General features: G+C 46.1%; 2 long non-coding RNA genes across 2 annotated transcripts; both read right to left on the bottom strand.

Annotated features, from left to right (window-relative positions):
• Positions 1-17,952: 17,952 nt before the first annotated feature.
• On the bottom strand, positions 17,953-23,272 carry LOC138526970 (uncharacterized). The gene is made up of 2 exons (XR_011283792.1): positions 23,174-23,272; positions 17,953-18,372 (listed from the first exon to the last, which is right to left on the bottom strand). It is a non-coding gene; the product is annotated as an uncharacterized lncRNA (long non-coding RNA).
• A 41,156-nt stretch (positions 23,273-64,428) lies between these two features.
• On the bottom strand, positions 64,429-287,679 carry LOC138526971 (uncharacterized). The gene is made up of 4 exons (XR_011283793.1): positions 287,626-287,679; positions 233,763-233,851; positions 78,755-78,836; positions 64,429-64,585 (listed from the first exon to the last, which is right to left on the bottom strand). It is a non-coding gene; the product is annotated as an uncharacterized lncRNA (long non-coding RNA).
• Positions 287,680-288,358: the final 679 nt, after the last annotated feature.

The following is a 288,358-nucleotide window of genomic DNA, read 5'->3' as shown; positions in this document are numbered from 1 at the left end:
CAGGGGTAGTAACGTTTTGACATAATCATTATCTAATTCATCTCTAAGCTCAAAAAGTCTATACACATGTTCTCTCACTTCTTCATCCCTCTCCCTACAGCGTGCTAATGCATTCAAATCTAACAATCGCTGCGGTGGTAATTTCCCAATTAGCTGTTTCCATTTTTCCACCAAATATTCACCCATGCATTCCAACACTATCTGTCTTTCGTTGCATCTACGGATGTCATATATCAAAGCCAATGTTGCCGTCCCATCATTCCCGTCTATATACATCTCTGCCTGTTGCTGTAATTCCACCTTCCTTTCTTTGCTGATTGCGCTGCGGGTTACCATCGTGCACCCCCGTTGGTCAGTCCTGCCTCTTGCCCCCGCGGTTTCAACTTCAACCCGGGGGGAACGGACAGTACCGAGTCTGTGTCTAAGGTGGGAGGTGCGGATGGGACAATGGGAACAGGGAGTGTCTGTTGTGGGCCTGGTTGGCTAATAGGAAGTGTTACGTGCGCGGTCTGTGGCTGTGGGAGGGCTTGACCTACCGGAGGGGGAGCTTGAGCTACGGGCGGGGTCTGGGCAATAGCTACTGATGTGTCTGGTCTTACTTCTGATCTTGGGCGTTGTTTTGTATGGGTCAATATATTTTCTATCAATTCATCTGCTATGTGTAATTCTCGTTGTGGGTATATCATTTCTATATTCAACTGGTCACGCCTGCCTGCCCTTCTTAGAGTCTGAGTGCACTCCTCCTCCTCGTTTTCTCCCGCTACCTCACCTTTTGATTTATACCTGCGCGCATGCTTTGCTCTGCTTTTAAATCGGAGAATTGCTTCCTTTCTCCAGTCTTTAATAGTCTCAAATGCTGCAGGACGCGCTTTCTTTCTTATCAAAACCCTTTCCAGGTTGTCTATCCTCGCTATCTCAAAACTACCATTAATCGGCCACTGATGGTCTTGTTGCTTTCTGGTTTGCCTATGCCAAGTCTCACAGAATATTATCGCACCCACTCCATACTTCACATACATCTCATACGCCGGCGTTCCCCCAGGTGGTACAATTTGGCCATCTTCCAAAGATTGTCTACCACAGCGGAAAAACCCTGCTAGGGTGGACAATACCCCAGGTATGTTTCAACCTTCCCCCTGGTTAATCAACCTTACTTAGGGCGTTTGATTTTGCAAAGTCAACTCTCAACCAATATCAGGATGCTTTGAATCGGGGATTGACTCACCTGATAAATCAAGTCGTCTGTATACTGACGCACCAAAGGACGTTGTATCTGCGTTTCTTGGCTTCCGCCTCGTTTCGGGACCCTCGCCTCCTTGTTCTCTAGCCAGGCACGTCGATCAAGGATCAGATGTGTGCAGATCTGAAAAGGAGTCTCTCATCACTTTTACAGGGCGCCCCGAACACCTCTTGATCCCAGCTCGATCGTCCCGTCCTCCCGTTCTCTGCCTTTCTCAATTGCAACGTTACGCGATGGAGCAAGTGGGGGAGGGTCCCTATTCGGGCGCCATCTTGAAAGGGGCCCCTAGAGGACCCTGATGTCTATGGAAACAAGGCGAGTCACCACACACGATAGAGACGCCAGACACGAGGTTGTATTCCCAAAGCTAGGGTTTTATTGCAAAGCAAAAGTCTCAGTTGGCCAACTCGGTCTCACGTCCTGCGACGTGTATCTCTAGACCTCGAGGGACGCAAGAGAGTGAATTAGGTACATCAGTTACATATGTATAAAATGCATAACAAACAATCAGCTATGACATGTTTAACACCCCCCCCCTTTATTGGGTTTCTTTGAACTTGGTGTGATGATGGACATCTCCGACCACTATGACACCTTCAAACATCTATTCTAGTAACAATTTGCAATTTGTGAGTGCAAAGGCATCTTTCGGTTATTGAATAGAACACAGCGCTTCTGTTCTTGGAAGCGAACTACATACAGGGGGGGAGTTGCATTCCGCACCTTTCTATCTATCAGGTGCTATTCGCGTCCTGGGAGCCGACATGCTCTAGTGGGCTCAGCAAAAGTGGGGCCGTAAGAAAAGCATAATTCAAGCCTTTAGCGGTATTATTCTAACATATTCTACCATATAACGAGACTGGCTGGCAGCTGTGATTAAATGCCCTGCAGCTCTGCTTCAAGGCTACATTCGGGAGGGAGCCGGGCATTCTTCCTGGCGCTGCCTACGTCAGTGTTTCAGCGAACTCTTGTTATCCTCACGGCCCTGCGGCCTTGTCCTTTTCACATACAGACAACAATGTTTCACAGTCGAGCACTGTAAGCGAAAAATATCATGCTAAGCAATAGGAACAGAAAGCAATGAGCAATGGTTAGAAAACAAAATGGCGATTCTTGTTACATCAAAATGGCCGTTCATTGGTAAACTCGAAAACCTATATTTTGTCGTATCGTGCATGAGACGGTTGGCCCATGGCCCCGAAAATGCGTTTGCCGTCTCAAAGTAGAGGTATCCGTATTTCTAGACTGACAATAGGCGGATGTTCTTTGAGACGTCAGTGTGCCTTTTGGCTTCTCTAGTATGGCGTACAGGGAGTGCTCAACAGACAGTGTCATGGAGCACCCCATCACAATGGATGACGCCTTCTTGATGGCGAACGCAGCAGCAGCTAGATTTTGTTCGCATGGGAAGTGGCCCTTCATGACTGGGTCCAGATTCCCGCTGTAATACGCTAGGGCTTATACCCCAGCGAGGTTCGCTGCGTGAGCACTACGGTCATGAAATTACCATCGGTATGTGAGAACAGGTAGAATTCCTCTGCATAATTAGGAATACCGAGAACTGGGGCCTTACAAATTGCCCCCTTGAGTTCTGTAAACCCCTTTTCCATTGCCTCAGTCCACTCGATATGTTCCCTTGTCGCCTGAGCCTTTAATAGGGCCTGAAGCAAGGGCTTAGTGTATGAGCTGTAGTCGAAGACCCATGTTCTGACGTAATTGCACAGGCCTAAGAAGCTTTGCATTTGTTTTATCATGCGTGGCTTGGCCGTGTTCATGATAGCTTTAGCCTTCTCTGGGGTTACTTTCTTCCCCTCATGTGAAATCAGTTGCCCTATGTAAAATACTTCTGGCTGACAGTACTGCATCATCTCCTTATCAACTTTGTATCCCTTCTCAGACAGTATGGTTAGTAGCTGGACAGAGTCTTGCCTGCACTGCTCTTCAGTGGGGCTGCAGATCAGAATGTCATCTACATACTCAACACAACTTTGTCCACCGGAAAATTGATTAGGTCCATTTGCAGGACTCTGTTGAAAATAGACGGGGGCTCGCAGAACCCCTGTGGCAACCTTGTGCTTTTCAGGCACATTTGTCTGAAAGTGAATGACGTCAGGTCTTGTGAGTCACGATGCAATGGGATCATGAAAAACGCATTCTTCAGATCGATCACCGTGAAATATTTTGCCTCAGTGGGTATGTTGCATACGATTGTTGAGTGGTTCGGGACTAGAGGGAACTCGGCTGCAACAATATCGTTTAAGGCTCTTAAATCTTGGATTAAATGCCAAGACCCTCCTTTTGATTTCTTGACAGGGTAAATCACTGTGTTACACAGCGATTCTGACGTCACAAGGATGCCCTGCTCCATCAGAGCGGAGATTGTCTTTGCGATCCCTTCATCTGCCTCTCTGGACATGGGATACTGTCACGCTCGCAGGAAAATTGCTCCTGGCTTCAGTTTAATTTTCACTTCCCCTGCCCCCTTCAGGAGTCCTACATCGTAGGGTCCTGTTGTCCATACTGCGGCAGGCACTTGAGCCATGTCATCATCAAAGTATTCCGGACATACTAGTGCCAACATCATTCTCTGTGGCACCTCTCGTTTGATCATTTTGAGCCAAAATATGAGACTCACTTCCACCCTTGTCTCTTCTAGGTCAGGGTGTTCTTCGAACAGATCGTCATCGGTGATGTCAGTCACTCGGTACCCTTCCTCAATGGCGACAATCGCACCCCATTGTCTGCCTTCATCATAACATCCTTCGACAAATACCACTTTCCCTCGTACTGCAGAAAATTGCACCCTTAAAGGAAATACTTGTCCCTCCTCTTCGTGCATGGGTATTCTTGGTCTGAAAAGAAACTCATCCGGGGTTCTCATAGGTCTGTCAGTGAGGCCTGGCAATCCCACCGTAAGCACCCGAACGCCATATGCGAAAACCTCTGGTTCTAGCGGTATAGCCCTCATTGCTGCACATCCAGAGTATGCACTGATCATTTCGCACACGTTTGAATAATGCATTCCTGGAGTAGAGCACACTATACCATTCTCGGTAAACGAGATGGTCATGTTTAGTTTAGTCATCAGGTCCCGACCCAGAATATTTACTGGAGTCTGACGTGAATATAATAGGGGTACATTCATTTTGCGCTCTCCCACTGAGACTGGGAGTGCGTCTGTAAAGGGAACTCTACTATGAGCTCTAGTGAAACTCTGAGTATCTATAGCCTCGCCGGACAAGGAAAACGTGCCTTCTCAAATGCACAAGCGCGTTGCACCCGTATCAATTAAGAAGGAATATTCTTTCCCCCCATGGTGACATTCACCCTTGGTTCCCTGTTACGGTCTGGTGTCACTGATAGGATAGAACACATCAGAGTCCCCCGTGAGCTGTCCTATTTTATATATAAGTTCGGTCCACTGTATACTTGTTGATTTCCCCCAGTCCCATGGTTAACTCCCCCTCCGGAACCAGTGTCCTGTGACATTTGCGGTAGTGCCTGCTGGGGTTGTCCCTGCGGCAAGTTCCCCATGTTCGGTGGTTGAACCACTTGCTGTGCACCTTGCTGCACGCCTGATGCCTGCGGCTGCACTGTGTAATTTTGTGCACCGCCCTGTTGCGGGATGGCAGGTTGATTCATCATGCCTGCTCCCATCCCTTGGCCATTTTGCCATATGCCTTGGCTTCTGCACATACACGTTACGTGTCCCGTCATTCCACACAGCCAACAGACTGGCGGTGGTCGGGCCAACTGTCCATCCGGCGTAGCTGGACTGCCCATCTGTGCATTCTGGAAGCCCCCTTGAATATTCTGAAAACCTCCTTGTTTACCTCGAAACCCTCCCTGATTACTCTGCCATCCTCTTCCTCCAAAACCCCTTCCTCTCGGGTAAGACCCTGCGTTACCTTGATTATTCTGCGATGGGTTGGTCGCTTGTTGTGCGCTTGGCTCAGCTGGGCTGGTGAGCATGGCTCCCTCGAGAGCATATTTCGAGAGTTTCTTTTGGACTAGCTTTGCCTCCTCTCCCTTACGCGTTGCCTCTTTTTTCCGATTCTTTTCTTGGAACAATCTACAGTCGGTTGCAATTGTCAACTGTATTTCGGCCCATGGTTTGGCTTCTACTCCTACCATTTTTTTAGCTGCTTCTGCAATGGTTCAGGCAACCCTTGGCATAATATGTGGTAGAATACAGGGATAGATTTCGTCCAAGACTCATGCGTTTCGAGCACCCACGCGTCCTGAAAATTCTGGATATAAATCAACGGATCCTCGGAATCTTTCATTTTCCGAGTCATTATAGCTCCCATATCGGACGTGTCTGGGTATAGCATTCAAAGTTCTTTCCACACTGCTGCTCTGCAGTTATTAAATGGCGCTCCGTCATGGGCGGTATCAGTTAAGGTTACCCTAGGGTAGCCTGCCCGTTTCCATACATCATCTGCTCTTTCACCAAGTATAGAAATTAGGAGGCCCTTAACGTCCCATATAGCTAAGGTGACACCCCCCCTCATTTTCTCTAACTCGTGTATCCACTTTCCGGCTCCCGATGTCCGCATTGGAAGCTTATTTTTAAGATTCTCTCGGTCCATGTGTGGCCATGGAATATATTGTGGTCTTGCTCCCCCTTTTCTAGCAACGGGAATTGGAATGCACAGTCCTCCTTCTCTTTCCCATAGCTCTCTGGTCTATTGCCGGGGTGGCATTCCCGCCTTGCCGTCTACCTGCAATGCCCTTAGTCTGTCTGCATAGGCAGGTGCTGACGCCTCCCGTGGATCGTGGGGTGTTCCTTCATGACGGCCGGACTGCGCGGCAGACTTCGGTGCCCTACTTGTGGACCTGCTAGCGTCTGACCATCGTACCCCTCTGTCTCCTGGGGGCCGTTTTTCACACTGTCTCCCTTCTTCATATGCCACATCCTCTGTTTCCCCACCAGAGTCAGATTCTGAGTACTCCCAGTTTACACAACTCCTAGCGTCTTCTTCGTTTTGCCCAATCTCTAGCCTGTCTAGGGACAGTCCCCTGCTCCCACTACTTTGGGTGACATCCTGAGTGTCATATAGCTGAGTGCTCTCTAAGCGCTCCTCTTCCCTTCCCCCTTGGTAAACTAGTTCCAGTCCCATCTCATCATAGATTTTATCAATCGTTTCCCCGATGCTTCTGGTGTCGACGTCATCTTCAATATTAGTCCTGCATGTACCCGGTACCGCATCGCTTGCAGGAAAACATTCTTCTATGTCTTCCCATTCTACTGTGGGACTGGGTTTAATCACTTCCCGCTCCAAATATTCAAGATCCCGTGCCCTCTGTCTGTGCTTACATTCTATTTCCTTGTCTGTTTCCTTTCGCTTTTTTGCTTCCCCCCTAGCCTTATCTACTTCCATCATTCTTTCATTTCTACGTTCTTTTGCCCTTCTACTTTCCTCCTCTTCCCACTTTTTTACTTTTCTTTTGTGCACTCTCCTCTCTTCCTCTAACTTTAGCATGTTCTGCCTGTGCTTTTCCTAGGCTGCGTATTGTGTGTGACTGAGCGGTATTCCTTGCTCTTCACGACGTAGTTGTTCTCGTCTTAGCCTATCTTTCTTTCTTGTCCTTTCATCCCTTAGTTCCTTCTTCTTTTCCTTCTCCCTTCGTTGTGCTTCATCAGTCCTTTCTCTCGACCGTACCTCATCGCTTCCCTTTCCATCTAATTTCAATAGTATCTGCCCTCCGCTTCGTTCCCTCTCTCTCTTTTTCAAGAGATGCACTAGTCTGTGCCTGATCCTTTTTTCCACCATCACGTCTTTCCTTGTCCCTCGGGACTGTGGAGGCAAGATTACTCTCCTGCTCCCTCTCCTTGATCTCGTCACTACTGCACGTAGGTGACTCATATGCGGCGTTGCTATACCCCGTAGCTGCCTTGAGTTCTCTTAGCGGGTAAAGCCCTTCTGTTTTGCTCCCTTCGTTGACTGGCTCAGGCGGGGCTGGTGGCGTGGTAGGCGTCTCACCCCCCTCTGTACATACATTTAGTATCCAGTCTGTGTGTGGTTCTTCCACCTTTGTTTCTTCAAACATTTTCCATAGCTCAAGGACAGCAAGACGTTTCTCTAGCTTCTTGCCTGTATATGTGGCGTGTAGGAAGGTGGTCATGTGCTGTAAAACAGCCTTAGAAAGCGACCCATTCTGGGGCCAAGGCATAAACATCTTATTGGCGGTACCCTTAACCCACTCCTGGCTATATTTCTTCTGTTTTATTGCATGCTTGGGCAGTTGCTTGCATAAATGCGCAAGTGGGGTAACTTCCTCCATTCTTAATTTCGTCACCAACAATATTTACACAGTTCTTTAATCTTTCCACTAGTATGTGCGAGCACCACATACGCAAGCTCCTATTCAATTTTTTTTCTGCTAAATTTTGTACCAACAATTTACTCAAAACTCATCAATTCAAAGGCGATTCCCTCTTAGTTACGAAATCGCGTAAAGCCAAAATGCATTTCAATCAATCATCAATACAATAATTTCACATTTGACATACACAGGACATATATAACAGACGCTTGACAGACTAGACAGACGCCAGCTGATCACACATACCTGCCTTCTAATCAATACCCCACCATGCGATGTGAACAAACCCCTTTTGTGACGTCTTTAATCGTCACCGTAGCCTAAATTGGCCCCCCACTGTGGGCTCTGGGTTCACGTTCCTTCTGACCACTCTTTAAAGCGCAGAAACAAGGCGAATCCTAATGTTTTTGCTCAGGTGCCCCCCTGGTATTCCTTACGTTTTTGCTCAGGTGCCCCCCTGGTATTCCTTATGTTTTTTTTTCTCAGGTGCCCCCCTGGTATCCACTCTTTATTTCTTATGCTCGAGTCATTAATCCCCTATATAAATACAGTCTTCTCTACTTCTACCTACTTTATTTTCTCTCCGCCACCCTCCGTTACCTTACCCTTATTTACTCTAATGCCTACGAGACATTTGCCAAAGTAACAAGTTCGTTGTTTCACTCACCGATCACATCTTTTCCTCTCTTGGACTTCGGGATCACCACCCCTTCCTCTTCCTGCTTTTAAGGTTTTCGTCCAATCCTCTGCCCGTGGGAATGAGAAGGGTTATGCTTGGAAAGGCGGGTTCCTTCAGACCCACTACAGATTTTTGAAACTTTTACTCTATCATTGTCCACGGGGAGCTTCTCAGTCTACTCAGCCGGAATGGCGAAAGGACTTGTGATCTTACCGAGGACCCAGAGTTACTTTGTGCTGTCGGTCTGAAGGTGTCTTATAGCTATCAATTGATAATCAATACTCGATGGCCGAAACCATCCTCATGCTACCTAGTGTTCAGAGAGGGGAGGAAGTTACTGACGGGCCCATAGGACAGTACTCACCCTCCTGAGCTTGTAAGACAAGATAGCTGCACCATGTGAGGACAGGGGGGACAGGATTCACATACTCCAGCACAACTCAATAATGAGGACTCAGTAAGTTGGCAAAGGGAAGTCGTTTAATGGCAAGTACATCAAACAGGGAAAATAAATGGAAATCAGCACCGTTGCGATCACCTCTCTCGCCCCGACTTCCCTGAACTTCAGTTGAACAGCCACTTTTATGCATAAAACTCGTCATCATTGACGTCCAACTTTACAAAAATCATCATGCAATATAATTGGTTAGGAAAAGTAACTTAAGTATAGGTGCTATATCTGTATACGGCAACAGAGCATGTGCATTGGATAACTCTTATTCGGTGGGCGTTTATGTTCAACCCTCTACATTACTCGTGATAGACGTCACTACAAGTACGACGTCTCATTGGTTCTACTGGCTATAGGACCCTAGATTACTTGGTCTATTGTGATGGGCGGGTTACACCCCTAGACATAAATCCCCATTTTAATTAGCAGCATTCAGAATGGAAACCCAGGTGCCTGGTTTCCCAAGTTTCACCCTGCCTCCCTTCCATCAATCAGTATCTTAGGGCTATGTGTCAATTAGTTGGCTGGGTATGGCCTCGGGACTGTAGTCTCTTATCAGGAGAAGTTATGGCATCCTCATGTTCTGGATGACATCAGGCGATGGTACTTCTTCGCGCCTGGCTGGTCACTTGTCTGTTCACCATGAATCTGCTTCAGTTTCCAGCTTTTATTGTATTTAATTCTGCTTCGGCTCTGCCACCTGCCTGGGCCTCTCTTATCTTGACCTTCACGGGCGAGCTGGTATGCTCCGGAGCCTCATTCTTGCGAGTTGATGCTCTCCTCCCCTTCTCTGGTTGACCTCGATTTCCTAGGCATGAGCCGCTCTTTGTTTCGATTCCGCTCCTTCTCTTGCCTTTAGCTGGGTTTCGAAAACTTGGCCTGTCAGGTCTCTGGCCGCCTAGGTACATTTCTGCTTTTACAAAATGGAGTCGCACTTGTATAATGTGCTTCTTGAGGTAGATATATAGTCGGTGCATGCCGCTTCTATTATTCTACTAAGTATTGCAAGCAGTACCTGTTTCTGAGCATCTTGCGTTTCAAGCCTGGACGGTTGCTTCCATCTTGTCTTGCAGCACCGTTTCCTTACGTTTTAACATTGTCTCTTCTCTGTGTCCAGTACATTTATTTTCGTAGCTACTCGCACTGGCATGCTTGTCTTCGATAGCCACTTTTGTTCATTTGCGAGTCTGTTCAGGCACTTATGTCATTTCTACTGGCCTTCCATTAATGCTTTTGGGGTCTGTTCGTGGACCGCATGAAGGTACTCCTTATTTCGTATCAGCGGCTGGTATGGCTGTCTGATAGGGTACCACGCTGCCCAAGGTTGTCTTGTTATGAGCACTTCAACAGCCACGGATCTCCTAATGTATACTGGGCAGAGTCCCAGTGCATCTCTCTGTTGGTTCATTTGCTCTTCATACGTCACGGCCCTTGGCGGCTACCTTCCTGGCAGATCGAACTGACGGGCGGGGGTGCAGGTCATATCTGGAACCTCCTCTACACCCCTTCCCTCACTCCATTATTCGACCATTTTAACATAGCTCACTGGGTTAATGTATCTGCTGCACGGACCTGGAGGTCATTTCAAGGGACCTGGGACAAAGGCGAAAGGGTGATACACGCTGTACACATCCAGCTATTTATTGACACAGTCTGTGGTTTCTCTTTGCATGGGTTCTGGTCCCCACATGCACCCTGCTAGCAGCACCAGCCTTTATTTATTTATTCATTCAGTAAGTAGTTACTTATACAAAGTCACAGCCAAGCCCTAAAACACAGAAGATACTAAAATCCACTTGGTGCACAACCAAGTGGGACCAGGTGGAGGCCGGTCTCTGGAACTTTGTAAGAGACTCTCTACTGTATTTTGTGCTTCACCGGAAGGCTATATCTGTATCTAGAGGACCAAGAGTCTATGGTGTCCGTTCCTCCACAACCTTTCACCTTAAAACTTTGTCACATACCCAGGGCTTGTCACAATCATTGGTGTGAGGCTGAAACACCAACAGGGAAGTGGTTATGGTTCCGAATGCAGCAAGCACATTATACTGACCCCTAGCCTAGAGGGATTCGAATGTTTCGTTAAGATGCTATGAACTGCAAATCATCACCCCCGGAATTTCAAAGTGACAAATCCTTGTCCTTCTTTTTGCATTTGTACAGTCGGTTTGGTGAAGGCATACCCGAAAACAGGGGTCGACAACCAGCAGCTCTCCTGATGGTCCTGACTATGACTCCCATGATCCCTCAGCATTGACTAGGCTGGCTTAGGTTGATGGGGGTTGTAGTCCAAAACATTTGTAGAGCCTAAGGTTGCAGAACCCTACGCTACAAAGGCACACGCTCAAAAGTGGGTCCATGGCAGGCGTCCAAGGTTGCGCGGGTCCTCTTTAGTCCAACATTGTGAAAATAGCGACACCGATCCAAGGTTTAGTGATCGCCTTTGTAAATGTGAAGTGGAATGCAAATAGTAGTATTTTGAACACTATTAGAAGATTGTGAGTTATTGTCATGTTTCATCATTTCAAAATCCTAACAACAAAAGGTATTAAAAATAAGAAACGTGATAAATTCAGTGTTTCCAGTGCTCATTTCGGGCACTTCTTGCAAGCCCGGCAGTTCCCTATGCTGTCAATCATGCGTCACGGGCCAATCACATTGTGGACTGGCAGCATGTAGAGTGTAAAAGTTGAATATTAAATGGTATTACAGTTCCTGAAATTGCTGTCAACATCTATTTTGGGTCAGCAGTTATCACAGGAGCAAAAACGGAGCTGAAATTTGTTCTATGTGTGGCTGCATGCGTTTAAATTAATGCATTGTTTTCATTCGAGTAAATGCAGATAGTTACTTGTTGCTAATTATCATTTTATATGAAAGAAAACAATATGGAGAAATACAGAAAAAATAGCCAAAAAATAAATATGGATAAATACAGACAGAAATTATGGAAAATAAATACCATACAACCGGGAGCCTAACTTTTGATCTTTGCAAGCTTTGGAAAACCTTCAAATAACCGAAGCGCAAAGAGAGTGCGCGGCCGAAGTGCATAGTGGTGCGCTCCTGTGCATAAAAGGCGGTTCGGTTGACAAGAACATAGAGGCAATTCTGTCAACATAGGTTACAAGGGCAACACAGACCACCAGACAAGTAACTTTAAGCAATCCTGAAAGATCAATTTTTTATGAATTTATTTTCAAACTATAGATTTGAAAAAAGAGGTCGAGAACGGGGCCCAATGAATGTGATAGGTTTGCGTCCTGTTTCTCCGCTGCACGGAGACACCGTTTGCTTGTTATGTCACCCTGTGGTTTCCTTAAACCTCGCTAAGCCTTGAAATCCAATTTAAGGGCTGGACTTTGTGTGAAATGAAATGTACAGCACCACGAAAGTCCTAGCAACGACTAGCAGTTCCAGCCTGGCTAATGCTTTTTTATAAATACCCAGCTTTTCAATGTGTATTTAACATGTATCTCTTTAAAGTGCGCGCTTGCTCCAGCACGCACTGCTCATTATCATAACTTCTTATGGAAACAGTTCAACATGATATAGGGAGGCAGATTGGCTAATATTAAAATTTGGTTATTTCTTAACTGGCCCGTGATTCTGAAAGCAGTGCTTAATTTGTAGGGGTGTTTGCCGGGGCTCAGCCCGGGCACTTATTTTTGAGCGCCGGCACTTACTGTCTCAGACACATTTTAATTACGAAGTGGTGATAATCAGTGCATTATTCCACCCCAATGAGCAGATGTGAGCTGTAGTGTAACCCCAAATATGTCGATGCAGTGGGAAGCAGCTATGGGTGGTGGCAGCAGTGGTGGGGAACTGCCCACCCGCAGCGTCACAGGAGTGCTAGTAGATATTTGGGCCCTGGAACTTATTATTATTATTATTATTATTTTTTTTACAAATTAAGTACTGGTTTAAAGTCTGGTGGAGATGGGGACAAGTCACCTACATGTATGGTAAGCTTGACTTGCCCGCTCTTGCTGTCCTTCCAGCGGCACCACTAAGTCAAGCGGATTAAAGGGACATTGGATGTTTTGCCAACAAGCTTGTGCCATGCCAGGCCACTCTGCTTAAAAGGAGGTGCCGCTTTTCTTGCAGAGATGCATTCTGGGGCCAGAATAGCAGTAGAAAGCCAGACAGACCCCGGCACCAACTATGTAGGCCAGATTGCTGTTGGTACTTAATTAATGGATTGTCTTAATGCTGCCGGGGACAGAGTGGGTTTCTACTTCATTTGGAGCGTTAGAAGTGTTTAAACACCAATAGATGCACAAGACTGCAACACAATTGGGGAGTCTTCCCATCATGACAGGCAAGGCTTACATCCACCAGTCTACCAGGGCAGCTTCCTTATATCGCAGCAAAGGTCCAGGGCTTTAAGAGGGCTGGTGCTATGCAGTGACCCGGGGCCTGTGCGTGGGTGACTCGCTGATGAGTATGCTGTAAAAGCAGGGCAGACAGCACCTGACTCCCAAAGGCTTAATGAGTCCAAACGTTTACATATGACTCGTAGTTTTGCAGTCACTTCAGCGCCATCTGTAAGCTAAAACATTTGCATTAGAGTACAGATAGGGAGAGGTTGCATATGAGAAGGGACGCAAAGCCTGTAGGTGTTGTTTGGTTATTCGCACGCCCATTTACTGTTCATGGCCATGCTAATCCATATGGCCATTCACACCCAGTTCCTGCCCCTCCCCGCTCAAAACACCTCCTCATGGGAACTCTTTCAGTTCGCTTTAATCAAGCCTTACCATCGCACTTTGCACTCAAAGTGCGTGCCAGTGTTTTCTCAAAGCAGTCTTCTGAGTGTTAAGGCTTTGACTGGAGTTGCAAACGTGCTACTGGTGTAATGAAAATGTCTTTACCAAGTCTGCCTACAGCCACTCTATTTATAAGCACTATGCATGTCCTACAACGAAGTCCTGTTAAAAACCAGGATTGGCAAAGCCTACATGTTTTGCTTGTGCATAACTATTAGGCATTTGTCAGACATTGCTGTTAGATGCCCAGCAACTTGCATCATTTTGCAGTGCTACCATCAATAGCGAGTAGATGCCACTACACAGTGCCTGGCAAGTACCTTTCCCATGTCTACACAAAAGAACCAAATGTTGGCATTGCAAAGCTTGTTTTACTACTTATTGTGGTGTTATAAATGAAATAAGCATCAGGTCCAGTGTGCATTATGTGCCCAGAAGGGCTGCAGCCTTGAATCACTATCAGGGATATGTCATACCTAAAAATGTGTGTTCATTCTTATGTTCCCAAAATGCTCTTTGATCTTATGCAAAATAGCAAGTAGCTTACATTGGTGCTTTCTCACAAGTACTTTCTGGGGTGATTTCAGGGCCAGCTGATGATGCATGGGGGTTTGGGTGACCACTCTGAATAACCCCTTACTTTAGGCCATGGCCTCTATAATGAGGCCACACCGCCATTACAGAGCCCCCCCTTTCTTATCACACGTACAGGACTCGAAATGTTGCATGTTTCGTTTGAACTTTTCCAGCGAGACCAATAATATCCAGTTAGGTTTCCACACACCTAAAGTGTACCCAAGCAGTTTGCTCCGGGTGAGCCAGGGTGATATTTTCACATTTATTTATTTATTGGTTCTTTATAAGGCCTCGTCTGGGGAGGATAGCTCAGCGGCAACGTGCTCGTCTTGGAAGCAAGACGACAGAGAACAACACACGTTCGATCCCCGGGCCCGTGCTCAGAAAACTCTGGGTATTAAGTGAGTTATAGATAACCTATCGTATAAGACGCTTATACAGCTGGAATGATGTTTCGAAGTGCCTATATTTGTCCCATAGTGAACTGTGCTCTTTTTCTGGCTGGATAAACATTAGTCAGCTCAAGCAATATAAATGCTCTCCTGCTGTCTATAACCTTTTAGATTTGGAGAAATGTTAATGTCACATTGTTCTGGACTGGCTTGAAATAAACAGTTTCTTGACGGTTCTCCTAGGACGGGGTCTGCACCCTTTGAATCTCCAGCTGTTCTGGACTACAACTACCATCGGCTCCAGCCAGCACACACAATGGCGAGGGGTCATGGGAGTCATAGTCCGAAACATCTGGAGAGCCTGTCTTCTGGTAATGTAACTAAGCAGCATGGGATGTCTCTCTGGGGTTGAGCAGGACCGCGACAGGCACCGTCAATATCATATAAACAATTATGGTCCGTTTATATAAAACCACTCGTCCGGCTTGATCAAAAAAAGTCCGCATTTTACTAAGACCACCGCACACTCGAAACAATCCTGGAAATCGTGAAAACATCTGTTGACATTTGACCTTTGAACGTTTTGCAACACTTTACAATGTGCCAGAAAGTTAAGAACGTTTCAGTTTGACCACACTACAATCTCTTCTAAACGGCGAGAAAAGCAACTTTCCACCAGTGTCTCTCACCAAAATACAAATGTGATCATAATTCATTGGCTAGCCTTTAAGTTTGGTATGCTTCCATCAGAGAAAACAGCTGGATATGTTTCACCATTTATATGGAAAAGACAGAGTCGGTGAAAGTCTCGCGAGAATAGCTCAGGGGCAACGCGCTCGCTTTCGGCGGGCGCAACACTGTCCGCGGTCCGCGCTTAGAAACCTCGGGATATGAACCGCGTTATATAACCAATTACAATCGCAACATGTTAATGCTCCGTTTTAACTTCCTACACCTGTAGAAGAGAGGGTGGCATGCCCACATCGACGTTTTTGCTTTGTTATGCATTTGCATTGGTGCATTTCCATAACTTATTTTGTGCAGCTGTTCTCTGAAAAAGAGCAACACTGTTCCAAATACGAAATTCCATCGTTATAAAGAAAAAAGGTGCAATCCCCAGAACTATCCACCTCCTTTGTTTCATTTATACCCTTTCCCCTTTTTTACAGCTGGGTTGGTTGCTTCCTGAAAAATGAGCAAAACAGACGTAAGTGCATTGATCCAACAGCACCGACAGACAGAATGGTTTCAAAAACAAAGTTATAATTTCATGTAACCCAAGCATAGGACAATATTGGTCAATGGAGGAATTTGGGGCACAGGAATTAATACAGCCAAAGAAAGTCAAGGAGAAAGTTCTGGAGAAAAGAAATGGCATGGATGGAAAGAGGAGCCCTTTTATTAGAACATACCTGCTGCTCAGTGGGATAGTGCATCCTTTGCAAAGGCCAGTATATAAACTAACGGCCACTCCTTCGAATCCCATCATATCCACAGCCTTTTCAGGTTGATAAAAATGAGTGCCATTAAGTTAACCTCATGGTCGCAGGTTCAAATCCCGGCAGATCTACTCAGTCCTTCATCCTTCTGAGGCTGAGAAAATGAGTACCATTAAGCTGGGTAATGATACACATCTTTTATCTGTCAATAGTACCAAGATGCCCTTCTGGGGGTTGAGTTTTTGCTCTACAAATACCCTGGTTGTGTTCTCCTCAGGTTTGCTGGAGCTGTGAAAAGTTAGGGATATATACAAGTCAGACGGAATGGGTTAACGGGCTCCGCTAATGGTGGCGGGCCCGTCAACACCATTCCGCCTGATTGGGAGGTCCCCTTGTGGGACCCGGTAAGGACGCCTCGTAAAACCAGGCGTCGTTACCAGGCCCCGCGAGGGGAAGAGGGAGCTAGCAACGGCCCGTTGCTAGCTCCCTCTCCCATTCCCATTTGAGCCCTATCGGGGCTCCGGGAAGGTCCGGGCCCGGGTTCCCCGAGGGAGGAATTACCGGGCCCTCCGAACTCAGAATGGCCCGGTAATTCCTCATTCTGGGAACCCGGTAAAGGAGCCCGGTTTGGCGGCAGCCATGGAGCTAATAGCCCCATGGCTACCGCCAAACTCGTAATGAGGCCCATAGAGTCTGTTTGGCCTTGAAATGCTCAGAACTGTTTTCTACTTGCTGTTGGAGGTAAACATTCACGCCAACTCTCATTCTCCTGAAGGCATTGGCCAAGACAGGACGAGTTTCATTTGGGTAGTGCTGCTATTAAGGACCTTGGGAAAGAAGAGGAGTGACCCCTTTACCCTTCACAAGTAGTAACCAGGAGGGGGGGGGGCACTTGCGGGCAGGCATCTACTTGCCTATCCAGGCCAGAGGGCTCGGCTTTCTGGCAGCGATCAGAGGTTGGCAGACTCACAGGCAGAGGGCATAGAAATAACACAGAGAAGTGTTGCTCAGTTCTATGAAAGGTCGAATGTCCTAAGTGGCCACTATGACTTTAATTTAGCCGTTCCAGGAAGAACGGGAACGAGTCCAAAAAGAAGAAAATGTACCAGGACTAGGGCACAGTTGTCCAAATATCCTTCTCGGTGCAGGGCGTGTGTACAGCAGATATTGGGAGAGAGAGGGGTGGAGGCTAGGCCAGGGTGCACACCTGTTGTTAGATCAATGTTAAAATGTCAGTAGTTTTTCTTTTCTATTTACATTTAGGACTACAAATCCCAGAAGTCACACAGGAAAACAAAATACGGCTGGGTGACTGTCTCATGCATGGAACCGGTCAACTTGATAGCTCCGCACACAACTATCAGGGCTCTTTTCTCACAAGTGATTTGCGCAGGCCGCTTTGATTGGCTCAGCCCCACCGCGCGCACAACCCCCGGGCTCCCTGGAGTGATGATTTGGTCCTCCCCACCCCCCACCGGCCCCAGCACTCCTTCAGAACCCAGCTCAGGAAGGCAGCGGTGCAGGGCGGCGAGGCGGCTTTGCATCAGCTCGACTTTTGACGGAATGCGGGCGGCTAAACAGGCACCAAGTAACCCCGCTAATCTTCTCAGGAGGGCTTCTCCGCCAGTAAGGTGCGCCTAAAAATAGCCGGTGAACTTATAAGAGGTTTACCGCCATCACAGGCCGCGGCTTACCACGTGGCGTGACTTCGGCGGGCTGCGGAGGGCCTGGTATTGTGCTCACATCAGAGAATGCACGCGTTGAAATACCGGGGGGGGGGGGGTGCTCTGAAACCCTGGAAGGACAGAGGGGGCCTCTCCGTGCTCATCAGCTCACCCACCTGGTCTAGTCATTTCACTCTCCGATAACGACTAATCAATCAAGGAATAGCTTGATCTGAGGTCATCCTCCACGAAAGCAACATCGCAAAACATATTTATAAAATAAACAAGACGTACGCCATTGAATGACGCATCTTGCGTCAGTATCACATGTCATTTATTAAACACAATGACTAATCCCCCACACTAACGTGAGATGGGGGTTTAGATTCTATTAAAGACAAGGAGGCGATTATTATGCATTACAATCTTTACTCTGAAACCACAGCAGCAAAGAAAAAACTTTTACAAACAAAAAAGTTTCAACAACAGAACTAGATAAAGTTCAATGTCAATGCATGGGGAACTCCCCAAACCATCATGGAGGATAGGTCATACCCTGCAGGGGACCAATGAGCAGGGACCCTCCTTTATATATGTCCATTACTCTAACGCCAACCCCTCTTTCTGCAGCTGACTTGCACCAGACGCCCAATGGAACGGTTGAACTGCGTAGCGCAGAGAAAAAGGATCCAGCGAAACCGGAGATCTCAACCTTTCCGCAGCCTGAAGCAATGAAGAAGTTCTTCTGGATAGGACTTCTCACCCGAAATCACGCACTCCAGAACTTGTAACTGCGATCCACACTCCTGAGCAGAACCTCAACTCGTACCTGTAAGAACAACAAGCAAGAAGGGTGGGTGGTTGGGAAGAACAACAAACCAAAGAATGTTCTCACTTCAACCACCTGTGTACATGCGTATCACAATTGTCATATCATATCATATCATATCCAGGGTGGGTGGGAGGGATAATAATCGCCTCCTTGTCTTTAATAGAATCTAAACCCCCATCTCACGTTAGTGTGGGGGATTAGTCATTCTATGACAAGACAGGAGGCTCATATTATGCAAGTTCAAAGCCCTTGCATCTCATTAGTAAGTACAAAATGATCCAATATAATAGATAATATAATAAAATTAAAGGAAAGGTAACATTTTTTAAATGCTTTCATTAAATCAATCTGTTGACCAATCAGAGAATTGCCCAAGACTAGGTTGCCCGAAAAGCTGTCTTATAAGGCAAAGTCAAATCCACTGCAAGAAAAACAGGAATGTGCCAAATCCAGCGTTCCTTACAGGCCACCAAAACCCTCTGGTTAAAAGAGGGGAAAACATTGAACAAAGTTTTCCTATACTAATAGGTTAGGACAAAACCATCTGAAATAAACACCTATGTTGTTCAATCAAATATTCAAAACACTTAAATTCGTACCATTTTTGGGGACCTAGAAAGCAAACCAATGAAAACAAACACCTAGCTCTCCTGGAGATAAAGAAAAGTACCCCATAGGGGTGAAAGTCTTATAGGTTCCATCCCATGCATTAAAGGAAGATATCGCGTTAGAAACAGGGCATGTCACAGAACTACACTGGGGAACCAAGAGGGAAAGACAAATCTTCAAAAGGGTAAAATGGGAGTAAAAAATCATTTTTATAAATTTTGTAATAGGACAATCCATCCTGAGCGGAGCTGAAAAGCAATAGAATTAATCTACAATTGTCTTCAGACATACGTGTATACTAAGGAGGGAAGTCTTCTGGAGGCAGAAGCAGAATGGAAGAGAGGGCCCCACCTGAGAAGCTAAACCTGTCAAACCGCCAACACGGAGACCCTCAGACCTCCCGAACTCTTGAAGAAGGACTCTGCTACCATGACAAAAGGCAGATATTATAAACCTGATCCTTAAGAGGCCAAACTTGGCAAGAAGAAAAAATGTATCCGACATCCAATCACTACCATTATAGTGATATCTAAACTCCTTTGTAGGTATGCCCGGTGCTTGAACCTTGATCCCTCCTCCCTGGTGATAAATCCCCTAGCGGATCAAAAGTAACCGAAGGAGGACACCAAATTTCCAAAATCTTAGCAAGACTCTAAACTGCAAAGAACTGATCACTAAATGGTTAAACTGAAGGTGTACACCAGAAGAGGTCCAACCTATATTTCAGCCAATTTGCAGATCTTTGAAGCTCACAGCACCCTGAGCTGGCACCTTACTGCAAACAAACTCTTGTGAAAACCCCAAAGGTCCACCTGCCATGCAGGTGACTATGATAATCAAGTCATCAACCAAATATATATCCCAGCACTCTGGTAATCGTAGCGGCAGACACCGTCTGAAAGTTAATGTATAGACTCTGGAACGCATCGTGATAGAGGGTCATAACGTGGATGGGGGATAGTATCACTCCCAGACCCCTCTATCCCACCAAGGGATATTGAGCCTTCCCAAAAGAGGAGAAACCTCCCCCACTTATCCAAAGGAAAAACCTTGCAATCCAGAAAGAAAACTACCCTGAGGACCACATTAAAGCCCCGCTTTACACCGTTAAGAGAAATAAATACCCACTAGCGCCTCTAACCAATCCCCTGACTGGACAGACTCCAGTTAACTTATTGAAATACCAGAGATTAGCACAAAGGAAAGTAACAGACGGGAGGGAAATGCTCAGTGCGAGTCTGCACTGGTCACCCGCCAGAACTCCTGTAAAAAGGAAAAAACTGAAACCATTGGATACTCCCAGAGGTGTAATATTATGATGCAATCTCCCCCAAGGATGGCAGGAAAACTGAAACCATTGGATACTCCCAGAGGCGTAATATTATGATGCAATCTCCCCCAAGGATGGCAGGAAGGGGAATGAGGGGGAAAGAACTCTGGATAATTATCAATGCCCTGTAAATGCAAGGTTGAGAAGAAATCTGGGACCACTGTCCCCTCAAACCCTGAGGTCTGAGTCACTGTATTCATATGAGGCTGACTGGCCACTAAGGGAATCAGGGGAAGGAAAAACTAAGCACATTGTCCATAGCAAAACAGTACTTATACAGTACTACGAACCCTCAGGTATATGAGTGGTGCTTAACACTACTACGAGCGTTGTGTGGTGTGAGGTGTTCACTTATCGATCTCAGCTGGATAAAAGACTGATGTAGACCTTTCCAAAATTAGGAACCTGTATCAGAACGGTCAGCACGGATATGAAAACAGCACTCTAAAGAGGTTAAGCAACGCTCATGAGGGTACAGAAGCCTGCGTGTACTCCTCGAGCAGAGGAGAAGTTGCAACACACTGTTAGACGGTTAGCTGAACCATAGGCCAAGCTTTGGGAGGAAAAACATGAGGCAGGCGCCAGCAAGTTATTATTTGGCAACTCGTCTAACTGATACCATCAAGTGTTTCCAAACACTCCATCCAAGTAAAACATGGTTGCTCAACTTGTCATGTAAAAAACTGAACGGTGACCCTCGAGCTGACCCTGTCTCCACCAGAAACCAAAAGAATAAGGAATGTCCAATGGGACAAAAGTAGGGGAGAACAAACGTCCCCACTAAAGAGAGCCTTAAGCCCTACAGACCTCAATAGAGGCATAACGCATCATCTTTATTCTTCCTCATGTTGAGAGAAAATACTGTAGCTTAATCAGCACTGGTATTGGGTGGAGCAATTGAGGTCGGGAATCAAAACCTAAGGAAAGGACTGAGTTGTCCTGAAACTAACTAAGGTAAAGGGTGACAGAATTTTTAACTAAAAGGTGAATGATAACACCAGATAGATGGTTAGAGAGGAAGGTACAACCCCATATGGGTCTGTTTACAACCACTTCCACACTCTTTTCTTTAAAGCACTTAATAAATAAAGAATATATAATATATGAAATATATATAAAATATCCAAAGAAGAGGGGTTACGCCCTCACAGGGGACCGAATCCCCGGCCCTTATATAAGCTGATACTCACTGAGCTTTCTGGGCCACTGACAATTCTGAAAAAACGCAAATGTGTTCCAGTCAACACTTAAACATATTGTTTATCAAAGCGTACACTGAGCAAGTGCACCTCAACTGCTCACCCCAGCAGGGTGAGGCAACCAATAGTACACGAGGGAGCACCTCGCAGTAGGAACAAGGCGAAGCCTGAAACCGAGCAGGTTACTGCACGCCTACAAGACCAAACAATGGCGTCAGCCATATGCAGCACCTAAACAAAGCTGCCGACCTTAAGGAAGGAATACACTGAGCAAGTGCACCTCCAACTGCTCGCCCGAGCAGGGCGTGATAATCAGCAGTACACGAGGGGGTAACCTCGCATTAGAACTCAGGCAGAGCCTGAAACCGAGCAGGTTATGGTGCATGCCAGTTAAGGTAATTACCCAAGTTGCCCACTTTAAGGGAGGAAACACTGAGCAAGTGTACCTCAACTGCTCACCCTAGCAGGGTGTGGACACAGCCGTATACAAGGGGACCCCTCGCAGAAACCCCAGGCAACCTTGCCACCGAGCAGGTGACTGCACCTTTCCAGGGAAGATAACCCAAACAAAAGAAAACTGTCAAGTTGAAGGTAGGATACACTGAGCAAGTGCACCTCCAACTGCTCGCCCGAGCAGGGTGTGATAATCAGCAGTACACGAGGGGGTAACCTCGCAATAGAATCAGGCTGAACCTGAAACCGAACTTATGGCACCTACAGTGAAGGCAAAGCACATAACTTAAGAAATAAGTAAATGAATAAATAAACAAAGAAAATAAAATAAAACTGCAGACTGGCAGTGCATCGGGCTCTTGCGCTGGATGGTCAGACTTTGACCTAACAAACCCACAGTCTATCAGTAAACATTCTTTCTTTCCAGCACTAAAGGTAAGGAAATGTGTTGTGTCACCAGGGATACGAAATTACAAACATTTAACAAAACCACATTTTTACTATTAAAATGTTTGTGCTATAATCTTTCTGAAGAAGTCATGAACCAACCAAATGCCCATTAGGAAATCCCTGCTCAACTGAGCAAAAAAGGTGACAATCAAATACCTCCATTGTAAAATACAATTATTTAAAATATAACAATTAAAATGTCTAATCTTAAAATATACAAATAAACATGCGCTGGTCGGCCGCGAACCCGGGTCTTCCTGCATGGGAGACCTGCAGCTCTATATTTGAGCTAACTTGGCTCAGTACTGAAACAGAGGCTTTTGTTACAAACATAAGCCACAGGGGCAGGCCGAACCCAAAGCCTGCAGCACCTGGAATCCCCAGGTGACCATAAATCTGTCAAGGGGCACGAATTCAAACAGGCGAAATGAAGAGGGAACAGTGTAAACAACACTGCTCTCGCGCACGCCGGGAGCGAGTTGATTAATGCACTAGAAACACCTGAGTTTACAAGCGCGAGAAATTTTTAAAGAAGAAATAAATTAGAGAGCTCCCTCGAACTCACAACCTCATGGACTGTAGTCCGAAATTCAACCATTGCACCACTGCTTCAGCTGAAACAGGAAGTATGAGCATAATACCTATTTTCTTTTTGAAAGACACCAAAATGAAACCAACGGCCGCACGCGGCTATCCAGATACATTGTATCAAATACACAAATTCCTTTATAATAAAAGGTAATTAACACATATTTACCATATAAATAATATATGTCATATTCAAACTAATAAAGCCTACTACTGACAAACAATGTAAGACACAACTGAAAGGGGTGACTTAGCTCTGTGGTGTCAGCAGCAAAGAAAGAGGGGTTGGCGTTAGAGTAATGGACATATATAAAGGAGGGTCCCTGCTCATTGGTCCCCTGCAGGGTATGACCTATCCTCCATGATGGTTTGGGGAGTTCCCCATGCATTGACATTGAACTTTATCTAGTTCTGTTGTTGAAACTTTTTTGTTTGTAAAAGTTTTTTCTTTGCTGCTGTGGTTTCAGAGTAAAGATTGTAATGCATAATATGAGCCTCCTGTCTTGTCATAGAATGCACTCTCAGTCTTAAAGTGGCCAGTGTCAACATTAACTTGTGCACAATTCACAACTGCAACGCTTAGCAAAACCGCAGGAGTGACTCATGCAAAACCGCAGGAGTGACTCATTATTATTTTATTTTTTTATTTTTTATTGATATAGCAGATAAAAGAGAAATCAACTTTTCAATATTATCTTTACATCATAATATGTTGCCATAGTACAAAAGGAATAACATTGTTTACATAATACACACGTCAGAATGAAATGGACAAAAAGCAAAAGAAAGATAAAAGAAGAAATTAGAGAAACCCATCATAATTAAAACTAAATCAAACTGATCAAAGCCAGTTTCGTCAACAAACATGTTTGCTGAGTACTTTGTCCCCTGTCTATTCTCTTTGTCCAAGGAATTAGCCATTAGGTCTAGTTTCAAGGAATTCAAGTAATTCACAATTGAATAGCCAGCACTTTGACTTTCTGCATGAAATAGTCTTGTCCATAAGTCATTGGATGTTAAAATTTCAAAGTCTAGAAAATGTTTTTTAAAATAACTTATTTGTACATGTAGTAATTGAGCACATTCTCTAACTAAATGCTTCAACGTTTTGCTTTGTAAATGACAAAAACGACATTTATCATCTGTTAGCCGAATTTTCGTTGAAGCATAATTTCATTAGTATAGTCTAGATTGAATCTGAGATGCAAAAAATTAAACCTGTACGTCATGCTGGGCGATTTTGCTAGGTACAGGGGCAGAACCCCACATTTTTTCATACTCAGTGGGTTTGCTTGAAAGTCTTTTGTACAGCATACATTGCTCCCTAGTTCTGATCCAGTCCATTTGCCACAGCCTCGTTTTTGCTTTTTCTGGGTCCGTGAGCAAGAGGTCAAGTGATATATCGGCCTCTCGCATGATGGTCTGAATTTCAAATCTCCAATTGAGCCACACATATGTGACTCCATTCCCTTGCATAAACAGATATCATAGACAACAGATTGACGGATTCTCTTGTAACCATACATTTGCGTTATAAAGCACATCATTTCCAGGTATATATTGCATACAATGATAAAAGGTCTAATTCATATCTCACGACTGGCATAGGTTGTGAGTTGAGCAACCTAAGAACTGTCTTCCAATATTTACTTTCGAGTTTCTGCCAAAATTGATTGGATCTATACTTTTTGGATTCCGCGCCATATAATAAAATTGGTGTGACTTTTTGCTTATAGTACATCAATACAGGTACAACTGAAAATGTACTGTATCTCCCGTTTATTATTCTAGCCTGAGCTGTTTCTGAGGCTAGTTTGTCTCCAAGTTTTTCTTGGTCTGGCAGGTCATTGTGATGGTTGCTTATACGTATGCCAAAATAGGTGTACTCTGTAGCTATTGGAAGCACTTGGTTCTGCATGCGCCAACTGCAAGATTTTTGCCCTCTTCTTGTGGGACCAAATTGTATTATGTCTATTTTTGTAGTATTAATTGTCCGACAGTTTGTAACTGCATATTTGTCTAGTGCATTCAATAATGTTTGCAGCCATCGCAGAGTTTTTGACATTAGTAATAAATCGTCCTCGTAGAGTAGCCATTTAATTGTTAAATTGCCTAGCTTTAGTGAGTCAGATGTTAGATCTGAGAAACGTTGGCCCATATCAGCAATAAAGAAATTAAAAAGAGCTGAGGCAAAAGTACAGCTCTGTTTGAGCCCTCGATCTGTCCCTATATGTGCAGTGAGTAGCGCAGTTGTGGTCAATCGAATCTGTATGGTCGTGTGCGTGTGGCGTTGGTGTATGAATTTTAATATGTGCATTGGACATTCAGCATCTAGCAGTTTCTTGAACAGTAGTTGTCTTGGTACGGACTCAAAAGCCATACGAACGTCTATGAATGTCATGTATAGAGATTGCTTCCTGTGTTGTTCATTCGCTTTAATCGCATTGATGGTAAGTTGACACTAGTTCCCACTCCAGCAATGAATCCCGTTTGAAAGGAATCTCTTACTTTTTCTTTCATCCTGCCATAAATTAAAATCTCTCAATAATAGGCCTGCAATAATCTTCCCTGAGGAATCTTATAAGGCAATAGGTCTGTAAGGTGCCGGGTTACACCCGTGACCTTTCTTAAAGAGAGGAATTATAAGTGATTTCCTCCAGGAGGAGGGAATGCATCCTGTTTGCAGTACTTTTTGAAGATTAAATACAGAATATCCGCCCAGGCTTCAGGATGTCGTTGCAGAACAGCATTGGATAGATCGTCTGGACCTGGAGCTTTCGCTAGGCTCCAGTTAGCTATCGATCGCAGGAGGTCATCTCTGTCAAAACAGACAGGGTGAGACTACCTTCTCGAAATCTAAACTAAACAAGGCGAAAGGTGATCGATATGTGTCGGTATAGTAATCTATCCACTGTTGCTCTGACACTGCATTAGTCTGAATCTGAATAGACAGTTGGGTTTTGTGAGTGGATTCATTTAGCAATGACCATATGCCAGCAGAGGATTTAGTGGCAATTAGTCTCAGCATTCTTTCACCGTCTCTTTGTGTCTGCAAGAATTTTCTCGCTCGTAGCCAGTTCCTATTGACACATTTGAGATGTCTATTTGTGTTGTGTCTAGGTCCTGGGTGACATTTCTCTTAGTCTTCTGATGTCTTGTCTAAGTAAGGCTTTTCTTTGTTTTAATTCTGGGTCAAATGCATGTGTATGCTTAAAGATGACCTTCCTGTCCGTTGTTTTAGCCTTTGTGAAGGTTTGCATTGCTGTTATGTAAGTGCCTTCATTACAGAGGCCATTTTGTATACCCCTCTCCAGTTTCGAGTGTAAAGTTGTCAGAGTCGCCTCAGACCATCTCATTTTAGATCTTCTGTTATAACGATTTTTCCTTGATTCTTGATTGTGTATTCATCACTGGAAGAGCATGCCCAAGACTAGGTTAGACAGAGTTGTTTGTGGTCCCTATGATCATTATGCTGTACTTCCAGTGAATTGGATACAGTCATGAATGCATGGTCGCTATTGATATAATCAATTGTGGCTTTCTGCATGCCCCTCTGCACGTGCATTTTGAAGGAATGTCACCTGGAAGAGTGCCATTAAGCATTATCATATTCCTCTCCTCCATTACATTCCATCTTTGTTTGATGCTTTGTTCCTGTCCACCTTCTTTTGATAGAAGGTGGAGATTCAGATCTCCGACGATAATCGTATGAGATATCTTCCTTTCCATTGCCACCGTCTGGAGTGCAATTTCAATTTGTGCAAAGAAATTATCTCTAGGTACATCTATGCGACCCCCAGTAGATATTGAGAAGTGCAATCTCTGGCGTGTGCCTAGTGATCTTAACTAATTGGACATATGGGTTTAGTGAAAGCCACACTTCTATTTTGAAGGCCTTTGATCTCTTTGTAGCGACTATAAGACCTGCCATTAGCCTGCCTCTCGTGGGAACTTTAGCTGGTGTCATTATCACATCAAAATGATCCCACGCAGGTGCTGTGGTAAGCCAAGCCTTTTGAATTGCCACTATGTCATTATTCTGCAGTCCATTTGTGTCTGAATTTTTCAAGCGCCGATGGTCTCTGTTGTTGCAGGAAATTAGCCGGAAGTTTTCTACTTCTCAGCATTGTTATGCTTGAAGATGACCATAATTATGTAGGGAGTTGGAGTTCATTGCTTGATGGTTGTTACCATTCATTTCTGATTTCTCATGACCGATAGTATTTGATTGATTGGTGGTAGAGTTGACTTGAATGTGATCCTCAGATCTTTGAATGTCCTGCAGTAATAAGAATCCCAATGTATAGAGTGAAGATGTATGTCACTTAAAACCCTCAAGAGAAAAAGCAATAATTTGGGACTTGTGTAAAAATCAGACATACCTTTTTATACTAAGAAACAATGTAAAGGATATGCCTTATAGGCTTTAAAAGCTGCTACACCAAGAGAATATCTGATTAAAACGGGAAATAGAGATATTGTAAGATTTATTATGCAACTTCATTTTAATATTCTTCCATCTAAAGAATATCCTGGGGCTTGGATACAGATACCTTGGGGAGAAAGATGGTGTAGGCATTGCAACATGGATATAGAAATTATTATACATATGCCCACTCAGTGTACGAAATTGCAGGAATGGTATTTTAAAGGATATGGACATTTGGTGTGTGAGTTTTAGATGATTAGATCAGACCAGTTTTGGTCAACTATCTATGAGGGTGAAACCATGGTATATATTGGGGAAGCCTTTTATGTATGGAAGAGAGCACTTTTAAATTGTTGACATTGAACTTTTGATGTTTTTATATGTACATTTGTGTAAATGTAAATATGATCTGCAAAGGATTAATTAATATGAATAATGGAGATAATGTTTCTTTTCTAACTCTTTCACATTTCTATGTGAACATTGTTTTATATTTGTATATGTTTTAGTGTATAAGGTTTTAATTAACCAATATTGCACTTGAAACTAATAAAAAAAAAATAGAGTGAGGATCTTTCTTTCCACAGGGTGTTTAATACAACCCCTGATTTAATTGATAGAGGGGCAATAGTTAGGTTGTTCTCATGAATAAACTCGACCACGTCAATGTCTGCTGAGGTAACATCTTCGAGGCTAGGTATGTCCATGAATATATTCAATATGCTTGATCTATTCAGATCGTATTATGGGTAAGGTCGATCCCTACATCATATTACCAAGTGGTGATATTTGTATTGTGAAGCTTTAGTGGCTTGTGTCAATTGTGGGTTCTTTTTTGGTAGATTTATTCGAAGTAATTCATCCAGGCTCTGCGACTGCTTCTTGCCTGGCCATTGTGTCATTCCACTCTTTGGAACCAGTGCTTGGTTCACTGGGCCAAATAGAACTGGATTGTATGATGCGTCTGACGGTCATATAACATTGCCGGACACAAACACTGTCTACAGAGTATTAATATCCCTTACAATGAGTAACCTGCCGTCTGATATGCAAACCGGCCAAAACAAGTGAGTCCGCAGGGCAGCCCTCCTCTTGTTGATGAGAATTAAATGGGAATAGCTATTATCTGCACTCATTTCCAACCTGAGGTAGGGCCAGTGATCAACATACGGTAAGTCCCCCAAACTGGTGGCAAGTTTCAGTCGGTTTCTTTTCTTCCAAGCAACGAGCAAAATGTTTGTATTTCCAATATTAACCATCCGATCATTCTCCTTTGCGTAAACTGCTAGTTTCTCCAGCATAGTTTTACAGCCGGAGAGAGTCTGATCAAAGATTACAAGGTCGTCTGCATATAACATGCCAGTGACCTTGGCCTTCCTATCCTGGGTGGACAGTTTGAACGAGCCAGCATTCACTCAAGAAGATCTGAAATGTACAAGTTAAACAGCCGGGGAGCCAGCAGACAACCTTGCTTAGCTCCCCCACTGAGAAACACTGATGCAGTCACCCCCCCCTCCATCATTGTCAAGCCAGACAGAAGCACTCGTGGCGTTTCCTCAATAGTGTCCACAACCAGCCCAGACTACCCAGCAATGTCACATTTCCCCAAAAATTACAACTATTTTCAAGGTCAAAAGTCAACCTGAAGTCAACAAACAATACATATAACACCAGGGCATCCCTCTAAGAGGCATCAACGATCAAGGGGTCAAGCATGCAAGTGGTCGAGGAACCGGGACAGAAACCCCTCTGTAAATCATGCAGGATGTTTTCAGATTTTACCCAGTCCTGTAACTCCTTCAATACCAGATCCGAGAACAATTTACCAGTCACATCCAAGGTGGATAGGAGTCTGTAATTTTCCTGTCGCCCTTTTTGTAGACTGGAACAAGCACAGACTGCCTCTGCATGGACGAAATGGTATGCTTGCAGTATACTCCATCAAATAGCGCTTTCAAATAAGTGGCACATGTAACTGGGTCCCCTTTAAGGACCACGTTAGCAAGCCCATTGGCCCAGGGGCCCTAGAGAATTTGAGGGCATTAATGGCGACAAGTAAAGTGTCAACCAACATGTCAATTGGCCATTGCTTGCTGTGCATAGTATACCCTGCAGTTACCAAAGATGGTACGATCCTCAACTTACCCCTTGTATGTTCCAGCCATGCTGCCTCACTGATGGGGTTTAAAATACACTACTCTTTGGCCACAGTTAATAGCTGCCATATGGTCCTTGGATTTCTACTACTCAAGGTACATATCAACCGCTGCCATTGGATATTGTATATTACGTGCAGAGTTTGTCCATTCCTGTAGCCTCTTACGATAATTATTTTTCATAACTCTTGTTTGTTGGACGAGTTCGGGGCCAGGCCAAACGCTCTTTGTCAGATCAAGCAGCTCTCCGCACATAACGCGTTTAGCATTGCGAATCTGAACGCCCAACGGATTGCAGTGTCCCTTGCCTTTGACCATGGTGCGACCCAGCCTAATGGATGCCACATCCAAGATGGAGACACTTATCCAGTTCTCCATCTCTTCCGCCCTTAAGTCTGAGTATGACTGCCAACTGGCCCTTCCCAAATTGTTTACCCATCGTGAGGCCCTATCAATACTCGCACTGGTCCATCGGATACGATCCTGAGTGACTTGCCACAACATCTTTAATCGAGGAAACCTCAAAGGGATTAACCAGGAATTGTAGTGTTAAACTCAGGGGGGGAATGGTCACTATGGGGAGAAATATCAAAAGATTGCACACGTTCTAAAATATCAATACTGCCGAAAAGGTAGTCCAAAGTAGCCCAGCTGCAACCACTTCTCCAGGTTTCTTTCCCCGGAACATCTCCTCTAGCTCTTCCATTTAGGAGGACCAACTCCCACTCCCGGAGGAAGTCTACCCATTTACACCCCCTTGTGTTCCCTTTCTGCTGAAACAACTGGGACTTGGGGTAGATGTTATCAAACGGGGAGCACAGTTCATTATTTAAACAGTGTGCATTTAAATCTCCCTCTACCAAAATTGACTCATTACCAACTTGACCCACCAGCCCTCACAAATATCATTGATAAATGAAAACATTTCTTCCATAGAATCACCATCAGGGGGTTATACACATTTATCAAAAGTAAACATTTTGCTTTCATCTTGGGAGTTCAACTGAATTTCGACTGCCATAAAATTATCTTCAAAGGTATTTGTGCTTATTGTACGTGATCCCATGGATTGCCTCATCCCTATGATGAGACCCCCAAATGGTCGACCCAGGTCTCCCCTTTTTGCCATCACTTGATGCAACACAAAACCCTTGATAAACACATTGTCAGTTAACCACGTCTCTTGGCATCTAATGATCTCATGCTCCATTAATAGCGATAAGGAGCCCTCCTCTGAGAACAGATGCCGATGACGTCTGGTATTGCAACACAGCAACTTTAGGCCTCATTTGGTGGCGAAACATTGCTGTGGTAAAAAACTCTTCAGCCATCTCCACCCCTGTGTGTTGCCTATAGGTGCCAGTAGTTACTGGGGATCTACACCCTTAATAATCAAACACCTTATCCATTATTTCATACATTTCTCAAAACAAGTGGGTGGAGTTTCTTCAAGAGTCATGGTGTCTAGGTCATACACCAGCGATGCAAAAGTCAATCTGTGAAAGCGTATCAAGGAAGCAGTATCAGCAAGGCAGCAATATAGTCTAGTTTGTTGCCTTCCTTTCACTGTTGATTTATCGATGAAGTCAAAATCAGTGGAATTGAGTATCCTCAGAGACTGTATCTTGGCCAATAGTATCAAGTCTGCTGGACGATTTAAATGTTTATAGTCCTGAGTGGATTTGGGCAAATACAAATTCAATATTAGGGGATCCAATGCAGGAGACTCCTGGATGGGAGCTGACTGACAGCCAAATGTCTCCTTTCCAATTGTGTCCAGAGTGTGAACAACGGCACCTTGTGCCTGCTCAACCGAACCAAGCAGTGAATTAATGGCTATGGTCAAAGGTAATGAGCTACCAGCCATTAGTAAGACTACAATTGCCCCGGGTGCTCCTGGCACCTCCTTCACAAATCAACTCATCCGGGCGTACTGTGAGACACCTGAAGGTGTCTAATCCACTACCCCCCCGAGGACCTGTCATCCAGGTGGCCAGGACACAGCCATCACAATTGGATCCAGTTCCTGGGGGTGGACCAGTGCGGGAGGATAATCTGGATAAGGGGTCTTCAGGGAGTGGAAGTGGGATACTGAAGGGTGAGATGCAGTATCCCCTTCCCTGTAACACCTTTTCCCCATCCTACCAGGTAGGATACCTAGAAGCTCAACCCCCCCACACCCTCCGTTCCTGACACAAATACTTTCCCACGGACAGTTCATCGTGAGCGACAAGAGACTAGAACCCGAGCTGTAAATCTAACATGTCCCAACACAAGGGTCAGGCAGAGTCAGGAAATTACTGATAATTACACACACCTGACTTCCATCACACTTACCCACATGGATAAAAGGAGGAGCATGGAAGCATACTTGGAACAAGGCAAAACTCACGAAGAAGCAGTAGTTCCGAGATGGCCGTTTAATAAAAGGAGAAAAACGGCAAGACCAGAAAGGGTGCAAGGGTGGATTGATCTTGGCCTTTTCAGGGGAAGGAAACCACTACTTTCATGAGCCCTCAAGAATAAGAAACATAAGACCAGGAATTAAAGCTGAAGAAAGGTGCATTGTGTGTCGAAGGTACCTGGGGCTCTTCTGCATCGATAGCCAAGGTGGGGAGGAGCGATTGCTGCTGTGGTACTGTCCTTGGCTCTGACAACAAAGCTGCACCAGTAAAGCCAGCATAGCCGGTGAGTTGGGGAGACTGATCTGTGTTAGAAGCGAGGTTGCAAGCAGCAAGGTTGTATGAAGAAATCTGCAAAGAACCAAGTGTAAGGCATATGTGATGAGTGACGCAAATGTAATTGAATATACAAGGAGTGACTGAACTTTTGAAACCCAAGATACCACATATAGAGTGTGCCGGCACCATGTGGGTGCTCATTTGAAGGACTCTGTTAGGCATCCAACTGAGAGTGTAAAATTGTGAATTGTGATATCGAAGTGGTCCTGCAACGGGTCAAGACAAACACTGTGCACATTCAAAAGTCTACAAAAGATATACGAACTGTAATTAGTCTGAGCCCGGCTGAGGAAAACTAATTCTGAAAAGGGGATCTGAGCCTGATGGCAGGGGATCCATGTGAACCATGAGTCACCCGAGAAAAGATATATGAATATATGAACTGTAATTGGTCCGAGCCTGGCTGAGGGAGATTAATTGTGAAAAAAGGGGATCTGCGCCAAACTGAGGGAGATAAAGGATTAACCGTGAGTCACCCGAGACAAGCTTGTGGTACAAAAAGGGATCTGAGCCGGCTGAGGGGGATCCAGGGTGAGAGTGAATCACCCTATGTGAATAATTGGAAAATAACTTTTCGATTGTTTGATACATCAGGCCCTCTGAAGCAAGAGACTTTTGATAACTTGAGAGACTTGGGTATAGAAGGACTTGATTCTTGTAAAGGAACTGTGTCCTCGTGCAGAAGAAGCCCAAGAGTGTGCTATGCTCGAGTGACCCGCCTTATCCCTTGCTGTAAACGTGGGTAAGTGAGGCCATCGGCCTGCACATCCTGACTTATCTTTTTGTGAACACGTCTTTCTTTTTCATGAATATTACTCCAGACTAATTGTAACTTAAAGGTAAGGATTAGCAATCATTTATTTAGTATAGGCCCTTTATTTTGATGAGACTCCACTAGGACTGTATTATTATTATTATTTTGATGGTCGTAGCTCGCTCCCATCTTAGATTTAGGTTTAGATAGGTGTTTATCACCCTCTTGATAAAGTTCAATAAACACCCTTGAACTGTGATCACTTGTGTCTGTCTCACTTTGATACATGCCTTCCTTACAGTACCAACACTTTTCCTTTGTCTAGCCTTCAAGTGTTATTGGCTGCCTTTGGCTGCTGTGGGGCACTTTTTTCATGTGTGGGATATTGCACATTCAGAGATTTACAGACTTACTTTATACTTAAAGTTGGCCCCGTTCCCTGCCTACCGGAAACAGCGATAAAAGACTGGGTCGCATGCATCCGCACGCGCGCATCCCCGCGTGCACCTCGAGTGCTTTTGGCTGTCTTTAGCTGTTGTGGAGCACTTTTTTTGCATGTGGAATATGGCATTTCGAGAGGTATATTTGGAGCCCACCACGATAAAACTGACTCATCAGACTATTACTAGGGCACACTTAGTTATTGTGCTTATTTGTGCTTCTCTCATAGATTTATAGATTTACTTTACACTTAAAGTTGGCCCAGCCCCCTGCCTACCAGAAACAGCCATAAAAGACTGGGTTGTGCGTATTTGTGCACGCGCATCCCGGAGTGCATCTCGAGTGCTGTTGGCTGTTTGCTGGTTTGGGGGCGGTAGGGCGCTTAGGGGCTTTTTTACTTTTTTACTTGTCCTAGTAAGTGTGAGTCTTCATTTGAACCTTTTCATATTGTAGGACTGGAGGAAAATATCTGTTGTGAACTCTGCCAAAAAGTAAAATCTTTAGTGGAGAATTATTGTTATCGCTACGTTACTACTTTATTGACTAAAGCAAAGAGTGTTATATTGTAACTTTGCAACATAAATATTATCACAATGAGGAAAAAAGAGAGGGTGGCTGCTTCAAAAAGAGAAATTGTAATGGCCCCCTCATATTCACTAATAGAAGAGATAGTATGTCTAGTGCCTTGGTCCTACTGTTACCTCCCTCAACTGTGGCGGAAGGAAATAAGGGGGGCGTCAGATAGTGCTGCTTTGACCAATTCCACAGGAGAGGTGATGGTCATGAGTTTCAGACAGGGCAGGGCAGAGGCACATTCGCAGCCCATTGTAGTTGAGTTGGGATTTTTGCCCCAAGAGATTCAAAATCAAATCTTGGGTAAGGACGCAGCAGACTGTTTATTGGTGAATACGGAGATTCTGAATGGCTCCTTTCTGAGCACTCCACCTATCTTTTCAACTGGGCAAGTTTCCCTTTGAGCTCTGTCTGAACATTTATAGGAGGAAGCGGCAGGGGATCATAGTTTAACATCAGAAACATGTTAGTTCTCCTTTGATATGGGAGGATGATTCTCCTTCAGTTTTCTCAGTTACTCATATTTTACGTGAGAACTTATGTTCGGAGATGAAAATACAAATAACCGGCACTAGGTAAGGAACGTTTGGTATTTCTATAGATCCCCCACAAAGCGCTCGGGTGGGGTCAAGGACTTTGGATGTGACCTGCACTTGGACAGGGACCAGGGCCGATGGAATAGGGCCGGGTAGCGGGGCGGCCTGCGCAGCCAAACTGCACACCTGGATTGCTAAGTGGAATAGGGTCTCATTACGAGTATAGCGGTAAGGCAACAACGGCACTGGTATCGCTAGGGGCACCATTGCTGCCGTACCACCATTCTAGGGGTTCGGCTCGCAGGTGCCCTTGCAGCCACCAGGTCTGACCTGGTGGCCCTACTGGCACCTGCAAGCAGAACTTGATGGTAGCAACGGTACCGTTATTGACGGTACCGTTGCTACCACCCTCCCCATTCCCATTGAGCCCTATGGGGGCTCAAATGGGAATGGGGATGTACCAGGCCTGGCACCCGTGCAAGGGGAATTACCGGATCTGCTGAGGTCGGAATGACCCGTTGGTTCCCCTTTCATGGATGCCGGACCCGGATGCGAGTTTGGAGGTAGCCTTGCCGGTAAAACCTCCAACCTCGTAATGAGGGCCACAGTCCTGTCTAGTGGCTGTTGGCTCCACTCACAGGTCATGTAGAGCTTTAGTGATATCTTCCATACTGTCACTGGGTCATACTACTCATGAGCCTGAAAACACGTGGGCTTATGCTTCTGACAGAGTCCACAGCTCCAAGGCACAGGAGTGGGACAAACCAACCAACCCCACTGCGGTTTTGGGACCTACAAGATTGAGCTTACACAGGGCTCTGCAACCCCAGCAAGGAAAGAGGGTTAGAGTATCGATGGTTGGATGGGAACAGGGATTTCAGAAAAAACGGGAAAAGGATAAGGAAAAAAATAAAAGGATAGGTAGGGGGAGCTTGGGGAAACCTGCCTAGTACTCATTTCCACATACACTCTTGCATAAACATGTTTCTATTATCCCCCAATGAGCATAACACAGCACTATGATAACATAGACAATAAGATGCATTACAGTGGAACACTTAGCTTGGGTTTATGCTGTCCGGAGTGTCCCTTGTTGCTCCTGCAAGTTCTGTGAATTGGGCTGCCTTGCAGTAGCAGGTCAATGCTGCAAAAAAGCACCACAATTAGTGTCCACGTAAACTACCGTCGCACATGGCCTTACATTGGCGTGCATTCTAGCCTAGGGTTTGTTAGTAGACGGTATTAGTGGCCGCACGTGACTATTCCACAGGCTGATCATGCATAGCTTTTGCGGGGCCGCACGTGGCTAAACAACATGCAGCACTGTTTGGTGTAGCCGCACATGGCTAATGGAATGCAGCACCAGGTCTCTCTCCAAGAGCGCTGTTTTAGGACAGGCTCCAAAAGCATCCGCGGTTCTTATACCGTTCCAGGATTGATTATGGTGAGTATCCCAAAGTAAGTATGCGTCGTATTGGCGCAATAGTTATTGTGGTAGAGCGCTGAATCTAGGGTGTTTGCATAGAGCATTCAGCGTGACTTAGCTCAATGTGGGGGACTGAGAACTGGTAGAGCTGGCCCCCCCTGCATGACCTGCTGCTCCCCACGATGTGGAGAAAGCGCTGCAAAAGTTATATTTGGTCTGCGAGGGGCCGGCATATCTATCTGGTTTGACATGACCCCTCCCATGCGGCTCCAAGGCCGGAGCTGCTTGATGTACGTCTTGTCGGGTCAGCGTCTCGAGCACAAGCACCGTGCCTTTTGTTGCACGCATGCGCGTTGGTGTGACACCTCCAACATGGCTTTCAGGCTGTAGTTCCTGCCCAGGTGCTGCTGGGAAATGCAGTTTTATAGGCGTTTGCTCTGCAGGGAAGGCAGAGAAGCCTGTGAAGCGGTTTGATTGGCTTGTTTGCCTTGCACTTGGTTTGCCTCCACCCCTGCTGTTGCAAGGCACCATCTGCCCCTGACCTTGTGGCCCCCTCTCTTGGCCCCAAGCCCTGACAGCATCCTTTTTGTTAAAGAACATTACTGGGAATAATACACAAACACCAGGAGAAGGGAATCATTCTCCTGGAGAACGTACTTTCTGTCGACTTATTCTTTAGTTGTAGTGTGAGGAATAGAAGTAGGTTTTGACACAGGTCGGTGGAGTTTTATTTTGATGGACATTCTGGCAGGGCCTTTCAGTATTATTTTGAGGCAGGAAACCCCTCTTAGAAGTTAGGGATAGCAAGGATTTATTTTCCTGTTCAAAAAAAGTATTGCCAACCAAAAGGCCACCCATGTGCCAGCATCCTTCTTCAACACCCTTACAGCACATAATATGGTAACATCTGAGATTAGGTGAGGCGAGGTCTAGAAATCAAGAAAGCAAAGATCTACTAGAGGCAAGTTTTGATTTTTCACCGAAAAGCCAGCAAATTCCCTGTTAGCCAAATTTCTTCTGGAAGAGAATTCCAAAGACAAGCTGCACATACCCTAAAGGAACACCCCAATATCTGTGAATATCAAAGTCGTGGCACAACTACAATTATTTTTTTGTACCAAGATAATTTAGTTCTATTGGGTGAATACATTCTGATCCTCTGAATTAAAAAGGGGCATCACATATATTGCTTTATGCATTCGGGTCAGGGATTTACACTTGACCTTGGATACAATGGACAGCCAATGAAGTTTTGTTAAGATAGGAAATATATGTTGACTATGTGCTGCCTTGCTAATGATTCTTGCAGTAGCATTAATAAGAACCTGAAGGCGATTGGTCATATATTTCAGGGATCCTACAAATAATGAGATACAAAAGTCAACTCTTGAACTTATAATTGGACGGTGCGACAAGGTCAGTAGTCTGACCGTGTCAAAAAGGTTCCATGTTTAATATTCTCGCAAAAATATTGCCATAAAAGAATGGCGCCTTTTTTTGCTGCTCTATTAACCCACGGAACCAGCGGGGCATGCCCCTGCAACCCCTATATTTTTTTAAAGGGAGCGGGGGACACCCCCAAAGTCCCCGCTCCCATTTACCCCTTAAATTATCCCCTCAAATAATGTCACTTACGGCCTTTCTTGGCGACCATATATATGGCAACATTATTTGTGGGGATAATATTACCTGATACCGTCTAAAGGGGATGGGAACTCCTCTCAGCCAGGGGTTCAGAGGTCTACAGGGGGGAGTCTAGAGCCAATCCTACCCCAGAGGGGGGTGCATTGGCATTTGGGAGGGCTCCATTACTGTCTAAACCCCAAGTACCAGTCTATATAGGCCTCATTACGGATTTGCCGGGATCCTGGCAGTAAATCCACCAGGATATCGGCAAATGATAATACTATTATCAGTCCAGTGGTATTACTGCCAGATTATGAGTGCTGGTGATGGTGGTAAATCCCCATTTCATGGCCAAATTGTAATGAGAAAGCGCTGTCCTGGTACACATAACAAATTGCAGTAACTTGGAAAATTATTTAGCAACAAATATCGCTTCTGGGAGCTGTTTATTCATGTATCTTCTAGGGCCCATTCCATGCCAACACTTGTTTCGACCACTTAGGTCCTTTTCAAGGCCGGGCCTAATGTCATAAATTGGTATTACAATCAAGTCATGTTTGGTGGGTCAGGATTAGACCGACAATTTCACGTTGTTACAAAGTATATAAGACAGATTGTCACAGGGCCTCATTACACGGAGGCTGTGAGCCATGGTGCTATTAGCGCCATGGCTCATGCCGGTAAAATACCGGCACCGCTTTGGCGGAAAGGGGATTTACCGCCCCATTCCAAGGTTGGAGGGGCGGTAAATCCCCTTTCCGCCATTGCCCTTCCCCATTCCCATTTCTGCCCCATAGGGCTCTATGGAAATGGGGAAGGCGCTAATTACGCCACCGCAATTTTGCGGTGCCGTAATTAGCTCCGAGGTCCCTTAGCGGGTTGGTTTTTAACGCCTGCAAAAAGCAGGCGTTAAAGCACCAACCCGCTAAGGGACCTCGTAGTAAGGCGGTAAGGGTTAACGATCACCGTTGCCATTAACGGTGACCGTTAACCCTTACCGCCGTCCGTGTAATGAGGCCTACAGTGTTGAGTTAGCATAATAACGAAAAAAATAGAAGGCAATGTTCATTCAATGCATACATATGCAACAAAAGAAAACCGATTCGATCATTCCAATTGAAAATTGCAAACAGGAAAAAAGAAGAAACATGTGAAATCAAAAGAGACAAAGCCAGAAAAAGAAAATAGAAAAAAACAGAAGAAACGCACAAGTAAAAATATATCCAAAAGCAAATTCGACTCTTTCTGTCACCATTGTGTGAATTTCTTAAGTACTGTGTTTAAAATCAGATGGGTTGCAATTATGAAGGTGCATGAAAAAGTCAGTGCGTCAAAGGTAACTGAAGAATAACCCAGGGACCCAAAGAGGGAGAGCCAGAAGTTTTGGGAGCACAGATTGGAATAGTGTTGACAGCGAACATCCTGTCCCCATTGTCCAAATACATGAATCGACCTCCATGCCAGCGTATCACAAACAAATCATGTGATTTATATTGTATGTCCCCCAGTATGATGCGCAAGAAATCACCTGATTGTTGCGTTCCAATGAAGCTACCTGCGAATGTGAGATCATATTAGTTCAGCTGTTAGCTAATACCCTGGTTGTTGTATCCATGCTATGATATGCATAAATCCTTGCCGCATATGGGCAGCTGAAAAGTTTCCCTGTCTGATGTGTTACTGTGTCTTCTATTCTTTAGACAACTCGCTTTTTTTTAAAAGTAGCTTTCAATCGTCCTCGAACATATTGTAGTTCCTTAAAAATCATAAAAAATCGTGAATTGGACTCTGATAAGTCACGTCCCCATTTAATGTAATAAAGCACACTGTGCCATAATTGCTTATAAAAAATGCAATAAGAAATAATGCTTCTTACTGAAAATGTTGTTGCTTTATGGGGCTTCCTTCATTGGTCGTGCTGATATTGCTCTCTAGTGTGTTTATCTGCCACACTTGTCATCGCTCTCGGATGTGATACGAACTTGAAACAGCTTGCATTAGTTTCTAAACAAAAATACATAAAAGGAAGAAGCCATGACGCACGTGTCAAAAGGTGCTTGTTAGATTATTATTAACATCTCTGCTTATAGCACTCGATGTTTTTCTAAGACTCAATACAATAAAATAATTGACCTGTTCCCGCTTTTCATGCAATCTATATAAATAAAAATGTAAATGTTCGTTTGTTCAAAATCCTAAATCTCCGAAAGTTCTTCACTGATTGCTTTGGAATTTTGACACAACGTTGCATTCGAATAGGCGCATGTTTTTATATAGCTACTATACATAGATGTCACACCTGTGACAGGTAAAAACATGCTTTTTCTGTAAAACAGCGCCATCTGTTGGACGTAAAAGCAACACACGATATTCTAAATATTTTACTGAAAAACAGCACCATCTGTTGGACGTAAAAGAAGCTTCAGATCTGCTTTGTTCTCAACAGAATGAATGCGACAGGTTGAGAGTGGCTGAAAGACGTCAATGAGAAACAGCAGATCAGCATCAAACACGACTCCATGTTCAGCAATCACGCGATTATAATCGCCTTGAATTCTGGTACAACCCAGCTGATGATTATAGTTTGAGCCGGCATGTTCTCATCGGCACCATGACTGAAGTGTGTCCTTATTGCAAGGCTCTGAAATTTAATGGAGAAATTAAAGGAATGTGTTGCGCCGCCAGGAAATTAAACTGCCTAAACTTGGAGAGCCTCCAGAGCCATTAAAAACGTTGCTTTCCGGATATACCGCAGAATCAAAGCATTTCCTATCTACCATTAGGAAATACAACTCATGCTTCCAAATGACGTCGTTCGGCGCAGAAATCGTTACAGCTCAATTCATGCCAACTTGCGTTTGCAATCAACATCAACAAAGCTCAAGGCCAATCATTAGAATTGTGCGGTTTAGACCTAGACACAGATTGCTTCTCACATGGACAATAATATGTTGCGTGTTCTACAGTCGGCATACCTGCACAGACAATGGAACAACAAAAATTAGTGTATATCCACATGCATTGTGAAATTAAACATATTACCCACACGCATTGTGAAATTAAACCTATTACAAATGTCAGCTTTCTCTTTTCTTTCTTTTCCATTTAACCAGACTGAGCCACAGCAACGCGTGGCCGGGGACAGCTAGTAAAATATAAGGTTCCAATGCCTTGCGTCATGTCCTATTGTGCGTTCAGACAAAGTCGTCTGGCTTTTCTTGCTTGAAGTTCACCAGCTTCCGCATTGAGGTGTACATATGATGCGGCAGTTACGTCTCTTGATGATTGGTTGTACATTGTGTATGATGGCGACGTTACCGTATGTTCCATAATAGCCGTGATTCCTGATCAATTGTGCATTCTATATAGTGGCAATGTTGCTGTGTGTTCCTTTAATAACCGTGATTATTACGGTTATGGTTTGTGTCCTGATAGCCGTGATTACCCGATCAGTTATTCATTCTGTATAATTGCAACATTGCTGTGTGTTCCTCCATAACCGTGATTATTACAGTTACACAGTATCTAGTATACCGAATGCAAATTACGGAAGGTCTGTAACCTTATCAATAACCATCCAGGTTTGAAAATCTGTTGTTATATTTGTCTTGTCTCCAGGGATATAGCCATGCTGTGGATGCATGATTTAACAGCACAAAATAGAAATATTGTCTCCTGAGACTACTGAAATATATTCCATAATGGCTGTGTCCCCCTAATGAGTGTGGTTCATCCAATTTACCGACCATCAGTGTGAAGCATTGAGCCACTGCTGTCAATTGGTATAAAATGTTTTGCCAATGTGGCATGCCATATGCTTAATTGCAATAGCCAAAATTGAGTATTAAGATTGGTGTCCAGAAATACAAATATATTGGTGTATAGTATATGTTGCTTTTTGATTGTCCACCTGGAAATGTGGATTGAATATATCTGTATCTTGGGATGATAAATGTGTTATTTAGTTGTGAAACAGTAAGGCCCTGATATTACAAAATGGTGCAACTACAATTTGTGCTCCCATTCCCTCTAATTGGCTCTGCCTCAGGCTCATTATATGAGTGTTCTCATGTGTTCAAGTAGTGGGTGACATTTTGTTCTCACAGGGTCTCTTGCTCATATTTACATATTCTCATGTTTGGAAAATCATAGAAATGCATTTAGTTCTTGTTCAGAATTGAGACCATCTACTGTACATCTAAGTTTGCAAATCATTTTGGCTTCCAGTTGGTGTAAACACAGTTGGCGGTCCCCACCTCTGGCATGTGCACGTGCCTGCTGTAGTCCCACAAATCGGATATCTTTCACATTATCTAATTGAAGATTCTTCTGCCAATGTTTTGCTAACGGTAATAAAGGGTCTTGACTGTTTAGATGCGCCAAGTGCTCGTATGCATATTCGGAGCTCACAGATAGTACTACCCACGTAAATTATGTTGCACACACATTGAATAGCATAGACTATTAATTTGGATTGGCAATTGATGACATCTGATATATGTACTGTTACCCCCGATTGGCAAGTGGATTTCATTGTTGAAGATAGGGCATATTTACAAAAGTTACACGTGCCACACTTAAAGAATCCAGTTGGTCCACTCTTAACCAAATCTTTATATACAGGTCTCTGTATATTGGGTTCAAGGAAAGAGGGACGCAATATATTCCTGAGTGTTTTATTCTTGGTGAAAATTAGATTTGGTTTATTTGTGATATAAGCAAGTAGCTCTGAGTCTAATTTAAATAGGTGCCAGTGTTTCCTAAGTATTCTGTATAACAAATCACTGTCTTGTGTATATTTAGTAATAAAGGAAATGTTATTACTATCCCTGATAACTTTGGAACCGTTTTGTAACAGGTCATCCTTCGAAACCATATTAGTTTTGGACAATGCCTTGTATAAGCATTGATTTGTGTACCCCCGTTCCTTGAACCTGTCCTTTATCAGTATACATTCCTGCTTGTATGTATCCTGCGTACCGCAGTTTCTTTTTGCTCGGAAAAATCCCCCCCCTGGGATGTCGGATATTACTGACCGCTTACGACAACTTACATAGCATGCAAAGTTAAATTTACTGATGTCGGCTTCCTATGAGTCTGAGTTTGCAAAGTGTTAGTGCAGATATCAATCTTCAGATCTAAGAACTCTAACGTAGTGCTACTAATGGAACCTGAAAATTCGATGCTAAATTTGTTTTTGTTCAACTCTTGTGTAAATGCCTTGAATCGATCACATGACCCATTCCAGATGATAAGGACGTCATCTATATAACGTTCCCAGATAACAATTTCTGATTTATATTCATGTTCCACATAGATATGATGATATTCAAAGTAACCCATTAACAGGTTTACCAAGGATGGTGAGTATTTCGCACCCATTGCAACTCCTTGTGTTTGTAAGAAATATTGCTGATTAAATAGAAAATAATTGTGTTTAAGTGTAAACTCCAGAAAGTCTTTAATCATGTCTATATGTTTGTTATAAGATGCAGAATGATTGTGAAATGGAAAATCTATGGTTTTAAATGCAAATTTATCTTGAATAGATGTGTATAAAGATTTGACATCCACGCTTGCTAATTTGTACCCAGATTGCCATTTAATGGAATGCAAAAGTACAAGTGTCTGTGTGGTGTCCTTTAAGTATGCAGGAAGCAATACCACTAAGTCCTTTACTGCTGTATCTATATACTGAGGAAGTCCATCTGTGGCCCACCCTAGGCTGCTCATGATAGGTCGTACTTCGGGTAGGTTTGGATATTGCTTGTGTATTTGGGCAGAAAATACATGGTCGGTATGACTGTCTTTGCTCTGACGAAAAAAGGTCTTTTCATCATCAGACAGTTTACCCTGCGAGTACCAATTCTCTATTAATGTCTTAAGTACTGTGACTGTTTATGCAGTGGGGTTAGTTTTAACCTATTGATAACAACCTGGTGTGCTTAAGTGTTTGTTGGCCATTTTGTATGTAATCTGTTGTGTTAAGTATGACAATGTTCCCCCACTTGTCAGCCTCCTTGATTACTATTGTCTTATCATTAGCCAGCTGAGATAATGCTCTGTGTTCTGCATGTGTAAGGTTGGATTTGGTACCTGAGAAGCCACGTTGTGTGTGATCTATGCTTTGGTGAATTTCTTTAGTGACATCTTGATAAAAAGTTTCAATAATACTTTCATTAGCTGTAGCAGGAGTGAATTTGGACTGATTCTTGTGTTCTAAAATGTCCATATTGCATTGATGTATCCCCGATTCTTCATACAAACTAGCTGTCATTGGTGTAATGTCTGAGACTAGTGAGAGTGCCAACTTCGTGTTCTCTATGTCCAATATGGTATATGAACTGGGCATGTCCTGTTTCTGGAGGATGGAAAATTGATACCGGATTGCGGGAGAATTTTTTAAGCTTAAGTGTTCTCACAAACTTGTATAGATCTATCTGGAATTCAATGAGATCAGACTGGACACTCGGGGCAAAGGAAAGACCTTTTATTGAGAAGTGATCGTTCTGATTGAGAAAGAACCCTGCTTAACAAATTGCACACTAAGTTTTGAGGATTGGTTTTACTGGAAGGTTCCTGGTTCTTGACCTGGTTAATCTTGCATTTGCGTTCCTTCTATGGTGCGTTAAGGCAGATGTTGCACTACCTCCCCCCCTGTGCCTGTGCTGGGATAGGTTTCCTCTTCAGATTCAACTTCTGAGGATACTGGAGTGTTAGTCAGTGTTTTTACTTCTGCTGTTATGTTATCAAAATTGTATTTAGTTTGAAAAGTGTAGACTCTATCATTATTATAATCCCTTTCATCCCTGAAGTATTTCCGAAACTTGCGCATTTTCACCTCATATTGGTATTCCTTGAGAATCGTATACATTGTGGCATAGTTTTTCTCTTTAGAGCTGAAGAGATTACTCATCTCTGAGATTTCTTTTATGAGATAATTACAATAAGTAATTTGAGCATTTTCTCTGAGCTCAATGTTAAATTCTGTTCCCATTCCTGTGCTAAATTCTGGTCCTCGTTATTGATGAAGTCTGGGAAAATCAAGATCCTAAGGCCCCTAGGGGCCATGTTATGATCAAGATAATTCACAAGTGATGCTTTCTTCCAGTACTTGTTGATTTCTCATTTAGAGAGACGTTCTAATCTAAGAAATTTGTTGGCTAGGGTTTCAATTTTGATGTTTCTATTTGGGAATGCATTGCTGGTGCTACATTTTGGGGGAAATGTGCAGCTCTGTCTTCTCCTCTATGCAACAAGTACTCTTCCATAATGAACTATATGGTCCTATATTTGGCTTCCAATTGAGCAGGCTCCAACGCAGAGTTACAACAAAAAAAGACAGCTGTGTATGGGTAACTGGGTGTCGGAGCGCTCAGAGCAGACAAACAATTACTCTTCAGTTGGCTGTTGTAAACAGGACTGCTGCTATCTCATCAGATTATAGGTCACCCCTGACCTATATAATCAATGAATCAAGAAAGTCCTGGGGTCTGTAGAGAAAGCACTGTCCTGGTACACATAATACATTTGCAGTAACTTGGAAAATTATTTTGCAACAAATATCACTCCTGGCAGCTGTTTATTCATGCATCTTCTAGGGCCCATTCCATGCCAACATGTGTTTCGACCACTTAGGTCCTTTTCAAGGCCGGCCCTAATGTCACAAATTGGTATTACAATCAAGTCATGTTTGGTGGGTCAGGATTAGACAGTATGGTATGGATATGATGGGCATCACGTGAGTGGCTGTGGTACTGTACAGTGGAGCTGGCCCAGGTGTATGGGCATCTGTGGATGGCCAAGTACATAAGAGTAGCACTGTGAGGACTTCATTCGAAGATTACGATGAAAGCAGGACCATTGGTACTTACGCTTTGTTGGACGGTTGTTAGCTAATGTTGCCAGTGCGCCACACCTGAGATTTGACTGATAAAGGAGCAGCACTTGGCCGCTGGCCAGGTAATAGATTAGTGAGTGTATGTCAGGACTATCCCACCCTGGAGTAAGATGTAGCTAGGTGGTCGGTAAGGAAAGGGGCATTAGGTGAAAGAAGTGAAAGAAGTAAAAGGTGCAAGGTCAGAGGGGTGCAGAGCTGCCCTATGTGGAAGGACAGCTGGGGGGATCACATGACCACCAGGTGTGGCGTTGGCTTCCTGGCGGATGAGCAATTATGAGAGGGGTCTTCAACCTGTGACTGCAGATTTACGAGTACGATGATCCGTGACCAATGACTTTGCTCTCTATGGATAGTGGGAGTTGTAGTCCAAATCATCTGGAGCTCCAAAGGTTGGGGACCCCTGGGGTAAGTGTACATTGCAAGGGGGAAGATATGAAGGAGACTGGGGCACAGGGGGCCGAGGTTCTGAGTTGTCAGCTTGTGCAGGGAAAGGGAATGGGGAGGTCATGGTGGGATGAACCTAGCAAGAGTGTGGGGTTTGCCCGGTGGGCAGCACAGATGGCCAAGGTACCACGGTGAACATCTCGAGCCCGATATGGATGCAATGGGATGGTAGGGCACATAATGCTGGCACGATATCAGGGCCCGATTGAGAGCAAACCCAGAAATACTGGTGAGCATGGCAGTAAGATTCTGAAAGTCTGAGAGCGAGTGGTGGGTAGGACGGTGAGGGTTCAGTACAGGATGATGCACAAGTCTTCATTACGAGTTTAGTGGTTTAGCCTCCGGAAATACCACCATACTCAGAAACTGTTACTGCAAGCTGTACCGTTTTGGTAACAGAAAGTGTCTGCATGATTCAGTCATTCAAACCCTTTAGTTATTCCCCATTTCCGAATCTCTTGTGATAGTCCCATCGGGTAATACCATACCCGTTACTGCTTTTGCATGGTGATTTTGACCTCTGCTAAAAATCAGGCGGATTTCAAGAGTTTTGCTATCAAAACTTATAATTTGTCAGAGCCGTGAACAGGCATTATTTCAAAAATACCACCCGTTTTGCCCCGCTGCATACCGACAGGATGGTAGTCGGTATGGTTAATATTCACAACAGTTTAAAGTGACTTGCCTTCAGAAGGGAGCAATGAGTATTAAAATGCCCCTAGGGGCCTTCAGAGAAGGACCAGTGGGACAGAACCGCAATGTCAATGTTTCTGTTGGTGTTCTTGGCGCTTGACAGGGTCGATTAGGCTTCAGGGTGCTTTGCAGGCTTCTGGGACAGTGTTCAAGATGGGAGTCAGCAGCAGGTCCCAGGCAGTTTGACAGTACGGCGAGCGAAGCTGGATGAACGGCTGCAGGCTGGCCTACATGGAGGCTTGGGGTCTGTCTCAGTGCTGGTCACCGGTTTTGAAGCACTGGTCGTGACGTCTTGGATGTCTTTCAGCAACTGCTGCTCGACAGCAGTCAGTGTTGCAGTTGGCTGCAGCTCGAGGAACTCGACTGGCACGAAAATGTACTTTAAGGTGGATGTCGGTAGATGCTCGTCGAGGCACTTCTCCCAGTTTCTTCAATGGGGTGGTGTTGTCCTTTAAGGCAGACACAAAACATGGAGGAGTGTGTTGCAGGCAGCTGCCTTGTCCTTGGTGGAAGGTTCATAGACCTTCTGGTACTCTCTACCCAGGTTGCTTGCTGCAGAGCCTAGCAGGGCATGCTGTGTGCTGGCTGGGTACCAGTTCTCGAGCGGCTAGAGGGTCCTGTGAGTTCTGGATCTCTCTCTGTTCACTGGGAGATGTTTAGGGGATGGAGCTTGCTTCCCTCTTTGGAAATCCCGGCCTTCCTTCACTGTAGGAAGATGTAAGGCAGACTCTACCTTCAGCCAGAGTCCAAGGATACGTTCTTCTTTCTGCTTCTGGTGAAGCCTTTAGATCATCTCCCAAAATAGGGGCACAGCCCTCTTTTAAAGCCAAGTGGGCCACAGTGGTTGGTTTAGGCTAAGCCTACCTTAATGAACCAATCTTGGGTCCATACTAACAATCACCTGTATTCATGAGATCATAACCAGAGTGTTTTGCAACAGGAAAGCAAGAGGGGTGAAAACCTCTGATACTAAGTCTCACCCATCTTCCTATCTGTTGTTGATCAAAACGTCTCTCTGGTTTATGGATTTCTCTGTGGTTCCTGATTAAAGTGGCAAGTCTCTCTTGAAGCTGTGGCGAGACCAGACTCTCTAGCTCCTGCAAACCACATACTCATACCGTAGGAATGTGGTCGCACTTCTGGTGTGGCCTACTGTAAAAACACAGTCCCAGGCATTTTATTTTTTTAAAACTATATGTTTATTGGCAGTTTGTTAAAAACAGCAGTTGAACAACATTTAGTCAAGCAGATATAACATTTTACAGAATGCCATGACAGGCCAATACATCTGAACAATAATGGAAGGTACAACAAACAAGGGAGGGAATGGAAAGAGGGGAAATGAAGGAAACCAACCCCCCCCCCAAAAAAAATATTGTCTCAGTGGTATGTGTCCATAATATTCTCAGTCAGTAATGCATCTTACTACAGTTAAAAAATAAACCTCTTTGAGTTTAAGCTCTGTGCAGCAAGGAGGATCCCACGTTCTGTTTTGCTACTGTCAGCACCTCAAAAAAGGGGGGCTAATACAAGACTTGTCATTGCCCAAGGTAGTGCATGGCAGTTTGTCGTCAGAAGGATAAAGGGCAGTGTTAACCAAACCCTTCCATGCTTCAAAAAGAAGACACACCAGTCCTCCATGTTCATTTGTAGTGTGTCCCCATGCTGATGTTTCTACTGCGCCTCAGAGTTGCATCTCTTTCAGCCACACTTCAACCTGTGGACCTCTGTTCAATTTCCACGTCATAGCTATACATCTCTTACCCAGTATGCAGGCTAAGTCCATAAACCTGGAGACATGTTTGTGTTTACTGGTCCTGGTGTACATTCCCAATATACATTCCTGAGGGGTCCACTTGTATCTGGGGATTCCCGCGTTTTCACAGGTATGCTTGATTTTAGTCCAAAACCTTTGTACAGTATCACATGTGCATCATATGGGCATCTTGGTGACCACACCTAGGGCAGGTAGATTTCGCATCTTTATAGAATTTAGCAACTCTGGATTGGGTCAGGTACGTTTGGTGAAGAACATTAACCTGAAGAGGTCGGAACCTGGCATTGCATGAGACATTTTTCCTGTGACTGAGTGCCCAATGCCACTGTTTATCTATAAACTCTACCCCCATGTCCGCTTCCCATCTTGACCTCCGCTGAGCATGGTCAGTGGTCGTGCTTTCAATTAGGGCCTTGTATAATCGAGGCACCGATCTCCAACCACTTTCCAGGTCATACATGATTGTGAGGAGCACATTCGGTTGGGGCTCAGTTGGCCAATCCAGCCAAGTGCATCTGGCAAATTTAGTTATCTGTATATATCTCAGAAATTGTTCCTTCGGGAGACCCTCTTTCTGAGTGAGGTCTGGAAATTCTCTGTGCCACTGTCATGCATGTCCTCTCCATGTTACAATGCCCACCTCTTTCCAGCATCGTGCAATTTTCAACTCTTCAGGGTTCAATTGTGTCTCAACTAATATGGGTCTGTGCGGAGAATAGGGATACGGAACTTTCAGGATTTTCATCGTTCGTGTCCAGACTTGTCTGCCCACAGACAATAATAACGGTTGAGTAGCATTTTTACTAGGTGAGTGCCAAAGTGCTTCTTTCAGTCGTAAGGGGCGGATTAGGACTTCTAATAAGTCATGTTCTATGTTAGGTTTATCGTCTAACCATTTGGTGATAAAGCTAAGCTGAGCTGCCAGGTAGTAATATTCTAATTTCGACAGATGGATTCCAACTTGTTCAAAGGGGAGTGTCAGTGTCGTTGCAGACAGTCTATGCCTCATAGGCACCCATAAGAAGGTTCTGAGGATGGTCTCCAGTTCTTGGAAAAAGGGGGCTTTTATGTAGTAAGTGATGTTCGTAAATCCATATAATAGACGTAGTAATATGATCAGTTTCGTAATGGCCACTCTGCCCATAAGCGAGAGGGGCGGGCGGGACCAAAACACCATTGATTTTTTTTTAACTCCTTCCTCTCCTAGTGTGTTTAGGACTTGCGTCTGCTCTGGGGCGTGTGCAACCCTTATGCCTAAGTACCTGAAGAAATCGTGTTCCCACTTCAATCCCCAGTCTAGTGTCGGAGTTAACGTAGTGTTGTTCAACCCTGCTAGGGAAAAGAGGTATGTCTGGGACTTATTGAATGTGATTCCAGACAGCTTTGCAAAGTTACCTAATATTTCGAGTATCGGGGGCAAATTGTGCTGTGAGTGTGATAGGTAAAGTAGTACGTCATCTGCGTACAGTGAGAGTAAGTGGGTAGAGTTACCGACACATATCCCAGCTTCAAGGTACTTCTGTCTGAGATATACAGCAATGGGCTCTAGTGCCTGTATATAGATCATAGGGGAAAGAGGACATCCTTTGCATGTCCCTCGCTGAATGTCCCACAATTTGGAAATATAACACCCTGTTCTGACTCTCACGGTGGGGGAAGTGTAAAGTATTTTGACCCATCTCCTAAAATATGCCCCAAAACCAAAGCTCTTCAGTGATGTCTCTATTCACCCACAATAAACTGAATGGAAAGCGTTGACCGCATATAGTGATGTCACTTCTTAATGCTCTGGGCTCTCGTTTGTCTGTTCAATTATATGCTGTAGCCTGCGTAAGTGCAAAAACATGGGGTGTTCTGGGAGTTTCTCTACTACTGGCCTATATCCCAGGTTAGAGTCTCAACCAGAGTTTTAGCTCACCATCCTTTCACAGAAGAGACATTTCCACTACATATCAGTCTTTGTCCTGCCCAAGGGCAGTCCAGCACTGAAATGCCTGGCAATTCTCTTCTGAACAAGAGTACCAACAGCAACCCCAGACATGTGTTTCGACCTGGTTCGGCCTCGTCAGTGAGGTGGAGCTGTGCCTCTCTAAGAACAGTGAGCAAGGGTTCCACGTCTGGATCACCCTAGTAACTGAGGGTGAAAACCCAAAGCTACTTAATATGCAACAACAAGGGGGTTCTGGGAGTTCTTAGTTGGTGGCCAGAAGACCAAAAGTGTCTTGATCAATTGAAACATATATTGTGTAGCGATTTGATTCTGAAGGTAGCAGATTTCAACAGACCATTAATTTTGAAGAGACTGACGCCTCACATATTGGTCTTGGGGTAGTATTATCGCAAGTTCACGGTGGTGTAGAACATCCTATCCTCTATAATAATAGGAAACTGTTTGTCTGGGAAAAGAACTATGCTACTCTAGATTTGGAAGCTGTTGCCGTCGAATGGGCCACAACATACTTGAAATACTATTTAATGGGTAGAAAGATTAGTCACTGATCATGCTCCCCTAAATGGTTGAGTTTAAGAAAAAGTGCCAATGCTAGGCTCGGGCACTGGTTTTTATATCTGCAGCCCTATTGTTTCTCTGTTGAGCATCAAAAGGAAAAGAACAAGGCAATATTGATTTCATTTCTCGATTTCCAATGGAGGCTGGAAAAACCAGCAACGTTAGGGGAAGGGTATGTGATGAATCAGCAATGATTCCCCCAGAACACCTTGCCTCGGTCACTTCTCATGTGGCCAGGGAAAGGCAAACGCTTTTGGATCCCAACCCTGGGGGAGGTGTTCTGCGGGAGGCTCACATGAGGAGGAAGCAGGTCAGGAGGAATGGCTTATTGTAAAACTGAAGTAAGAAAAGCTAACTTTGCCATTAGGCACTTCAAGTCCCATAATTCCCGAAGTACTGGGATGAAGAAGAGGACTGAAAAGGTACAATGTTGCAGGAGTGGTCGGATTGTCAAGTCAGATGACCCAGTCTTGGGGGAGACTGAGAGCCTTAAAAGGCCCCCTCAGGTGCAGCCATAAGGAAGAGCAAGAGCGAGAAGCAGTACGATTCATGCTGGAAGCCAAGGCAGAAGCTGGAGGAGGTAGAAGACGTTAGGCCCACTGTTCGGCAGTAATCAGCTGCCGGTCCTGATAAGGTCTGTGCCTCCAGAATTCTAAAGTGCAGAGGTCACACATCAGGAAGCATGCAAGTGGGAAACTTGCCACTGGGGGCCTGTTCTGCAGAGACTGTGCAGCGGGAAACGAAAGCGAGTGAAGCTTTCCTTCCCAGGAGGCTGTCTCCCGTGGCTGGCCTGCACAAGAGGGCTTCAAGGCTGTTTCCAGTGGCTTCTGTGCACCAGCGGGCCGCAGGAGCAAAAGGAGCTCCTGTTGTAGGTGGCGCTGGCGACCGCGGACTAAGAGAAGCAGTTTTCCGGGTCGCGAGGAGCCACTCAAGCAGAAGTCCTGCGAGCAGCAAGAGGATTGGACGCGCACTCCTTGCCTGGTGAGTTCACAAGATGGTAGTGACCCCGGAGTGATTCCAGAGTGCTCTGCATCCGCTCGCATGTTCAAGGCAGGCGTTCACCAAGTAAGCAGCACTCGCGTATGAGTGAAAGTGGGTCTAAAAGTGATTTTAAATGCCTAACTATTGAAAAGCAGCAAAAGCCTTGCATAACAAAACCAAATGACTGTAACTTTAAAAGTGTGAGTTGGTGCAATACTCAGCAACTCGATGGGGCGATATTATTAAGACCTAATACCTACAAACTTTGCCCGAGCCAATAGGGACTAAAATCAAAGCAATTTAAAACCAGCTGATATTGCCAATGGCAGAAGGGGTCTAATGAAACGTCCATAAATTGCGAAGTTTGTTGCCCATACTTTGTACAACATATAGTAAAAGCTGGTATAAACTCACATTGTCAAAGCCAAGGGAGAAACAGAATACAACCCTATCCTTTTCAGTATTTGGTTACTTATTGTGAGGGGTCAGAAATGTGAGACTGACAACTTTTAGATGATTTCTCAATAAATGCCATTTTATTAAAACATCAGTTTCAATAAACGTCGCACTATCCCTACTGTGAGAAACCAAAGGGTGTCTCAACTAATAGTCCCTGGGGCTCTCTCTCTCTCTCTCACAGGTGGCCAGGGTACAGCCATCGCCTTTAGATCCAGACCCTCCGGGTAGACCATTGCGGGAGGATTACATGGGTGAGTTGTCTTTGGGAGCAGGGGTGAGGCAGCCGATGGTGAGACGCGGTATTCCCCCCATGACCAATCCTATTTTATAGAATCCTCCAATGTCCCAAGTCTCCCCCCCCCTTTTCTGCACAAACAATGGGCTGAGGAAAAGAGCGACTGAGAGTAATGAGGCTAACCCTTACATATCACATTGGACATATCCCGCTAATCAGGTCAGGCAAAGACAGGCACTTGACTTTAATTACATACATTTGATACCCATTAGCTCTCCCCACACAGATAAAAGGCAGAACATAGAGAGACATACTCTGAGCAAGTTGGAACACGCGAAGGAGCAGAACTTTGGGGGTGAAGGCGAACCTACTGGAGCAGAGCGACTGACAGAGGGACGAGAGCAAAGGGTAGAGAAACCCAGGAGATTCCTGCAGGAGCTTGTTGCCTCGAAGGAGCCATGAAAGATAGATAGAGAAGGCCAAATCCCAGACATGTGTTTCATGGGTGCCAGTCACCCTAACGGGTGAACGACAGAGTTGGGGAGGTGAGGCCAAGCCTTTGGTATTATCCTTGACTCGTGAATTTAAACTGTAAAGACAAGAAGGGAATGCACACAGACAGTGAGTTGGCGAGTGACATGAAAGGCTGGTGTGCGCCAAGGAAAGATTGAAGTTGCAACAGCATATCTCACAATTGAAGGTTGCATGTGTGTGGATGAGACACGAAGGAAGGCAGACCTATGGTGAACTTTAAATTACTGATAACTGTGAAGCCAGTGATACAGAGTAGCGGAGTCGTCCGGCGAAAGGAAGTAGCCCACTCGAATGTCTCAGCGAAAGGTGACATTTTTTTGTTATAAAGCAACAAAGTGAATTAACTCCTAAAATGCATAATGGTCAAGATTAACCCCGCAAAAGGGGAAGTGAAAAGGTGAATGTTGAACTTTTGTGCTTATGATACTAAACTACGTAGACCAAGAGACTCTGGCGCAAATTACACAAGAGTGTGAGCTGAAGGGAAAGTCGAAGTGGTCCTGCGGAGGTCTATACTAAAAGCCTCTTACATTCGATAGTCTTCGACATCAGGAAAAGGTCTAAGCCCAACTGAGGGAGACCATAAGTGTGATAAGTTGGGGAAAGGGAACCCCTAAGAATGTGAATCAAGCTTGGGGAAGAGAACCCCTGCAAGTGCTGTGATTGACTAGTCTGAACTCGAATGAGGAGACCTACATGAACTTTTTGCTTTTAACTTTTTCTTTGAGAGATCCGAGCCCGACTGAGGGAGACCTGTGTGAACATTTTGTTGAACTGTGAAAGAACTTTTGAAAGCTGGAATAAGTGACTTTAACATAGAAGTCGAAGAAGACCTCGATCCATGTTTTCAACTGCCTTTGTTTTGAGAACCTGAGCCAGAGTATGCCATCCTGACAACAGGGGCCGCCTTTCTCTGTGCTGTCCAACGTGGGGAGGAGAGCTGACTCAGCCACATTGATTCTTTATATTCTAACACTGATTTTTCTTTGCATTCATATTCCCCTTTTCACACTTTTGGTATAAGAGATAGGGCAGGGATTAGGATTTGTTAGTATAGGCCATCTTTGATTTGACAGAGACTGACTAGGGCTGTGTTTTCGTTGTTATTTGATGGTGTACACTACTCCCATTATAGTGTAGGGCAAAGTAGGAGTTTTTCCAAACCCTGAAAATTGAATAAAGTTTTTTTTTTTACAAATTGTACCTCTTGTGTCAGTGTCATACTTGTGATACTATGTCTCCCTTACATATGGTGTGAGAAGTGGGATACGTCTCAATTGAGACAAATTGGGGGACCGTAAAATTCCAGAAACATAGTCACAGAGCCTCAGACCCCTCTACCGCCACAAAGGAATCCATAGGCTTTGATACTTGTAACAGTAGAGAAGCCACTATCCCTCCCGGGAAAAGAGGGATGATTCCCACTGACTTAGTTCTTGTACCCCATGCAAGTTGTTATATAAGGTTGGTCCCAATATCTGGCCTAGCCTGGAAATTTGGTCTAGATGTCCAAGCAGCCTTTATAGATCCAGACTTTCAGGGAGACATAAAAGTTCTCTCACAGACCCATGGTGAGACCCCATTGAAAATGTGTCCTGGGGATATAATTGCCCAGGGAATTCTTGAGAAAGCTCTATTTCCCCTTTTTGAGGAAGAAATTGAACCAGAGGAAACTGAGAGAGGTAACTTAGGCTTTGGTTAGGCTGATGGGATACGTACCACCAAAGCAAAAAGGGAAGAGGAACCTACCATCCTTACCCAATTTAGCCTTCGCTCAGCAAAATGATCCACTACTCGTAGAAGCTTACTTACAAGTGATTCCTGAGGGATAAGGACAAGGAAGGGGAAGACGCTTTTTCTTCCTGAAACAGGGATTACTATATAGAAGGGAAGCCTCCAGGGAAGGCCTAAGTAAGACTCAATTAGTAATACCCAAAACCCATGCAAGATCATGCTAGAAACTGCAGACTCTCATTTGACAGGGGGGGACACTTGGGACAATCTAAAACCCAAGCTCACATCAGTGGGAAATTCTATTGGCTGGGTATCCATGCTGACATAAAGAACTTCATGCAGAGATGTGAGATATGCTAGAAAACCAGCTCACATATTCCCCTACCTGCCCCTCTAAACCCAAAACCAATAATAGAAGTCCCTTTCTCTAGAATGGGGATGGATATCATTCGACCGTTGAAAGCTTCTAAATTGGGCAGTAAATATGTTCTCATAATTGTTGATTTAGCTGCCCGGTACCCAGAACCTTGCCCATACGGAACAACACAACCCAGCAAATTTTGAAACACCTGTTGCAATTTTTTTCTAGGGTTGGTTTGCCCAAGGAAATTCTAACAGATCAGTGAACCAATTTCATGAGCAAGCTCATGTGTGAAGTTAAGGAATTATTACCACCTTAATAACCTCAGTTTACCACCCTCAAACAGTTTAATAAAATCCTCAAATTGATTCTTATGAAGTTAGTATACGAGGATGGGAAGGATTGGGATCGTATGATCCTCTGGGCCCTATTTGCATTGAGAAAGACCCCTCAGGCATCCACCGGTTTCTCCCCTCTCCAGTTACTCTATGGTAGAGAACCAAGAGATGTCTTAGACATGCTCCAAAGGACCTGGGAAGAAAGAGAAGTGGTGCCAATCCCCCTCTCATAGACAGCTACCCGATTTCAAGAGCACATGAAACTCGTCCAGAGTCTAGTCTGAGATGTTTAATTTGTGGATCAGACAAATCATAACAACAATAAAACTTTACATGCCTTGGTACTTGTAAAAGCTTCCTCCCCTTTAGAGACAAATACTGTGCTTCATCCCACAGGATCTCCTTGCCACCTTGAGCCCTGTCTCCTCCCAGGTGATCCTCCCGCAGAGCACTACCCCCCAGGTCAGGATCAGGAAGCATCTGCCTTTCCCTGGCAACCTGGGTGGAGACTTTAGTCAGGGGTTTAGTGAGGGATCCACATGATTCATCACATACCCTTGCCCTAAAGAAGTGATCTCCCGGTCCAGGTTCCTTTTCCTCAAGCTGATCACTCCTGTTCTATATGATATGATAGTTTATTTCTAACACACTTACTACCCAGAGGTTTCTAAGCGCGGACCCGGGGATCGAACCTGTGTTGCTCCATGTTATCTTGCTTCCAAGGCAAGCACGTTGCCACTGGACTATCCTCCCGAGACTATAACTCTAAGCCCTCATCCTCATCCCAGTACTTAGGGAATTATGGGACTTGAAGTCCCCATAACAGAATTATGTTTTCTAGTCAGCTTTCTACTTTCACACTCAGGTTTATTTCTTTTAAGTGTATTTAAGGAAACATCATAAGAATATACTAGTAAAGGGGAAGGCAGTTCACTTACATCATTATTCACAGATTCCATATCTCTGTACGTGTGGGAGTTAGGATGATTTTTAACTTTATAAGGTTCAGACGTGATTTCCTTTCTTAAGATGTTTAGGGATTTTACATTTGCTTTATCCACATTGAGATGTTCAATTTGTGAATCAGACAAATCATAACGACAATAAGCCATTACATGCCTTGGTACTTGTAAACGTTTCTTCCCCTTTAGAGACAAATACCGCATTTCATCCCATGGCATCTCCTCGCCACTCTGAACCGTGTCTCCTCCCAGGTGATCCTCCCTCAGAGCACCGGCCCCAAGGTGAGGACCACGAAGCGTTTGCCCTCCCCTGACCAATTGGGAGGAGACTTTAGGCAGGAGTTTAGTGAGGGATCCACAGGATTCATCACATACCCTTGCCCTAAAGAAGTGATCTTCCGGTACAGGTTCCTTTTCCTCAAGCTGACCACTCCTGTTGTATAACTATTAAGCCCTCATCCTTGTCTCAGTACTTGGGGAATTATGAGACTTGAAGTCTCCAACAACAGAATTAGGTTTTCTAGGGAGCTTTCTACTTTCATATTCAGGTTTATTTTTTCTAAGTATATTTAAGGAAACATCATAATAATCTACTAGAAAAGGGGAAGGCAGTTCACTTATGCCATCATTCTCAGATTTCCTCTAACTCTACCTCTGGGAGTTAAGATGATTTTTAACTTTATCAGGATTGGACAGGCTTTCCTTTCTTAACATCTTAAGAAATTAAGCATTTTATCCACATTAGGATGTTCAATTTGTGGATCAGACAAATCATAATGACAATAAGCCATTACATGGCTTGGTAATGGTAAAAGATCTTCCCCTTTAGAGAGAAATACCGCATTTCATCCCACGGGATCTTCTCGCCACCCTGAGCCTTTTCTCCTCCCAGGTGATCTTCCTGCAGAGCACCACCCCCAAGGTCAGGATCAGGAAGCGTCTGCCTTTCCCTGGCCACCTGGGAGGAGACTTTAGGCAGGGGTTAAGTGAGGGATCAGCAGGATTCATCACATTATTCAGTGGGGAAACAAGAGTGGCAAAAGGGCTGCCCTTCATGAAAAGGGTATTATTTACAGAGGAGTATTACAAAGCACCAATGTGAATGTTGTTGTCCCTGAAGAGTTGTTACAAGTTTGAAGCTGCAAAACTGTGAAGCTGTTTTGAACCTCTTGTCAGTTGATCTTAGCCACAAAAGGCACTTGTTATTGTGAAACACTGTTTGGGCAGAGAAGTATACCCGGATGGCAAACCTTTGGAGGAGTAGGCCTGCATGGGATTAAACCAGGTGTGAACTGAGGTAGTAGGCATGGCATTGAAGTACACCAGTAGAAGTTGGTGAAGTGCTATAAAGTGATCCTGACAAAGACACTTTGTGTTACCTGTGGTGCTGAAGAAAGAACAGTGAAGGGCTGTTATAAAGAAGTTAAGAATTTAAATTTCTATAGAACACTTCAGTGGTGGCAAATCATGCTGACCAAAACACTTATTGTGGCTATTGATGAACTGAGAAAATGCCAGTTATCTGAAAAGGATAAATCATAATCTTATTCAAGGAAGAGGAAGAGCCTTCCATTTTTATTGTTAAATCATTGGAGTTTTGGAACTGTCTGTTGACAAGTTGAAGTTGCAAAGAACTGTGTTGCAAAACAGGATTTCCTTACTTTCTTTTTGGAACTGTGAAGTAGAATCCTGCTTGAATAGGGGGAAGGGGAATTCACCCTGGTTAGAAGGAGAGACTGTTGTTTCATTATGAATTCATTACGAAATGTTATTATTTTGTTGTCTTTAAACTGCCATGCATGTCCTTATTTATTTATTGTATGTATAAATGTGAGCAGCAGATATCATTTGTTAGAGAGTTTCCATTAGTTTATTTTAGGCAGGGAAATCCTTGTCAGGGTGGTGATAGTGAGGCATTTATCCAACCTTCTAATTTGATAAAATGGCATTTGTTGAAAAACCTTCACAAAGTTGTCCGCCTCACATGTATGACCCCTCACAGTTTACAATCATTTTTGTGGGGTAACTAATGGAAGAATCCAATAGATGCAAGTCACCTGCAGTGCACAGGAAGATTTCCCTATGCCTATTCTTGCCTTTCTCCACAGTATAAAAAACATTTTCACTCTGGTTATGCCCACGCATTTCCATGCTGGCTTCACCAATAAAGGCCAGAAGTTCTATAAAAAAGCATATTCATGTTTGCTTGTGAATAAGGCCAGTAATGATACTCTAAGGAAAGATGTGCAAGCTGGCTCTGCCGATATATGACACTACCTCACGTAAAAAGATACTGATTTGGTTTTGATTGATCTTTTACATTTTGTAACGCGCACATGACAGAGAAACCCGTATAGAGGTTACTCTAATACTCCTGTTGACTTTGCTGTTAACAATGCCATTCCACAATAAGAAGACATGTACAAACTGGCTGCAATGTAGGCAATTATAGACGCATAAGTACACTTATCATGCTTGCTCTATCATAAATGCCCAGAAAAACATGTCACGACACTGTACGAAATGGCTAGACTGACTGCACCAAAATGTCAGTCTATCCACACAATAACGCATATCATGCTTGTTTTTATCATAGATGACCAGCAAAAAACGTCATGTCATGGTAAGCAGTGGCTAGACTTGTTGTACCAAAATGCCAGTCTAGCCATGTAATAACATTCACCAAGTTGGCTTTGCCCAAAATGCCAGTAACCCACGCAATGACACTTTAAGGACATGTCAACAATGATCCAGGGCTCCCCAGGACTCCCTGCAAAAAACACACACACACACACACACACACACTCACACTCACACTCACACTCACACTCACACTCACACACTCACTTACCCATACCCCTTCTCTCTCATTCACTCAGACACCACCTCAGAACATTCACACTGCATTCACCACACATCACTCATTCATACCATTCATACACCATATCCATTCAGCCACCAGTCACTCACCTACCTACACACACACACACACACGCACTCACAGATTCATACCCATTCACTCACCCTTATACCTTCTCGCACATTCACTCACAGTGCATTCTCTAATGTGCAACACCAAGAACATTCACACACATTGTATTCTCATTCACACAACAACACGCACACTCACAACAATACATACATACATATAATTTATATGCACGTGCGCATAAATAAATACATACACATGCGACACATGCAGGTATCATACACACATACACACAAAAACAAAAAATCTTTCCTACCTGTGTCCCATGTTCGGTTCCCCGGACTCAATCCTCCACCCCTAGGCTACCGGTTGCTGCACTCCATGCAGACAGGAACCAGGGAGAGCTTCCTGGTTCCTTTCTGATGGACGGTGGGTAGCCAGAGGTGGAGCAACCCCTTCCTTCACCACCGGCCAGCCACAGTAGACTTCAGGGCACTTCCCTGGAAAGATGTGGCAGGGCACCCACCCCACTGCGTGGGGCGTAAATTTCCCAGGGCAAGTGTGATGGTGTATTTTACAGCAGCTTGTATTGAGAATAGCTGGTACTATGGTGTATGCATAAAGAAATTCATTATATAGTCAGTAATGATGGAAACATGTGTTTGTCATGCTGTTACTGGCATTCACATGCATTCATCCTCTTACTAAGGTGGGATTTTAGGCATTTTCTGAAAAGGGGAAACTAAGCTAAAATATTACTTTCGTTTTCAACCACTTAATTAATGTGACATTTGTCCTACCTCTAATGGCTGTTTGCCTTGCTGAGTTGCCATTGTTTCAGTTGCTCAAAGTTGCAACACGTGGAATGCACAGGTCTCAGAAATAGCACATACATATTGCATGGAGAAAAATGCAACAGAAATAGTTTACTAAGTTTATTATGTTGAGTGCTTTATAATCAACCAACAACCATAAAATCCAAACATGCTTCACATTTCTCACTGTTCTGTCGAATAGATCACTGCAACCTTACACAAAATCCTAACCTATATAAGGCCATTGAAACAAAGAATTCAAGGTAACCCACAAAATAACTGCAAATAGCTTGTTTGTAACAGAACCTTCACTGGTCAATCATTTTGAAAGTGTGTACACAAATTGTGCACGTCTATTTTTCACAGAGGGCAAATTTATCAATAGTCCATGTATTGAAGTCAGGGATCTCTTGAATTAGTTGTTTTTCCATGGACAGCATGGCCAAAGCATTCAGACGATCCTCAGTCATTGTGTTTCTCAAGAATGTTTTAATTCGCTTCAGGGTGGAGAAAAAGTGCTCAGACTCAGCTGTTGTCATGGGTGTAGTAATCAGAATTTTTAATAACTGCATCGTCTCACTAAATGCTTCTTCGAGATTGTTTTCAATTAACAATTTTAATAAAGAAATTGCCCCACTTCAACTACAGAATTCTGGTCTCTCATAAACAATTGAAAGCTCAGTGCGCAGTCTTTCCTTGTTTAACATGGGGTACGCTTGGACAGTTGCATTCAGTGCATCATTGGGAAAAGACTGTCCATGTGTTTGAAATAGGTCACTGTTATGCTTGAGCTAAAACATGACGCTGGTGCGCAGTGTATTCTGGGGGCACTCAGAGCCATAATGGATATTTACTCCATGCCTCAGTGAAAAGCTGTATTTACTGTGCTGAGAGCTGAATTTACTTTGCTGAAGAAAACATGCTTTCCAAACCTGGTATGCAGTCAAGGACATTCTGCTGGGAAAGCTAGTTTTGTTATGTCTTGTTATGAGTTATGGGACTGTTTTCTGTGGCGTTTGTTCTTAGGAGAGGAGGGAAGCGCTTTGCTCCTTGAGGTTACTGTCGGTTGACCCAGCTGGCAACCAACGGTTTCCCATCAATGCGCAAGTGCATTGCCAGAAGGTTCGAGAAATTACCACCCCTTTTTGAGGAGTGCATACATGCAGAACCCCTCAACGGTCAGACTGGATAAGTGCAAAGACCTCAGTCGGAAGGGGGACGCCTTTGTCCGGCATACCGGTGGGCTGTTGTGCTCTCGGCCTGGCTGTTATTGGGGTCTTCCAGTCGCTTCTGGCGAGATGAGAGATTTAGTTACACCCACGGTGATGTATTTTCTTTTGCATTCTCTGTCTTTTCTGTGATTTATTTCTGTGTTATCACTTGTTGCTTCCAAGCTTTGAATAAATAGCCGTATAAGTGCTCATTATTTTCTAAGTGTGCATGTGGTTGTAAGTCATTGCGTTGTCTTCCTGCATTTAAAGTATTGTCTCTGCAATTGCGCTGGTGATTAATGACTGTCCGTTCACTCTGGGCAAGCAATACAGTCACTCTGCAACAATTTGGTCCCCTCCAAGTGGTTAGTAAATGCAAAGCGTTCTTGGGCTTGTGTAACTATAATATCACATCCTTCTTTAGCCAAACGATTTAAAGTTTTCATATTTGCATTGCGACCTGAAAAAGTTGCCTGTGATGGAAGTTTAGCTTCCAGATTGTCAGTGCTTCCACGTACTCTGCCAATGCACTTGATAAAAGTTGCAGTACTATCTGCACATACACAGAGTCAATGTCTCGCTTCTGAAGCTGGTTATATAGAATGTCGACATGGGGCATTATGTCATTGAACAAAAAAACGAAGAAAAAGAACTCCTTCTCTTTCAGAGTTCGAATTAATCCCTGGGCCTCATGCACAGTAACCCCCTCAAAATCAGTCCGCTTTCAATAATGAGCTCAAAGCATGTACGGAGTGCTTCCCTGTGCTGATATATGGCTTCCACTACCCGAATATAGTAGCTCCAGCGAGTGCGAGATGGTTTTGGATGTCTATGATCTGATACCTCATCTAGAACGCCGGTTCTTTTTGGAGAACGAGAGAAAAAATGTACAGAAGCCAGAGATATCACAAAAGAAAACTCGAGCTTCTGAGATTTTTGAAACCACCTTTTCAATGATGAGGTTAAGCTGGTGTGCATAGCAATGTACATAATGTGCATTTGGATAAACTTCAGCTACTTTCTTTTGGACACCACCAGACACCCCTCTCATTACACTCGCACCATCATATGTTTGCGCAATTACTTTTTTTTTGTGGCAATCTTCAGGGAATACTTTGTCCAATGTTTCCATTATGGCAGTAGCAATGTTCTGTGCACTAGAGTCTTTCAGATGAGAGAATCCATAAAACCTTTCAACAATTCTGTATCGTTCATCAATGTAGCGATAGACTAGCACAGACTGAGTCTTAGTGGAAACATCAGTTGTATCGTCTGCCTGAATAGCCACATAATCAGTGCATTTTAACTGCTCTACAATGATCTCTCTGGTGACCATGAGCATGCAGTCCAGCAGTTCATTCTGAATTTTTTTGAAGTGCCCTTGAATACTGTTGCATTTTGTTAAGTGTAGTTCTATTGCACTGTCTATGCTGGATACAAAATCCACCAGGCCTCTAAATATACCAGGATTTAAAGAGTCTTCAGTTTCATCATGGCCACATAAAGCCAATTCAAACGCACCACAGAAACGCACACAGTCTATTAACTTGGACAAGATGTATCGGTTTTTATCCACATCCTCATTATGCCTCATCACGCTCCGGCGATAGGCATCATCCAACTGTCTTGCAATGTTTACACTTCACAACATGCACAGCTGTGATCTATTCTCAATATGAGATTTGCACGATTCATGTCTCTTGCTTTTTTTCTGACAAATGCTTTAAGTCAGTGACTCCGGTTTTTGTCCAGGCCGTGTCACCTCCAAACAGCAGGCAAGGGAAGCAGAACAAAGACCGCTTAGCAATGCTACCAGTGAGCCATGTCTTCTTTTCATACCACACCATGGAAAATGTGTGTGTGTTAAGCCTTTCCCCTATCTTTTGCGGTCTGTTCAATTTGTACATCTGGCTGATCAGGCCCTAGTCTTTTCACCTCCAGTTTTTCACTGTGTGCGATTCCGGAAAATGGTTTTGAGAGTAATTGGTCCACTGAATTCATTTTCGGCAACAGTGACACCTGTTAATAAGCAAAATGATTATGTATATGTAGATGGGATCATGAAGTCATTGTTAGGTATGCTCTTCAATAACACATAAGTATAATTAGTCGGTACTAGACACAGATAGCGTCTGCAATTATACACAACTCTGCTGTACTTATCATCGACCAGTACAGTTGAGTATAGTTGCTGATGTTATCTATGCATGCGTTAACACACATGCCCATTAGCAAATGTGACACCAGCCACACAGTACGTATTGCAGCTTGTTTGGCAAGTTAGTACTTATGGAAGAAATGAGGCAAGTTTGTTCTGTTTATACTGTTCTAAAAAAACATTGTTTAGAATGTAGGGAGATTTTTCTGACTGCATGACACAACCCCAACCCCTCCCAAGCACTGTGGGAGCAATGGTGAAGATTAGAAAGAAGGTCTTCTGATGTTTGAAAGACTGTGGGATTTTACAGCAGTAAAACAAATTACTGTATACCATTCAACGGGAAGATACCAGGATATCATGAGGTAAGTGGGAACCACCACCCAATCCTATCCATTTGAAAAACAGTTTCCAAATGGACAGGTTTGCTTCTGTTGAACCATAAGCAGGCCTTTTTGCATTATATGTATGACTTTCCATTTTCGCATGCCACCCTCTCAGCTAGTCATAGATGCCATTCTGTATCTGTAGCCTGTACTGTTCATCAGATTTTCCCCCACCTCATTGATCCCCACTAACATGGGCTTCTTTTAAAAAAAAAATTAAACAAGATAGCTGTGTGCCTTCTTTACTACAGATGAACACAAACAGAGTTGGAGTTCCCTGAGCACCAAACCCTACAAAAGACTCATGATAGCTCACCTCGTTCTGGAGAATGGTCACTGCAATTTAACTCCTTCGCAGGCTATGGGAAATCCAAATCCCGGAAGGTGCACTGTGGAGGTTGAAGTCCGATGTTTTTAGTTGCACAATTGCCCTGGACTGGTTGGATTTGTTCATGTAAGGTGTTGCTGATTGTCTGTAAAGAGAAAGCGAGAGACTGATCTGAGAAAGGGCAACAGGCTCAGAGCAGTATTAAAATGGTTTTCACACATTAAGGAGAGAGAATTAACTGCTTGTAACATTGAAGCCGCACCAGAATAATCATTAGTACAATGTGTAAAGAAAGTACCAGCAACTACCACCATGTGCCAGTCATCAGTTGTATAACGCTGCAATATATACCGTTTTGTAATGTTTTCGTTCTGGGGCTTTAAAAGTGCACTTTGCGGAGCTCACATTACAAAATTAATTTGCTGCAGCCCTTCAGGTACCCGATTTATAAGCACTCTATGTGTCCTTCGCTGAAGTCCTGTTAAAAACAGCATTGGCAAAGCCACTGAGATCCTGTTCAAACACAAGCATTGACAAAGCCAACATTTTGGCCTTGTGCATACGGTGTAAGCTTCTGCCAGGCACTGCTATTAGATCATGATGCCCAGGAACTTGCACCATGTTTCTGCTTCTACAACAACGGGTAGTTAATTCTCCCACAGCTGTGCCTGGCAAGTGGCACTGTGCCTGGCAAGTGTAGCTGTGCTACAGCCGTGCCTGGCCACAACAAGGGATGAAGGGGTGAAGGTACTGGTAGACAGATCAAGCAAGCACAACACAAGGCAGTGAGCCGAGGTCAAAGGGGAAGGTGGGTAAACAGCAAGAAGAAGCACAGGCTGACCGTTAAATACACATGCACATTTAAACCCAGGAATTAAAAGAATATGTTGCTATTTGTGAAGACTGCAGACTGCCAACATGGGGGCAGTTGCTGGGGGCCCCTCTGAGGCTCAAGGGAGGCCCCTTTCATTTGAAAGGTTTGAAATGCCCTGACGCCGTCCCTGCGTTTGATGCTACCGCAGCTCCTCACTGCGGCTCCCACCCGGGCTTCCGCCTGAGGACTTGGGATTTTAAAAGGCTTGAGAACTTTAATGATTAATAGTGTGCCATCATGAGAAACCCTTCAGACATAAGAGTACACGAGATGTCAATTATAATATTCTGCCTTGGAACTCACTTATATAATCAAAGTTCTTGCCTTCTGATGATATGCCACACTGAATGCTGAATCCACTTGGGTGTTGGAATCTTCTATTTCATAGATGCTACTACCGGGGTATGTGATTTTCCTGTAGTTTTGGGGCCAGGATTGGACTACACGTGCCAATATGGAGCATTCACTGACTTTGCGTTTTATATGAAACTCTTATTTATTATAGATATCATTCCCTTTGCTACTAAAGGTATAGGCAAGCTGTTTAGCCACCCAAGGTCACAAGGTCTATGGAATCTGCTATAGCACTAACGGCCGGGGCATCAAAGCGCTGCTACAGAATCGAGGCAACATATGCTGTGATTAAAGAGAGAAATCACCTTCAAAACAGCCTGCACCAATTAAACAGGGACATAAGGCCAGATAACGATCAGACAAAGCTTGATCATGCCTCAATGAAAAACTTCTCCAGAGGCCTATGCGGCACCAGCTGCCACAACCTCGCCAGATTAGAGTCCAAGTACCCTAGAATACCCCTGACTAACGGTCAAGTAGCATTACATTTGGTAACCCTATCAGCTTAGAAACAGGAGGACTCCAGCACAAAGCACTATATAAAAACCTGAAGGAAAGAACAAGAACACAGGCCTCGTCCTGCTAAGTCCCAGACTCTGGAATAACATATTGACACTGACACACACGCCCCATTTACCCTGTGCAACCGGAAGAAACTGGAGACCCTGCTCTGCAATCAACGTCTCATAATTCACATCATATTTGGTTTCCAGAGTGCGCACGCATGCATACATGTGGCCTATTTGCACTGCGCATCAGGAAGGCTTAGCATGACCAGTTCACATTGTTTTCACTTGCATTGTTGTCCAATGTTAACTGTCCTCTCACAGACATTTGTTTAGCTTGTTGTCGGAGCCGAAAAGAGGGGCGGTCACTGCTCGCCATAGAGATCTAGACTACAGCCTTGATGGCCGGAGAGGCTACAAACAGCATTGGGCGCAGCAGTAAAGCCTCTGCCCCCTCCCCATGGCAGTGTCTGTTGTTGCCGTGCAAGCTGGCTGGAGGGGGCTGACTTGCCAGGCCCATCCGTAACAGCTATCCTGCCGGTAAGCAGACAGGTCTGATGGCAGTCGCGGCCCGCGACCTCTCCCGACGCATCTGCTAATTGTGCCGTTTTATATTTTCGGCATTTTTCGACAAAAAATGGCAAAATATAAAACGGCACAATTAGCAGATGCGGGAGTGGTCGTGGCGGGCCGCGGCTGCAGTATGGGCAGCTGCAGCGCACGCCTGCCTGCCCTGGGCCTTGCAAACCGGTCCGGCGTGGCCCAAGGTAAGGCCCTTGGGCCACGCAGAGACCAGGGGGTAAAGAAAAGTAGGCTAGGCCCAGGCGGCCCCCGCCGAGCTGCCTGCCATCAACTTGGGGCGAGCCTTGGTGGTAGTCAGCTCGGCAGCAACACTGAACGACGTGTAGGCCCTGGCCTACACGTTGTTCAGTGTTGACTCGGCCCTGGCCCTGGGCCGTGTGGTGGTCTGGTGGACCACAGAGTTTGGGCTCGGGAGGGGAGTGTAAGTAACACTCCCAGTCCCCGGGCCCAGAGAAGAAATGGGGTACTTACTGCAGCGCCTGGTCACTGCCAGCAGCACACTCGTGTTGTTGACTCGTCGGACTCGTATGGCTGGAAAGAAAGAGAAACAGTCAACAGGGTCTGAAGGCGGTGCAGGCGCACGCACACACCCTGCGCCGCCAGTAGTCATAGATACAGTAATGTCATTGGCTGTTTGCCAGCCAATGACATTACTGTATCCATGGCAGGGGAGGGAATAAGTGCGCTGTTTGCGCACATTTCATACTGGCGGGGCCACCCCTGAAGCACCCCGCCAGGCTTCTAATTAAAGGGGCCACATAGAATGCGTGGAGCTGCGAGCTCCACGCACTATACTATAGAAAAAAATATACTAAATTGGGATGTGACTCGGCGCCGGGCCAGCCTATACACACTATTGTTTCCTTGCCACAAAGCCCCCGCGCTGTTGGCAAAGGAAATGCAGCAGTACTAAAGCTAAAAGAGATTCAGTCAGAGAAGTTCTCTGACTGAATCTCTTTTAGCTTCTCTCTTTTTTTGGGGGGGTACGGCACCCGGCCGCCCTATCATAGCAACTGCCACTAAGCTGGAGGTAAATCAGCCCTCAGCAGCAATAAAACTGCTGGTATTACCGGCACCGGTAATACCGTTGCCGGTAATAATGGCAATTGCCTCCATTGAGTCCTATGGAGCTCCATGGAATGGAATGCGGATTTGCCGCTCTTTCTGCCACCTGTCATATCCCAGAAATTCCAGGATATCAGACAGTGGAAACGGTAGGTCACTTTCCCAGTATCCCCCCAAAATTACCGGTGGGATACCGGCAAACTTATAATGAGACCCATAGCGCTGTAATCTAATCCCAACTCCAACTGTTTACACTGATTTTGTTTCACAGGAAATGTGCAGCACTCATGACTGTTTTGGCCAGACTCTTGGGAAGTCTTGAAGAATTCCCTTCAGATATCCCAGAAATTATGCTCCCACATATCGTGCAGAGATTTTCCGGTGCAGTGATAATTTAGATCCAGGAAATTGAGGTTGGACAGAAAGAAATCTCTTCTATTGCCCGCATCCAAATGTGCAAAGAGAGGTATCGAGAGAATTATGAAAAAATGTGTGGGCACATCTCTTGATTTTGCAGAGACCTCAGATCAGCATCTCTGTTTTCCTCCCATTGCACCCAATATCCTTGGAAACAACACATACTGATACCATTAAAAGTGAATATAGAATTTGGTGGGACACACAAACGACGATGCGATGTGCCTTGTTCTATGTCGTTTTACCGACATGAGTTTTTTCATAATGATTATTTTTGCTGAAATTATTTTGAAAAAACGAATTAAATTATTTTTTTAAATTTATTTGGGGGATCCCCAATCCCTCCCACCCTTCCCTACATTAATAATCCTACTCCAACCCCCTCCCCAACCCCCTCCCCACCTCTTATAACCCCTTACTGCACCATCCCAAATATTTCAATTAGTTTTTTGTTGAAAAAAATTACTTCAAAAAAACTGTCAGTGAAGAATCAACGCAATCCCGGTGTGGCTAAACATAGAATTGCCATGTGCAATGAAAACAGGGAGGGAAAACTTACAAAAACAGCATCACATCCAATGGACAACTAAATGCATGTTTCAACCCTTAATAACTTCACAGTGAGAGGGCCTTCAGCAGGACCTGATGATTTTGCTTTTGCTGCGTCACGGGCGTGGAGCAGTTTCCTCTAAGGTGTATTACATTATTTTATTTTTGTATTATTATTTTATTTGGGGGGGTTTTGTAGAGCGCGCTACAGCCCACAGGCATTGAGGCGCTATGAGGAAACCTAAGAGGGTTGGTTTCAGGGTTACAAGAATGCGGCCCAAACAGAATGTTGCTTAGTACATAAAGTTTTGTTGCATGATACATTGGTTAGCCGTTGCTTATATGCAGACTCAGAGATACATAGAGGCAAAAATAAAGCCCTATGACTTATAACTTGTCCATCCGTCAGTCTTTGTATCTAACAGCATTGTGTTTTGGCCCTGCCCTTTCACGTTCGAAGGGCGTCTCTTTCATTGGTCACCTAGATGAGTGATAATGTTTACACTGAGTGTCAATGTGAAACGGTGTGTCTGTTTCGCTAATTGCAGAACTCCTAGAAATACCTATTTGTATTCTGAACTGATCACAGATGTTTATGTGTATTTTGACAAGGCCTGCTTAAAGGCCTCATCAGGGAAGGGGGGGGGGGAGTCCACCCCAAACATTCCCAGGTGCTCGTGCGAGTGTGTACAAACACCCTCCTCTCCCCATCATGATGTTGATGACAGAGAACACTGACGGTGGAAGGCCGCAGAGGGAAGCCACCATGTAGCAGCAGTTTGCACTATGTCGCAGCAGAGAGCCAGCAGCCTAACACCGGCCACGCGATAAAGGGGTGCAGAAAAGTCTCCAGGGGTCTACACGCCATTCAGAAAAGGAGGCCTTAATAATGAGGCTCCCACCAGCTTACCAGAGATATTAGGATTGAAAGGCCCATTAGAAGGCCTTATAAAACAGGGACCGCAGTTCCTCAGAAACTCTTTCCCTTCCCTTGCTAGAGATGCTTCCAGAAAAGGGGGCGGGGATTACAGCCCCTTAGAAGCCTCCCTAAGCACCACCTCCTGCCACACCCCCTTGAGCCAGGTAAGTGATTGGACAGGGTGAGTAGCCAATCCTGGCATGGGGTGGGGGTATTTAAGGAGGTGTGTGTGAGTGTGCAAGTGTGGGGAAGTTGGGTGAGGAGAGGCGGTAGAGAAGGATGTCCAAGAGACCAGAGGAGGTGAAACCAGAAAGCAGTGCATAAACCGTTGGTGAGAGGGGGTCTGTGGAGTGGTTGTGTGTGTTAGAGAGAGAAGAGGTACCCCATTTATCCTTAAGAAAGTTCCACGCCTGAATGGCCCTGGCCATAATTCTCTTGCCGATGACGTTCACACCATAAGAATATGATACCTGGTTAACATGCTGTAAAATCTTTGAAATTTTGCAGACAGGTTAGGTCTATGTTACTACTGTGACGGGGGGGTTCCGTCCCAAAGAATCACTGATGACTCTGTCGGGGAGCCGGTAAGAAGTACTATCTTCAAGCTGGTGGTTGGGTCTGCCCCCTGTATTGAAGACATGGGGGGTCATTCCGAGGTTGGAGGTAATGGAAAAACGTTGTCCGGTAAAGGATTACCAGCATTGCATACGCCTCCGGCCTATTCTGACCTGGTACACCGCTATTAGCGGTACCGTAATTAACAGTATAGCGGCATAGGCGCAGGCATGCAGCCCATCATACCGGCAATACCGGCATGTCGTAAATCCGAGGAAGTCACAAGGTAGGCAGCCAAGCAAACACCAGCATCATGAAGGCGATAATAGGCGATACTGGCACGCCGGTTATACCGGCATCGCGAACCACCCGTAAAATGCTATGTGCAGTGTTCCCAACTGCCACAGGTGCACACAATCAGCACAGGTGGAGACAATGGAGTCTGGCCGAGTACAAAAGGAGCACATCCACACACCACACCTACTCCCACACCAAGATGATTCCAATAATTGTAGCAATACTGGAGCTGGAGGACATGCTTGCATTGCCACACCAGCAACAACAACAACAACAGCCGGCACCACAGAGGAGACACAGGAGGAGAAGGAGGGTGAGACGGGCCCAGCATGCCCCACCAGTGCAGCCAGCATTACCACGCATGCAGCCCCCAATTCCTCGCATCAGAGCCAGCCCTTTCAACCTAACTCCTGAGCAGATCCACACCCTGTTCCGTCTGGACCGGGACACCATCCCCACCATGGTGGACATGATACACAACGACATTGTCAGCCTCATTGAAATACGCACCGCCATCCCCCCTCTACTGAAGGTAGTGTCTGTGCTCCACTTCCTTGCCACAGGCACCTACCAGCACACAGTGGGCCACATGCATGGCATATAACAACCCTTATTTTTTCGCATTCTGAACCAAGGGATGGATGCCCTCCTCAAGCACACAAGGGACTACATATCCCTACCAGTGGGTCACATGCATGGCATATAACAACCCTTATTTTTTCGCATTCTGAACCAAGGGATGGATGCCCTCCTCAAGCACACCAGGGACTACATATCCCTACCACGGACTCCCCAGGAGATTTTTGATACAAAAGTTGGCTTCCATGCACTGGCAGGCATGCCAAATTGTGTAGGTGCCCTCGACTGCACCCACATGGAGTTGGTGGTCCCACATGCCATGGAGATGGTGTACCGCAACTGCAAGCAATACCACTCCATCAATGTGCAGATGGTATGTGACGCCAGCAAGATCATCACACATTGTTGTGTCCGATATCCTGGATCAACTCATGACTCTATGGTCCTGCGGAACTCCACACTACCACGCTTCATGGAGTGACATGCTGGATGACGTGCCTGGCTGCTTGGTAAATTGCATGACTGGCACATGGCATTGAAATGGGGGGAGAGATGCACACACCACCATGCTGTCAATGTTGATGTGACTGCACAATGTGCACATTACCGAACACTGTGCCCCAAAGCATCACAAACGGTACATGACACCCAAATCCCATAGGAATGAAGTAAGGTTGACACCTATCACTACATGACTATCAGTAAACCACCGCAAATCCCACAACACGTGCACCACTCATCAGTGGACCTCACCCTCCATAACGCCATCCAGCAACATGCAGTGCATATGCACTATGTTGCTGTCTCCAGCAAATCACCACACAGGATAAGCATCCCTGGGAGTGCATTGAACTGAACCAACAAGGGAATCCATTGTCTGTCACAGGGCCGCCACACCCACAGGAATGCTGCATGTGACCATGTGGAAAATCAGCGCTGAATGCCCAATATTGCACCCGCTACTGCCAACGCTCCCTTTAAGTAAATCTCACAGAACACAACACATCACAAATTTGACACAAACACAGCTGTATGCGTACACGATGCATGTGCAACAAGACGGCAGTGCACACCATGTATCATCTTGAAGATGCAACCCACACCATTAGTCCATGGTACAGGACACATTGAGGCCCTGAAAATGGCATGCATACAACCAGGGACATGTGACCAACGATAATCTGCAGGCATGTGTGACTAGTACAGCTGTCCATCATGATTCGACAGACATGTACCTTTTGTTGCCTCCCATGCAGATGACAGTGGCTATCCCTTGAAGACGTGGCTCCTCAACCCCTGTCCAAAACCCACAGAACAGGCAGGTGGAGGGCTACAATCGTTCCCACACCCGTACCCATGTGGTCATTGAGCAGACATTTGGCCTGTTGAAGGCACGATTTCGCTGCCTTAGCCGATCGGGTGGGGCACTTCTCTACAGGCATGAGAAGGTGGCCAAGATCATCATGGCATGTGTCATACTGACCAATATGTGTATCCACCGGAACGTGCCCCTGCCCCCTGATATTGAACTGCTACCACCTGGTGCTGATGAAGGAACATCATCGTGGTGCCGGTGGACAGGGGGGACGTGCTCTGCGTCAGTCAGTGATTGCACAATATTTTTGACACACATGGCAGCAGAGGCTGACATGATAGTAGGACAGAGGGCACTGGGTATGGGGGTACATGTACACTATGTACTGTATATGAATCAATGATACGTGCACAATTATGAATGTCCACTCAAGTATTTCTTTTAACACAACGGGTGCATTGAATTTTACAATGATAACTAAAGTGCACTAACCCACCACCACCCTAACCCCCCCCCTCCGCCCACAACTCCCCCACACACCCTCCCCCTCCTCCCCCATAACTCGCCCAGGCATGTCCCAACAAGTATCTAATGCCTTCATCAGGCTGGCCAGTCTACTTTTTTTGCACTCCCTGGACCTGTTGGCGGCATGTCTGGCCGGCGCAGGGTGCGCGATGACCTGCGGAGTGGGCTGGTCTGGGTTGAGCTTGATGAGGATGGTGTGGCCGCCTGCTCAAACTGGGGTGCCGGACGTTCTGCCTCCATGGCATCGGCAATATGGCTGAGGACCTGCCGCAGGGCGGATACCTCCTTGCACAGTCGGATAGTATTGTCTGCAATAATCTTGCCCAGGTAGGCGGTGTTGTCAGTAATTGTCTCGCCCAGAGAGGTGATGTTTTCCCGCCACTCCTGCCTTGCCTGGGCATTGTCTTCCATGAACTAACGCACAAGGGCAGTCAGCTCCTCATGGCGCTGCGGCCCTGCCGGTACACCTGTGGAGTTGGAAGGTGCTTGTGTGTCATGGTGGACCTTGATGGGCACCACTATGGGGCTCATGGACCCTTGGGATAACTCCCCCCCAGACTGCTCTGGGGTGGTTGCGTGGTCTGACTCCAGAGATGTGATCTGGGGGGATGGTGCAGGACTTGGTGTGCAGGGATGTTCCGAGGATTCGTCCTCCACAAGCACCCACACCTCTTCCTGTTATGTGCTGCCACCTCCCATCTGAACTGGACTCTGCCGAGTGTGGAGCCTCAGCTGTCTCGTGTGGCAGTGCGACAGGTGTTGGCGCTTCACTCTCAACGGCCCTTGGCAGCACCGGTGCCCTGGCAACTTGAGGTGGTTTGATTGGTGGTGCACGGCGGGCCTTGGGTTGGCCCTTTGAGGTGGAAGGCCTGTTGGCCGCTTCCCGGGCCCTCTTCCAGGGTGTGGTTTGCTGTGGGGGTGAGTCCTGCACATCACTGTCATGGTCTGAGCCTGTGGGGATCCAAGAGAGGGACGGCATGAGTGATGGTTTGGTAGGCATCATGCATACATTTGTACAATTGATCATCTACACAATCAAGGGTAATAGGCATTTGAGTTTGGATGATCACGTTGCTTGCTACATGGGTGGGTGATGCAGGCATACGTCAGGGTCACTCATGTTGGGGCAGACGTATGGTATGTGACATACATGTTTGTTGGGGCCTGCATTCAGTGTGACTTATGCTATTTGCATCTTTGTGTGGTATGTGGTATGTGTCATGTACGGCATTGCCTTGCTGCAGGCAACTGCTTGTGTGCTGCGTCCGACAAATTTGGTGGGAATGTGTGTGTGTTGGGCCATGGCTTGCCTCTTTGGACAGACATATTGGTAGACTTTCATCAGAATCTGCATTACAGTTTTTTATTAGGACACTCGCCTCCATCCGCCGATGTTGTGGCGCCGCACTCCATGTCTCCGACACCTTCTATGCCCTCCATGCCAATCAGGCTAGCACAGATGTCCTCCCATCGGGCCAGCTTTATGGGGGAGCTAGCTCCTCTGCCAGTTGCCATTGCCTGGCACCTGTTGGCAGACAGTATGTTGCATACTCGCAGCCGCAAGTCATCCCACCGCTTCCTGCAGTCTTTTATAGTGCATGGGGTGTTCCCGACTGTGCTTACTTTCTGTGCCACAAGTGCCCAGATCTCTTTCTTGCGGATAATGGCCTCCCTCTTCATGCTCTGGGCAAACACGATGTCAGCATGTTCCTGCCGGGTCTCAGCTAGCATGGCCAGCTCATCTTCATTGAAGCGCTCCTTGCGCTGGCAGCAGGTGCCCTTCTTAACAGCCTTTGACATTGTTGTATGGTAGAGTATGATATTTCACCAACAGCAGTATCAAACAGGTCTTGGCTGCTGAGGATGTCAATGGATTGTGTTTTTAAAGATGGCCGCCGTGTTCCTTCCCGTTCCTGTGCGATGACGCTACTTCTGGTACTGCTTATTTACAGTGAACGTTATTAGCGGTCACGCTAATAGCGGTGACTGCTATTAGTGGTGGCCGCTAATGCCGCATTGGTTCATGCCAGTAGTGCAAGCTGCGCTATACATGATGCCGTTAAGGGCCTTTTTGGGGCCTTTTGCGGCATGGCAGTAATGCCCTTACTGGCATGGCACAAAGCTTGTGCCCACAAAGTCGTAATAGCCCTCTATTAGTGGGCTTGTGACTACACAGACACACTATTTGCGCCATGCAGTTAAGGACAGTTACTTACCTCCAACCTGGAATGACCGCCATGATCTCACTTCTGACAACACATGTGACAGGGGGATCCCGTCCCAAAGAATCATGCTGAGTCTTAACGAAAGTCCAAGGGTGTTTATTACAAAGCAAATGGTCAGAATGTAAAAAAAGGTGGGTGAGGCGCGTACTCCAATTCCTGGCCAATATACTACCTGAATAAAGAAAAAATATATATAACTGGGTTAAATCCCAAAAGTGTCCAATTCACTGGGTTAGATCCCAATTGCTGCCAAAATATTCACAGGGTTGGATCCCTTCTGCTGCATTTCTCCTCCTCCTATCGCTTTCGTGTCCCAACACTCTTCAGGGAGGCTGTGTTGCCTTGCTTTTCAGGTGAATCCCATTAAATTGCTAATGCAGTCTCTAAGGATTATGGGAGCTGTGAATATTTGAAGGAGGAGAACAGCAATACCAATGCAGTACAAGGGATCTAACCCTGTGAATATGTTTACAACAATTGGGATCTAACCCAGTGAATTGGACACTTTGGGATTTAACACATTTATTCTTTTTCTTTTTTCAGGTAGTATATTGGCCAGGAATTGGAGTGCGCGCCTCACCCCTCTTTTTTTACATGTAATTTGTGAAGATCCAGAGTCCAGAGGCTGCAGCACCATGGACATTTTTCCCTACACTGGAGAATCATAGTTCTGGTTTCCCCCCCTCCCCCTACTAAGGGTAAGATGTGTGCTCCTGGAGGGAAGTCTTTCCTTGGTTCACCTGAAATGAACTAATGATTTCACTACAACTCCCATAATTCTTAGAGACTGCATTAGCAATTTAATTGGATTCACCTGAAGTGAAAGGCAACACAGCCTCCCTGAAGAGTGTTGGGACATGAAATCTCTTTACGAGGAGGAGAACAGCAGGCCAAATGCAGCATAAGAGATCCAGCCCTGTGAATATATGAAGGAGGAGAACAGCAATACCAATGCAGCACAAGGGATCTAACCCTGTGAATATTTGAAGGAGGAGAACAGCAATACCAATGCAGCACAAGGGATCTAACCCTGTGAATATGTTTGCAACAATTGGGATCTAAACCAGTGAATTGGACACTTTGGGATTTAACCCATTTATTCTTTTTCTTTTTTCAGGTAGTATATTGGCCAGGAATTGGAGTGCGTGCCTCACCCCTCTTTTTTTGAAAGGGTCAGAATGGCTGGTGATCTCAAGTTCATTCGGCTCTCTGGGTCCTTTGGGTTTGGTGCAAGGGAGAGAAGAGTAGGAGTAGCGGAGTGGAGCAGAGGTAGTGGCTGAGCTAGTAGTAGTAGTTGGGAGTAAAGACAGAAGGTGGTAGCAGTAGTAAGCGAAGGACAGACCTGTTAGTCAGTAATAGAGGGGTGAGCAGGGCACCATATCCCTTAAGGGGGACAGTGGTAGTAGAGAGGTGGTGGTAGTAGCAGAGTAAGGAGAGTAGGAGAGGTAGAGCGGTAGGCACAACAGGAGGCAGTGGATTAGAGTGTGAGTGAGAGGGAGGAGGGAGAAGGAGGGATGGCGGTATAGATACAAGTGGTAATATGAATGGGAATGAGAAAGGAAGTAAGCTTGAAGGGTGGACGGAGAAAGCTGGAGTGAGAGTTTGGAGGGACAGTGGCGTGGTGGGAGGAGAACAGCATAAAAGACGAGTATAGCGAAGAGTCAAGAGTGAGAGAGTCTGAAAGAAGTGAGAGTGATGCTAGGCGAGAGAAGGCACCAGTCCCCATTTTCTGATCCTACAAAGCTTGAATAGGAGAGGGCAAGCTAGAAGTCCTCTAGGGAGTCAGACATACAACGTCTTAGGGTAAACACCTGAAGGCTGTAGAATTGAAAGACAGATAGGGGTTGCCAATCGTTGAGTTACTTACAATCCCATAGGGATGACTGGGGTTGGGAGGTGATAGCCAGTCCCAGGGAAGACGAGAGAGGAAAGGGCCAGCCCTTAAACGAAACCCAAAGGACCCAGAGAGCCGAATGAACTTGAGATCACCAGCCATTCTGACCATTTGCTTTGTAATAAACACCCTGGGACTTTCGTTAAGACTCAGCGTGATTCTTTGGGACGGGACCCCTGTCACATGTGGTGTCAGAAGTGAGGTCATGTCGTCGATACAGAGGGCAGACCCAACCACCAACAGCATGAAGGTAGTACTTCTTACCGGCTCCCCACCAGAGTCACCAGTGATTCTTTGGGACGGGACCCCCCTGTCACAGTAGTAACGGACCTAACGTGTCTGCAAAATTTCAAAGGTTTTACCAGCATGTAAACCAGGTGTCCTATTATGATGTGAACGTCATCAGCAATCGAATTATGGCCTGGACCATTCAGGAGTGGACCTTTCTTAAGGATACATTGTGGACCTTTCTCTCTCTCTCTCTCTCTCTTAATGGCTCATTTCCTAAAAAAGAAAAAAAAAACTTTAAGTCACTATTTTTGATTAAAATGTTTCATTCCCCTCTCCAGTTCTTCTGTGATTCGTCCTTTTTGGTTCTACTTTTAGCGAAGAGTTTTCAGGGTGACATACGCAAAAATTAGGATCTGTGCCTCGTTAGAACTGACTTCCTGTTTGCGCTATAGAAAAATGGATGAACTCACAATAGCTTACTCACACACCCACATATAGTCTTTCATCCACTGCCTTTATCTTGTCCCACTCCCCAAGATCCTCCTCCAAGTGGTCCCAAACGTCCATCTTGTTCACCTAACTAAAGACTATTCAACATGGTCATCACTCTCAGACGCGAAGGGCCATAACTCTTGCAGCATTTCTGCTTGTACGTTGCCTGAATGCACGCTGCACACCTACAGGCTCGGCTACACTGGTGCCAGCGATGTTGCTAGGTCTGGAAAAGATCTAGGGCTATTCCAATGTTGTGGCTGTCAGAGTCGGGGCTAACTAGCCTTTTGGTTGTAGCCCCTGAGGTTCTATCCAGGGCTACAACCAAAAGACCTGGGGCTGTAGCCCCTTAGCCCCACCTAGCAACACCTCTGACCGGTGCCATGAACTGCTGTGTGTTTCTCAATAAACAGTTTGCCTGATCGCAAACAACACGATACAATGATCTGAAACAATCTTGTTGATTGTTGACGATTACCACAATTGTCACATTGCCCATGTTGACCGGCACCATTCCATTGTTTTCAGTTTCTTTCCCCCATCGCCCTTCTGCCACTAGTACTGGGTGGAATTGCAAAACTGCCATGCTTTGTTCTTATGTTGAACCGGTTGCTGGAGCTTCCACAATACCCCCGTCTCCAAACCCATTGCATCTCAACTTTCGCTGTCACAGTAGTGTCCAAGTAAATTTGCACTATCCAAGTTGCATGATTATCTGGTAAGCGCTTGGTATGGTATTCCATGTTAGTCTCTGGGGAAGAGGATGGCATACTCTTGGAAAATGGCATATTTTAAAAGGACCCCTCTCTTGGTGTCACCATCCTGCATACAGAGTTAAAGTGCCCTAACTTTTGTCCTTTCCCCAAACACACCCGTATGGCTCCTTTCACTTCCCCGACAAGCTCCTTCAATGTCTTTAGTTTATCATCTGATACCTGGAAGGCCAATTCTATTCTCATGAATGTCAAGCGGGTTATTGCCTCCTCTGTTTTCCCCAGTCAAATGGCGGCTCACATTCTATGGACAAACAAAAGTTAAAGACCTCTGTTAAAATCATCCATTTCAAACATATCATAAAAACCATTGAACCAAATACAACATTTTGTAAAACACAGTTCTGCCTAAGCTAAACCCTAAAAAATATTACACATTAAAAACAAAAGAATTGATATCCATAAATTCGTATCAAGTTCCATGAGTTATTTCAGATTACATATTAATTATTCCCTGGAGGTGCATCTCTCTGATCAATCTTTTTTTGGTCATTTTTTTTTATAACATACCTCTTGTCTTTAACCACAGAAGCTATCCACTTGGCTATGAATGTAAGGGGTGGAAGTCAGCTTCTATCCTTTTCAATTGTACCGTACATGGAAACCAAGTTAGGAATAACATCACACTGAGTATGCACCATTTTGGATATGTGGGACTGGAACCCAGGCCTTTTGTGTCCATAGCCAATTGCTTGAGAGTGAGAGGGGAACAACGCCCTCTACACATCCCCCACTGTTATTCACTTGCTAACAATACCGTGGACAACTAAACCTAGTGACAAGGCCATGGCGCAGGACATGTTATGTGGGTGAAGTCTTACTGTAGGAGTAGGGTGATTATGATATGCTATAATGGCACACATCACTTGTGAATCCTCATGGAACACTGTCTGGATTTGGAGGCCAAAGTTACTAAACCCTGTTAAGGATTCCAAGCAGGCGTCACACACTGACCAGGACACTTGGTCTTAGCCTGGGATGTAGTGCTCAATGGGAATGCTTTTTCTTTAATTTCAATGAATTCAAATTCAGCCGCTACCCGACCCGTCTCACACTCCCTTTTACAAATACCCCGGGCCACAATGGACCATGAACTAGGCCTGTTGGTGAAAATACAATATTGATTTATTTTTAAACTTCACAAAAATCACACACATTTTAATAATGGGCAGCAATCACCAATAGGGTGATAATGACAATGTTTAACCTTCAACTAGACCATATCCAAAGAACAAGTGAATAGGAGCACTTTTTGAAATAGGATAGATAGCACCCAAGTTAAGGTTAGCCCTGCAATTTTCCCTCAACCCACTAATAATCAAATTCTGAGTGGATAGAAAGAATCAGCAGGTAGTCAGGGATAAGAGGCAGCAAACAGAATCAACATCCGAACTTCCCTCACAAAATAACAAAGGCCTAAAATGTCACTCAGGTTTTGACAAATAATTAATATCTGTGTGTTAAATAATGATATATGTATGTTTTATCACAGTATTAGGGATCTTATCTCACTATCAACCATCAGGCAGGTATCACACAAGCATACAGTTCTCAAAACAGATTGAAATTGAAAACACAGTGTAGCCGAATTCACACATGGAAAAATTGCATTAACACTTTTTTTTAGCTTTAAATGTAAAAATGTTTTTTCAAAAAACTTGTGAAAAACACTGAATCGGAATGCGGTTTTTGGGCATGGGGATAGATGCACGGCACAGGGACAATCTAGAAGTGAAAGGAGGGCTATAGTTGGTGAATTGAGAGAGATTTGGAAAGTCGAATAAAGTTTGTTTTTAGGAAAATAGAGCAGTGAAAAAGAGAAAATCGGTTAAACAAAATGAAAGGCAAATTTTACTTAAACTAAATTATTTTGACTATATTGTTAAAGAAAGCCACGGTCCGTCCAAAGAGTGATTTGTGACATCAACCTTTTCCCGCTGTGTTCTGATCTATGTGGGAAATTATTCCAAATATTACTAATGAGTTACAAGATGAGATGAAGGAAAGAATTGTGCTAACACTAGGAAACAAGAACAGGGTGCACAGAAAATGAAAACAGTCTAGACAAGTTATCAGGGTATAGATAGGGTTGCTTGGAGAGTGGCGCAATGGCAAAAGTTAAGGTGGGGTAGAGTATGTGTTATGGGATGGGGGATCCTCACAGTCCGCTCTTAAATTTGGGATTAGGAATAGTCAAGTGGGTTCTGGACTCCAGGGCTCGGGTCACCAGGTAGCAGTGGACTCTCCTAGCAGAACAACAGCTGGTCCTGTCTGGTCACCAGATAATCAGGAAAGCTGGATGGCAGGGTTGCACCGGGCATGCAGTTAGTGCGCAAAAAGCCAGTCTGGTTTCAGGATGCTTCCCACAACAACACCACAGCTTTTCCCTTAGGTTATTAGGATATTTAGAGGGAGTTTCTTGATTGAGGCCTTGCTGGGGTAGGATCAGCAATGATTTGTCCTTTCTGTGGATGCTGCTATCAGCTATGCTTTGGCTTTGCAGTCGGATCTGTAATCTGGCAAGATGAATGTAGAAGATCCAGAAAGCAGGCACAGGAAATTCAGGAAAGAGTCTGTCCAGAGTTTTGTCAGCCACCCTTTTTTAGAGCATGGTGACATCATAGAATTATACGGCAGGCTTAGCTAAGCATGCCTCTAAACAACTGGATTGGTCAGGGGAGATAGTTACCGCCTTCCTCCCAGCTGGTTGGGTTCAAGGGCATGATGTCAGATTTATGATGCGAGTTTTACAATGTTCAGAACCTCCCACAGTTACAGCTAATATCAAGTTTTGCCATAAATGGCACATTTGTACAGTTGGGGACTTCTTACAAATTACATAAGCAGGGTACATATTTTATGCAGAACATGCCAGTCCAACTCTAAAATTTGTAAGACATTGTTTTGCCCTTCTAATCATTATTAGTCATTTTTAGTGTGAAATATTCAGACTAAAATTATATAACTTTACACGCGTGTATGTATTATCAGGCATGTCAGTATTCAATTTTACATTGGCATCATGTACACTTTCCTTCCATTGTCTGCCATTTCTATTCCCTATATGGCAGTGAAGGCTACAACATCTTAAAATAAAACCCACAAATTTACAGTAAAACTATGAACTTTTTACATTCCTGCGAATTTCTGTTGCAAAAATAACCACCATCAAAGTTTCTTAATAAAATAGCCTTTTGAAACAAATGGGCATCCTTTGTCCTTCACTGGGACCATTTGTTTCTCTTCAGCTACCTCCAACTGTACTTCAGCCGAGTTTGGGGAGGGGTTTTCCCAGTTTGATTAAAGGTTTATGGCTGCTTCCACTTCAGGGGTTGGTGTCCTGGAGCTTCCATTGTAAGAGGCATCAGCCCAGACGAAAGTCTGCCAAAGTAGCAATTATCACTTGTGTGTTCTAGCATCTACTGTGAGGGGCCTTCTGTTGCTGGCAACCCCCAAGCAGAAACCTGTTTGGGCTGATTTCCCCCACTAAAACCAATGCAATTTAATTTCTTTTTTATTTATTTTTGTTATAAATCAGAATACAGCCTGTTGAATAAGATCTCCCACGTATGTGTCCCAGCACAAACCCCCTTCACATTGCTAGATACGGGCAGGGCCTTATCCAACATACACCTTTAAACAAGTATTTTTCTTAGTTTGCAAAAGTACATTTTAAACTTGTGGTGACTACATTTTCCTTGCAAATTAGATGTTTCTCTTTCATCTGAATTCCCACATTGTTTTGTAGCCATAGTTAGCTTCTGGTATGCAGCAATGGGTTAACACACAGATGCACTGAAATTGACATAGGCCCAGAAAGCCAGGGCCTTTTTGATGCATTGATCCTTGACATTTTGTAGCCAAAAAGTAAAGCGTTTCCTGTGTAGCTGAAGTAAAGCTTCTTTTGATTTCTTCAGATCTGAACATCAGCCTATCATTCAGGAATACTGCTCTTGTCTGCTTAGAGCACAATGTGAATGTGGAGGGGCATGGGAAGGTCTCATTAATAAAAGTATTGTGATGAGGAATCAGAGGAAAAGAGCATCAGAGTGGCATCATTTTTAAATGTAAATATTTCCCCTTTTTCATGGGAACTTTGGGCTTGTAGCAAAGCAGCACTGCTTTTTCCACTCCCTTCCTTTGTTCATGTAAGAACACACTGGCAAGCTTTCTCAGTGTGCCCCCTTGTTCCATCCTGCCCAATATATGCTTGGCAAGATGGTGCAGCCATCTTTTTGTAGCTGAAAAATGCAGTTTTGGTGTGAGGCAATGGTGCTCACAGGAGCCAGCGCAGCCATTCTGCTGATTCTGCTGAAGTGCAGCTTTGTTATGGAAGGGAGAACAACTGAGTGGGTAAATATATCCCACAACCCCATGTTCTACAATAGCACACTCCAGAATAGCAATCTTTATCCAAGCCTTTGCGAGCACCAACTACACCAGGTTTTCATAATAACCAGGGACTATGTAATGAACTCACACTTTGGTTCACTGTAGCGAAATATATATTTTTTTAAAACCTAGAAAACATGAAGTGGATTTGGCTCTTGAAGAGTGGCCTTGGACAGTCCCTTAGGAACCACAACGTCCATTTCCAACAATACGCAAATGACACAAATATACTTCTAAATTGTATCCCCTTCACAAGACCACATCCTTAAAACCCGTCTTTCCAACATCACCAACTGGATGGCCACTCACTTCGTCAAGCCCAACCCTTCCAAACCAGAATACCTCCTTCTCTGTCCTCCAAGGCACAATCCTGACCTGACCCTGGATCCAAGTACTCACCTCGGTTAACCCACACATATACCTCTCCACACTTGTCAAATCCCTTGGCTTCACCATCTTTTCTTCACACACCACATAGCTGCTGTAATGTAACCAAAACATTCCAATCACCAACTACAACTCCTTCACAAAATGAGACATATCCTTCCTCCTGATGACTTGCGCACTGCAGGCCAAGCACTGGCTCTCTCTAAGCTGGACTGTGGATATGCTCTCTTCTTTTCACTCCCCAACAGCACATTTGCCCCCAGCAAGCCATACAAAACCCAGCAGCCAGACTCAACCTCCACTTACTCATACATTCATACATCATGCCCGTTCTCGCCCAGCTCCACTGGCTCCCCATGCCCAGAGGACTGCCTTCACAGTACTTTGCATTATGTTCAAAGCCACCCATCTCAAAAAAACTCCATCTGACCTTCATGACAAACTCAAACCCATCACCCACACAAACACACCAGACAAGCCAGCCAACACCTACATATTCCACCCTGCAAACCCACATGCAAAAAACAAGCATTTGCCCACTGAGCACCCAGGGGCATGTAACACCCTACCTCTTCACATACGCACCTCATCCTCCATCACCACTTTCAGAAAGAGCCTCAAAACATATCGGTTTCCCCACACATAGCCCAGCCCTCCTCCACTGCTATCACTTGTCTATCCTAATCTTCCTATCCTTTCCTGAAAACATTTTGTAAGTTCTTTTTTCAACTCCCAACTTTTCAAACTTTGAACCATTGAAGGTGCTCCGAGACCGTTTGGGTACGGCCAGGGCTGAACAAAAATTCAAATAAAATACAAAATTGGACACCCAGCAATAAGGACATATAATGGAGACAGAGGTTCACATTCCTGTAGTGAACATCTTCAATACATACATTTCATAAGGAATTCACCCTTAAACTGGTGGGAACCAAATGTGATTAGCTCAGGTTATAATTAGAAAAATAGAGTTTTCATGCAGCGAGGAAAGTATGGTTGAGGCCCCTACAGCAAATGTGATGGGTAGACCCAAGCAATGTAGGTCAGAAAGTCCTGGGACAGTCACAGGACTAAGGCAGTATCAGGTTCGCTGTTATACTCAGGACTCAGATCCCACTCCTCACCTGCACTTGAGTCTTCCTGCACTGGTAGCTTCTTTCTTCCGTTAGTACTGATGTTTTATTTCTTTTTATGTTGGTGTGGCTTGCCGCGGGACGATGCCACTCTGGTCGGTTAAAGAACCAGAAGACCAGTTGTCCCGGTCCCGCAACAGCCAGAAAGGGGAAAAAGCCCACAAAGGGAAAAAAAATACATGGGAAGATTGTAGGCGGAGTAGATGTCATTCTCCGGTAGGTTGTTAGGCTTCCGGTTCTTCTAAAGCGTGAAGATTGCAGCGAGGAAGTCCAAGGGGAAGCATTCAGTGTTCCCGAAACAGGTAAAGCACTGAGAGAGGAATCTGCTGCCGAAGAGGAGATTCTACTGCTAGGAGCAGTAGCGGCGGGAGCCAGAAAGACGAGATTACTACTGCAGAGAGCAGGGAAAGGGAGAGAGAGCCAACGGAGGGTCCGCGCTATGAAGAGGCATGGAGGGTGAAGAGCTCGACAAGGGAACAGGACACCAGAGCTGGGTGGCCAACAGGAAGGCAGGCAGAGCAGAGAAGCCCTGTGGATAGAAGCGAGCAAGCAGAGAAACAGAAATAAACACGGAGCCGAACGCACCAGAGGTCCAAGAGACCTAGAACAGGCTTACCAAAGCCAAGGAAAGTGAATCGGAGCGCAGCAACAAAGGAGAATATCCAGGGCAGTTGCAACGCGAGGTGCTGTTCAGGAATACTAGTCTTGAGTTCCCAGCAGTGGCCATCTTGGAATCAACTAGACATCTAATGCTGAACGGGGGAAAGTGTATCGGCACAATCTAATGGCGGACTTGTTTCCACCTGTCCCATAGACACTGATAGAACAGGCATATATGGCAGTAAGCCCCCTTCGAATACGGGGATGGCCGGGTTTGCCCGGGTGATTGGCATGGAAATTTCAGAAAAAGTGAGGATCCTTGACATATGAGCTGGGTTCTCAAGAGTCTTCTTAAGAAGGGTATCCCTTCCAGGACACCAGGTATTCTAGGCGACCTATCCGATAGCGTGAGTCTCTGATGGATGACACTTCGTGCTCTTCTTCGTTGGCAGATCTTGGATCGATAGTTCTGCGGATGGGAGACGCAGCTGTGAGACCATCAGCCGGTCGTGAAAGAGAAGCATGAAAGACCGAGTGTACCCGATGTAAGCTCTTGGGTAACTTCAAGTGATAGGCCACCAAATTGATCTGAGACAAGATCTCAAAGGGACCCAGAAAACGTGGTGAGAGTTTAGTGGGATGCACCCACCTCGGTAGGTATTTAGTAGACAGCCATACCCTGGCGCTAACCACTAAACGAGCATCTGAGATGAGTTTCTGGTCAGCCTGAGCCTTGTACATTTTTTGGGCATCCGTTAGGGCCTCCTTGGCTGTCTTGTGGGCTTCCATGATTTCCCGTAGTTTGTCTTCGATGGTAGGTATGTTAGTGTCTGGAGATGTCACCGGAAGAATGCTTCGGGGTTGCAGGCCATAGGTACTGTACAACGGTCTAAGCCCAGGGATGAGTGATGGTGTTATTATAAGAGAACTCAGCTGTTGGTAGTAGTGAAAGCCAATTGTCTTGATGTAGGTTGATATAGAACCGTAGATATTGCCCCAGAGTTCCACTGAGACGTTCAGTTTGCCCGTTGGTTTGTGGGTGGAATCCAGAGGAAAGAGCTTGTTCAATGCCCAATCTTTTACACAAGGCTTGCCAAAATCGCGATGTATATTGACTTCCTCGCTCCGGGATGATTTGATCGGGTAACGTGCGTAGAAGAAATATGTCCCTAACAAACACTTCTGCCATACTGGAAGCAGATGGAACCCCCGGAAAGGGGGAGGAATTAGCTCATTTGGTGAGCGAGTCTATTGTCACCATAATACAAGTGTATCCTTGAGAGTCCGGCAAGTCCATGACGAAGTCTGTTAATATCTGACTCCATGGTCGGTCCGGTAAAGGTGCTTGTTCCAGCAATCCAATGCATTTTTTAAACCAGTATTTGCTCTGGGCACACTGCGGGGATGTCTTGATGTATTTAGGGATGTCTGTCAACATCCAAGGCCAAAAGAAGGTTCTCTTTAAGAGTTCCTCGGTCCCTCTGGTTCCTCTATGACCCGCAGTCTTGTGATCATGGCACCACAACATAACCTGTTGTCGGAGTTGATCTTGGGGAATGAATAGCTTCTTGTTGATGAACCAAAGGCTCTTTCTCTCTTGCACCAGATCAGAGGAAATGCTAGCAGGGGATTCCCATGAGGTGGCTGCCTTGATTTGACTCAAGAAAGTAGAGACTGTGTTTATGAATTTCCTCCCGGAAAAAGCCTCTCCTGGAGCCCAGCCGCAGGTTGTTCAGAAAAACAGCAGCGAGACACACATCCGCAAGGATATTTTGATTGCCGGGAATGTGGGTAATGGTAAAATCAGAGTGTGCAAAGAAATTAGCCCATCGGGCCTGTCGGGAGTTTGAACATTCCAACTGTTGAAGGGCCTTGAGGTTCTTGTGGTCTGTTCTGATCAAAAAGGGTTGCAGGCAAGTTTCATGGCAACGAGTTCCCGCTCTATCACTGAGTAATTGCTCTGGCTAGCAGTGTGCGTTTTTGATAGATAGGCCACAGGATCTTCCACAGCGTCATGTTCTTGGAGTAGGTCGGCTCTGACTGCATTGGCCGAAGCTTCAGTCTCCACAATGAATCTTTAGGATTGGTCGGGTTAGTGGAGTATCAGGGCAGGACTGAACTTCAGTTTGAGGAGTTGGAAGGCGGATTATGCCTCAGGAATCCATTGAAACTGTATCTTGTCCTTTTTTAACAAACCTGTTATGGGAAGGACTGTATGAGAGAAGTCTCCAATGAACTTGCGATAAAAGTCAGAAACCCCAAGAACCCCTGCACATCTTTGATGGAAGACGGAGCGGGCCAACTTAGAATGGCTGATATCTGTCTTGGGTCCATCTTGATTCCTTCTTTAGATAACAGGAAACCCAAATATGGGACAGAGGAAACCTTGAACAGGCACTTGCCAGGTTGTATCAGGAGATGGTTGTCTTGTAAACATAGAATGGCCCTTAGATGGTTAGAATGGTCTTGGTCAGAGTAAGAATAAACCAAGATATCATCCGGGTAGATGATAACAGAGTGGAACAAAAGATCTCTGGAAAACCGCAGGGGCGTTGACCATCCCGAAAGGCATGACACGATAATTATAGTGTCTGTAGGGTGTTCTAAACGCGGTCTTCTACTCGCCTCCTTCGTGGATGCGGAGCAGATGGTGTGCATTCCTGAGATCCACTTTAGTAAAGATTGTAGCCCCTTGGACAACCTCTATGATGTCTGAAATCAGAGGCATCGGGTATTGATCTCGTACTGTGACTTGGTTAAGCCCCTAGTAGTCAATGCAGGGACGCAGTTCGGAAGAATCTCTTTTGGTGATAAAGAACAAAGATGCCCTGGCAGGTTGGATGAGTCTGTTCTTTAGATTGCCATCAATATACTTAGGAAGAACCTCCTTTTCCCTGAGGGACGATGAAAACATGCATCCAAAGGGTACAAATGTCCCTGGTACCAGGTCAATGGAACAGTCCTCGGGTCGATGTGGCGGCAGATCGTGTTCTTTCTTCTCAATGAAGATAGCACTGAATCGTCTGAGTTCTGCGGGAACACATTGCATAGTGCGAGTGTCAGAGTCCACCACCTGGAGAAGGGCAGATTGATAGTGCTTGGTGTGCAGGTAGTGCTGTTTGCAGTACGAGGAATGGAAGCTGAGGGTATTCTTGGTCCAGTCAATAGTGGGGTTGTGCCTCCGCAACCAAGCAATACCTAAAATGAATGGGTAGTGTGCTGCCCTCATAATATCGAAGGTCAATTCCCCCACATGTTTTTGTATGGAGACTTGTAGGGGTTTGGTGGTATGAGTGATTGGGCCTGAACTCAATGGTGTACCGTCCACACCTTCTACCTTTTGATCCTCGTCTTTGAGTTCCTGATGAATGCCCACCTTGACTGCCCATAGGGTATCAATGAAATTGCCTGCTGCCCCACAGTCTGAGCGCAAGGCTATGCACCTTTTTGTTTCTCCACAACAGAAGAAGAGACCCCACCATGAGTCTGGAATCTTCGGACACATGGGAGGGTGAAACAGCCAGGGTGACGTAGGGACTTCTTAGCACAACTCGGACCGTAGTCCCATCTAGGTCTGAGGTTGCCCATTTCCCAAATGCCAGGGTGGCACTTCAGGACAGTTCCACAGTAAATGGGATGAGGACCCGCAGTACATACATAGCCCTGAGTCCCTACAATGTTTCCTTTCTTCGGGGGTAAATGGTGCTCGAGTGGTACCAATTTGCATGGGTTCCTCCTTGCTATTCTGGCTTCCCGATATGGGAGAGGTGTAGGGAGCTGACGGCCATGGTGAATTCTGTTGTTTCCTCTTCTCACTCTTGCGTTCTCCCAAGCGAAATTCTGTCTGTAAGACCGTAGAGAGAACCTCAGAAAAGGAGGACGGTCGGGATATCCTGGCCAACTCATCTTTCAATTCCTCCTTGAGACCTCATCTGAAAATGGCAAACTGTGCTTGTACCAGCCATCTGGCTTCGGATGCCAGGCATTTGAACAAGGTGATGTAGGATAGGAGGCCCTTCTGACCCCGTAGGATGTCCAACAGCTCCTCACAGGCTGTGAAGGTGATTTCAGGGCACTCGAAGGTCTGTTTTAGTCGGTTCATGAAGGCATCATAGTCTCAGAGGATTGGACCATTGTTAGTAACGGTAGGAGTAGCTCAGGTAAGGGCATTCCCCACCAAATTGGAGAACATAAAGCCTACTCGACTTAGGTCTGAAGCATAAGTGGTAGTGCAAAAGGCGAAATGCACTTTGCATGCCCCGATGAATTTCTTCAGTTGTTTGGGAGAGCTGTCATATTTCCGTGAGCAGAGTGTCGTAGGAGGAAGGTCCGTGTGAGAGAGATCCCGGGTAGAAACCAACTGTCGTAACACCAAGTTTTCCACCTTCAAGTTCTGTACCTCCATGGTGACGAATTGTACAGCGGCTACAAGCTCCTGCAGTTGTTCTGTCGTTGCCATACTGGGAGTATGCAGGCGTTGCAAACTATCAGGTTCACTGTTATGCTCAGGACTTAGATCCCACTCCTCACCTGCACTTGAGTCTTCCTGCACTGTTAGCTTCTTTCTTCCTTTAGTATTGATGATTTCTTTTTATGTAGGTATGGCCTGCCGCGGGACGACGTCACTCTGGTCGGTTAAAGAACCAGAAGACCAGTGGCAGCAGTCCCACAACAGCCAGAAAGGGGAAAAACCCCACAAAGGGCAAAAAAACCCTGGGAGGATTGTTGGTGGAGTAGATGTCATTCTCCGGTTGGTCCTTAGGCTTCTGGTTCTTCCGAAGCATGAAGATTGCAGCGAGGAAGTCCAAGGGGAAGCGTTCAGTGTTCCCAAATGGGGAAAGCACTGAGAGAGGAATCTGCTGCCGAAGAGGCAAGTGAGGAGAATATCCAGGGCAGTTGCAACGCAATGTGCTGTGCGGGAATGCTGGTCTTGAGTTCCTGAGGGTGGCCATCTTGGAATCAACTAGACCATTAATGCTGAACGGGGTAAAGCGTAGCGGCACACTCTAATGGTGGACTCGTTTCCACCTGTCCCATAGACGCAGATAGAATGGGCGTATGACAGGCAGAGAAGAAAAGGTAAATCTGGGACTGTACATGGTCTTTCTGCCATGGGCAGGAACGAAACTCCTGCAGTTCAGAAAAGATCTTAAGAACCTGCTTTTTCGGGAATTCCTGGCGCTGACTAAGGATGCACTGTTTCCGGATTAGGACACTCCAGGCTTGTCTTGTACATTGACCTATTGTGTTCATTATAATGCATATACCTACCTTTTTTGCTCCCGAGCGGGGTTGGCACTACATAAAACACAAATATGAATACAAAAATGTGTAGGACAGTCTTGGAAGGATATCTCAGGGGCAATGCACTAGTCTTGGAAGCAAGAAGAGGCTGAGCAACACAGGTTCGATCTCCCGGTCAGCGTTTAGAAACTTCTGGATATTAAGCGCGTTATAAATAACCAATTACAATTTACAATAACAGAACGGGTGGGTTTCAAATTCAACGTCTCCACACTGAACAAAATAGGGTTTGAATTCCAGGGGGTATTACCCCTTTTAACAACATAAATATTAAAATGCCTCAGTATTCGTTTTCTTTTCATTCTAATACTTGTAGTACTGGATTTCCCCATTCTATATGAGGCACTACATGGCCCAGAATGCAATGAAAGAAACAGGACTGCTCCATACTCTCCGATTTGAATGGGGCATGTTGTCTTACATGTAAAAAAAGCCAGCAATTTCTATTTTGCATCCATACTGGTCTCCCAGGAAGTAGAAGGGTGGTTGAGATAAACAGCCCAAAGCCGTTTGTTTCTGTCTTCTTCACTGGCTGGAAACAGTGCTTAAATAAATAGTCTCGGCTTGGCGAAAAGCACTAGACTAGAGCCTTCCATTTTGAGGTTCAGACTCGCTCTGGGTAGGCCTTGGCTTGGTTGTCCAACTCCAGGCCTCGAGGGCCAAATCCGTGTCAGATTTTCAGGATGCCCTTCATTAATATTCATGAGATAAATTTGCATGCAATGATTCTAAATGTATGTAAATTTGTGTTCAAGAATATTGAGGAATATCCTGAAAACCAGTCAGGTTTTTGGCCCTCGAGGCCTGGAGTTGGACACACCTCTTAGCAGTAAAACCCTTGTTCATTTGCCTCCTGCAACCACAGCGCTCACTGAGGATTTCATTCTCGGGAGAGCCAGGCCTCAAGCCGAGGGTACAACCAGGTGGGTGAAGTCCCCCTACTTTTTTCTGATGTCCTCCTACTTTTTTCAGAGGGTACCTTGATATGCTAATTTCTGGTCACACCACATTCAATTGGTATGTGTTAATGAGTCCCCCCAAATTTTGTTTAGGACTTGACCACAGGAGGAGGCGAAATCATTTTAGATCTTGTGCACGTTTGGTGATTGATCTCTGGACTGTGAACCTTTCAGTTGGTAAGATAATTCAGCATTTGCACTATGGCCCCAAATACATGTGTTCAGCCTGCAGTACTGAGGTTTCAATCAAAGCACGACTCAGCCCTTCACCTTAAGTGGTTGATTAACTGAGTAACATTAAAATCAATGACAATAACACCTATTATTACAGTGCTTACCAATGGGAGTGATCTTGCATGAATTGGCGCTATACATTAAACAAGCATTGGCAAAGCCAATAGTTTAGTATTTTCTGTAGGTATGGGATAGGCATTTGCCAGACACTGACATAAAGATACTACATGGACATAAGATTGCAACAGCTGGAAAATAGAGTGATTACCTGGGCATATTAAGTCGGTGCCTGGAAAATCCCCATTTAATATCACAAGCCAAAACTGCTGTCTTTGCCATTGCTTGTTTTTAACAAGACTTTACTCCATGGAAAAGCTATAGATCAAGTGGCTGAAGGTACACATGGTTAAGACATTTTTATTAAACCCCTTGCCATTTACAGGAGCAATTAATCCTTTAACTCTCAGAAGATTGCTTAGAAAAGACATTGGCAGGCGAAAGTTTAATGTTACTGCTTGATAGAGGGAGTTTAAAGATATCTCCGGAGGATGTCTTTTGGGCGAGAGTGGTAGGTAGTGGGTGGCCGTGTGCAGTTTATGGGTGGGTAAATAGCCAAAGAACACCAAAAGGTTGAGTATCCCTCCTCATATGTCACCTCCCTTCTACCGGGAATGGGGACTTACACATTCCGCCGCCCGGCATTCCGTGACGCCTGGACTTGTAATATCCCGGTGGCATTGGGATCTCAAGCAGTGTAACAATGGTATGAGTTCGGCGGCACTATATAACAAAGGGTTGTCCTAATAGATTTGTTTGAGAGCACATCAGTGTGCATTCATTTTTTCTTTACTGACACTAATGTCTCCAGGTTGGCAGCTTTCCTAGCAACCACAAAATACACTTACAGTTGATGTAATTTTCAATGTATTTTTTATAAGTACATATGCGTAATGAATGTTGGTCTGTTAATCCCCAACCTCTTACTTTCATATTGTTTCTGTTTTCTATGATTTCCTTGGAGAAATTACTTTTGTCTTCCAGGATTCGGACATACAATGATACAGTGACAAAATATAGAGCATTTAACACCTCATGCTCTTCTTGTTATTCGTGTACTCCAAAATTCATATACCACGGCATATGTTAGATTCTAACAGCACATAAAGCATTAACCATCATGCATAGATTCAGTGTACCTACAGACAAAAAGGGAATCGTATGTCCGAACATTACATGCAGAGACATTCATAAAAAGCTGCTTTCTTAGAAATTGTCTTTAAAAATTTACAGAAGGAACTCTTGGTTGAAATCTGACTGTTTGAAAGTAGGGTGCTGTGTGTATAGGTTTCTTTGTTCTGATTCTTTAAGACTGCCACTTGCTTCCCAGATTAGAAGGTTATTTTGCATTCTCTACTTTCTTTGTAACTTTTGTAATTGTTGTAATCTGTTTCAATACAATGTTTTATGTCATTCTGATTAACTGATAAGATAAAAGCTTAAGGTTTTCTTTCCTAAAATCAAATGCTAAATAAAAAAATAAATACATAAAAAGCTGTATGTTACAAACATTTCACATTGTGGATACATCTAAAAAGAACATAGACATACAATAAAGCCTCTACTATTTTAGTATTTTTATAACCCATGTGTTTCAATGGGTCTGAGCTCCTGGTTGGTCTCCGAGAGGTAAAGTCTAGGATTTTCTATATAGGTCGGTGTCACTAAATAATAGCTGGAAGGTCTGGGCAGAGCTGTGTTGGGGTCCTGTCCATTCTTTAGACGTTTCGGCAGGATTTTAAGTGGTCCGCCTTCTTCTGGACCTGATTGGTGGAGTCCCTTGTATTGAAATTAAATCCTCCACATGGGGTCTACTCGTGGGTGCTTCAAAGGTACTGAATGGCACCAAATGGGAGGGACTTCAGCATGGGAGTCTGAAGACGCACTATGATGTAAGATTAGTCTCCTGTCTACAGGGGTGTGCCGTCATAATGTCGAAAAAATTATATTGAATTAAGAAAATGTCTAAAACATAATGTGAAAAAAAAAAATGTCGAATTTTTTATTTTTTTATTTATATTTTTTTTGGGTTCCGGGGGTAAAAAAAAGGGGTAAAACAAAAGAAAATTACAAAAAAACAGGGGTTGGGCGGAACCCCCACAAGGGACCCCCCCCATTTTGAACAAAAAGCAACCAAAAAAAGAAATTCGACATTTTTTTTTTCGACTTTCTTTTTTGGACATTTTGACTTTCGACATTATGACATTCGACTTTATGACTATAAACCGCCTACAGGTACTCTGGTACTGTGACAGTCCCTGGTCATCGATCTCCTGTAATGTGGCATGGATTTTGAGGCAGCGGCCCAGGTGCGTGCCTGCTTGAAGTGCGATCATGATATCGCTGCAGAAATGCAGTATGTAGCCGGGCTGCAGGGACGCGGAAGGGAGCTAAATGATCATGTCACGTCGGCAAGTTACAAAGGAGCTCTTGCCTGTCTCGTGGTTCAGTACCATCGATGGGTTACCGCCAACCTTGTAATGAGGCCAATTGTATGCAAATTCCTCTCATGAATATTAATAAGGGGTATCCTGAAAATCAGACATGTTGCTGGCACACGAGGCCTGGAGTTGGACAACCCAGTGTGGGTAAACTACTGCTTGCAGCATTAGCCTTCATGGAAAATCCCTTACAATCCTGCAAACTATTTGAAAAGATTTGCTGCATCTGTTTTCCCGGCTACTCACAAATACTTGAAAACCTCCTTAAATATTGAGCCCTAGACTGCAGTGTAGGGTGCACTTTATGTCTATCAGTGGGTGTTTCCCCCTGCCTTTATCCTCCTGGTCTGGATTCTGGGGTTGATGTTTCCATAGCAACAGTCCTCGATAACTAGGTCGCCCTCACATCAAATGTAAATATTCTGCAGCCCTAAATTCAGACATTTAAATATTTAAAGAGCTCTGGCTGCGTGGTGATCATGGACAGCTTTGTGCTTCTGCAGGCAGAAGGAGCGGTCCCCGGCTGCATTGTTAAACCTAGGAAGGGCCTGGCGGGCGATGCCTCTTCTTCCATTTGCAGGGCCTTGTGGTGCCCTATTACTGCAGCAATTAATATGTAAGGATTGGTACATTAGGTTTTGAGATGCCATCGGCAAAAAAAAAAAAAGCAAAAATAATTGCCTGGGGCAGGAATAAGGAAAACAAGCATTGGCAAAGCCAACCATTTTGACTTGTGTTTAGTTATTAGACAGACATTTACCTGGCTCTGTTTTCAGATGCCTAGGTACTCACACCATTTTCCAGCTGTTTGGCCGGATAGTACCATTATGGCAGTGCGTGGGAAATGCCTAATACCCATGCCTAATAAAAGCCAAACCTGTTGACTTGGCCAATGCTTGTAGTAAATAGAATTTCACAGCAAGGGCACCCAGCAGTTCCAGCTGGACTGCCTCTTTTGGAGTGGACCAAGCTTATTTTATTTATTTTTGTTATTTGTTACACTCCCAGACCCTGAGGTATCAAGGCGTAGGTTACAGAATGCTTGCTTATCTGGTTACAATACGAATGTAGGTACATGTTTACAGTGTGCTTACTAACTGGTTACAAAGCTATTAAAAGACAAAACAGGGGTTACAGAGTGCTTACTTATCTGGTAACTGTTACGCTCACCTGGTATCCACGGGGACGCCACCCTGTCAGTTGGTCACTGGTGCCCATCTCAATGATTTCCGGTGTGGTTCTCGGCGGAATTCCGCCTGGAATTGAAGACTATGTTTAGGACTGGACGACCAAGGTAAGTTTTCCCCCACATCCCTTGCGCTTTCAGCCCCTCTGGGTTCTCTTCTCACCTTGTTATCGAAGTTGGTGGGCTCTCCTTCCTGCTTTCTGGGCAGGGGCGCGTTGTCTTTCGTGGGCGCGTGCGGTCCAGTTACTTCACTGACAGCGGCCCATGTAATGTCTTTCAGGTAGGTCTTATTGCGGTTTATGGTGTTGTTATTCTTGCATGCCTTTTCTCTGTTCGATAATGTCTCTTTTTATCTCTGTTAGGTGCGCGGAGCGTCCGCTTGGCGAACTGGGTAGGCTGGTTGTCACCGGTAAATGATGGCACACAATAGCGCTATGATGCGGTAAGTAGGCACTTTGCGCAGCGCGGCGATGTCTTGTCTTCACTGACCTCTGTTTTCTCTTTTTTGTAGGTTACAGTGTACTCCCAGCGCGGGTGGAGTTCCGGAGCTATGCCGGTCGAAAAGCAACCAGCCAGTTAATTCTCTAAGCAATTTTTGGGTGTAATGTCTCTAGTACCTCCTTTAATGATGTCTTTCTTCCTTTCTCAGGTCCTTCAAACTGGGTGGCGAATCCTTCCAACGCAGCTGCCCAGGAGCTGTGAGCAGTGAAGAATGGAGATTGCAGGTAAGATTCTGCTGCTAACGATGTTCTTTGTTTTTTTGCAGATCCGGATTTTGCCAGGCTCATGAGAAAGCTGGACACGGTGAGCATCACGTTGCTAGTAGCAAAGTAACGCGAAGCGTGTTGTCTTGTTCGGTGTGGTTTAAATAGCCTCTGCAAAGTGGTCCTGGTAAAGTAGTCCATAGGCCACCACACCCAAAACACTATACCGCATAGCTTGGTTCTAGGAATCAAGCTATGTGGATGCCTCCATGTTGGCTGGAAGCCTAAATAAAGTAGTTCCTTAAGCAGATGTCTTTTCCTGATTATGAGCCTGGCACCAAAGACGCCAGGACTGGCCTGAGAAGTGGATGCCAGGCCTTATTTGCGATCCGAGTTCTGATTCCACCTGGCCAATGGGCTTGCCAGTGGGGATCAGGGTTGAGGGTTGTGACAGTAACAATGAGAAGTCAATACAGGTGGCACAAAATGCTTACGTGTCTAGCTACATGTCTCTATCAGTACATGAAGTTAGATTCCTACAGTCGTTCATGAGAAGTCAATACAGGTGACAAAAAGATACATACGTGTCTAGTTATATGTGTCTGTCGGTACGAGAGATACAGTTATGCATTCCTACAGTTATTCATGTAGGTTGAAAAGCCATGTTTTATCATTTTCTTGAATTTCTGGTGGAAGGGTTAGCTTCTGATGTTGTGGGAGAGTGTATTCCATAATTTCGGGGCTAGTGCAGCAAAGCTATTAACCCCTGCCCTGGATCTTTGGTAGCGGGGAACATGAAGGAGTGAGTTGTTACTAGATCTGAGGATTCTGGTTCTATTTTTATGGGATATGGTAGAGTTCAGGTAGGTTGGCGGTGTGTTATTAAGGCACTTGTGTGTGATGCAGGTTTTTTTTCAGGAGATTCTGGCTTTGACAGGCGGCCATAGAGCCTCACTTCTGGTCTTGGAAATATGTATGGATTTCTTGATTCCAAGAACTGCTCGTAGTGCTTTGTTTTGTAGGCATTGGAGTTTGCCAATGTTTGCTTTCGCGGCACCTAGCATTTATATGTTGCAGTAGGATAACTTGGATAGTATAAGAGCCCTGGCTAGTGTCATGCAGTTTTGTGGGGTCAAGAATTTTCAACTCAGTGCAATGAGTTTCGAAGTGTAGGATGTGGCTGAGGAGAGAACGTTGACATGTTTGGTGAGCATAAGGTTGGTGTCAAGGTGCACCCCTAGTGTTTTGGGATGGTGTAGGATAGGGATCGGTGTGCCATCTATAGTCATGAATTTATAGTCTTTGTGGAGGGCTTTGATTTTTGCTGGAGACCTCACAATGAGGATCTGCGTCTTTTCGTCATTAAGACATAGGGCCTCATTACGAGTCCGGCGGTAACCGTGGCAGTAAAACTGCCTGGTTACCGCCGGATTCGTATTACCATTCCGCCTCTGTGATTCCCGGAATTACCGGGGCATTACATCTCGTAATGCTGCTGGTGTTTCCTCGTCCGCCTGCAGGTGGGCGGTGTTAAACCCACCAGGTCAAACCTGGCAGTAACATCAACTCCCGCCTGCAGGAGTTGGGATCAGGCGGTCCGGAAACAACAGTGGCGGTGGGTTTACCGCCACCGTTATTTCCGGACCGCCTGATTTGTAATGAGGCCCATAGACTATTGTTGGCCATCCAGAGTTGTATAATGGCATAGATTTTGTTGACTGTGATTGTATCTTGCTCATGGTTCCCCGTAATCGGTATAAGAATCTGCGTGTTGGCAGCAAAATTCATATAGATCACACCCATGGCATCTAGTGCTGTGAAGAGTAGCTTGGTATAGGCATTATAGAGAGTTGGTGATAGTCAAGAGCCTTGTTGGACGCCTATTGGGACTGGGATTGGGTCAGTTGATTCCTTTCCAATGGTAACTCTAGAGTTGCGGTCTGATAGAAAAGATTTGACCCAGTGAGTAGCTTCTTGGGAGAAGTTGAAGTTGCTAAGTAGTGCGTTGCAAAGCTGATCATGCTCTACCAGATCGAATGTGGTAGATAGGTCTAAGAGTAGTAGAATGCTGAGGTTTTCGGAAACCCTTATAATAGCCATTTGGATTTTTAGGTCTACAAGCGCCGTTTCGGTGCTGTGATTAGATCTGAAACCTGACTGTCTGGCATCTAGGAAGTGGTTGTCCACCAAATAATTTTGAATTTGGGAGTAGGTTATTTTGTCAATTATTTTGAGTAGAAATGGGATGGTGGTTATGGGCCAGTAGTTTGTGGGTGTTGCTGGGTCCAGAGATTTTTTTAAGCAAGGGTGTGACCCAAGCTTCTTTAATGATGGCTGGGACTTCCATGGAAGCAAATGAGGTGTTAATACATTTAGTGATGATGGTTGCTAAGGTGAGAGCACATCATTTGACGAGTTTGGCTGGGAAGCAATCTCCTTTACAAGTGCAGGCTTTGAGTTTGGAGATAGTGTCAAGGACTAGCTTTTGGCAGACCTGGGAGAATTTGAATGCTGTGGTTGGGTTTGTAGGTTCTAGGCATAGCGAGGCAGTGAGGGAATCTTTGCTGCCCAGTAAAGTTTTTTGGCTATCATCTTGTTTTGATTTGCATATGATCTTTCCCATTGTGTAATGGCATGGAAGGTTGATAAATGATAGCCTAAGGATTACCCAGAGTAATGCCAGTGGTTTACATTAATTCCAAACCTTCCAGCCATCACCTTTCAGTTGTGCTTCAGGGCATCTAGTGCCAACTAATAGCCAAAACCAACAAAGGCACATTTCTCAGTCATTCAAATCTCATAAGCAAATGGAAAACATTCGAACTAAAGAGAGGATTTTGCTAGCTGCCACAAAACTCAAACCTAGATTTTAAAAAACGAACACAAACAAACAAATACACAATGTTGGCCCAATTCATGGAATGTTTTGCATGGTTCAAAGTGACTTTGACTGCTGAAAAGTGACTTTGCACTGCCTGATTCATGGAACTGTGCAAAGTGTATTATTGCAGTTCAAAGTTCGTGCAAAGTCATTTTGTACTGCAAAAATGACTATGCACAGACTGCATAGCTCTCAACCATTTGTGTCGCAAAAAGGCGGGTGAAAACACCCAATATTATTTTTTGGTGGGTGAGAGGCCCATTTAAACGAATGGGCGTGCAGGAGGCTTGGAGGGTGAGCTTGCTATTTACAAGGTGGGTGACACCCGCCAAAAGCGTGTGAGTTGAGAGCTATGAGACTGTGCACTGCAAAAATGCACTTTGCACAGTTCCATGAATCCGAGTTTGCAAAGTCACTTTTCAGCAGTGCAAAGTCACTTTGAACCGAGCAAACAATTCCATGAATCTGGCCCTGTGTCTTTAATGAAAATTCAATAAGCATTTCTGGATCAGAATTCAGAACAAAGAACGTGGACACCCAATAAAGCTTTTCAGAATCTCTCCTTCTGACCTCTTCCTTGACCTCAACACTCTTCTTATTTCATAATGTAACTTCCTGAACACAACTGCTCCTGCACCAGACCTGTGAGTTGAAAGCAGCCATGATGTCCAGTGGCCTTCTCCTCGACCTCGGCGCCTTAAACAAAGGTGGGCCACCTGCTACAGTACAGGGGGGGCTTGGACAGAATGCCTAATCTCCAGCAGTGATTCAGGTCAGCTGTACATCAAAAGAGTACGTGGAAACCAACCGAAAGTCTGTGTTTTTGATAGAGGGCGGTGACCAGTGAGATATTGCGAGACATTGACTGCATTGACACAAACATGCCAACATGCTGCATTTGGGATCTGGTAGCCCAGTATTGTTTTTTTACTTTACATACTTTACATACTGGGATTTGCAATGTTTGTATTTCTGCAATATAAATCCAGGAGGACTACAAGTCCCAGAATGCAAGGAAAATAACGCTATTACACTGCCACCTGTCATATGGACGGGGGCATGTTGGCTTTAAACACTGTTCGATAGACTCAGAGGCGCGGCCATGATATGTTGTGTGCAAGGGCTATGTGTGCGCGCGCGTGTGTCTTGGTGTTTCCTTCATTTGAAAATGACAACCCTGAGATGCACACCACACGCAGCACTTAGGGCAAAATCCCAACACACATTTTAATGGCCATTTAGTACAGTGACCTGCCATTTGTGGCTCTCCAGATCTCCTTAACTACTATTCCCATGATCCTGTTCCATTGACTATGCTAACTAGGCCTGATGGGAGATGTAGTCCAAAACATCTGACAAGCCAAATATTTAGTACCCAACAAATAATGTAATACTACAGCCATTCAAAATTATGTTATTGTGTAAAGAAAAGACAGAAAGACAATACAATTATAAAGCACAATGGGCCAGTGACATTGGCCACCACTTTTTTGTCTCAGCGGGCTAGCTCATGCTCGCCTTGGAAGAAAGAACGTAGAGCAACACATTTTCAATCCACGGGTCCGCGCTTAGAAACCGCTGGGTACTAAGCGTGTTATAAATAACCCATTACAATTTACAATTTTGGGATTTTAAGTACTGCTTCAGAGAAATGGTTGGGAGATTTCATCCAGGGTATTTTTAAGAATGTTAATTTTAAATGATACCTTTTAAAGGACATTTGAACAGTGACACTGGGTAAGACAAACGGAGGTAAACTGTAAGGACAGGTTTAAAGGAGACTCAATGTAGCAGGTGATCTTACTATGCACCTTGTTGGGAGACAGGCCTAGGCGGGCATACAATAACTTTTCACTTATAATTTGACCCACCTCTTACCTGTCTCCATCCCCACTGCCCTGGGTTCAAGATCACCCTGGTGTACTTTGATAGGAGGAAGGTAAGGTTAGGGAAGATCAAGAGGTTAGGGCAGGTCAGTTCCCAAGATACCCCTAAGCGGAAAACACAAGGTTAGAGTAACTGCAGCACAAAAGGAGAGGCGGACAAAAGGAATGCTGGTGTACAGTTCTTTAGTTGTTTAAAGCCTTCTTATATACTTTTCCAGTACACAGCAGGGTTTAGTGAGTTTTACTATAAAAAAGCAAACAAAAGACACTATATATATATATATATATATATATATATATATATATATATATATATAGCTTAAGTTACCCGTAAACAGCTGTGTTACTGAAAAAGTAAAACACAAAAAATATAAACAGTTTCAAAAATTTAAAAGTGTCTTCAAAAATATATACAAAGTATATACAGTGCACTGTATTAAAACATGATTTATAATGTCCTTACTTGCAAGACAACCTGGCTAGGGTTGTCTCAAGGTCCTTGCTGCTGCTCGCGGGTTCTTCTTCCTTCCTGTGTTCTTTGGTGGTGGCTCTTCTGGCAGTGGGCGGCAGGCAGTGTGTGGGCGCCACACAGTCTTAATATGGGCTGGGTTGCTACTCTAACCTTTTCTTTTTTCCGGTCCCTGGCACGGCTAGCGTCAGGCATCCGATTTTCTTTTTTAAATAATTATTTCGGGAGCCCCGGCGCAGATTGCATAGGGGTCCAATTTTCTTTTTGTATTATTATTATTTTGCGCTCCCCGGTGCGGCTTCACGCGCCGGGGATCCTTTCTTCAGTCCCGACCCAGGGTTACATCAAGAAGATTGGTCTATGTGATTATGAATCTCATCTCTTGGAGACTATGGGACTCATTCCAACTGGGGCAGAAATGGCAAAACGCACAATATTTGTGAATACCGCCAGATTGTAGGTTAAACAAACCCATATGTTGACAAATGCTAGCTTTTACTTGAAGGTAAATCCTCTAGAGAAGGCAGATCTAAGGATACTTGCAAAATTACTACGTGTGGTAATACCGCCTGTGCACAAAGTAGTGGAAAAAAACCTAAACGTATAATTATGTGGATTTAAGTTAAATGGTGGCAGTGGTAACTTTGTTCATGATGGCAGTGCTAATACCTCAAAACGTGAATGGAAGCTGAATATTCCTTACCACATGCTCACATCAGGAGGCCCCATGGCATCAAGCCAGTCTTACTGCATGCTCACATCAATCTGGTCGCTTCATGGCATCAAGCCAGTCTTACTTCATGCTCACATCTATCAGGTGGCCCGATGACATCAAGCCAGTCTTACTGCATGCCCACATCAGGTGGCTCCATGGCATCAAGCAAGTGTTAACGCATGCTCACATCTATCAGGTGGCCCCATCGCATCAAGCCAGTCTTACTGCATGCTCACATCAATCTGGTCGCTTCATGGCATTAAGCCAGTCTTACTTCATGCTCACATCTATCAGGTGGCCCAATGACATCAAGCCATTCTTACTGCATGCTCACATCTATCAGGTGGCCCCAAGGCATCAAGCCAGTGTTACCACATGCTTACATCTACTAGTGGGCCCAAGGCATCAAGCTAGTCTTACTGCATGCTCACATCTATCAGAAGGCCCCATGGCATCAAGCCAGTCTTACTGCATGCTCACATTTATCAGGTGGCCCCATGGCATCAAGCCATCTTGCATTTTCACTTTGCATGTTGGGATGCAAGCCCATCCTTATTACTAGAACAGCAAAACTACAAGCCCTAGAACAAGGGTCTGCAACCTTTGGCTCTGCATATGTTTTGGACTATGACTCCCAGGATCCCTCGTCATTGGCAATGCTGGCCAGGGCTGATGCAACTCTTAAACATCTGGAGAGCCAAAGGTTGCAGAGCCTGATCCTAGAATGCAAACATAACACCTGGACTGGAACACAGTGTCCCACACTACACACGGGTTGTAAGAGTGGACTGTTTGCCTTCACATATGACAGTTTTCTTCTCTTGCTGTGTTGAGGTCAACACAGCAAGAGAAGAACACTGTCAAATGTCAAAACAAACAGTTCAACTCTCCTGCCATCTTCAATCTCTCAACTGTGCCCTACCTACATCTTAAAGAATGTATTGCATGTAAGTACAGAATGTGCAAATATGCAACCATAGACAAAAACAAGAGCAACTTAGATAATGAAGAAGGCCGCAGAGAAATAAAGAAAAAGGGAGAAAGAAATCTCCACATCCATTCTATTTCCAACAACAAGAGGTAAGTCTTATTGTAGCCCATCCTGACCTTTGCCCGCACTCTGCTATGATTAATTACAAAGGTCCAGCATCCCATATTCATATGGACAGCGGGTCGCTCACACCTAATAACGCCCGTCGAATGGAGCGTTATTTCTTCTGGCGCTCAGGGGAACCATCTGAGGTGCTGTTAAGGGTTTGTTTTGCTTGTGAGGAATACTGGCTAGTGGCAAGCGTGCGATTTGGGTTTACATAAAAGAAAATCATGGATGCCATGGAAATGGCCGCTGGGGCTCCAGGCAGAGCCTCGCATCCATTCCCATTGCTCCATGCGCCAGGAAGGCATAAAGGTGGCTAAGTTAACATATATAGCACCGACTCATGCCAGAGTTGCAATAATAGGTGTTCTCCTATTCCATTCTCCTGTAACTTACTGCATCATCTCCAATTCTCCCATTCCCCCCTCCTTAACCACAGCTATTACACCTACCCTCTCCAGCTATCTTATGTCCCACCTCCTAAACCACTCCTATTACTCCCACCCTCTCCAGCTGTCACATGTCTAAACCACTCTGACTACTCCCACCCTCTCCAGCTGTCTCATGTCTAAACCACTCTAACTACTCCCACACTCTTCAGCTGTCTCATGTCTAAACCACTCTGACTACTCCCACCCTCTCCAGCTGTCTCATGTCTAAACTACTCTTATTACTCTCACCCTCTACATCTCTCTCTCATGTACCAACTCTTAAACCAGGTTCTTCCTGGCAGTGTGTCTGCTCTCTCAGGTGCTTTGCAGGGCCTCGGATGCCCAGAGGTTTGCATCAGCAGCAGCCCGAGTATTCCTTACGTCTTGGACCACATTTGGGTTCTCCTTCTCCTTCTCCTCCGCTCACAGCTTCCCCACTGGCTCTCATCTGCTTGCCAGGTGCAGGCTTCACCCAATTCCTCCCTGGAGGACAGCTCTCTCCAGGCGTCTCAGATGAGCTCACTTTGAACACCCGCGCTGGATTGTTGAATTGCTTTGGGTCAATCACACACAGTGCGAAGCTGGACTGCTCGCTCTGCTTCTCTAGAGTGATCCTTGGTCATCTTCTTCTTCACAGTACTCAAGGCAGAGTCACATGTAACATACTTTGTATTATGTGGTGTTTTCGTCTTGACAAGTAAATTAGGTGGACTAACGTGACAACAGAACACATTGGCTCCATCAAAAGAGGGGGAAGGAGTATTTGTCATTGGAGAAGAGTTTGGGTGTATTGACGTAGGGTATTCCACATTCTCTGAGAATGGTCGTCCCCAATCCCATAAGGGGCTCCCTCCCCTATTTTATCCTCTCTGGTGCATCACCCCCAGGGGGACTTTTGTAGTGTGGACAGACCACCCTGGCCGCATGGGAAAGGTCTCCCCCTAGTGGAGAAGGGACGTGTAAGGAAGGCATGGTATCAACAGTAAAACAGACACAAGTGACCTCAGTTCAAGGGTGTTTATTGAACTTCAATTGGGTTGGAAAAATGCCTATTTAATCCAAAATCTAAAGATGGGGGCCAGCTACGACCATCAAATAATAATAACGCAGTCCTAGTGGTGTCTTGTCAAAATAAAAGGGGCTGTACTAATAAACATATTGCCAATCCTTACCTCTAAATACAAATAGTGTGGCAAACAATGTTATACAAATGAAAAGAGTTAAATAAACGATTTGTCAGTATATTCAAGTCATTGGCTTCCCTTCCCCACATGTTCAGCACAAGACAAGGTGGCACACTCAAGCTGAGCACAGTCTCTGAATTCTCTAGCACTAGGCTACAGTTCAAAACTTGCACATCATGGCCTTCTGTGCCAAAGTCTCTTTGCCATTCAAAGTCTCTGCTTTCAGAGGGCCTGATGTAACAAACAAACAAAGTTTGTTTCCTTTTGTATTTCACATATGCACAATTTTCTTATGTGATTTACTATTCCCCTCGGAACCCCCCCACTGGGCTCAGATCTACTTTAACACAATGTTCTCAGGATTTTCACGTATCCAATTTCTCGGGTGATTCACGGTTCACCCCGGATGGCCCCCGATCAGCTTTGACACAAAATCTTTAATCAGTCTCCCTCTGCCGGGCTTGGACCAACTTTATCTACTTTGTTATAACCTTTCTTTACTGTATCAACATCGAAGACTTGATGTGCATGGGATATTCTTTGACCCGTCGCAGCACCACTTCGATTCACAATCATTTGCCACTCTTTCACTTTTGTCAACTCTCAACTCGATTCCTTACAGAGACGTTTGATTGAGCACTCACGCGTGTCAGACGACTCTGTCAAAGGTATCGTATCTTGGTTTAATCACGCATCTGCAGTTCAACTTTACTCACGTTGGTTATCCCACGTGTTTCATACAATGCTCATTCCAGTCGGCTTGCAACCTTGGCTTGAACGCAGACCGGTCTTGTATCGGTCTACCCAATTCACCAGCTGTGTTGATTTCACTGACACTGCTTTTTTGTTGGAGCCAAGGGCAGTACCACAGCAGCTGGCAATTCTCCCTGCCTTGATTATCGATGCAGGAGGGCCCCGGGTACCTCTGACACACAATGCAGGATTCCTCAGCCCGTTTTCCTGGTAATATTCTTTCTGTTCTCGAGGCTTTGTGAAGTAACGGTTCCTTGTCGAAAAGGTCAAGGGAACTTCCCTCTTTGCTATCCCCTGCTGTTTTTTGCCATCTTTCTCCTCTTGTTAAACTGTCATCTTGGAACTGCTGTTTCCTCATGTGCTTTGCCTCGCTTGGAGTGTGCTCTCGTGCTCTGCCTTTTATCCGTGTGGGAAAGTGTAATGGAAGTCAGGTGTGTGTGATGGCCAGTAATGGCCTGACCTTGCCTGACCATTGTGTTGGGACACATCAGGTATACAGCTCGGGTGTTAGTCCATTTTCTCTCATAGCAGGCTATCTGTGAGAAAGTGTTTGTGTTGTAAAAGGGGGGGTTGAGTTCCTAAATATCCTATATTGTAAGATCGGGGTAAAGGTGTCACAGGAAGGGCATACCGCGTCTCACCATCCGGTGTCCCACTCCCACTCCCAGAAGACCCCTCACCCAGGTGATCCTCCTGCACTGGTCCACCCCTAGGAACTGGATCCAAAACCGAAGGCCATGTCCTGGCCACCGGATGACTGATCCCCAGGGACTAGTGGGTGAGAAACCTTTTGCTTTCCTTCAGACGACATCATCAGATTCGTCACAACACACACAATGAATATGTAAGAGAAATATGATTAAGCAATATAACCAGAGCACGGTGGCATTACCTGACCAGTAATAACACCCCCCTCGCAAGGATTATATTGCTATTAGTACCTCAGCACGTTGTACCTGGGTACTAATAGGACTTTTCTCAATTTGAGAAATGGCGTGTTTTCCTTTTCTGAACTTGAGAAAAAACTACAAATCAAGATGGCCACCATGGATCAGTGAGAAGAGAACAACATGAAGCCCCTTCTCCCTTTCCCTCAGAAGACGCTCTGAACAGGGGCTTTACTGTTTGATAAAGACCCCTTCTTGAGCCTCCCCTTTGGCTGGGAGCAGCCACACTCCCCTCGCCGGGTACTAACGTATCTTACTAGAGACTATTTCCATACATTGTTGGTTACTTTGATTAATGTTTCATTGTTTATGCACTTGCCTGATGGTCCAATTTATGAAGCATATTTCATTGAAATATATACATTGTCAGGATAGACACCTTAATCAACAGACAAGACTGAGCCAAAGGTATAGTTCAGTGGTCTTTTATATGTCAATAACACAAAGGAATGCCTTTGGCATTAAGACAAAAAAGATAAATGACAACTCCTGTGGGGTATAGTTTAGAGACCCCAAGGGTGTGATCTCCACAGCCTTTCCCCATGAAATAGTCCCTAGGTGTGGGCTTGCTTATGAAGGTCACATATCCCCTCTTCAGTCCTTCCCTATGGTGTACTCACCTACGCTAAATCTACTCTGAGTCCTCCAAGCACTCACACTTCTTTATACTTAACTACTCTAACTTGATGCCAATTTATTCCCCCTTCCTTAATTTTCCCAAGCCTGCCTGTAGCAAGGACCTCCTGCCTCGCCGAATGGGACCTACACCTAAAAAAGAGCTTGAACCACCTGTCCCGATGTAAGCTATGTGGTCGAAGTTTGTCTGAACCTCTTAAAAGGTTCACCAAGCATCTGATGTAGTCTATTCACCTGACATTCAGATGATTTGATGTTTTATGTTTTAGCGGTAAAGTTCATGCATGCCTTATTTCAAGCATTAGGCAAGCACCTTTCCACATGTATTGTCCCCTCCCAGTAGCACTTAAGTGAGAAGAAGAGGGTGGGTGCTGTCTTTTTTAAGAGTATCGTTTTTTTAAGATTATTTTTTTCCATTGGCTTTTTCTGATATAATCTTCTAATTTTCATCGAGAATACCTAACAAGTACTTGTTTGACTCCTGACTATTTATTGTATTGGTGATGAGCATTGTTGCCTCACACCTTAGTCACTTTAATTCTTTCCGCAATTGTTTTGCGATATTTAACCCAGCCTATAATATCTCTCCCAGATTTCTCCATCGACCAATGCTTTATGCAATGTCATGATCCTTCAGGAGAAATTTGTTTAGCTTCCAATGGCTTTCACCCTTATTGATCAAGGTATTCATGGCTGTTTCCTTCTATCAGTGTTTGATCTAAGATAGACATACTGGGCCTCATTACGACCCCAGCGGTATCCATGCTGGTAAAAACGGCAGGCTGCCACAGGAGTCGTGTTTTTTTTCTGGTGCCTGGCAATGGGGAATCACCGGGGCATTACAGCCCCGGCGGTCCATGTGGCCAGGCGCTGGAAAAAGTAACGCCCATTCCCATTCGAGTCCCATTGGACTCAATAGGAATGGGGAGGACGGATGCACCCCTGTGTGCAATAGTGCCGGTCCATCCGTCAAAGTCTGCGTGCGGGTGCCGTTCTGCCCGCCAGGTCAGACCTGATGGTCGGGAGGGCACCCGCCCGCAAAACCTGGAGTGTGCCGGTCCGGTAACAATGGTGCCAGTAGCTTACCAGCACCATTGTTGCCGTGACCGGCACACTCCTAATGAGGCCCACTGTTCTTTATTTAGTGGTGCTCATTTGATCGGCAAGCGGCTCGTTTTGAAACGGTATCAATGAACCCCTTTGTCGATTGATAATTAATTGCCTTAATTTAATTTGAACCTGTATTACATTTTATTTTGGCTTTGTGATAAGCTATACCAGAAAGTGTTATACACCTTGAATCAATGCACTCGAATAACACACACAGCTGTTGAGTTCTAAAAGAATTTATGTATGGAATGTAATAATTGAAGACCAAGGCCCATCATTATAAACAATGTAGACATTCATTTTTGAGTCCAGAAATAGGCTTGCCCTCAGAATGTGGTGTATTCAATTATTAATGTGGGCGGTGAGATGACCGAGGTCTGTCAAAAGAAACAAAAGGTTATGGCATATTGAAAAGCGAACATGTGTTTCAACCCCTACACAAGGGCCTCATCAAGAGTTGTGCGGTATCCCAGACGTAAATCTGCTGGAATACTGCCCAATGCAATTACTGTTACCACCACTTTGTCCAGTGGTATTACCACCGGATTACAAGTGGTGGTGGAGGTGTAAGTCTCAATTTTCCTTTAGTCCTTAAGACGCAATGGGGCATTTTTGGTGCAATTACTGTAACAGTAATTGCGCCGCAGTACTTGCACTGAAAATGGGCAGAAAGTTGGGGGATTTACCTCCATCTCAGAGCTGGAGGTGAATCCTCAAACTTTACCCCCAATTTATAGGCGGTGTGCTAATGCAGCAGTAACGCTATTACCGCTGCATTTTTTCTGCACCGCCCAACTCGTGCTGAAGCCCATGTCTTGCTTAGGGTCATTCATAGAAATGATCGCTGGGATTAAATCCCACACAAGTATGGTCACGCTCCAAAGGTCAGCTAAATATCAATTCAGTTATGCAAACAGAGTTCCTATATCCTCACTTTAATCATCCGGGGTTACTATCCCGCTCATCCTGTCCCTTAAAGTTTAAGCAGATTAATTAGCCACGCAGGGCCCTGCGGTATTGTATCGCTTTCATGCATGGGCTTAGGCCCATGCATTTAATGGACAGACTATCTGTGATTGTAACGCCATGGAGTTTTTCTACATTGTATGTTATGGTAATCTCAGCATGAGGAGTGAAATACTCTGCTTGAACTTTAAGGGACTGGATGAGCGGGATAGTAACCACGATTGATTCAAGTGAGGATATGGTGATTATTTGCAGAACTGAATTGATATTTAGCGGACCTATGTAGTGTGACCGTACTTGTGTTGGATTTAATCCCAGCGACCATTTCTATGAAATGCCCTGAGGAAGACCTTGCGTAGGTTTCGAAGCATGTGTTGGCTTTACTTTAAAATTTGTATATATTTGAAACCAACTGGAACTTATACGCAGTCATTGTGACTGATTATAGCATTTTGACTTTGAGTGTGGTGAGGCGCAATTGATAGGATATGATAGGTTATTGATAATGCGCTTGATACCCAGAGGTTTCTAAGCGCAGACCTGGGGATCAATCCTGTGGTGCTCCATGTCGTCTTGCTGCCAAGGCGAGCACGTTGCCCCTGAGCTATCCTCCCGAGACAATGGTTAGAGGAATCAAATAATCTTTCTTGAGTAACCTTGGGCTTGGGTTACTGTTTTATGACCATTGCAAGCTGCCCACGAGCACTGACACTAGCCAGGTTTTTGAGTTTAGCAAGCATTCTTCAAATTATTTTTCAAATTATTTTTGTAGATAGCTGGACTGGGTGGTAGCCCATATCCTAATATGCATATTAAAAAGCGGCCAGATATTGCGATGAATCCAAGGAGATCGACAGATTTCCCCAAATGGGAACCACCCCCTTCGGGACTAGGGAGGTGAGCCTGCTACACTTGACACCACTAGGGATCAAGGTAAGCAAGATCCTTCTGGAAGCGACCCCCCCCCCTCCTTAGGGGACAGGAAAACCCCAGATAAGGGGGTCCACAGATACTAACACTGTCATGGAGTATGTAGATTCTATGATGTATGCAGCTGCTATAAACTCTTTAATATTGACTGACTTGGCTTCTGTCCCATGCCCTGCCCAATATCCATATAAGACAGAAGGAACCAATCAGGAGAGTGCTTCCATGAAGCCCGTAGAGTTTGACTACGCCAATGTGTTCACAGAAAGGAGGGCAAGTGAGCGAGAACACTAGGTATGGAATCCTAGTTTGCGGTGTGCACTAGGGAAGTGCAGTCAATCACCGCAAATGAGTAGCCAGAAGCATCCTGGCCCGCAAGGAGAACGAGAACGAAGTACCTCGGAGGGCTGAGGGAAAGCCCCGATGAGAGACCAGCAGCCTGCCCGCACACTGAGCAAGCAGAGGAGAGCAACAGCTGCCGGTTGGTGAAGTGTCCAGTTGACAAGTTATATAAAGGGCTCTGCAGTGAGAGGAGGGCAGAGCAGACTTCAGCTCCCTCCTGAGGAGCACCGCTCAATCCAAGTAGGTATGAAGTGGCTCCAGTGTATCGGGAGGTGGGCAGCAAAGCAAGAAAGGAAGGGAAAATACCCAGAGCGGGGAAGGAAGGAAGAAAGCCCTCAGTGGGGAGCAAAAAAGGATATAGACCCACAAGTGGGGAGAGGATGAAAAAGTCCCAGAGTGGGGAGGGAGGAAGAGAAACCCCGAAGGTGGGGAGAGGAGAGAAAGAGGCAAACCCTGGAGTGGGCAGGGGATGTTGAGAACCCAGAGTGGTGCATGGGAAGTATAAGAACCCCATAGTGGGGAAAGAAGGAAGGAACCCCAGAGTGGGGAATGAGAAGGAGGAACACATCAGAGTGGGGATGGTGAAAAGTACCCGGAATGGGGGATTTAGAAGGGGCGAAGCCCCAGAGTGGGGAGTGAGGGGAGCCCCAGAATGGGGAGAAGGGACTGAGAGAACAGAAAAGACAAAAGTCTCTGTGAAGGGAAAATACAGAGAAAACCACAGATTTCGGAAGCAAAGAGAACTGGCTGGAGTCCCGTGAAAGCAGTCTAGAACGACACAAACTGTTTGGCTGGAACTGTACACATAGGCGAGGGCCTACAATGAAGAGATATAGGGTTGAGGGTCAGTACCCAGTAGCCAACCTTTTCCATGGGCAGTTATCAAAAGCATGTCTTTGTTTTGTTGTTTCCCTTTTATAGACCGGAAAAGACACAAGAATAGAGCTGGATTTCAGACAGATGACTTTATTCATGTTTAGCATCCTGATATCACAACACGCACCCTTTTGAGTGGTCCTTTTGGTTCTGAAAGAAACAGATGTAAAAACCGTACCTTTGTGTCTGAGCCCTACTACTGACCTTGTCACATTCAATTAAATGCTACAAAAGCAAAATTTTAAAAAAAGTATTGCATTGCTACAATTCCAGTGAATAGAATGCATGGGCCAGTCCACAGTTACCAATGGATTACATTGACACTTAACGCAGAGGTTTGGGCAGTTCACTTGTAGCTTGGACATCTGCAATTCAACCCCACAATTGTCTGCTATCCTTCCTACCAATTTCTTGGAATGAGTTCTGAGCAGAGAACATCCAAATTATTGGTCAGCACAGGGCAGAGGATAAGATAATCTGATTTTCGAGGCTACTGGGCATAGCCTTTAAAGAGCTCAGAGAGGCTTGTGTTTTAATGGGAGGCAGCGGAGACTTTCCCCTCTTTCTTTATCAATATTAAAATGAGTGGAAGCTCCATGGCTCTTGAAACGGGGAGTAACCGTGTCCTGCCTGAGCAGATCCCCTTTACTAGTACTAGTGATTACTAGTACTGTACTAGTGATTATTCAGCAGTGAAGTAACTTTACTAAACATGTTGGGGGGATGGGAGGACATGACTTCTAAAGGAAAGGGTCTGAGCCAAATAAGGGGGACAAAATGGTGTGCCACAAAGGTTGGGGGGGGGGAACCCTTGCTCTTCCCTAACATTATGCCCTAAAATTACACCCATGTTATTCAGGACCACCTCCCTTGCCAGCGCTGTACAGGAACAGACTTGGTTTGAGGAGCTTTTTGTGATATCACTGTGAAACCCCCACGACCAGTATTTTAATTTGGAATTGTAGGTGTCGCATTGGTGTGTGAAAGCCGGAGACTAATAGATCCCCCACTCTGTTTGTTTGTAAGGAAATGTGTATTTTCAACACACCTTCTTTGTGAACAAAGTTCCACAATCACATGGGTTGGTGATCCAATTAGTTTTGTTTATTGGCCCTTTCCCATTACCCCAGCACTATCTTAACATCTCTACAAACATGCATGCATGAATAAGGCTGAAGGATATGCTCTGATTTGAAAAAGGCATAGTCAATGCCGAAACACGTGCAATCGGAAAGTGCCAATAAACAAAACTAATTGGATCACCAACACATGTGATTGTGGAACTTTGTTCACACATAATTGTGGCACAGCAAAAAGGTGTGTGGAAAATACACATTTCTGTACAGGAACAGACTTGACAGTAAAGTCAGTGATGATGTATGGAAGAGTGCTTGCTTTGGGGACTCCGCATACCAAAATGACTGACAACCCACTAACATAGGGGTCTGAAGCGTATGGAACTCCAGAAGGTTTGGACTATGACTTCTATGTTCCCTCACGCTTGTCTGCTGACAGGCCTGATGGGGTGTGGATTCCAAAACATGTAGAGGAAACTTTTGCAGAGTCCTGCACGAGCAGGTTATTTTTGTGTAAATAACCTCCCATTTGGAGCTTCCCATATGACAGTGACATCACATTGGGGCTGTTCTTACTGCACTAACATTAGAACGACGAGCAAGCACAAATCCAGACGTACTTTGCAGAAATATAACTAGATTCTCACCCACCCTGCTAAATCTGTCAGCTTCACCCTTGACCACAACCTCTTTCAAGAGGTCAAGAAAGCATAAATGGTTTTGATGAATCCTGCAGAGCCCTCACAGAATCTGTGCCAAAATTCTCCTCCCAGGTGGCTAGGGAGAGGCAGCCGCTACCTGATCCTAACCCCGAGGGTGGTAAAAGCCGGGTGGATCACCTGGGAGGAGAAGAGCCTCAAGGGAATAGGACGGCTGCACCAGGTGAGACACAGTACTCATCTTCTTTGGGGGGTGAGATATCCATTGTGCCAGAATACCCAATGGATTGGTGTCAGAGTAAGGCTCCCCTTCCCATAGGTACCCACAATGTTAGTAATGAAAACCATCATGATCCACATAATAATAGAACATGTACGGATCAGAGCATCAATACCATTACTTCTGAGAGTGTTACGCTCACCTGGTATCCACAGGGACACCGCCCAGCCGGGTTACTCGCTGGTATGCTTCTCAGCTTTGCCCTGATGTGGTCTGCGGGGAAGGTTCTGCCTGAAAATACAGGAGGACTGTGTTCAAGACTGACCGACTGGGGTAAGTATCCTCCCTCCGCCCTCGTATGATTTCAGTCCCTCTGGCGCCCTCTTCTCACCTTGTGGTAGAATTAGGCGTGCTCTCCGTCCTGCCTTCTTTGCAGGGGCGCATTGTCTTTCATGGGTGAGTGCGGTCCAGTTACTTCACTGACGCCAGCCTATTTGATATTGTTCAGGTAGGTCTTATTGCTGTTCTTTAGTTTTGTTGCTGTCCTGCATGCCTTTCTTTGTTTAAAATGTCTCTTTTTTTCTCCCTTAGGTATGCAGAGGTTCAGCGCTGCGAACTGGCTTGGTTGAGCCCTGCTGGTAAATGATGGTGCATTAAGAGCGCTATGATGCAGTAAGTAAGCGCTATGCGCAGCGCTGCAAAGTCTTGCCTTTGCTAACCTGTGTTTTCCTTCCTTGGAGGTAGCAGTGTTCTTCAGCGCGAGTGGAATGTCCGGAGTGGTGCCAGCCGAGAGGCGACCAGCCAGGTAAGCCTTTTGAGCAGTTTGTAATTTGTAAATGTCTCTACTGCTTTCTTTAATGTTGCCTCTATCTTCCTCTTTCAGGTCGTTCTGTCCGGGAGGCGTGCAGATTCGAGGAAGCTTTTCTCAGTAGCTGCGAGTAGTTAAAGATGAAGACTGCAGGTAAGATGCTGCTGCTAATGATTTTCCTTTTGTCTCCTTGCAGGTTCTGCTTCTCCGAGGTTCGAGGGAATAGCTGGACACTGTGAGCGTCACGTTGCAAGCTGCAAAGTAACGCGAATCGTGTTGTCTTGCTCAGGTGTGGTTTAAATAGCCCCAACAAAATAGTCCAGGTAAAGTAGTCCCTAGGCTACCACACCCAAAACACTAGACCGCATAGCTTGGTTCTTAGGAACTAGGATATGTGGATTCCTCCATGTTGGCTGACAATACAATAAAGTAGTTCACAAGCACATTGTTTTTCATGGTGTATGAGCCTGGCACCATAGGTGCCAGGACTGACCCCATGAGGGCTTTTGAAGAGGATGCCAGGCTCTAGAGGCCCGAGTCCTGACTCCACCTGGCCAATGGGTTTGCCAGAGGGGGTTTTGGGCGAGGGTCGTGACAAAGAGATGTCATTTACCCTCAGGTTTGAGCTGTGAAATCTGGCAAGAGAATACACCAGAGCAGTGAATTTTGTCTTATTAAGCCTGGCAAGGGACCATACCAGGTGGAAGTCATTGAAGCACTGTGGTATGGTTAAAAGTCTTGAAGTAGAAGTTGAAGAACCACTAACGTGTTTTTGTGGATTAATACAGAATCGTCCTGACAAATTATCATCACTGAAGCAACAGTTATGTGAACTACTGCAGAAGTATTTAATATTGTCAAACAAGTGGTTTTGTGAACTGGTGCAGAGATATCCTGACAAAGACCTTTTTGTTGAAACCAATGAAGTAAGGAAATATTCTGAGTTGCTGAACAGAAGGTGTTTCGAGACCTTTGTTGCAAACAACACAAAGAAAAAAACTTTGTTGAACACTTGTGAATTATCAGTTGAAAGAAAGTTGGAACTGTTGGTGTTATCAAGTTGGAACTTTGTCTCATCAATTTGGAACCAAACGAGAACTTTGTTACGATACAGGATTTCCTTAAACTTTTTGAACTGTTGAAAAAAATCCTACTTGAATCTAGGGAAGGGGAATTCACTCAGATTAGAAGGAGAAGCAGTTGTTATGATGTAAATTTAACTGTTATGTTTGTTGCCTTTGAACTTCCATATATTGCTTGGTTAAAAAGTGTGAGCGACAGAATCCTTTGGTTAGAGAGTTTCCTTCAGTTTATTTTTGGTGGGGAAATCTTATCAGAGTAGGGATAGTGAGGCATTTATCTAACTTTTGGAGTTCATAAAATGTCATCTTTTGAAAAACCTTCACAAAGTTGTCCGCCTCACATTTTTGACCCCTCGCACTGCATATAGATCTTTTGAATACCGAACTAATGAAAGAAAGCGTTTTTGGCCCAAAACTCAGGTTAAGAGGAAACATAAAAAGAGAGAGGACGCAATCCGTGTCTGGGAAGAAGCATGGGAATTGCCGGCAAGTTGAGGAGATCACCCGGCATGCAAGCGGGGCTTGGAGAGAAGCAGAAAGCAGAGGGAGCTGCCGGAAAGGTACGCTGAGGAACGGCAGTTGTCAGAGGAAGAAACTCACAAGTCGAAGCGCTCAGAGCAGACCGCCTGTAGTAAAATAATACTGAACCAAATCCAAACCTGAAATGTTGCAGATCTATGCATTTTGAATTCCGACCCAAATACAAACTTGAAAATAAATTGGATTATACCTATTGTGTACTTTGTATAAGTATCACTTTTGAGAATCCTGAGGGTATTCTCACTCCTACTCCTCGTTGGTCTTCTTCTCAGGTGGCCAGGGAAAGGCTATTGTTTTTGGATCCAGACCCTGGGGGTGGAGAAGCGAGAGACGATCACCTGGGTGGAGGTTTCTTGAGGATTGGGGTGCCCACAGGCGAGACATGGTATCCCCCTTTCCCTCTGGAAGACAAACCTAAATGTCACCTTGCCTTTATGAGCTTTTGTAGAACCTCTCCCCTAATTCAGCAGTACTGGGACAGGGAAGAGGCGACTAAGAGTAATTAACTCTAAACCTTCCTTTTACCACTCTGGTACTTGAATGAAGAAAATGCCTGCAGAGTAATTGGAAGGTCAGGCATGTCTCTTCAATCACTATCAGGCAGATCCAGTTGGGAATCCACACCTGCAATGTCTTAAGGGGTTGTAGGTGTATACAGGGAGAACAGTGCTACAAACAAAGAGATCAACAGGGATACCAGAAGGGGCCTTATGTCGCGAAGAGGCACATGGTAGGAACTGTGGAGAAGCCAGGACACCGGCCGATATCCCAGAGAGCTTGTGGAGCCCAAGTCAACTGGGATGTGGAGTTGCCACAGGTGTGAGAGCCTCCGAATTGGAAAGTGTGCTGCTGTTGCGAGCGAGTAAAAAGAGAGAGGACGCAATCCGTGTCTCGGAAGAAGCATGGGAGTTGCCGGCAAGTTGAAGAGATCACCCGGCATGCAAGCATGGCTTGGGGAGAAGCAGAAAGCAGCGGGAGCTGCCGGAAAGGGACGCTGAGGAACGGCGGGTGTCAGAGGAAGACACTCACAAGTCGAAGCGCTCATAGCGGACGGCCTGTAGGTAAAATAATACTGAACCAAATGCAAACCTGAAATGTTGCAGATCTATGCATTTTGAATTCCGACCCAAATACAATTGAAAATAAATTGGATTATACCTATCGCGTACAGAACTGAATGAACATTAGTAACTAAGCAGGATTACGCATTTTGAACATCATACTGAATGAAAACTTGAAATTAAGCATTCTGAACACTTAATGGAAATACAACTTTATGGGCAAAGCTGTTACGTTCACGTGATATCCCCGGGGGCGTCTGGAAGGCTCTGAGATCTGTAACCCTGGATGCATAGTTGCCCAGTGCTGAATAATGAATCTTAGTTATTTGTAAGGTGAGCTATCCGTCCTGCGTTTGTTGGCGAGCTGCCCAAGTTGCTTCACTGGTGCAGTACACCTTCCTTGGGCCCAGGCCTGCTGTGACCCCGAATCTGCTGGTTGGCAGGTAGATTTGTTAATTGTAAGTCTTTGTTCTGTTTATGGTGGGAACTCGTTAATGTCTTTATCTCCTTTTCAGGTGCAAAGGTCTTGATGATGGCGTGCTGGATGGAGAGGCACGTTTCTAGGTAAGAGAAAGCGTGAAGCGCCGCACCTTTATTGTCTTTTAAAGCTAAACTGTGTTTTCTGCTTCTTCTCCTCACAGGCTGCTGTGGTGCTGCGAGTGGATGAGAGCGCGATGAAAAACAGGCCCCCGGAATCGTTAAGGTAAGTACAGCGCTGTGCGGTTGTTTAATATTGAAAGCAAACCTGAATATGTTTCTTTTACTTTGCAGATGTTGCTGTGGTGCTCCGGATGCAAGCATGGCGTAGCGCGATGTAATTCAGGTAAGACTGATGGAATTCGATGTTTTGGAAACGCACATTCTAATATTGTTTTTCCCTTTCTCGTTATTGCAGGTCGCAATGTTCGAACAGCAGCTGTGGTAGCGGTTCGCCAGAAGTCCTTAAGCTAGTACTCACAGGTGAGTGATATTTCTTCTTCTCTTGGTTTCCACAGATTGCAGCCCAGTTGAGGCGCTGAGTGCTGGATGGTGTTTTCTCAGGTCGGACAGAATAATCTTGTTCTTGCAGGATTACAGGAAGATGCTGAAGACCAGGAGCTGGACACGGTGAGCGTCACGCTGCTGGTTGCAGAATAACACAAAGCGTGTTCTGCTGTCAGGGTTTGGTTTATATAGCCCAGGTAAAGTAGTACCAGAGAAAGTAGTTCCAGGCCTGCTACACAAAAAACACTAGACCGCATGGCTTGGTTCTTAGAACTAGACTGTGTGGGTGCTTCCATGTTGGATTTAAAGGCCCATGAACATAAATGGGAGTTAGTTTTTACAACCCTTCCTTCCTACATATGAGCCTGGTGCCAAAGGCGTCAGGACTGACTCCAGGAGCCCTTTTGCAGTGGTTTTAAGGCCCTGAGGGTTCTGGTGGGAGCCTGCTTGTGGCACAACTTGTGTCCCCTCACAGTGGTCATGACAAAAGCAAGCAACTGATGAAACCTAACACAGGAACGTCCCCAAATGAAAGTAGCCTACGAAAAAGAGCGCACATGTTAAAGAGTGTAACAGAAAGGTGGGGCATGATTCAGACCACCATGAAGTTAACCTTTATGAATGGACACAGTGCAGCAAGGCCAAAGTCTGGTAAGAGGTGTGTGACACGGTATGGCAAAGCCACGAGGCAAACCAGTAGAAGCCAGGAGATTGTAAAATGGCCCATAAAGCCAATAGGCCAACAAAGAGATGCTAAATTAATGTAAATCTGTACAGGACAGGAACAGAAGAACCTGTGCGAGCTGATAAGCCTAGGGATCCTGGTTGCGCGACCTGTGATGGGTGGACCATGTGATCTGACAACTGCCCCCAGATCTGAGAGCCCTGAATTGTAAAAAACAAAGACATTGTGAAACACAACCAAGGAGGAGCACTGTAAGCGAACTGAAAATGCCATTTAGAAGGAAGGCCAGGTTGACCAAGAGTTGCATTGCACTTTAAGAAGCAAATTGTAACATTAAAGTCTTGGGGAAGGGAACCCTGAGACTTGGACAGTTGCAAGTGCTGATTTGGGGATGGAGTCTCAAGACCTATTTCTTTTGAACTGTGTTGCTTGGAACTTGGGGAAGGAAACCTCGAGGATTGTGTGGACTGTATTGCCTTGGACCGGAGAAAGGTAATCTTAAAACTTTTTGTGGAACTGTTTTGAACTTCGGGAACGGGAGCTGAAGAAGAAGTTAAGAGCTGGAAGAAGCTTAGAATTTTGTGTTGATCACAATTCTTGGGGGTTATGGACATCCCTACATATTGTTTAGCTTTAGTTGTGAGCGCAAGGATAGGTTTTGGACACAGACACACTTTTATGAAGAACTCTTTGACTCAGACTTTCCTTAGTTTTGTTCAGGTAGGGAAATCCCACCTTAGTATAGGGCAAGTTAGGTCTTACACCATCCTGACATTTACGTTAATAAAGCAGATTGTTTTGAAATTTGAATCCGTTGTCTGTGTCTTGCTTCATGATACCTTCAGACACTACCCAAGTAAAGAGCAAACAATATTTATGAAAGACTGTGACTACCATTGAACAAGTAAAGAGGGGGCAGTATCGAAACCAAAGTGTAACCATTATTGGCAAAGTAAATAGGTGGCAATATTGAACCAAAACTATCCCCAGCATTGCAAAGCAAAGGGGAAGCAATGCATGAGACAGATAACATCCAGCATTGCCTAATCCAAACAAAGGCCCTTGGGAGTAAAAGTGAAAAAAGCTTTCTAGGAGAGAGAAACTTGAATAAAAGACATTAGCAACAATTACCTGGTGTGATAGTGGAAACCCAAAGGTGGCAGGAAAGTGGCCCTCCTTGTGGAAAGTGTCAAGGGGGAGAGGAGCGTAACCTGCATTGCATGTGGCCAACCAATCAGAGGAACACACAGCATCAATGGGTGTTGTATCCTAATGGAAGAGGTTGTGAATTTTACTGTTATTGAAAGTCAAATACTTTACTAATGTTTGAAGTAAACCAAACTGCAGGGTACTTGTATTAGTATTAGGAGATTTATCCTGACAGGTGTGGACAACGGGAAAGAGGTTGTCAGTGGTAGTCCTGGTAGGTTAGTGAACCAGGAAGAAGACATTGAAGTACTGCATTGTGGTGAAAGGCTGTGGTGGAAAGAAAATGCAAGGCCACTAATGTGTTTGGTGAACTGTGATAAAACCATCCTGACGAAAACATTGTTGTGTATAAAGAAGAAGTGTGTAGCAGCTGTCTTTCTCAAGAGAAGAGAAGTCATGTTGAAATATTCACTGGAAGAGTGAAGACAAAGGGCCTCATTACGAGGTAGGAGGTAGCCATGGTGCTATTAGCACCATGGCTAACCCCTTACTGCATACCGGGTCTGGGTTCTCAGAATGGTCATTCCAACCTTGGAGGACCCAGTAAGTCCCCATTCTGAGAATGATTCTCCATTCCCATTTGAGCCCCCATAGTGTCGTAAATCTACCCCTGTCTCACCTGGGATCGCTTCTTGTTCCGTCCACAAGAGGAATCCTCCCGCGGAACAGATCGGGTCTTGTATAGGCTCGCTCAAGTCTCGTCCGTCTCCAGCGCGCATTCAGAGTTCCAGGAAGTTCGCAGTTCCAGGATGTCCAGGAAGAAAGTAGCGGTCGCTAGGGTTGCGGATTCCAGGAGCAGATTTAGAGGGGAAAGGAGGTAGGAAGGAAGAAGGGACCAGAAACTAGGAATAGTGGATTCGCCGAACAGCACACACACGTCTAGTCACTACCTAATGATAGCGTTGAGACACGCGGGGCTGCGGGGGCGTGGCCAATTTATAGAACGTGCCGTGTCCGACATAAAGGCTGGTGCGAGGCAAGTCACTTGGCACTGCCATGTTGGGAGTAACAAGGAATACAAGCCCCGTCGTGATAAGGACCAGGAAGTCCAGAAAGGACAAGTTCTATGGGTCATGACAGCATGCCTCCTCCGAAAACCTGTTCCACCAGGTTTGCCCGGGTGTATGAGATGGAATCTTCTAAGCAATTGAGGGGTATTTAGGTTAGAAACTGGTTCCCAGGTTCTCTCGCTAGGAGGATATCCTTTCCATTCAACCAGGTATTGAAGTCGACCCCGTTTATACCTGGAATCGCATATTCTGGACACTTCATATTCCAGTTGATTATCCACAATCACAGGACTGGGTCTGCAAGTTTTCCAGGTGGATCAGACGTAGGGTTTCAATAGTGAGGTGTGAAAGACTGGGTGTATTCTCTTCCAGGAGTCTGGTAGCTTGAGCCGGAATGAGACAGGATTGATGATTTCCTTTATGGAAAATGGTCCATGGGGGCTAATTTGTTTGGCTGTAGATGTTGTGGTAATAGTTTCGAGGACAACCAGACTTGATCACCAATGGAATAAGAAGGCGCTGGTCTTCTTTTGGAGTCCGCATAATGCTTAGTGCGTGTCTGGGCCTATTCCAATTGTTCCTTGGCTTCCTTGTGTATGTTGATGAGAGTCTCAATCCATGAGCCGAGAGTAGGTACTGGTGTGGGATGTGGAAGAACAGACGGTAAAACGGATGGGTGAAAACCTTGACTGCAATAGAAAGGGCTGACCTTGACTGCTGAGTGATCGGAATTGTTGTAGGCAAACTCGGCCAAGAACATAAGGAGAGACCAGTCATCCTGAACCTTGGTGGCAAAACAACAAAGATATTGCTCTAGAGTCTGATTTACATGTTCCGTTGGTACCGTATCGTTGGTTTGTGGGTGATAACCTGATGAGAGAGCGTATTGGATCCCTAGAATACGACACAGATGTTTCCAGAATTGTGAAACGTATTGAGGTCCTCTGTCCGATATGATCTTGGAAGGAAGTCCATGAAAACGGAAAATGTGTTCCAGGAAGATTCCAGCAAGTTCTGGGGAGGATGGTAGTTTATACAGAGGCTTAAAATGAGCCATGTGAGTGAACAAGTCTATGGTTACCATGATGGTCGTGTATCCTCGGGAAGGTGGTAATTCCACAATGAAGTCTGTAGCAATGAATTCCCATGGTCTTGTTGGCAGCGATGGTTGCAGTAGAAGACCCGCCAGTCTCTTGTTATCATGTTTGTTTTGACTGCAGACAGCATAAGCTTTGATGTACTGATGTACGTCGGTCTTCATTCCAGGCCACCAAAACTGTCTTTGTATAAAACGGAGGGTGTTAGTTATGCCACGATGTCCGGAGTGAAGGGTATCATGACAGAGGTTTATTATTCTTTGTTGTAATTTCTGCGTAGGAATGACCAGTGCATTGTCCTTGAATAAATATCCTTCCTTAACTCTTAGCTTCCATGGATTCTTCCTTGAAATATCCTTCCAGAGGTCAGAGGACTGGGTTTGCACTCGGATTTCTTCCAGGAGGTTGACTGCTTAAGCTACAAAGATCGTGTGGGGAAACATCTTAGGATAGGCCTTGTCTTCAGTGGTTACATAGGGCCTCATTACGAGTCTGGCGGTAACCGCGGCGGTAAAACCACCTGGTTACCGCCGGACTCATTTTACCATTCCGCCTCCGTGATTCCCGGAATTACCGGGGCATTACAACCCCGTTTTTCCTGGAATCACGGAGGCGGAAAGGTGTTAATCCCCATTCCCATTGAGTCCTATGGGACTCGATAGGAATGGGGATCATGGAAACACCGGCAGCATCTCGTAATGCTGCCGGTGTTTCCTCGTCCGCCTGCAGGCAGGCGGTGTTAAACCCGCCAGGTCAGACCTGGCGGGAACATCACCTCCCGCCTGCAGGAGTCGGGATCAGGCGGTCCGCAAAAAACGGTGGCAGCGGGTTTACCGCCACCGTTATTTCCGGACCGCCTGAGTTATAATGAGGCCCATATTGAGGACGTCGAGATAAGGCGTCAGCAATCATGTTTTGTGATCCGGGAACATGAGTGATTTGGAATTGGTACTGGGCAAAGAAGTAGGCCCAACGCGCCTGACAACTGTTCCTGCACTCCAATGACTGTAGAATTTGAAGATTCCGATGGTCCGTGCGGACCTGAACTGGATATGGACAGAGCACCACACACCGTGGGTAATAATAAGCAGCACTCAGATACCTGAGGGTCCGTAGCGCTATCTAAATGCTAAATTATTATTATTATTTTTATTATATCTAGCACCCAGAACTAGATGTCTCCATTCAGTGAAAGCTTGGCGGATAGCTAACAGTTCCTTTTCCAGGATGGAATAGTGTGTCTCACTGGGAGTCAGGGTTCGTGAGAGGTAAGCAATGGGGTGTTCCAGTTTATCCTCAAGTACCTGTTTCAAGACCGCTCCTATGGCGTAGTTAGAGGCATCCGTTTCCACTAGGAATGGGTGATTTATGTCGGGTGGGGCCAGGATGGTGGCTTGCGTGAACTCTGTCTTCAATCGTTGGAATGCTTTATCTTGCGGTGTAGACCAGATAAAGGGGGTGCCTTTCTTCAAGAGAGCAACGATCGGCTGAACGATCTCGGAAAAGGTAGAAATGAACTTCTGGTAGAAGTTGGCAAGCCCCAGGAAGGATTGAACTTGTTTCACAGATGTGGAAGTGGGCCAAGCCAGTATGGCTTTTACCTTTGAAGGGTTCATACCAATTCCTTCTGGGCTAAGGATGAATCCTAGGTAGTGAACAGAAGTAACGTGAAACAAGCATTTTTCAGGTTTGGCTAAAAGTTTGTGTTCACGGAGTCGTCGTAATACTGCCTTTACATGTTCTTCATGCTTTAGAGGATCCTTGGAAAAGATCAATATGTCATCCAGATAGACAATGTCAGAAAACACCCTATCCATAAAATGTTGAAAAACTGTGGGAGCATTAGCTAGTCCAAAGGGCATGACTAGATATTGAACGTGACCACAGGGTGTTCCAAAGGCTGTTTTCCATTTGTCTCCTTCCTGGACACGGACACGGATCAAATGGTAGGCACCCCGGAGATCCAACTTCGTGAATATTACGGCGCCTCTCACAGCTTCCAGGATATCCGAGATCAGGGGCAGTGGGTACCGATCTTTGAGGGTGCATTGATTTAAGCCACGATAGTCGAGGCAAGGTCTGAGTTCTTTGGTGTCCTTCTTGGGAACGAAGAACAACGAAGCACCCGCTGGAGAATTTGAGGGTCTTATGGTGCCGTTTTCAAGATTGGTGTCCAGTTATTCTCGGAGGGCCTTTTTCTCAGGTTCAGAAAGAATGAACATTCTGCCGAAGGGAATCACTGCTGAGGGATCTGTATCTATGGAACAGTCTTCAGGTCTGTGAGGGGGTAAGGCCTGGACTATGGCAGTTGAAAATACATCAGCATACCCCTGATAGGCCTCTGGGACTTGTATGATATTGGAAACCATGAGTGGTGTTTTCTTGTCTGTTATTGGTTCTTTAGGAGGTGTCGAGGAGGGATCCAGGGATAGACAGTGGGACATACAAATCTCTGAGCCCAGGAATAGTGATCCTGCTGTCCAATTGATATATGGATTGTGCTTTTGCAACCAGGGCATACCCAATACCATGGGGTAATGGGCTGACTTAATGATGTCGAATGTAATCCGCTCTTGGTGACGGTTTATGGAAAGTTGGATCTCTTTTGTCTGCAGGCTTATGGTTCCTGAAGAGAGGGGTCTTCCGTCGATTGCTACCACCGGCTGCATGGTGCTTCGTGTCTCGTACGGAATATGATGACTAACAACCCAGTCTTGATCAATGAAAATTCCCATAGCTCCGCAGTCCACCAAGGCCAGAATGGCATAGGTCTTCTTCTTGGAGGGCGATAGGAAGGCCTGTAGTATCACCAAATTGTTTTGTCCAGGAGAGTTCAAGGATGGAATTGATGTGGAGCAAACATTTCTCTCCCGACACCTCGCTCCATCTAGGATCGGGAGCTGGCGTTTCCCGAACGTCGTGGAGGGGCTAGCGGACATTCTCTAACAAGGTGTTTATCCGAGGCACAATACATGCACAGGCCTGTGTGGATCCTTCTCATCCTTTCTTGTGGGGAAATAGGTCCACGGAAGGCTCCTATTTGCATGGGTTCCGGATCAATGTCAGGGGTTGGGGCAGGATCGTTTTTTACAGAAGTCTCAAGGGAGTTCTTTTGAAAGGATATCTTGGTCTTTCTTCTTTCAGCCTTTCTTTCCTGATTCGGAAGTCTATTTGCATGGCAAGATCCACAAGAGCCTGGAATGAGCTAGGACGAGCCACTCTGGCGAATTCATCCTTTATATCCTCATTTAGACCCCTGCGAAATAGAGTGAAACTTGCTTCTGAGGACCAATCTGCTTCCTTGGCCAGTTGTTTGAATCTAGTAACATACGTTAGCATATCCTGGGATCCCTGTCGGTAATCAAGTAACCGTTCCTAAGCACTATAAACCTGTTCTGGGCGGTTGAACATAGTTTTGAGTGCCTGAATAAATCCATCATAATCATCCAGGAGGGCATCTCCAGAGTTGACTAGGGGAGTGGCCCAGGTCAACGCGTTCCCTGTGAGGTGTGAGATTATGAAGCCCACCTTCGCCCTGGAAGTTGAAAAATAGTAGGGCTTAAAAGTAAAATGCACCAAGCAGGAATCCAGGAATCCACGTAAGGACTTTGCCGAGCCATCATATTTGTCTACCACTCCACCCAGTAACACACTCTCCTTGTTAGCGGAGTCGCGAGACAAAACAAGTTGCTTTAACGCAGCATTCTCCGCTTTTTGTCCAGGAAGAAAGTAGCGGTTGCAAGGGATGAGGATTCCGGGAGCAGATTTAGAGGGGGAAAGGAGGTAGGAAGGAAGAAGGGACCAGAAACTAGGAATAGTGGATTCACCGAACAGCACACACACGTCTAGTCACTACCTAATGATAGCTTTGAGACGCGTGGGGCCGCGGGGGGGGTGGCCAATTAATAGAACGTGCCGCGTCCGACGTAAAGGCTGGTGCGAGGCAAGTCCCTGGCACGGCCATGTTGGGGGTAACAAGAATTACAAGCCCCGTCGCGATAAGGACCAGGAAGTCCAGAAAGGGCAAGTTCTATGGGTCATGACACATAGGGCTCAATGGGAATGGGGAAGTAGCTTATAACGGTACCACAAATTGCGCTACTGTTATTGGCTCTGAAGTCCCTTAGCGTCAGACCAGGCGTTAAGAAAGGGACCCGCTAAGGGACCTCGGAATATGGAGGTAAGGGATTACCGGCACCGGCACCCTTACCGGTGCCGGTAATCCCTTACCTCCTACATCGTAATGAGGCCAAAAGACTTTTGGTTTGACAACCAAAAGCCATTGGGAACTTTGTGATGAACTTTGATTATAAGACATTCCGAACGCCAAGTGAAACCCTCCAGGAGTGAAGGAACTCTGTTTTGCAAACAGAACTTGGCTATTGGGAGGAACCTTTGTGTGTTACGTTTTGTAGAAGAACCTGATTTTTGGAGTGAACTTTATCCATTGGAACATTATTGGGAAATTCTACCTTGATCCTGGGGAAGGGGATCCAACACTGGTTGTAAAAATATTTGGTTCTAATTATTATTTTGTTGAATCTGAACAGCCATACAAATACCTACCTTTTTATGTTAGTGTTTTCCTTTAGTCTTAGTTTCATAGGCAGGGAAATCCGTGTTAGGGAAAGGATTTATCACACCCTTTTAAGTTGATGAAATGGCTTCTTGTGAGAAACCTTTATCAAGTTGTCCACCAGGCATTTCTGACCCCTCAGAGTGTATAGTACCAGCTTGCGCTCCTTTGCAAAATCAATATTTTCTGCCCAGCTGTCAACTTCAGCTTATGTTCCAGTCGAAGTTCTCTGTATCTTTGATGGTGTCATGCATTTCCAGCAAGCATCCCAGCAACTATACCTTCTCTGAAAGCCATTGCAGCCAAATGCTTCCTCAAGAGGTCCGACCATTCATTGCTGCCGGAGCGCCTGAGATCTGCATAGGCTTCCTTTGCAATCAGACCTCACCTCTAAAGCAGGCGACTTCCCCTTCAAGGTGATCACATGTTCAGTCTGGCATCCTGCCAGTCAGCGAGAAACCTAAGGTGGCCTACACCTCACCTGAAGTCAAGTCTGCACCAGGAGAGAAATCAAGAATTGCGGGAAAGAAAACTAACATTGGCAAAGTCAACAGTTTGGAATTTTGTGTTGGCATTGGATAGACAGTTGCCAGGTGCTACGATAATGGTACTACTTGGCCATGAGAGAGAACCAGCTTGAAAATGTTGTGTTACTGGGAACATGACAGCAGTGCTTGGCAAATATCAATTTAACACCCAACACAAGATGAACCTGTTGGCTTTGTCAGTGCTTTTGTTTAACAGGACTTCAGTGCAAGAAGTGACATATTGCTTATAAATCAAATGGTTGGTGGCACACTTGGATAAGATTTTTTTTATTACACCAGAAAAACAAATTTACAGCTGCGACAAAAAGTCATGAACTGTCATAAGACTGCTTTGCCATAACACTGGCAGGCACTACAGCACAGTGTTTGATGTTACAGCTTAATAAAACTATATCAAAGAAATCCCAGGAGGATGGTTTTTGGGCGAGGAGAGGCAATAGTGGGTGGAAATCGCCATAGGAATTAGCATGGCCATGGACAGGAGTATAGGTGGGTAAATAACCAAATAGCAACAAGCTGTACCCCTTTCCTCACATTTTATCTTCCTCTTAGCTGATCTCCAACACAATAGTTTCGGCATATAAGTGCGCCACCTAATAACCAAAACTAAACACACAATGAAAAAGGCCTTCTGCTGCACTCGGAGAATTTGGAACAGGCTGCTGACTGGCATTGGACAAGCACCCTCCCATCCTGAGTTCAGGAAATACATGAAAACCAGTCCCTGGACTCTTTGACTCGTGGGCTTGTGCCTGTCTCTTTGGTCAGCACTCCGCTGCTCATGAGCTAAGTTGGCGCTTAAAAAAAATCCATACTGAACTGCAGTGATATCACGCCCATACCGTTTTTGTATCCCATGGAGAGATGCTTTAACCGCATTATACCACACTACTAACCACCCTGAATAAAGTGAAATGTTGCAGTGAGTTGCACACACTGCAGCGTTCCTATATTGAGAGCTCCACTTACTGGAGTGATTAGAGCGTTAGCTGGGGCAATCGCAGTGTGGTACCCTTGGTGTACTGCCATCATCGCTTATTTATTTATTTAATTGGTTATTTATAACACGCTTAATACCCAGAGGTTTCTAAGCGCGTACCTGGGGATCGAACATGTGCTGCTCCGTGTCATCTTGCTTCCAAGCGGAGCACGTTGCCCCTGAGCTATCCCTCCGAGATTGGGGCTGCCCTTACCTCGGTGACCTCAGAGTGGGAGCTACCTGTACAGCAGTGACATCGGACTGAAACTGCACATGATGGCACTGGTCTCCCGAGGAGCTTCCAAGTCACAATGCAAGCCTTCAGCCAGTACCAAATATATCCCAGTAAAACCTCAAACATACAAACTGGGAGCCACCCCCCATTGCTGTGGGAGCAAAGCGTTCATGAATGTGTGTATGTGTGCATGCATGTATTGGAAGCTTGTGCAATTTAATGTAATGTAATATGGCATTTGTATAGCGCCTATTCCCATTGGTATGGCCTGAAAGCGCTGTAGGTGAACGCCCTCTGGGGACTGACGGCTGCAGTATGGGAGGAGGTGTTTAGAATGCGTGTATGCATTTTAGCCAATACGAAGGTAGGTAGGGGTGGCCAAGTCTCTGCTAGCCACCCAAGCTGTCTTTTGGATGGGTGCTGTGAGGTTGTCAGGAGAGTATGCAAGTTCCGTGAAAGGGTGGTCCTAACACAGCCAAGTGCTCTGCACAATAATAAAAACGTATTAAAATAGTTCCCATTACAGTGATAACAATTACAGTTCATAAGCATATACCATAACACAACAATCACATAATAATTATACATCACAGGTCCTAATACAACCTGAAAAATTAACCTACAAATCAGTTCCACGTCAGGCTTTTAGTTGTGTTTCCTAATAGATAACGAAAGGCTCGCTATTGAAAAATATCTCAAACATAAAGCAGACAAGTTGGCTTCCTATTCCGTATTCCACTGGCCTCTGGCGCTGAGAAGCAACCACATTTGAATAACCAAAGAAAACACCCACAAAACTAGGACAGAAAACAGCCCACAAGAACGGAAACAGGCCCGCCTAGACGTCGCTTGGACGGGTTCCCTGAAGGGACAAACATATAAACTCGTAATCGGCTGCTATCCTGCATGCCATAGACATGTTGGGGAGAGGCGATTCAGAAATGGGATATTGTTGTCCCCACGTGGGGCGGGAGCAGAGCTGCCCCCATGCCTTCAGCTCCCAGCTTGAACATTCTCCCAGGAGTATCTCCCGCCTGGCCCTGACTCCGGGCACCACGCTGCAGATTAGTAGAGTCGTGATCTGGTCCTGCCTTACGGGTATGGAAACATGTCATTAGCTGTGGAACTTTGCTCCCCTTATTTCATCAGTAAGCCAGGGCCGCCTGCCATTAGCCCCAGACGGCCGCTAATTTGCTTCTTGTGATTAGTCTCGAGAGCTGAAGACCTTGTGGAAAATCTCTTGCGGGTGGAAAGGAACTGACCACTCCTTACAATAGCCTGATTCTTTGCATAAAGCTCCCCACCTTCCTGACTGTAGGTTTTCTCGCTTGCAGGGTGCCAAATTCTTGCTTTATCCCTAAGCCAAGCCTTACCCAGAATCCAAACATGTCCTTGTGGAAAGAAACATATTTGAAATGCTTCCTCTCAGTCGGCAAACAGCACCGAGATCCAGCTAGCGCCTACCTTATCTGCAAAATAGATGAAGGAGCTATGGCATCCACTCCGGAGCTCTTAGGGCAGGAGTCTGCGACCTTTGGATCACCATATGTTTTACCCTATGACTCCCATTATCCCCTCACCATTGACCAAGCTGGCTAAGGCTGATGGGAGTTTTAATCCAAAACATCCAGAGAGCCAAAAGTTTAGACCTCTGTTTTAGGGCTTCCATGAAGGTCAATGGTTCGATTCCCAGAAGGTCAACTTCGACTAAGGAGTACTGTTGTCAGGTCAATTAGTTATAGTGCTTAGAAGTTGCATAAGGAGCTGTCGACTCTCGTCGGTCATTGTGCATTAGTACATGAATCAGGAGGTTTAAAAACTAGCAACCAGTCAGTTTGTTCGTAAGGTGGTCCGTTGCAACCGTTTTTAACTCCAATCCTTGCGTGACTATCACCTCCATTTTGAAGTCGCCTCTCTTTCTCGTCCCACTAGAAAAATCGTGCGAGGGGGCATGTCATTTCTGATGTCCTACTGTACGGATGGAGAGGGAGAGAAGAGATTGGTGTTTAGAGCAGATGGGTGGTGGTAGGTGAGAAGAGCACCACTTCATTGGAGCTGGAAGACATTGTTAGTTATTGTCCATTACATTCTATAAGGTACAAGTTACTTACCTGTAACTCTTGTTCTCCAGCATGGGTCTGAAATAGATTACCATTCTATGGATATTCCCTGTCATCAAGTTGTAAATCCTCGGTAGCATGAAGCAGTATAGCTTTAACAAACTGCTTGTCGCTTGCATAGCCTATTGCTGTTACTTTGGGTCATACTGCACCATTCAGTGACATTGGTCCTCCTTAGCTGCACCCCAGTGGCATCTTCAGATTTGGTCATGCATGTTAAGTGGCAGTAGGAACCAAGATGAGCCAGAAAGGGGAAGGATGGGGATTTGCATGTGAATCCATTCAAGTCCCATGCTGGAAAACAGGAGTTACAGGTAAGTAACTTGTAATTAACACCTACACAACCACAGGAGGTGGTAACACTAGACGGAAGCGATACACTCACCCCTGGAACAGACTCTTCTCATGCAACCGGGTTGCAAAGCACTGCTTGGCTGCCACAAGACTCCTCCCTGATATCCCTGTCGGCACAGTAGAACCTCGTGAAAGTGTGGGTAGACCTCCACGTATCAGCCCTGTAGATATCCAGCAGGGGAACACCAGAGAGGAGTGTATTTATTTATTTATTTGCATTGTTAAAGCGCTCACACAGCCCTGGGCCATCGAGGCACTGTTACATAATTTTTATGTTGTTGTTGTCTTAGTTGCATATTTATAACACGCTTAAATACCCAGAGGTTTCTAAGCACAGACCCGGGGATCGAACCTGTGTTGTTTTGTGTCGTCTTGCTTCCAAGGCGAGCACATTGCCACTGAGCTATCCTCCCGGGACAAAGTAGTTGAAGCGATAGCTCTGGAGGAATGGGCTCTTGGCCAGCCTGGCAATGGTCTGTTGGCCAATTGATAGCAATGGATGATATAGCCGGAGAGCCACCTGGAGATGGAAGCCTTCAAAAAGACCTTCCCGTGCCCCACAGGTCCAATGTTGATGAAAAGTTGAGAAGGCTTTAGAAAATCTTTAGTGCGTGCCACATGGAATTTTAAAGCATGCAACAGGTCCAGTTAATGCAAGGACTTTTCAGTAGGTGTAGAAAGGTTTGCAAATAAAACTGGTAAGACCAAAGGCTTGTTTAAATGAAAGTCAGATGGGACCTTTGGCATAAAGGACGGATGAGTTTGTCGAACCACTGTGGATTGGTGGAAAGACAAATATGGAGGCTTACAGGATAGAGCTTGGATTTCTCCAACATGCCTGGCTGAGGTGATCGCCACCAGGAAGGAGGTTTTCAACGAGAGGATCTTCAAAGATGTTCGATGCATAAGCTAAAATGGAGCACCCATCAGTTTGGACAGTACCACATTCAACTCCCACGCTGGGGTAGGAGCTTTCACCGGGGGGAATGTTCTGAAGAGGCCCTTGAGGAACTCCTTCCTGAGCCTGTGATCACAGGGAGATCTTGCCAGGAGCCCGGGCATACTGCATATTGCAGCAAAGTGCACCTTGATGGACGCATGGGCAAGGCCAGCCTTAGCCGGCAAGAATAGGTAAGGCAGAAGTTGGGGCGATGTGACGCACTGTGTAGAGATCCTCTGTGACTGGCACCACACAGTAAAGTGCTTCCACTTGTGTTTGTAGCATGCAAGTGTAGACAGAGCCCTGCCTTTGGCAGCGAGAAATGCCCAAATTCTAAGACTGCAGGAGCCAGGCTGACAGGTTCAGGGATGCTGGGTCCTGGTGCATGTTTGCCCCTCCTTCACTGGATACCAGGTCCATAAGAGGAGACAGCTTGATGGCCGTAATCACTGACAGGTAAATAAGGTCAGATACCAGCTCTGTCAGAGCCAGAATGGTGCAATGAGGATCATCTTGCAGCAGGATAGCTTGAGTGTGTTGATGTCATGTAGGAGCAGTGGAATTGGCAGAAATGCGTAAAGGAATAGGCCTTCCCACCGGAAGGAGAAGGTGTCCCCATACTCCTTGCCTGAGGATACCTGCAGGCAAACTGTTGACACTTGGTATTGGCTGCTGTTGCAAACATGTCAATCTTAGGCTGGCCCCCCACTCACCGAAGATCAGAGAGGCTTGAGTTTGCTGGAGCTCGACTTGTGACAGGACCGCAGCTCACTGTTGACAGAGTCCGCAATGGTGTTTTGAATGCCTGCCAGGTGGAACGGACTGGAAACATGCGATGAGCACAGGTTATGCACCTCCAGCGAGAGGATGGGCAACCTCATCCCGTCCAGCTTCTTGATGTAATACATGGTGGTCATTCTGTCCATTTAGACCCTGACCACCTTTTCCAAGAGCTGAGACTTGAACGACTTGAGGGCCCAGAAAACTGCCTGTAGTTCCAGTACCTTGAAATGCAATGGCTTCTCCTGCGGGAGCCATAGGTCTCAGGCATATAGTTGGCCTTTGTGGGCACCCCACCCTTCCAGTGAGGCATCAGTCGTAATCCTTTCCTGATGCGCAGGGGTCGTGAAGGGCGCTCCCTGCGAGATGTGAGGGTGAATGGACCACCATTGTAGGGCTTGGTGGAAAGCTTGATTGAGGGCTATCCTGTCATTCCATGAGCTGGATATCTGCTTCCACCTGGCATCCAGGAACTTCTGAAGCGGTCTCATTTTCAGGCTACAATAAGGGAACATATGGATGCACGAGGACATCATCCCCAGCAGGGATTTGATGGACTGGACTGTAGCAACGCTGTTCGACGACAGCCGTTAGACTTTCCGTAGGATGGTCCATATCCTTTCCTCCGATGAGGTCGCAAGACACGATACTGTGTTGAGTCGGGATGCCAGGAACAGTACATCTTGGGATTTCAGATAGTTTATAGAGAATCCAGAGAGGTTAGAGTGTGGGCCGTCTCCACTGTAGGTCATGCCACCAGGGCGAGGCCCGGAGCAGACCAGCCAATCATCCAGGTAGGGGTAGAGATACAAACCCTTGCAGCGAAGGAACACTGTCACCGGGGTCAAGCACATGGTGAAAACTCTCACGGCTGATTTGAGGCCGAAGGGCAGCGGCTTGAATTGATAATGTCTTCCTTGGACGACGAACCACAGGAATTTCCAATGTCCTGGATGAATGGAATGTGGAAATATGCATCTTCCAGATCTAGTGTTGATAGGAAATGTTCCTCTTCCAGCTGGCTGAGCATGTGCTGTATTGTAACCATCCTGAATTTTGGGGATTTCACAAATCTGTTGAGGTGACATAAGTCCAGGATGATCTCCACCTACTGATGGGCCCTGTGAGGAGTCAGTATTGCGAGGCCGCCAATTGTTTGATGATTTATCAAAACATGCCATTTTATTCTCAAAATAAATGTAATAAAATGCTTCACTACCCCCACTCTGATGAGGATTTCTCTGCCTAACCATGGCTAAGGGAGAACACTCTAACACAGGATATTTGACCCTCAGACTAAGCAACAAATACACAAAGAAAATATATAGCAATACAACATAACATAAACATCATTCACAGTTACTGAATAACATTCCTATGTCCTGGGTGCATTCCCTTCTCCGGTATTTAAGGTCAACTCTGCTAATGTTCCACCAAATAAAGAAATCTCTCATATCAGTTCTTGATGTTTCAAAGCCAAAGTAGGTTTTGTTAACCAAAGTTCTAATGGCACCAAATCTCTTCTCCTTGGTGAAATAGCCACTTACCACTTCCACCAAATAGCACCAATGTTAATCCCAACCACAATGATTTGTCACCCCTTCAAGAAGAGTTGCCACAGTTCAAAAGAAATGCAATATCTGCAACTGTCAGGGAGACACAGTTCTTGGTAAGCAGTAGTATTTCCTTAGTTACAGTTTTAGAATTCTCAATGGTATATTTGTCAGCATGATTTCACAATGATGCTGCTTCCACGTCAACAGAGTCACTTCTACTTGATTCATCATGAGAACAGTCACCTTTGTCTGACAGTACTCCAGTTTGTTTAGGCTGCTAGCCTGCCTCTATGAAAATCATGCACCCCTCAGTTCCCTTCTTGCCAACAATGGCGGTTGCCATGGTGCTTATGCCAACATTCTGAGCATTCACAACGTATGCCTCTGGTGCTGCTCTCACGTCAGGCAGCGTCTCGCGTTGCCATGGAGGCCCAACATGCGTTGGTACGCCAGTGCGTCACAGGCCGGCTACATTGTGTTTAGGTTTCTGCGGCTCCACGGTGTCAGCGCTTCTGATTAAAGTGAGTCCTCAGAGTTCTGGTTTACGTGCCTTCTGTTGTGCTCCTCCTGATCCGGTTTTTGGTTTTTGACTTCTCGATTGGATCACAACTTTGTACTTTCACTATGTGGCTTCTGGCTCCTCAACCCCCCGCCTGTCTCTCAGATTGCTTCGTGGAGAACCCCTTGTTTTGTTCACCCAATTTCTTCCTTCACTTCCTGTTTGTCTGGTCTTTGTTTGAGGATCTGTGGTGAAGTTGGACCCTGCCTTTGGTAACTAGCAGTGCGCTGGACTTCTATGCTGCTTATGATGCACTTTTTGCTGTTGTTAGAGCATCCTCGTTCCACCTGGGGGTAGGTCCCTCTAATCTTACTAACTTCCCTTCCCTTTTGCGCCTAGGGTTGCCCATTCATACTTCACCTCTCTTGTCCACCTCTCTTGTCCACACCATCTTCCATTTTCGATTTGTATGTCTGGAATACCAGATAGGCTCTTTACCACAGAGTAGATAACGTAGCCTTTGTCCTTTTAGTTTTCTAAAATCTCCTTTATTCTCAGTTCACACAAAATGACAGAGCCTTTTTTTTTACCAACAGACGACTCCCTTAGAGAGATTCAGTCCATCGTCAAGCGTTTCACAAGTCAGTGTTGTTTTTGGTTTCCGTGTATATTCACTAATACCAGGGCATTACCATTAAAACTGTTTTCCTTGTATTTACAGCCTGGCGTTTATACCTGCTGGTATTTTTTGCTCTTCCATGTGAAGCGTGAACCCCCTGTATTGGTCAACAGGGGGGGGGGATTGTGCTTCATAGGAAAGGTCGCCCTAATAGAGGAGACACCTTCTTGTGGTTGTTCCAGAACGGAAGTTGACAGACCGCTGGGATTATCTGTGAGGTACTGATGAATACAATGTTGCATGCACTGGCAACCAGCTATACCCCCACTGCTTCAATACTTGGATCTACTACCACAGCTCTAGTGCTTTGTACTTCTATACAGACTTCCACACAATATACTTTAAAGTACTTCAACACCTTCAGACAGGCAAGGCACTATTCCTCTGAACATCTCTCTTCACAAGGGGAAACCTATTTGCCTTTCTTGTCTGTCTGATACATTAACAACCTGGGTTTGCCTTTTAGACTCACTTCTTGCTGTCTTCCACAGTCCTTGGCACTGCATGTGTGTCAACTTCAACAGTTTCACTTCCCCTGCTTTACCTGTACCTTTCTGCCAGCTATCAGCCCAAATAATTACCCAGAAACCTTGGTGCCACTCTCTTAGTTTCAGGGAATGCTTGCACACATGTATCTTAGGCAAATTAAACTGCTAGTAACTTCATAGTGATATTTAGATTGCTTTTTGATTCTGAGAAATGCTAGTTGCACTTTCAATGTGGGAATATTCTTGGCTTGGACAATGCTTGCTCTTTCTCCAACTTCAATTGTAAAGAGCAGTCAACAGAAACAAGCTTTACCTTTAATATCATTTGCATAAGCCCTTTCTTTCTTATTGGCCACTTGTTGTCAATTCCTTTTGGCTGTGGATAATGCTTGCTTGTTCCTCTGAAACTCATAACAACAGTTCAGGCACTGGCATACAAGGTTATAAGGTTTCCATCTGCTGTATTGTTGATTTTTAAGTTAACTTCCACTTTGAATGCTTTGATACACTTGCCTGTGTATAGGCGTTTCATAAATTAACCATACAAATCAATACTTAAGAATCACTTTTCGGTACATGTGACTGCTAATTCAAGTATTTTAACTAGAATTAATATTTAGTTTGGTTCTTCAAATACCCTCGATTATTCACGAGTGGTATACGTTTGTTGCACTTATTTTCCGACGCTCTCCTGGTCAGTTTAGCAAGCCTTTCACTCTGAGGCGAGTGATTGTGGCTTGCTACTGTTGCCTGCCTTTGTCGCGTAAGAGATCAGAATGCTCAGTAACACTCAACAGCTTCTCTCTTCGCTTGCTGCAGGCCTTCCATGTTTAAGGCTGGTTCCCACTGCAAACTTCAGAACACGGCATGCTCTTGAGACCCTGGGGCATACCTTGGACACCCCAACCATGTTCTCCAACACACTTCCTGCTATTCAGTCTCTGCACATCAAATTCTTGGGGGAAAGTACCCTTGCTGGACCGGCAGATGAAATCTGCTTTCCAGTGGTACCGGCGTCCAGGCAGCTTTCCCCCAACTTTTGCGACTGCAAACAGCATGCTCTCCTTCTGCCGGCACTGCCACTGCTGCTTCTCCAACAAATCCATTTACTACAACTGCAACATTGATTACCAGTCTGCACCTGAGGGGGCCTTTTAAGCTTCTCTGACCTTCCTTATCCAAGAAACATGGGGACTTGGCATTAACTTCACCCAAGTTAAGGATCAGAAAGCTTCTGTCTTCCCCTGGTCACCCAGGAGGGAACTCTAGGTAGGGATTTCATCAGGGATCCATAGGATTAATTACGGCCTTCCTCTTTTGATTAGAGCATTGCATCCTACAGTCTGTCAGGCCAGTGCCCAAAGCTCTCTGCTCCAAATATCCCGGGGTTTAAACTTAGTGAATCCATATGTAGTGTCTGCTTTGGGTGGCTTGCGTCAGAAGGCTCAGAGCCACTAATTTCAGCCGGTCTATAGTTATATGCTGGGGTCCCCTCCACCACCGGGTTGCGGACGGGGACTTAGGAAATCCCTATAATGAGGGTGGGTCTTGTCCTGGGACATGTTTGTAATCTTCCCTTAAATAAAACCAATCAATTTCCTTCAATCTCCATTGTCCTCCTAGGAAACAAACTGTCAAGTCACAACTGCCAAATCTATCCTTCTGACATTGGCCCTGTTGGTTGCTACTCCTCTGTCTTCTAGCAATGGATTTTTCCTGGTTGGACAACCACTGAACCCCACAGTGTCCACTTGGGAGAATCCTCTGCCAGCACAGTCCAGACAGGCTGTCCAATAAAACCACAGGTGTGATGTAATTCACGGAGCTCCCAGAAGTCAGAAATGTTTAACCCCATGTCATCCAGTTCACAGCTCAACCCTTAATAGCCTTTAAGGAAAAAATAAAAAATTGTGTCTGCCCCTGTAAAAAAAAAGGGAGTAAACTAAGTATGTGTTTTTCATTAAGGTGAAAAGAGGGATGCAGGTCTATTTTCAATGGGGGCTTCAAAAATGGAGTAGGGGGAATATAGAAAATGTAGATTTCAAAAGCTCTGTTCGGTGGTAGGACCTCGAAAAAAAACATTGGCAATGCCAACAGTTTTAAAAAAATATGTTTGTGTACATTTTTGAAAATTCCCAACTGGGACGTGAACAAGCACAATGTAATCAAACTTATGTCACACTTTCCATCCCCGCCCCACTCCAGGTGAAGACATTTCCCATTAGTTGAAACACAATCTTTCGGGGCCCGTGATGCACAACAGGCTATGCCCCATACCATAAGGACATTGTATAGGTACAGAGCATCAGACAGTATGTACTTGTAAAGAGTGACAGTGGAACTATTATCAGTCTACGTGTTTATGTGCAAGAGGAACTAGACCCTGAAAATCTCCTGCCCCAAGAACAGAAGACACAGCCATAGGACAAAGTTCACTGTCCTTATTAACAATTCGAACGACAGGGATCGCAACATGAACAATGCAAAATTCTCTAAGTGCTCTTACTCTCCGGGCACCTGCTGTTCCATTTTGTAAACCTGTGACGTTGCAGAAATGAAAATACATCCCGAAAACCTAACCGGGGAAGTGATAGGGGAAGTGAGGCAAACTATATATATCCATTCCATGAGGGATTAGCATGATCATTGGGTAAGCCATATCTGGTGGCTCCTCCTGAGACCACCTCTATGTGTCACACATACAAAGTTACAGGTTAGTGTAAAGGTGTTTGGCCGGTACAACAAAGTGTATGCTTATGTGGAAAGTGGTTAGGGATTGGACAGAAAGGGTCTTCTCAGCCTTGCATCTTTGGACAGTTACCAGGCCAAGTGCAACTATTCAAGGTAGTGGGAACGCCCATGAAGGTGCTGCATGTTCCCAATGAGTTAGCATCTCCGATCTCCTAGCCCTTGAAACCTGTATAACTGTTGAATCCTTCTACCTTAGTGTTGATGGGAACAACCTGCTCCGCCTGCCTTGAATGAATAGGCTCTGTCTCGTAGATTCAGGTTACATGTGTAGGGACCATGAAATGGAGCTCCCTTGCTTGTAATTAATAGGATTTTTGACTGTGTCCCTCGCAGGTGCCCTATCGCTTCTGTTCACTTGAAACCTTCCTTCCATACATGTCCTTGGCAAGGCTGTGCACAGTGCATGCTTCAGCAGGATCAGCCTGTCAGCCTTTCCCTATGTTCTGAAGTTTGTGCTGCTTTTCCCATTGACTCCAATGCACCTATGGCTTCCATCTTCATTCGCATGGCCATTCATGTTAGTTGCGGTTAAGTATCAGCGAGTTCATATGTATTATTATGCGTCTTACGGTTTCTGTGTAGCAAAAGGTGTACGTTGTTAGTCCTCTAACTATGTGAGTCAAAAGCATTTGCTTCATGTTTACCAGTAAAAGCTTCATGTCTAACGTATCTATGTTGTGATGTCATTTGCGTTTTTCGAGGTTGCAGTCAGTCGGCTTGTTTGATTGATGACAGCTGTATCTCTTCAATACTGTCATCTGTTATGGTCAGAATGGTTGCTTGAGTGAGTAGCACTTCTCACACCTGCTCTATATCAATGATGGGGAGGAAGGACCCCAAAGAGATATACACCTCTCATTTCTCTATCGTCTGGTAGAGAGTGGGAATGGTGTAATGAGGGCCACGTTTGGTTCTCCCTTTTTAATCCCCCCTCTGGTCGACAAGTGAACCACACTCCCTATGACAACCTTCTCTATCCGTGTGAGGCCTTGGGATCCAGATATTTGCCACTCCTGTAGGATGTCCAAGGTACTTCAAATGCTCATCTAAGCTCTAGGTCATATAGCAGCAATCCCGTTTGCACCATACCCATTTTCCCCAATAGTTGCGTGGGTCTGTGGAAAAATTGAACACTGTACCTGGCAGGAACCAAGGGCACTGAGTCAAATGTGATTGCAACATGCCAAGAGTCTGTGTCTCTCCTTCAGTTTTCATCCCTACGACCAATAATATTTTCATCCCTTTCATCTTTTCAGTAATCTTCTTGCACTACGCTATAACTACTCTGACAATGCAGAAGGCAAATAATACTAGCACTAAGGCTTCTATCATACCTTCAGTCCACTAGCCATTAGGGGAGGACGGGTAGCTCATGGGCAATACTTTTGTCTTGGAAGCATGACAACACAGCACAGCACATGTGTGAATCCAGATCCAGTGCTTAGAAACAACTGGCTGGTATTAAGCGCGTTATAAAAGAACAATTATAATAATTATAATAAAAATCCATGATGGTATCCAGGAAAAGATGTATGTTAACCAGTCTTTGTCTTCTCCCATTGGGGTTTTCACTGCCACAATTCTAGAATGCATGTCAGATAATTGCATGATTGCCTCTGTTAGTGTCCCATTTAAATGTCCCATTCTCTCCATTGTGGGACGCATGCAAACACAGCAAACTTGGTGCAAGCGCCTCCTTCCATAGCTGTGAGAAGGTCCAGGATGTATCTGTTCTGTAAAGCCATCAATCTGACAGCTCTCAACTCTTCTTTGAAGGAGTTAAACCCTTTGATGGTTGAGTTTATCGTCTGCAACAGTTCCCATCTAGTGATCTGGAGCCACGTGGCGTTCACTTTGGCCTGAACTGCTGGAACGCCTGATGCAAAGAACATCTCCATCCTGCTGAATAATTTATCTTCTGGTGCTATCGCATCTCGTGCGTCTTCCATTTTTGTCGACACATAGTTTCCTCTCTTTACTCTTGTTAGCTCTACAGATCTCTTCTTCCTCTGGTGTCTATACATTCTGGGGAATCCATCTACTTGTATGCATTTTCGAGGTACTACTAATGCTGGTGTGTTCAGCTGTACTAAAAAGCGTATCCCTCCCCAGTTTGGCGGCAATTGCATGTATGACTTGGATCTGCAGGCCCAGTAGTGATTCTTTAGAACTGCGGCGCCAAACCTCATGCCTGGTATCTTCAATATTCATTTGCATCCTTTATTCTTTCCACCCATCACTGGACCATCATTCTAGAAACACAAGGAAGCATTCTCGAGTGGTATGATTGGCATGGGGCCTGTTTCATTCTCCACCCAGTTGGGTAGTTTTGCACTTGTTGCCCACTCCTTGAGGCAATCATGATTTATTTTCCTTCTGCACCACTTCTACTGGAACTGTCAGGAGTGTGTGTGCTTTGCACCCTACTATTCCTTCCTTCCATCCTTCTCCTGTAATATCTGTCCATATACTAGTAACTCAGGTCATCTCGGCATCCTGGTATTCCTCCCATCTCTCCTTGTCCTGTCTTTGGGTATTGTAACTCCTTTTGTGTCACTATTGTGGGGATTCTCCCTTGTTTGGGCCTCAGGAACATATTCTATTGTCTTGTCTGAGTACCAGTAGTCATCTATCATCTCCTGAGTCTTGTTGTAGCTACTTTCATATGAGAACGTCTTCTGCGACATCCATTTTAGTGTGGCCCATCTTCCTTGGAATCAGCGTCTTGTTGTGCAGAGCGACAGGTGCATGCAGCATTGTGCTCTGGCTGTTGGGATTTCTGATGCTATGAATGTTCTGGAAGTAATCATGGCACCACCTTGGTCATTTGCTGGTGCCACACGTTGTTAGACACGTGGCCTGAATCAGCTAGGTATACATTTACGTATTCAAAATCTATATCTGCGCTTTGCCTGAGTCTTTTTACTTCTCGGGCTGCACTGGTTACCCACCCAGATATGGCTTCAGTAAGAGCAGTGATAGGGGTTGTGTTAACAGGGAAAAAAGCATATGCATGAGACAATACAACCCCTTGTAGTGCAAAGAGGAAAAGAAGTAGAGATAACAGAAAGCAAAACATGTCAGTACAATAATCACATCTTCCATTTTCTGTAATGCAGATGCCTTTTATATTGTCCATAGAGTCCATAAGACCCCTTGAAACAGTCTTTAAAATACATCACTACTATTTTGGTGTGTTTGTCAAGCTCTCCTGTTTTAATACTGAGCAAGTGTAGATAAAAACAATCACTTCCAGACAAGTTGCACCTTGGCACTATTGAGCATTACAATGATAGGTGTGTCACCTTGAGTCAATTCGGGTTACGTGTGTGCCACTTAGAGAAGAAAAGCATAAAAGAACACATTAGGAGGTATCATTTGTCCAGATGTCGCTGTATGTTTGGAAAAGTGCTTCTCAAAGTTTGTACAGATATAGAATCATTAGCTAAAATCAGTCAAAACTTTCACAAAGATTACCTAGTATGAGGAAATTGTAGTGTGCCTAGTCCAGCTTATAATGTTTTTGTCTAGCTATAGTCGCCGATCGCATCTGCATTCGCATCAAATAGTCTACGTGTTGGACAGAGGAGGTCACACCTCTCCAGGGCTTGACGTCTCCAAGGTCATTCCAAGCCTTTTTCCCCATGAATTTTACTGCTCTGTCAGTTGCTTGTTCTACGGAATGTGCGCCCTCAAACCTGGGATTGTACCAGGACCGAGCAAAGTTGCATAGATAAACCTGGTCCCTTGGGTAAAGAGGTGATTGCTTGAGCAGTTCAGAGACTGCTACTGGTGCATTATTTTCCTGACCCTTCTTCAACCTCCCTCACAGGGATTGAAGCTGACGATAGATAAAAGAAGCCATCATTGAAGCGAGATATTCGCACATTTCATCACCCAAGACAGTGGCTGTACTCTGGGCATCTGTCAACGCTCTAGTGGGAGGAGCAAGTGGGAGTCAAATGCGTCATCTTGCCACTACCTCATGAGGGGTTAAATGGTGGCCGGATCCAGGATGATTGCGCAATGCGAACAAAGCTAGAGGTAGGCAATGTAGGCATCCCTTCTTTAAAGTTGTTTTTATTTTGGCTATTTTTTCCTTCAGCAAGTCATTGAGGCATTCCCAAATCCCATTTGGTTGTGGGAGATAAGTGCAGGAAAATGTATGCTTAATCCCCAGCAGGGTTGTGATGTGATTGAAGGTTTCATTTATAAAGGAAGGCCCAATGTCTAAACGCAGCACCTCACACACCCCGTATCGTTGGAACACCTCTCTGACGAGGAATTTTGCTGCAGTGAGGTCATTGAGGTGTGAGCATGGACCAGCTTCGATCCAGTGAGAAAAATGGCGTAACACTATGATCATATAGTGGTACCCTTCAAAAACTTGGATCATATCCGCGTAATTTACGTGGAGGTGTTGGAAGGGCACAATCGGGCGTGGTATTGCTGCTTGCACTTCGCCAAAGTGTGGCCTGTATTGTATTTTTTACATACTATGCAATTATCTATAAATGTGGCAATATACTCTGCCAGATTGGGACAGAACCAATCTTCCCCAATATGTGCAGCAAGAACATCCTTACTTAGGTGAGTGGGGTAACGCAGCCCACGTGAGCCCAATCGACAACAACTTTGCAGGAATCACTGGCTTTCCTGTGCTCTCCTCGCGCTACAATGCATTGATAGGGGATATTGAACATCCTCTCTTCACCCACAACTGCTTCTCCTCTGGTGATGCTCTCCCCTGAAACTCTACTATTCGGGTGATAGGCAATGAACTATACCCATCTCTCAGTATCATGTTACGCATGCGTGTGTTAGATGGAGTATCAAACAAATTTATTTTGGTAAAGTATGCTTCGCTTATGTGTCTGCGGTTTTGTTGCAGCAGGAGATCAAGGCCTGGCACTTTGCGACTGCTATGGCTGATGGATGTTGTCTTGCGTCTATGAGTCTAGTCTATAGGGGTAGTGCTGCACTGGTGTACCGTCAGCACATTGAGCGCTCCTTCTCTTCCACCACGACAGTCCAGCATGTACTGTGGATGTCACGTAGGCAGAATCAGAATATACAGGGATCTCCTCATCCACATGCGCTTCTAATGCCATTATAAGAGCTACTTATTCTGCTGCTTGCACTGAAAAATGTGAAGGTAATCTTGCACTTGCTACTAATTCAACAGTCCAGTCTGGTTTTATTTTTACTACTGCCATCCTAGTATGTCTCTCCTGTGGTCTGGTCTATGGTTGATGACCCGTCAATAAAGAGTACTTCTCCTCCTTCAAGGGCATTCTCTCCTGCTCTGGGAATGTTGTCATAATGTTCTGTATACGTAGTACAGTTGTGCACATAGTCTCCCTCCTCTACTGGTTCAGCTCTGAACGGCGCTGGGTTTACAATTCTGCACCTCACTATTTTTATCGGCGGATTCGATATGATCACCTCGTATCCGGATACTCTCTGTGTGGTCAAGGTCCTCTTGGGCTTTTCGAGCATAGCAAAATGGCATGCTCCATGTAAAGTGTTGTACTACACACATTTGTGATAGTCGCACATTTCTCCACTGCAAATGCAGGAGCAGTCAATGCTTGTCGCAAGTGTAGTCTCCTTTCACCGCTGGGTCCAAATGTCCACTGTATTAAGCCATTGGTTTGTTCCCTTAAGGTCGTCTTGTCTGTGAGCACCGCTTTCATCAATACTCTGTTCGAGTGTGAAAACATATAGAATTCCTCACTGTAATCAGGAGCAAGGATAGCTCAGGGGCAACACATTTGACTTGGAAGCAAGATAACATGGCGGAACACAGGTTCAAATCCCGATCCCACGCTTAGCAACCACTCTCTGGTATTAAGCGCATTGAAAATAAACAATAACATTTCAAAAAAGAAAATAACACGGGGGCTGTGCAAATTGCCCCCTTCAATTCCTCAAATGCTTCAGTTGTCTCCTGTGTCCGTGTCAGGTTACCATCCCCCCTCTGGGCCTCCTTGAGATCGCTTAAAAGGGGGCCTCATGTATGTGCTATAGTCGAACACCTAGGAACTGCAATAATTACATAGACCTAAAAATGGATAAATCTCTCTTACCGTTCATGGTGGTGGCATTCTAAAGATCGCCTCTGCTCTCTCCATGGTTACCTTCCTCCCTTCCTGTCATATTAAATGTCCAATGTATAACACTTCGCTTTGGCAATATTGCAACTTCGCCTTGTCCACCTTGTAACCCTTTTCTGGTAACCCTTTTCTGCTAACTGTACTGAGTCGCTTCGACACTGTTCTTCTGATTTGCTGCAATCCAAAATATCTTCCACATACTGAATAACTGTGCTGTCCAAATGTATGTTCCCTTGGTCCACCTTGAGGAGCCTATTCAATATAGAGGGTGATTCACAGTGCCCCTGAGGTAGCCTCATGTGTTTCCACTTTTATTTCTATATAGAAAGGGTGTCCGATCCTTTGATTCCTCATGAAGTGGTATAGAGAAGAAAGCGTTGTTCAAATCTATTACTGTAAAATGGGTAGCCACATAGTATTGTCGCTGGATTGGGAACTAACATGAACTTTTCTTCAACAATATGGTTCAGAGGGCACAAGTCCTGAATAAAATGCCACAATGCCCATGTTGCCTTCTTCACCGGGTACACCGCCATGTTACACTGCGATTCCGAGCGTCCAGAATCCCTTGCTGCACTAATGGAGAAATTGTCTCATGAATGCCTTTGTCTGTCTCCCTGGACAAAGGATATTGTTTTTCCCTTGGTAAGATAGCCCCTGGATGGAGCTTTATTTTAACTATTCCTACTGCCTTTAGAAGGCCAAGTCATATAGGCTGTTGGTCCATAAGATACTCAGTAGTTGCGCTAGGTCTTCTTTGAGAAATGGTTGTGGTGACTTTTTCAGTAAGGCCATTCTCTGTAGTACTTTCCTATAGCGAATTCTCATCCAGTAAGTAATGCTCATAAAGGATACAGTCTCAAGGTCTGAACAGTCATCTCGGAACAGTTCTTTGTCTGTCAAATCGGTCAGTATGTGCCCTTCTCCTACCGCGATTACTGTTCTCCATGCCCACCCTGTGTCATCAGTCCCATGCAGTACTACCCTCTCGTCCCTCACCATAGCCATCTCCAGTTCTAGTGGGAACACCTGCCCTTATCTTCAAAGGGGACCTCTGGTCTGAACAATAATTCATTGGGTATACAAAGCAGCTTGCCCTGTATCCCTGGAAGCCATGCTAACAGTACTTCTACTCCATACTGGAACAACGTGGGATTCACTAGTACCCCCCTCTGTACAGTCTACCCTCAATATGCCTGAATGAGTTCTCGCACATTCATGTAGTGAATTCCTAGGGTCGAGCACACTATCCCTGATTGGTGAATGAGATGGTCATGTTAAGTCGGCTCATCATGTTAATTCCCACTATGTTGAATGGTGTCTGAAGGGAAAATAACAATGGCATGGACAGAACATGTTCTCCTATGGAAATCGGCAGCTTGTCAGTGAAAGGAACCAAGCTTGTAACCCCAGAGAATATCTGCGCATTCATGGCAATGGCTGACAAATGGGTATCTTCCCTGCCTAATACAGGACCTGGTTGCCCCCGTATCTATGATAAAAGAGAATGGGCCTCATTACAAGGTTGGCGCTCCGGTTATAACGGTGCCGGTAAGGCAATACCGGCATCCATTACCGGGCCCTTGGATTACGACCCTAGATGCTGGTACCACCAGCATCGTCAGGGACCCGCTGTGGCCGTGCACCACCAAACCGGCGTGCGCGCGAGGGCACGGGCACCGTGCCAGTAATACCGGCATGCCGCAAGGAAGAGGACATTACGAGTCGCACGGACATCCACATACCGGCATCCAGATGCCGGTAATAAGGGCCACCATGATGCCGGCAATACCAGCATTGCGGATCACCCGTAAATAGGTGCATACATTCAGCACAGGTGGAGGAAATGGAGTCGGGCACACAAAAGGAGCACACCCACAAACCACACCCCTTCCCAGTCCAAAATGATACCACTAGCAGTTGCCATACAGGGGCTGGATCACATGCCTGCACTGCCACTACTCCAGCAGGCACTAAACCAGGGGATGCATGGGAGGCGCAGGAGGAGACGGAGGGTGAGACCGGGCCAGCACATACGACCAGTGCAGGTAGTGGTACCCCGCAGGCAGTCACCAATCCCTCGCATAAAGACCAATCCATTTGACTAAACCCCTTCACAGATCCACATCCTGTACGCACAATTGTGGATCACATTCACGATGACCTGGTCAGCCTGATCAACATCCATGCCGCCATCCCCCCTCTGCTGAAGGTAGTGACTGTGCTCCACTTCCTTGCAATGGTGCTGCGCAACTCCATGCTACCCTGCAACATGGAACGTCACGCTGCACGAGGTGCCTTGCTACTGGGTAAATCCGACCACAGGGCCATGGGGGTTGTTGTTGGGGGGGGCACCGTCTTGGGTGCCAACCTTCGTGACCCCAAACAATATGACGGGATGCGTGAGACTGACAATGGATGCAGACGTGCCATGACCGCACAGCCATGTGTAAATGGTAGCTAAAGCCCCAGAACCCACCCCTACACATGCACAAGGTACATCATCAGACCTCAACCACAGGTATAAAAATGCACCAACCTGCAGTCACAATGCATAATTCACATGACCGCAGCAAAGTGCAGCGCAGGTCATGCAGACATGACTGAGCCCAATCCAACAACCTCTCAGGGAATCCCCTGCCACTGCTCCTGCCCGACAAGTACACCGCACACCACCATGCCATACACAGCACCTGAAGGGACACCCAAAAGTCCAATGGGACATGGCTGTACAGAATAGATTCCAGCAAGTGGTGAACACCACAGACACATGTGCGACTGCTGCAGGACCAATACACAGCACCTCACTTCCACCATGCCAGTTGACACCCAGCGCCATCACAGAATTGTCTCCCTACACTCGCGGACCATACCATCAATTCCATTTTGCCAGGGTCACATGGGTGAAGGCAGTGACGGACATGTACATGGCGTCATCATGTATATGGAAGCATGATTGGCAAAACAACTTGTAACATGTTGCACATCAGGGAAAACCATCATCCAGTGCCCTACATGCATACTGGATTCACCACTGCAATGCAGAAATCACATGTGAGCACATCATGGGCCTACTGACATCATCTGTGTGAGTGCTGTATCGGGTGTCAAGGTTCCTACGACCTGTACGTGACCCATGCTCCCCTACCCTGGACCAACATCGGGTGCACCGACTCGAGTGTTGCTGTAATGAAATGGCAATAGCTGGCAGTGATTATCCCTTGCATCTGACCACGAACAATGTACAGCCAGTGTACACAAGGAATGCCAAAAACCCAAACAATTAAAATAACAATTGCTCCCATACAGGTGATGCAGGGTATCCCCTGAAGCTGTGGCTCCTCACCTCTGTCAGGCATGCAGTCACCAGGCACGTAGAGGACCACAATTGTGCGCATGTTGTCATGATTGAGCAGGAATTTGGGCTGTTGAAGGCACAGTTTTGCTCTGTCAGCAGGTCTGGTGGGGCACTCATATATGCCCTGATAAGGTGTACAAGATAGTATGTGCATCCGGCGCAGTGTACCGCTGCCACCTGGTTGCCAGATATTTGGTCGAAAAAAATTGGTCGACCAGACAAATGGTCGAACCAATTTGGTCGAAAACCAAATGGTCGAATTTTTTTTTTATTTTAACCCTTTTTTTTAATTTTTTTGGGGGGGTCCCCCCCAACCCCCTTTTTTTCTCTAAAACCCCCTTTTTTTACTAAACGAAAACCCGAAAAATAAATATATAAATAAAAAAAAAAATTCGACCATTTGGTTTTCGACCAAATTGCGTCGACCAAATTGCAGTCGACCAGTTTTTTTTGACCAGTTGACTGGACACCCTGCCACCTGACATGGACGTAAATCCACCGGAAGTTGAGGAGGATGATGGGGAAGATGGTGCATATCAGACACAGCAGAAAGTGCCTGAAGGACGTGATGTACGCCAATCTTCGATCGAACAATATTACTAATGTACTCGGTAACACATGGAACTTTGAATGCTGGACACTGGGCACTGTTGACAAATAGACACACACTCAATGATCAATCTCCAGTCATGAGTACTTCATGTGCACACCAGTTGTATTAAGAAAATGTGAACTATGTACAATATGCAGGTATAAATGTGCACCAAACACGATACCTGTTCAACAAAGTGCCCCCCATCCACCCCCCCATCCCTCAACTTCCCCACACACCCTCGCTTCCCACCCACCACCCCCATCCCTCAACTCCCCCACACATCCACATGCCTGCACCCAATATAAGTCCAACCAGACTCCCTCCTGCATGTATGCCCGACTACTGACGGCCCCTTTTGGTTGGAGGCTATTGATCCCCTGGCCGGCGCATTCTGCGTAGCGACCTACGCACCGGGCTCGTCTGAGTCGAGCTTGCTTGGGTGGTGCTCGCCGATGGTGGGGGTTGTGGCTTGCCCAAAGCAGCATGACATTAGGCCAGGCTGGCAGCCAACTGTGTGAGTGCCTGCATCACATATTCCATGCCCTCGCGCACCTGCCTGGCCATGCAGTACATAGCACGGGTGAGTGCCTGTTTTTTGTCACTGTGGGCCTGGCATGTGGCCTCCCCATCTGCCAGGTATTGTCGCACCATATCCCACAATGCCTGCTTGCGTTCCTCCATGCGGATCATGCGGGCCTTTAGGTCCCGTATGTTGTTTCCAGCTGGTGGTTGGACGGGAGGTGGAGTGGGACTCCTTTTGTGGGCTGAAAACATCTCCAGGCATCTCCTCCCCGGAGCTGCAACCACCAGATCCATGTCCCAGGGAGTGCTGTGGTGTGTGCGGCAGGGGTGGTGAATGCACAATGTCCTCAGACACGCATAGGCCTGCTGTGTTAGCATCGTCATGTTGGCCGTCCTCCTCCGTGCTATGTAGGGCAGATTGGGCCGCCTACCTTAGGTCACTTGTGGCTGCTGAGTGCAGCCCCTCAGCATCGCTGCACGCTGGTGAACCCTCCTCATCCGAATGAGGTGGCTGCAGTGGGCCAGGGGTTGTCTTGTCCGTGGCCTTTGGGGCTGGTGTGCCTTGTGGCATCTGTGCCATGATGGCACCAGTTTTACCTGGCTAGGGCACATTGCCAGGTGTCGGAGCTGGCTGCTCCCCAGGTCCTCCGGCCTGTGGGCCCTGTTTGGCAGGCTGCTGTGACTTGAGGGCGGTGGTTCGCCTCGGGCCGGCCCTTGACGGGGACGGCCTGGTGCCATCGTCATCCCCTATGATCCTGCATTCTGGTGTTGCCTTAGTTTTTGTGGTGGGCCCCGCATCACTGTCTAATCCTGTGCCTGTGGGGGATGGAGAGGCAGGGCATGAGTCATGGGTGAAGGTACATCCTACATTATTGATGTTTGTACATGTTGGGCCCTGTACATTGCAGTGTGCGTGTTGGAGGGGCAGACATGCTGCTCACAGGAGTTGAGGGTGGGGTGCAGTGTATGTGCATCATTGTAGCACAGCCATGTTGTACATGCTGTATGTTGGGATGCCTACGGGTGTGATGTGGATTGTGTGTGGTAGATATCCCTCAGGGTCTGCGTGCCATTTGCTGTGTGGTCGGTGGTGGAGATCGCAGCACCACGAAATGAGAGGTCACAGTGGTGAGGCCTGCATCTCTACGGTGATGCATGTGTGTGTCCGCATGCAAATGGTGCTTTTGTTTGCAATTGGGGACTCATGTGGTTTGCGTCAGTGGTGTTGGTTGTGTGTTACCGTGACAGGGATATGGCATTTCTGTTGGGGCAGATTTTAGGTGGGAGGTGATGGGCGATCTGCTTGTTGTCATCTACTTGACATTTGGACTCCACCATTGTGTTTATGGTGTTGTGTGTGTGCTTACTTTGTGTTGTGCTAACGGTCACTCACCTTCATCAGCCGATGATGCCACTGCCGGCTCGGCATGGCCGACCCCTTGGATAGCCTCCATGTGAATCACAGAGCTGCACGTTTTTTTCCCACAGTGCTAGCTTAATGGGCGAGGATGGTCTGCCACCTGTTGCTTGGGTCTGTGTACAGTTGGCTGTCAGTATGTTGCGGACACGCAGCCGCAGATCATCCCACCTTTTGCGACAGTCCTTTACACTGTGTGGGGTTGTCCCCACTTTGGACACCTTCTGGGCCACCTCCTCTCAGATGTGTTTTTTCTGCATTTGTGCGGCACGGTTCAGGTCTGTGCAGAAAACCACATCCTCATGCTGGACCAGGTGTCTGCAACCATGTTTAGCTCATTGTTGCTAAACCATGGTTTGCGCTATCGAGGTGTGCCTTTGTGGGTGGATTGGGTCATTCTCGGGCAGGCAGGGTTCACAGTTGCCAATTCCAGGTCCTGTAGCCAAAGGATTGCATGTGTTTTTGAAAATGGCCACCTGTGCATTTCCCGTTCCGGCGCAATGACGTTGCTTCCAGTGGCAGTAATGCTGGTACCGTTAGTAGCGATGCCGGTTTGAACGGTGCCGTTCATAGTGGATTCTACGATGCCGGTGGAGGTCTCTGCACATTCGATGAGGCCGCTATCAGGGGCAGTATGGCCCTTACAGGCATGGAGGTACTGCCGTTACCGGCATTCCGGTACACGCGTGCATGCAGACTCATGATCTCCCGTTCATTATGGGCATAGTGCAACATGGACATGTTCATACCGGCATGCCGGTAATGACAGATTTTTACCGCCAATCTCGTAATGAGGCCCAATGTCTTGTCACCTGTGGTCACACCTGCACATGGTTCCTTGTTCGGGTCGGGTGTAGTGGATAGGATTGAACGCAACAGGTCTGTTTGTGGAATGTCCTATTGCGGGTATAGAATCATCTCTGACCCTGTGAAGGGGTTACCTCCCACCTTGATCGCTTTCCCCAGTTTTTGTATGGGATCTGCATCATAGAATCTATGTGTCTCGTGGCCGCATCATTCTGCTGTGCTAGTGCTTGCTGTGCTGGTTGAGGTGACTGTGTATACTCCTGTGTCTGCGGTGTGTATACCATGAGTTGATGTGACTGTACTGGTGTACTTAGTGCGTGTGCCGGTTGTGATGCATATGTCTGAGTCTGCATGTGGTCTTGGGACACAATAGTCTGGTTGTTCCGCCTGATACGCTGGCTGGCATGTCATCCCCCCATTCTACTGTACTCCACCCCTGCTTCTGCACAGTTGTGATATGTGACCTATTCTACTGCACTTTCAGCATTGTGGTGGACGCCCCAAGGGGGTCCACCACAATGTTGTCCTCCATTAAACCTGTTTCCACACTGCTGCATTGGGTGTCTTCCCTGGGGCACTCCTCCACTTCCTCATGGTCAATAATTGCCATCACCTCTTCCTGCAAAACTTCCCCCTGCCACATGTTGTCTGTGTTGTCTGTTTGGTGCGTTCTGAGCAACTACTCCTTCTCCGCTAGTCAACATCGCCCCTTCCATTGTATAATTTGATAACTTCTTCAGCACTAATTTTGCTTCTTCCTGTTTCCTCTCCTTGCGCTTCTTTCTCACATTCTCCTCTATAAGTCAGCAATAATTAGTCAGCTGTATGGCTTTGCTTCCATCCCCACTAATTTCTTCAGTTGCTTCTGTACCTGCTCTGGTAGCCCTTGGCTTAATATGTGGTAGAATAACCCCACTGTTTTATCCCATGACTCGCTCGTCTCAAGACACCAACATTCTTGTATCTCCTGAATAAATTGAATTGGGTCTTCGTCCTTACACATTTTGCATGCCATAATCGCGCTTATGTCAGATGTGTCTGGGTACTGTACTCTTAGAGCTTGCCATATGGCTGCTCTGCAGTTATTGAATGGTGTGCCTTTGTGTGCTGTGTTCTTTCTGTGCCTTCACTCTGGAATACCCTGCCCATTTCCAAACATCATCCGCTACCTCCCCAAGAATTGCTGAGAGCAAGCTCTTCATGTCACCCACTGCCAGTGTCGTCCGTGCCGTCAACTTCTCTCTAACTCATATATTAATTTCCCCACTCCTGTGATCAACAAGGGCAACTTGCACCTCAAATTATCCTTGTCCTTCTGTTGCCATGGTATATATTGTGGTCACCTGGCACCCTTTTCTAGCAACGGAAACTGTGTTAATTGTATTCCCCTGTCATATCTCCCTATCTCTTTGGTAGCTGTGAATGCTCTCATAATTCTCACTCTTTTGGATCATGGTAGGGCTCTGAGCATATGTGCGTATGGAGTAAATCTGTTTGCGCTATGCAACCTATCTTTGGGACACTCCAGATCTCCTGTGAGTTCTCCCTTATCTTTCTCAGTGTCTTCCTCTCCTCCCCACAGTGTCTCTTTTTCAGGGGTTATTTCCTTGGAGGGGCAGTAAGGCTGCCTCCCTTTGTCATCGTCACTTTCTCCTAGGTCCTCATCTAACTCCAATGGTCCTGATACTGTCATTGCTGTCCTCTTCTCCCTCGTCTTCAAAATTAAGAATCATTAACATACGTTTCCCCTGTCGTTTCCCCATCACCTTGTCCAATGAATCACTTTCCCCCTCAATGGAGACCCCTTGATACTCCTGCTTGTCCTCAGACAGATATGCTATCCCTCCAGCTCTTATGCAGTATCCCTATTCTCCTTTATATCCCCTCTTCTTCATCATCATTTAGATGTGTCTGTCCCGTCATAATATCTGCAAGGGTGTCCCTAATTATGGTTACACCAGGAAAGAATACACCCCTATAGGGAAATAAGGCAAACAGTCTATCTTGTAAGGATAACAAGTTTGATCTTACAAAAATGAGGATGGAAGCAAAGGACTCTGCTGCCTGAACAGTCTTCTCCTGTCGCTCTCCCGTTCCTTTCTTCCAAAGTGGTGCCAGGCATGGGTTTGCATAATCCTGTCTTGCTGTAGTGGCGTAACTGGATATGGACCATGGCTTCATCCCAATCCATCCTTCTTCCACACAAGGGATGCTCCAAAGCCCTCCTTTCTTCATTGTCAGCGGTTTTGTCAGAACATGCTGCTCTACATTTTATTACCTTATACAGAAACACACTGCAGCCCTGAAGACTTTTACAAACCCTGTGGCCTAGCCCAAGGGAAAAACTAAACATTTGTATACATAATTTTCATTCATTCTGTCCATATTTCACTCCTCCTGCTAATGTTATCTGGGCCCTGTAGTCTCATTCACCCCTTATTTTCATAATCTGTCTCATTCTGCATTTTGTCTCACAGAACATGTAAATCCCTATTCTTAGCCTGCATGCACCTTTGACGGATATGTCTACTTTGTGTGCTGCCAGTGCTTGGCCATAGTGATGAAACACTGTGGAGGCGCCTATAGTCCCATTTCAGCACAGGTTGCATTATTTCCGGGAAGGAGGGGTTGTTTGAATCTACCGCACTAAGATTTTAGAATGCCTTGAATCTAACACTATAAATCTACCCAGTTAATAGTTTATTGCGTCTTATATTTAAACACTACTTGACTTACTCTGTGCCTGCCCATGTCTGTGTATCTGATTATATTTGCATGAGAGCGCCTTTCCAGTGCCCCTCCTCCCCCTAGACCATTATAGGGCCTAAAAGAGGTCTTGCCTAATTCTAAAGCACTTGGGGGTGCGGGTGGACCCTGGTTCCTTCCCAACATGTCTGTTACCTCCCTAAGGCGTCTCTCTCTACTTCTGTCTCTTTCCCGTTCCTGTCTCCTATCCCTCTTTTCTTCCTCTTTGTGTTGATGCTCTTTAACAAGTCTTTCAGCTTCTGACTTCCTCTTCTCTCTCTTCGCTTCAATTGCTTCTCTTTTTCTTCCTCCACTTTCCTCCTTGCTTTTTCCTCTTCTCCTTCTGCCTTTTCCTGTCTTCCTTCCCTTTTCTTCCTCCTTTTCCCTTTCCCTTTTCAGCCACTCTTGTTCTACTTTCTGTTCCCTCTCTGTTCTCTTTACTTCTTCCATTATCTCTGCCCATTCTCTTCTTCCTGCCCCATACATTTGGCAACTTCCTCTCCTGTACTTCTATGCTCGTCTGCAGCCCTTTAATCCAATTTGAGCAATATATGTCCCCCTACACGCTTGTTTATCGGGACTGTCACTTTGTTATCCTCACTACATCCCAATATCCCTTTTCCATCTCCCCTCAGTTTTGCTTGCAGGTCGCTGCACTCCTTGCGCTCATCATTGATAGCCTCTATTTTTTATATTTTTTATTGTGGATGATTCAATATTTGACTTTTCACGAAGCAAGATTGTTTAGAAGAAATGAAAACAAGAAGAAAAGGAAAAAAGAATTATACAAAATTTCATAACATTCATACTAAATTCATAAAAAATTCCAAAATAATTGAGACATAAAATGACAGGCATAATAAGGAGAAACACATTCTCAGATTAATAAAATCAGACCAAATTAATTTGTCCTATCAAACATTAAAAAACAGCTTGTACAATACATATCTCTGTGAAATTAACAATATAGCAGCTGACACCATAGTCGAGGAGGTAGTGAAAAGGAAAACCATACCCACTCGTTATACCATGAGTGGTTCAATTTCTTTTACGAACCTCAAAACCTCCAGTGTCAGAAATGTCTCTTTCCCTTACCACAAACGATTCCAGAATTCCTCTGCTGATAACTGATCTATATTGTGAACAAAGCGTGAAAAATGGTCAATCCTCTGTTTACTAGTGCCTGAACATACCATCAGCAAATGTTTCACGTTTTGTTCCCCATTGAAATGACATAGATTGCAAGCACCATCCATTTGTACCCCCTTATTTCTTATTCTAAGTAACTCTCGAGTAACAACAAGATTCATACAAAATCTTAGAACGTTTGTCCGCCAAAATTGGTTTCGAATCCTTCTAAGATAAAAAGGCAGGTAACTCAGCGGTTTGTCCAAACGTATGGCAGTCTTAAAGCATTTAATATTTACAAACGAGGCCCTAGTTTCGATCCAGTCGTTCAGGGCTACCAGTTTCTTTTACCTTCAATGGGTTTTCAACCAAATACTTCTCAGACAAACAACAATTCATTAACTGTGCTGATACTACGTGCCTCAGTTCATTTAGAAAAGCATTGGTGCCATTAAGATTCTTCATATCAACGTATGAAGAGTTTTTTTGCGGGGCCATGATCAATCCAACTAATAAGATCCTTTTCCATGCAGCATGAGAATACAGTGATTGAAGGCCCAATTCCTATCTCAACCTGGACATAGGTAGAGAAAGCGGCATGTGAAGAACTTTTTTCCACATTCCGCCCTCTAAACGTGTCCAGTTGATCTTCAAAGCCATAGTTTCCAGTTCAATACCATACATTAGCACATGAACTGCCTTTCCTCTATACAATTTAATTAGAGGAGAATGTGCAGTACATATATAGGATTTTTTTATTTGGCTAGTCAATTTTCTTGTTTTTTCACTAAGATGTACCTCTAACACTAGCATGGATAGCCTCTATTTTCTTATTTGCCTGCTTTGCACGGCTAAGCGTGTCCTCGCTGCTATATGCAGATGGTCCATAAACGGGGTTGGTATATCCTGCCGCTGCTTTTAATTCCTTCAAGGGGTAAAATCCGTGAATTTCAGTTGTGGCATCTGTTGTTTGAGGAGGAGGAGCAGGAGCCTTGGGTGCTTCACCTCTGCATCGCGTTGGCTCAGCATCCACTCTTTCTTGGTTGGGTTCTCTTCCCGGTCCTGAAACCTTTTCCAAAGATCCAATATAGCTAATCTGTTCCTCAGTTTCTTCCCTTTATAGGCGGCATGTAGATACATGGTCATTTGTTGGAGCACATATTTGGAAAGACTGCCCTACCGGAGCCATGCCTTCACCATTTTGGCCTCTGTATCGCGAGTCCATTCTATGCTATACTTGTTTATTTTGTCTTGATATCATTGAAGGGTCTTCCACAAAATTTGAAGGGGTGTATCTCCAATGGCAGCATGTCACTTCCGGACTCCTGATATTTAATTGGCTTCAAATCGGTAGTTTTGAAAAGTTTGAATTCCTAGCCAATTTGTATATTTCACAGTTGTCGTCCATTAGCAGTTAAATTCTGCAAAAACAAAACAATTCTGAAACAACTCTGCCAGTCTCTATGGCTCACCAGCATAGATAAGAGCATGCTCCGTGTACCGCCTGCCCTGTATTCTCCGCCCTTGAAGGCCAAACCACAATTTCTTCATGTGATCCTTGAGCCCATCCCAAATGGCATACCACGCCTTGACAATCTAAACATCATTTAATCAAGTTAAAATCCATTGTCATCTGTTTTTCAACAATTCCCATTTCTCTCCTCTCCCGTTTTCTCTTACCATGACATCTGTGCCCTTACTGTGGGCCTTCGCTCCCACATAAACGCACCTAGTCCTATTCAACATCCATATGCGTGATGTCATGGGCTCAAGAGGAAAACCCTAATTCTTCAAATACACTCTGAATTATTGTGACATCCCAAGACATAGCACAAATGACATAACACACGGCTGTCTTCCTGCCTCTCAAATCACAGGGAATACCAAAATCATGTGGTTCTTCGATCTATACCGCCACATATAGGAATACATCTCAATGAGATAAACTAAGAAACTACCTTCCGCGACCTAAGCGAGCTACGTTAGCGCCTAAACACATGGATCCATACATAAATCATCTGTAAACCAAGCTCAACTGCCGAGAAAACAGTAATCCTTTTTATTGTCTTTTTTAAAAATGTTCATCTGCACACTAAACTAGTGCCAAGAGAACAAGTATACTTTTTATTGTCTTTTCCTTTTCATCCGTAAGCTAAGCTGACCGCCTTGAAACAGGTATACTTTGTCATGTCTTTTTTCTTACCTGGCTAACACGCCTGGATATAGGGATCCTTCACAAGAACACAAAAACAAACGACAACCAACACTTTCCCCTCCCCAATATTTGTAATATGGCTGAGGCTATACTTACACTCAGTGGATCTGCTGAAGCCCCTCGGGCACTGACTCTTCCACAATCTGCCACTCTGCCGTCCGGTCGGCTTACCGTCCTATTCGGAATGGACCGGAATTTCTCCTAGGCGGCTTATGAAGACCTTCTCAGTGTCTACATGTGGCTTTTCAATCTGGTCCTCGCAGGAAAAAGACTGTCTTAATGATGAAAGGTTTTACCGAACGTCCTCTGCTACCACTTATAATAGAGTGGCAGGGGAACTATTATCAGTCTCCCCATTTACGTGCAAGAGGAACTGGGCCCAGGAAATCCCTTGTCCCAATAACGGGTAAACCCAGCCATAGGACACAGTTCACTGTCTTTACTAACAATTAAAATGACTGGTATTGCAACATGAACGACGCAAAATTCTCCAAATTCTCTCTCTCTCCAGGCACCTGTCATTCCATTTTGTTAACCAGTGACGTCACAAAAATGAAGATTCATCCCAAAAACCTTACAGGCGAAGGGTTTGGTTAGTAAAGCAAACTATACATGCATTCCATAAGGGATTAGTATGATAATTGGGTGAGCCATATCTGGTGGCTCCTCCTAAGACCACCTCTATGTGTCACAAATACAAAGTTAAAGGTAGGTGTAAAGTTGATTGGCCGGTGCAACATAGTGTATGCTTATGTGGAAGGTGGTTAGGGATTGGACAGAAAGTTTCTTCTCAGCCTTGCATCTTTGGACAGTTATCAGGCCAAGTGCAACTATTCAAGGTTGTGGGAACAACCCTGAAAGTGCTGCATGTTCCCAATGTGTTACCATCTCCGATCTCCTAGGCCTTGAGACAGAACATTTGACTTTGAACCTGTACAACTGTTGTATCCTTCTAGATTTGGTTTGATGGGAACAGCCTTCTCTGTCTGCCTCAAATTAATAGGTTCTGTTTCATACAGTCAGGTCACGTGCGTAGGGACCACGAAATGGGGTTCCCCTGTGTGCAGTTAAGAGGATTTTTGACTGTGTCCCTCGCAGGTGCCCTATCACTTATGTTCACTTGAAACTTTCCTTCCCTACATGTTCTTGGCGAGGCTGTGCACGGTGTCCGCGCTGGAAGCCTTGTCTGCATGCTTCAGCAGGATCAGCCTGTCAGCATTTCCCTGTGTCCTGAAGTTCATCCTGCTTTTCCATTCACTCCAGTGTACCTATGGCATCCATCTTTATTCGCATGGCCTTTCATGTTAGTTGTGGCTAAGCGGCAGCGGGCCTTTCATATGTATTCACATGTGTCTTGCGGTTTGCATGTAGCAAAAGGTGTACATGTGTCAGTCCTCTAACTATGAGAGGCATAAGCATGTGTGTTGTGTCTATCAGCAATAAGCTAAATGTCTGCATAACTTTGTGAAGCCTGTGTGCTTCATGTCTAACATATCTTTGTCGTGATGTCAGTCGCAATGTCATCGCCATTCTTCAAGTTTGCAGTCAGTCGGTTTGTTCAATTGATGACAGATGTATCTCTTCAGTATTGTCATCCGGCTAAGGTCTAAATGGTTGCCTGAGTGAGTAGCGCTTTTCAGTCCTGCGATACATCAATGATGGGGAGGAAGGGCCCAGAAGCGATGTACACCTCTTGTTTCTCTGTCGCCGGGCTGAGAGTGGGATGGGTGTAACGAGGGCCACGTTTTGGTCTCCCACTTCATCCTCCAAGCGTAACAGCGGGACCCAGAAACTCCCAGTCCCTTCTCTAGATCAGGCGGAACTCTACAAGAAGTTAACTGAATATACCTCCTCCTAAAAGAGGACCATTCCCCATCAGCCAAGGAACCCATTCCATAGATAGTTGCAGTGATGGATTCCATAGAGAATATTCTTGGATTCCCAATCCCTTTCAGATGGAATATGATCCATCTTCCAATAGGTCACAAGGCAGGCCCTAGCCGTCAATAACAAAAAGTGGACCATGTGCGGGAGAGCCCTCCACCCCTCCTCTACTTCTTCCAATTCCCTATCGATACCATCCAACTGTCTAATCCAACCAAGAACCTCATTCCAAAATGTTTGCGCCGTATTGCAAGACTACCACATGTGCCGGCACATCGCTTGCTCTACACATTTGCACCAACCGTGTTGATTTACAGAAGAAAACATTTTCAAGAGCCGCAGCAGATCATACTGCCACCTATGTAGCAATTTAACACCATGTAACTTGTATTAATGCTAACCATTTTTGATTTTGTGCAGATATGCAAAAGGTACTTTGCCAGGCATTGCCATAATGGTATTAACTGGCCATTAATGGTAGAAGCTTAAAAATAGTGCAGTACGTATGTGCATGACAGAGGTGCCTGTCAAATTGCTATCTACTACCAAGTCACAAGCCAAAACTGTTGGCTTTGCTAATGCTTATTTTTAACAGGACTTAACTGCTTATAAATCACGTGGCTAAAGGCAGACCTGGTTAAGACATTTTCATTACACCACTAATGTGTTTACAACACTGATTTAGTCGCTAACTCTCAGAAGACTGCTTTGAAGTAACACTGGCAGGCACTTCAAGTGCAACGTTTGATGTAAAGGCTTGATAAAGTTAGGTCAAAGAGATTGTGTGTTTTGTGTGGTGAGGAGCAGGAGGTGGGTGGGAATGGCCATAGGGATGAGCATGGCAATGGGAAGTCAATGGGTGGGAAAATAACTAAACACCTACAAGCTGTTTCTGTCCCTCCTCATGGTTCATCTCTCCCTAGCTGTCCTCCAATGCATTACTTTTGGCTTATATGTGGCACTAAAGCACCACCTTATAGCCAAAACTAATAATAGTTGTCTTTCTAAAATTAAAACAGTGTATGGGTGTAGTTAGAAACCTAATTTCAATTACAGACAGAAAATTCAGTGGAGTGTCCATGGCAGGTTTCAGTCTCCTGCAGATCTTCATACTCCCCCTTTTCACGGGTTGTCCAAGCTGCCATAGGGGGTCGCTAGAGGGACATCCCACATAGCGGGACGCCCCTCTGGCCGCCCCACCCCTCTACAGGGTCTCTCCACCCCTCCTGCAGGAGCGGGGGAGCCAGACCACAGGGCACGAGCTTCCGGCCTGCCCTTGGGGTTTGTTTATAAGCTGAGGAGGGACCCTCAGTCTCTTTCCAGTGTCTCTCCAGCTTGAATGATCTGGCCATTATGGGACGGGGGCGATTGTGGGCCCAGATCCAGGTCAGCCTCTGCACCCTGGCACAGGAATTGCTGGGCACCGAAATCCCAAAATGATCTGGTCAGAAGTGGTGGCCAGGCTGCAATGGCGTGGGACGGTCTTACACAAGGGTATGGAGAAGTCCAGATGCAGGCTCAACAAAGGGATCGAGAGGATTGTGAAGGCAGAGGGTTTTGGGTTCATAAGGCACACTTGCCTGAATTTGCTTCCTTCCCACTATGCGACCGACGAAGTACATTTGTCGATTAAAGGGAACAATCTGTTCCTCACAGCCATCTTGGGGGCCCTCTTGAAGGCCGGGTGCAGCTAGTAACATGGTACGTTTTGAGAGGAGCATAGGGGCATTGGGGGTGGCACAGAACACCACCCCAAAGCGTGGCAGAGTTTGGGGCCGTCCTAACCAGGGAGAAGAGTATGCCGCGGCTTGAACCGTGGGCAGGTTTCACGATGGCCACACACGAGCCAAAATCGGACATAGAACACTTGAGATTCTGCACCTTCAAGATTCAGTGGCCCGAGGAGGAAGTACTCTGTGCAGCACAAAGCTGGAGCGTATGTCCGGTGCCTTGCAGAAGCCATGGGTGGCAAGGGGACACCGAGAACATTCAGCAGTAGAACTTTGCCTGCTTGTGGGCCACTTTGAAAGTATGGTTGTGAACCATGATGCTTTTGGGCTGGGACTGCCCCCTGTGTTGTATGCGCCAATAAATTGTGACCTATTGTTTCCAAATGTAAAACCAGTGTCTGTCTTTTGTTAGTAGGTTAGGTTCCTAGGTAGGTTTCCTCCTCACAACAAGAGGGGTGGGGTGCCAATGGGGGCTGACACCGCTATGCAGGAGAGCAAGGCTGCATATTAGGTCAATTGAGGTAGTCCAAACACAAAAGGCCTGGGGTTGATCGGTTAAAGTTACCAGATGACCCCATGTCTTTAGGGCCACCATGCCCCAGTCCTAGACATTAATTTTCCCATCGATTGCATTCTGGGAATTGTAGTCTTTTTCAGGTTACTTTGGTAAAATGGACTAAAGTAACACAACATTATTATCAAAGACTTGGATTGGTCTATTGGGCGCCTGATGAAATGGAGTCAACCAGTTACCCTGTGATTAAGGAATAAAATACATGCACAGTCTGAACCCCCGCCCTCCAAATAGGGTTGGCAGGGGGGTTACCCTCTTATGGCTTCAGTAAAAGTCTCCAAGTATCCTTTGTAGCAAAAATTGGCAATTCGATTTTGGGCTCATAATCCATCGTGGCTTCAGTCGACGTATTTATATACGGATATCATAAGGCTCACATTTAGCTGAGAAGCAACAGAGAACTGTGCACAGGGACGAGCTGGGAGCGGGAGCTCCAAAGGGGAGGATTCGGTAGAGGTGGATCCAAGGATCGACAGGTCCTTCCTTAAATGCAGGATTGAGGGGGCAATATTCTCTGTAGAGTTCCAGCTAATCTGCTCTTTGATTCACCGTGAGGTCTGTTAATCCGCATGGGCTTTAGTACTTAACCAATTGTTCCCTTCTCCGACCGTTATTTTGCACAGATAAACATGTTAGCCTACGTGTTTGCATACCGCTTACTCACCCAGTGACCCTCGTCTTGGGACACGGTTCCAAACCCGGTTCTGGGCTCAGAGGCTGTCACTTTCTCAGTGACGCTTGTCTTGGGACACGGGGTTGAAACCCGGTCCCGGGTATGGAGGCTGTCACTTCCTCAGTGACGCTCGTCTTGGGGTATGGGTTTGAAACCCGGTCCCGTGCTTAGAGGCTGTCACTTCCTCAGTGACGTTCTTCTTGGGACACGGGTTTGAAACCCACTCCCGGGCTTAGAGGCTGTCACTTCTTCAGTGACGCTCGTCTTGGGACACAGGTTCGAAACCCGGTCCTGGGCTTAGAGGCTGTCACTTCCTCAGTGGCGCTTGTCTTGGGGCACGGGTAAGAGGCTGTCACTTCCTCAGTGGTGCTTGTCTTGGGACACGGGTTCGAAACTCGGTCCCGGGGTAAGAGGCTGTCACTTCCTCAGTGACGCTCGTCTTGGGACACAGGTTCGAAACCCGGTCCTGGGCTTAGAGGCTGTCACTTCCTCAGTGGCGCTTGTCTTGGGACACGGGTTCGAAACCCGGTCCCGGGGTAAGAGGCTGTCACTTCCTCAGTGACGCTCGTCTTGGGACACAGGTTCGAAACCCAGTGCCAGGCTTAGAGGCTGTCACTTACTCAGGGACGCAGGACTTGGGATACCGGTTCGAAAACCCGGTCCCGGGCTAAGAGGCTGTCACTTCCTCAGTGGCGCTTGTCTTGGGACACGGGTTCGAAACTCGGTCCCGGGGTAAGAGGCTGTCACTTCCTCAGTGACGCTCGTCTTGGGACACAGGTTCGAAACCCGGTCCTGGGCTTAGAGGCTGTCACTTCCTCAGTGGCGCTTGTCTTGGGACACGGGTTCGAAACCCGGTCCCGGGGTAAGAGGCTGTCACTTCCTCAGTGACGCTCGTCTTGGGACACAGGTTCGAAACCCAGTGCCAGGCTTAGAGGCTGTCACTTACTCAGGGACGCAGGACTTGGGATACCGGTTCGAAAACCCGGTCCCGGGCTAAGAGGCTGTCACTTCCTCAGTGGCGCTTGTCTTGGGGCACGGGTTCGAAACCTGGTCCTGGGGTGAGAGGCTGTCACTTCGTCAGTGACGCAGGACTTGGGATACCGGTTCGAAAACCCGGTCCCGGGCTAAGAGGCTGTCACTTCCTCAGTGGCGCTTGTCTTGGGGCACGGGTTCGAAACCTGGTCCTGGGGTGAGAGGCTGTCACTTCGTCAGTGACGCTCGTCTTGGGATACTGGTTCGAAACCCGGTCCCGGGGTAAGAGGCTGTCACTTCCTCAGTGGCGCTTGTCTTGGGGCACGGGTTCGAAACCTGGTCCTGGGGTGAGAGGCTGTCACTTCGTCAGTGACGCTCGTCTTGGGATACTGGTTCGAAACCCGGTCCCGGGGTAAGAGGCTGTCACTTCCTCAGTGGCGCTTGTCTTGGGGCACGGGTTCGAAACCCGGTCCTGGGCTTAGAGGCTGTCACTTCCTCAGTGGCGCTTGTCTTGGGACACGGGTTCGAAACCCGGTCCCGGGGTAAGAGGCTGTCACTTCCTCAGTGACGCTCGTCTTGGGACACAGGTTCGAAACCCAGTGCCAGGCTTAGAGGCTGTCACTTACTCAGGGACGCAGGACTTGGGATACCGGTTCGAAAACCCGGTCCCGGGCTAAGAGGCTGTCACTTCCTCAGTGGCGCTTGTCTTGGGGCACGGGTTCGAAACCTGGTCCTGGGGTGAGAGGCTGTCACTTCGTCAGTGACGCAGGACTTGGGATACCGGTTCGAAAACCCGGTCCCGGGCTAAGAGGCTGTCACTTCCTCAGTGGCGCTTGTCTTGGGGCACGGGTTCGAAACCTGGTCCTGGGGTGAGAGGCTGTCACTTCGTCAGTGACGCTCGTCTTGGGATACTGGTTCGAAACCCGGTCCCGGGGTAAGAGGCTGTCACTTCCTCAGTGGCGCTTGTCTTGGGGCACGGGTTCGAAACCTGGTCCTGGGGTGAGAGGCTGTCACTTCGTCAGTGACGCTCGTCTTGGGATACTGGTTCGAAACCCGGTCCCGGGGTAAGAGGCTGTCACTTCCTCAGTGACGCTCGTCTTGGGACATGGGTTCGAAACCCGGTCCCGGTATTAGAGGCTGTCACTTCCTCAGTGACGCTCGTCTTGGGACACAGGTTCGAAAACCCGTCCCGGGCTTAGAGGCCGCGATCCGGCATGATACGCAATATATTAAAAGCAATTTCAGAAAACATTTAGGCACACAGTGACAGATGGAACATGCAGGCAAGCGCGGAATTCAAATCAGGGTAGAAAGGGGACACGCCAGGAATAATGAATGATAAATAGTTGTGCAAATGAAATGTGTCATTAATAAATAACGCCCACACACAGTCTGCTCAGTTTGCCTTAAAGATGGTTCTGCAACATCAAGGCGCAAGTTGCAAAACAAAACAAAAAAAAATACACAAAAGAAAAGATGAAAAAGTGACTTCCGTTTATCAATAGCTCTTTTCAGGCGGCGCGGCAGCAATATACGTGCCTTTGTTGCTGGTAATCCTTTGGAATTCAAACACACTGCTAATGAAGGTCGCCTAATGTTCTCGGCACGTGGCTTTACATGGGGATTTTATGAAAAAATATACCCCTCAGGCATTCCTGGGTGCACCCTGCCCCCACCCCCAGAGTTTGGGTCCGCTGAGGGTGTGCATGCTTCACAGATGGGATTTTCCAACACTAATATGAATTGTTTAGAGTGCGTTGGCTATACAGATCAAATGATAGGTGGTATCAACCATATTCAAACGGTCAGGATACCACAGCCAATCAGGTTCACTGATTTCTGGGCACCAATTTCTATTGGTTGGCCCGGAATTCCGCGTTCTCTGCACGTTGAGCGGCCATGTCAATTTCCCCCATTCGCAACCCCTGCTGACCTTATTTTGTTTTTCTGATTACTGCATGTGAGTGCCTCTGCGGCCAACCGTGAGCGATAAGGCCTCTGGCGGCTGAGTGGAGATCGTTTCACAGTTACCTAATCTGTCTTGTCTTGTGGTTCACACTCTGCACTGTTTTCCGATTGCTGTGTTAGCATGGTAATCAGGGCCGGCTTTAGGCCTGGGTCCTAGCCTGGGGTGACACATAGCTGCCGTGCCAGCTCCACTGACCTGGTGCGGTGGTTGAAAAGTGGCAGGCACCCTATTCTAACGAAATGCCCCCGCTCTTCTGCTGGCGCTGGGCGTGCCAGCAGAAGAGCAGGGTGTTTTTTATTGTAATAGAGGGCATCTGTCAAACCAGCAAGGGACAGCCTATTCCCCGCTCCTGCATGGGAGTGGGGCGTTAAGCACTTAATTAAATAGAGCGATGCTGCAAGTTTTGCAGCAGCGCTCTATTTAGCCAAGCAACTAAAAATGGGACGTTTCCCTCCACCCCCGCAGGGTCCTGGGGTTGCGCTAAGGAAGGGGAGACACATTTTATTGACCCGCCCCGGGCGCTGCCACAGCTAAGGCTGTCCCTGATGGGATTGTGGCACTCTGTTGCAGACAGTCCTCTTTTACCCTTTCCTGTTGTTTGGGGGGGAGGTGCGTACAGCACCATCAGGGAGAAGGGCAATGGCAGGATTAGGTGCCCTGACCCCTTAAGAGCCTGTGCTTCGCTTGGGTCCAAGAAGTCCGGCATCTTGGCACCCCATTGCTGGGTTTGCCTGAACAGCAGGCAATCGTTATTAAATGAAACATTGCAATGTTGACAGTTCCATTGCAGACAATGTTATGTTATGTTATGTTATTAGTACTTATAGAGCACACACACGCCCGAAGGCATCATGGTGCTAGACCGGCAAACACAACTGACTCAGGCCCTAAAACAGAAAAGTTTTAAGAGAACGGCGAAAAGCCAAATGATCGGAGATAGAGTGCATGGAAAGGGGGGAGAGCATGAAACTGAAAAGGCACGACCGCCCCTCACGAGACGGTGGAAACCGGGAGACAGAAATCAGAAAGGTCAACTGAGAGCAGAGAAGACGAGAAGGAACATAAAAAGCAAATTTTTCCTGAAGATATTCCGCCACTATTTTATAGAGAGCTCGATGGACAATACACAGAGATTTAAAAAGAACCGGCTTCTCAACCGGGAGCCAGTGAAGCTGTTGAAGCAGAGGGGATATATGAGCCCCCAAAGGCGGAGGAAGAATAGATCTAGCAGCGGCGTTCTGGAGGAGCTGAAGTCGGTTCATCGAATAGTGTGGTTGACCAAGGTAGAGCGAGTTGCAGTAATCAACCACACTAAGCACAAGAGCAGATACAACTGGAGCCTGAAATATAACCGGGATGAAAGGGAGGACTTTACGCAAGATTTTAAGCTTGAAGTGACCAGTACTACAAACAGATGCAACCTGATTCTCCTTTGAGAGGGATTCACAGATTTTTATCCCTAGATTTTTTACTGAGTAGACAGGCATTGGAAAGTAGCCCAAAGTGCTAGGCCAAAACTTGGCTGTCCAAAAGAAAGCGTGCTGGGGTCCCAACAACAAGAACCTCTGTTTTGTCGCCATTAACTTTAAGCCAGTTTGCCACCATCCAGGAACCCAGGTCATCAAGGCAACCCCTAAGCCGTGCAGCAGTATCTGGCCGAGAGAGATCAAGACGGACCAGAATCTTCTTCCCATCGGCATAGGACAAGCAGTTGAACCCGTGGGATTGAATAAGGCGAAGTAGCCTAATATAGATGTTGAATACAAATGACGACAATGCGGATCCCTCTGGGAAACCGCAGGCTGAGATAACAGGTTTGGAAGAAAAAAGAAGGAAGAGAGACTGATTGAGAGTGACTGGCCAGAAAGGCAGAGAACCAGGCCAAAACATGGCCAGATAAACCAGCTGCCAATAGCTGGGTGACCAGGGTGGGATGATCGGCCGTGTCGAATGCGGCAGATAGATTTAGCAGTATCACTGCGCTGACCCCACCCTGATCAACCAGGCAGGCCAGGTCATCCAGCACAGAAGTAAGGACTGATTCCATACCCATCCCAGGCCGAAAACCTGACTGACCGGAATCAAAGAAGCCAGAGGACTCAAGAAAGGAAGAAAGCAGGGGTGCAACAAGAGATTCCAACAACTTTATGAGAAATGGAAGAAGTGAAATAGGGCAAAAAATTGCGAGAACAGAGGGATCCAAAGAAGGCTTCTTGAGTAAGGGAATCACGAGTGCTTGCTTCAGAGCATTTGGAATACATCCATCACGAAATGAGGCATTCACTGCCATGGTGATCAGAGAAACAATATCACCAGAGATTTCCTTGAGAAGGGCCAGAGGGATAGAGTCAGTGGGTGAGGCTGATTTAAGCTGATGAATGGCCATAAGAACATCTTGGTCAGAGAAGATAGGAAAACTGGACCAAGCAGAATTAGGTTGGCATGAGTAGGAGGGGAGCGGGGTAGCAGCAATATTTTGGCGAATCATTTCAATCTTATTTTGAAAAAATGAGTAGAGAGAATCACAGAGATCTTGACAGGGCACCGCCTGAGAGCCTGACTTGACTGGGGAAGAAAGGGAGTGAACCAGTTCAAACAAGGCCTTAGGGTGGTTAACGGCCGTCTCCACGTTCTGAGTGAAATACGACTTTTTCCGCAGAATGAACAGCCTTATGGTAGGTTGTCTTAATACGATAAAAATAGGTTTTTGCACCAGTAGATTAGGTGGCCCCGCCACTTCGGCTTTGCTTGTCTGCAACAAAGCTTAAAAGCCCTAGGTTCATCAGTGAACCAGGGCTCAGAAGGGTGGTTTTTTGGTTTATGGAGGCAAATAGGGACCAGTCGATTTGCAGCCACTGCAAATGAGGCCTCCACTGTAAACAGGGAGCATGGTGCCTCCTCAGTAAGGTGTAGAGAGGCCACTAATTCAGGTTTCAAAACCCTCTGTCCGCTACGTTTGAGAGTGGCAGGTTTGGCCGCAGAAAGAGGAGGATCCGAGTGAAGAAAGGAGAAGGGGACCATATAGATGATCCAACCATGGCACCGGACTAGGGGTTGAGAGATAGAGATAGAAGCCCGAGAAGCACAGACAATGTCCAAAGTGTTTCCAAGTCTGTGAGTGGGATGTGAGACCAACGGAGGAAGGCTAAGATCGGACATAAGATCCAGAAAATGTACAACCTGACAGCCGTCAGTTGTGTTAGATGGAAGGTTAAAATCTCCAACAATGAAAAGGTTGTAGTATTTCAATTGAAGTTCCTGCACAAAGGCGGGAAAGTCCATACAGAAAGAGCTAGTCGCAACTGGGTGTTGATAGACCACGAGGACAAATAGCATCAAGGTAGGGGATAGAGTGATACGGCCAGAAGACACTCCATTTTAAGGGAGTGTTTAGGCACAATACAGGATATTTTGTAATTGGCCCCATGCATATTAGCTACACCCCCCACTGGATGGTCAGAGAGACGATCCACATGAGACAACTCATAATTCATAGGTAGTGATGGAATAATCGAGGGACCTGATGTACCCGAAAGCCAAGTCTCTGTCAAAAACAGATCAAGACAAGAATTAACCAACAGGTCATGGCACTCCATAGCCTGAGCTACCAATGAGCGAGTGTTCAAAAGACAACACTGAAGCGCAGTGGCTACCGGTGTCGTTTTAATGGCTATAGTGGAAGTATGAAAGCCAACTGGCCATTGGGTATCATGTGGGGCCAAGAACACTAGGGTACTATGGCCCAGGTGACCATGCAGCAAGAGATCATCATCATCTGAAGGATGCAGACCATGTACGGCCTGCGCACCGTCGAGCACAGACGGGCTAGACTTTGGCACGATTTTGGCGAGGTGAGCCCTCGCCCATTGCGCTCGTCTACTGAACTTTCACAAGTGGTCCTTTATTCCAATGCCCATGGCTCAGAAACGAGTCCCCGCCTACTAAGGGAAGGAACTAGCAAACAGACTGCAGAACGTGTCTGAATGAAGCAACAAGGAAGCCAGGCAACTTCCAGACCACCGAGTGCGGTATGTACAAGGAAAACAAAACACACTTTGTATAAGGGTGCCCAGTCACTCACCCAGCACAGTAATGTGCTTTAAAGGCAATAGAATTGTCCGGAAAGACAGAACATACCTGCCGGTATGCCGGAGGGAAAAAGAGCTCGAGGATAGGAGCAGCAGAAACAGTACTAGTCCCCGCCACTAAGGGAAGAATGAAGCAACAAGGAAGCCAGGCAACTTCCTGACCGCCGAGCGCGGTACGTATAAGGAAAATAAAACACACTTTGTATAAGGGTGCCCAGTCAATGCACTGACAGAGGGAAATAATGAGGCAATATGTCCCTTAACGAGGGCGTTGGTGCCATTACCGAAAGGGTAAGCCTGTCGCCTAGGAGCATATTGCCATGAGCACCCGTTTAGTTTTCCATACAGGTGCAAATGTTTTAAAAGAAAGAAACGTACCTTCCCTGTGGGCCGACCGGGCCGCAGAGTGCTACTGAAAGCCGTAGTCTAGTTTCAGATTGATGACTGTAACGTCATCAACATGAAAACGGACTGTCGAACAGCAGCACTGTGGGGCCGGGTGCTGCGAAGGAAAGGTAAGTTTCTTTTTTGTTTTGTTTTAGGGGAAAACAAGACACTGTTAGCACCCGTGTAGAAAACTGCACGGGCGCTAAGGTGAGTCGGAGTGGGTGCGGGGAATGGAAGAGAAGAGCCCAGTGTTACCCGGGGCTCAAGGGGTTAACGCTCATGAGCCCCCTCCGTTGGAAAGGCGGAGTTTTGACTGGGCAAGGGAGTTATGGGGCACGTGCGCAGCAAGCGCCGGTTCCTGCTTGGTTGTAAAAGAATAAAGAAGTTCCTCCTATCTCTCCGTGTGTGCGTCCTTCATTGGGCCTAGATCCCTAGGCAACATTTGGCGACGAGGATTTCTCCCGCACACTGGAGTCCTCCTCCTGCAGCAGCCCGCTCGTGGTGGGCAACCCAGCGAACCTCCTCCTCCTGCTCCACCTCCGCGCAACACGGCACTCCGCCGGATCCGCCTCGCCGGACCTCCTCCACCGAAGCTCCGCGGAAGCGATCCCGCCCGCGCCTCCATCCTGTACCCTGCCCGTCGACACCTGGCCGTAGAAGAGGCCTGGTTCGGCAAAAGCGGCGGACCCCCTTTGCCGGGCGCCGGGTGCACGTAGGCTCGGCCTAGGCCCGACTACCTCGCCCCACGCGTCGCCTACGCACGTGCGGGCCTCGTCTCCCAGGCGCCATGAGCACCTCCAACCCTGGGTCCAGCCAGGGCTCTCCTCAACTGCCGTGGGTGGCGAAGTCGATACAACTACGTCTGCCCCCGCCGTTCACCATGACTCCTCAAGCCACCAAAGGCCCCAGGTGGACCAACTGGATGGATGATTTTCGTCATTTCGTGAGAGGATCCGGCGACGGGGACTCCCCCCAACATGAGAGACATTTTCCTCAACCTGGTAGGGGGGGGAAATCAAAACGGTTGTCAAGGCTATTCCGGCCGCAGACCAAGATACGTTTCCCAAGTTGATTGGTGCTTTGGACAAACTGCTGATCATCGAGGTCAACCGGGACTATGAAAGATATTTGTTCAACCAGTGCACCCAACTCCCGCAAGAGACTGTCGACGAATTCATCACACGTCTACGAGTGAAAGGGGCGAACTGCCAATTTGATGCGTTCTCGCTAGAGGAAGCCATTCGGCTGAGGGTAATCGAAGGGTGCCTCTCCCCCGCACTCAAGAAACAGCTACTCAAAAAACCGCTCACCATGCCCGAGGTCAGCGAACTTGCCCGCATCCACGAGAGAGTGGATGCGCAGGCCTCAGCCATGGGACACTCCAACAACCCTAAAGCAGACACGGGGGAACTTGTGGCCGCCATACTGCCCCCCCCGTCAAGGCGACAGGGGCCCTCAGCCATACAGGCCGCCGACAACCTCTTCGACGTCCACCCCGCGTCTACAAAGACAGTGCTACCGCTGCGGGATGTCCTTCCCCCATTCGGTTTCCTGCCCAGCCCTGTCCCAGCGATGTACCAACTGCGGGAGAGAAGGACACTTTCACTCCGTCTGCAGGGAGGGCGTACCTTTTCCCCCGATGCGACCCCAGGCGGCCCCCAGATTGCTCTTCCGGCCGCAGCCCCTGCAGTACAGTCAGCCAAGACCATACCAACAGGGCCTCGGGCAGAGGCGCTACGTTCGAGCGATGGATGAATACCAAGCGGCAGGATATGCCCCACCGTATGACCAGGCTGAACAGCCTAGACACTTCACGGACGAATATGACAACCCTCCTGAAGACTACAGGCCTGAGACCCTCTACCAAGAAGACCAGGCGATGGCCTACTACGCACCGCAGGACCAATACGGCCACGACGAGTTTGTGAACCTCATACTCGATAACAAAGAGGCCAGGAAGGCCCCGCAAATCCCGCTCAAGATGGGGAACTGCCCATTTCAATTTATGATTGACTCCGGGGCCACAGTGAACATCATGGGTGAACAAGACTATAACCGTATACCGTGCCCACCACAGCTCAATCCGTCCCGTTCCAGAATTTTCCAGTGGGGAGCTGCCACCCCGTTACAGACGGTGGGCCAATTCACCCAATGCCTTCTCCTCAATGGGCGGCAAGTGGATGCGACCATTCACGTGATACGGTCTCTCGCCAGGAGTCGATGCCTCCTCAGCTACCACACGGCGTCGCATCTGGGGCTGAACGAGATCCACGTGAATGTGGGAGACGTAATCACCGCCGCAGCGGCCAACCCCAGCCCGGGGAACGCTGTAGGATCGATAGCTTCTCATCAGACTCAATCGCTCGTCTCACAAGAAGACATTGTGGGTGCCTTCCCCAAGCTATGCGAGGGGCTAGGAAAGCTCCGGGGACCCCCCATCAGGCTCCACATCGACCCCGACGTACGGCCAGTGCCGCAACATCCCAGAAGGGTTGGTTTCCACCTTCAGGAGACAGTTTCGGAGGCACTCCAGCAACTGCTCCGCGACGGCATCATCGAACCGGCGATGGGGCCGACGCCGTGGGTGTCCCCCCTTGTGGTGGTACCCAAGGAAGGGGGAAAGATCCGGTTGTGTGTGGACATGAGGGTGGCCAACACGGCGATTCAACGGGAGAGACACCCGGGACCATGTATCGAGGACATGATTGTGCTGTTGAACAGTGCCCAAATGTTCTCCAAACTGGACCTAAATCAGGGATACCATCAGTTGGAGCTCCACCCTGATTCCCGGCCCATAACCACGTTTGCGACACACGATGGGCTTTTCAGATACCGGAGACTGAACTTTGGAATCTCATCGGCCGCTGAGATTTTCCAGGAAGCAATACGCCAGATCATCCGACCTATAAAAGGGGCGCTCAACTACAGCGACGACATTCTCGTCTTTGGATCGTCCAAGGAAGCCCATGACAGGGCACTACACGACACTTGCGAAGCCCTTCAGAGAGCCGGCCTCACGCTTAACATCTTGAAGTGCCGGTTCAGTAAAACGAAACTCAAGTTCTTTGGACACATCTTCTCCAAGGATGGCATGATGCCTGACCCCGAGAAGGTCGAGACGATCTCCAACCTCGGCGAGCCCCGGCAGGTGGTGGACGTCCGCTCGTTCCTCGGCATGGCAGGATACTGTGCGAGGTACATCCCCCACTACGCCTCCATCACAGACCCGCTGAGGAAACTGCTGCAGAAGGAGTCGTCGTTCGAATGGACACCGGCCTGCCAACCGGCCTTTGCGGACATCAAGCAAGCCCTTGCGGAGGCTCACCGTCTCGCATATTTCAACCCACTGTGGCACACCGAGGTGGTAGTGGATGCCAGCCCCGTAGGCCTCGGTGCCATCCTGGCCCAGACCAGTGGTGCGGATGTTAACCCCAGACACGTGGTTGCATACGCGAGCCGAGCGCTGTCGACGCCTGAACTAGCCTACTCCCAGGCCGAGAAGGAGAGCTTGGCAGCGGTCTGGGCGTGTGAGCACTTCCACAACTTCATAATCGGCAAAAGGTTCACGCTGATCACCGACCACCAGGCACTTCTATCACTGTTCGGGAACCCGCACACCAAGATGCCACCGAGGATTGAGAGGTGGGGCATCCGCCTCCAGGAATATGATTATGACATTGTACACCGCCCGGGGGGGCGACCTCAACCCCGCAGACTACCTCTCCCGACATCCCATAGGGGCCCCGCTTGCACGGAAGGGTGACGTCGCGTATGTGCAGTATGTGGCGGCCCAGGCGCTACCTCCGGCGCTGTCCCTTGAAAGGGTAGTGGCCGCATCGGCAGCCGACCCGACGACAGCCCTGGCGATTAGCCTCACGACGGCCAGCAAATGGAAAGATCACCACAGAGCCATCCTAGCTCACCCGGGGGTGAACAAACAAGAAATCGAACGGCTAGCCCGTGTACATGGTGAACTTGCGGTGAAGGACAATAATATCCTGCTCAGAGGATGCAGGATCGTCATCCCCGCCACACTCAGGAGTGAGGTGGTCAGCATAGCGCACGAAGGTCACAGAGGAGCCGAGAACACGAAGAAGCAGCTCAGGTGCCACGTGTGGTTCCCTCTCCTGGATGCAGCCGTTGACGAGTGGGTAAGGAACTGCCACGCCTGTCAGTGCACAGCCGCTGCAGAACGTCCGCCCCCACTCCAACATACTCAAATACCTGATCACCCATGGGAACGAGTAGCCAGGGATTTCTACGGGCCGACCGAAGCGGGTGACTACATTTTACTCTTCATAGATGAGCACTCAAGGTTCCCGATTGCCAAGGTGGTCAATTCCACGGCGTTCACTCAAGTGGCGGCGACGATAGAAGAGGTCTTTAGCGAGTGGGGGATCCCCAAGTGGGTCAAGTCCGACAACGGACCACCATTCTGTGGACACGAGTTTGGGACACTGGCAGAGCACCTGGGGTTCAGGCACATGAAGATCACACCGCGCCACCCCCAGGCAAATGGAATGGCGGAGCGCTTCATGGCGTCGATCAAGAAGACCATACAGAGGGCACGGCTTGACGCAGTCGATACACGCCAAGCGCTATGCCGCCTGTTAAGAGACTACAGGAACACTCCTCATGAGGTCACAAATAAGACGCCCGCCGAGCTCATGTTCCGATATGAGGTGCGAACCCGCATCCCGAGAAGTACGGCGCAGGCAGAGCCGGCCGACCATGATCTACTCCAGAGAGACGCGGCGGCAAAGAAAAACGCGAGGCTCCGTACCGATGCACGGAGAGGAGCGGTGCCGCCGGAGTTCCAGGTAGGAGATGAAGTTCTGGTGCAACAGCCGATAAATAGAAAGACAGACCCACGGTTTGCTCCAAGCCCCATGAGGATTGTTGCAGTGAAAGGTACAATGGTGACGGCTGAAGACCAGAATAGGACCGTCACCAGAAACTGTCAGCAGTTCAAGCAATACGCAAGAAGAGAAAACACAGAAGGACCTCAGAGGGCACTCTCACCAGAACCAAGGATGCAGAGGGATGATGAGTGGTTTCCCCCGGAAGGAGATCCCGGGGACATGGGCCAGAGTGGAGCGACTGAAGAGGAGCCAGATCTTGGGACTCGAGGTGAGAGGCCGAGACGACTCATAAAGAAGCCGATGAGACTTGTTGAAGAGTGCTGAGTTATTGTTTGGACACAGAGTGTCAAGTTGATGTTTGGACATATTGTCCGGGGGTAGTGTTACCCGGGGCTCAAGGGGTTAACGCTCATGAGCCCCCTCTGTTGGAAAGGCGGAGTTTTGACTGGGCAAGGGAGTTATGGGGCACGTGCGCAGCAAGCGCCGGTTCCTGCTTGGTTGTAAAAGAATAAAGAAGTTCCTCCTATCTCTCCGTGTGTGCGTCCTTCATTGGGCCTAGATCCCTAGGCAACACCCAGCACTTAATGAAAGTGCTCGGAATACGCGGGCTTACCTTTGTGAATATACCCCGCGTTCCAAGGATTTCCATTGCCTCTGGGCGCCTCCCAGGGTGCTAATGGCCGGTATAAGCCCTTTCTCCCCACATTCCAATGACCATGGTCCTCGTTGTTTATGCCCCCACTTCACTCAGGCATTTAACAGGCTGAGGGCCATTGCCACCTGTTAATGCCCTCGGAACAATACATTACTGCCTGATTATTTCCCAACCCAATGGTATTCAGTCACTTGACTTCCAACAAACATGGGCCGTATGGCATTCAAAACATACACATGCAAAACACATCTCTCCGGTGGCCACTACATTCAATGAAGTATGTTACTAGTTGAAGAAGGAACTATCAGACCACATGAAATATTGCAATCCCTGTCAATCAGGTAACTTGCATAACACAGTATGCATAGATCCTTCTCCCACTATTTACAATGAGCGCATAGGCCATTCAGAAAAGGCATCGTCATAGGGCTATGTTCCCGTTCCAGTGGCAGTGAAATGAACTAGCCCAAATCAGCTATTAGGTATCCTTACTTCTGATTGGCAACTTTAAGCTATAGGGGTCTCACTGGCCTAAAAGGAGACCCCGGAAAACAGAATAGACCTGCAGTTAACATCTACCATCTCCTACCTTGACTACTCCAAGGTATTGTCTTTATACCCCACTGGGACCCACCTCATAGTGTATAGACCCGCAATAAAATCACTTTGATTCAAAGCACCAAATCTCCCCTCATCAACAAGCCTAGTATCAGCCCCTAGTATCCACTCTGCCGTATCCATATCCACAATCCAGGCCTTTTGAAGGGCAATGCACCTATTCCACAAATGCACCCACAATGAGCCTACAAATGATATGCCATACAATACACCATTACTTCTCTAGAGGCTCCACACACTGGTTAAACACACCCCTACTGTAGGTCCACAGGAATCCCAGAGTCCAAACCAAGAGAGGTGTATTGCCCTCAAAGGTTCCTACACTTCCTATCAACATCCAGGTCACAACAAGACTCTTCGCCATCATGGAAAACCCTACAAATGTTAGCTTTTCCGTACCCACTACTCTAAATGAGAAAGCGCCTTAAGGCGATGAACTGCACAGAGCAGCACTAATCCTGTGTAGTCATTTCATCATTCCCCCAAACACGGTTACGCTCAGATGGCCATCGCGCCGGTACCATCGTACCCGCGTTAAAGCTACTCTGGAATAGAGCTCTTACAGGCCACAGAAATTGGGAAATTATTGTTTTTCAATTGCTCTCTTCTTCAATTTGAATCTCAGGCTGGGAAAGGACCAGTGGCAGGTTTTGATTTTTTTTTAAAAAAACATTATTTAACAAATAGCAATTGCATACAAGAGGCTCATCGTTCCACAGTTCGTGCTTAGTTTGTTACGTCAGTTTACAATACATGCTTAGTATGTTTCTGCTGTGTATATCCTATTACATGTATTTCCGGATTTTACATCTTGTTATTGTCTATACAGATCTGTCAAGGGTGGAGATTTTTTTTATTGTAGGGGGTAAATGTTTCCCTCGAATATGCAGGAGCAACCGAGCCTACCGAGGGAGCCTGAATCAACCAAGGGAGATTTGGGGGGATCCCCCCACCCCACAAGAACATTTCCAAGCACATGTTTTCACTGATAGTGCACAGGAGTTTTTTCCAAAAATGTATGCGAGTTAAAGACCATTTTCATGCAAGCTGTTGTATGTCCATGCAGACTGAGCCAATAGAGGCCATTATTACCATATAAGAGCTTAAGCCAAACTGGCAGCACCAATGAAAGCCAGTCTAACAACGTAATAACAGTCATGAGTTCAGTGGAAAGCCCTGTATTACGCCTTCATGAGGCCAAATGCTATGAGCTATGAGTGCCAACATCTGCGTCGTCGTAGCATTGTCCATGCTCATACATGGCAACATTATCAATTCCATTCCGTGACGCTGGTGCAGTCCTGGTTTTAGCTTTGCATTCTAGGACTTGTAGTCCTTATAATGTATTTATTTAATAGTTTTTTTTATAACACGCTTAATACCTGAGTTTGGTTTCTATGCGAGGATCCTGGATTCGAACCTCTATTTCTCTGTGGGCCTTGCTTCCAAGGCCAGCGAGTTGCCCCATTCATCAATTTGGGACTCCAGGACTACAAGTTCCAGAACGCAGGATCTAGACTAGCATCTCCCGAATTCAATGGATAATGTTGCCATGTGTGCATGTTTGATCTGTGATCCCCGGACAGATGTTATGAACCAGAGCAGAAGTGAACATCCTGAGCTACTCAGAGAATGGAGCAAAATATTCCCCTCCCCCCCCCCCTACATCCTCGGAAAAAAGCTTGAAATCCTAAATAAGGTAACTAAGGCTTCAAGGACAGGCTTCCCATCCATTTTCATAGGAGAAAAAAATGCTAAATGAATTGTGTCATACATATACGCCTCCCACCAGCCATCTGCTCCCCCGTGTTTGACCGCCCCCTCCCCCCTTTCTGGAAACGCGGCCTGTCATTTGGAACACCTCTCCTGTAGTCGCCCGAAAGCGTGCTCTGTTTCCCATCTCGCTTCCAGGCGCCAAGGGAACATTTCTCAGCTTTCGTCTGAAGACCTGACCTTAAGCCAATGGCCGCGAGAAGCCTGTTCCTCTGTTCGAGGCCTTTAATAACCATCTGTTGACTGCGACCCTCTCTCGCTCCCTTTTCCACCCAAAAAGCACCTTCTCTGAAAAGGGAAACACTTCTGCTTATTTCTGAACTGGTGGCGTAAGCATAGCAATAGCTACAGCCATGAAACCTCACCATGAATTATTTACATCGCGACGGTGGCCGGTCTGTGGCGAAGAGCAACATGTCCGCCGTAGAATCAGAGAGCTGGGTGGGCAGGGATTTCACCCCCCAAGGGTCCTCCAGAATCTTCCCTCAAGTAGCCTTCAGGGCTAGCTATCTACATTCGGCGCTGGCCCCTTCCAGGAATCTGGAACGACAGCTTGCATCTCCCTTAGCCAAAGCACTGAAATCTAACTCTACCTGGCGTATCATACTTCAGTCTGGCACTCTTCCTTACCCTCGCTCTCTTTTCCTCACCCCGCACTCTCTTTCGTTCTGCCGATAGTCGCGTTGCCAGGTGCGCATTTTCCTAGAGACCCCCCCCCCTTCCCCAGCTGTTGCTGACTGCAGCGCGACCAGATAGAAACACAAACACACACCTCTTGAGGGGCAGAGGGGGGTCTGTTTTCTTTGCAAAATAACCGATTAAAAAAGCTAATTATGATACTACCATCTTTTTTACCTTCCAGGCTCGGACTGGCCTATAAGGCAATAGGCCCATGGCCGAATTAAAAACGCAAAATGCTAGTGCGCGCCAGTTTTTTTGCTCAAAGTGGGCCACTTGTTGGCCAATGTGGGCCAGTTTGATGAGTTACTTCACTATGTGGCTAGTAGTTTTGACCAGTGTTGCTGAATACACATTCTTTAAAATGCACAATTTGCATCACATTTTTTACAAAAAAACTCCCCAATGGGTACTAATCAAACAGTGCCACAAAAGGAATGAATTCCCATTTGGAACTGTGGGACACTTTTATATTGGTGTCCGAGTCAATTTTATGGCCCAGTCCGACCCTGTTTCTCACGGTCACCCACAGTATAGATCGCAGGCATAAGAAATGCACACTTGGACTGAGCAAAGTACATTATCAAAACCTACAATAACCATATGAATTATTTTCTGATACATAGGTGTCATTCCAGAATGGACAGTCTGTCCCGCTCCTAGTGTACTCTTTCAACAATAACCCCATGAGAAATGGGGAATGGGTTAAATAGCATCAACGAGTGTTCCTGGTTGCTTAGCATTAGATCAAAGAACACAAAACTGTATGTTCGATAAATGTATCTGTAATAAATGGGCTTTAATCTTGTATCAATAAGTACATAATGCACGCAGGGCTTGGAGCTCATTTCATTTTTAACAACATTCGCCCGACCATTAAGGTGTTTGTAAGTGTGCACCATATATACTGATATGGACAGCTTTCAGAGTTCGTTGTGAGGATAAAATGGCTGCAACATCTGTCACTCCATGGGGGGGGCAATGCCCATCCTGGTCCTGCGTCCTGTTACTGGCAATATTTTCTCTCTCCTTACAGATGTTTAGAAGAGGAGACGACAATAGGGGCATATGGGTTTAAGAGTAAGGATGGGTTTGCACAGTTATATATTTATATTGTTTTTTCACAAGAAATTGACCAATGTCTGTTTCAAATTGCCAGAGAGCTGCAATTTCAGACTTGTCATGCTGATGTAGATGGGAGCCAACAGGATGGCTTGTTGGCCTCCCTTCTTCCATTTCATTGATTTCTAATTGGATAGAGGATTAGTCTAGGTCATCAGTGCGGCTTGTCTCCTCTTCCCTGTGATAGGTTTGGTGAAGATGCCCCTTTGAATAGAATCGTGGAGTTTGTCCACGCCTCCCATTATTATTGCCATGGAGGTTGGGCTGCCCTCGTACAGCTGTAGGCAACTGGTGACTCTACAGATGTTTTGGCCTACAACTCCCATCAACCATAGCCAGTCTAATCAATGGTGAGGGACGAGGTGCGGTCGCAGCCCACTACATCTGGTTATGTCTAAGAAATGGCCGTGGAAAAGGTTGACTGGTGTTGGAACGTGAAACCGGAAGTGAAATTGTCGGTCAGTAGGCCGAATAAGGATGGCTGAGTGGAATCTATCTTGCAGCAGAGGCAAGATCGCATTCCGGCCTAGTTGCTCGCATATGCGTCCTTCAGGCCTAGCGCAGCCAGAGCCCATTCTAGGTGTCCACCCACCAGACTGCACACATCCAATTGATATCTCCAGCACCACACCTAACTCTGGGATGCAGCTACCACCCGGCAATTGCATCAGCTGCACACATATCTGGTGCACCCACGCACTCTACAACACAATCTCCTTCTAATGACCAGAACTACGGTTCCAGAGGCCGTTCAACCTACCAGCGCTTTGAGGTCATACCAACGATATATAGAGCGCTATATGAATACCAAGTAACATAACATAACTCTGACGCTGGACAAGAGCGTAATCTCAATACACACACGTACATATCTTAATAAATTGCATATTAAAGGTAGGCCATCTCCAGTTTTGTTATCACATTTTTAAAATGTTTTTATTATGCCAAAGTAATTAGGAAAACATGTACATCTCATGCTTTAAAAGTGCCGAGGACGAAAATGGTCGTCCTATTTGCATAGACATGCATGTTAGCCCAGCAGTTAAGGGGTTAACATTTCTTGATGCTCATATAATGAGCATTTAAAAAATAAAGTGCAATATTAGGGGCATTATCTAAGCACAGTGCACTGATAAGTAGCAAAGTATATGGGTGTGGGACACACTTATAGTAACATTACAACGCCAACGTTCCCAGTTTCAAATGTGTTACATTTCTTTAACGACATATTTTATAACGAATGCCCATACACCGAAAATTTTGCAACGGCAAACATAACAATATTTTGGGGTGTTTTTCTCCCCCCCCCCAGCCCCTGAAACCCCTGTTTCCCACCACTAAAAACCCACCTAACCGATTCCCCACAATATTTAACCCTTTACCCCACCCCACATACATTTTCGTTATGGTTTGTCATTGTAAAAGTTTCGGTATATGTGCACGTATGCATAAAAATGTAATTATAAAGATGGATACCCTAAACGGGAAAGCAGCGTAAGTCACCCCTAAACACTTTCCAGTTTTAGACCACAGCATCCTTTAGGATTACGATCCCAGAATCCAGGTGTGCAGTGATTCCATCGACTCCCATTCATTTGTGGTCTTCTGCTTATGATATGATTGGTTATTTATAACGAGCTTAATACCCAGAGGTTTCTAAGTGTGGACCCGGGGATGGAACCTGTGGTGCTCCATGCGTCTTGCTTCCAAGGCAAGCTCGTTGCCCTTGAGCTATCCTCCCGAGATGTCGGCTTCACTCTTCAATGTTGACTTTTTCCCCCTTTTTATGTGTGTGTGTCTAAGGGTAGTATAGGGGAGGGGGCGGGGTTAGGCTAGGGCTAGGCAGGAAGGGAGTATGGGGGGCTCATTAAACGAAAAAAAAATGAATGAAAAAAAGAAAAGTCATCATGTAGAAGAGTACAAGAGTCGAAGCAGAAGCAGAAGTGGTCAATGGAATCTAGAAAACCTGTGTGCAGGCGTGTAATAAATGACATATTACATCATATCAATCCCATGCAACACCGACTTCATTACATGATTCACCGGCCAAGGCATTTTATGCAAACAAGTTCACGTCTCTTAATGTGCAACACGCAAGTCGTAGGTACACCCCTTAATGCAACCATTAAAAGTCCTGCTTTTGTGTCACATCTAATAGAAATGTAGGAAACCAAAGTGGAATTTTTGATTGAACTATATTTGCAATGAGTATGTTCAGCATTTGCTATTTATTAATAGGTTGCCACCCTTTTTTACTATAGTTTATTTTTCAAATATTATAGTTTTTTATCTGACAATAATCATCACTGCCACCAACATATATGTCAAAACCTGTATTGCTTTACATCACTTCTGCTAGCAATGCTATACACCCTTTGTAACATATACTGATTGGTTTCAAAATGTCAATTTGTTTACTTTCGATTCCTTTAATTTTGATACAATTCTCTCTTCTTAATGGTTCCCTCTAAAATCCCTTAGTCACTCTGGGGCCTAATCTGCCCCAATATGTTTCAGTTCTGACTTTAATCCAGGGACTTTCCTCAGGGGATAAAACAAGAAACCTAACAGTTGTGGGTGTCTATGGTGTGTTTACTTACTCTGAACCATAAAGCCCTCTACAGCTCTTCTCCTCTTGACATCAAGCAGCGTTTCATGTGGCAAGTATCTTCTAGGTCACAACGTTCTGCCTATAGATGTTTGGTGTACATGTGCACTTCAAAACGTTCTAGAGCATTCAGTAGATCTAGTGCTGTGCTGACAGCTAAACTACATAAATGTCTTCCGCTTGACCTTTGTAAAACAGTCTGTTTTACTATATTTAAAAAAAACTGAAAACTTAACTGTTCTGACCTAAGAGATTGGCGATTATATGAGGAGGATGGGGATGGGACAGTCTTCAAAATACATTGGTGTCTCTGGATACAAAATGTGGCATAGAGGAGAGTAGGAGGATGGGGATGGCACAGTTTTCAAAATACCAAACATAATTAGCTTGGCGTCTCTGAATACAAAATGTAGTATAGAGGAGAGTAGGTGGCTGGGGATGGGGCAGTCTTCAAATTACATTGGTGTCTCTGGATACAATATGTGGCAGAGAGGAGAGTAGGAGGATGGGGATTGCACAGTCTTCAAAATACCAAACATAATTAGCTTGGTGTCTCTGGATACACAATCTGACATAGAGGAGAGTAGGAGGATGGGGATGAGGCAGTCTTCAAAATACCAAACCTAATTAGCTTGGTGTCTCTGGATACAAAATGTGGTATAGAGGAGAGCAGGAGGATGGGGATGGGACAGTCTTCAAAATACATTGGTGTCTCTGGGTACAAAATGTAGTATAGAGGAGAGTAGGAGGATGGGAATGGGACAGTCTCCAAAATACATTGGTGTCTCTGGATACAAAATGTGGCATAGAGGAGAGTAGGAGGATGGGGATGGGACAGTCTTCCAAATACCTAACATAATTAGCCAGGTGTCTCTGGATACAAAATGTGTCATAGAGGAGAGTAGGAGGATGGGGATGGGACAGTCTTCAAAATACATTGGTGTCTCTGGGTACAAAATGTAGTATAGAGGAGAGTAGGAGGATGGGGATGGGACAGTCTTCAAAATACATTGGTGTCTCTGGATACAAAATGTGGTATAGAGGAGAGTAGGAGGATGGGGATGGGACAGTCTTCAAAATACATTGGTGTCTCTGGGTACAAAATGTGGCATAGAGGAGAGTAGGAGGATGGGAATGGGACAGTCTCCAAAATACATTGGTGTCTCTGGATACAAAATGTGGCATAGAGGAGAGTAGGAGGATGGGGATGGGACAGTCTTCCAAATACCAAACATAATTAGCTTGGTGTCTCTGGATACTGAATGTGGCATAGAGGAGAGTTGGAGGATGGGGATGGGACAGTCTTCAAAATACATTGGTGTCTCTGGATACCAAATGTGGCATAGAGAAGAGTAGGAGGATGGGGATGGGACAGTCTTCCAAATACCTAACATAATTAGCTTGGTGTCTCTGGATATAAAATGTGGCATAGAGGAGAGTAGGAGGATGGGGATGGGACAGTCTTCAAAATACCACATTTAAATAGCTTGGTGTCTCTGGATACAAAATGTATTTATTCTTTTTATTTCATGACAATTACATGGAAAACAATGCATTTTTGGCTCTAGAATGCTTACCGAATATTTTAACTTTCATTTACAGAGCAGAGGACCAGTGTCCTTAACAATGGATGAGAGGATGTCCATTTAAGACCAGATGATGCAGGGGAGGTCGAAACATGAACCAGGGACAATGACAGTAGAGCATGATATATGAAAGGCATAGTGGAGGAGGTGCTAAGTTTTAGGGTGAAGGGGTGAACGATAAGAGCTGTGGGGTTGTCATAGGGAGGTTGGTGAAGAGGAGAACAGGGAGATGTGGTGGCGTAGAATGTTATGGAAGTGGTTATTCATAAAGGAGGAAAGCTAAGAAGTTGGATTTAATTAGAGATAGAGTGGGAATAGTGCAGCGAGGAAGAACATTCCAGAATAAGGGAGCTGGGAGCAGCAGAGAGCGGAAATGAGAGGGAGTGAAAGGGGCACGAGTGGTGGCAAGGAGGTGAGCCGATGATAACCGGAGGGAGCGAGGGGGTAGAGTAGGGAGTGAGATGGGCCTATAGGTAGGCTGCGGCAGGTCTGTGTAATTTGCCCTCTGTCTCATGGATAACCAGCCTAAATGACCATGGGCTGGGAATGTGGGGGATGAAGCAGGGACGGTTGAAGAGTGTATTGACATCAAAGTTGAGGGCTTTTTCGAGAGGGGGAAAAACCATAGTTGGAAAGGCCACATAGTGGACTGGCACAGTAGTCAGAACGAGTGAGTAAAAAAGAAGGGATTAGATGCTTAGCAGTGTTGAACAAAAGTTGACGTCTCATTTTTCTGATGCTGAGGTGGTTAAGTCTGGCCACAGAGATGAAGAGCGAGAAGTTGTGAGATGGGTGGAAGATGGCACCAAGGTTGCGAGCAGAATCAGAGTAGGGAAGGTAGTCAGGAGAGAAGAACAACAGAGAGGGAGAGGATGAGATAGCCTGTTTGGATGGGAAGTACAGAGCTTCAGTCTTGGTGGACGTGAGAATGAAGGAGTGAGATGCCTTCCAGTGTTCGATGTTGGTGAGACAGTTAGACATTTCTGATGTGGAATAGATGGGAGAAGAGGAATGGCATGGGATAGTTTTAAAAATCCGAAATATAATTAGCTTGGTGTCTGCACTAGTACAGTGCCCTATAATCTGAATGGCAAAACTCCGTCCCCTACGACAAAATGGGTGCTACTGCAGGCATGCAAATCTGATAGTTTCAGCCAATCCCTGAGTGCCTAGAAAGCACATTAAGTCAATTCCTATTCCGCATTCATACCATTTCATATTGAAGTGCTTCTATGCATACTCTGAAGTAAACAATCTTCTATGCCAGAGGTAAAGTGACACAGAAAACCTGGAGGCCGATAGCACCATGACAGGAAGGCAGAACACATAGAGGGAAAGACTCCTTCCCTGTGGTAGGATTCACCCCGATAGCACCATGACAGGAAGGCAGAACACATAGAGGGAAAGACTCCTTCCCTGTGGTAGGATTCACCCCGATAGCACCATGACAGGAAGGCAGAACACATAGAGGGAAAGACTCCTTCCCTGTGGTAGGATTCACCCCGATAGCACCATGACAGGAAGGCAGAACACATAGAGGGAAAGACTCCTTCCGTGTGGTAGGATTCACCCCGATAGCACCATGACAGGAAGGCAGAACACATAGAGGGAAAGACTCCTTCCCTGTGGTAGGATTCACCCCGATAGCACCATGACAGGAAGGCAGAACACATAGAGGGAAAGACTCCTTCCCTGTGGTAGGATTCACCCCGATAGCACCATGACAGGAAGGCAGAACACATAGAGGGAAAGACTCCTTCCCTGTGGTAGGATTCACCCCGATAGCACCATGACAGGAAGGCAGAACACATAGAGGGAAAGACTCCTTCCCTGTGGTAGGATTCACCCCGATAGCACCATGACAGGAAGGCAGAACACATAGAGGGAAAGACTCCTTCCCTGAGGTAGGATTCACCCCGATAGCACCATGACAGGAAGGCAGACTACATAGAGGGAAAGACTCCTTCCCTGTGGTAGGATTCACCCCGATAGCACCATGACAGGAAGGCAGAACACATAGAGGGAAAGACTCCTTCCGTGTGGTAGGATTCACCCCGATAGCACCATGACAGGAAGGCAGACTACATAGAGGGAAAGACTCCTTCCCTGTGGTAGGATTCACCCCGATAGCACCATGACAGGAAGGCAGAACACATAGAGGGAAAGACTCCTTCCCTGTGGTAGGATTCACCCCGATAGCACCATGACAGGAAGGCAGAACACATAGAGGGAAAGACTCCTTCCGTGTGGTAGTATTCACCCCGATAGCACCATGACAGGAAGGCAGACTACATAGAGGGAAAGACTCCTTCCGTGTGGTAGGATTCACCCCGATAGCACCATGACAGGAAGGCAGACTACATAGAGGGAAAGACTCCTTCCCTGTGGTAGTATTCACTGGGCGCCCCAGTTAAGAGAGTGGGCCAGAGCGGAAGAGAAGAGCAGGCACGAGAGCAAAGTGGGGGCAGGCAGACAGCGCTGGTATGAGAGCTCCCTCAGGTGAGTGCCCCATGGTAGGTGGAGTAAACAAGTGGAGACATCTGAGGATGAGTGACGCCGAGAGACCAGACAGCGAGGGCGGAGCCTGACCGACAACAGCCACCTGAGAAGTGGACCTGTGCCGGAGCATGACCCCCGTAGAAGACTGAGACCGGATGGTGTCTCAAGAGGTGCAAGATGGAGGCAAAGACTGGACGAGCACTGTGACCAGAGAGACACTATTCATTTTTTTGAATTTGCATATATCGCACCACACGCCCGCACGCCTCAGAGCACACTGTCCAGCATTTCAAAAGTTGAGACTGCCTGGATGGGGGATAGAAAGGGCAAACACAAAGCCAGCGACGGAAATGCTGACATTGCAGAAAAGAGCAGGGTTCCTAAAAAAAGAGAGAGGCGAGAGTGTGCGCAAGGACCTAAGACCTCTAGAGGGGACAATGTAATCCAGCCAGCAGGAGAGGGAGAGGAGATTTATACACCAAAGACATTCAGATGTTGAGGGACAGCCAGTAAAGAGAAGACCTGCTGGGGAAGAGACTTCTGAGGCCTAGTAAACCCTCCGAAGAGTTCACGCATTCCAAAAAGGCCTTTTGGAGTGGCCTTCGAAGTGTGGGAAAGGCAGATGTCAGGGCTCCCACTTCTTCCCCCCACGAATCCCTCCTCGGAACTGCTCGCTCCTCCACTTGCCCTCCTTCCTCTGCCCCCACTTTTCTCTCGTGTTCGTGGGAATTCTTACTTGGGGGGGGATTACCCCCACCCCTGCCTTTCGCTCCCCCACCCCTCAATAGCCTCCAAAATCTTTGCCCTCACGAACAGTCTCACAAACATGCATACACCGCCCCCACAAACACTAAACCCCTGAAATACACCTGACTCTCAAACATGCATACACACACACCTGCCACAAAAACTGCTTGCAAACACAACACACACACATGCACATACTTGCTCTCCACACACCGACCACAAAAACCGCCCCCAAACACAACACACACATGCACTTACCTGCTCTCCACACACCCACCACAAAAACTGCCCCCAAACACAACACACACATGCACTTACCTGCTCCCCACACACCCACCACAAAAACTGCCCCCAAACACAACACACACATGCACTTAACTGCTGTCCGTGCCTTCCTTCTTCCGGCTCGCCCAGAAAGTGCCTGTCAGCCCCTGCCGGCACTCATGTGCAGTAGGGGTTGATGCGCGAGCTCTGCGGCTCTGAAGAATGCAGCCAATGGTATGCAGTCTTTTTTGCCTGTGATCAATAGTCTGCAAACCGTTCTTGGGACACCCTAAAAGGGTGAATACCCCACGACTTAAGCGAGGTGGGTGAGAGCGATAATAGAGCGAGGAGTTATAAATACACATTGATTTCAGGCACACGTGGCAAGAGGAGCTTTGGCTTCTAAGTCCTTACCCTGGAGATAGGCTGAAAAATCCATCTTTATCAACTTTATCAATTACCTATTGATCAGGTGGCTTTTTTAGTGGTAAACAAGCTTTAAACGAGTATAATTCGCGTCTACACTCTTGAAACAGAATACAGATTGTCGACACTAATGTTCAAAAAAGTAATTATCCTATTAAAAACACAGAAGAAAAGTCTTATCCCCAGCTTCCTGGTCACAGAGGAGGACACTGTTTGGCCATGAACCTAATGCAATAAGGGAACTGTGAATAGATTCTTGTAGTATATGCTACATTGTTAAGAACAGTTACATTTGCTAGAGTTGCAAAGAAACATTTGTATGACTATTGTGGAGTTTGACGATTCCAGGGAATTCGCCCCTTCTCGCCAAGGGGGAGCCATCCCTTTGGGAATAGGGAGGTGAGCCTGCGACGCAATATGCTGCCTAGGGGACAAGGCAAGCCGGATTCCACTGGGGGTGACCCCACGCCCCCTTTCGGGAAAAGGAATGCCCATGTAGGGATTTCATCCCAACTCCCCTCATGTCAAAATCCTCTATGCGTTTTGATTATATGGGGGTTGAACAGGGCAATCACATACAGGGCCCCTTTAAAGTGGTTGTCTTAGTTCTGACCTGTATTTGTAGCCACCTTGTTTCTGCAAAGCAGGACCAATGGAGTCTTCCCTTCCATTCCAGGGAAAAGTTAAACATAGCAGAACGTCAATCAAGGAGGAGAGAGTCAGCTGGATGGCAGGAAACACCAGCTTGCACGGACGCGCAATGAAGGGAAACACTCCCAGACAGGTGCGGACATCCATGCATCAGCATGGTGGGCTAAATCCTCTAGCAACCTCCAGAGAAGCCGAGAGTCCCGAACAGAAGGAAACTGCAGGAGCAAGAAGCAGAACCAACCGAAAGAAGATATCATACCTCTGCCAAAGCATAGTGACAGAAGAGGTACCACAGGGCAACAGATTATGTGAACCAAAGCAAAGGCAAGAACATGGACTCACAGGCGCCAGAGCGACTGCCTCCACTACTGAGCAGCGGCACTGTCACACAGGTGCATGGCAGTATCTGAGGAGCAGATAGAAGGATGGTGAGGCTGCAATCAAGCCCATGACGGGCTGAACATCTAAATACCTGTGAGAAGGTGAAAAAAAAACTGTAACCACACAGGGCTGAGCAGGCCCGAAGTCCGTGCAGGCCTAACAATATAAATGCCCCAAGGGGGCGTGAAAGAAGCAACTGGCCAGATTTTGCTGAGCAGGCCGATGCCCACACAGGGCTAACAACCCAAATACCTGAGAAGGGGGTCAAAGAATAACCCAACCACATTGATCTGAGGAAGTCCGAAACCCATGCCAGGCTAAAAATACGAAGACCCCAGGAGGGGAAGAGAAAAGTGTTCACCACTGATGGTCTGACTAGGCCCGTGGTACATGCAGAGCTGAGGATCCAGTAACGTCTCGAAGGGGAGAACAAAGGGATAAATCAAACAAGGACCAAGAGGCCTGGAGTCTGACCGAGGAAAAAACTGTGCATAACCCCATAGGGGCAAAGAATGAACTTTGATTTTGTTGGGTACACCAATCTATTCACATGAGGAGACTACATCACAGGAGAAGGGATGAGTTATACATTGTGCGGACTACCTGACTAAGACACAGTGTGACCCAAAGGACAAACTGAGAGGCATTGTTTTGCTTGGAACTGTTCTATGAAGCTGAAAGCTGGAAGAAACCGGAAGATCTCTTTGGATGGCGGTCAGACAACCAGCAACCCCAAAGTTAACCGAGGGGGAAGTAAGCTAAATCTAGAATAGCTTTCTTTCTTCATGTAGTGATAGGGTAGTTGGTAGGTTAGGGTAGGTTCTGACAGAGGACTGGATTTATTTTGTGACACCTTAACGAGAACCAGTTTTGTTGTTTTCTATTACAGGGAATCTATCATAGAATTGGGGGTTATCAGAGGTTTCATTCATTTGTTTAATAAACCACACTGTCAAATATGCCCTCTGGTCCATTTCCTATATCTTACTTGCCACAGTAGATAACTGTGTAACTGACTGTGCGTGTGATTTCTCATTGGCTTCTTCTTTACCGTTTCCTTTAGGATACCTTGCGAGGTGACCTGGGAGTTATTGTTTACAGTGGACCAGTAATTAACAGTCAGTTTTCATGCTCTGCATTTGGAAAGTCCACCTGTTGGGGAAATTTAGATTCGGAATTCCGAACATTGTCAAGTCCACAACAAAGAAAGAGGAGGGTGAGGGGTAGGAGGTAACCTAACTTGTGGGGAATGGCCCTGCCATTGGACTAGGGCGACCATGTGATGATGTATTCTGTGGACTACAGGTTTACATGAGTTCGTGGGAATTATAGTTCTCTGACAGTTTTGATAATGCTGTTCTGACCAAATAAAGGTTCAGCATAACATTTTACCTCCTTGTCTTTAGTAAAGCCATGGCTTTCTTGAACATTATCATCAAAAGTCTTCATTCTTTCCTCTTAGGAAAACTTACCAGCTATTTTGTCGTCAACAATTTGTTCAAGCGAATCTCACACAGGGGTGGACTGGGAACTAAAAGAGGCCCTGGAAATAATTACTGGGGACCAAAAGAGGCCCTGGAAATAATGTTCAAAGTGGCCCCATATGACATTTATTCAGCAAGCCCAATGCTTTTCCTATGAGAAAATTTGTAACTACCACACAAAAGAGGCCCAGGGTGCAGAGGCCCACCGGGAAATCTCCAGAGTTCCCTATAGGCCAGTCCACCCCTGATCTCACAGGACGGTTAGGGTTCATATAGTTGCTTTATTAAGTCATGTACAAAAAGCCCTGCTCAAGGCTGCCAAGCTCTCTTCTCCTCTCCCAACACCTCAGTATGGAACAGAACTCACAGGTTCTATATAAACATTGCATGTTACCATGCAGCAGGTACATATGCATCACAGCAAGAGATACAACACAATCCCCCAGGGGAAGCTCTCACTTATCTCCTTTAAGAAAAAAACAATGCAAAAAAAATCCAACCAAGCGCGAACGCGTGTGCGCACCGCCACACACGCGCACACACGCACACACACACCAGCAAGTGGGGCCCTCAATACAATCACTAAAATTAAAATACCCACTGAAACAGTAAGATAAATTAAACGAGACCCCAAGACATACCAGTGATAAAGGGAGCACCTCCTTAAAAAATAATTAACTGAATTAAAGAAGCAGAAATACATTAAAAGCACCACTTTCATATCATATCTGGCCCGCACATAATCTTTTTACTAAAAAATCTGTCTTCATTCTAAAAAACATTGCTCAACTGATGTCATATTATTAATAAAATGTTATTTCATATGAAATATTTTCCTTTTTTCCTAAACAATACCACAGAGCTCCTACGTGGGACAAATTACCCCCAAACGTATCTTATATGGACATTGCAGGTCACATCAGACTTATGTGACCTTATACAGGTACTCAGCCTCCAGCCTCAGGCCTCTATAAGGCCTCTCTATGGTGACTTGCCTTTACTTTAAAGCATGTGCCTGAGGGTACTTTATTCCATACATTATGCATGCAAGATACTTCAATGTCTATATTCAAGCCTCTTCATAATGTATTCCTTATCACAGTGCAGTGATGCCACATGACATGAATGATCTCTAGCAATAGAATGATGTTCTTGCTTATGTGTGGATGTTTGTAAGGTGCATCGGGCATCCAGAGGTCATCCATCTTGGTACTAAATACTGCACTGAAAAGTGTAAAGTATTAGAAGTGTACACATACTGAAACCTTTGTAACTTTTTTTCTGAAAGATAAAGGATGAGAGCTAAACCTCACTCCAGAGGGAACAGAATACATTTCTTCCCGTTAAGTTAGAGGGCGACCTCCAGTTCTAGAGCTTTTTTATAGAATATTTAAATGAAAGGAGCACCAAGAGCATCACCATCTAGTTAGTTGATAGGCTTGAACCTGTCTGAGATATAGATGTGGGATGGACCAATAAATAAATCATGAATCACACGGTGGACCTTAAATAGAATCCTCGGAAGGACTGTCAGCCAATGGAGAAATTTTGTGAATCATAGCTAAGCTCCATTAGTGTAGTTAAGACAAGAAATCACAATTCCCTGAGGGACATCAGATCATAAAGCAAAGTTTAGAAGGTGTCTAAGAGTCCTGAGGTGAACCAACAGCACTGTACCACCATAGTGATTTGGGGAAATAGCACCGGCCTGAAGTCAGATGGAAAGACTAAAGTTCTAACAGCATCACTGAGAAAGGATGGGGTGCCATGTCACGGTGGGCAGAATTCAGGAGACCAAAAGCCACGCATAAGGCCTAAACATGGAAATCTTGGGCTTTGTTGGGTTAAGCTTCAGCGGGTTAAGAGTCTTCCAGCTACTATTCTGGAGATATTGTGTCAATATGTCAGGCGGAGTCTTGCAACAGGATTACATGTTATCTGCGTATTCACATCGTTTCTGCCCATGTAAGCGAATTATGTGAACAGGAGAGTGGATGTGTAGATTGAATCAGAAAGGAAACAAGGCAGACCCCTGAGGGATCCACAAAAAAGACTGAAGACCTTAGATCTAAATGGGGGAAGTGGTACAGATTAAGAACGCTTTTGACATATATTTCCCACACCAGTTTAATGCTGTGTCTGAAAGATCTATTTCCTGTAGCCTTGCCAACTCTGTTGCCTGTTAGACAGCATCCAAGGCTGCAGATTCATTCAAGAGGATCAGGGCGACCATAACTCCGTAATGCCAGTGCCATCTAATATCATCAAATGCGGTTCTAGGCCAAAGTTTCGAATGCATAGGATCGAATGACCAAAGGGTCGAATCAAAAGGAATGAAAAACAAAGGGTCACATTTTTTTTTGTTTTTTTTTGTAAATACCCCGTTTTTTGTGGTAAAACCCACTTTTTTTTCCAAAACGGAAACCCAAAAAAAAAGATATTTAAAAAAAAAAAAATGTGACCCTTTTGTTTTAGGTCATATTGAGTCGACCCTTTGGCATTCGATCCTTTTGTATTCGGTACTTTAACTGGACACCATCAAATGCTACCAATACTACTTTTCCTGTGAAAGCCGACCTGCAAATGATCCAAAAAATGATTCTCTTTAATGGAATGGAGTCGTGCATTTGTTGCCTGGGAGTGTTTGTAATTAGTTTGTCCATGTATGTAAGGTTAGAAATGTGCAGATTGCTGGATTTACACAGCCTTCTTATAAACCCCTTAAGTGCCAAGGACGAGCACTCCTCCTTTTTGCATAGACTTGCATAATAGCCTGGCAGTTGTCACTACCATATGATATCCCTACCCGACTGCAATCATTTATTACAATTCAATTATAATGCCATCCTGCCTGCCGGCCTTGGCTGCACCGAGTATGAAAGACGGGCCTTGTTCCAGAATGCCCGGCTTATTTTTCAGATTCCATTCTTATGGGCGATCAGGGAAAAGGCAGTCATGCGTTCACAATGAGCCATTTGTGTTGGTGTGTTGATCGGGCGCGTTACCGTGGTTTGGCACCGGAGAGGACGAATCTGTCCACGTGTGGTCGCTTATTGTGAACACCAAAGCAGTGGTTGAATTCCTTTTTATTCCCTACGGTGTTTTCCACTTTTATTCTACAGAAAAATGGGCAGGATCTTTTACATTAGAGCAAATAAGTCACAAAGATTTAAAGAGGTGATAACGTGACCGTGTATTATAATTAAGGCTTACCATTTACATTTCGGTGGTTATTAATACACATTTGTTTAATATCATTTGGTCTGTATTTATCTGCATGTATCTTTGCTCTCTAAAAGAAACGAGTTGAAGCTAGTGTTTTCCTACATTTATTCCAATGGAAAATTGCCATTATACCTTGAATGTCTGCGATGGGCCACACCCACTAGTAGGTCCATTGATCGAATTATTTTTGGTCTAATTATTTTAGTTCCAGTTTTCTGCTCCATTTTAGTCTGAACAATGTAGTTAGTAACTTGGCAGGTCTCAAATCGAAGGTGCACGCAAGGGGATGGAGTCTTCTCACTTTTTTCACAGGGTGGACTCAGTCCACCCCCCCAGCTAAAATGAAAAACATAAAGGGGGTAATTCATAGAATTCAGCACACAAGTGGCGCACGCGGCTGGCGCACAGTGTGCGCGTGCGAATCCCTGCGCCAGCCGCGTGCGCCAAAATACATTTCCGCGCACAGCGTATTCATGGATTCCAGCCACCAAAACCAGCCGTGGCGCACAGTGGCCCAGCGACCCTGCAGCAGCGCCAGTTACGCCCCCAAGAACGCCCCTTGCGCAGGGAAAAGGCATCAAAATCCCCAATCCAGCGCAAAGGGCTGCGCTAACCCTGTACCAGCACGGCAAGCGGGGTACGTGTATCACTGGGGTGCGTGGGAAGTACCTCACGTTATTTCAGCTGGGTACGTGTATTTCAGGGGTGCGCGGGAAGTTCCACACGCGATTCCATCAGGGTACGTGTACATCAGGGGTGTGCGGGAAGTTTCACACGTGAATTCAGCAGGGTACGTTTATATCAGGGGTGCGCTGGAAGTTCCACACGCGAATGTCCTGGGTACGTGTATTTCGGGGTGCGCGGAAACTTACACACGTGAATTCAGCAGGGTATCTGTATTACTAGGGTGCGCGGGAAGTTTCACATGCGATTGGCCCTTTGCGAGCGTGGTACGTGTATTCCATGGGTGCGCGGGAAGTTTCACACGCGATTCCATCAGGGTACGTGTATTTCAGGGGTGCGCTGGAAGTTCCACACGCGCATGTCCTCGGTAGGTGTATCTTGGGGTGCGCGGGAAGTTTCACACGCAATATCAGCAGGGTACGTGTATTTCAGGGGTGCGCTGGAAGTTCCACACGCGAATGTCCTGGGTACGTGTATCTTGGGGTGCGCGGGAAGTTTCACACGCAAATGTCCTGGGTACGTGTATCTTGGGGTGCGCGGGAAGTTTCACACGCGATATCAGCAGGGTACGTGTATTTCAGGGGTGCGCTGGAAGTTCCACACGCGAATGTCCTGGGTACGTGTATCTTGGGGTGAGCGGGAAGTTTCACACGCAAATGTCCTGGGTACGTGTATCTTGGGGTGCGCGGGAAGTTTCACACGCAATATCAGCAGGGTATGTGTATTACTGGGGTGCGCTGGAAGTTCCACACGCGAATGTCCTGGGTACGTGTATCTTGGGGTGCGCGGGAAGTTTCACACGCGATATCAGCAGGGTACGTGTATTTCAGGGGTTCCGTGGAGTACTACACGTGAATTGGCCGTGTGGGTCCTCCCAGGTGTTCGCTCCACAACCTCCACGGCCCCTGCAGGCAGCCCACACCACACCACGGGGGACTAGCCTGCACCCCCACTCATGTCCCCCAGCACCCCCACCCCCCAGCACTGTGGGGCACCCTCCACCAGGCCCCCATCTCATCTCCCCCTGCACCCCCACCCCCCAGCACTGTGGGGCACCCTCCGCCAGGCCCCCACTCATGTCCAACTCATGTCCCCCTGCACCCCCACCCCCCAGCACTGTGGGGCACCCTCCACCAGGCCCCCACTCATGTTCAACTCATGTTCCCCTGCACCCCCACCCCCCAGCACTGTGGGGCACCCTCCATCAGGCCCCCAACTCATGTTCCCCTGCACCCCCACACCCCAGCACTGTGGGGCACCCTCCACCAGGCGCCTCTGCACCCCCACCCCCCAGCACTGTGGGGGACCTGCCAGCAGGCCTCCAACTCATGTTCCCCTGCACCCCCACCCCCCAGCACTGTGGGGCACCTGCCAGCAGGCCCCCACTCATGTCCAACTCATGTTCCCCTGCACCCCCACCCCCCAGCACTGTGGGGCACCTGCCAGCAGGCCCCCACTCATGTCCAACTCATGATCCCCTGCACCCCCACCCCCCAGCACTGTGGGGCACCCTCCACCAGGCCCCAACTCATGTTCCCCAGCCAACATGTCATCACAATCTAGATCCCTGGTCCCTATGGTCAGCCTCCAAATGCCAAACACCCACCCGAGTATTGCATCCACCCACTTAGAAATGGCAATAACATGATAGAACCCCAATTGCAAGTTTGGAAATGAACACATGTCCCTCACATACACCCAAAGGGTGTCAGTGAATCTCAAAACCCATATCATGATATGCATGAAACAATGAGATGATACTATACATTGAAGTTTGAACAAAAAATATGTATTAAAGGAAACATAAATTGAATCAAAAATAAACAAACAGAAATGAGAATTAAAAAAAATAAAAAGCAGCATGTCCGTGAAATAATGCAAAACCAAAAATCATAATCCAAAGGAATGGTGTCCAAAGTCACAGTCCACAAAAGAAAATCCAATGGAAAATTATAATTGAAAGCCATTGCTCCATGGGTAAATTGTAAAAAAAAAAAAAATCCAACAGTCAACTATATACAGATGAACAAGCCAGGGTCCATGATCCCAACAGAAGAAATGAAACCTATCTAATAACACTACCTAATTAAAAAAACTATATAGAAAAATGTGGCCCATTGTCCAAAAGGTCCAAAAAAAAATGCAAAACCAAAGGAAACCTAAAACTAACTACAGAACTATTTACAAGGGTAGCGGGCTAGCCCGACGGCTCACTTTTGGATGTCCCGGGCCAGGGCATCATCGAGCTCCTGCTCAATGTCCCGGAGGCGGTTCTCCTCCATGGCCCCGAGGGTCCGCAGGGCCGTCGACGTGTCCACCTCCAACCCCCTGCGGATTGCCTCGAGGCACTTGGCCCGCCTCAGGGCCCTCCGCATGGAGTTCTCGGCCCTGACCATCGTGAGCCGTGCCTCTTCCGCCCGCTGCCGCTCCGCATCTATGGCGTGGCCCAACCGCTGCCACACGGAAGACACTTTCTGTCCTGGGTACTCCTGCCCTCCGGCCGATGCCTGCCCCTCCAATGTCGAAGGCCCCGAGCCATCATGGCTCCCACCACGTTGCTGCTGCTGCTGTGCCTCTGCCCGTGCACTGCCTCCTGCTGCCTGCACATCCTCCGCTGGCTGGGGTGCAGTCGTTGATGTGGCCACCCCTGCTGGACGTCTGACTCCCGACTGTGGCAGGGATGCCTCCTCCACCAGCCTGGCCGCACCCTCAGAGGCAGCTCCACAGGGCACCCAGGTGACTGATGGGTGGGAAGATGGCACGGAGGACGACTGGCGCATAGGGGGTTCAGTTGAGGTGGGGGTCGCAGCAAGCCCCATCAAACAGAGGAATCCGGCCTGAGTGACCTGTCCCAGTAGGCCGACGCGGTCAACAAGCCATTTGAGATGAAATGCAGTCTCCTCATGAAAAGACTGCAGGTCACCTCGCATGGCCCGTTGACGCAACGCCACACCAGTCAGGACAGGCTCAACCCGGACCCGGATAGCCACGTCTGCAGGCAGAGGAAGGCCAGTTGTCGTGAGCTCATCCCCTGCCTGAAAACGGGTCTGGACGTAGGCATCCCTGCTGGTGCAAGATGATGCAGGGACAGGATCAGGGACAGGATTGCACACAGGTAGCTCCATGGCGGCCTGTGCTGCCTCCTGTCCCTGGTCCTGCACTGCACCACTAGCACCAGTGGAATCCCCACCTCCAGACCCCGTCTCTGTTGCTTGCACGGCCTCCTCCTCCACCAAACCCCCCACCAACCTGGATGACTCCGTGCCATCTTCCCCCGTTGGGCCCTGTGGGGTCCCAGCTGCCCCTTCTGCTGCCGAGGAGTCCAACTCCAACCTCCGCCTCTTGTACCTCCCCCCGGCAGCTGCGGCCTGGGACGCGGCACCGGACTCCTCACTCCCCGACGAGATCACAACCTGGCAGGGGAGCCGGGCCTTGCGTCTCTGGCTGGCGGTGGGATCCCCGCCGCTGTGCTCCACAGCCCTCTTCATCAGTTGACGCTGCAGACAGGGAGAAATAAAACACAGGCATCAGGGCACTGTACAATGGACACATACACACATGACAGTTGTACATGAGTGGCATTGGCAAACCTCAGACATGCCATCACAATCCCCAACACACATGTCATTTCAACTTGCACACATGAGCCATACCACATCCATATCGCAACTGCCAGCACCATCCATACACATACAACAGTATGAGCAGGCAATGGTGAGCCAGACATAACATGCAACACAGGGAGTGCACTACACATGTACACACACCACCACACTTGCATGCATGTGTACACCTCTGCCAAGTGTCGCAGTGTTCAGATGGGCATCCATGTCACATCTGCCAATCAGGCTTCCACATCCCGCTGTTCCATGCATCCATGTTGCATCACTGTTGCACCCTTGTCAAATACACACACATGCACATGTACACAGTGCTGATACATGCAGCTGAAAACAACATACATGCGTGACATCACAAACATGTCTACTTACATACACATTCATCCAAACATGTGTGCCCACACAACTGCATTTGGCATGCAAGCCTACACACACAAGCACCATCCATGTCTCACACATTACAGCCCTCGCATGTGTTAGCCTCACGGCCCAGTACACCCCCACCCATACTCAACCCCATACAAACAGATGTGCAACCTGCACACTACTGAAACATCACCACACGCACAGCTCACAATCAGGATGCATGTACACTTACCGCTCGACTCCAGATGGGTCTGCCTCTCAAGGACCTGGACGTGGAGCGCTGGGGATATGCGTTCCAGGACCCTCATCTGATCTTCCGACAAGTGGCCCCGGCGCCCCTTAGCATCCGCTGCCTTCAAGAGGCGCCGGGCCTTGTTCAGGGTCCTGGACCTGAAGTCCTTCCAGCGCTTCTTGACATGTTGGAAGTCACGGACTGCCACCCCCTCCGCGTTGATGGCAGTCACGATGTCCGTCCAGATCTGAGTCCGTCCTTCCTTGTCGGCGCGGGAACTTCCAAAGAGGGCATCATACTGCCCCAGGACTTGCTCCACCAGGACACCAACTTACCTGGCACTGAAGCTGGTGCCCCTCTGCCTCTCTGGCCGGGGGTTGTCAGTGGTGCCAGATGTTGCAGTGCCCGACATGACAACCCCAGAGGCAGGAGTGGGAGGGCAACTGGGTCCTGGGGCTGGGCTGTGGAGCGATGGAATCCCAGTCGGGAGTCTTTGGTTCCAGCAGGGGTGGTCACAGCAACAACACCCCTGGCTGATGTGCAGGCAGCAAATGGCAGGGCACGTGGGCAGCAGGCAGTCAGGCAGCAGCAGATGGCCGGTGGGAGCGTGCTTGGGGCTCTGGGGGGCAGTAATTCGGCCTTCTGGGCAGGAGCGTGGTCTTCCGTGTGCTTACGCGTGGCCAGCTTGATATGGAGTGATTTGGCACGTGAAAATTCTGCACATCAGCATGTAATTCGAGGAAAGGCCTTAGCGCGTAAGCGCGTCTGCACGCATACGCAATTTCATTGGCCAGAAGGCCCCTCAAGCGCAAGCGCCCCTGTGACGTGACACGCGCAGGCGTGTATGGGCATTTCAGCACGCGTGAAAAACTGCACGTCCGCGTGTAATCCGAGGAAAGGGCCCATGCGCGTAAGTGACGTGACGCGCGCGGGTGTTTCCCTCAGCACGGGTTAAAGGTGAGCGGGCCCAGCAATTCGCTGTACGTACCATTCGTGGAGACCGACGTGTGTTGCTGCTTCCTGTTGTTTTGCGCGCCATCACAACTTCACAGCTATCAAGGACGTATCTCTTCTTTTGGCGGGGGTATTGGCTACGCGTGTTTTTCTGCATCGCGCTAGTCAGACGGTGAGTCGCACATGCTCTTTTTCCCACTGCGGGTGCCCCTGTGTATCGCACCCATTTTCTATGTCATAGTAGCCTGCGTGTCCCACGCGTACGCGTTATTCGTGTTACTGGGTGCCACCGCGTACTACGAGAGGTTGAATCCACGCACGTAGGCTGCAGGATTGTGTGCATGGTTTTACTGCAGTTTTGGGGTGCCTGAGCGTTGCGTGACCCGTCACTACATCACCGGGGTCACATACAGCCTCCCATTGGCACCACTCCATCTGTGCCGACACTACTACATCTGTGCCATGGTTGGGAGGCCACCAAAGGTGAGGGGCGCCTCAGCTGGGCGTACTCCTCGTGGCGGGCGTGGTCAGGGACGTGGCCATGGTGACCAGGGAGTAGGGGGACTCCAGGGGGTCCAGGGCGGCCACAGAGGGGGAAGAGGCAGGGGTGCGCCACTTGAGCACAATGTTGTGCCATGTGTCGGTGCAGTCATGCCACCACCCCCTGTGGTTCCGGGGGATGCAGCTTCTGCATCTGGCACTGGCGCCCGTGTGACCCGGCAGTCCTTTCCATCGACTGCCACATGCCCAAGGGTGGTGGTAGCTGCAGGTGCAGCTGTGGACACCGCCACCCAGGCTCAGGGTCTGCCAGCGCAGGCTGCATTGGCACTTGAGGAGCCCTTGGTAGATCTCCAACAGGCCAGGAGGGAAACCATAGGGGCAGGCCGGGCTGCTCAGACCAAGACACGTGTCCCTGGGGCAGTCATGTCATCTGCTGCCCCGAACCGCCGGGTGCTGGCAAGTGCAGGGGCAGATGCACCCAACAACACCCCGGTTGTGAGTCTGCCAACCAGGACCGTTGCGGTCAATGACCCTGCCACAGCTGATGTTGCTGTGCAGGGTCCATTAGAGGGCACCCAGCTGCCACTGACACAAGTCAGGCCTTTGGTCGTCCCTCCACCTGCCACTCCCTCGGCTCAATCCACCGAACCCACTGGCCATATTGGTCAGGGCGGCATTAGCCAGCCAGGATCTGCGCCACAGTCCAAGAGGAGGAAGGTTGCACCTGCAGCACAGGCTGGGACCCCACACACAGCCACGACCTCCTGCACGTCGAGGAAGAAGCCTTTCTGCAAGCAGGAACTGGACTTCCTCGTGGACTACGTGCGGGGCCACAGTCGTGACATGCTAGTGGGTGCCAATAGTCAGACTACGGCTGCCCAACGTGACACCCACTGGAAGCATGTTGCGGAACATGTCAGTTCATTCGGCCATGAGGTGCGCAAGAGTGCAAAAAGCGTTGGAATGACATCAAACGCAGCGCTAAAGCTAAGCGTGCCTCTAATTACAACTTCACTCTGGTGACTGGCGGTGGGCCTGCACCAGAGGAGGAAGAGCTCACTCCGCAGGAGGCACTCGTTGCAGAGTTCATACCACCAGAATTGCTCGAAGGAGTGGGAGAGATGCTGGGCTTTGATGCCCAGTCCAGTGAGTGTTGATGCGTGTTTGTTGAGGACGTGTGTGTTTCACTGTTGGGATGTGTTGTGCATGATTGCCACTACATGTGACGTGTACATGGTTCTGATGTGTAAGTAATGCAATGCTTCCGTGATGCATGTCTCCTCTGCCTGCATGCGGGACTCCATGTAGGCATGCTCCATTGCCCCTCCTCCGCCACTCTGCACCCCAGATCCACCTTTGCACTGGTCTGCTTCAATCTTGCCAATGTGTACTTTCTTGTTCATGCGTCCTGTGTAGATGCTAACTTCCAGCGCAGAATCTGCCAGACATATGCCGTGTGGTACAGCCTTAGTACTTGATGCTGGGTATCTCACTTGTACTGTGCATAGGTCAGATGTCCCGCAGGGACATGAGTGCCCATTCATGCTCCATGTGCATTGCACGCATGCCCCTATGTGTCCTTGACTGGATGATCACTGTAATACAAGTCCTTGGTTACATACATTGCATGGCATCTCATCAGCCTTCCCATGTCAACTGTGGCTCAGTACTGCGTTGCATACCTGTTTAGGGTCTGACAATCTGTGTGGCTCACAGGCCTCAGCCTGTTCAATGGCCAATGACTCTGTCCAACTGTTGTTGTGTCTTCTTCACACATGGGCGGCATCCAGAGTTTTCATCATGTGTCCTGCTTACTGTCCCATCATCATTTGCAGTGTTGTCACTTGAATCACATTAAGCTGTTGATGCCAGTCAACACTGCCTGTCAATACACAGGTGTATGGTCAGCCTTTTGATACCGTGCTAGGCATCCCTGCTTTGGTACTGGGGTGGAGGGGTGCTTGGCTTCTAGATATGGTACACATTGCATGCACAATGCACGTGATGCCTGAATTTCACATTGCACTGCCATCGCATTTCCTGGCACACACCATGGAGTCCTTGTACATGTAGGTAGTGAGTTGGGTACACATTTTCTGCACTGCATAGACCCACGTCCATGGAAACTGCCACCTTTCAACAGGTCTGATCACAGAATCAATTCAAAGTTGACCCAGCATGCATGCCAGGTTATATGTTGTGTGTCACATGTCTGCCTGATGCGTTTGCTGTCGGTGTGTGTGTGTGTTGTGTGCTTCTGACATGTGTAGTGACCTTTTTTCTCTCTATTTTTCAGGTGATGATGCAATGGAGGCGGAGGATGGTGTTGTCATGCCAGACACAGGGTTGTTACCACTACATCAACCCGGCACTAGTGGGGGTCGTGGGGCGGTAGGCCACGAAACCCCCCAAGTGCTACATTCCATCTTGTCTCTGGCTGCCTATGAGTCCAGCCTTGATGACGACTCTGACGTCCATGTTGAGTTGGATGAGCATCAAGTCCATGTGTCAGGGATGAGTGATTCTGATGTGGACACTCCTCTGTCTGCGACACCTGCACTGAGGGATCAGACAGTCTTGGTTCCTCCGCCCGTGGTGGATCGGGACGCAGGGTCACCCTCCACACCAGTCACTGATGTGCCTGGGACATCACGTCAATGGGGGCATGTAGTCGTGCAGCCGCGGGCGGTGCCAACACAGCGAGGACCCCCAGTCCTTGGGTCCCGCAGGGGTCAAGCCCGGCAACGCGGTCACCGTGCGCAACCGCAGTATACTGAGTGGGAGCAAGACATGACTGCCAATTCAGAACGGCAGGGGGCAGCAATGGAGAACATCGCTCAGAGCATGGAGCGTGTGGCCCGATCTGTGCTCCCTCCTGCTAGGCAGGTGCTTCTCCAGCAGCAGGCGGCACGGTCCACGGCCCGCTCGCTCAGGCTGGGCATGGTGGCCTCAGGCTGGGCATGGTGGCCAGGCTGAAATGTCGTCTCTGCGTCAAGCAATTGCTGCTCACGCAGAGGCGCACATGGATGCCCTGAGGGAGGAGTATGCTTCCCTCAAATTCACTCTGGGTGTCCTTATGATGTCCCAGAGGCAGCGGGCAGAGGAGAGGTTTGCACAGCTTGAGCGTACCATCTCGGCTGAGCTACAGGCTTGCCGGGAGGTGCAGGGGTTGTCCAGCCAGGCCTTGCAGGAGGAACTCCATGTTACACGTGCTACCTTGCAAGAGGAAGCACGTGTATCACGTGAGGTTCTGCATGCAGACCTACGTCACATCGCCACACAGAACCAGGCTCACCCATCTGGCAGACTTGCTGCCGACGAGGGGCAAGCTGCGGGTAGGCATGGCCAGGCTACTGTGCCACGTCCTCCTTTCCAGGATGAGCCAGACTCGGACGACCATCTATCTCCCACATAGGTCGGGCTGTGCAGGCGTTGAGCCCATGGAGTTTTTTTTTTTTTGGCTCAGCATCATCGCATGTGGATTTTGAGCAGCACCCTGTACCACCCCCCCCCCCCCCTCCTGGGTGCCTCCCCTCCCCCCAGGGTCGTGTGTGGCCATTTTTGATTTTTCTTTTAGTTTAGTTATTTAAGTTTCTGTTTGATAGTTAGTTTAATTAGGTAATGTAGGTTTTCCATAGTTAGTGTAATTAGTTAATATAGTTTAAAATTGCTTGTCTATTGTGCTTTCATGTGACGGTGCGGTGCTTTGTGGCTTTTGAAGGCATCCACTGTCTGTTCCAGCTGGGCCCTTCAGGCTTGTCTTGTGTATGTGTTTGCTGCTTGGGGTCCTTGACTCACATATACCACTCCTGCCTCCCTTATCCATGGGCTCGCAAGGATGGGTCGGTGTCACAACCTATTACACAAGGGCTTTGGACTGTCATATCTGTGGCATGTCTGGTGCTGTGTGACTTGTGTTTACACCCCTAGTGGGGATGATTTCGGTGTTATTGTCCACTGTTCAGCTTTTGCTAGATGGGGTGTTTCATGATTAATGTGTACATTCATTGCTATGCATTGTGTAGTATGTTTCTTATCTTTACTGTACACGTGCTTGTTGCAATTCATGCCGTAGATAGTGTTCCACACTTTGGATGTGAAAGACGGACTGATGGTGTGATTTCTGATGTAACTCTCTGACATGGCCAAGTAATGAGATGCCTGAAGAGACACACACAGATGACTCTAAAGCATTAATCATGTGTTTCATGCCCTTTCTGCAGGGGGGTGAGCCTCCAGAGCACCTTTGCCAGCACACATGGCCCATTGGACGTCGGAATTCTGGACACGTTTGTTGGTGTCCACATGCACATGTGTGCACAAGCAGAGGCACAGGGATTGCAGACCTACATCCTAGAACTGCTGACATGTTCCAAGGAACTCCAGGCAAGGTGAGCAGCACAGGGGGGCCACAACACAGCAAAGCTTGCACCAGGCGAGTTGCACATGCAGGCTTAGTCACAGCACTGAGGGTGAGCTTGGACGAATATTGGTGTTGAAGCACACAATGCAACTCAGATGTGTTGGTGGATTGATGGCTGTTGATTGTAAGGTTGTCTGGGACACCTGCAGGGGCAGTGGCACATACCCTCCGGTACACCAAGGTTCATTGAGGCACTTGTATCAACCATGTAGATTTCCGAGACATGGAAAGGGGCAGCTCACAGGGACATACAGCAAGGGACATACTCGGGTGCAGTGCATTTCATTTCCATTTACATTTTGATAAATGCACTGCCAACTTTGTTTCGGTCATGGTGGTACACAACTTGCTCTGAAGTCATGCCTTGCTATATGGGTCTGTCTGCTTACCCAGGGAACATTGCATGTTGTGTGAATTGTGACACATTGGTGTTCCATTTGCCACACACCCACCGGCGGCTGACTTACTGCATTGACTGTGTATGACACCATCAACATGCTTCGTACCCCTGTTATATATGGGTACGAAGCATCTACACCAGATTGTCTGTTTGTAGAGTAGTTTGTTGCTATGGGGCATGTTTGGTGGTGTGTTTTTGTGTAATGGGCACGTACAGGTTGTTGACTGTGGCTCTCTTTGCAGCATTGCAGTGCTCCTGTAACCGGACCCGAGAGTGCGCAGGCAGGAGGCCAGCACTCAAAACCAGAGCTTTGTGTCTTGTTGTTTTTCTTTCAAACTGCTCTGCATAGGCTTGCTGGGCGTTGCACTAATGCATGGATGAATGTGTAATTCAATTTGGTATGTTTTTTTCCCCCTAATCACCCGGAATCCTATGCAATTTTGAACCCTGTACCCTCTACCTGGTGTTCCTGCTTCCCGTACCTATCCAAGCAACGTTCCCTAACCCTCTTTCCCCGCTGAGGTTGTGGATGCCTGTGTAAGCCTCAAATTTGCAGGTGCCAAAACCCTAGAGGGGGTGGTTGGTTCGTGCCACTCCTAAGCCTGGACTACAGAAGGCCATGACAATGATGTCCAAGTTTGTTTGGATTGTGTATGTGTTCATGCAGGTAGTACATTTTCGTGCATTCCCAACTTTCATGTGTCATTCCTCCTCCCCTCTCCTGCCACTCATTCCAGTTATCCAGTGTGCCAACACCTGTCCCGACTGCATATCCCTGACCCTCCTTCCCCACCAGGGTCTCAGAGGCCTGTGTGAGTTTGACCTTGCAGGCACCTGGGACACGGTGGGGGTGGTTGTTTCGTGACACCCCCGAGCCTGTACACGGGACCTGTGACAGTACACATCCGTTCATGGTGCATCATTCTATGTTATGTACCACACATGGTTCACATCCTGTTGTGACATTGTTTTACTGTGCCACCTTGGTTGTTACATCATTGTGGTAGTACTTGGCCTTTGTGAGGTACTGCTACGTCAAGTCATCTACTGGAGGGTGTTCTGGTTCGTTTTTCTGGCTTGGATTTTGTGATTTTGGAAATGAGTGTGGACTCTGAGGGTGCAGGCACCTTTTTACACCCAAGGTGGGAGATGGTGACGAAGGGGAAAGGTGATCCTGTGGCCAGGTGGAATTGAGGGTTGAAGGCTCCATGACCCAGGTGCAGTTGTTCAGTGGGTCATGGTCATTTGTGAGGGAGGGAGGGGTTGTTGTTGATAGTTGCCTTGCCCTGCAGTGTGATGGGAACCCTGACATTGTAATGGTGGTATCCTATGTACATGTTGTGTTCTGCTGATCAATGCCTGTTCATGTGTTGTGTTTACCTTTCAGGTGCGAGGGGATAGTTGTGGTTTGACATGCTGGGGTGTACACATGGTGAATGTTCACATGTGATGTGTAGAGGACACTGATGGTCACTTGATTGCACATGCATATGTTGAGTGCATGTCCTTACTGACCCACACACTTGCACTCTGATGCACTACATGTACAACCACCCTTGCATATCCACGTGTACACTGTTTGCCTTCTGGTGTCTACTGTATCCCTGCAGCACATGTTCTGTGACCAATTATGGATTCTGTACATGCCTAATTTGCTTTTTGATGTGGTCTGTCGCTTAAATGTGATGCTCAGGGTTTGCATCACACACAATGGCTGTTCACTGTGCTGTGCGCTGAGCAGTGTGTTGCAGGAGTTGGACACAGCACACAGAAGCTGCAGTGTTGATTTTGCAATGCACAATGTGCATGTAGACAGGCATTCATTGTTATGTTACGTCTTTAACTCTTGTAATGCATTTGGAAATGACTTATTTTGAGTGGGAGGTTGTTCATCAGTCATTTCATCGGATTCCATGTCAGGCATCATTGTCTGATGCCACTGTACATTTTGGACATGGAAATGTGTACCTTATTGTTACTGTGTTGGTGAATGGGTATTGCTTGCCATGTCATGTTGTGCTTTGGGAGGGTTGAGTGACATAACAGTGATGGCCATGGCCTGTTTTGCAGGTGTGTGTGATTCACACCTTGCATGTCAGGGTCATCCGCTTCTCAAAGCAACTAGCTGGGGGTAGATCTCTCTCCGCGGCAGGGGCCTCCCTCTGGAACAGCCTTCCTACCTCACTGGAACTTGAGGAGAACCATCTCCGGTTCGGGAAGCACCTCAAGACCTTCCTCTTTGCTTCTGCTTTCTCTCTGCCTCTCCCTTGCAAAATTCTTCACTGGAACTGCACTGGATCTGCAACTGGGCCACTCTCACCGACCTCGGTCCCTGGCCCAGCCACTCTCCACTTGCACTGCCTCCCTGGCAACCCCTGCACTGCAGGACTGTCTCTCTATCCCTACAGCCCCCCCCCTTCCCAGCACTTGTCTGCACTTACCTTTGCAGTTGCCACCAGCTGGCCTATGTATTTGATTTTTAGTCTACTTACCCTGTACTGCACTCCCCCCTCACCTTCCCCTTGCACTTTTCCCTTCCCCCTACCCCTGCACTTGCACAATCTAAATTACACCTGGCCTAGTAGTATCGTTGTCTGTCTTCCCTTGTTCCCCCCTCCCTGCCTCATCGCACCTTGAAATACTTGTGTATAGGCCATATCATGTCATGTCATATGTGTGCCTTTTGGTCACACATGATAGCTTGTGTTTAAGTAGCTAGGGATGCAGACAATGTGGCACTTCCATGGCAACTATCTCAGGGTGGTAGGGTTGTGACAGTTGACTGTCTCTTTGTCATCATCGATTGTCACCTGGTATGTGCCAGGCCTGTGTGCACTCCGCAGGGGTGGGAGTTTAGGTGAAAAATGTGACCACAAGCTGGGTCCGGGCTTCCTCGGCACGTGCCCTGTCCCCTCCCATGGGCAGCGCCTGTGCCTGTGGTTGGGGATGTGGGGGCACCACATGTCCACCGGTACGCCCTGCTGTGTTGCAACATTGTGCAGGACACATGCTGCCACAATGATCCTGCACACTACTGGTGGTGCATAGAGTAGCTGCCCGCCAGAGCGGTCAAGGGAGCTGAAACGTGACTTGAGCACAACGAATGTGCGCTCCACTATGGCCCTGGTTGCAATATGGGCGGCGTTGTATCTTACCTGGGGTGGTGTGGTGGGGTTCCGGATTGGCGTCATCATGTGGTTGCTCAGAGGGTAGGCACTGTCCCCTGGGGAGGTGTAAATGGTTGTGATTATTGGGGTTTGTGTATTTGTGTGTGTGTGTGTGTGTGTGACATGCATGCATGTGCAAGGGCATTTGTACTCACCTAGGAGCCAGGTGTCGCCATGCTGCCCAGCTTCCAGGGACCGTTTCAGGGCGGACATTCTGTATATGAAACTGTCATGGGTGGAGCCAGGGTAGTTTGCATAGACAGGTGATGATTCCCTTTGCATCGCATACCACCTGCACATTGATGGAATGCCAGTGCTTCCGGTTTCGGTAGATGTGCTCAGTGGCCCTAGGTGGACGTAGGGCCACATGGGTGCAACCTATGGCACCGAGCACTTTGGGGAAGTGTGCCACCCTGAAAAAAACCAGGACAACGGCCTGCCTTTCTGCGGGTGTTCTGGGCATGTATATGCGCCTGCTGACTGAGGGGCGCGCTGTCATGATTGCCAGTACCTGGTGTAGGCAGCGTGACTGCGTGGCCTGTGAGACCCCCCCCCCCCCCCACTATGGCAGTAGTCCGCTGAAATGACCCAGTGGCCAAAAAATGCAGGACATTGAGCACCTTCTCCAAGGGGCTCAATGCTTGGGAGCAATTGGTGGGGGATGTAAGGTCATCTTCCCACTCCCTGACCAGGTCTAGGATGATATGGGGTGGAAACCTATACCTGCCGTAGACCTGGTCATCAGGCATCCCAAAAAGGCTTGTCCGTGGTGCGAAAATGAGTGCCCTGGCTATTCTCCTCCTCCTGCGGTGTCCCACGATCAGTGCTGCGACAAATGGGGCATTCATCGTAGCTGTATATACGTGTCTGTTGTTTGCACGCACTTTTATACTGTGCGCGGGGAGGCTTCCGCCTGCCTTCGTGTGGCGGACGCGTTGACGCCTGTGTGCGTATTTTGCCGTGCGCGGGTTTCCCATATTCGAATTCATGAATATGGGTTGTTGGCGTGCGTGTGGGCGTTCCGTGTAGTTCCCTGCAGTACTTCCCCAGTTACGCCTTCTTTTTCACGCGTTATTCCCCATTCCACGTGTTACGCTCACTGTTCCGCCCACTTTGGTTGTGTGCGCCGCGCTATGTGCGCTTTTGCTGTGCGCGTAGCGCACGCCGTGTGTGCCTGCCTGCGCGATGGCAGGATTGGGCGCACGGACAGCGGGAAACACGCGCAGCGTCTTCCTTGAATCGTGCGCGTGCGCTGCGTTTCTCACGCTTGCGCTACCTTGCGCCTGCTTGCGCTGGGATTTTCGGCGCACGTTTGCTCCATGAATCGACCCCTGAATTTCCTCTTGAATTTATAAATTAAAGCCGACCTCGGGAAGTGAAACACAGTTGTCGGGTTTGCAGACTGAACACTTCACCACTGCACCACTGCACTATGTAACCTGATAAAAAATAACAAACAACTAAAGGTGAAATGTCCTATTTCGGTACTGCAAGTCCCAGGGAAAACATTTGTATTGGTTCTTGGCGTTTAAAACATGCACACCTTTTAACGTTTTCAAAAACACTATTAGAAGGAAATATCCTCTTTTGGTTTTGTGTGTGTGTGTTGATTTTATGAAAGGCAAATGCCATTTTTCCAGTGCAATGTGGGTGGTTATGCAAAGCCAATTTAATTACATGTGCATAGTTCAACATTATATGCTAATTTCTGACGTCACATCCCATTGCGTTTGCTGATGAGTCCCCCCACTTCAATTTTTAGGACTTGACCCCTGTGTTGGGTTTAGGCAACAGTTGCGGGTGGGCGGGGGGCTAGGGGGGTGAGGGGCTAGAGGGGTCTTCCCCACGGTCTAAAAAAAAATGAGCAAATAAATTCTAACAAAAGAAGTTCACCCCCCCAAAAAAAAACAATCATTAGACATAGGTCCCCATACACAGGCCAGGCTTCCAACACACGTAAAGGTCCATTTCACCTTTAATACAACTCGGGTACCATTAACCCCCGCCCACCCCCCCTTGGGAGCTGAGAGAGAGAGATCAATTGTTCTGTTTTTACAAGTGGAACCTGGCAGAAAACAGATTGATTTCCATCTGTATTAACGTGCAGAAATCGCCCAAAATGGACAGATATATATACATGGCCACGGTAGTGGTCGTGTAGTTATGGTTAAGTTGCTGTTTCCATAGGAAGAGCACTTTTTGGGCGGGCTATGACTCCGCTCCCCCTGGACGAATCCTCACCAAACTTTGCAAAAAAGGTATATGGGCCACTCTGAATTGTTTTGCAGTCCAGTGGGGGAAAAGTTATAGGGGGGTCCCAAAATGTCTTTTTTTTCCCCATAGACTGAATGAGGGAAAAACTGTGCACGGCTACACGTCAAACCGCTGGACGGATTTTCACGAAATTTGCAGCAGGTACAGGGGCTTGGGCCAGAAAGCGTGTTTTTGTAAATTTGGTGACAATCCATCCAGTATTTTTCTTTAAAACTACCAAAAAGTATGTCTGAAAAAATTAGTGATATCTATGTCCGCTCTGCGGTCACACTTCCCTGTTTGCTCCGCGGACAAGGTAACGATTGGCTAATGGGCTCACGTCATGACCGCGGACACGCAACGTCTCTGCCGATTGGCTGCTGCGAGACGTGTTTTGCGTCAGATTGTTTGGCTGCGCCCGACATCTTGGATCCGCCGATAGCAGGTCAACAACCAGCGTACACATGCTATATTTATAAAACTCTTTTGCTGTGTCACAGAGCATTGGGACAGGTTCAGGCAGTAAAACTCTGCACTGGCTTCCAGTGACCCGAAGGGTGACTTTCAAAACCTTATGCATTTCTCATCTAGCAGTGCATAAAACCGTACCTCAATATCTTCAAGCCAAGCTTAAACCCTATAACCTCCCACATACTCTTAGATGAAGCTCAGCCGGCCTCCTTGTCATACCTAAAACAAACTCAGTCACATTAGGCGGATCATCATTCTCAGCCTTAGCCCCCATGCTGTGGAACGCACTCCCACCCCACATCCGCCTAACCGAAGATCTAATGTCTTTCCGCAAACTACTGAAAACTTGGCTCTTCCTCTTAAACCAACCTGTACGCAAACCAACCCAAAAACGGAACAACAGCATCTCAATGACACCAACCCAACAAACTACTAGATCTTGAACAACAATAAGACAAATAACAATACAGCATCAAGATCCATGTGAGAAAGCGACAACTAATAACCGCTAATGTAAACTAAAAGGACAAACAGAATAGAACAAGTAAATAGATTAAAGCAGTGAAATGGATAAAAAGAATAAATCGTAAACAGTAATGAGGTTTAAATTAATGAAATGGAGGTTATGAGTGCAAAATTAACAAAATGGGCGAAACAAATACAGAGCAGAGGATGAAATGATGAATACAAGTGACTGTAATGAGTGCAATGAACAAAATGAACAAAATGGGTGAAAGGAATAAAGAGAAGAGGATGGAAAGATGAATATAAGAGACTAACGAGTACACAAACAGATGACACCGACTCTATGAATGCATGGCATAAATTGAAAACACAGAATACACAATTCAAGTACATGAGACAAGTGTGGTGCAGGACAAATATAGAGAGCACAGAACGTATCCAGGGCGTATGATGAGTGACATGCCCTGAAATCGATAATGCACAGATGAATGAACAAAGTGAATGGAGCGGATGAAATCGTCAGAATGAATGAAGTGCGTAGAAGAGATGACTGCGCTGAGCGGATGAATGCGTTGAGAGGATGAGTGTGTTGACCAGATGAGAGTGTAGAACGCATTAGTATGTTGGGCGGATGAGTGTGTTGAGTGGATAGGGTATAGAGCAGATGAATGTGTAGAGCGGACGAGTGTGTAGAACGGATGAGTGCATAAGTACGGAGGAGTGTGTAGAACGCAGGAGTGCATAGAGCAGATGAATGTGCAGAAGGGGGCGAGTATAAAGCAGATGAGTGTGTAGAGCAGACGAGTGTGTAGGGCGGACGAGTGCATAAGTACGGAGGAGTGTGGAGAATGCAGGAGCACGTAGAACAGAGGAATGTGCAGAGCGGTTGAGTATATAGAGCGGATGTGTGTATAGAGCGGATGTGTGTATAGAGCGGATGTGTGTATAGAGCGGACAAGTGTATAGAGCAGATAAATATTTTGAGCGGATGAGTGCATATAGCAGATGAGTGCGTGAAAGAACGAGCAAATGAGTGCCAGGAACGGATGAGTGCGTGGAGCAGATGGTTGCGCAGAACAGATGGGTGCATAGAATTGATGGGTGCGCAAAACGGATGTGTGCGCTGAGAGTGATGGGTGCGCAGAGCTAAAGAGTGCGCAGAACGGAAGAGTGTGCATAGCGGAAGAGTGCATGGAGCGGAAGAGTGCACAGAGCTAAGGAGTGTGTAGAACGGAGGAGTGAGTAAGAACAGAGGAGTTTGTAGAGTGGATGAATGCATAGAACAGATTAGTTGGTAGAGCACACGAGTGTATGGAGCAGACAAGTGCGTAAGAGCGAATTAATGCGTAATAGCGAATGAATGCATAAGAGCGAAGGGGTGCTTGAGAGCGGAGGGGTGTGTGAGAGCAGAGGGGTGCGTGAGTGTGGGTGAGTGCATAGAGCATGTGAGTCCGTAGAGCGGGTGAGTGCGTAGAGCGTGTGAGTACGTAGAGCAGATGAATGCATAGAGCATGCAAAGAGGATGAGTGCCTAGAGCGGATGAGTGCATAGTGCGGATGAGTGTGTAGAATGGATGACTACTTAGAGCCATAGAGCGCCCAGAGCGGACGGAACAGGTGAAGTTCGTGGAAGGAATGGGCGACATATGTAGATAGAACGAGTGATGTATGTTCATGGAACGAGTGACACATGTTGATGGAACGGGTGACCTGTGTTGATGGAACGGGTGATGTATGTGGATGGAACGGATGACGTATGTGGATGGAAGGGTGAAATATGTGGATAGAACAAATAAAATATGTGGAAGGTACTGGTGTAATATGTGAAAGGTACCGGGAAGTATGTGGATGGTACAGGTGAAATACAAGGATCGAGTGCATGAAAGAACTGGAGGGGAGCGGAACAGAGTGCGTGGAGCAGACTGGAGGGTGTGGAGCAGACTGGAGGGCATGGAGCAGACTGGAGGGCATGGAGTGGATTGGGAGGGCATGGAGCGAACTGGAATGCACAGAATTGTGCGACTTACATGGAATGGCTTGGAATGCATGAAACGTTTGTTAGCATATAACCCACCATCTCACATCACCACGCTTACTCTCCTCTTTACACCACCACTCAACTAGAACACAGAGATACTATGACACCATTCGGTATAACTGTTCTCATACCAACATCTGCCTCATACGCCCCATCACTCTAACTAAACACTGCTGGTTACTCACCCCCCAGCCAGCTGTTCTCCTCAGGCCTAACGCAGCCACAATCGGTCTGGCTAAATCCTTCCAGAACGAACACATACTCTTGACCTCTCAACCACCACACCTGACGCTAAGAAGCAGCTACTACACGAATACCGCACTAGCTGAACACATACCCGGTACTCAACACGCACCTTTGACTCTCTCTACTCTCTCTACTCTCTCTACTGACCTGAACTTTGGTTCCCAAGGGCGTTCAACCTACCAGCGCCTTCCGACCATACCAATGGTATATAAGGCGCTATATAAATGCAAAATAACATAACATAACGTAACAGTAAGACATGGGTGATTAATGCATATGTTCTGGGGGTCGGTCTTCACAATGTATTTTCTATGGCCACCTTGTACACACAGAAAATGAGGGGTGTAATAAGGGTAGCATTTCAGTCCATGCAGTGCCCAGTAAGGACAAGCGTAGTGGTAGTGAACATTGAAATTGACAACATGCCATATATGCATTACTTTTTCTTATGGGTATTATTATATTCATTAGTACACCGCCATGGGTGTGACATGCTACAGTGTTTGTGGCCAGGCCTAGAGTCTTGGATGCATGGCCGTCTGCCGGAGGCCGAAGGCCTTACTTCCAAGACTGTAGGCCCTGGCCACAACCACCGCAGCATGTCACACCCATGGATACACCCGTAGTATTGCGTATCGATTGCTAAGTTGTGGGGAGGGTGTGCAGTGTTGGGTGCAAAGGCCATGCACCCAACAACAAAGTTATAAGTACTGTATGTGCAAGCCACTGCACACCCATCCCATGTAATATCTATGGACATACAGCTAGGAGTGAAGCCTCTGGCCAGAAGCAGTGAAGGATACCACACTTATAGAAACCCCCCCCAGTACCACACATCACTGAGGTGGTTGAGGGGAGACCCTGCTCTCTTGGGTGCATGACCGAAGGCCATGCACCCAATAACAAAGTTACAACCTATTCATGATGTATTTTCTATGGCCACCTTGTACATACAGAACATGAGGGGTCCAATAAGGGCAGTATTTCAGTCCGTGCAATGCACAGGGAACTTGTAAGTGAGTAAGGACACGTGTGGTGTTAGGGAACATTGAAATTGCGAACTTGCCATAATTGCATTACTTTTTACTATGGGTATTGTATTCATTAGTACGCCGCCATGGGTGTCACATGCTACGGTGGTTGTGGCCAGGACCTAGAGTCTTGGATGCATGGCCGTCGGCCGAAGGCCTTACTTCCAAAACTCTAGGCCCTGGCCACAAACACTGCAGCATGTCACACCCATGGATACACCCATAGTAATGCGTATCGATTGCCTGGTTGTGGGGAGTGTGTGCACACCCATCAACAAAGCTGTAACCTCTTCACTTACAAGCCCACACAGGTTTTATCTAGTGCAGTGGTTTTGGCCAAGATATGTACTTTTGGGTGCATGGTTGCAGGCTGTATGCTATACACCCAAGCATGCACCCAAAAGGAAACTTGTAAGCACTGGAGTTATAAGCCACTTCACAACCATATATTGAAATGTATGGACATACACCTAAGATTTTAGGCCCTGCCCACAAACAGTGCAGCATTTCAGAGCTACAGAGACACCACTAGTATTCAACATCAGTCAGGTGGCTGTGGGGAGGGTCTGCAGTCATGAGTGCATGGCCGCAGGTCATGCACCAAACAGAACAGTTATATGTAGTGTACTTACAAGGCACAATGCGTGTGATATGGTGTGGTAGTGCATCACTCAGGCGGCTGTGGGGAGGGGCTGCAATCATGGGTGCATGGCCAAAGGCCATGCCCCCAAAAGCACATTTGTATGTAGTGTAATTATATGCAGCAATGGATGTCATATGGTGTGGTAGTAGTGGCCAGGATGCAGAGTATTTGAACAAAGTAATAAGCAATGCAGTTGTAAGCAACTGTGCATTTTATATACTGTACAACCATACATTGATAATTCTATGGCCTAAAACTCAAGTGTGTAGTCTGTGGCTACAAACTACTGCACCATATCACAGCTATTGGTACACTTGTACCATGCAACATCATTAAGATGGTTGTAGGGAGGGCATAGCATTTTGGGAGGATGGCCAAAGGCCATGCTCCCAAAACCAACTTTGTACATAGTGAAATGACAAGCCAAAATGGTTCCGATATGCTGTGGTGTTTCTGGCCAGGACCCAGATTCTTGACTGCATGCCCAAAGGCCATGCACCCAAGACTGAAGTCATAATCAGTGGAGTTATAAGTGAATATGGGTGTGGTGTAATGCGCTAGTTGTGTGCACGCCCTAATGTCTAGGCTGCATGGCTGCAGACGATGGTCCCAAAAGTAAATTTATAAGTAGCTAATTTGCAAGGACCATTGTTTCGATATGCAGCAATGGTTGTGGGTAGCAACTATACTCTTTGTACCTTGGTCGTAAGGCGTACGTTGTAGGTTGCACACCGAAGATGCAAGGGCCAGCCTACAGCCACTGCTATCACAAGTCTCTCCCCTTCTCACCTGTTTTTCCTGTTTGCTTGCGACCTCCTTTTGTGACTTCTTTCGCACGGTCCGGGATTTGTATAAGCCTGTGCGTGGGTCTTCGGATTCCAGCGTGCTTCGTTCAGATTGTCCAGGACAGAACCAGGAAGGAACAATGTACGCGCGCGGAGGTACGGAAGCCGTGACTCAAGCGCGGGCATAAATCCAGGAAAGTTCGGTAATGTTTGAGGGATGAAAGGAAAGGAGGAGGAATCAAGGAACCGGGATGCAGAAATCAGGAAATTAGGCCCGAGTGAACTCCGGCGGCACACGTCCAGTTACGGCGAGAAGTAGCATTGAGACGCGCAGAGCCGTGGGTGTGTCTGTTTAGTAGTGCGCCGAGCGTGGAGCGTAAAGGCTGGCAAGCTGCATTTCGTATTCGACGGCCATGTTGGGAGGGTTACTGCATTCAGTGCTCTATGGGTCAGGGACCACGAGGTCCAGAGGGACGCAGGCGACGGACGTTCATGACAACTGCAGCATATTACTACCATAGATTAGACGTGTAGAATCGCATGTGTTAAAAAATTACTGCCAATATACTTACTCCTTACTTTGTTCAGAATCCACATATATTTTTTAAATGCGTTTCGTACTTGGTGGAAGTATCCCTTTTTTAATTTCTGTGATAAAAGAAAAAGGTATGTTAGTGTTTGCATTTTATGAAAATTTAACACAATGCATAATAGACAGTTTACCTTTTTTATCCTCATATTTAGTTTACCAACTAGTGTACTGTGCATTGTGCGCAGTTTCTGTTTGCTTTTCTAATCTTTGGTTCTGGGGAAAAAAATCCTTGTCGGATTAAAAAAAACCTTCATTTGCTATGGTACTAACTACTTGCTTGTTTCCTTTGAGTGTTTCCTTCATCTTTCTGATTAATGTTATATTTGTTGCCTTCCTGTCGATTTTTAACAACAGTTAGATGCCTGTAGGTGTATTCTACCTGTGCATTTGTTCCTACAAATCTGTGATATGCATTTATGTGTGTCGTCGTTACATCCTCTTGGGCAGTTAGATACCTGTTGGCGTATTCTAACTGTTTGTAGTCTTTCACATAATTTTTTGGCAATCTTGAAGTACACATTATTTATTACATTTTGGCTTTAAGAACATTAAGTATGCATTTGTAAGATTAGCTGGCAATCCCTGCTTTAGATTAATGGTGCTATCATTACATTCGAACCATCCACATTTCTTTTTAATGTATGCAGTGTAGTGACCTGCATTGGTTGTAGCTCCTGCATGGCAGATTATACCTATTGTTGTAAAGGTTTTCTTTCCAAGTGACACTTGATCGTGTGTGAATCTAGTCAGTTTGCAGTTGTTTATGGTACCATCTGCATTATAACGTAGAAGCATAAGTATTATGTAGGCACTATTTTATTGTATTAGTAAGTGGAGCCATTGTCTGAATTGCAAATAGTACATAATCTGCCATGGTTTACATTCTGTACAAGTTGCTGAAATGGAATGCTTTCACAATTTGGTATGGAAACATACACAAATCGCTCATTTGGGATTTATTCCTGTATCACATTGCTACAGAGAGTGCATGTATGTTTCCACATGTACGAAATCTGGAAGATTTCATTTACAGGTATGCTTTTGTTTTCCAATACTAATAAGTACATTAGAAATTCTTGTGGATCTTCTTTTGAGTTCACAGTGAATCTCACCATTCCAGCACAGTCGTCCAATTCTTGCCGTGTTCCACGAACACTGTATGTGCTGTCAGGATTGCTTGTTGCATTTCTATGAAGCACTAATATTTGCAAACACAATTGGTCTGTACTGTGCAAGTAAATATTGTGAACACATTGTGGCAATTGAAATGGAATATTCATTGCTACATTTGCATAGCAACTTACCCCACATTCATTTGCAAATTTGAATGGACCAGCTAGTTCTGTATCTAAGTGCATTTTTTGGAATTTCTGTTCCTTCTTTGACGACGTCCCTGGTTTACATTCCCTAGTAGGTTCTTCTTTGTTCGTGGTAATTGCTGAAACTTTAGCTTCTTTTCTTTGAGGAATTTGATGTTGAAATCTGTCGCATTTCTGTTTCATTTAGTTTTCTTTTACCACCTTTTACTTTCTCTGGAACAGGATATTGTTTCAGATGAGGGGTGTACAGTGAACGCAGTCTATTGTATTCTAAATTGCAAGGAATATCAGCTTTGACTTTACTTGCATCAAAGTTCATTAGCAATAGACCGTCAAGTGTACGTAAGCGTGATAATGCTACGTAGCTCATGCCTTCCTTAAAGACTGTATTTCCTATATCTATCAATGCTTTGTCTACGACCTTGGGATTTATGAATGGTAACTGCATATGCAAGAGTTAGAGAAAATTGCTATCTACGTACATACATGTCTTTGAAGAGAAGGAATCGAGCAATAGAGCGCCCTATCCTTTTCACTTCTGAAACTTTATCAAAGTGAATATTGACAAACTGAATGTTGCTGTCACGTGGATATGATTGAAAGCCAACAACTGTACCTAGTGCTCCATTAACGAGCCCTTGCTCGACATCAAGGTTACGTTTAAGCATTACTCTACAATTTAAGGATAATTTTAATATTTTTTCCAACCCAGCTGTGTTAGAGATGAATTTTCTAAACTATTTAGTCTTGTTGTGGCTTGCTCACACATGGGTACTGTCATACCATGTACGTCTAGTTTGTCTGTGGCGTTAATTTCCATTATTGGTTGCATTTCTTTATTTTACATTGTTTCATTGAGTTTGAAACAGCTTGCAAGAGTTGGCATTAAGGCCATACAATTGACATTTCTGTGTGCTATTTGTTCCATAACATCAGTTGCACATGCATTATCGCCATAAAGTGCATGAATGTGCCGGTTTATCAATACAACTTGTGCTTCTTGCGATAGTACACCAACTATAATACTTTTAAAAATGTTGGCATGAGTGAGATCTACAGATTGCTGCATGTTCTCAGTTAATTCTCTGTATTGGAAATGTTGCCAAAGGTTGACATTACCTATGCTACCAACTGTTTTCCGGCAGAGTTTGTGGCCTAAGGTTTTAAAAATAGGTTAACCTTTCACTGGTGTCAATTGTAGAAGATCTCCGAAAATGATAATGTGTTTCCCTGCAAAGAGTTCTTCGTTGTTACTTTTAAGTACTTCTTGCAATCTGAGGTGAATCAAAGCCAACATTAGGTTGGAGACATGCTCACTTCATCTATTAGTAGCATTTTTATTTGTTTTAATACTGTGCGTAATTCCATTGCAGCTTCTGCAGAAAGTTTGTAGTAGTCTAATTTATTTTGATGCTCTACTGGAAGCAGTAGTAATCGGTGTAAAGTGTCACTGCCTATGTTGTAGGCAGCTAAACCTCTGGGGGCCATTACAACAGCTGACAGTTTGTTGTTTGTCAATTGTTGAAGGAACTTGCTGATGATTTTGATTAAGAATGTTTTGCCTGATCCAGCTTCACCACTCACGTACAGTAGTATAGGTTTGTAATTTTGGCAGGTAAATTCTTTATTTTCGTGTTGTACACCATGTTCAATTTGTTTTGTAACATCTTCAAAAATGGTGCGCTGATCTTAGTTAAGTTTTGCTTGTTGTACATTTAAGTCTTCTGTATCTTCTTGATACTGATACATGGTGTTTTCTCTTCTGCCATAGCTACTTCAGCCTAATTTGCTATTAGTGGTTGTCCTAGTGGTTCTTGACTTCCTGTTACAGAAGGTTGACTACTGTCTGAAGAGTCCTTATCTAGTTGGGCTTGAAGTTCTTCTTCCTGTTGCTGCTCATTGTGTAACATTGTTTTGTACTGTGTAAAGTCCACATCGGTGATAGCGCTTTCATTTGCTTTGAAAGCATCTTCATAGCAGTCATAGTTTTCTAGTATGTCTTCCTCTTTTCTCCATGGTTTGAAAAGTTGTAACAGAGACATGTAATATAGTTCTTTCTGTTGAGGAGTTTGTAACGACAATTTTACATGATTAAATAAGCTTCGTTTGGTAAGTTTCACAAAGCTCCCTTCACAATCAGTCACTCTATATCTACGTTTGCATTAATCAGGTTTTACATTATTTTTGTATGCAAAGTTTTGAGCTATGTGGTATAGACACATGTTTTCCAAAGTGCTACTCCTGTTTGGATAGTATGTGTTCAGTGAATTGTTTTTTAGAATGTCTTGGCTGTTGGGATCGTTTCAGGCAATTGTTTCTATGTCCTCATATGATTATTGCACTCTTTTTCTAAATTTTGCAGGACCAAGACTTAGCCATACTATGTTGTCTGATTTTCCATACAAAGCAGTACCGGTTAAACGTTCGGCTGCTTCATAGGTGCCACATTCTCTATGAGAGAACATTTATATGCCTAAGCCATTCAATTTCTGTGATAATGTTTTGTCTGGTGCTAGGTCATCCCAGAGGTCTTGAAGCTCTGTTTTTCTGCTTTTGTTAAGTAGGCTGTAACATATTGTGCAACAGCAGTTGAACTGTCTGCAATGTACTGCACATCTATGTTTGCATTCCATAAGAGGGCATTGATTGCATTGTAATCATTGATATATTTTGATTCTTCCCTTCTTTTTATGTAATACATGTTTTTAGGTGATTTACCTTTAACACTATGTCGAACTGATGACATGAAGTTGTTTACTTCACCTGTTTCTGTAACTGGTCTAGGGAAATCAAAGCAGCATTTGGTGTAGTATTTATCTTTGTTTTTGTATTTGCGGCGACAATATTTGCCACATTTGTGTCTTTGAAATTTTAAAATCGGCCCATGCAGCTCACTATGTGTCTGTTGTGAAGGGATTTCACAAGTGACATATTTTTGGATAAATTGCAAAACAGTGCTATCACTGTTGTGAACCAAATTTCGGTGCACCTTTGATCCATAACAGCATGTGAATATGTGGTGCTCCTCTCGCTTGATATTCTTTTCTCCAAAAGAAGTGTTGCACTTCTCCAAGGGGAGGAACAGTTTTATTGCAAATAAAGTGTAGCATGGCAATGAAACAATGATGGAAATATCCTGACACATTAACTGGATCTAGAGAGCAAAGTTCTCCAGGTGTTAATATATCTATGCTGTTTTTGTTGCTGTTTGCTATGCGTAGGAACTCATGTAAATGTTCCCATGCATATTCTGCACAACTTAGCATAACAAACCAAGTCGGTGGTCCAAGGTTTCTGATCATACAACGCACGTCTCCGTGCGGTCGGAACCAGTATTCTTTTGTACCACGCAAGTTTGCAAGCAAATTTGTTATACTTGATTGTAAAACCTCATCTTTTTCCTGTACTGTTTGTATTAACTGCATAGCTGACATATTTTGAAAGTGGGTTCCAGATTTCAAAATGTGTGCAACTCCGTAACATAGTGTTGCTAGTTCACTTTCATAGAGTAGGTGGAATATGTATTCCACATTTTGTCTAAATCTGGGATCGTGCAAATACATTCATAAAGAGCGGTATTCTGATGCCCCAATCTGAGTGGGTCTATCATCGTATCTTCTACCTTTGCGAGTAGGAAATAGCAGTGGAAAAGCATGTGCTTCTATACTTTTTTCCCATATACACATTGGTGACCCTTTGGTTTGTCGCATTCTCTTTCATTGGAATGCAATGGATGAATTGTGTAATGGTCCAAAAGAGTGGATACTGTAGCAGGATCCAGAAGTTTGAACTGTCCAGTTTCTGATGGCTCTTGAATTATTTCAGTTGTTTCCCTTAAGCTTTCATCAATATTTATTTCCTTGTAGTACTCGTTATTGTCTTTTAGATATTGCAATGCTTGTCTAACTTTATGTAAGTCCACCAGTTGTTGCCAAATTTTTTTGTCCTTTGTTGGTACACCATTTACCAAGACTATTAAAGAATGCTCTATTGAACGTTGCACTCCTAGAGTGTGTACATCTTCCGTTAGATCTAATGGCAAATAAACTACTTTGACACAAATGCCTTTCACCAATTCAGAGGAAGGTAATTTTGCTGTTTTTGGATGAAGGCGTATAATTGTTTGAAATGGGTGAACTGTTTGAATTATTATGCTCTCATACACATTGAGTTGTTGCAGGATTTTTGGTAGTGGGAACAATTCCAAATTATTTATAATAGCACGTGAAGGAGTGTGGTTGTTGTCTAATATTGTAGTACAGTAACTGCAACATATTAGGCGTTCAGTTAGTTCATATTTGTTTTCGGCTAAAAGGTAGAGAGCTCATTCAAACCATTTGGAATCTTCATTGTCTTCTATTTTGTATGCTATGTCTACATTTTTTGTGTTCCTTTTGTAAAACGTTCTGCGGCAACACACACACATGGTTTGGTACTTCAGCCGATGACTTTTTAAATTTTACGATTTCTTTTCTGTATGTGTGTAATAGAAGGTTGCTATGTGCAGAATTGTTGCTACTATGTTCTAAAACTATTGCATTTTGTAAGTGGCTTTCACTTCCAAAATACTTTCTCTGAATACGGTCAATTTCTTCTTGTAAGTATTTGGGTGTACCATGCAGAAGAGTGTTATTTAAATTGCCTAATTCTGAAGCTGGACTTTTTGCATAGTATATTTTATACACTAGATTTCTTACATTTGAATGAAGTATTGATATCCTTTTGATATCATGGAAGGTGCTTTTGCAAATAGACCCAGAAATGCAGGCTAATGAATGTCCTTGTAGTCCTGTGTATTTGCGCTCTGGACAAATATCCATATATTGCAGCACTTTCATTTTAGTTTTGTCTTTACCTTTTACATACTGATTGAGGAACTGACGTAAAGATTTGAAAGCTTTGTTTGGAATGGCACACATTGATGTTCATGGCCATTTGTATACTGGACGGTGTGGTTCTGTTGAATTGAGAGGTAATTCTGAGTTTTCAGAGGATACTTTTGTAAGCAGTGTTTCTTGTTCCATGATGGTAGTATTGATTTTCTCATACCCTCGTCCACTGCTATGGATGGCAATTTTGTTTGTTTGATTTTGTTTGTATGCTTCTTCATTAAAATATGGTTCTGTGGTTGTTGTCTGACTCCATTCACCACCACATACATTTAAGAAATTGTTTTTGTTCACATTCCGTTTATTGCTGAGTTTCTTTTGTAGGTTTGTTAGTGCTTTCATTCTATTTAACACTAATATAAACAACTTCCTTTTGAGAAGGATTGCACTGTCCATGAGAGCTTGTTGGATTAACTTTCTACGGTAGGTTTTAAGGGGTGAGGATGATTTTGGTCCTCTTCTTAGTAGATTCTGAAGGACTCTATGACAAACCATTTTTGATAAAATACTTTTTTTACTATGGGTTCTTGTTACACTATCAGGATTAGTAGGAACATTGTTGGCTGTACTGGTAGCCGATTTTTTTGCCAACATTTTTGTGTTTTGTGACACATTTTGATGGAGGAGGTAAAGTTTCGGTAGTTGAAGCTTCCTTTGTTTTGCTAACCGACTGCATTAGCTGTTTTTTTCCAACATTCTCTACAAACTCTACAACAGATGAATGCTTAGATTGGGCACTTTTATTTTTATTTGCTCTACTTCTGTGTTCCTTTCTACAGAGTTGCTTTTTGGTAGGCATTCTTTGGTGTCTGTTGAAAAAAAGAAGGCATACTTTGATCTGTTGTACAATGTATGTGTGCCTTGTGCATGTGTGCATGAGTCTGATGAGGAAGCTCTTTGTCATGGTGTGTGACTGTGCATTGGACTCTTGCAATGATTTGGTAAGGCTATTTTACTGTTTGTATACTACTACAATGTGCTTCAGATGAGAGTACAAAGTGGGCTAGTGGTGACGAGAAGCATTATTAATAAACGAAATGCCATAAACTTGCAACAGCAACTTCTTTTGTAAATCTAACTTTCTGAGGCTTACGTATGTTATTTGAGTTCCAAACACACAGGGATTTGTGAGTCATTCTGCCTGTTATTCTTTGTTCAATAAATGGATATTTGTAGGGAGAATGGTTCAGAAATCAATGTTTGCTTTGGTGCCCAAATTAAACAAATAACCCACGCAGCCTCTTTGAGGAGTACTTACAATATAAAGGTAGTACTGTACTTACTTTTTTTTGCAAAATGACCAGGTTTCTTCGGATATGTCGTCTGCAGTGTAGATGCTGTTGATTCTCAGGAGAGTAGTCTTCACTGTGATGCAAAAAAAATAAATAAATTGATTACTTTGTGTGTTTACAGCAGTGTTGATACTGCACAAATTAATTGTGCATCTTTCGTCAGAGCATTCTCCTTTCATATTTGAACCCAGTCTATGTGTGCATTTCACTTCACTCTGTGCAGCTTTTGCATGGTATTTGCAATATGTTACTTGCAAGTCCTTCAACATTGCTAACATTTTTAAGGTTATGAAAATGGCTTGTTTTTTACAAGGTGTACTATCTATAGGAGAGAGGTTTGTAAGCGATAGGGCATAGTAGTAGATGGGAAAAAGAATTCTACTTGCAATTTAAAAGCACGATGCTGAAAAATCGGGAGACCCTCAGAGGGAGATGTCACCACAGCAATCGGGAGCGCTTACTTTTGTCATACGATTATATTGCAAGTAGCATTACTGTAGGCCGTACACAGTACACAACTCTGATATTTTCTAATACAAAATTGAGTTTCGCCCTAAATAGGCATGCTTGCAACGTATGTATAGGTTATGTGGAAGACAGTAAGAAGTCATGCGGTTTGTCAATGATAAATCGGACATCTTGCACTTAAAAGGGGGAACGTTGATATGTATTGCCATGTTCTCTGATTAAAATATACATACCTGTACTCGATACTCATGCATGTGCGCATGCATGGAGCTCTACGTAGAAAATCGCAACACTTGCACAGTAGCTTCTGAAGTAGGAGCTTTGCAATGATATCCGACTTCCATTCAGAATTATCGACAGTAAATTTGAAGTGCGCAATGTTGATGACAGAGTTAGATTTAGCGATGTTCAATGTGATTGGTGGATGGTTGTGTGACTGCTTAGTTGTGTCCAATGAGGGACTCGATTTGCTACCGCTGTGGAAAGGGTGGAAGTACTGGGTAAGAGTTACGTACCGCATGTAGGCAACACTTGTCCGAGTAGGGTGTGTCACATACGGGTTTCTACAGCAAATCCTGCATGAAAAGGGGACTGAAGGCATAAGCCAATCAGATGTTCACATTACTATTTTGTGTCGAAAGATGGTGCGTACACTGAAGATGGCAGAGGTGGAGAGGGTCAGGGTTTTGGTGCTTGGAGGCATTTCTGTCCATGGCTTACAACATTATGCCGAGAGTAGGCATGTGGCACACCATTTCGATGTGAGAGGAGTGGATGTGGTGTGGAATGCTGAGACTGATGCCAATGTTGCAGCAATTCTGCAAGTTTTCAGAGACATACGTACGATGACCTCTCCTCATGTGGTGATTTTTCACTACGGTGCTTGCCATTTGGGCTATGTGACTGCTCGTACTTTGTTGGCAGATTTGGGACAGTTGGTTCAAGCGCTCATGAACATCTTACCCACTGCGAAAGTCATTTTTTCTGGTTTGCTCCCTAGAGTAAACAATTATTTTTTCTGTCCAGTTCAAAGTATTGGGAGGTGCATCATTAATCGAGGCATGCATGCTTTTATGGTACGCGCTGGTATGTTTTTCTGAAGCCACGAAAACATTGTTCTAAGTAATGCGGATTATTTTGAAGCAGATGGTGTTGCGCTATCTTCTTTGGGAAATGCGATGTTTTTTTGGAACGTAAGCCTTGCTTTAGAGAAGGTTCTGTAATGGTTGTAGGAGTAAAGTAAGGACAAAAAATACAAAAAAATAAACAAAATAACAGATGTCTGTAAGGTATCTTCCCAAAAACAAAAAAAACGGTTCTTTTCAGAGCCCACCTTAAAGGGGAAAATGGGGAATAATACTTTAATGTACCGTCGTCATGCTCTGATCCTATACATGTCCACGGACATGGCGGTAGTTTGCAGCCAGTGCATATCACCAACGGGGATTCTGGGGTGGAGACGCATGCAAATGAAAATGAGCGGAGCTAGGGATTGGTCAATGGAGTTCAGTGGGTGTGTTCTGAACGGTGAGATTTAGTAAGACCGTCTTCTCCCTGAAAGGAGACCACACAGCCATGGCTTTGCATGCTCGCAAACAGGTTATGTGGATTTTGGGAGACTCATGGATACATTGGTTGAAGGTGCATGCAGAAAGCTGCAGTTTATCTGCAGATCTCAGATTTCCTCATGTGGAAGTGCACTGGCATGGCGTTCGTGGCATGAGGTGGCTGGACTTGGTACCTCTCTGTGTTACTTTACTGACAGAGTGTCCTGCAGATATACTTATCATTCATTGCGGAGGAAACAGTTTAGACCATGTCTCTGGAATTTCTTTGCAATTTGCAATAAAGGAAGGACATGCGAAGCTCATGGACATGTTTCCAAATTGTCAAATACTTTTTTCCCGTATTGCACAAAGACAAATATGGCTGGGTTCTTCTGCTTTTGGTCCACAAATGGAGAAAGCGAGACACAATGTGAATAAGGCTGTTTGTGCCTTTTTAAGAGATGCTGGCATGTCCTCATTCCACAATGAAAACATTTTGTTTCGCAGATCTTTCATTTTCCGCAGAGATGGAGTACATCTCACATATGCTGGCAATCAGATGTTTCCTCGCAATGTACAAAATGCATTGTGACATCTTTTGGATTCACAATAACCAATATGACAATCTATTTCCTTCAATCCACAGTTTTTGACCCATACAACACACCACTGAAAGGCTCTTTTCAGAGCCACCACTTACTCCCAGCGTACACTTCATTGTGTTTGTTCCGCTTGCACCCTCCTTTTTTTCCCTACGACTGTCCGTGAACTTTTCCACAACTCCGCGGGGGTCTACAACGGTTACTTCATAGTTCTATTGTTAAACTGAGAAAGGCGGCTCTGAAAAGAGCCTTTTCTGTAATTTTTGTTTTCAAATTTATTGCTTCTCAGCACACGACACACTAGGAGAGGAGGCCAAAGGAGGGTAAGGAATGGACACCAGCCACGGGGATAAGAAAGGGCAAGTGGACAGAGAAATATATAGGGTGAACTTCACTTAGGTAAGGAGCAGATCTTCTGGTGCTCCGTGACTGTAGTCTCAAAAGCACTTCGAAAACTCTCCCCCCTGCAGAGTACTACGCCACAATACATACCCACTATTGTCACCTTTGAAAGTTAAGGGTCAACAGCATTGCGAATGGCTTGTGAGGCAGCTGGAGGGAGGCACTCCCCCACAGGAGTATCTCTTGTGGTGGGAGGATCGGACACAGAGGATGCTGTGGAGGAACTCAAATCGACTATGCTCTTCACATGGCACCACCTTGCGAATGTTCGCAGTGTGGAACGAAGTGAGGTGTAACTTCATGGTTGTCATACCAAATCTGTGCACACCAAATCTCCCGCGACTCCGCACCACCTGGCACTCGGTACACCTCACCAGGTTTCCACGTGCTTTTGGTATGTTCCCATGAATGGAAAACAACCGCCACACCCACGACTCCCGGCGAGTGCTCGTAGTGCGGAGTTCCTCCACCTCATTCTTTTCCTCCTCTTCTTCCTCGCTCTCTACATCCTCACACGTATATCTCTCTGCAGGCCGTTGGGGAGGTGGTGGTGATGGTGGGTTTGGGGGTGGTGCAGAGGCTAATGAACCAATAGCAACCATTGAAACCATACCGATTACTTTCCTTTTGGTCACTACAGCAGTAAAGGCAGTACACCTCAATCTGCTATAGCTAGAAGGACAATGAAGATGCGCTCGGGGTGTGGCCATTTATAGGGGTGGAGGGGTGTGTCTCGTGACCGTCTTCATCACTGCAAAGCGGTAAGAAAATTTTACACAACAAGTTCTCAGGCACGCTATTGTCTGCGTTATGTGAAATGATATTTTTACACTATAAAATATTTGGCTTGTGTCTACAAGTTATTTTGTACTGCTGCGGAAGCACACAAACTGCGCAAATTAGTCCACACGCTCAGCGTGGGTGCGGTCAAATGAAGATGTCCTCAACACATCCGCGACAGAAATGGGAGTCCGCTGGACAGCAAATGCAGAGTAACAAACTTGCGCATGCGTGCAAGTGTCCAATGGACAGTGTTTGGGTTCTCAAACTAATTCAAAGTGCGACACAAGTGAGACGGACAGTTAGAGACAGGCGCGATGTTCGCTTTACTTACGGTTGTACTGTTCATGTTCATACATGATATGCTCACTGTACAGACAGGTCCAGTTTCCTTTGGACAACTCCATTTCGTTTCACTACGAACTCGCCGGCCCCCACGCCTGTTCTACGGATGCCACCATTTTGGATGCAGACGATACGGACAGTATACTGTCCTTAACACACTCCGGTTTTGCTCATTTACAGCCATCCCGGACACCTGGTGTGTTCTACGAACATGTTTGATCTCGTTTGTAAGCGGCACGGCGAGGTATGATGTCCTTAGGACGCCCCTTTCTGTTAATGTACTCACAACTTGAACAGATGTTGCGGTCAAACATCAACTACATTACTTAACATTAGTAAGGGTAGGTGTACTGCCTTTACAACACCCACATTCCATTCCTTACGGATACGTCGATCAGGCACACTGTTCGCGAACATTTTATGACTTTTTTAAAAAAAAATCCTCAAACTCTATACCTACAACTACTACACAAAAACATTCAAAACACACACACACACACTTCAAAGAAATTGCGGGGGAAGCAGATATTGACACAAATATAAGGGAATTAGTATTCAACACGGGCTGGTTATGAGAAGATTTGTGAGGGGAAGAAGGGATGGATGTTTCGTCAAAACGTCTATTTTCTTCTTGAAGGTCTGGGGATGGTTCACTGGGGAATGGAAAAGCGGGGCGGGTACAGGTGGGACAATGGTAACGTACTTTTCCTCTCACACAGTCCTCCACAAACTCCCTTAAACTTTTAAAATTGTCATTCAGTACATCCATTTTCTGCTCAATCCTTTTCATCCTGTCTTCTTCTGTCTCGTTTGCTGGCCTTTCTTCTTTTCTTTCCTGGTCTGTACAAAAAAAAATACATATGTTAAATGCCTATAAAATACTGATCATTATTTTGCATATGCAGAGCAGTGTGTACCATTATTGTCGCTGTCTTCAGATATCTCCCCATGCAGAAAATTCCCCTCCAGCCACTCCAAAGTACTAGCCGTTTCTGTGTCAAAACAACAGAAAAAAAGTATTATTTCTGCACCACATACCAAAAAAAAAAATTACACACACATACTAAAAAATGACTTTCACTCACTATTTTGATGTAATTTCCCTTCGTCCTACTGCGTCCGTCCACTGTCGGTCCAGGCTGCAGAGTTTCTGTGAAGTGATTACGATGGAGGCATCCTTTTTTTATGGTACCATCCATTTCATTCTACATGGTTATTAAATGTGTCATTTTCATTTCACACCTTTAGGTTTCCATATTTAATTATTACTACTTATAATGTCTTTAAGTCCTTTTCTACGTTGCACATTTTTTGTGTAATACAATAGTAAATTTTCATATCCCCCCTGCATTTTTGGGTAATGTTGATCCCGTCCGCCCCGTCCGCAAACAGGCGCTCAGTCCGTTCCTTTCCAAACATCAATAGAGAGGGGGTTCTGTATGTTCTATGTTAAATGTATATCAAGTACGTACATTATACTACATATCTCCCACAATCACATGATGACAGTGTATATTCAGCACAACAACCTCATTGACACAATGTTATGATTAAGTTCCCCTTCCAAAAACCTGTAAAATTCACTACAAAAAAAACTTTGTTGAGGGGACGTTATGGTTAAGTTGCCCTACCAAAAACCTGTGTACTTCACTAAAAAATAAACTTCTACCTCTCCATTATTCTTCAAATTAAAACTGAAAAACCCCTGAAATTCGCCAGTTATGGTAAACTATGCCCCCATACCTGCCATCACCACTGTGCACTGCTAACACTAACACCCAGAATATGAAAGATGGCATCACAAATGTCATTGATGACATCACTGACGACATCACATGTTTAGCCCCTTTGTTTTCGTTCCCTGCCATATATATATATATATATATATATATATATATATATATATATATATATATATACATTCAGTGTTAAACGGATATTATACTTCACAGTGAAACCAAAAAACACTGCACATTCCCCAATTATGATAAACTAACCAACCACAACTCGCACCATCTACGTGCATTGCTACGACTAACACCTAGGACATCAAAGATGACATCACAAATGTCATTGATGACATCACTGAGTTTTGAGTAATGTTAAACATGTAATAACTAGCTAACAATTCAAGACTTACAGCACTTGTGCTGCTACAAACAAAACATATGAAGCACAACAATGCACACAAATCAGAGGCACATACAGGGAAACTAAAGTAAGGTGGAAAGAAACTGCGTCATCAGAAAATATTACTGACATTAAAGTTTATCTTTATGTATACAAATTAATTGTGTGTTTGAGGCCTGCCCATTTCCCCATGTATGTGCACATGAGCTGAGACCAAACCCTAAGGAAAGCACTTAAAGAACATATGACAAGGTTAACATCTAGATATATAGCACCTTTTTAAATGTATTATTCTGACTGCCAGTGAACAAAACTACCTGGCCTATATATGTCAAGGAACAAAAACAAGTGGCCCAGATATGTGATGTCATCAATGACATTTGTGATGTCATCTTTGATGTCCTGGGTGTTAGTCTTAGCAGTGCATGGTGGTGGCGCGAGTTATGGTTGCTTAGCTTACCATAACTGGTGAATTTCAGGGGTTTTTCGGTTTTACTTGGAACCATAACGTCCGTTTAACAAAGTTTTTTCTTTGAATTTCATAGGTTTTTATTTGTCCAACTTAACCATAACGTCCCTTTAACAAAGTTTTTCAGTGAATTTGAAAGGTTTTTATTAGTGCAACTTAACCATAACGTCCCTTTAACAAGGTTTTTTCAATGAATTTCATAGGTTTTTATTAGTGCATGCTATGTTCCTACAACTTACTAATATCATACTTATCCAATATGGCAATATATGTGTCCAATTTCCAAAGTTTCACCATAACACTCTGCCATTTCACACCATCTGGAATAATTTTTAACACTTCTTGCAACTATTTCAACTAGTTTTGCATCCGTAGATGTCTACGAACATCTGACTACATAGCAGACCTTCTGGCCAGTGCCACATGACCATTCGCTGGCGCGCGGCATGATGACGTGTCTGAGAACCTGTCCGCACTTCACGATAAGATATCTGCTTGGCGGATAGTTCGGAACTGCATTTTCTACTGATCTAGGAACTTCCAACTTCAAAATTTCCCTTGCACAGCTCCAACACCTATTCCTACCCATTATCCATTAACAATTACCAGTACATACCTTTAGCAAAACTGCTATTTATCTTAAAATGGGATCAGCTAATGCCATCCCTCCTCCCCAAGAGCCACCACCACTGCTGTAATCAAGGAACATGGGAAACAGTGCCCTCTAACTTAGAAATAACACACATGCAACATTGTCCCTTGTCCACCTACCCCTCCATATTAGTGCTTGGTTGCTCTGCCCTCATTTCCCTCCCCACCTTTAGTTCTCAACTCCCCTGCCAAAAAAAAATACATCCAAAAAGAACAAACAACATATTCCTTTAGGAACCAGCTTTCACAGTTAAAAAATAGAACTAAAAAAAAAATGTATAGACTCCATCTACATTATATTTCTCAGTAAAGTACATAGACTAAATAAGATTTTCCAACATTTCCATTTGCATTTTGTGCTATGCTAATGGGAATATTGTGGCGTTCATCCTCTGTTCCAGGGACTGGAACGGTGGATACCGGCCCAGCAGCCCAAGTTATCAGCCTAAGCGAAGCGAGGGTGGATAACGAGTTCTTTGGACCATTATCCCCCATTCCAGCCCCTGAAAGGGGGGATGAAGGCCATTAGCACCCTAGGTTCCCAAGCGGGACCCCGGGGTGCTAAAAAATAGGAAATTTCTTCCAACACCGGGATGCCTGCGGCGTCCAGGTGTAGGAAGGAAAATCCTTTTCTAGGATGGCCGCCATGGAAAGGGAAGGTGAGGGTTCCATACAGGGCCCCTCTTCATTTTCCACAGCAGCCTGCAGAAGGCAAAAAGAGAACCCTATGACCATATTACTACAAGCACATTTTTCATCCCTTTCAAATCTATCCTAATTTCGAATACCTTTACCACAAAGCCAGACCCAGGTGGACATGGCCACTTTAATCCTACGTTTTATCCCTTGTGGTCATGGCCAGTAGCCAGATTGTCCGGATCATTACCATATTCCATGACCCGGACAATCTGGCCACTGCCCAGGGCCACAGGCTACCCCTCAGTCACTAAAGGTATACTGCTATTTTTTGTAGCTACAGTATGACACTTGTCAAATAATAAAACACTGGCACATTTGCAAAACCATGCTTGTAGGTCCTTGCCAATGCTCCTTACGCAAGTTTGCTGGAAATCCATCCATGTTTTATTTTTTCAAAAGTGTCAAATGTATGCACATACAATCGTCATATAACCTAGCCCCACTTGACAAAATCCATTCAGACTATACGAAAACATCTAAATCTAGATCTATAATCTTTTTGCAAACCTGTGTGTAGATTTGTCAAATGGCACCACATTTATAAGCCTTTACAATATTTTGCAACCCCCACTCTAATTTTGCTCCCTCTTGACAGAATCCCACCAAACTTCGCAAAAACAGGTATATCTTGATCTATTATCAGTTTGCCAAATCAAGTGTAGATTCGTCAAATGGCACCTCATTTATAAGCCTTTACATTATTTTGGGACCCCTCCTCTAATTTTGTCCCCTCTTCACAAAATCCTACCAAACTGCGGAAAACATTCCTATCTAAATGTATTATCAGTTTCCCAAATTAGGTGAGGATTCGTCAAATGGCACCTCATTTATAAGCCTTTACATTATTTTGGGACCCCCCCTCTAATTTTGCCCCCTCATGACAGAAACCCACCAAACTTTGCATACGCACGCAGAATCAGTCCAGAAATATTCATGCAAAATTTCATGCAGTTCCATTAAGTGGCGCCAAAGTTATAAGCCATCCAAGAACTGCATTTCACCAACCCTGTAATGCTGAGGTGTTTGTGAACTTTTCAGGACTGCTCGCAAACATCCGAACTGTTCGTGGACCTTTGCGGTAAAAACCACCTTCTTGCAGCCATATTCCATCCCATCCTCATCACCCCTCACCTCCCCAGAGATTATTTGATAAGTTTGACAAGTGCAATGTTGTGTTTTTTAATATGTTTTTACCGCAATGTCCGCGGACACCGGCCGATGTCCGCAAATCCAAGATGGCGGGCGTTCCCAAAAATCTGATGCACCTCACACTTCACGCCAACCAATCAGCGAACACGTTGGGTGTCCGTGGACATGGCTCTCTGCATGACCTGTGCGGAAATCTGCACGTTCATGTGTCAGTAGACGTCCAAATTCTGACGCCCTCCCGGTGATCCCTCCTAGTGTGTTTCAGAAATCACACTCCATTTGGCAGGGGTGTTGCTAGGTCTGTTAAAGATCCGGGGCTGCGCTAATGTCAGTACTGTCGGGACTCGGGGCTAGCTAACCTTTATAGTTGTAGCCCCTGAGCTTCTCTCCGGGGCTACAGCCAAAAGACCCAGGGCTATAGCTCGCTAAACCCCCCGCACTCCTAACAATGCCTCTGCCGTTTGGGTAGCTCACTCACTATCCTAAGTGAATAGGAGTCTGCATTGGAGTCAAAGGCTTCTGGTCCTGGGATTACAGGCACCAACTCTTTCTGTGATGTGATAGGGAGCTTTCCTGTGGGTTAGGGTGTTACAGGTTTTTGATTTCCAAGACCATCTATTCTATTTTTGAGTGCAGAAACTACATTTTTAAAATGTAGGCACAGCACATTTGTTCTTCATTAGCCTACATAATCTCTCTATTGACACCTTAACAACAACGAGCATGTACTCGCATTATGCCATGCCAGGATTTCGTCTTATGCAGCCATATATGTGCAGTGTATCCTTGAGACGGTTTGCTTGATAGAAACACTTGAGCCTAGAAGGGTACAGGAGCGTTATAAATGACATATCATATCATACAGGCATGTTATAAATGACATAACATATCATATCAGCGCATAAACCTGTTGCCATTCTGAGTATACCAGGGCATGGGCTGAAATCCCTCGCGAGCAAAGATTGTGTGGTTTCTGTGTGGGCCCGTTGACTCTGCCAGACAGATACTAACTGATTGTCCTTTTTGTAATGAATTTGATCTGAAAGGAACATGGAAACATCTGCTCGGCGCTTGAGGGACCTTCACTCTGATCAATTCTGGGCCACTCTTTCCTCGCTGAGCCACTGGCCATCAAGGCAACGCCCCCACGTGTCTGGGAGTGGATAATCTTTACAAAATCTTGGTACAATATGGGATTTTATGAATTTTTAAATGTTTTAGGTGAGATATTTCTTTTAATACCTTACCTGAGTTTGGTTTCTAAGCACGGATCCAGGATTCGAACCTCTGTTGCTCCACGTGGTCTTCCTGCCGAGATCAACACGTTACCCCTGTGCTGTGCTCAGTTCAGAAAATACAAAAGACATGTCACTGTGATGTATTTATACCTTTTGTTTGCGCTGTTTATGTCATGAACATTTATGTATGTATATAATCTTATGATAGTTATTCTATGTATTTTATGAATCGAATATGCATGCTTTGTATTTTAGTGCAAAAGGCTAGATATGTTGGCCATACGCACATATGGTCGAAACACGTGTCGGCTGACCACCACAAGACTATAAGCCTATACCACAATAAAAATGTCACTGTAAAAAGCGCATTTAGCGTGGGAATCAATTCATATAAAGGATTCTCAAACGTATGCATTGCGAGGTAACCAGGACTGTCTCTCTATGAATATAAGGAGTACTGGCAGCGGAAAGGTAGATTATTGCGCATGTGACTTCGTCAAATTCAATTTCAACGAATGGTTTCAATCGAGTTTTTCCGCAACTATATGTGGGGAGGTGTGGACAAGGGTAATAATAAAGATATGTGGTGGAAGGGGGGGCTGCGCAGGAGCTGCCCCCCCGCATGTATTTGGGGGAAAAATGGTTAACAAAGAAATTTAGTTGAAATCGGATTCGACTAATTCTCCGCGACCAAATCACATAAAACCACTGGAAGTGGTAGTTAATAAGTAACATTTTAAAACTTTAAAGAGTCTGTGTACAATATTATTACAATGTAATACATTCCTTTTTGTACAGCTTCTTATGCTGAGAATGCCCATTAGTTTGTCTCTGAAAATATCTTTCCTCCAAGTAAAGGGTCGCGCTCAGATTATGACCCATCAGCGGTTTATTCTGTGAGTACCAAAGCAATGGTTAATTTTTGTGTGCTGTCCACCCATTGCACAAACAGTAGCAATTAACAAACAATAGACAACGAGAAACACAGTGCGCCACGCACCTGGACCCACTGGCCACCTACATGGTCTGTCACAGCCCTGGCCCTGCCAATCCCTATGGCGATTCCCACCTGCCTGCTCTGTGTCCAAAACACATCCTCCTGAGTGCCATTTCAGCTGGCTTATCAAGCAGGAATATCAAACTTTGTCATTTCCGTCGCAGGAGGATAGCTTTGGGGCAGCGTGCTCACCTTGGAAGCAGGACGACACCGAGCAACACAGGTCCGATCCCCGGGTCCGCGCTTAGAAACCTCTGGGTATTAAGCACTTTATAAATAACCAATCATATCATATCATTTCTAAGTAGTCTACAGAGTGCTAATGGATTAATTGCAGCTTTAAATGTGCTACTCGGGCAATATAAACGTCTTGATCCAGATTTCCCTTCAGCCACTTGATTCAGAGCTGTCCTTTCCTCTGAAATCCTGTTAAAAACAAGCATTGACAAAGCCAACATTTTTGGCTTGTGCATAGTTTTTTTTTTTTGTCTGGAACTACATCATATGACCAGCTAGTCTTATCATGTTCCAGCTGATGCCATCGTATTGTGAGGTAGTACCGTTATGGCAAATGCCTACACAAAAGCCAAAATTGTTGGCTTTGCCAATGCTTGTTTCTCTTACTTTCTGTTCAATGAGTGTATTCCCTTTATCCCTGCCTATTTTCTCTTTCTTAGAATATCATCTCTCCTATTGCTGTGCTCCTTTCCCGCCTCTTCTTTTATCTTTTTACCAATCTATGCACCTAACTATATGTCTATGTATCGCCTCCTTCTTCTCTCTATACGTGTACCCTTCTACCTCTCCTCTGTCCCATTATCCCCCTTCGCCTATCCCGCTGCCCTCTGTCCTGCTATCTTCTTCTTATTTCTTTGTCTTCCTCTTTCTCTCCATCTCCTTCAAATCTCTTTCTAACCTCTCACGTAAACTCTTCACCATGGCATGGGCTGGACTGTTTATTTATTTATTTGTGCATTTGTAAAAGTGCACCAAGCCCTCAGGCATCTAGGCTCTTGAACTTATGAAAATGATTACATTGGCTCAGGGAACTGAGCCACACTGCTTAAGAAGTTGGTTACATTGCAGTCTTTAGTCAAAGGTTACTCTACCTCCGGCTTCTGAGAACAAATACTTAAGAAGTCAGTTGCATTACGTGCTTAGTCACAATGTGCCACTTGTCACGCCCCCTCCTGATTCCTGATGCGTTATTGATATTGATATTTTATTTCTATCGCGCTCGTACACGAGTGTTTCAGAGCGTGACAAGGCAAGGGAGGGGAACAGTGGAGAACAAAACAGCGATCTTACTAGGCCCAGTGACATTGCGAACGTGCAAGTGCATGGGTAAGGGGAGGGGAAAAGTGCATGGAAGGGAGGGAGAAGTGGAAAGTGCGAAGCAGAGGAGAAACAGATAAATAACAATAAATAAATAATAAAGGCAACAGACAGTGGTAGTGCAGTCAGCAATTTGCAAGTGCTAGGTTTAAGGCAGCAGACAGGGTAGGTCTGATAAGTGCAGGAAGAAAGGGGGGGAGCTGTATGGGTACAGATACAGACCCCAGTGCAATGGGTGGCCCGGAGGCAGTGCTTGAGGGTGGCAGGGTGAGCAGGTACCTGGGCCCGGAGGACAGAGGGTGGCCAATTGCCCGGTGCCAAGAGAGAACAGATCATCAGGGGAGAGGGGGAGCGAAGGCAGAAGAAAAGAGGAAGGTCTTAAGGTGCTTCCGGAACATGAGATGGTTCATCTCATGTTTTAGAGTGGCAGGAAGGCTGTTCTAGATGGAGGCTCCAGCCGAAGACAGAGATTTGTACTTGCATAAATATAACACTGGGTGAAAGACGGGTTTATTGCACTTTTTGGTGGCACAAGGGATTTAGTATCTACTATATGCCCAGGATCAGGTGGTTGGGTCTCTTGGACTCTGTGCCTTGGGCTTTAGAGTTTCAAGTGTACGACCAGTGTTCATCAGGCAGCGTGATCCCGACACTTGACTCGTCACCACGTACGTGCTTTCGCAACATGAATCCCATCTTTCATGAGACAGAAGCCCAGGGCATGGAATATTCTTCACATACTTTCTGTTGTTTCTTGTTAGATAAGATCCAGGTCGCCAGCCCGCTGTGAAATGCCTGAAGCAGAAAGAAATACTTTCCAATGTGCTGCACAGTGCCAGCGTCTCTGGCAGTTGCAAGGGCTGCGAGGTGACCCTTTGCATTTACACTCACTCGCTTCCATTGGCCGAGCACTGCAAACATTGAGTTTGCAACTGCAGGTTCTGACCGCAGTCCTGTTCCTTCAACTTCTGTCAGCCCCAAGACACGGAAAATGGTAGGAAGGCTGCCAAGCTCCACGCAGAAGCTTGGAACCAGTCCTTTGTGGAGGATTATAATGTGCCAGGGCAGCTACTCATTTCAGTCGAACTTGGCTAGGGGATAAAATGCAGAAGCGTGTCACTAGTCAGATAGCACAGCGAGTAGAGCGCTGGCTTTGAATCCCGACAGGGCCAAACTCAGCCTTTCATCCTTCTGAGGTCAATAAATGAGCACCACGCACCGTGGGTAATAAGCAGAACTCAGCCTTTCATCCTTCCGAGGTCAATAAATGAGCACCACACACCGTGGGTAATAAGCAGAACTCAGCCTTTCATCTTTCCGAGGTCAATAAATGAGCACCACACACCATGGGTAATAAGCAGCACTCTGAACCTGAACCTGAACCTGAGGGTTCATAGCGCTAAATAAATAAATAAAATAAACTAGCCAATTTGGAGAACTCTATGTGCCCTGCTGGATTGCATCTGTAAATGCCCTATAAACCACCCACGCGCCATGAAATGAACACGCCACTGAGAAAAGTGGGGAGTAGGTCGAACCGGAGTGGAGTGCAGGGAAGAAGAGAGGCGTCTAAATGGGAAGGATGGTTTGAAACCTAGAGTGTGCCCTTCCCTATAGAGACTCAAAGGGGAACCATGGGAAGGGATATGGGTCCTACTTAATTGAACCACTAATTGAGGGCCTTAGATGGCAACGGGGAGAGAGATGTCCCGATCTCGGAATGGATGGACCACTGTGCTCAGGAAGGACACCCACCCTGGAGAAATCCCTGGGGGTGGTAATTGCTACATACCAAAATATACCAAAGGGATATTGGCGGGACATAGTCTTATCACTAGGGGTAGAAAAGGTACTGCCACCGTACTAAAAACCCACACTTCTGCTCACACCCTAGGGGTGTTAATTGCAGCACACCAGAATGTTCAACAGGGTAAGGGATATGGACCACAGTTAAGTCAGAACAGCGGGGGTAGCAAAGGGTACTGCCACTAACCAACCCTACTAAACAACTCACCCTTTTCCCTACAACTCTCAAACTCTGAACTAAACACAAGCAGACCTCTACAGCACAACAAACCACATGCACTTCCCCACACACAACAACAAAACAAACCACACTCAGCCTCGCCCAAAAACACATGGCGGCTACCAACCGAAGAAACACACCTACCCTCAGTGAACGGTGCCAACCGAACTGAAGCTGGCAACAGCACATCACAGCTCTCTTGCTCTTTTCTACTGCTCACTCCTATTAGCTTACCCCACCCTTGCTTTACCGATCTGCCAGAGTGCCAAGAAACCACACAGGTGGCAACAGTGCATAGTATAAGAACCTTTAACTTAGCATAACATGAGTTATGGAGTGTGATGCACATTCGGGGATCCCTCCATATGAGGGTGCAATAAAGTTCATGAGTTGTATCCCTGCAGATTACCTGCAATCAAACAAAACACAGCCCTTTTTCCTCTATCCCAGCGGTCACATTTCTTTTACCACCTAGCAGCTGATAGTGTACTGGCTGCTCTCATTAGTGCTCAACAATGCAGCAATTATTAAACAAATTCAATACCACTATGAAGATATTCTTTCAGTTCATTTACTTTTTTATCATGAAACTTCAATTTCAAAAGATAGGAGTAAAATGGTGACCTCCAATGCATTTTGGATCACCTTTATGCTTCATCAGGGAACTGTCTAAGAATAACACAAATGCAACTAAAAAAAATAACGCGCCTCTAAAAAGAGGCATAATACTGAAAAAGTCTTTTGAACAATGCTGTAAACCAAACTTATCACAACCATGCCTGTCCACAGGATGCCTTTATACATAAAAACAGCTGTCTACAATAGCCAAAGACACCCAGTTAGATTCACTTCACTGTCACTCCTTACACTAAGCTATCTAACTACACTTGCTGCACTACCACACACGCTCACACTGTGACGACAGTACCACTTACACCCACTAATCAATGCCTCACTTTCTCCAGAAGTTACCTCCACAATCTGCAGCTCCTTCCTCCCACCTGTTGGTCTCTTGGTCAACCACCTTCACCTTCTCTGACCTCACCTGAACAACCCACACCTTCCTGCTTCCTGTCCTTAATTTTATGTTCTCCTCTTTCCTTCCATTGTTTCATTCCCCCTAGCTATATCTTGCCTCTCGGGTCTAACATGTTCAGCAGAACTGTAAAATGGCAGGATAAGCTCCAACCTTTTTCTCCGCACTGGCCTGTCATAGAATACTAATGGTGGCTATGGCGTTTAGTGTCCATTTTCATGTTAGGGGGATCTTTTGCAGGTCCCCCCAGTGAAATTCAATCTCTTTGAGGGTCAGTGCCCTTATATAATGTTACTGGTGATCTGGGGCACAAACCACTGGTGGCAGTGCGTTGTTCCTGGCATGCATTGTTGGGCTCCGCTCGCTGCTGCGCAGTGGTTGCTCTGATGGCATGCTCGTTCTCCGCTGTCTCTCCTCCTTCCGGCACGGGATGCCAGTATCGCTAGGAGCAGGAGGGTTGCTTCTGTGGACTTAGGTTCATGCCGCTAACAATGTTCGGAGTGTGGGTGGCTTTCGCAGGGTTCTTTCTCTCTGCTCCTGGCGATCTTGGCTGATAGTCGTTTTGCTGACTGTACAAAAAAAACAGGAAGAGGCCGGCTAGCATTTTGTGTAGGAGGCATGGTGTGAGAAAATGTGCACTATCTCATAGCATTCTTTCACAAGGGGAGTAGGGACTGCCCCCCCCCACCTGCCACTGCCCTGCTCAGGGGATTGGCTGGCTTTGGATTCCTCCCTGTTTGGCCTCCTGCCCATGGCTGTGAGGTGTTCCCATCTGCTCTTGACAAGGCCTGGGTACTGACCTCAGGAGGATAGCTCATGGGCAATGTGCTCGCCTTGGAAGCAAGACAACACGTAGCAACACAGGTTCGATCCCCGGGTCATGCTTAGAAACCTCTGGGTATTAAGAGCGTTATAAATAAACAATCATATCCTATCACACTACGTATCTAAAACTCACCTCTTATATATGGCATCTTTTAATAATAAAAAGTGTTTAAAGACAACGGGATTAAGACGGATTAAGAAAACCGAAGGCTACCTGGATCTTAAAAAAAGACAAAGTACGAGTACGCCAGACACAGTGGGGGTCATTACAAGTTGGGCGGTAAGGGATCCCGGTCACCGGTAAGGAGACCGGTGCCGGTAATCCCTCACCACCCAATTCCGAGGTCCCTTAGCGGGAACCGCAATGGACGTGTGGTCGGACCACAGGTCCCTTATGGGTCCCGTTAAGTGGCCAGGGAGCAAATAACATTATTTGCGCCTTCCCCATTCCCATTGAGCCCTATTGGGGCTCAATGGGAATGGGGAATGGCTTCTGGAATGGGGACTGTCCCAGTAAGACCCACTCCACCAGATCAGACCCGGACACGATTTTGGAGGCAGCCATGGCCTCCAAAGTCGTGATGAGGCCCAATGACATAACCACGCATAACAATGATGTCACTGCGTACAGGGCCATTTTGTAATCAGTATTAATTGTAAAATCAACAGAAAGGTCAACATAAAGAAAAGAGAAAAAAGCAGAAACATTACTTAATCAGTATTGTATGTATCACTGCTGTCAAATAGTCAATTCATTATTGTTTTGGGCTGAGGTTTTGGTGGGTTAGAGGATGTGGAAAGAGAAGATAAAGGGGTTGGTGCAGAACGACATTGAATTCATCAATAGTTGGAGAGAATTGTTGGTTGGCAAGAGCCAAGATGTAGATTAAAGTAGATTGGCAACATCTCTTAATGTGCTTGGTTTTCACTCCATGGGTGTCCCAAGAGGTGATGCTAACCCTACTGGCCCAACACTCTGATTGGGGTTATGGATTCACTGTTCTTAGTCCTATGTGACGGTGGCAGGTTCATTCACTACTGGCAAGTACAAAAGGAAGAAAGAAGAGCAAGAGGACCTCAACTTTTTGAGAAATAAGGCTGCTCATTCGAAGAGCAAGCACAGGACTTGTCTAGGACAAACATTTAATTGGAAGAATGTGTTTATTCACAGCGGCAATGTTTGCCCTAGTGCTACTCCCATTTGCACAGGTGCATAGTTTCTGTAATACCACTACAAGTGATTAAGGAGAATGAGTCTGTATATGTGTGTATGCATGATCTATATGTGTGTATGTATACATGTGGGTGTTCATGTGTATTGCATGATTAGGTGTGTGTGTTTATATGTGTGTATGCTTGATGTATATATAAATCTGGATGGATTTTGCCAAGTGGGGGCAAAGTTATATCACTATTGTATGTATGTGTATTTTGACACTTTTTAAAAAATTAAACAAGGGCGGATTTCCAGCAAATTCATGTAAGGAGCATTGGCAAGGACCTGAAAGCATGGTTTTGCAAATGTGTCCTTGTTTTATTTTTTGACAAGTGTCATAATGTAGATACAACAAATAGTGATATACCTTTGGTGACTGAGCTATAGCCTGTGGCCATGGGCATTAGCCAGATTGTCTGGGTCATGGCATAAGGTCATGACCCAGACAATCTGGCTACCGGCCATGACCATGAGGGACGACCAATGGGGATAAAGTGGCCATGTCCACCAGGGACCGGATATGTGATTGTCCCAGTCATGGAACAAGGTCATGACCCAGACAATCTGGCTACTGGCCATGACCACCATGGATGACCAATAGGGATAAATTGGCTATGTGGTAAAGTTTTTTTAAATTGGCATACATTGGAAAGGGAAAAAATGTGCTTGTGGTAATATGGTCATAGGGTTCTCTTTGCTTTCTGCAGGCTGCCATGGAAAGGGAAGAGGGGCTCAGTACAAAGCCCCTCTTCCCTTTCCATGTTGGCCATCTTGGAAAAGGATTTTCCTCCCTACAGCGGGACATTTTGTCAAGATGGGGCTAAATTAGAGGGAGGGTATCAACATTTGTAAATGGCATATAATTTTGTTGCTGTTTGACGAATATAGACAAATGTTTTCAGAAAGATTAGACACCCAACCTTGAATGTTTGTGCAAGTCTGAATGGATGTTGCAAGTGGGGGCTAAATTATATGACTATTGTATGTGCACACATTTTGACACTTTTGAAAAAATAAAGCACAGGTGGATTTCCAGCATGGTCAGAGGGTTCTCTCTTTGCCTTCTGAAAGCCGCCATTGAAAGGGAAGAGGGGCTCTTTCCATGGTGGCCATCTTGGAAAAGGATTTTCCTTCCTACAGCGTGCATCCCATTGTAGGAAGAAACATCCTTTTGTTTAGCAACCCGGGTTACCGCTTTGGCAACCCGGGGTGGTAATGGCCTTCATCCCCCATTGGGCCGATAACTTGGGCTTGCGGGCCGTTATCCCCTGTTCCAGTCCCTAGAATGGGGATGAATGCCACCTTTTTCCCCATTAGTATAACACAAAATGGTAATGGTAATGTTGGAAAGTCTTATTGAGTCTATGTACTTCAGTGGTCGAAGTGGGCGGGAGTGGTTGGGTGCGGTGCTCCTCTACTTCTTTGAATTAAGTTTCACCGTTCCTATACTTTTATTTTAAAAAGAAACCGTTCCAGAATGGTTTCGTTTCAAAATAAAAGTTTAGGAAGAAGTTTAAACTTGCACTTTCAGTGCACTGCACAGGACGTTTCCTTAAAGAGTAGGCACATGTGTTTTGGGGGTTTTATTGTGCATGGGAGGGGGTGCGGCGATGGTGTCTTTGGGGAGCATTGCAGGCCAGTAGGGAACATAGTTCCACTACTTCTTTTCGTACACTTCGACCACTGATGTAATTTACTGAGAAATGTAAAGTACATGGAGTCTATAAGATTTGTTTTTAGTTCTATTTTGTAACTGTGAAAGGTGGTTCCTAAAGGAACCTTTTATTTGTTTTTTTTTAATTGTTTTTCTTTTTGGCAGGAGAGTTTAGAGCGTAAGGTGAGGAGGGAAATGAGGGAAGAGACACCAAGCACTAATATGGAGGGGCAGGTGGACAGGGGGAAGATGTTGCGCGTGTGTTACATCTAAGATAGGGGGCAGTGTTTCTCATGCTCCTTGATTACTGCTTCAAAAGCTCTTTGAATTTGCTCCCCCCTGCAGAGTGGTGTATTGCAGTATATACAGAGGACTGTTGTCTTCGAAAGATATGGATCAACAGCCTATTTTATCGCTTGCAAGGTAGCTGGTGGGATATTGTTTCCCACAGAAGTAGTCTGTGTGGTTACACTATTGATTGAGGAAGATGAGGTGGAGGAAGACAGCCTACTACTTGCTAAGAAAGGAACAGCCATTCTGAGAGCATTGCAGTGGTTGGTTTTGGTGTGGTGGCGCATGGAGGTGGTGCCGTAGGAGTACTGGCCAGGTAGTCTGCGACTGATTACAAAGTTGCACTCAGTGCATTTCACTTTGGTAGCTTTAGCCTTTGGTACACTCCCAACAGTGGTAAAGAACTGCCACACCCATGATTCTCTCTGGGTGCTAGAGGTAGGCACTTCATCTACCCTCATCTTCTTGGTCCTCTTCATTGTCTTTGGAAATACTGTGCTTTTTTTGTTGTGTAGGTTCACCAGCTGGTGGTGGTGGTGGCTCTTGGGGAGGAGGGATGGCAATAGCTGATGCTATTTCTAAGATAAATAGCAGTTTCGCTAATTTTCTTCCAAGTATATGCTGTTAACTATATTGTTAATGGCTAATGAGTAAGAATAGGTGTACGAGCTGTGCAAGGGGAACATTTTAAGCTAGATCAGTAGAAAGTGCAGTTCTGAACCGTCCACGAAGCAAGGACCTGATCGCGAAGTGAGGATGCATTCACGAACATGTCATCATGCTGCACGCATGCTTGTGGTCACATGACACTGTCCAGGAAGACTGTGATGACATCAGCCATTCGAGGATGTCAACGAATGCAAACACAGTGGAAAAAGTTGCAAAAAGTGTATAGAAGTGTTAAAAATCATGCTAGAAGGTGGGAAATGCAGAGTTTTAAGTTGAAACTTTGTAAATTGGAGAAACATTTTGCTATATTGGGGTATGATATTAGTAGGTTGTAGTAAATAAGCATGTACTGGTAAAAACCCATGAAATTCACTGAAGAAACGTTAAAGGGACGTTATGGTTAAGTTGCACTAATAAAAACCTATGGAATCCAATGAAAAAACGTTGTTAAAGGGATGTTATGGTTACAAGTAAAACTGAAAAACCTCAAAAATCACCAGTTATGGTCAGCTAAGCAACCATAACTTGCGCCACCACCATGCACTGCTAAGACTAGCACTTTGAAAATGTACTTCTTTGAAATGGCGCTCTACAAAACCTCCAGTAAAAATAAAATAAAACTCTTTTAGGGACAACCCCATTCAAGGCTGGCACCAAGTAGCTTATCAATGAGCCCCTAGATACTGTGCCCTAGCATCGGGACCCCCTACATCCGTATATGTCACAAGTGAACTTTCACTTGCAGTTCTGTGTGTGCATAATAAGGCTTTGTCACCAGGATGAGAAACATGTCACTGTCTAGGGAACCACAGAAATCCGATTTTCAGCAACAAGCAATGCTTTCTGCACAGCCCTATTTTCAACACCTTAACCTGTGCTCTCTGTTTGATGGTTTTGACTTGCACTGTGCTGCGTTGCACTTCAGCTAGGTCTGCGCTTTATAAATTTAATAATACATGCCAAATCACATGACAAATCAACCTAGCAATATAGAGTAACTATTGAAACATATTAGGCAAAACACTCCATTTGAACAAGAGAATCCAAGAGCATTGCAAAGCAATCCAGAAAACTGCATGAGTTAAAATGATGCCGTGGTTCTACAAGTTGTAACTTGTAACCTGAAACCTTAGGCAGGGAAATACTACTGCTATCTTGCACCAGTGGGCTCCTGTCATGATGCCTACCCCCGGGCATCTGGACCAAGCCCATCCGCCCCGGAAGCAGGCATCCAGACATTTAGTAAAACCTCAGAAGCCACGGCTAGGGGCTATCTGGGTTCAGTCCTGGCGCCTTAGGCGCCAGGCTCATAGTAGGAATCAGTCCTGGCGCCTATGGCGCCAGGCTCATAGTCATCACTTACCTCAGGCAGACCATGCTGCACATGCATCCAGGCCAACGTGAGACCTGGAAGGGACTATTTAAATGCAAGGACTATTTTTTTTACTCGGGTGTGGTTCTAGGGACTTCTTACCTAGGACTACTTTTGAGGCTATTTAAACCATGCCCGATCTACAACACACGCTTCGCGTTATTCTGCATTCTGCAGCGTAACGCTCACCGTGCCTGCGAACCTGCATCCAGTCTTCTGCCACGCCCGCCTCGCATCCGGAGCTCCTAGAAGAAAGGGGAAAATAGGAGAAGAGGTTAGGTTACGGACCTTAATCTAATTCCTTACCTGATTCAGGATCTTGCACCATTCCGAGCCTGAAGGGACATTACTTCGACACGCGTCACTTCGCAGCTGCAGTGCCACTCCATTCTCACCAGTCCACAGCATCTTCGACTCGGCGCTGCCTCCATCATTTTCTTCAGCGATCTTCAAAACCTGGGGAAAAAAAGACAAAGGAATAGCGAGTTCAGCCTAGAGAGACTACAAAGACAATCATTTTACTACAAGGCTTACCTGATTTACCACCGGAGGCATTATCCTTCAATACGCCGCATCTTCTCATGCCGCTTCTATGAAGGGAGGAAAAAACAAGTTAAACTCACACAACTTTACCGGATAGTGTTGGGTAATACAGACTCTTACCTGAAAGCCACCAGCAACCTCCAGACAGTATTTGTTGCCACAAAATCACCAACGGGGTGCAAGAGTGAGCATTGGACATATTGAACTCTTTAAACTTGGTAAATATCCGGAGTCAATAATCTTCCAGAACTCCAATACCCCCAACCAGTGAAGTGACTGGTATCCACGCGCCCCTGCAAGCCACGCAGGATGGAGAGCGCATCCATTAAAAACATAAGGTGAGGACACTAAGTGGGAATATCGGAGGTGGCCAGCGGGGAGAGCGGGAGCAGTGGGGAGGGGTCTGCACTCAAATCCACGGAACTAAATCCCTTTCTCCATCTACAGGAGAATATTCCTACAAGTCAAGCACACGAGACTAGGCGGGTTCGTCCAGACAGCCATCTTTGCCCTACGCTTCACGTTGGTGGAGGCCGCTGCTGTCCGGGTTCGATCGACACCCCTGTGGGAACCAGGTGAGCATAACAGAACGCAAAGACTACCTACAAATCCCCACCCGGGCGTAATGGAAACCTCTGAAACCGACCAACTAGCCAAATTGTTAGGGGAATTTAGGGCAGAGGTACACTCTGCACGCCAAGAAACTAATGCCTTCAGGAGAGAACTGATTATGTCAAAGGAACGCACTGATGATCTTGCTAGACAACTGTTGCAAAGCCAGGCTGGCCAAACACCACTACCTGGACTCGGGGGGAATCCAACTCCTGTCTCATCGAGCAATCCTGTGCAAGATGTGCTACCAGGGAGCATTCCTTTAGCTCCATCCGAACGTTTTGCTGGGGACCCGAAAAGGTTTGCAGTGTTCATAAACCAGTGCCGCTTGCACTTTCTATGCAGACCTGGGGCTTTCCCAAACGACCAAGCCAAAGGAGCCTTTGTACTATCATACCTTAGTGGCAGCGCAGCAGATTGCTCCATCCCGCTGGTCAACCAGTGTGACCCTCTTGTTGAGGATTTTCAAGGTTTTCAACTGAGCATGGAAAAACTATTCGTCGGACATTCACAGGGTCAGGCCCTGGATAACGAACTTTTATCCCTGCGACAAGGCACTCAGGATCAGCTGACCTATATCGCAACCTTCAATAGGTTATTGGTGGGAACCGGCTGGCCAGAGGAAAAATGAATTAAATTATTTTATCGTGGGCTGCGGGGTGAGCTCAAAGATGTTTTGGCCCAGGTTGTGAACCCACCCCAGGATTGCGCAGAATATATAGACTTAGTAGTCCTGTTAGACCACCGACTTCACAATAGAAAGGCTGATCGAGCTAAATTCGAGAATCGAGTATTGGTTAAACCAAATGTTACCTCCAAAGGAACAGATGCATCAGAACCTATGCAGATCGGGGGGGGGGGTAAACGGACCCTTAATGCAAAAGGAAAGAGAAAGAAGATGACAGATGCAATTGTGTCTTTACTGTGGGGCTTCACGACATTTTCTACGGGATTGTCCTATAAAACCATCCAAGAAAGTGGCCGGAGTAGCTGTTAAAAATCAAACAGAGCCTGAATCGGGAAACGACCACGCCCGACAAGTGTAGAGGTCCGCTTGCCGAGCTTGAAGAAGGACACTCAGACCTCGCATTTAATCATACCAATGGTCCTTATTGACCCAAGGCTTCCATCGCGTATGCACGCAGCAAGAGCATACATCGATAGCGGGGCCGTAGGAAACTATATGGACCATAAATTGGCTTCTAGGATGAATATACCTCTCTGCAAAAAGACCACTTCGGATGTCATAACCACTGTCGACGGAACTGAAATTGCCTCTGGGCCTGTAACTCATTCCACTACAGAGATGACACTGCTGGGTCAGGATGGGCATCGAGAGACTATTGTGTTTGATTTAATCAAAGCCCCGCACTTCCAAATAATACTGGGGATACCTTGGTTAGAAACACATAATCCTTGTATTGATTGGAGAGAGAAGAGAATAACCTTCCCGGAGTGTGCACACACCTGTTACCCGGAAAAGACCTTGAACAAAGGCCTGGCCACAGTCACTAATCCCGTCGTACAGTTACCTCAGGAATATCAAGAATTCCAGGACATTTTCCAAAAAGAACAGGCAAACACCTTACCGCCACACAGATCATACGATTGTCAAATCGACCTCATACCCGGTGCACAACCTACATGCAGCAGGATCTACGCCCTTATGGAACCCGAAAACCTGCACCTACGACAATACTTAGACCAATACCTTGCTAATGGCTTAATTCGTCCATCCAAGTCCCCTGTTTCCTCAGCTTTGACTTCGTACCTAAAATGAAGGTGACCTTTGAACAGGTATAGACTACCGCGCATTAAATCAGATTACTGTGAACAACCGATATCCATTGCCTTTGATCCCCGAGTTACTAGACCAAGTAAAGGATGCTTGCATCTACACTAAATTAGATCTCAGAGGGGCGTATCTTTTGGTACGTGTAAAGAAAGGCGACGAATGGAAGACTGCCTTTCATACCAAATACGGATTGTTCGAATATCAGGTGATGCCCTTCGGGTTATGCAATGCACCAGCAGCCTTCCAGTATTTTATGAACGATGTCCTTCGTGAACTCATCGACGTCTGTGTTGTCGTATACATCGACGATATTCTAGTGTACTCTTCCTCAGAATCAGATCATGTTAAGCACGTTCATGCAGTCCTTCAGAAACTACGTCAGCACAAGTTATATGCGAAATTGGAAAAATGCGTTTTTCATACTACTGAAGTTGAATTCCTGGGATTTATCCTAACTCCAAAAGGAGTCCGAATGGACTCTCAAAAAGTGGATGCAATTCTCAAATGGCCATCACCCAATTCAGTTAAAGGAGTACAAAGCATGCTCGGATTTGCTAATTTCTACCGTAGATTTATTCCAGACTTCTCACAGGTCGTACACCCCATCACCGCACTTTTGCGAAAAAACAAATGCTTCTTGTGGACCGAAGAGGCCGAAAAGGCTTTCCAAGAGCTGAAGTTGAAATTCACATCGGCACCTGTCTTGAAGCATCCACGCCCGAGCTCCCTTACGTAGTCGAAACCGATGCATCCAGTTTAGCCATGGCAGCTGTCCTGTCCCAGAAGGATCCCGAAACCGGTGAACTTCATCCTGTAGCCTTTTGGTCCAGAAAGTTTTCGGCCCCCGAGTTAAATTATGCGGTTACCGATAAGAGCCATCAAATCCGCCTTCAAGGACTGGTGACATTATCTTCTCGGTGCTAGGCACACCATTACTGTAATCACTGATCACAGGAACCTGCAGTATTTAAAAACAGTCAAGGCCCAATCATCCTGTCAACTTCGATGGGCATTGTTCTTCGCCGAATTCGACTTTGTGATTACTTATCGACCAGGTTGCAAGAATGGTAAGGCAGATGCCTTATCCCGAATAGGGATGGGAGAAGCCTTTTCGAACCCAGAACCAGTGCCTAAAATTCCAGGACAAAGAATCCTTGGCATAACTACTCTACAGACTTTGGTAGACATTCATTTAATGATCCAACAACGTTTTGATCCAGCTTCCCTGCAGGACTGGGTGAAAAAGGGCCCAGATTATTCAGTCATCAATAAGTTACCCTACTATCAAGGGCGTCTATTTCTCCCACACAAAGAACTACAAGAACTAGTAATCTCCAATTACCATGATGGTCTGATGGAAGGACACCCAGGTATTGTGAAGACTGAAGCTAAAATTAAAAGACAATTCTTGTGGTCCACCTGGCGAAAAGACGTAAAGTCATTTGTGATGTCTTGTGGTATTTGTGCCCAAAACAAAAGTCTGAAGAAAAAACCAGCCGGCCTTTTACAACCTTTGGATGTTCCACCTGCACCATGGCACACTTTGTCCCTAGACTTTATTACCGATCTACCTCCATGTAATGGGTTTAACACCATTCTAGTTGTTGTTGACCTTTTTTCCAAGATGTCTCACTTTATTCCTTTAAAGGGATTACCTTCCGCTTCAATTTTGGCAAAGGAATTTCTCGAAAACATTGTTCGAATACATGGATTTCCTTCTGTATTGGTTTCTGATCGAGGTAGTCAATTAATTTCGCAATTCTGGAAGAAATGTTGTCAACTAGCGCAAATCGACGTGAGGTTATCTACTAATCACCATCACCCAGACCGATGGTCAGACGGAGAGGACCAACCAGACTCTTGAACAATACCTACGTTGCATGTTACACCAGACCGAAGGCAATTGGAAGGATATATTATGGATTGCTGAATACGCATACAATAACTCAGTACATTCAGAAACTGGACAAAGCCCCTTTTATACCATATACGGTCATCCTCGAACCTCAGAACTTGATTCACCTCACCACTTGGAAATGCCGGCAGTGACCCATCTGCACTCTACTATTACTCAAGCCTTTAAGGAAGCAACTGAACATTTGAAACAAGCAAAAGAGAAATACAAGAAGAATGCAGATCAGCATAGGAGTGACACTCCCCAATACCAGATTGGAGATCAAGTATGGCTGGCTACCAGACACATACCTCTAAAAGGGACTCGAACTTTTAATCCTAGATATTTGGGACCTTATACCATTAAAAACATTATCAACCTGGTAGCAATTAAATTAGAATTACCCTCTCATATGCGGATCCATCCTGTCTTCCATGTTTCACTTCTAAAACCAGTTCAACCCGGAACAAGATTAACCAAACCACCTGACCCCATCCTAATAGATGGAGAACCTGAATTCGAGGTAAAAAATATCCTAGACTCTAAGATGGCTAAATCTAAACTTTTTTATTTAATCGATTGGAAAGGTTACGGACCGCAGGAAAGGTCATGGGAACCCAGTGACCATGTCCATGCACCCCGGTTAGTGAAGAAATTCCATCGGAACTTCCCAGACAAACCAGGGCCCAGAAGAAGAACGACCTTAGGAGGGGCCTTGGGGGGGGAGTGCTGTCAGGATGCCTACCCCCGGGCATCTGGACCAAGCCCATCTGCCCCGGAAGTAGGCATCCAGACATTTAGTAAAACCTCAGAAGCCCCGGCTAGGGGCTATCTGGGTTCAGTCCTGGCGCCTTAGGCGCCAGGCTCATAGTAGGAATCAGTCCTGGCGCCTGAGGCGCCAGGCTCATAGTCATCACTTACCTCAGGCAGACCATGCTGCACATGCAACGTGAGACCTGGAAGGGACTATTTTTCTGCAAGGACTATTTTTTTACTCGGGTGTGGTTCTAGGGGCTTCTTACCTGGGACTACTGTTGAGGCTATTTAAACCATGCCCGATCTACTACACACGCTTCGCGTTATTCTGCATTCTGCAGCGTAACGCTCACTGTGCCTGCGAACCTGCACCCAGTCTTCTGCCTCGCATCCGGAGCTCCTAGAAGAAAGGGGAAAATAGGAGAAGAGGTTAGGTTACGGACATTAATCTAATTCCTTACCTGATTCAGGATCTTGCACCATTCCAAGCCTGAAGGGACATTACTTCGACACGCGTCGCTTCGCAGCTGCAGCGCCGCTCCATTCTCACCAGTCCACAGCATCTTCGACTTGGCGCTGCCTCCATCATTTTCTTCGGTGATCTTCAACACCTTGGGAAAAAAGACAAAGGAATAGCGAGGTGAGCCTAGAGAGACTACAAAGACAATCATTTTACCACAAAGCTTACCTGATTTACCACCGGAGGCATTATCCTTCAATACGCCGCATCTTCTTACGCCGCTTCTATGAAGGGAGGAAAAAACAATAAGTTAAACTCACGCAACTTTACCGGATAGTGTTGGGTAATACAGACTCTTACCTGAACGCCACCATCAACCTCCAGACAGTATTTGTTGCCGCAAAATCACCAAGGGGGTGCAAGAGTGAGCATTCGACATATTGAACTCTTTAAACTTGGTAAATATCCGGAGTCAATAATCTTCCAGAACTCCAATACCCCAAACCAGTGAAGTAACTGGTATCCACGCGCCCCTGCAAGCCACGCAGGATAGAAAGCTCATCCATTAAAAACATAAGGTGAGGACACTAAGTGGGAATATCGAATGTGGCCAGTGGGGAGAGCGGGAGCAGTGGGGAGGGGTCTGCACTCCAATCCACAGAACTAAATCCCTTTCTCCATTCCTACGAGTCAAGCACACAAGACTAGGCGGGTCTGTCCAGACAGCCATCTTTGCCCTACGCTTCACGTTGGTGGAGGCCGCTGCTGTCCGGGTTCGATCAACGCCCCTGTGGGAACCAGGTGAGCATAACAGCTCCATTGTTTTGCCACGAGTAACAAACTGAGAGGTTGACAAAGTTGGCCAAATAGACCCTAATTCCTCACAGCATTTGCAGTGACAAACTACTTCACTGACAAGACAATGAGCATATCTGCGAAGAACCTGCTGAGCTACCCGTGAAGATTGCTTTATACTGGATTTGCACTTACCTCTCTAACTTTTAATCAGTGGTCGAAGAGGGCGGGAGCAGTGCTCCACTACTTTAAAAAAAAAGGTTTTACTGTTCCTATATTTTTATATTTTTTAGTTTTAAAATAAAAGTGTAGGAAGAAGATGAAACTTGCCCTTCAGTGTATTGCACTGAACATTCCCTTAATGTCAGATTACACCAAAGTATCAAACGAAAAGGATACAATAATCAAAAGGATACAGGAGGTAGGGTCTTCCGGATCCTTGTTCACCCGACTTGATAGTCGTGAAGTCAACAAAGACCTTCCAAATGATACAACCCTCTGGCTGATAAAACAGGCAGAGCGATGGATCACTGGAAAGGGCGTGGGTAAGGTATCGTAATCCAGCCTAGGACAAATTAAAGTATCATGAATAACTGCTCCAACCTGAGTATGATGAGTTAGATAATGACAGGAATGATCACACTGACCTGTATCTCTGGGTAGAACAATCCAGAAGTCTCTTGATGGATTCGAAATGAAGAACAAAACGACAGGGAAGGGAAAATTAGTAAGGGAGACTTATCCCGGACGGAACGAGGCTCACGCTAGATACGGGTTGAATTCACCACAGGATAGCGTTCAAAGTTCAGTTCAAAGTCACTTCCAATAATCCTTGAAAGGCTTCCTTCCCACTTAGGGATCAATCCTTCTGTTAATTCCACAGATGCAGGAGGTAGAAGAAAACAGTGTTTGAAGACAACGTGAGCGTGTGGATGTTACACGCGGGCAGGATTTACGCAGCCTTGGCCAGCCGCGTATGAAGACAAAGAGCGCGTGTGGACTTTACACGCGGGCAGGATTCACGCAGCCAGGGCCGGCCGCACTTGAAGACGAAGAGCGCGTGTAGATGTTACACGCGGGCAGGAGTTACGCAGCCTTGGCCAGCCGCGTATGAAGACAAAGAGCGCGTGTGGACTTTACACGCGGACAGGATTCACGCAGCCTGGGCCGGCCGCACTTGAAGACGAAGAGCGCGTGTGGATGTTACACGCGGGCAGGATTTACGCAGCCTTGGCCAGCCGCGTATGAAGACAAAGAGCGCGTGTGGATTTTACACGCGGGCAGGAATTACGCAGCCTTGGCCAGCCGCGTATGAAGACAAAGAGCGCGTGTGGATTTTACACGCGGGCAGGATTCACGCAGCCTGGGCCGGCCGCACTTGAAGACGAAGAGCGCGTGTGGATGTTACACGCGGGCAGGATTTACGCAGCCTTGGCCAGCCGCGTATGAAGACAAAGAGCGCGTGTGGATTTTACACGCGGGCAGGATTCACGCAGCCTGGGCCGGCCGCACTTGCAGACGAAGAGCGCGTGTGGAATAGCACGCGAAGGGATAGTTCCAGGAATCAGCGTGTGGCGGAACACACGCTACCGAAGGCCCAAAAGTAGCTGTAGGAAATTATCAGGTTGTAGATCAGAGGTTCAGCTACACGACGCCAATAGAGACGATCAGAAGCAGCGAGTGAAGTTTCTACGCTGCTTAAATACGTGATACCGTAGTTCACGTGACTTGCTTCGTCACGTGAAGTTAGCGACGTGTAAAGTGTAAACGTCGTTTTCCCGGTAACGTATCGAATAGCCTCCATTTAGAGTAGAACGGTCTAGCTGTTCTACGAGCGTAGCGTCCAGCATGCATGACACTTAAACAGCAGGTGTGTTTATTTGGGGGCTTGGATTGGAAGTAGGATGATGGGGTTTGAGGCAGCGGGGGCAGGCTAGCAGGGAACATGGTTCCACTTCTTTGCGTACACTTTGACCACTGCTTTTAATATATCGATTATCATGAAAAAGGGCTTAGAGTGGCACAGAGTGGAAAGAGGTCCGAAGGACAGAGGATAGTGTCAGGAGGGCAGAGCAGGGGACCCCCTGGGAGTCGTCCTGCAATGTGCAGACAGGCCAGAACAGTGCTGCCTTATTTTAGCTTGCTGAGGTGACCTGGGTTCACTAATCATTTCAATATGTTCTGTGATTGTAAAGCACTTGTTCCTTCCTGAAATACCCTGATAATAATAACACATTTATTTATTTAATGGTTTTTTATAACACGCCTAATACCGTACCTGAGTTCAGTTTCTAAGCGCGTTCAGTTTCTAAGCGCGGATCCGGGATTCAAACCTATGTTGCTCTGCATGGTCTTGCTTTCAAGACCAGTGGGTTGTCCCCTGTGCTATTATATGTATACATTATATTATATTATAAATCATATTATATAAATTACAATTATATATTATATATATATATATATATATATATATATATTATATTATATGTTATATATTATTAAAGTATATTATAGTATATAAATTATAATTATATATATATTACATATGATATTATATACTTTATATTATATATTAGATTATTTTAATATGGTATTATATTGTATTGTATTTGGTTATTTATATAGCGCTCTTTCCCCACTTGTGTGGCCTCAATGCGCTTTTGTTTCTCAGTTGGAACGCCCTTGGCGACCGTAGTCGATGTGGTGGGAAATTCATGGGAGTTTAGCATTGGAGATGCGTGTGTGCATGTTGCCGTTCTAAGACGTGGGTGGCTGGCAAGGGTCCACTAAGCAGCCCAAGAGAGGTCAGACTAATGGATGGTAGTCGCTGTATGCTAGTGACAGCGGTGTTGAGGTATGTCAGGTGTTTCAGTCTGGTCGGATATGTGTGGTGCTAGACCAGATGTGCATAGCCATAGCCGTATTCTATCGTGCATGAATGCATGGCTGTGCCTGCGCCCTATGTCCACACTAGTGGTGTGAGATATACGTACCGTAGGCTGTGAAATTGTTCAGGGGGGGGCGATATTTGTCCAGGTCTAGAATTGGGAATCCTATACCAATGGGCCTAGGTTTCACGATGTAGTAGGTTTCAGCATTTATTAAAAGAAGGATGGAGGCTACACCGAGATTTGAGAATCCTGTATAGTGGGAGAGAGGCCTAGGTTTCACAATGAAGTAGGTTTCAGCATATAGTACCCCTAAGTGGAGGCTACACCTATATTTGAGAATTCTGTATAGTGGTAGTAAGGCCTAGGTTTCCAATGCAGTATGCCTCATTATATAACAAACAAAGAAGGAGGCTACAAGCAATAAAAGGAGGCTACAACTTGATTCAAGAATTCTATTTGGTGGGGGAGAGGCCCAGGCCTCACAGGGTTGTTGATTTCAGCATATAATACAGTCGGTTTCCGTACTATAACAGTCACCAGTGGTTTGTTGTACCTAGATTTGCAAGTACATTTGTAGTGGGCGATTGCTAGTATTGAGAATTCCCTGGGTGAGCGATGCTGGTTAACAATCGCAGTGTTACTTAGTGATAGCTGTGTGCTATCTTGGGCTAATTGTCTCATTGTTCGTGGTCTCTCATGTGTACCGGTGGGCGGGGGTGCAATGTTAGGGAGAATTCTCAGAAATGCTCCATTTCCCTCCCACCTCAGAGACCCCCGCTCCCTCTGATGAACTTTAGGTCCCCCACTTTCTAACCTGGAGAGAGTGAGACCTTCCTCCCCCTCTACCATGCATCCCTCTGTAAACTGGACTGGTTACCAGACATTTGGTCGAAAAGAAAAAAGGTCAACAGGACAAATGGTCGACACCATTTGGTGAAAAACCAAATGGTCGAATTTTTTTTTTTTTTTGTATTTTCACTTTTTTTTTTTTTGGGGGGGGGTTCCCCCCGCCACCCACTTTTTTTTCTAAAAAACCCTTTTTTTCCCTAAACGAAAACCTAAAAAAAAAAATATATATATATATAAATAAAAAATTTGACCATTTGGTTTTCGACCAAATGGTGTCGACCATTTGTCCTGTTGACCTTTTTTTTCGACGAAATGTCCGGACCCCAACTGGACTCTGTGTCTCCCCCGACCCCGGAGTCCAACAATATCCATAGGCACCATCCCCATACTGTGACACACGCAGCCTCAGCGCAGCGGCACAGGGAAGTCCCCCAGATTTCCCAAAGGTCCAAACACCCTCCAGGTCGAAACCACTGTCTCCAATAGCAGCGAAGCGAAACCGACTCCATCCACATCCTGCAACCCTCCAGACCCAGCACATACTCCTCCCACAATAGGGTGCTGGAGGGGCCACCCAGCATCCCCCTTGTCCAGTCTTCCATGCAACACCTCCATGTCCCCCCTCCACAATCCATATAGTATATTAAATTATATTATATAAATTATAATTATATTAAATATAATATTGAATATTATATATATTACATATCATATTATACAAATATTATATTGTATATCATATTATAATATATTATATAAATTATTATATGTATTAAATTATACTATAAACATTACATTAATAAATGTTCGACTTTGGGGGTCCGCAGTGGGACCCTCTGGAGCTCCAGGCCTCTTTTAATTGAAAAAGCCGATAGGCCCTGCCGCTGTTCCCTCGGATGGCGCCTTCTCCCCACACAGTCGTTGATGCCTTAAGCCCTGCTTTTGACTCATTCTTCCTTCTCCCTTTCTTAACCTTTCACCCTCTGACGCAGTTGGCGACCGCGTGCGGCGCGTGTGCCACCTAGGTCCTCGGGCCACGGGGTAAAATGTCTGCACCTGTGATTATCCTCTCAATGCGTATTAAGGAAAAGCAACGCAGGGGCATATTTCCATGGCTACCCCGGTTACCTGGAAACTCAATCTCCCTAGAATCCCCGAGAAACATAGGCTAACCTCTATTCTAATTACAATCCTCCACTTTGCATGAAATAAAATAAAAACACATCTAGAGAAAAAATTATTTCAGAAATAGGCAGGAGTGTTTGTTTTGGAATGTGCCAAATACAACATGATTTACTGTTACCACTGCACTCTTAACAAGGCTGCCAGTCTCTTGCACCAATGGGATTGCGGACAGTTTGACAAAAATAGATGTTGGCCTGCACTTGCATGCACGCATGCCAAGGCATTGGTCAAAGCATATGGACATGACGTGCTAAGATCCATTTCCGGTCACCCTATGCCAGAAACTTCTGTGAATCCCCTTTAGGTGGAACATGTGAATGATTCCTTGATAACAAGTCCAGCATGCTGGAGTCCCACGACCACAGACAGTGCCCTCACCCCTGTTCAATCCTGTAGATAGGCGGGTGGGCAACCGATAACTGATTCATCGGGTCCCTCAGGCATCCTTCTCTGTCATAGGGATTGACTTTGCCCAATCAATGAACCCCCCTTGTTACCCTCCACTCCCCAGTAGCCACACTGGGAAAATACGAGTTCTATCATCTTGTCCTTTAGGCAAACATCTTCCCTGGCAGGGTTTGTCCATTGATGGCATCTACAGTCATGACAAAGATATGAAATCATATGATAGGTTATTTATAACCCGCTTCATACCCAGAGGTTTCTAAGCGCGACCCGGGGATTGAACCTGTGTGCTCCGTGTTGTCTTGCTTCCCAGGTGAGCACGTTGCACCTGAACTATCCTCCCAAGACTTGTCCAGTCGCTCTCCAATCTATGGCAGCCCATTCAGAACTCGGCAGCACGGTCGCTGGTGAGATTAAAGCACTGGACCCCTTTGACTTCTAAGTTTTGCTCCCTGCCTTGGCTCCTGGTATATAAATGGAATCGGATCAAGGCACCATGCTTTGCTCATCAGGCGTCTCGGCGCTTGCTATAACTTTGACCAACCGGTTTGCTTCCCCCTGGGTTAACCTGTTAGCCGGCAGATGCACGCTTTATGCTTCCACTGCACGCACAAATCACCTTCAAGTCTTGCTGCATCATTTAGAAGGCAGTCAGCCTCAAGTCACCCAGCTACCTCACAGAGAAACTCAGCATCTCCGGTGCACTGCGCACCACCAGAAGCCAGGACACGCGCAGATTTAAAATCTGCCACCGCAAAACGGAAAGAACCAGAAAATAAGCCTTGTCTGCCTAAACCCAAAGACTATGCAACCTCCTCCCCGTCAGCATCAAACTCGCCCCCCCATGCTTCTATAATTCAGAAAAGAACTCAAGACCCACCTAATATCTCTAACTCAACCTAGGCCATAACATTGCCACTCGCGCCACTGACTCGCTAGACGCCGCCCACCTGTCTCCTCCCCGCCACCAGGTACACCTACACCACTCGTCTGTGCCCCTCTGTATCTTACCCCGGGTGTATATATGTTCTGTTGTTACCTCTCTAAAGCGCTCTGTTGCTTCTTGAAGCTAAGTCCGTGCTCAATAAATATCATAATAATAATGATAATAATTATAATTATTATTATGCTGGCCCCATCATATAAGAAAGTGGGGCCTGATGGCCACTCTGTCTAGGATCAGATGACCGACAAATGGAACACTCTTCCCACAAAGCAGAGGTTTTGTTAGGTTGGGTTTATGGGGCTATAACCCCTTGTCTTTTGGTTGTAGCCCCGGATAGAATCTCGGGGGCTACAACCAAAAGGCTACCTAGCCCCGCGTCCCAACAGTCCTGACATTAGCCTAGCCCCGGATCATTTCCATACCTAGCAACACCCTGCCACAAAGCTTTGTGCCACGCAGCGTCCACCCCCCACCTCCACATGGAGTGAATGGTAAAATCCTAGCCTGCCTCTCACAGCTGATCAGGTAGCAGCCTCCAGCACTGTTCTTCACTCATAACCTCACCATTTTGTTTGCAGGACCCAAAGCGCCAAGAGGCCATACGTAACATAGCATGACATAGCATATCAGCGCTATTTGCAATCTTTTCTGGAAACATCTCACTTTATGAATCTTTCCTTGATAGTTGATGACTAAGAATATTAAAGGCATTGCTGTCTAGTGCCAAGAGGTAATTTCGATGGGATGTGTGCACTGTTAAGTGACTCCAATTCAGCACTCCAACTAAGTCAATGCCTAGTCTGGGATGCCCAAGGGAAGCCCTTATTTATATATTTTTATGACAAGTTATAATCTGGATGATAAACCCTTATATAACGCCCCTCTCTTTGAATCCCCCTGACCTCACTGAGCCAAGAAGTAGGTTTATTTTTACAAATTAAAAGATTTATTGAAAAATTAAACAATATATATATATATATATATATATATATATATATATATATATATATATACATATATATATATATATCACATCATTTATGAATACATCAATATTTGATAGCACACTCATGAATATGACAGTGATCAACAATGGATAATATGACACTAGCACACTTTTTTTTTTAATCACTTAGGGGTTGGTATAGAACGGATAAGGTAGCTGAGAATGCTTTTATGGTTTCAAGGAAATGCAATGATGGAAAAGAATGCAGCACAGAAATAACTGAGATGGTTTCCACAAGAGATACTATGATCATGTTTACTTTTGACAATTCACTCCCCCCCCCCCATGCAATATAAGGAGATGGAAGGAGAGCACACAAATTTCAGGAATATACTCAAATGCAATACAAATTGTAGTTCCCCCCCTAGCAAGCTTAGAGCAACCGGTATGCTTTTAAAACATGCAGAAATATTTTTAATGTGATTTGCAAGGAAGTGAAAATATGCTAAAAATGATTTTAATTCCCTATAGGAGATTCAGGGTGGGTGACAGCTACTTTGAATTAGTTCAGGTCAACACTAGCAATGATTCATGAGGGATTATCAGGTTGAAAATGAAATTCAGCAGTTGCAAGTAAGAGACAGCTATTTTTACAGTGTGGCAATACTTGAGTCAAATTGCAATTCGCGGCACTTTTTCCGAGTGCGTCGATCGCGATTACAGAAAAACTATAAGGAGTAGAAAGTATTGTTGGAAAGCTGAGGATCTTAGCTTTAAAATGAAAGTTACATCTCGTTCCTAGCACATATGGTTCAAAAGATACGGACGATTTAGTGTAGGTAGATTCTCAGAAATAAAGTAAGATTCAAATGACACTTTCACAGCTTTGAAATCACAGAATGGACACCCGATTTCTATGCAGTTCTAAATAGGTGGAAATGGGTTGAATTAGATTATTTTAAACTAAGAAATTGGTTTTGCACAGCTCTGGCTGGATACTCACTCCTAGTTTTGGAAGGAATGGGCCTTGTCACAGATCTGGTCAACAGGTTTAGCTGCGGTTCTCTCTGCTCTGCTGGTCTGGATCTCTGGTTCTGGCAAATGTTCTTGGCACTGCACAGCACTCTGGTCTGGGTCAGGTCTGCGGTTGGGATACAGCTCTGCTTTCTGGGTCTGGTACTGGCACCGCGGTCTGGTCTGGGTCTTTGGTTCCGGCAAAAGTTCTAGCCAGAAGCGAACAGCACAGCCCGGCTGTTTAATATCAGGTTGCAAAAGATTTTGAGGCCTGCTGAAAAGGATTCAGCTTGTGGATTGGCCTCTCTGCTACAAGTTCTGAAGTCTGGATTTTAATTTCTGGTCTCTGGATCTGTCTGGATTTGAAGGCTGGAGTCACCCGTCAAAGTGCTTCGCAGGAAAGCGGAAAGTGAATGTCTCTACCTGGGTCTCAGTGGCTCTTTTTATGTCTTTTGAAAATGGGTGCGTACGTGGGCATAACTAAGTCTGCCCCTCACAACTTATCATTGGCCAAGTTCTCCTCTCTCCCTTGATTGGGGGAAGGAAATGGAGTGTCATCGTGATGAGGTATGTTTATGGGTCAGAGAATCCTCCCCTTGTCACTTTGCCCACAAATCTATTTTTGATCCAAATGCATATTTATCTATGTACAATTTTTCTAATATTATATGTCCAGTTAGCATATTTTCTGTAGCACCAAACCATCCGATCCCTGTCTTTGTAAGATGTTGTGTTCACTTCTGACAGAATTCTGCCCTTTTCATCCAGAACACAACCTCTAAACTTTTCCAGAATTTACACAATTGTGTGCAAGGAATATGGGCATCAGATGATGAAGTGTCAGATTTTTAACATACATACATTTGGAGTAATACCCTATTTTCTGCTACTACCCCCAGAACATACCACAGAGTCCTAACACCTCTTAAAATGTGCACAGAAAAATCATAGGAATCATGAGATTTTTGATATAATTTTGACAATTATGTACTATGAATTATCCATCTTTCTAAAATTATGCTCTGGCCTAGAGGGGTGTGGTTTCCCAAAGCACATGGGGAATTTCTGGTTTCTCCACTTCCTCCAAGCTCAGCTGGCTCATAGAGGCAGTGCCCCTCCCATTTCCTTCCAAGTGGAAGCCATTTACGACCCCCTGATTTAGAAATTGCTTGGAGCAAAGGGAAGTTCATTGTTCTTTTTCCCTGCTCCCAGGTACTCCTCCCCTGATTCAATCAGAGATGTGTGATCTCCTTTTGGTGGGGGTAGCAGAATGCAGCCAGGCCTGTGAATGCAGTTGCTGGGCAAGTTTCAACTCCTTTCTGGGGTAGTTGCCGGGCAGAATTGAATCCCTTTAAGCCAGTCTTTAGCCAAATGTCACTTTTGTTCCCATTTTTCTTCATTCAAATCAAACTTACAATGTTGACACATGCAGCAAGAACGCTGACTCGAAGTTCAAAACTATGACATTTAAACAGCTGCAACCTATGTTACACTCCAAAGTAGGTCACTCATTTATTTAAAATATTTTGACTTTAGTGGCTTTAATCCCATTTCACTTAAGCTGCTGACTTCCACAGCTCAGCCAGTTTTGTTATGAACATTATTTTAGGCTTTCCATCTTTCCAGATTTGGTATGCACACAAGACATCATTCTACCAGACGTCTGCTGGTGTTCAGTAAGATTTTTGAATATCTTGCAATGTTTGAAATAGGCATTTTGAGCTTGCATTTCAGAGAAACAAAGGTGATTTTCAAAGCACTTTTTGAGCTAACAGGCACTGCTGTTTTTTCTTTGGCACCACGTTTCACTCATGGCGCTTCTGGCCCATCACGCTCGCACTGGTGGGTGGCAGGTCAGGTGACCATTTTGGTGTGTGCAAAAACTGCGCGGTTTTCCTGGATTCTGGCGCAAATGTGGGCTTTTCGGCCATCTTGGATTTTCTAAGCCCACAGCACCAAATGTTGAGGCATAATAACTTGAACGTGGGTCGATAACCTGACAAGCCCCCCGCCCGACTGCACTTTGATTTCGAGTCGAGGGGAAGCCGGGTGCAAAGGATGTTTTGATCCACGTGCTGGGATGTCCGCAATATCTTCTTCTGATTCCGCAGGTGGCACAGTTCAGCATCTTTTCCTCCATCGGGGTGGATCGATCGGTTCTCCTCGCCGGTCCTGATGGGAGTTCTGGGTGGTACCCCGGTCCCTTGGATCTTTGCTCCTGGTCCCCGGGTCTTCCTCCTTGGTCAGTCTCCATGGTTTCATCTCTCCTAGGATGACAAAGCAAAAGCGGCAGAAACATATTCGTAGGCTATTAATGGTGGGGCGAACATATACATTTTTTGAAATCAGGAGACATTTGCATTCAAGAATCATAGAATTTTATAGGCTATATGTGCAATATTTTAGGGTTGGACTTGTATTACTATGGAGAGGCCCCCTCCGGGATTGCAGAGGACTCCTCCAGTTGCTGCAGAGTGTGCCTGGGATGGCAACACTTTAGCTGATTTATATGGACTCACTCAGAAGCGACGGCACTGCCGTGCGGCTTGACGTGCACTGCTGATTTCCAAGTCCCCTTCTCTAATCAACGTGATTAGGCGTTCGCGGCGGCTGCAACTTCACGCAGCTCCTTCACAGTTTCCCTGAGGTGGGAGACGCGGCTGCAGTCTGGTGCGGTCAGGTGCCTGAAGAGCCGTGTGAAGAGCTGCCAGCACGCCAGCCGACAGCACCGGGAAATGGTGTCCAGGGTGTCCAGGTCTAGGATCGAGTTCGACGACAGGCGGCCGGTGAGAAGGATATGATGGTATGATATTCAGGGCCCCGGGGAAAGGCACAGAGCGCTATATTCCTCTTCTAGGCGCTATCGCTAAAGAGGGAGGAATCAAGTCAAAATAAGAGGAAGTGGGCAGTCCCTCATACAGGCGTAGTTCTCCTTGGAGAGAGGGACCGTGCACTTGTTGAGTGGGCCTCTCACCCTGCTGGTGTATTGCCTAATAATCGTCCAGTGTATCCTGCTGTCCCCCCTGTACACGAGGGGTTGGAGAACCCTAGAGGAAATAATATGGAGTATTCGAAGTCCTTGACTGAGCGCCATCAAGAGGAGCCTGGATTCCTTCCGCCCTCCTTTGACCAATCTATTCTCGATCAATGGCCGGATTTCATGGCCAGCATCACCAAAGAGCTGCTGCTTTGTACAAGCCCCTTTGATCTGGGACTTTTAGTGAACTCTCTTAGTAAACTTGCGGTGGATCAAAGTTCCTTGAGTAAGAACATGGCGTCACAAACTAACAAATCTTTCTTATCTACATGCCAGAACTGGGACATACAACCTGGATAAGGCCTGCCAATTTAATCCTCAAAAAGAGCTATTAGACAAGGCCTCTCAATCGGATTACGATAGCAAGGCGGCTCAGATACCACATAGTATTTTAATAAACAAAAGTAGCCCAAATTCAAAGTCCTTCATTGTCACTCCTTCCTTGGAACCAGCCGTTGCCACTACAGAAGGGGCACAGAAATTGGGACAAGAAGTGTATAATCAATCGAATGCCCCCCTAAAGCTGGGCTCTTCCCAGAACCTGTGCATTAGAAAATGTTGGATGCCTAGGATTGGAGATCCGATAACTCAGGACTTTGTTTCAGACCCAAGAAATTTAATCATCACTAATATCAGTAAGGTTAATGGGCATGAACCCAAAGAAGCCCTACGACTGAAAGTCCTAGCCTGGTTTAGACAAAGAACGGGACCAGGGGTGGTCAGGCTATCAGATTTTAAAATCCTCCGTAGGGTGGATCTGAGAGACTGGAATACACATGACAAGAAAGACTGCGTCCTGGTGGGGTGTGGGTCCAGTTCCCTACCCGCCTTCCTAAAACTGTGAAAATATATGCCTAAGGGATCCACTTGTTGTAAAGATAAGCCCGGTCTCCTACATTGTATTCTTTCCTAGTAGTCTTCAAATCATAATGAGTCTTCATGCTATCGGCTGATCTTTCTACATTTTACTGAGCATAGTCAAAAGCATGTTGGAGGTGTTTCCTTACATTTTCAACATACTCATGCATTGTGGAGGCATTGATCAATGTTTGCTCTTGGGTCCTGTAAAGCAAATGCTGGGGAAGCACCATTCTGCGTCCAGTCATCAGCTCAAACGGTGATATTTTGGTTGCAGATGAAGTGGTAGATCTGATGGCCATTAGGACCAGAGGTAATCGGATATCCCAACTTGGCCCAGAATCTGCCACAAACTTTTTTAATATGCTCACAATGGTTCGGATGTAACGTTCCACTGCACCAGAAGAGGCTGGCCGGTAAGAAATGTGTAGCTTCCTTTTAACCCCCAGTATCTCCCACATCTTAGTCATTGCTTCGGTGGTAAAATGGCTACCTCTGCCTGACTCAGTCCTTTGGGGTAGTCCAAAACGCGAAAAGATGTAGTTGATCATCGGGGCAGCTGCTGTTTCTGCCTTGCAGTTTGGGGCCGGGAGACATTCCACTCATTTATATAATAAGCATGTCACCGTCAACATGTACTTATTTCCCCTAGAGGAGCGAATCACGGGGCCTATGAAGTCGACTTGCAAATCTGACCATGGCAGTGTCATCCCCCTCTTTTGGAGAGACGCACGGTGTGTGAGGGATGTTGGCTGAAAATGTGTACACACAAGGCACCCCTTCAAGTATTGGTCGAGGTCCTGCCCCATGTGTGGCCAGTATGCAACCTCTCTTAAGATCTCAAGTGTTGTGTGAAACCCCCTATGACCAGCTGTGGCCGCATCATGGCCATGACTTAACATCAGGCTTCGAAATGAGGTAGGAACCACCCACTGATCACGGCCAGCTTGGGATTTCCTTACCAACAAACCGTCTTGGATTCTGAACATTTTGGACATTTCATCAACACTCCAAGGTCCTCTTTCCCAATGTAATCGGTATCCGTCAGGGGAAAGTTCTCAGGGTCCTCAATGTGTTGGTAAAACTTACCAATTATTGGATCCCCCTTCTGAGCCGTAATCAAATCAGCATCTGGGGTCTCCTTACTCCATTGTGCAGTTGAAAGATCATTGTGAGCATTTGTCTGGGACCTAGTGATAGCAGTGACCTGGATCTCCCCCAACAGGGACTCAATCTCTATTAGATTCCCTTGGATGGCCCCGGTTTTGGCCAGCTGATCAGCTAAGTCATTTCCAGTTTTGCCTGGTCCCTCTACTTTGGAATGACCCTTGATCTTTTTCCAGTAGATGGTCATCCCGTTCGAGGTGACCAGATCATCAATGTTTTGGATTAACTTCCCATGTTTCAAGGGTTTGTTATTAGCACAGAACATGCCTCTGGTTTTCCAATTAACCAGGTGCTCCACGAACCCGTTCCGTACATAATCCAAATCTGTGATTATGACCAGTTTGTGGAGTTGATGTTGGACAGCAGTGAGGATGGCTTGATGCACTGCATCAACTCTGCCACCTGACTACTTCGGGGACCAATCTTGTACCCAGCTGAGGGTTCTGGGGACTCATTCACCCATGCATTTCCTACGCTGGCCACCAGTTCTTTCTCCCCGTTGTTGTCAACATGGTAAGAGCATCCATCCACATAGACAGTGGGCATTCCCTCACACTTGTCTTCTTCAAAGACTTTGTGTGGGGAATAAAGGTATGCCTCCATGTTCTCCTTGATTTTTAGACTTTCATCCTCGCGACAGTTTTCTCTGGCACAATCATGCAAGTCAGCCAGACCTTGCGCGAGGGGACTCTTCTTGTTTTGGCCATATCTGACCTCCACAGAAAAGCCTTGCATTGACAGAATCCTGGAAGTAATTCGGGAATTATCACTTTGGAGATATTGCAGAGGATGGTGTGGAGTCTCCACTATGATGTGTTCCCCCTGGATAAACGGGCGGTAATTCTTCAATGCCCACACCGTTGCCAGGAGTGCATTCTCACAATCGTTGAATTTTTCCTCCACAGAGGATAATGTTTTGCTCACATAGGAGATTACTTTATTGACCTTGTCATGCTTTTGATATAGTACTGTAGTCAACCATGTATTAGAGAACCCTGTCTCCAGGAAGAACTCCTTGTTTCTGACAGGGTAAGCTAGACAAGGCACTTGTGAGAGGCTTCTTTTGAGCTGTCTTACTGCCTCGGATTGTTCTGGACCCCATTCCCACGTGAACCCCCCCTTCAAGAGATGAATCAGGGGTCTGGTGATCTCTGCGTAGCCCTCAATGAACTTTCTGCTGTAATTAGTCAGTCCAAGGGGGCTCCTTAGGTCCCGCAGAGTTGTGGGGTCTTTCAGTTTCTGGAATGCTTGCACTTTCTTTTCCTGGGGACAGAGACCCTGAGGAGTAATCTCATGCCCCAAGAAATTAACACGGGTTCTACACCACTGTGCTTTCTGAAAGGAAAGTTTTGCTCCGGCGGCCCTCAACTGTGTCAGAACAATACGGATCTCTGCTATGTGTTCCTCCACAGATGAACTTTTGATGAGGACATCATCTACATAAGCCAGGTTCCCCCTCGCACCCAGGTCGGGCATGGCCTTGTGTAGAAAAATGTTGAATTAATTGCCGGAGTTGAGGTATCCGAAGGGAGTCCGGGTCCATGTGTACTGCTGGCCCCCAAAGGTAAAAGCCAGTTTGTATTGGTCCTCCCTACTGACAGGCACGGTCCAGTATCCATTGGTCAGGTCTATTGCTGTGAATACTTGTGACCCCTGAATCTGGGCCAGCCCTTGGTCAATGTAGGGCAGAGGCCATCGGGAAGTATGGACCCGTTTGTTGAGCTCCCTAAGGTTGGCGCAGAGTCTCCACTGGCCGTTTGGCTTCAATATTCCCAGCACCGGATTATTGAAGGTGTTGTGTACTGGACGGATTATTCCCCGGGACTCAAGGTTCTTAATTATTTCAGTAAGGGACTCCATGGATGCGAGAGGCAAGCGATATTGCTTTACAAACACTGGAGCCATTCCAGGGTCCGTGGGAATTGTTGTTGTGTGGATGTCGGTGCAACCACAGTCATATGAGTCTACCGCAAAGAGATCTGGGAAATCCAAGAAAACTTGTTTCAACTTTTGCTTCTGTTCCAGAGTCACACAGGCATCAGCTAGGTTGACCCTCTCTTCCACCATCTGCCTGAAGCCTGGAAAGACTTGGGGTTTGTCTATCTCAGCGGCCTCCTCCAGCTGGGTGGAGAAGTCCCTGGTCAGAGTGCTGATTTGGACTGGAGGCTTCAGGTGGGTAAGGCAGCCCTCATGGACCTGGAAAATCACCTCATCCCTCCTGATGTCACAAGTCACATCTTCCTTACCATAAGGGCAGGAAGTGTACACCAGGAAGTACCCCCCATGCTGGGTAAAGATCCTGTCTGGTGTTGTATTGTCATCACTGTCACTGTCAAAACAGTCCTTGGGGATTGGTCATAACAGTCCATTTCCTAAATCAATGGAAAAATTTTGGTCATCAACCGCCATTCCAATAATGGTGCCTGCGGCTAGAGTAATACTCTTTAAGTCGCTGTTATCCACCTCTATTGGAATGGTGTCATGTTCTATGTTGACTAATGGTGTTGGGTTTACCCCCAACCCTTGCTGTTGGAGAGAAGCATTTAGATGAATATAAGCATCAGGGTTTTTCAATTTTTGTCCTCTTTTAACTTTCACTTCCAGAGAGAATTGTCGGGTCCTTTCTGGGATGGTGACTTCCTCTTTTTTTTTTGAAAATATATTTTTATTGACATTTTGTAGGTTATTACTGCGAACATTGCAACAAAAAGAAAACAGTATTACATTTATAGAAAGCATACCCACCAATAACCCTTTTATCCCCCCCCCACCCCCCTAGCCGTTTAATCAAAGTAGAATCTGGATTTAATACTTCGGAACACAATGCACAGTCCCAGAGCACAGGTGATGGGCATTTTTTCACACGCTTGCCCTTGGGCTCAACCTGTTAGGACCCCCTTGTGAGGGGGAGAAAATATGTCCCAGTTATTGGGTGCCTTTGGAGACCCCGACTTTACAGTTTCACAATGTCTAAAGGACAAAACCGGGCCCATCGTGAAGACTGGACCCCTCATGTACTGCGCTCGTATCTTTCAAAAAATGGAAGCCAGAGTTCCCCGATGTTGGTTTTGGATTCATCAAGAACATGTGTAAGGAACTCCATGTCGTAAATCGCTCGGACCTTGGTAACCCATTCCTTTTCCTGTGGCATGTTTGGGTTTTTCCATTTTTGGGCCAGGCAACACCTGGCCGCCACAAGCATGACCTGGAGGATGTGGCCCTGGGTGTCCTCCTGATCGTCCCCAACCTCGATCCCAAAGAGGAGTAGCCAAGGGCAGAGGGGTCTGTCTATCCCATCAACTCCCCTGATCCAGGATAAGACCTCTCCCCAATATATCTGTACCCTGGGACATGACCACCACATGTGTATGTAGTCTCCAGTGATGTTTCGGCATTTCCAGCAGTGTGGGTCGTAACCTGGGAGCATTCTGGACAGTCTCTGGGGGGGATAGTGCCACCTATGTAGGACCTTTAATGCCTGGTGTCTGTATTGGAGGGACGTAGTTGAGCGATGGGCTCGGATACACATCTTGGTCCATCTCCTATCGTCTATTGCCACGCCAAGGTCTCTTTCCCATTGCGTTCGTGCTGGGGGGGGTCCCTTGGTATTGAAAACAAGAGGAGTCTGTACAACCGCGCTATCACCCCTTTGGAGCCCCGAGTGGAGACGATCACTTTCTCAAAATCTGTAAGGTCCCTCCTAAGAGTGTCCCCCCACGAGGGTTCTGAGAGAACTCCCTTAAGCTGGAGGTAGCGGAATGGTGATAGCTTGCCCAGACCCAGAGCCTCCTCGAGGTCAGGAAGGGGCATGAAGGATCCCCCTACCCATAGATGGCAGGCCCTGACCAGGCCTGCCTCGTACCAACTCTGGTATGCTGCTGGTTCTGCTATTTTGGCCAGGAACGGTGGCGCCCAAATGCAACTTAGCGGAGAGGGCCAGGTCGTGAGCCACCTGAAATAGCTCCCCTCCTTCCAGACTGACCAGAGAACCCCCAACACTGGGTGTTCATGTACCCTCCTTGGGATGCTTGTTCTTGGGACCCATAGCTGCTCGTCAATCGTGACTGGGGCAAGAAGTCTGTTGTCTAGAGCCACCCACTGCTTCTCCGTCCCAGGATTAAAATGGTCAACCAGAATCCTTAGCTGTGATGCCCTATAGTATGTGTCAAAATCGGGGAACCCCACTCCTCCGTCCTCCTTCGGTCTTGTCAAGACATCGTAGGAAATTCTATGTTTCTTTCCCGCCCAGAGGAATCTAAGCAACACCCACTTCATTGAGTCAAAGAAGGGCCTCGGCACTTGGGTAGGGAGCATCTGGAAGAGAAATAGGAACTTAGGGAGTATTACCATCTTAATCAAGTTGAGCCGCGCCATCCATGAGAACCCCGCCGCCGCCCACCTCTCAATATCTCTCTTAACAGCAGTCCATAATGGGGTAAAATTGCGCGCGAAGAGGTCACCCGGGGTGGATGGGATTTGGATTCCCAGGTATCGGAACCCCTCTCTCTGCAGTTGGAAGGGGAGACTTTCTACATATTGTACCTCCGAATCCGGCAACTGACCTCCCACGAAAGCCACTGACTTGTCTAAGTTAACTTTATACCCCGAGAGGTTACCATAGCGCGTCAGGGCCTGTAGTACGTGAGGGATCGTCCGTGACGGCTTAGTAACATACAGGAGGACGTCATCTGCGAACAGACTAATCTTGCAATGGGAGTCACCCAATTGGACCCCTTTGATGTTTTCGTTGTTACGTATCGAGACTGCCCAGGGTTCCATAACTAGGGCGTATAACAAGGGGGATAGTGGGCATCCTTGTCTTGTACCTCGCCCCAGGGGGAAGGACTCTGACTTCGTCCCATTAGCTACCACCCTGGCTGTTGGGGAAGAGTACAGTGCCACCATCCAGCCCAACCACCTCCGGCCCATTCCCACCGCAGACAAGACCTCTCCCATGAATTCCCAGCTCACCCTATCGAAGGCCTTCTCCGCGTCTAAGGATAGGAGCAAGGCCCCCTCGTTCCGAATCTCCCTCGAGTACAGCACGTGGAGAGTTTTACGCATGCTGTCCGAGGCCTGTCTGTTAAGTATGAAGCCTGCCTGGTCGGGGTGAACCAGCCGGGGAAGGCACTTTTCTAGGCGAGATGCCAGGATTCTAGTGAATATTTTTGCGTCGAGGTTTAGGAGGGAGATGGGTCTGTAGGAGCCACACTCCTTCGGGTCCCTTCCCGGCTTCGGGATGACCGTGATGAGGGCCTGGAGGAAGGAGGGTGGGAGCGTCTCCTCGTTTCGGATTTGGTTAAAGAGTTTGGCTAGGGGTTCCACCAGCGAAGATGAGAATTGCTTGTACAAATCGGCTGTATAGCCACCTCCCCCCGGGGCCTTACCCACCCTCAGCCTCTTGATGGCCGCCTCTACCTCGTCAACAGTTATGTCTGACTCTAGCGCCTGTAGTTCCGCCTCCGTCAAGCGTGGCGGGGGGGTATTCCTCCAAATATGCCCGTATCTCCTCTGGTGATGTTCCCCCCTGTTTTGTATACAGTTCCTTGTAGTAATCTGCGAAGGAGCCCACTACCTCTGCTTTGTTGTTAAGCATGGAGCCCTCCCGGCCTCTAATGGGGCCCACCCTTCTCTCCAGTCGACATCCCCTGGATCTACGAGCCAGCAGCGCTCCCACCCTGTCCCCCCTCTCATAGTACCTCTGGCGTGTGTATCTCAGCTTTTTGACCACCTCACCTATGAGAGCCGTGTGTAGGGCTTGACGTTTCTCGCTCATTTCAACTAAGATGGATTCCCTGTCCGTCCCCCCCTGATTGAGCCTACCCCGCAAGATTCCAAGGTCCGCCCGTATCCTGGTTTCGACGAGCCCTCTTTCCCGTTTACGTCTGGCTCCCTCTGCTATGAGGAGGCCGCGGAAGGTGGCCTTTGCTGCCTCCCACACCGTTGGCATGTCAGTTTCCCCGTTATCATTTATTTCAAAATATGCCGCCATTTCGCCTCTTAGGAAGTCCCTAAAGACTGGGTCTCTGAGAAGCACATCATTGCACCTCCAGTGGGTTGATCGGGGGGAGATGGGGAGAAACCAGCTCGCCACTAGGAGCTCGTGATCGGACCAGGTTATTGCCTCGACTTGCGGGTCCGTGGCCACTCCGCCTCCCTCCTTGGAGGTCAGGAGCAGGTCGATTCTGGTGTATGTGAAGTGTGGAGGGGAGAAAAATGTATAGCCTCCCGGTTCTGGATGCGTTGCCCGCCAAACATCCTCCCAATAGTGTTCCCTCAGGAGATTCTGGAATGAAATATTATCTTTGGATATCGCCTTGGGTCCAACCCCTCGGGCCGTCCACCAGTCTAATTTGGGGTCCATTACAAGATTAAAGTCGCCCCCGAGGATCATGGCCCCTTCTGCCCATTCATCGATTACCCCCATGATTTGGGTTAGGAACCTAATCTGGCCCGAGTTGGGTGCATAGAGGGTAGCCAGAGTGATGCGTTCGCCTTCATGAGTGCCCTTGATTGCCAGGAACCGCCCCCCAAAGCCCCTCTTGGTTTCGGTATTGGAGAGGTGGAACGTTTTATTCAGGAGGATCCCTACCCCCTCCTTCTTCGAACTTCTGTGTGAGGCCCAGTAATTGGATCCAATGTCCCTTCCCCTTATGAGTGATTCCTTGCCCTGTCTATAGTGGGTCTCTTGGAGGAAGAGTACCGTTAGTTGTTGTTTGCGAAACATGTTACTCGTCAGGGATCTCTTGTTCTGGGAGTTAAGGCCCTTGACATTAAGTGTGCCTATCTTGCCCTCAACCATTGTCATATGGGGAGGCCCCCTCTGTTTGTCCTGTGTCGCGGAGTTGCCCTGTAGCCTGTGTCTGTATTGTAAACCCTAGTTTGATTCGGCTATTACCCCCTTCCTTCCCCTGTGTTCCCCACCCCCCTTCCCCCACCCAGTCCTCCCCTCCCGCCCCTCCCCCCCATTCCCTTTTCCCTTTCATTGTAAGGCGTCCGTCCACGCCCCCCAACTGATGTCGGGGTTGGTCAACGAACCACCAAGGACTCTTACCCCAGCCCCGGGTATTTCTTATATTAGGGATCCCCATCTTTTGTTCTTCCATATATATTGACCCCAACCATTACCTCGGTGGAGGTGGTCAGCACTGGGGTCCGTGAACCCCCCGGCCCCCGCACCCGCCCCAAGGTTCAAACTCAGCCCCACACCGGGAGAAACACAACCAAACCATTAACATTGCATCAAACTGCTTCCCACCCTCCAACCTGGCGGTTTAAACCTCACGCCAACGTGGCGCCCGGCCTTGGCTTCATGAGGCCAGGCCTCATTTTCCAGCTCTGTCAAAGCTTAGAATACAGGAGCATCAGTAGGGTTCCTCAACCCCTGAGAAAGTGGTATAGTCATGAGTTCGGGTGGTCCTCGGAGGCCGTTGATGGGTGTCTCGTTTTCTGAAATTTACGAGTACCCTTGACCTTAGACTTGCCGCTAAGCTTTCCCAGACCGACCGGACCTCTAGGGGGATCTTGGGTGCCACCCACTCTGCCGCCCGAGGGAGCGGGCATGTCGCCAAGCAGGTCATCTGTGGCCCTCTGAATGTCCTCCTCCGAGACCAGATGGTACTTCTCTCCCTGCCATTCAAACGCTAGGTAAAAGGGGTGGCCCCAGCGGTATCTGACCCCCTTCCCCTGTAGCCATCTTGTGAGGGTGCCACATTTCTTCCTCATTAGTAGGGTGAGGGCTGAGAGGTCCTGAAATATAGACACCCTAGAGTCCCCATATTGGATATTGCCTAGGTTTTTTGCCTTTTCTAGGATCTTGGCTTTGTCTTTGTAGTGATGCAGTCTAGCCAGCACTGATCGCGGGCCCCTGCCTCCTCCGCCCGCCCGGTGGACCCTATCAAATTTGATCTCGCCTCAGGCACTCTCGCCCAGGACAATCCTTATAATATCCAGTACTTTACCCTCCAGACCCTGTATGGTCTCGCCCTCGGATTCCACCAGCCCAAAAATGCGTAGGTTATTCCTCCTTTCTCTATTTTCCATATCATCCACTTTGAACCGAAGTTCCTCCTCCCGCCGTTGCATGTCCTGGAACCTGACCTCCATTTGGGTCTCGAGGAGGGCTGTGGAGAGCTGGTTATTTTCGACCCCCTCCATCCGGTCCTCGAGGGTGGTGACTTTGGTGGTAAGGTCCGCCAATTTAGCAGTTCTCATCCCACGTATTTCCTCTAGGATTATCTGGATATTGTTTTGTATAGCCCCCAGGTCGGGGGGAGGGGTGGAGGTGCCCCCTGCCGCCATTTCGCCCTCGGAAGCCACAAATTGGTATTTGGCGAGGGTCTCCCTCCAGCTCATGTGGGGGGCACCCCGGTGGGCTGTAGTTGGCGCGACCTATCCAACCCGCAAATTTGATCGTGGGAGAGCGCAGCGTATAGTTGGCGGCCCCGGTGGTGGGATGGGCAGGCACCTGGTGGACGGATGCCCCCCCGATGGCGATCCCAAGCGATGGGTGCAGCCAGGCCGAAGCTTCCGTATGTGGAACGTGGCCCAGTCGAGAAGTTGGGGGTCTGGTGTCGGTGGGGCCCTCTGGCGTGCCTCCGGTGCCTTCTCCTCCCGCGATGTGCTCGCGGCTTCGTGCTCCAGTGGGGTGGTCGTGAGGGGAATAGTCCGATTGACCTCTCGCCAATAGTCCTTGGTCCCCTATGTTCCTCCGTATGCCGATCTCTCTTTGACGTAGGTCTCCCCTCCCGGGGTCCCACCTTGCCAGTCACTCTGGGTCCGTGTCCCTTGTCTACATTCTCTTTTGTCCTCAGGGGGATGGGGGGGAAGCCAAAGCCGGGGCGAGCGAGACAGGGGGGGGTGTGCTCCAGCGTCGGCCCCCCGATCCGTTGGTGTGTTGGGGGCTGGGGCCGCTGCCGTCTAGCCCGAAGCCCCGCTTGTCCCCAAGGGGGGAGAGTCAAAACTGGGGAGGGGGTGCGTTCCTGCGTCGGCCCCCCGGGGATTCACCGGTGCAGTTGGTGCCGGGCCGCCACGGGCCTGCTTCAGGCCCCGTGACTTCCTCTTTAATCTGAATTTCAACTGCATAAGGTAGCAATTGAGCTGACCTAAATGCTTTTTCTGGATCATCAAAGCCCATGGGATTATCCGCTAATCAGGAACAAGCTTTGAAGTTTATTAGGTCCAAACTAATGGCAAAGCGATTGAGAATATCACTGCCTAAGTAAAAGGCGGTAGTGACGTCTCGCACGACCCAACAATTATGGACTATGCTCTTGTTGCCAATGGAGATTTTGAGCATACACCTGCTTGGCAGGAGATGTTTGGAATTGGGTGCTTCCAGGTCCATTTCCCATTTGTCTATCAGTTTGAATGTGGGAATGGCTGGATCTTTTGGGAGTTGGTGGAACGTGGCTTCGCTGATGAAGCTCTTACCGTTGTTCACACACACACTTGGGCGAGAACAGAGTCCTTCCCATCATTTAACTGAACAGGGATGAACAACTGCTCTCCAATTTGCTGAATATCAGACAGGCTCTGAGCTGATTTCACATCTTTCTGGACTATTGGAGTGGGAATGTCTGATTGTGAATTAGTAAAGAATTTCAGAGTGTTTCCTTATAGTATGGAATACCACCTTAAACTGGAAGGAAGGTTGATTTTCAGAAATAGAGAGGACCCCCCATCACCAGTCTGTTGTCCTACTGCTATTACTGTCATGTATGGAATTTGGTTGTTCTGGAAGTGAAATTCTACTTGGTCAGATGTTTTGCTCAACCATGTGGCATGTGCTGTTTAAACTAACATGGTTGTCACTCTGTTTTAATTTTATTGGTCGGCTAGTCTGGGCCTAGAGGACCTTGTTTACACAATCTATTAGGGGTGAAAACCTTCTCAGGAGGTCATTCCCTAGTAAACAAGGGGTGCCCTCTGGAGTCACTACTATGACCGGGTGTTTCACCTTGTGTCGCCCAATTTTGATGTCCAAATCTGCAGTCCCCTCGATGGGAATTTCCTTCCTGTCAAAGTTCTGAAGTTGTCCAGGAAGAGAGGTGAGAGGAATTTGGTAATTCTCCCCCCTTCCTGCATTTAGTTCATCAAAGGCCCTTTTGGAAAAAAGGTAGCTTGGGATCCGGTGTCTACCAGTGCCAAAATTGTACCCTGCCCCTGTACTTGTACCGGGGAATAGTATCTTCCCACCTTCTCCTGAAGGGGGCACAGCTAATGCACATTTTTGGACAACTGGTGGGCTAATTTTTTAGTTTTGGACATTGCGAGAGAAGAGATCTGGGCAGAATTCTGTGGAGAGTCATGGGAATCTGCAAGAAAAAGTTGGCAACTGGAAATCAAAGCCATTGTGGGTTCCCCTGGTTCCGGTTCTGGGCCGCCCCCCCTTTTTGGAGGCAGTCACCAGGATGGGTTGGAACCAGGGGATTTTGATGTGGTTGGTTCTGGGATGAGATGATGGGCGGCGCTAGCTCAGTCCCCACATCTCCCAGTCGGGATGTGAATCCCTTGGGAGCCATCTTTCTTTGGGAGGAGTTCTCCCATCTCTGAAGGAGAAGATCCTTTTCCCAGGATCCTCTGAGGATCCCTCTCCCTCAAATTGGAAGATCTGTACCTCCTCCGCAAACTGGGTCTGTTTGGGTCCTTTGTTTCTCCTACCTCCTCTCTGCTCCTTGGGTGGCAGACTTTCAGGGGTAGGAGATTTTGTTTCTGGTTCCTCGGTTTCCAGGGGCTGTTTACAAGTGGGGAAGGAAGCTTCCTCCAAGTCTTTACACGCCCCTTCCCCTTGCGCCTCCTCCTGGGAACCGGTGGGTTATTGGGGTGCTGCCCCGCCATTGTTCTGCAGCACCAGGCCCAGAGATTGGGGCATTCTGCGCCGGCATGCTCATCTGAGGGTTCTGTTGAGCCCTCAGCATGTGACCCAGATCCCGTGCCATATTTTGGACCTGGTGCTCTGTGAAACCCGCTCAGGCTGATGCGGGGTTCAGTTTTCTCCCCTGGGCAGAACCCGGGAAGGGTAGCTATCCCTTCTCTGGTAGTACCCCGGATTGGGAAGATTTGGGTACCCCTCCACCCTTGGCCTCCCCTCTCCCGGATTAGGTTGTCTGGGCTCAGAGAATTGGGGAAAGAAGTATGGATGATTTTGGGGCTGGAAGTTGGGTGGATACCTGAGGAAAAAGTTCTGCCCAGGGTTTGGTGAATTTCTGCCCTCCTGTGGGAAGTTAGGAGGGAAGTTCCCTGGGTTGGGTGCCTGGTTGGATCCCCCCCCTTGGGCTGGAGGAGTCCACACATACCCCAGGATGGGTCGGTTTCCCTTGTAGCAGGGACTTTCATAGTCAGGGGAGCGAGGGACCCCATTTGTGGGACTACCTCCTTGACTCCCTGTTTGTGACTGGCCCGAGGGCCTTATGGGCTGAGAATTATTCGGTGCAGGCAGGTTTTTAGGCCCCCCATCTCCAAATCTAAAATGGGGGCAACCTTTACCTCTGCCACCTTGGCAGCAGCAGGGGTGCTGGTCGGTTTGGGACTTTTCTGGCGTTATTTTTATTTTCTATGGGCTTCTGCACCTCATAGATTTGGGTGGCCTGTTCAATGACCCAGTCTAGTGATCTTTTCTCGTGAAAATCTCTCACTAGCTGGGTCATGATGTATTTGGGCAAAGCATGGAAAAACATATTTACAAACTCTTTACTGTCCGTGCGCACCCTTCTGGTAGTCTGCGCAAAAGCACGCTTCAATTCCTGCACAAATTCTTGTGGGGCCTGATCCTTCCCACATTGCAAATTGTAGGCTGCCTTGCGAGCTTCTTGGGGATTACGGTGAACAGAAATGTGCTTTAAGATGGCCGCCCTGTAGGTGGACCATCTTGCATGATTTTGGTCCTCCAGCCCTGCAAAGATTCTGGAGTATTCTGGGGAGAATGTCCATTTTACATACTGAATGCAGCTACTGCTGTCTTTCAAATGGAAAGTCTCCATCATTTGCTTGTAAAGCTCCAAGTGTTCCCAAACAGAATACTTGGCGTTCTTGTGATAAAGGGTGATGACACTCCTTATTGCCTTAATCTGTTTTAAGGGGTCCTTAAGCAAGGCCCTGTTTGCCTTATTGGCCTTTTTGGTTCGGGTAACCCTGGTCCATTCATCCTCTGACTCAGAAGCACTGCTCCTAGAGGTGCCCGTCTGATCTTCCAGGTTTTCCCGGATTCTGCAAGCCTGGGAATGGCTGGCAGAATGTGGGGACCTGGTCTCCTGTGTCCTGTGACACTCAGAGGAGTCTTCAGATACCTCCTTAATGCCAAGATTTGATGGGTACCCCCCACCCCACTGACCTAACTGCGCAGAGGTTTTCAGGATGCCCTTAGTGGGTCTACTCTCCTGGGGTTCCCCACTAAATTGCACTGAACTTAGGTGCCCACACCCGGATGCCCGCGCATCCATTCCTGGGTGGTACTGGCTTATGAGCCCCATACTTTTGGCTGGATACTAATCTGCCATCCCTGTGGCCCTGTGCTCATGTGCGCCAGGGGACATGGGGGTGGCAGAGTCCAGGGACTGGGAGAGGTGAAGGCCTCTGGTACTAGGGATCCTGAGGTTATGCTCAGGTGTTTCCCTTTCCCAGCGAACCTCATCTCTATCAGCCCCTCCTCCCTGTTGCCATGCAAGAGCCTGTGCTTTCAATTCCTCAGTCAAGGCCTTACTAGACTCTATCAGTCTCTCCTGCATGGCTACCTGTTGCTGGAGCCTATCATTGTGCTGGCAGAGAGCCTCATTCTCTCGCTGTGCTTCCTGGTTAGTCTTGGAGTACTGGGCCAGTCTTTGCTGCAGGAGGGTTACCTCCTGAGTCCCGTCCCTACTGGCCTGCTCCTTTCTTGCCAGAGCATCTTCCACCCTCCTGTTGTGCTCCAACAAGTTTTGATGCTCTTTTTGGAGGTCACCCAGTCCCTGGAGGGCCAGGTGATTTTCTTCCATTTTTCTTTTTAAGTGGCAGACTTCCTGGCCTACGGTGTCCCTTTCCTGACTAAGAGCCTGCCTCTGTGCTGCCAGGTCGTCCCTCTGCCTTTGAAGGGCACCAGCTTTCTGGCGCTCTTCCTCAAATTCTGTCTGGGTATCCAGGTCTTTCAGAATCAGTTTGTTGCTCTCTGCCTTCTCCCTATCTAGGTGGCTTTGCAGGGTGACTACCTGCTCTGCGCATGCCCTATAGTTGTTGCTCCAGCTTTCTCTGGCTCTGCAGTAGGGAGTCCAAACCTTCTTGGTACTCCTTCTGCAAGGCCAGAAATCTGGTATCCTAGTCAGACTTTTCCTGTTGCAAGATACCCATATCCTCTTTGATTTTAATGAGATACTGTCTACTCTCACTTTCTGACTCCAGGCTCCTGTGCAGCCTCTGCTCAGAAGAGACCAGGTCAGATTGGGCCTTCTCTAATGCCATATGTTGCCTATTTGCCAGATCTTGGCCTTCAGCACATTTGTCTTGTATGGCTCCCATATATAAATATAAATATGCTGCTATCCTGACAATCTTGTCGTGCTCATCTTTGGCTTTAGGGGCCATATATAGTTCACTCAGGGCCACATGTAATGGACCCTGATCTCTCCATATATCTGACCATGTTGCAGTGATCTGGGGTGCGATTGCCTGCAACCACACCGTCTGGTCCTGTTCCATCCATTCGCCTCTCACAAATAGCTTATGTAAGAGGTGCTCTCTGGCTATTTTGATATCTACCAAGGTCGTCTTTCTGGAAATTGATTTCCTTCCTGACTTACAGAAGTTAGTATTTTATTTTGCAAAACAGACCGTCTCCTTAGAGCATCCTTCTTTTGAGGGGTGCTTTTACATTGTATCACAGCGTGGTGATCCAACAGGATTTATGTATCCTGTCAGTTAGCACACTGTATTAAGCTGCACAAGTGGTAGATCTAATCCGGACGTCCCGGCTTGAGCCCCCACTCTTTTAAGTGACTCCAATTCAGCACTCCAACTAAGTCAATGCCTAGTCTGGGATGCCCAAGGGAAGCCCTTATTTATATATTTTTATGACAAGTTATAATCTGGATGATAAACCCTTATATAACGCCCCTCTCTTTGAATCCCCCTGACCTCACTGAGCCAAGAAGTAGGTTTGTTTTTACAAATTAAAATATTTATTGAAAAATTAAACAGTATATATATATCACACCTTTTATGAATCACTTAGAGGTTGGTATAGAACGGATAAGGTAGCTTAGAATGCTTTTATGGTTTCAAGGAAATGCAATGATGGAAAAGAATGCAGCACAGAAATAACTGAGATGGTTTCCACAAGAGATACTATGATCGCTTTTTCTTTTGACAATTCACTTCCACCTCCATGCTATATAAGGAGATGAAAGGAGAGCACACAATTTTCAGGAATATAATCAAATGCAATACACATTTTAGTTCCCCCCTAGCAAGCTTAGAGCAACCGGTATGCTTTTAAAACATGCAGAAATATTTTTAATGTGATTTACCAGGAAGTGAAAATATGCTAAAAATGTTTTTAATTCCCTATAGGAGATTCAGGGTGGGTGACAGCTACTTTGAATTAGTTCAGGTCAACACTAGCAATGATTCATGAGGGATTATCAGGTTGAAAATGAAATTCAGCAGTTGCAAGTAAGAGACAGCTATTTTTAACGTGTGGCAAAACTTGAGTCAAATTGCAATTCGCGGCATTTTTTCTGAGTGCGTCGATCGCGATTACAGAAAAACTATAAGGAGTAGGAAAGTCTTGTTAGAGGGCTGAGGATCTTAGCTTTAAAATGAAAGTTAAATCTCGTTCCTAGCATGTATGGTGCAAAAGATACGGACGATTTAGTGGAGGTAGATTCTCAGAAATAAAGTAAGATTCAAATGACACTTTCACAGGTTTGAATCACAGAATGGACACCCAATTTCTATGCAGTTCTAAATAGGTGGAAATGGGTTGAATTAGATTATTTTAAACTAAGAGATTGGTTTTGCACAGCTCTGGCTGGATACTCACTCCTAATTTTGGAAGGAATGGGCCTCGTCACAGATCTGGTCAACAGGTTTAGCTGCGGTTCTCTCTGCTCTGCTGGTCTGGATCTCTGGTTCTGGCAAATGTTCTTGGCACTGCACAGTGGTCTGGTCTGGGTCTCTGGTTCCAGCAAAAGTTCTAGCCAGAAGCGAACAGCACAGCCCGGCTGTTTAATATCAGGTAGCAAAAGATTTTGAAGCCTGCTGAAAAGGATTCAGCTTGTGGATTGGCCTCTCTGCTACAAGTTCTGAAGTCTGGATTCCTAGTTCTGGTCTCTGGATCTGTCTGGATTTGAAGTCTGGAGTCTCCCGTCAAAGTGCTTCGCAAGAAAGTGGAAAGTGAATGTCTCTACCTGGGTCTCAGTGGCACTTTTTATGTATTTTGAAAATGGGTGTGTGCGTGGGCATAACTAAGCCTGCCCCTCACAACTTATCATTGGCCAAGTTCTCCTCTCTCCTTTGATTGGGGGAAGGAAATAAAGTGTCATCGTGATGAGGTATGTTTATGGGTCAGGGAATCCTCCCCTTGTCACTTTGCCCACAAATCTATTTTTGATCCAAATGCATATTTATCTATGTACAATTTTTCTAATATTATATGTCCAGTTAACATATTTTCTGTAGCACCAAACCATCCGATCCCTGTCTTTGTAAGATGTTGTGTTCACTTCTGACAGAATTCTGCCCTTTTCATCCAGAACACAACCTCTAAACTTTTCCAGAATTTACACAAATGTGTGCAAGGAATATGGGCATCAGATGATGAAGTGTCAGAATTTTTAACAAACATACATTTGGAGTAATACCCTATTTTCTGCTACTATCCCCCCAGAACATACCAGAGAGTCCTAACACCTCTTAAAATGTGCACAGAAAAATCACAGGAATCATGAGATTATTGTTATCATTTTGACAATTATGTACTATGAATTATCCATCTTTCTAAAATTATGCTCTGGCCCAGAGGGGTGTGGTTTCCCAAAGCACATGGGGAATTTTTGGTTTGTCCACTTCCTCCAAGCTCAGCTGGCTCACAGAGGCAGTGCCCCTCCCATTTCCTTCCAAGAGGAAGCCATTTACGACCCACTGATTTAGAAATTGCTTGGAGCAAAGGGAAGTTCATTGTTCTGTTTCCCTGCTCCCAGGTACTCCTCCCCTGATTCAATCAGAGAGGTGTGATCTCCTTTTGGTGGGAGCAGCAGAATGCAGCCAGGCCTGTGAATGCAGTTGCTGGGCAAGTTTCAACTCCTGTCAGGGGTAGTTGCCGGGCAGAATTCAATCCCTTTAAGCCAGGCTTCAGCCAAATGTAACTTTTGTTCCCATTTTTCTTCATTCAAATCAAACTTACAATTTTGACACATGCAGCTAGAACGCTGATTCTAAGTTCAAAACAATGACATTTAAGCATTTGCAACCTATGTGACACTCCAAAGTAGGTCACTCATTTATTTTAAACATTTTGATTTTAGTGGCTTTAATCCCATTTCACTTAAGCTGCTGACATCCACAGCTCAGCCAGTTTTGTTATGAACATTATTTTAGGCTTTTCATCTTTCCAGAGTTGGTATGCATACAAGACATCATTCTACCAGACGTCTGCTGGTGTTCAGTAAGATTTTTGAATATCTTGCAATGTTTGAAATAGGCATTTTGAGCTTGCATTTCAGAGAAACAAAGGTGATTTCAAAGCGCTTTTTTGAGCTAACAGGCACTGCTGTTTTTTCTTTGGCACCACGTTTCACCCATGGCGCTTCTGGCCCATCACGCTCGCACTGGTGGGTGGCAAATCAGGCGACCATTTGGTGTGCGCAAAAACTGCGCAATTTTCCTGGATTCTGGCACAAATATGGGCTTTTCGGCCATCTTGGATTTTCTAAGCCCACAGCACCAAATGTTGCAGCATAATAACTTGAACATGGGTCGATACACCTGACAGCACTATACAAAGTCACCAGTCAGGGAGGTGCTTAAGGTTGCGGTTGGATGGGGAGGCCTTAAAAGATTAGAAGAGACCCCATCACAAATAATATTGACAACTTCAGTCTGCATATCATGATTTGTTCCCTTTGCTCTCGTTCCTGCCACTTGGGGCCATGATTTGGGGACTATTTCCTATTAGACTTACCTTCTCAACCCCACGACACGGTACTGGGCTCATTTGGGAGCTCCAACACCCCTTTTTCCCCTTTCACTTCCCTTCTGGATCCATTTGGGGTTTTTCACAGCCAGTGTGCTTTATTATTCAAAGGGAGTCTCGGGAGGATAGCTCAGGGGCAACGTGCTTGCCTTGGAAGAAAGATGGCACAGAGCAGCGCAGTTTTGATCCCTGGGTCAGTGCTTAGAAACCTCTGGGTATTAAGTGCGTTATAACTATCATATCATATAAATAACTATGCTTCCCAGTATTCCTTGCCCACTGCTTCATTTCCACCCTAGCAGGACAAGATTGGATGGAAGATAAGGAGCAGCTGTGTCTGCAGGTGCTAGCAAGCATCACACCTGAGGCGTGTGCTTGTTAACCAGCTTTAAAAGCTTCAATTTGTTTGTTCTTGGATCCATGCATTTTGAATTTAGCTTATCAGTATTTTCTGCTTTCTTTATTCCCTTCATGTCTTCCTCTGTTTTACAGTCAGCGCGTTCCAGCAATTTCCTTTTCCTGTGCAGCCCAGTTCGACTATGTTCTACATTTCTTTGGGTTCTAGGTCATTTGATCGAGGAGAATTCATCAAATTCGATTTCAACGATTTTTGTATGTGTGATCCATTTCTTTTCGCAAATGTATGCAGGGTAGACCCCCTGAAGCCCCCTCCCCTTGAACCCCTCAGCTTCATTATTATCCTTACCCACCACCTGTATGTATTTTCGCAGTGAAATTCAATAAAAAAGTGTTTAAATCCACAAATTCTCCTGCGCAGTAAACTACCTATCCCTTTCTGTGCTCTTGCCCTGTCCCGCAGTGTGACTTTGATCCTTTAGACACCCCTCATTGAGAGAGTTCCCATTTTGTATCATTTTACTTTCCTTCTCTAGGTAGGTAGAGGGGAGGCTTGGGGCTTGTAATTTCGTTTTCCCTTCCAGTTCTCTCTTCGCTCCCCATTGATCATTAGGTGTAGTGTACAGTTGTGTCCAGCTCCTTTTTGAATGCCCATGTTTTCCTCACTATTATGGAAGCACTATTCCTACTTGTTCCTTGTCGGGACTCTTACGTTATTAAGTATTAAGTTATCCTCCCTTTGCTCTTAGAGCCTTTCTGGGTCCCCTTGTAATCGACAGGGTTTGTGGGCTTCTCTGACATTTCAGGTGCTGTTCTCATCCTCATGCGTATTGTTTTTAAGTTACCTTATACCATACCATCAAGGGTGTTTGCTCAACTACCCTGTCATTACTTTTCCTGTTTGTGGGTTTAGCACACACAGTACCTGAAACAGCAATTGTGGGTGAGGAGCTTGCTGATTCTTTGTAATCATAAGGAGCTTATAAGTGCTTACCCAACATTCCTTTGCATAAATTTGTATCACGTTCCACATGCACATCCAAGGGTTAGTATCATGTTTCTTGGTTCCTGACTGGATGTTGTTTGGTAAGTATTACTCACTGTATGATCTTGTGCACATTCCATCAGCCATAGCCACTGCCCTTTGTCTTTCCCATGACATTAGGAAGAAATAATGGGGTTGTAGCATTTGAAGGCAGATTAATTTGAAGTACGCTTAAACAGGAAGTGGACTGGACAGTTGAGGGAAAATCCAGAAATGTCTTGCTTTTTCTGGCTTCGATTTAAACGTTTGTGGTTATGACATTCCAACCCATAGACATAGGAATGCATTCTCACAGTTCACGGCTCTGTTGTTTACAAAGTGATTCTTTCTATTAAAAAAACCCTGAATACTTCTATTTTTAACAGTTACAACTTTTATGATTATTCATCATTGTGATAACTATTGACTGCATATAGCACACACCACAAGCTGTGATGAATCCTGTGAGATCATCAGTAAGAACATGGTATGGACCTCCACTCATGTGGTGAGGGAAACGCATTTGCTATCTGATCCTGACCCTTGGGGGTGGTATTATGTGGGAGGATCAACTGGGAGGGGACTCCTATCAGAGGGAGTTGGTGAATGCTTTATATCAAGATTCCCCTAGTCTTCCGGAAACATTGATGGCTTACTGTAAACAAACTGATGTTGCTGCTATAAAAAACAACTATGGACTTCAGGATCCATAATGCCTGCGGTACTGGGACGAAGTAGATGGACTCAGAGTTAATGAAGTTTAAAGGTGCCAGTAAACATAATGTGTGGTGTAGTTGTTGTAGTGTGAAGCACCTGAGCAAGATAAACTCAGGAATGAGTTTCAGCTGGCGGAAATAGACGCTGAACAAGTAGTAGAGGCAGCAACAGGTCTGAATGCGGGACACACTGTGGAAGCAGAAGGAGCGCCAGCTGAGGCTGACGCAGGAGAAGGTGCGTGGCAGTGCAGAGAGAGAGTGCAGCAGAAAGTGGCATTGGGCAAAGCTACATAGTGTGGCAGATGAGCTCCTAACATGCTGTGAACCGTTCCGGTAAGGAAGCAGAAGCGGAGACCACATGGAGCTGTCAAAGCCCGACCGAAGGACTGTGCTCACTTCAACAGTCATGCGGTGGCTGGCACCAGAGTAGACAGACCCTAGAAGATCCACTGCAGTGCCAACAAGTGAAACAGAGATGCCAGAGAAGTCTGGTGAGTTGGCCTGTGAAGCCAGGTGACCCTGTGCGGCTCCAAATAAGACAATTAGCAGAAACTAATATTTTTGAAAAGTGAACGAGTAAAGCATGACAAAGGCAGAAAGGGCGCAATTCCTCTTATATGGGAAACCAATTGGGGGAAACCTGAAGTGACAGAAGCCAAGAGTGTGGGGTGCATTTAGAGGCCCTAAACAGAAATCCCTTTCACCTGAATAGCTGCATTTAAACATTTCCACCAAAAACGGCCTGTTTTGCATTTATTTTACATGAGTGGCAAGCGTTTGAACACTGCAACCCAAAAACATTGCATTCAAAAACGGTCTTGTTTTACTTTTAATTCACATGAGGGTCAAGAATTTCAACACTACAACTAGAAACAGATTTTGCTTTCCATGTCACTTGAACAGCAGCTCTTCAAACACTGTGGACGAACAATGGCTTGGCTTTTTCTCCTGTGCAGGTCAAATCAAAGATCCATGTGGAAGGGGGCCTACCCCTCATTGTCAATGGCCTAACAGCAAATGCAAACTCACTCAAAAAGGAGAAATTAAAGAATCTTGTGACCTCCAAGACCGGATTTCAAACACTAGATGCAAAAAGGTTTTGCACACGTGTGAAAAAGAAAAATGATTTAAAAAGCCACAGTGAAAAGATAGCACTGCTTCAGGGAAATATGCTGGGGGGGGTGTGACTAAAGCAATGACCTTTATGTTTCCAACCCCAAGACTTCAGTCACCTTTGAAGAGGAAAACAATACCAGAAAAACCAGTTCAAGCAAGAAACTTAACAAAGTAAAGCCCGCTTCCCATTTGAAGTCGCACCTACCAGTGAACCATCCCGCAGTCAAATGTGATGTTACTAAGGGCGTCATAATTCCCTTCTCTACCAGACTTGAAGGCAGGGGCTCGGGGAGTTCAAAGAAAGCAAGTGTGGCTAAAGCTTGACTAGAAGGTGTGAGCTCCTTCCTGCACCCACTACAAAGAACAAACTGACAACTTCAAAGGGGGGTCATAAAAATCTTTGGTCACCGGCTGAGCCAGGGGATGACAGGAGCACTGGTTGGAGTGTGCCGTGTAATACAACCATGACAAGAGGCCACAGAGGAGTAATACAAAGGCAGCGGGGGAGGCAACTCTCCTTATATGGGACACCAGTTGGGGGAAGCCTGTAACCTGCATTGCCAACATACAGAAGGGTGGAGAGGAGTAATACAGAGGCAACAAGGGCACAACTCCCCTTTTATGGGATGCCAACTTGAGGAAATCTGTAACCCACATTGTCAAGAATCAAGAGACTATAAAAAGAAGCAGTCATTGTTCAAACCTCCTCACATAGAAGATTGTTGTGGAGAATCTTGGAACAAGCATTGCCACTAAGCACAATTGTAGTTGTAGGAGTTTTCATCCTGGCAGGCAAGTAAACCAGGAAAGTGACCAATAGTAGTTAGCCCTGGCAGGAGAGTATACCAGGAAAGAAGATGATTTGAAGAAGTGTGTGTGTGATAAAAACAGGTGTGGTGGAAAGGACTTGTTAACTTTATTACATTTTGATAAAATGTTGCATTACAAAAGTAGTTGCTGTGCTATCCTGACAAAAGTGTTTCCTTTGAAGAATAAGTGTGATGTGCTAATAATTACTTGGCATTTGAAGAGAATAATTGCCTTGGTCTTGTATTTTCAGAGAGAGATATTTATTTTACCAAGCAGGAGATTGTGGAGAACAACAGTTGTTTTTGATTTGTGGCCAAGCATCTGTGAAAGATATGGTTACTTTGATGAGTGGAAGGACGCAGTGAATGGAAAATAAGTTTTTGTTACATGGCATAGAACCTTATTGAATGTGAACTTTGCTCAGGGTATTCCCAAATAATCCAGGGAAAGGGAGTCTAACCCTGGTCACAAGGAATACGTTCTACAATGTTTAAATCTGAATTGGTATATTGTTTTGGTGAACTGAAAACAGCCAAACATTCCATGTGTAATTTGATTGTGTGTCTTAGTGTGAGGGTCATAGACATTTTTGACATTAGGTCTATTTTTTTTAGTTTTAGTTTGTTAGGCAGTGACATCCTTGTTAGGTTAGGGAAAGATAGGCATTTATCTCACCCCTTTTACTTAAAAAAAGGCAAATAATGATAAAACTGTAACTGTGTGTCCGTCTTGCATTTGTGACGCCTCACAAAGCGCAACACGTTCTAACCATTCGTACAAATAAGTGTTATCTTTATCTAGCTGAATGGAACTCATGTTTACCAATCTGCTGGATGCACAGGTACACACACACGAACACGCACACACCTCTTCAGAAGGTCCCCTCACTGTCCCAGCTTTCATTCTAGTACTCACCTGTCCTAGCTTTCATTCTAGTACTCGCCTGATTATAAAGGTTGCCTTGGTATACATTTAGGATTTTAGGTTGCAACACCAAGGGTCCAACTTGAGTGACAGAGAGAATGCAGGGGTAGCGGGGAGGGGTTTGAAAGCAAATTATACAGCCTTTTTAAAAGAGAGTCAATTTTTTTGCAATAAAGCAAAGTATTATTACCTCTATGTTTGGTTTTATGGCACTCGTCTTGCTTTCGCTGTGTGACTGAGAGCCTGCAAGATAAACAGAACAGAGTTGAGGACGAGAAGATTTAACTCAGAGGGGAATTCAATTATCTTTAAAAAAAAGTGTAGTGTTTTTGGGTGTGTAACACAACATGTGAACATTCTCACAAGCTGCCATCACATGTAACACTCAGCATATTAAATCACAAAAACGTGAGAACATTTGAAATGTAGGCCTTTTAAAATGCCAGCAGGTGTACGAGGTATACGGTTTAAACCTACACGTTTCCATTTGAAGAGTCCCAGTCCTAATCCAGTGACGACGTGTGGCCCTTGGCCTGGGCTTTGGAGATCACAGGTTCCTATGGAGCAGAAGGAATTTTCGCATGCCAGTTTAATAAGCTGGACATTAGAACAAATATTATGAAGGTTCATGAAAATGATTCAAGCTCAGGTGTCGAGACAATGTTGGTGGGGATGGAGTTTGAAAGCAAAATATACAGAATATTTAAAATGGACTCAATGCAGGTGCCATACAGTCAGGGGAGTTGCTAGGTCTGGAAAAGACCCGGGGCTATGCTGATGTGGGGACTGTTGGGACTGGGGGCTAGCTAGTCTTTTGGCTGTAGCTTCTGAGATTCTATCCGGGGCTACAACCAAAAGATCAGGGGCAAAAGCCCCCTTAGCCCCCCCCCCTAGCAACGTCCCTGCATACAGCAAAGAATGAT

The sequence above is a fragment of the Ambystoma mexicanum genome, chromosome 14, assembly GCF_040938575.1.
Source record: "Ambystoma mexicanum isolate Mex_15411 chromosome 14, UKY_AmexF1_1, whole genome shotgun sequence".
Taxonomy (NCBI): Eukaryota; Metazoa; Chordata; class Amphibia; order Caudata; family Ambystomatidae; genus Ambystoma; species Ambystoma mexicanum.
The sequence above is the reverse complement of the archived record's forward strand: the minus strand, read 5'-3'. Positions and strand labels throughout refer to the sequence as shown.